General features: G+C 44.4%; 3 protein-coding genes and 1 long non-coding RNA gene across 14 annotated transcripts; 2 read left to right on the top strand and 2 right to left on the bottom strand.

Annotated features, from left to right (window-relative positions):
* The first annotated feature begins 16,247 nt into the window (after nucleotides 1-16,247).
* LOC129534461 (uncharacterized) lies at nucleotides 16,248-20,148 on the top strand. The gene is made up of 4 exons (XR_008681077.2): nucleotides 16,248-16,285; nucleotides 16,960-17,026; nucleotides 19,185-19,335; nucleotides 19,863-20,148. It is a non-coding gene; the product is annotated as an uncharacterized lncRNA (long non-coding RNA).
* Nucleotides 20,149-63,669: 43,521 nt separating this feature from the next.
* On the bottom strand, nucleotides 63,670-69,193 carry C1H1orf216 (chromosome 1 C1orf216 homolog). 2 transcript variants are annotated; one of them, XM_055391595.2, is made up of 3 exons: nucleotides 68,507-69,011; nucleotides 66,304-66,478; nucleotides 63,670-66,129 (listed from the first exon to the last, which is right to left on the bottom strand). In XM_055391595.2, the coding sequence occupies exon 3, from the start codon at nucleotides 66,122-66,124 to the stop codon at nucleotides 65,435-65,437; it is 690 nt and encodes a 229-aa protein (XP_055247570.1). In that variant the 5' UTR covers nucleotides 66,125-66,129; nucleotides 66,304-66,478; nucleotides 68,507-69,011; the 3' UTR covers nucleotides 63,670-65,434. The 2 variants fall into 2 exon arrangements, with proteins under 2 accessions (XP_055247570.1, XP_004025495.1); XM_004025446.5 differs by lacking the exon at nucleotides 66,304-66,478 and having other exon boundaries at nucleotides 68,507-69,193.
* A 1,328-nt stretch (nucleotides 69,194-70,521) lies between these two features.
* Nucleotides 70,522-160,174, bottom strand: CLSPN (claspin). Of its 8 annotated transcripts, none has more exons than XM_055391604.2 (26): nucleotides 159,228-160,172; nucleotides 156,235-156,290; nucleotides 115,015-115,123; nucleotides 114,063-114,511; nucleotides 112,954-113,115; nucleotides 112,195-112,272; nucleotides 111,789-111,861; nucleotides 110,886-110,994; nucleotides 110,132-110,706; nucleotides 103,542-103,733; nucleotides 101,059-101,303; nucleotides 99,442-99,620; nucleotides 99,276-99,340; nucleotides 98,221-98,420; nucleotides 97,723-97,877; nucleotides 96,584-96,810; nucleotides 95,262-95,373; nucleotides 93,266-93,341; nucleotides 92,952-93,052; nucleotides 89,175-89,339; nucleotides 88,946-89,067; nucleotides 88,270-88,397; nucleotides 87,813-87,918; nucleotides 87,160-87,242; nucleotides 86,735-86,896; nucleotides 76,876-77,022 (listed from the first exon to the last, which is right to left on the bottom strand). In XM_055391604.2, exons 2-26 carry the CDS (start codon nucleotides 156,277-156,279, stop codon nucleotides 76,993-76,995), a joined length of 3,948 nt encoding a protein of 1,315 aa, XP_055247579.1. In that variant the 5' UTR covers nucleotides 156,280-156,290; nucleotides 159,228-160,172; the 3' UTR covers nucleotides 76,876-76,992. The 8 variants fall into 8 exon arrangements, with proteins under 8 accessions (XP_063556464.1, XP_055247579.1, XP_055247583.1 ...); XM_055391608.2 differs by lacking the exon at nucleotides 76,876-77,022 and adding an exon at nucleotides 84,085-86,427 and having other exon boundaries at nucleotides 114,246-114,511; nucleotides 159,228-160,174; XM_055391600.2 differs by lacking the exon at nucleotides 76,876-77,022 and adding an exon at nucleotides 84,085-86,427.
* A 56-nt stretch (nucleotides 160,175-160,230) lies between these two features.
* On the top strand, nucleotides 160,231-209,964 carry LOC101129709 (protein argonaute-4). 3 transcript variants are annotated; one of them, XR_008681082.2, is made up of 20 exons: nucleotides 160,289-160,657; nucleotides 169,039-169,204; nucleotides 174,951-175,071; nucleotides 177,393-177,574; nucleotides 177,759-177,895; nucleotides 178,010-178,144; nucleotides 178,836-178,923; nucleotides 183,524-183,671; nucleotides 183,909-184,028; nucleotides 184,154-184,282; nucleotides 184,534-184,667; nucleotides 186,087-186,271; nucleotides 187,885-188,044; nucleotides 193,211-193,526; nucleotides 193,662-193,796; nucleotides 202,240-202,341; nucleotides 202,932-203,131; nucleotides 205,578-205,783; nucleotides 206,759-206,906; nucleotides 207,778-209,964. XR_008681082.2 is itself a non-coding variant. In XM_055391616.2 (18 exons), the coding sequence occupies exons 1-18, from the start codon at nucleotides 160,639-160,641 to the stop codon at nucleotides 205,684-205,686; spliced, it is 2,586 nt and encodes an 861-aa protein (XP_055247591.1). In that variant the 5' UTR covers nucleotides 160,231-160,638; the 3' UTR covers nucleotides 205,687-209,964. The 3 variants fall into 3 exon arrangements, 2 of the variants coding, with proteins under 2 accessions (XP_055247591.1, XP_055247596.1); XM_055391616.2 differs by having other exon boundaries at nucleotides 160,231-160,657; nucleotides 205,578-209,964; XM_055391621.2 differs by lacking the exons at nucleotides 202,240-202,341; nucleotides 202,932-203,131; nucleotides 205,578-205,783; nucleotides 206,759-206,906; nucleotides 207,778-209,964 and adding an exon at nucleotides 195,133-195,840 and having other exon boundaries at nucleotides 160,285-160,657.
* The last annotated feature ends 870 nt before the right edge of the window (nucleotides 209,965-210,834 follow it).

Here is a 210,834-nt window from a genome sequence, read left to right as displayed (position 1 = left end):
ACTAGAGCAGAATAATACAATCTTGGATACATGGTTTGCAGCTATTGATCTGATAATGCATTATTTCTGAGTCATTCGAGAAGGAGAATCAGAAGTAGTTTGCATTCACATGGAATAAACAGTATACATTTATGGTATTTCCTCTAGGCTATATTAATTCTCTTACAGTATAGTAGTCCATGCTCTTGTATAATTCAATTCCTTGACCGAAAGCCAAATCAACTCAAATGACTGAAATGTGTCCCTCTCTAGGCATGTCAGATTGCTAAAAATCAGAGAGTAAATATATGAACTGGGAGCTGATATGTTTAATGTCTTGATGCTACCCAAAGAAATTACTGTTGGTAAAGGTAGAGACCTAGAGTAAAGGAGATACTAGAAGCAAAAGGAAATGCTTTAGCAGATCCTCAGCTAACAGGCTGCTATATCTAAATTCCTTAAGCAAGAATCTCTTATAGAATAGAAAAACAAATTCATAAAGAGGCTCACAGATTACATCATAGAGGCACAAAATCTAGTCTCTGATTTCATATTGTACCTAGATTAACAGCCCAGGTAAAAGGGAACAATTTACATATAAGCTAAAAGAAAACACAGCCTAGCTATCTAAGGTAGACTCAAGGAGTTGTTTAAACATGTTTTCTTAGGCCTGAAAAATCTTGCACCATGTGTCCAGAGTGCCTTTCAGATTCTTCTTATATTTCCAGTCATTTTCTCACAGTTGCTTGATGTCTGTTTTCTAGAGTCATCTGCATCTACACAGTTGCTGCCCTGATAGATGATTCAGTATATGACTCAAAGACAAAAACAGGATAAAAACATGTTGATTGACACTTGAACTAAAAATTAGCCCTTTCCAAATGAACCTTCATCTTCAAAGAAAATCAACAATAATGGTAAATACCTAGATAATTTTTGTTGGTCTCTCCGAAAGCCTTGGCTGAATGAAGACCAAAAGGGAAAATCGTGAAGTTAAACATTCCCACACTCTTATGAAAAGACTGACTGTTTTCTGAGGCCATGGTATCAAGTCAGAGTCTGTTTTAAAACCATCTAATCAATAAATGAGAATTCTGTGCCCTTAGTAACAAGTAATTACCAGAACTGGTTTTAAAACCTTTTAATCAATCAACAACACACATCAGTGACCATACTTTTTTTTGCAAGCAAACCACTCAGTGACAACTCCTTGTTTCTAAAAGCCAGTCAGGATTTAACTCATTCCAGTAAACATACTTCTGAATGTCAACCAATGAACTGTCTCACCTGAGTAACCACACTTCTAAAGATTATATCAACCCACTCATGCCTCTGAAAATCCACTAGTCCTTGAATTCCATGCTTTCCCCAAACTCTAAGATTAGCAATCTGCTATTCTTAGAGGAAACTGTGCCTGACCAGCATATACTTATGTGAGCAATAAATTAGGCTTTGTATTTTTTGTTTTGGATATTGAGTGGTAGTCTCATCTATAGACATGTGGAAGACTGCCAGCTTTGAGTGTGCCCAGAGCAAGAAAGGGCTGTCCAGCAGCAGCAGACTGCAATATAAATAGCCCTGCCGCTTGGGCCATTTGACTCAGCTGATCACATGTTACTAGAAGTATCTTTGGTAGAGGAAAATGCCAAATGAAAGTTCTGTTAGTTTACAATGGAAGAATTGTACCTCAAACTTCAAAGACATATCATCCTGTAGAAACTGAGTGTCTGACCATAGCACATTAAAAGGCCACGTAGCTTCATCTTTCCATATTGAGTTGGATTCTGACAAACCCACCAAGTTATAAATGTCAAGTGGGCCCAGCTGTAATCCATCATAAAATGGAAGTGATATATCTTGGATCAAGCTCAAGCAAATCCAGAGGGCAGAGGTAAAAGTGCATGAGCAATTTGGCAGGGGTAATTAACCCTAATCATCATGAGGAGATAGGACTGCTGCTGCATAATGAGGGCAGAAGGGAATCTGTCTGGCACTCAGGTGATCCGCTGGAACATCTCTTGGTATTCTCATGCCCAGTTGAACTATAAATGGGCAGTTTTAGTAACCATGGCCTGATAAGGATCTGGTGACAAGGACAACATGAGAATGAGAGTGTGGGTCAACTCATCAGGAAAGCCTAAATGGCAGAAGAGGGAGATGATGACTATCAGTTACAGCTCAGGACTAAATGCAACAGCCTGGGCTATATTTCATTCCATAAACCCTCCTCTTTTAAGTTTTCTTAGAAATTGTGACCAACCAGGATGCAGGAGAAGCTATGCCTAGACAAAATGAATTTAATGTGAGAAGCCAGTGAAGCTGCTAGGTGCAAGGTGTGGACTTTAGTGGATCTATCAGTGCACCACCCTTCAGCTATGTTGATTGACAACAACTCACTGCTGCCTTCTCTTCTGGAAAATTGTCATTCACCTCACTGGGGAAGCTGACCCCACCTTGACCAATAACTAATTGACACAGGGATAGAAAAGACAGGCTCTCTTTCCTCAGTGGGGAACTAATTCTATGGCCAACTTGTGCTCCAGATATTTCTTATAGAATCAGCTGACATCACATTCTTGCCAACCTTTTACTCCCTGTCCCATCTGGCATCTCCCACACCCTTCCTCCAGAAATTACTCCCCTAGTAAATCACTTGAACAAGAATCTCTGTCTCAAACTCTGCTTCTAGGGAACCCAATCCAAGCCAGTGTTCTTTGTTCAGAATTGTTGTATAATCAATCCTAGGGAGAGGGACAGCCCTCAAAAATACCTCTGAAATTTAATTTCCTGTTAACCAGCACAAGTGAGGGCTTAAATGATATTTATACAACATAGAAAAATGTACCACTTCTTACACATGAGTGTTGTGTAAAGTTCACACCCATTACTAAGGTATATTTTCTTGTCATATGGTTTATACCCCATCCCTTCCAGTAAATACATTTATTTTCAACAAGGTACATCTTTCCATTGCTAGGTGTAAGCCAGCACTTTTAAAGCAGTCCATGGCTTGATAGGAAGCAGTCTTATGCTAGCAAGACATCATTTGCCAGAATTATGGTTAATTAAATGACCATTCCCTTCCTCCTCAAACTTCCATTTCTCCTGCTTCATTTCTTCAGCCAGTGATAGCCAGGTCACTTGACATCTTCTGACTGGACCCTCGGTGACTTTAGCTTTACTCTTTGGTCCTATCTTTGCTTCAGAAGCTGGTCTTGATGTTGAACCACTGATATTCATTAGTTGTGCTTGGCTTCACTTCTCAATGCTGCCCTTGCCTCCTCTATTGCATCTGACATACACTAGCTGCCCCTCTGGAACAGGCCCCATCTCTCAAGGTTTTGGCCTTATTAGGCCCATTTTGCATAAAACACTGTCTTGCATGCTAAAGTGAGGTGCCCTATTCTACAAAGTCTTCGTGGTACTTCTGAGATTGTTTGTACACCCCGATTGGGTAATATAATAAGTTATTTTTTTATCATTCATATTCTTGGATGATTAGACACCTAAAGTCATATGCGGCATTTAAAAATCCTCTTTATAGGCATTTTTCTGCATGAATTACCAGACTCCTCCTTTCCTACAAAGCGCCTTTATCACATCTTTGTCCTTCATGGTATCTACTTTTACTTTAGTCTGGACGGTCATCTTTCCTCATTACATTGCTTCTTAGAACCTTCTGCATCGACTCAGAAGTCTTTCTTCCAAACACATATATCTTGATGGTCCATAGAATGGTCTGTGCTCACCAGTGATGTTTGTCATGTTCCAGAAAACTCATTTCCTCCAACTTGGATAAATAATGCAACATGGTAGTTAAAAGCTTGTATCTGGAAATAAAAGAAGCCTGAATTTGAGTCCTGACTCTACAACTTACTAGCTGGGAAACCTTCACCAAAATGATCAACTTTTTTTTTTGAGACAGGGTCTTGCTCTGTCGCCCAGGCTGGATTGTAGTGGCACAATTAGGGCTCACTACAGGTCCGAGCTCCTGGGCCCAAGGGATCCTCCCACCTCAGTCTCCCAAGTAGCTGGAACCACAGGTGTGCGCCACTACGCATGGCTAATTTTTGTATTCTTTGTAGAGACAGGGTCTCACTATGTTGCTCCGGCTGGTCTGGAACTCCTGGACTCAAGCCATCCTCCTGCCTCAGCCTCCCAAAGTGCTGGGATTATAGGCGTGAGCCACCAAACCTGGCCAGTCAACATTTTTGAGTCTCAGTTTCATTTGATATAAAATGGGAGATGATCATGTTAGTTCTTACCTTACAGAGTGGTTGTAAGGATGAAATGAGATAAACCGAAGTGCTAAGCCTAGTTCCTGTAGGTATACAGTTGGTATTCAATAAATGTTATTAGTAGTAGTATTCACCACCTTCAAAGATGTTTAAGCCCCAGAGCCATCCAATAGTTATTCAAAGGGCCAAGCAATGCCAGGTAAGAACTGTCTATGAGAGCCATCTATCAGTGTGGGAGGTCCCAGGTCTGTATCAGAAGGAAGTCCATCACTGAAGAAGCTGGGCCAGAGGGAGGTCAAGCCAGATGGAAGAGTAGCAAACCAACATCTGGAAAGGGGAAGGCAGCCCATCAAAGCCTCAACTGGAAAGGCAGGGCAAAGGAGATGGCCAGGGATGGGTAAGGGTGTTTTAGGGGCAGCTGGAGAAAGAGTAAAGTACAAATGAGTAAATTGTGCAGATTTGGAATAAGTACCCTGAAAGGCAATATCCTTTGTAGCCCAGAGTACCTTAAGGTGATAGTAGCAGAGTCTTAGAGAAATAGAGCCAGTACAGATAACAACCTTCTTTAGGCCGGGCGTGGTGGCTCACGCCTGTAATCCCAGCACTTTGGGAGGCCAAGGCAGGTGGATCACGAGGTCAGGAGTTCAAGACCAGCCTGGCCAAGATGGTGAAACCCCGTCTCTACTAAAAATACAAAAAATTAGCCGGGTGTGGTGGCACGCGCCTGTAATCCCAGCTACTCTGGAGGCTGAGGCAGAGAATTGCTTAAACCTGGAGGGGCGGAGGTTGCAGTGAGCCGAGATCGCGCCACTGTACTCCAACCTGCGCGACAGAGCGAGACTCCGTCTCAAAATAAATAAATAAATAAATAAAAAGCCTTCTTTAATTTCAGATTCTCTCTCCTGCTTCCTCAGTACTGACCCAGGAAAAAGAAGTTTGGAATTAAGTTTGAAAGCTTTGGAATGGAGCCAATTTTAAGATAGAAGTTAAACTGAAAATCAGGGGCCTAGAGATTGGATAAACTTTGTGGCTAGGTCTTGCACTGCATGCTAGGCTTTAGCTTCTCCAGGTGAAAGTAAGACCTCTCCCTAGAATATCTCATCTTTGCCTCCCCTCATCCCCGGAGTGTGTGGTTGGTCTAAAACGCAAGCATCAGGGCTGCCTGATGTCTTCAGCAGCAGGCTCCAGTATCCCAGCGGCTTTCAGACAAATGGCACCTTCCTACTCCTTGCATTATCCCCAGGGGTCAGGGCAGTCACATCTGCTGATGACTAAAAACACAACACTTGTAGGCCTCACAGGAGCTGATGCAGACCCAGTAGAACTGAAGTGGTCCATGATCAGAGACTGGTTGTATGGTCTGAAACTGACTGCACCAAGTGCCTCACTGGCAAACAACTGTTATTTGCCATCTATAATTGTTTCAACCATTTGCCCAGAGGCGGGGAAACAGATCTGACTTTTAGAGAATTCCAGTCACATAGGAAACCTATAATCATTCAATATAGTAATTCTGGAATCCTTCAGGAAAAGTCATAGAGAACATAGGAGGATTCTGTACAAACATCAGAAGTATCATTTGTGCCATCTGACTTCTGGTACCCAAAGAGATTATATAGAATGAGAAAGCCTAAGATGCCTCCTCCCAGGGTATGGGACTATGAAGGCATTCAGGACCATGTTAACTCCTGCCTTACCTGTTCCCCTCCATTCTTACCTCAAACCCAACTTCCATGGAGCCCACCCTAAACTACCCCACCATGCACTCAGGCTCTCATCCAATGAAAGTTGATGAGTTCTCTTGCTCAGGGTCCTTTAATTTGGTGACTCCTGCTCCATAGCATCCCAGTTCTCCATATCCCACGCTTAATATATCTAGGGCTTTGAACCTCAGAGACAGGAGTAAGATGCAAATGTGTCCTGGCCCCAGCCACCCAGAGCTGATGTTTGGACTGCTGAGACTCAGAGCAGAAAGCTCAGCCTGAGTCTGGTCCTCCTTGCTTCTCATCTTCTAGGAGCATTTGCCTCCCTGATGCTTCTCTTGCTATGAGGAAGTGTGACAAGCCAGTTTGCTGCTGGCACCTGCTACACTGCAGCACAACACCAACACTAATGGCAGATATAATCACAGTGACAAAGATGGCTTGGTCTACATGCAGAAGGCACTTGTCATCTCCCCAGGAGCCTCCTGGCCTAGGGCTCGACTCTGATGAGGTACCTGGCCCCTGGCTCACAGCCCACACTGTCCCAGTCACACACCAGACTCCATCTGAATGGTTGACATTATCATTACTGTCATCACAATTTTTGATAACTATTCATTTATTCTTGCGAAGCACATTTACTGAGGACAAACCACATGGTAGGTACTGTGCAAGATTCTAAAGGAGCTATAAAGATTAATAGCTTGAAGAAATAGCCCAGAGGGAGATAGAGATCAACACATCATTCCAACATAGGATTACACAGAGTATTGCAGATGGGTAGATTCCCAGTGCCTAGAAAAAAGATATGACATAGTGAGAGCTCGGTATATATGTTTTGATGAATATTGAATGAATGAGCATCTGAATGAATAAATGAATGAATATACAAAGGGATATGGGATCTGAGAGTGGAGAAGACAGTAACTTTGCTGGAAATGAATCAAAGAAGGCTTCCAGGGGAGGTGATACTTAAGCTGAACTCTGAGAGCTGAAAAGGCAGCAAGCACAGTGTCCTCATTAAGACTGTAGAGTCTGGATCTACACTACCTGGGTTTGAATACCACCTTTGTGTGGTTTGGGGCATGTGTGGTTACCGAACTTCTTTGTGAATGCCTTAATTCTCCCATCTGTATAATGAGTTAACAATAGTTTCTCCCTTATGGAGTGGTTGTAAAGATCATATGAGTTATGTGTTAAATGCTTCGTACACAGTTAAAAATTCTATACATGTCTGAAAAATAAATACGACTAGTTAGGAGCTCATCAGGCTACCCGGGTAGAAAGTTAAGGGTATGAAGAGCGCTCCAAACAATGTATGGTTATTGAGGTTTCCAACAGGATGACACCCTCAGGGAATGATGAGAAGGCAGCAGGGGGCGGGGGCTTGACACAGCATCCTGAGTATCAGAGTAAGTGATGTAGTGAGTCATTACTTCTTTAAACAAACTTTTTATTTTGGGATAAGTTTAGGTTTATAAAAAACTGCAAAGGAGTCCTGACAGTTCCAATATCACACCCAGTTTCCCCTAATGGTAATATCTTAAGGGGACCCATTGTTTTTAAAGCAAGAGCATGACATAGGCATGTATTTTAGAAAGTTCATTGTAGCAGTTGTGAAGAAGAAGAATTCAAAGGAGAGAGACTTGGCCCCAGCAGACCCATGAAGAGGCTGTTAGCACCATCCCAGTGAGCAATGATGCAGTCAGGAAATGGGGTGAAAAGGCAGGCGTGGATGTGAGAAAACTTCTGAATCAGAGCAGCTGCCTATGATGCTCTGGAATAGAAAGAACCCAGAGTACAGTCAGGAGATGCAGGCCCTGAGCAGAGCAACTCTCTGTTTGGAGGCATTTGCCAAACAGCTAGCCATGAGACCTGGCATCCCTCACCAGGAATCTCTCTGAAGACCTCAGAAATCTGGCAGATCTGGGGAGTTCAGATGGCTGTGCAGGGCCCAGAGTAGGATGGGCACTGACCAGAGCTCCTTTCCAGTAGCTTGGGCCCAAGTTCCATGCATTGCCCTAGCGCCAGAGGTAGCTGATGGGGCTTCCTTCAGTCACTCTTAGTAACTGGCTAGATATGCTCAGCTTCCTGGCCCTCATCTGGGGAAATGGGCCTACACGAGAACAAAGGAATTGGTTCAGATTCATCCCTGACCTTATAGTGTTATTCATTTGTACTGAGAGGGAGTATGATGTAATGGTTAAGTATGGGTGATGGCATCGAGCAGACTAGGTTCGAATCCCAGCTCTGCCACTTAACAACTGTGTAACCTTGGGCAGGTTACTTAACTTTTCTGTCCTCCAATTTTCTAATATGTAAAAAAAGATACGATAATAGTATCTGCCCCAAAAGGATAATGTAATTATTAAATGAGTTAATTCATATGTGCAGTGCATGTATAACATTTCCTAGGAGATATCAGGTATGGTGTTATGTATGTGTTTCAATCATTTGATTAATGTGTTTAAATTAAATGTGTTTAGGGTTAGCCCAATAGAAAGCAAGCTTCAAATAAGCAGAGACTGTATTGCTCCCACTGTATGTTCAGTACATAGTATGGTACCTGGAACATAGTAATTACTATCAAGTATTATTATTGAATACTTTTTAAAATGAATAAATGAGTGGCAGTCTAACCCCAGGGTAGACGTAGTGTGCAGACACTAATTCAGAAGCACTTTGGAAGACCTCTTCCATGGCCAAACAGCTTCTAATTCAGTGTTTGTAATTGTCCACTTAACATGTCAATATTAATACTAGATGGTTTTTTAAAAAAGTTAAAGGAGCAGTTTCACGCTTTGGGTCTGTTCTAGCTAGAGTCTGGCTATTAGACTCTAACAGAGCAGAAATGCATGCAAGCCAGCTTTATAAAAGGTTGTTTATAGTGGTCCAACACAGGGACCAAGAAATACAGCTGATATGCTCTGGAACTAGAAAGTCATCATGGAGCAACTCCCCTCCTTGCTCTCTCAGGGCCTCCTGAGTTCTTGCCTCTGCATTTATCTGCATGTCTGCTCCAGTCTCCTCTCGGTAAACCGGCTTCCTCTGTTTTCACATGCACTACTATGGCTGCCCCCAAATGGTTATTTCCTCTTTACCACAGTGCACATGAAGTTAGAAAGAATCTGATTGGCCCAGCTTGGGCAAATGTTTCCTACTCCTGTATAATCATTTACGACTGGGAATAGGATTGAGGAAGAAAGAAGGCGCTGCCTTTTGGCAGAGAATACGTATGGGAAGAATGTGAAGAGCATCTCTAGAATGTGATATTCTTTTCTGAAATTAAATAAAACTGATGAGTACTGTCAAAATATATGTGAACATGGGGCTGGGCGTGGTAGTTAATGCCTATAATCCTTGCACTTTGGGAGGCCAAAGCAGGAGAATCACTTGAGGCCAGGAGTTTGAGACAAGCCTGGGCAACATGGCAGGACTCTGCCTGTATGAAAAATTAAAAAAAATTGTTGAGGCTCACATCTGTAATCCCAACACTTTGGGAGGCTAATGCCAGCAGATCACTTGAGCCCAGGAGTTTGTGATCAGCCTGGGCAACATAGCAAAACCCCATGGCTACAAAAAAGTAGCCGGTCGTGGTTGTGCATGTCTGTAGTCCTAGCTACTCGGGGCCTGAGGTGGGAGGATCACGCAAGCCTGGGGAGGTCAAGGCTGCAGTGAGCTGTGATCTGCACTCCAGCTGGATGACAGATACAGACCCTGTCTAAAAAAAAAAAAAATTAGTTGAGTGTGCTGGCATGTACCTGTAGTCCTACCTCCTCAGGAGACTGAGGCTGCGGGGGGGGTCACTTGAGCCAAGTTCAAGGCTGCAATGAGCTATGATCACGCCACTGCGCTCCGGCCTGGGCTACAGAGGGAGACTCTGTCTCAAAAAATTACATATATATATATGTGTGTGTGTGTGTGTGTGTGTGTGTGTGTGTGTGTGTGTAGATATATATGATATATATGATATAATATATGTGTGTGTCAATATGGGTGGGATTTTACTACTGAGTGTAGGAGGTAAATCTAGAAATTTACCCAGAGCCCTAGAAACACCCTTTTACCAGGCACACCACCTGGGTTGGCTGGGTCCAGCTCCTGCCTACCTGGTTTCTGCTGCTTCTAAGCTCAGTTTCCAGAACTCAGAGGTCCCCACTAGAAGGTCTGATCGTGTCAGGAAAACAAGGGATCAAGAGCTGTTTGGGCCACTTAACATAACCTGAGAGAGGAGACAACCTCTTCTAGATTTATGTCAACAGAAATGCACTCCCAGTATTGTCAGACCTCAAAAATAGGGCTTTAGGTGAAAGGCAAGGGGCTGGGTTTAGGGAAGAACCTATTCTAGGAACAGCATCCTGGGCTTTATATTAATTACATTTTGCAGTTTTTCCCCACGTTACATTCACTAACTATAATTGAGTCCTCACAGAAACCCTGCAGAGTTGACATTTTTATCCCTGCTGCACAGCTGAGAAAATTGAGGTTAGAAGAGGTGAAGTGACTGGTCCAAAGTCACACAATTAGCTGCTGATCTAAGAGTGGAACCCAGGCCTGTTGGACTCCCAGCCCGGAGTTCCACTGTACTGCTCTGCCTGGCAATGGTTTGGGGAGTGAGATTGTATCTGGAGGAGAATATAGAGAAGGGCAAAGCTCACAGGTGGCCAGAGGTGCAGAGAGTTAACCAGTTTCTCAGTCCCTCAAGGACAGATGGCCTGATGAGGCTGGTTGTGGACTGCAGAGAATGAGGAATCGATCTGCCATTCCATGTGAAAATGGATTGTAGCCCCAGCCTGTGTGTGTCAATGGAGCTGATTAGCACTTGCGTGAGTCTGCAGCCATCGATTGGCAGGTGAGAATCGTTCTGGGAGCAGCAGGAAGCCAGTCCTCTCCCACTCCCATTGCCACCAGATTCTTCCCTCCACAGAGGTTTTCTCCCCATCCCTACTACCTGGAGTCTCCAGACCTCCTCCAAACCCCAGAGCTAATGGGTGCTCAGAGCCACTTTAGCTGCATCCAACCAAAGGTGGGGGCATAAACGGTACCCACCTCATTCAGCCATGCTGGTTGCAGCTGGTAGAAGGACAGATGGCCTTTCAGGAAGGCACTGCCTGCTTGGAGGGTCCTGTGTGAGTGAGTGGGTGCAGGGTTCAGCTGGGTGCTTACATCATAAGAAGAAAAAAGCAGGGACCCTGCCACATACTTATCATGTGACCTTGGGCAAGTCATTTGCCTTTCTGGGCTCCAATTGCTCTACGTGTATGGGATTAAAAATACCTTCCTCAGTAGATTGTTGAGGCCAGGCACAGTGGCTCACACCTGTAATCCCAACACTTTGGGAGGCTAAGGCTGGTGGATCCTACATAGTAGAAACTAAAAATGTTACTTGGAAATGGACTCTCCACTGTCTTCAAGAGGCACCCACTCTGGGGATCCCTGTCTGGTCCCACTTCTACCTCTCTTTTCATCATTTGAATGTTGAAGACAAGTTACAGCAAGAGCCTCAGTGTTTACCCTGACGTGGGGCAGTTCTGACTTCAAGGAAGCTCAGCCCATAGTTTTGGGTTGCCTTTGGGGGAGTGAACTGTCAAGTAACAGCAAGGGAACCAGACAGGCTCAGTTTCATCAGACCACCAAGGTCCGTCTGGACTTACAGGTTCTTTCTAAGCTTGGCACATGGTATCTGGGGAGTGTTCTGACATTCCTGTGCCTGCCAGAATAGGACCTCTTCCATTACCTCTAATTGTACCAAGTCCACATGGCAGGCTTCCTTCATTAGTTTTCTCTCTTGTCCCTCCAAGGCTAGAACTCTGCCCAACTGGCACTGACCCTGATCTCCTGCCTTGATCTTGCCAGACTTCTCCCCAGGGACCTGGACATGTCTACTGATGGCTGGCCTTCTGCCCCAAGTTTGTCAGGCCATCTGTTACCAGAGCTTGGCTTCAGCCTTGACAGAGTTAGGCATTGCAAGACCACTGAAGGTCTCTGATGCCACACCCAGAGGGAAACATCATCTTGAGTCTCTATACATAAAGAGTGTGACTAAGAATTATAAGCTCTGATACAGACCACTAGGGCTGTAGTGGCAAATGAGGATTGTGGTCAAGACCATGGACAGATGCCGTGGGGTTTAAGGATGCCTGGGATTGAGAATGAACTTAGTGGGCTTGGCTCCATGCTGAAGAAATGGATAGGAGTTCATGTCAGCACCATGGACAGACACCACTGGCTCTGTGTGTGTGTGGTTTTTTTTTTTTTTTTCTTTTTTTGAGACAGGGTCTTGCTCTGTCATCCAGGCTGGAGTGCAGTGGCACAATCACAGCTCACTGCAGCCTCAAACTCTTAGGCTCAAGCAATCCTCCCACCTCAGCCTCTGGAGTAGCTAGGACTATAGGCGCACACCACCACACCCGGCTAATTTTTAAATGTTTTTGAAGAGACAGGGTCTTCCTATGTTCAATATCAGGCTGGTATTGAACTCCTAGCCTCAAGTGATCCTCCTGCTTTGGCCTCCCAAATATCTGGGATTACAGCATGAGCCACTGCACCTGGGCCCAGTGCTTTGAATAATTCACTTCGCTTCACTTCAAAGCCCTCCTCCACCACATGACAAGCATTCACATCTCTAGAGTCATCGCCCACTTCTCCTGTGCACAAACCCTCTTCTTTTCCAATCAAAGAGGGCCATTTGTCATCCACAGCCTATCTAGGTGATTTCTTAGCTCTGTGCTTCTACAGCTCTTCAGCTGCTGGCTGTTGAGGGAAGAACATAAGACTTGGAGTCTGAAGGCCAAGGTTGAAAATGTTGGTTATTCCATTTACGGGCTATATGACATCATTTATTTCATCTGCAAAATGAGGCAATGATGCTTGCCTGGTGGAATCATTCTTAATTCATTCAGCAACTACTTGTTGAAGGAATATGCCCTGAGGCTTACCTGCATATGTGTGTGCATAGGTATACATGTATGCATATGCATGTTAGGAAGCAATGCTGATGCTCCAGCATGAAGGGATGTACCCTGAAGACAAACACAAAAAACAATAGTAGATAGCATTTATTGAGTGCTCAGTGCATTTATTCAAGTGACTACTATACTAGAGCAGTGAGCAGACAAGACTCCCTGACCCATTGGAATTTGTATTTATTTATTTATTATTTATTTATTTATTTATTTATTTTGATACAGAGTCTAGCTCTGTCACCCAGACTGGAGTGCAGTGGTGCAATCTCGGCTCACTGCAAGCTCTGCCTCCCGGGTTCATGCCATTCTCCTGCCTCAGCCTCCCGAGTAGCTGGGACTACAGGCGCCCGCCACCACGCCCGGCTAATTTTTTTGTATTTTTAGTAGAGACAGGGTTTCACTGTGTCAGCCAGGATGGTCTCCATCTCCTGACCTCGTGATCCACCCGCTTCAGCCTCCCAAAGTGCTGGGATTACAGGTGTGAGCCACCACACCCAGCCTGGAGTTTGCTTTTAATCTACATTCTACTCTTTGAGTTTTAACCTCCTGGAGATCTGAATCATAGGCTACATTTTGTTTTTTAAGAAAATCAATATATGTACATTGTTTTTAAAAGCAAACTAGTACTGCAAGTCTTGCTACAAAAACAGCAGTTCATATCCTAATCAAGTCTCACTCCCCAAAGCAACCTCAAAAACATTTGAGGCCAGATGTGGTGGCTCGTGCCTGTAATCCCAGCACTTTGGGATGCAGAGGTGAGCAGATTGTTTGAGGTCAGGAATTTCAGACCAGCCTAACCAACATGGTGAAACCCATCTCTACTAAAAATACACACATACACACACACACACACATACACACACAAAATTTAGCCAGGTGTGGTGGCACATGCCTGTAGTCCCAGCTACTCGTGAGGCTGAAGCAGGAGAATCACTTCAACCTGGGAGGCAGAGATTGCAGTGAGCCGAGATCACACCACTGCACTCCAGCCTAGGTGACAGAGTGAGACTCTGTCTCAAAAACAAAAAGAAAAAACAAAAACCATTTGAGCTCTGCCTACTGGTATTTACCTCTGAATATCAAAATAATATACTTATAATGCTTGTTCTTAGTTTATTATGGAAGATAATAATTTAATAGTTTGTATCACCCCACCCCCACTCATCTCCTTTCTCCACCACTCCAATATAGTTACATCATAATTTTTTGTCAAATCAATATTCAGTGTTGGCCTTACTGATTTCACACACATGATTTACTGCTGAAACTAATCTTCCATTATCTTTCTTGTGCTGATTTTTTGTTTTTCCTTATGTTAATGATCTTGTTTTTTTCTTTCTGCCATTTTCTTAGTTTTCCATATCTTTATCATGAATTCATCCCCAGCTCTTCAACAGAATGTAAAAATCTTCTGAATGCTAATTTCCACATGATGAAACACATCAGGCAATCTATTAATTCCCCCGTTTTGTTCCCTTAAGGAGACCTGGAGCCTTCCATCTCCCTCTGGGCCTTCTGCACAGAAGTTGTTCAGAGGATTCCCTTTCACACTTTTCTTGGGTGGGTCCCCTTTTCCTGGATCCCACACATCTTTTCTTTCTTGGCTTAGTCTTCCATTTTAGTGAAGCACATCCTTATCTCAGTGTGACAGGGCATGTCCTTTACTGGCTTCCTGAGAAAGAATGCACGAGAAGAGCCAGGCACAGTAGCTCACACCTATAATCCCAGCACTTCCGGACGCCGTGGTGGACGGATCACTTGAAGTCAGAAGTTTGAGACCAGACTGGGCAATATGGCAGAACCCCATCTCCACTAAAAATACAAAAATTAGCCAGGTGTGGTGGTAAGCGCCTGTAGTTCCAGGTACTTGGGAGGCTGAGGCACAGCAATTGCTTGAACCTCGGAGGCGGAGGTTGCCATGAGCTGAGACTGGGCCACTGCACTCCAGCCTGGGCAACAGAGCAAGACTGTCTCAAAAATTTAAAAAAGAATTCATGAGAAGTAAAATCTTGATACCTTGTATTTCAGATAATTCTTTATTCTACCCTCACAGTTGGCTTATAACTTGAATGATATAGGAATTCTTTTTTTTTTTTTTTTTTTTTGAGACAGAGTCTCGCTCTGTCACCAGGCTGGAGGGTAGTGGCGCGATCTTGGCTCACTGCAACCTGCACCTCCTGGGTGCAAGCGATTCTCCTGCCTCAGGCTCCCAAGTAGCTGGGACTACAGGTGTGCACCACCACCCCCAACTAATTTTTGTATTTTTAGTAGAGAGGGGGGTTTCATCATGTTGGCCAAGATGGTCTTGATCCCCTGACCTCGGGATTCACCCACCTCAGCCTCCCAAAGTGTTGGGATTACAGATGTGAGCCACTGAGCCTGGCCAGTATAGGAATTCTTTAGACTTTTAAAGGCATTGCTCCAGGATGGCTGTTGAGAAGTCCATTGCCATTCCTGATCCCACGCTATCCTTTGTGTGCACCCTCTCCTTTCTGTAAGGAAACTTTAAGTATTTTATCCATCTCCTAGTCCATCTAAAATTTCATGCAAATGAGACTTGGTTTGGGCATATTTTTATATATTGTATTTGTAGGTCTTTGGGTAAGTCTTTTTGTTCTAGAAACTCATGTCTTTTACCTCTGAGAAATGTTCTATTATTTCTGTGCTCTCTCTTCTCTCCGTTTTCTCTAATCTCTTTCTCAGTATCTAAAGGGTTTATTTTATTTTATTTTATTTTATTTTTGAGAGAGAGTCTTTCTCTGTTGCCCAGGCTGGAGTGCAGTGGTGCCATCTCGTTCACTGCAACCTCCACCTCCTGGGTTCAAGCGATTCTCCTGCCTCAGCCTCCTGAGTAGCTGGGATTACAGGCGTGTACCACCACACCTGGTTAATTTTTGTATTTTTAGTAGAGAGTAGAGTAGTTTTACTATATTGGCCAGGCTGGTCGTGAACTCCTCACCTCAAATGATCCGCCTGCCTTGGCTTCCCAAAGAGCTAGGATTATAGGTGTGAGCCACCCACCATGGCCAGCTAAAGATCTTTTCTCTACTCAGTTTCCCTAGTAAAAAAATCCCCTAATCTCCACCTGAGAGGGTGGGTATTCACCTGGCCATCAGTATTCTACAAACTGTGTCTCACGAGCCTAGGGTCTTAATGTTCAGACTGTCTTCTAACACACCTGTTTTCATTATGACATCTGTCACCTGCTTTCCACTGTGCCCGGTGTTTCTGAAATGAAGTATCCCTGGTTCACTTAAAAAAAAAAAAATTATAGATGAGGTGTTGCTAAGTTGCCCAGGCTGGAATGCGGTGGCTATTCACAGGCACAATCATAACTTACCACATTCTAGAATGCCCTGTCTCAAGCGATCCTCCTGCCTCAGCCTCCTGAGTAACTTTGGTGGGTTTTTAAATATATATTTTTAATTTTTTTTACTTTCTTGAGACAGAGTCTCACTCTGTCACCCAGGCTGAAGTGCAGTGGCACAATCTTGGCTCACTGCAACCTCTGCCTCCTAGGTTCAAGCGATTCTCGTGCCTCAGCCTCTCGAGTAGCTGGGGTTACAGGCATGCACTACCATGCTCGGCTACTTTTTGTATTTCTAGTAGAGGAGGGGTTTTGCCATGTTGGCCAAACTGATCTCAAACTCCTGGCCTCATGTGATCCGCCCACCTTAGCCTCCCAAAGTGCTGGGATTACAGGTGTGAGCCACTGCGCCTGACCTATTTATTTATTTATTTATTTATTTTTGAGATGAAGTCTTGCTCTGTCGCCAGGCTGGAGTGCAGTGGCACGATCTCAGCTCACCACAACCTCCGCCTCCCAGGTTCAAGTGATTCCCCTGCCTCAGCCTCCCAAGTAGCTGGGATTAAAGGCACGTGCCACCACACCCAACTAATTTTTTGTGTTTTAGTAGAGACAGGGTTTCATCCTGTTGGCCAAGATGGTCTCTATCTCCTGACCTGGTGATCCTCCCGCCTTGGACTCCCAAAGTGCTGGGATTACAGGTGTGAGCCACCATGCCCGGCCTTATTTATTTTTAATTAGAAACAAGTTCTCACTATGTTTCCCAGGCTGGTCTCAAGCTCTCGGGCTCAAGCCATTCTCCCACCTCAGGCTCCCACGTAGCTGGCACTACAGGTATGTGCCACTGTGCCTGGCCTGTTTCACTTTTTAACTAAAATAAAACCTCCAGTCCTTGACAAAATATGGAAGACGTAGTTATCTGCCTGTGTATGTTATGGAAGGAACCTGGTTCTTATGCAGAATTTCAACCCATTCCCTTGTTCTTAGCCCATAACTCACTCCCACCTTCTGCAATAACTTGTGCCTCCAATATCTAATCTTTCCCTTGTCCTAGGTCTCCAACTGACTGACTTCTCTTTGGCATCTTTTGCTATAGCACTTGGTATGTAGCTATCTCAGCTCTGCCAACCCGTCCATCCACTTGCCATCTTCCAAAAATGTGTTGACATCTGTGGTCCACCATTGGCTTCTTTACATCGCTTTACTTTTATTTTTGTGAGGTTTGTTGAGGGAGCAGATATAAATGCATTTATTCCATCTGCCACATTTAACCAGAAATTCAAAAACTGCACTCTTAATTACTATGCTGAATTGCCTCTCAAATGAGACAGTACCTCTGGGATCCCATAGTCCAATGAGGATGAAATGAGATTACACATGTGAACATACTTTGTAAGCTTTAAAGAGCTATGTGCAATGAGTAAGAGGGTCTGTGTTAAATTCCCCACCAAAGTGCCCTCCATTTTTCTCTCTGTTCTCTGATTCCTCCCATCTCCAAAATACAGATCAAGCTTACCTCTTCCTGAGGCCTTCCCTGATCAACCCAGCTAACAGGGATGTCCCCGAGCTCTGACCACCAGGAGATTCTCTTTCACCTCCCTTGGCCCTAAGCAGTGCTGCTTTGTTCTTAAGCACAAAGTTACTAAGTTGCATCATCAAATGTAGTTCTGCTGGTGTACTAAAAAGAGCTTTCCTCCTTCCTACGGGCAGGGGACACAGGCTTGACTAAACAAGGGTGCACTTTGGGAGTGGAGGAAGAAGGGTTTTTTCCTTGGGAGGTGAGTTTAGAAGACAAAGTGGCTTCTGTTGCCCTGCAATCTGAGCTGTGGGTGTGGCTCTCAGAGCCCACCTTCTTCCTCTTGCCTCCTCTGCCCTCTCCAGACCTCTCCTCTGGGCAGTGGAGCCCATGGCAGTGGCTGCACCAACAAGTCCATGCCACTGGTCAGGGGCTGTGTCCTTTCACTCCCTCACTCTTTCCAGAACTTTGATGTGGCTTCTGAGGGATTCAACTCATCTGTGGAGAACTTAAGCCAGAATTGCAGTGGAAGATGGACTGGTCTCTGCCTAGAAGTGGTTGATCTTCACCTCAAAAAGATCCTGATCATTTTCCAAGAGACAAATTTCCTCTGACAGTCTTTCCAGAACATTCCATTAGAGTGAAATGTGCCATCTCTTGTCCCTTCCCTGACATGATTATGAAGGAAACTGGGCTTTTCCCAGGGACTGAGGCTGCAAGAGGCTGCCTGAAGGTCAGTGCTGGTGTGCTGGAGCATCTCTGAAACACACAGGTGCACAGACACAATCGTGCTCCCAGACTGCAGGGCATAACTCTTTGTGCAGCAGCAGTAGCACTCCCCTGCCCCATGTGTATGCACCGGCGCAGGAATCCATTTCCTCTGGATTCTTCTCTGTCCTTCCCAGAACCTTCGTCTTTAGAGAGCCTTGAAAGTGAGGCCGATTTGGTTGGAAACAGCCAGCCAGGGCAGCGAGGTGGAAGAATGGCCAAGGAGAGAAACACAGACAATGAGGAGGTCATGCCACTCTGATTTCCCCTACCCCCGCTGCAGATTGTCCCAGGGCTTAGGATCCCTCTCCCCTACTTCTTTTTATGTCTGGAGCTGTGTTGTCAAATACAGGAGCTGCTAGCCATGCATGGCTATTGAACACTTGAAATATAGCTAGTCTGAGTTGAGATGGGCTAAAAGTATAAAATACATACGGGAATTTAAAGACTTAGGAAAAAAGAATGTAAGATAGCTCATGAAAAAAATGTTTTCATATTAACCATAATGACAAAATACTTGCATTTTGGAAATACTGGGTTAAATAAAATGTATAATTAAAATGAATTTCATCTGCTTCTCTTTATTTAATTGCACTTGTGGCTCACATTGTATTTGTGTTGCTCAGCACTGGTCTAGAGCCTGCCGTGAGCCAGACTGCTTGACTGGGCCCTGATTCCCTATTTGGATCTTGTCATTTCTTTCCACAGAAATGAGACCCTTGTCATTCTTAGAGTCCTTTGTTGAATGGAATAAGAAATGGAATAATGCCGTATCCACCTGATGGGGACATCACCTCCTACCTGGATGGTCAGAGGACTCCTATCCATCCCACTGTTCCTTCTGGTTTGGGGCCCAGAGGTACAGAGCCCTCCCTCTCCCCCACAACCCCAGTATCCATTTGGATTGAAGCACCAGCATGGGCTGGGCCTTGAGCCTAGACAGGCCCAAAACTCTCCAGGAAGCCCCCTCTAGGCTGTGCCTGCCCTGTCTGGTAGGGTAAAGCCAGGTGGCCCCAAATGCCTGTCTTATTCTTCTCTTATTTTTCCTCCTTCCCTCTTATCTGTCCTCTCCTCCCCCAACCCTTCTCTTCTTTTTTAAAAGTCTAATTCTGAGCAGCCGGCTCTGTTCAACCTGACTGGTTTGTTATGGCTTATAATCTGCGCCAGGATTAATTAGCTAATTACTGACAAACGTCCGCTGGCAAGATTCTGCTCCAGCTTGTCAGCTTGAAGTGTTTAATTATTTTAATCATTTACTTTCATCTTCAAAATGTATGCTGCCAAGAGAGTTGCAGGGCATCTTTTAATTATGATTTGGGGTTTCTGCTGGGCTGTGTTCTGTTCCTGAGGACAGGGGACGTTATTTATTTATTTATTTATTACCAGTCTTCCACCAAAGCCTGAACATGCTTCTACTCCCAGGGCCTCCACATTCCACGGATGGCTGATGGAGAAGAATCTCAGGTCATCTGTGGACACCTCTCCTTCTGTATCCCCAGAACATGATGTGCACAGGTGCATAAAGGAAATTTAAATTTTGTGAGTACTATTATGTGCTGAACATCATGCTAGTTGTTTTTCTATTTTATTTCACATTTGTGAGCACAGAATATGGAAACAGCCTGAGAACTGGACAGAGTGGCCTGGGGTGATCAGTGGGGTGAAAAAAGTAAGAAAGGGGTTATTTTATTGATTGATTGATTGATTTTTGTGATATGATTTAATTATAGTAAACTGAAGTCGTCTTAAATATCAAGCTCTGTGAATTATCACATATACGTACACCATCACCCAGTCAATGTACCCTAGAGGCCCTGTAATGCCCACTCCCAGCTTATCCTTCCCAACAGTAACCACTTCTGACTTCTATCACCATAGATTTGTTTTTCTAGTCTTCACTCTTCTGTAAATAGGAATCTGCAATATGTTCTCTTTTTTTTTTTTTTTTTTGAGATGGAGTTTCATTCTTGTCGCCCAGGCTGGAGTGCAATGGCGCTCTCGGCTCACCGCAACCTCTGCCTCCCGGGTTCAAGCAATTCTCCTGCCTCTGCCTCCCGAATAGCTGGGATTACAGGCTTGTGCCACCATGCCAGGCTAATTTTTTTTTTTTTTTTGAGATAGATAGAGTCTTGCTCTGTTGCCCAGGCTGGAGTGCAGTGGCATGATCTCAGCTCACTGCAAGCTCCGCCTCCCAGGTTCACACCATTCTCCTGCCTCAGCCTCCTGAGCAGTTGGGACTACAGGCGCCTGCCACCACACCCGGCTAATTTTTTTGTATTTTTAGTAGAGACGGGGTTTCACCATGTTAGCCAGGATGGTCTCGATCTCCTGACCTCGTGATCAGCCCGCGTCAGCCTCCCAAAGTGCTGGGATTACAGGCATGAGCCACCGTGCCTGGCCTAATTTTGAATTTTTAGTAGACACGGGGTTTCTCCATGTTGGTCAGGCTGGTTTCGAACTCCCAACCTCAGGTGATCCACCCTCCTCGGCCTCCTAAATTGCTGGGATTACAGGCGTGAGCCACCGCGCCTGGCCAATACATTCTCTTTTATGTGAAACTTCTTTCCCTCAACATTTTGGCTGTGAGAGGAAGGGGTCTTTGATATAAATCATATTCTCTGGCCAAAGCTTTGGTTTGGGTCCAGCTGAGAGATTCAACCCATTTGCTTAGAAAGACTTTAACATGGTTTCCTCCTATAAGCATATCGAAAGTGAATTTGGAGGCTCATGCCTGTAATCCCAACGCTTTGGGAGGCCAAGGTGGGCAGACTGCTTGAGCTCAGGAGTTCGACACCAGCCTGGGCAACATGGCAAAGCCCCACCTCTACAAAAAATTGGCCAGGCATCATGGCACACACCTGTGGTCCCAGCTACTCTGGAGGCTGAGGTGGGAGGATCACTTGAGCCTGGGAGGTCGAGATTGCAGTGAGCTGTGATTGCACCACTGCACTCCAACCTGAGCGTCAGAGTGAGACCCTGTCCTCCCCAACCACCTCCCCCACTAAAAAAAAAAAAAACAGAGTTTGGATACGATTTTTCTCCTTCATTCCTTCTCCTTCTCTACTTTCTCCTTTTTCCTCTCTTCCCCCTCCTCTCCTTGCTCTTGCCCCTGGCCATAGTCATGACTTTCACTACATCCTATTAGGAAGTTCTTCCTGAGCTTAAATTCATGCCATTCTGGATACAAAGACTTATGAGTTTCCTAAAGACACATGGTGTTCAGAGGAGGGTTTTGAAGAACAAAAGATTCCCACATTATGGGTTGAATTTTGTCCCCTAAAAAAGATATGCTGGATTCCAAGTCCCCACTACCTCAAAATGTAGCCTCAACAGGAAATAGGGTCTTTACAGATGCCATCAAGTTAAAATGAGGTCATTAGGGTGGGCCCTAATCCAATAAGACTGGTGTTCTTATGAAAAGGGGAAATTTGGACACAGACACACACACACACACACACACGCACACTGAGAACATCGTGTGAAGATAAAGGCGGAGATGGGGGGATGCATCCTCAAGCCAAGGAACACCAAAGACACCAGCTATCCTCCACAAGCCGCAAGAGAGGCATGAAACAGATTTTCCCTGGAGCCCTAACAGGGAACTATTGTCCCTGGAGCCCTAGGAGGGAACCAACCCTGCCAATACCTTGATTTCAGACTTCAAGCCTCCAGAACTGTAAGACAAAACCAAACTTCCTTCCTTCCTTCCTTCCTTCCTTCTCTCTCTCTCTTTCTTTTCTTTCTTCTTTTTTTGAGACAGAGTCTCACTCTGTCACCCAGGCAGGACTGCAGTGGCGTGATCTCAGCTCACTGCAACCTCCGCTTCCTGAGTTCAAGTGATTCTCCTGCCTCAGCCTCCAAGTAGCTGGGATTACAGGTGCATGCCACAACAGCCAGTTAATTTTTGTATTTTCAGTAGAGATGGGGTTTCACCATGTTGGTCAGGCTGGTCTCGAACTCCTGACCTCAAGTGATCCACCCATCTAGCCTCCCAAAGTGCTGGGATTACAGGCGTGAGCCACTGCACTCAGCATCTTCCTTCCTTCCCTTCCTTCCTTCCTTCCCTCCTTCCCTACTTGCTTGCTTGCTTTCTTGCTTTCTCTTTCTTTCTTTCTTTCCTTCTTTCTTTCTTTCCTTGTCTCTGTCTTTCTCTCTGTCTTTCCTTTCCCTCCCTCCCTTCTTTCTTTCTTTCCTTTTTTTTTTTTTTTTTTTTTTTTGACAGAGTCTCAGTCTGATTGCCCAGACTGGAGTGCAGTGGTGTGACTTCAGCTCACTACAGCCTCGACCTCCCTGGGCTCAGGTGATCGTCCCCCCTCAGCCTCCCCAGTGGCTGGGACCACAGGCACCCACCACCACACCCAGGTAATTTTTTGTATTTTTAGTAGAGACAGGGTTTTGTCATGTTGCCCAGGCTGGTCTCGAACTGCTGGACTCATGTAATCTACCTGCCTCAGCCTCCCAAAGTTCTGGGATTATAGGTGTGAGCCACTGCACCAGCCCAAGATAATACATTTTGTAATTTCAGCACTCAGTTTGTGGTGCTCTGCTGCAACACCCCTAGGAAAATACTGCACTCCCAAAGGGAGCTCCAGTCGGGTCTTTCTGAATCTGTGTCATGAGACTGATAGCAACCTCTGAGGGATCCTCCGTGCAAACCCAGCCCCAGGCTGGGAGTGACTGAGGTGACAGCTCCAAGTTGGAAGACTAAGGAGAGGAGAAAAATCAAATTAATGAGCTCAGCAATGCCATTAATGAGGCACCAGGCAATATCCAGGGGGCTTCTGTGATGGCCTACACCAGGGCAAGATTAGCCAAAGGATGCCGGGAGCCAGCTCGTGCCAGGTTCTGACGTGATGTGATCTGTCCTCTTGATGCCTCCCTTCCACAAAGTCCAGGGTGGGGCTGGGAGTAAACACAGAGAGTCCTCACCCAGCGGCTGAGATGGCTTGGAAGTCCCCTACCCTTCTCTGGACCTGGTACATGACCCTGCACATGGCATTGCACTTTCTACCACGCAGGTTCATACCTGAGTCCACGCTCAAACACACCTATTCCTATGTGCCAGGCTCAGTAAAGCCACCCTATCTATGTGTGTTTCCCTCCTCCTACTCCCACCCACCTTGAAAGTTCCATCTGGAACAATTTTTTTCATAGGAATGCAAGCGAGCAGCTTGCTAGCCTGTCTAGCAAATGCATAGGGAACCTCCTGGCCAAATCCTACAAAACCCTCTTTCTCTGGGCCCCTGCTGGTCCATGCTAAAAATCCGCCCCCACCTCTCATCATCCCACCTCCTGATGATCCTGTCCTTCAGGTCAGAGCCAGCTCTCACTGCCTTCTGCCAGAGCTCAAAGTTCCTGCCTAACAAGCCCCCTCCTTACCGACAGCCACAGGCTCTCCCTGGTTTGTCCATAGAGGTCCGTATGGGGTCTGAGTCCCTGTCACAGTCTGTGTCTTCTAGAGCTAGGTCTAGCTTACGATGGCTTGTATGATGACGGGCATGGTCAGACCCCCTCACCACCATGCGCTGTCTGAGGATCTCAAACACAGAGGAGTGTGAGGCCTGTGCCTGGGAAGCCTTATAATGAAGTAATGCGTGAGGAGAGAAAATAAGATGGGGCCTGGGTCCTAGCCCTGGGTCTGTCTCTAGGGCAAGCCACTTCCCTTCTAAATCTCTTTCTTTGCCTGAAAAATGGGGACATAATCTCCACTGTATGAAATTATACACCCAAGTAAGATATATAAAAATGTATACTGCATGTGGTATATACATACTTTTTCAGCTTTTAAAAGGAAGGGAATTCTGATACATACTACTGCATAAACCTTGAGGACATTATGCTAAGCAAAATAGGACAGTCACAAAGGACAAACACTGCATGATTCCACTTTTTTTTTTTTTTTTTGAGACGGAGTCTCGCTCTGTCGCCCAGGCTGGAGTGCAGTGGCGCGACCCTGGCTCACTGCAAGCTTTGCCTCCCGGGTTCGAGCAATTCTCCTGCTTCAGCCTCCCGAGTAGCTGGGATTACAGGTGCCCACCACCACGCCTGGCTAATTTTTGTATTTTTTGGTAGAGACGGTGTTTCACCATGTTGGCCAGGCTGGTCTCGAACACCTGACCTCAGGTGATTTGCCCGCCTCGGGCTCCCAAAGTGCTGGGATTATAGGCGTGAGCCACCACGCCCAGCCTGCATGATTCCACTTATAGGAGGTACCTAGAGTAGTCAAATTCACAGAGACAGAAAGCAGAATGATGGTTTCCAGAGTTGTGGGAGGGGCAGTGGGGAGTTATTGTTTAATGGGTATAGAGTTTTATTTTTGCAGGATGAAAAGAGTTCTGGAAATAGATGGTGGTAATGGTAGCACAACAATAAGAACGTCCTTAATACCACAACACTGTACACTTAAAATGGTTAAAATGGTAAACTTACTGTCACGTATATTTTACCACAATTTAAAAATAAGCAATAAAAACAAAATGTAAACTGCAAAGCTCTGAACAAATGTGACACTATTAGTATCACAGACACTTTTGCACTTGGCTCTGGGGACCTCAACGGACCTCCCCCACCACAATAAAAGCCCCTCCATTCTCATTTGTTATCATTTTCAAACAATTTCCCTGAAATATACATTTATAGTTGCTATAGGTTTGGTCTTCAGTCCTCACTTTCTAGACAGAGTAACACAGGCGTTAGAGTAACAGTGAGTCAGCAGATCCGGGTTCCAATGTGGCTCTGTTGTTTATCAGCTGCACAAGATATTTCTTCAAGCCATTTTTCTCATGAGGTGACCAATTATACCAATCTCATAGCACAGGTGTAATAATTAAATAAAAGAATGCACGGGGGCTTGGTGCGGTGGTGCACACCTGTAATCCCAGCACTGTGGGAGGCCGAGGCGGGTGGATCACTTGAGGTCAGGAGTTCGAGACCAGCCTGACCAACACGGTGAAACCCCATCTCTACTAAAAAATACAAAAAAAATTTAGCTGGGTGTGGTGGCACACGCCTGTAATTCCAGCTACTCAGGAGGCTGAGGCACAAGAATAGCTTGAACGTGGGAGGCAGAAGTTGCAGTGAGCCAAGGTCATGCCACAGCACTCCAGCCCAGACCACAGAGTGAGATTTCGTCTCAAAAACAAACAAAAAAGAATGCATGAGGACAGGCGCGGTGGCTCACACCTGTAATCCCAGCACTTTGGGAGGCTGAGCTGGGCAGATCACAAGGTCAGGAGATCGAGACCATCCTGGCTAACACGGTGAAACCCCATCTCTACTAAAAATACAAAAAATTAGCCAGGTGTGGTGGTGGTGGGCACCCGTAGTCCCAGCTACTTGGGAGGCTGAGGCAGGAGAATGGCATGAACCCAGGAGGCGGAGCTTGCAGTGAGCCGAGATTGTGCCACTGCACTCCAGCCTGGGCGACAGAGTGAGACTCCGTCTCACAAAAAAAAAAAAAAAAAAGAATGCATGGGGGCCAGGCATGGTGGCTCACACCTGTAATCCCAGACCTTTGGGAGACTGAGGTGGGAGGCTCGCTCGAGCCTAAGAGTTCGAGACCAGCCTAGGCAACATAGTGAGACGCTGTTTCTACAAAAAGTTTTTTAAAAATCAGCTGGGCGTGGTGGTGTAACTACTTGGGAGGCTGAGGGTGGGGATCCTTTGAGGTGGAGGCTATAGTGAGTGGTGATCATGCCACTGCACTGCAGCCTGGGTGACAAAGCAAGACCTTGTCTCAAAAAAAAAATTGCAATTGGGTCTTGACACAGGGATGCGACTGTGCTTAATATCTCTTAGACAATGCTGTCATTAGATACACGGTGTCTAAATGGGGATCTTGTCAAAATTAGTTTTCCATTGCTGTCACACACACATGTGCATCAAACAATGGAGCTCAAAGTCAGAGGAGAGGGTAGGAATGAATGAGGGTGAATGTGAATGCTTTCCTCTCTACTGCAGTACAGTTCTCTGGGTGGCCTTGAATCAACCCTGTTCTCTTCCCTTTTTTGCCTGTAGTTCTCAAGAATAACTGTAGAATATGCTGGGAATACAACATCCTGAGATAGGGAGGAACTGGCCAGAACAACCCAGAATTTGTTCCATTGCTCCTTAGAAACAGAATAGCCTTCAATGCTTCAGTCCAGTGAATCATCAACCTTGGGGTATAAAACCCAGGGTGGGCTGCTTTCTGGGGTCCCTCAGCTGCAGTGCAAGTGAGGCCTGCACAGATGAGATTTCATCCACCCTGGGCAGCTTTCCTGAGCCTTGGGGGACCAGCTCCCAATGAATCATAGGCTTTGGTTATGCCTTGCTGCCTATCTGTAAGTCATAACTCCACTTCATGTAACCTGCTGTGTGTGGGTGTTCTTTCTCACCAGACTCAGACAAGTTGGTAACCAATGCACAGTGAATCTGCTTCACTTCTCCCTTCTTTCCTCCCTCCCTCCCTTCCTTCTTTCCTTCCTTCCTTCTTTCCTTCCTCCCTCTCTTCTTCCTCCCATACTTCCTTCCTTCCATCCTTCCTTCCCTTCTCTTCCTTCCATTAATGATCCCCTACTAGATTTACATAGGATACTGGGCACCTTGCCAGGGCACTGGGGCATAATTTCATTCCTGACCTCAAGGAACTCCTAGCCTGATGAGGGAAACAGGGAGAGAGATTATAGTGGTCTTGGGAATATAGAGAAAAGAACATTTTTAAGATGCATACATTTCTGAATTTCCTCATCTATCAAATGTGAATAATAATACTTGACTTACAGAGCTGTTCTGAAGATGTTGTCTGGCATTTAGTGGTGGCTCAGTAAGCATTTGTTAAATTTAAAATGTGTTGATGTAGGCTGGGTGTGGTGGCTCATGCCTGTAATCCCAGTACTTTGGGAGGCCGAGGCGGTTGGATCATTTGAGGTCAGGAGTTTGAGACCAACCTGGCCAACATGGTGAAACCCGTCTCGACTCTGTCTCAAAAAAATAAATAAAATAAAATGTGTTGATGTAGAATAAACAAGACTTGGTGCCTAAGAATACAGGGGTTTAAGAAAGGAGAGAAGTAGAGGATGATTCCTAGGTTTCTGGCTTGGGTAACAACTGGGTTGGAATGGTACCAGGTGGGGTCAGAGAAAGAGAAGGGGAAGAAGGTTAGGGAAAAGATGATGAAACCAGTATTGGACACACTCAGTTGTGAGAAAGATGATGGGAGAGGGTGTCCAACAGGAACAGGCTAAAAGTGTCTAGATTGCAGGAGAGACATCTGGGCTGGAGACAGAGATGAGTGAGTTAGGAGAACATGACTCAGGCATAGGTGAGACATAGATGAACAGAAGAGGACTGGAGCCCACGCCAGCATTTAAAGGGTAGGTGGGAGGAGCACAGGACCCCGAACAAGTATCACAAGAGAGGAAGAAGAGGAGCAGAGAGTGCTATCGCAGAAGCTAGGGAAGGAGAGGGTTTCAGGGGAGAGAAGAGGTTCTGCAGGGTCAAGTGTTTCAGACAGGCGGTGAGAAAGCCCATTGGGTTTGGGATCAACATCTGTATGTATGGGCAGCTCTATCAAGAGTGTGGGTGGAAGTCAGACCACAGTGTGTTGCAGAGACAATGAAGGGGAAGTGTATCCACTGACTGCAACTATTCTTCCAAGAATCGTGTTAGTGAAGGAAAGAAAAGGATTTCAATGATAGCTTAAGGAGAGGCAAGCCCATTTTGGAATGGAGAAAACCTAAGCAAATTTTTAAGCAAAAGAAGGAATCAGGGCCAGGCACGGTGACTCACGCCTGTAAAACCAACACTTTGGAAGGCCGAGGCAATAGGATCACTTCAGGTCAGGAGTTCAAAACCAGCCTGGCCAACATGGCGAAACCCTGTCTCTACTAAAAATACAAAAATTAGCCTTGCATGACAGTGTGTGCCTGTAATCCCAGCTACTCAGGAGGCTGAGGCAGGAGAATCACCTGAACCCGGGAGGCAGAAGTTGCAGTGAACCGAGATGACACCACTGCACTTCAGCCTGTGCAACAGAGCCAGATTCCATCTCAAAAAAAAAAAAAAAAAAAAAAAAAAAAAAGAAGGATTCAGTAGATTGGGAGAAGGGTGAGGATGCAGGTTGAAGAAGAGTGAAGGGTTGACCAAGAGCTAGATATTTCCAGCCTCCCTTTGGGCATCTCCTTGTCCGTTCTGTGTGCATAGTGAGACAGCCTAGACCAATTCAGGCTCTGCCTGTGCTAAAAGGGGGCCCCTTTGCCCTTTGATATAGGCAGATGAGGGCATGTGAAAGGGTGTGCCTCAGTGTCCAGGTCTACATCATCCACACTTGAGACTATCCACATACACTCTCATTCCCACCCCTAGACTCATATATACCCTTTCTTTTTTAACTTTTTTACTCTTTCAATAGAGACAGGGTCTCACTGTCTTGCTCGGGCTGGGCTAGAATTCCTGGGCTCAAGCAATCCTCCCACCTTAGCCTCCCAAAGTGCTAGGATTATAGGTCCCACCTAGGCTTCCCAAAATGCTAGAATTACAGGCAAGGGCCATTGAGCCCAACCACATATACCCTTTCTAACACACTATTTATAGTAGACATCATGAAGGTACGTGGAATTTTATTTTTGAGATGGAGTTTCACTCTTGTTGCTCAGGTTGGGGTGCAGTGGTGTGATCTCGGCCCACCGCAACCTCCACCTCCTGGGTTCAAGCGATTCTCCTGCCTCAGCCTCCCAAATAGCTGGGATTACAGGCATGTGCCACCATGCCTGGCTAATTTTGTATTTTTAGTAGAGATGTGGTTTCTCCATGTTGGTCAGGCTGGTCTCGAACTCCCGACCTCAGGTGATCCACCCACCTCGGCCTCCCAAAGTGCTGGGATTACAGGCGTGAGCCACTGCGCCTCACTGGTATGTGGAATTTTTATAGAATGTTCTCTCCTATGTTATTCACAAGGTTGTGAGGATCAAATAAGAAGCATATCTAAATGCTTTGTAAAAATATAAATGATACAAATATTAAAAATTAATATTTATTAATTAATAATTCTTACTATTATTGACAAACAGGCTCCACACCATGTTGGCCAGGCTGGTTTTGAACCCCTAACCTGAGTGATTCTTTTGCCTCGGCCTCCCAAAGTGCTGGCATTACAGGCATGACACACACAGAAGCCCACGCACATATGCAGAGGCTCTCATAGGTCCACCTTGCTCATACTGTTCGGCTAGGGCTTATGTGTCCATATGAGTTCATGAATTCACTAAGACACACTCACCCACTCCCCTACAGGCCCACACACATCTTTACAGGCTAACACACACTTACACATTGTCCACCACATTCTCAGACAGACCCACACATGTCCCAGTTCACAAACACGCTCTTACAAGCATACTCATACACTGCCATTTAGGCTCATGTGAGTATGTGTGCATGCACACACACATACTCTCTCACACTCACAGAGGCACATGTGCCGACACACAATTAAACTGAGAATCTTCCAGCCTAAGGAGGGCTGAGTTGACTGAACATCCATGAGCCAGGGAGAATACCTTGGTTAGCAAATGATTTCACCGCAGACCTGCAGCTTTGCTCCAGGACATTTGTTTCAGCAGAGAATCAATGTGTCAGGGGCCAAGGCGGAGAGAGAAGGGAGCAGGTTTGAAAGAACAGAACTCTCATCTCTCCCTCCTGGTCTGCCTCTCCACAGATGCCCAGGGGCTCCCACTCTCACCCTCCTGAGCAGAAGCTGGGGATCCTCTGAGCTGCTGTCCCTGACGTTAGAGAGCCCTTATCCCTGAGACCAATGCCAGTCATCAAATACATCTCACAGGATGTCTGCACAAAATCAGCTGCCCCAAGCCCCTTGCCTCCCTCCTCCTGGCTTCTCTGATGCATCCCCCACAGGTGAGCAATATGCAGCTGGGTCCCCACTTGGGTGATTTTTAAAATGAGCTCAGGGAAAGGAAGAGCTTTATCCAAGGAGTGGCATGTGTTAATTGTTCTTTCATGAGGGTCTCAGCCTTTCACAAGCCCCCAGTAGGTGTCCTGCCATTCCCCATAACAGCTGCTTCAAACCCCCACATCTCTAGGCCTCCTGGCATCGCTTTCAGCACAAAACCTCACCTTTTTCTGTTTGTTTGTTTGAGTTTTGTTGTTGTTGTTGTTGTTTTTCTGAGACGGAGTCTTGCTCTGTCACCCAGGCTGGAGTGCAGTGGCACAATCTCGGCTCACTGCAACCTCCACCTCCCAGGTTCAAGTGATTCTCCTGCCTCAACCTCCCAAGTAGCTGGGATTTCAGGCCTGCACAACCATGCCCAGCTTTTTGTAATTTTAGTAGAGATGGGGTTTTACCCTGTTGGTCAGGCTGGTCTCGAACTCCTGACCTCTTTTTTTTTTTTTTGAGACGGAATCTTGCTCTGTCACCCAGGCTGGAGTGCAGTGGCACAGTCTCGGCTCACTGCAAGTTCCGCCTCCCGGGTTCACGCCATTCTCCTGCCTCAGCCTCCTTAATAGCTGGGACTACAGGCGCCTGCCACCACACCCGGCTAACTTTTTGTATTGTTTTTTTTAGTAGAGATGGGGTTTCACTGTGTTAGCCAGGATGGTCTTGATCTCCTGACCTCATGATCCGCCCGGCTTGGCCTCCCAAAGTGCTGGGATTACAGGCGTGAGCCACTGTGCCCGGCCAACTTCACCTTTTTCTTTACAGAGAACATAAATAGATTAGGGACAATCAGAAGGAGACCCTTATGACTTCCTGAGCCACCACCACCATCAGGAGAAGCTACTCACATTTGTCTCATTTGTGTCTTCTCCCATCTCAGAAGGGTGTGGGGCTGATTGCTCACTGATGCTCTACATCCCGCCTCTCCCACATCACCTAAAAACTTGCTCCATCATCAATTTCTCCCCTTTCTCCTGCGTCTTCAGTCTCTTGGTCTCTACTAGATCCTTTCCTTCACAGATAGATATGGTGCTGTCTCTTCCATCTTAAAAAAATGAGTTCTCTTGGCCAGGCACAGTGGCTCACATCTGTCATCCCAGCAATTTCAGAGGCCAAGGTGGGAGGATTGCTTGAGTCCAGGAGTTCAAGAGCAGCCTAGGCAACATAGTAAGGCTCCATTTCTACTAAAATAAATTTTAAAAAATTAGCCAGGCATGGTGGCACACACCTGTAGCCCCAGCTACACAGGAGGCTGAGGTGGGAGGCTGAGGTGGGAGGATCACTTGAATCCCACAGGTCAAGGTTGCAGTGAGCTATGATCGCATGACTGTACTCCAGCTCTGTGTGACACAGCAAGACCTTATCTCAAAAAAATAAATAAATAAAAGTCTTCTTCTATACAACATTTGCTTCTATCTGCCACTCAGTCTCTCTCCTTTCATTCATTGCCAATTTTCTTAAAAGAGTTGCCTCTACTCCCTCTCTCCTCCTAACACCCCCTCATTCCCCAAATCACTGCAATCTGTCTCTTGCACCCCACCCCCCCCACACACACAGCTGTTCACCAGGGGTCCCAGCAAGACACAATGTTCACTTCTCAGTCCCTCCAGTAGGGACCCCTTAGCAGCAGTGAATACTGTTGACCATTCCCTTCTTCTTGGAACTCTCCCCTTGGTTGTCTTCTCTCCTGACAAGTCTCGGCTCTCTTGTCTCCTTACCTCTCTGACTACCACTTATTGCCTCCTTCTTTCTCTGCCCTCTTCCCAGATCCAATTAATATTAATTATGTAGCTTCTACCTCCTAAAGAACTCTTTTTTTTTTTTTTTTTTTTTTGAGACGGAGGCTCGCTCTGTCCCCCAGGCTGGAGTGCAGTGGCACAATTTCGGCTCACACATGTAATCCCAGCACTTCCCAGGCTGAGGTGGGCGGATCACCTAAGGTTCCAGACCAGCCTGGCCAACATGGTGAAACCCTGTCTCTACTAAAAATATGAAAATTAGCCTGGCGTAGAGCTGGGCGCCTGTAATCCCAGCTACTTGGGAGGCTGAGGCAGAAGAATTGCTTGAAACCGGGAAGCAGAGGTTACAGTGAGCTGAGATCAAGTCATTGCATTCCAGCCTGGGCAACAAGAGTGAAACTCAGTCTCAAAAAAAGAAAAGAAAATACAAAACCAGGCCCGGCGCAGTGGCTCATGCCTGTAATCCCAGCACTTTGGGAGGCCGAGATGGGCGGATTACAAGGTCAGGAGATCGAGACCATCCTGGCTAACACGGTGAAATCCCGTCTCTACTAAAAATAAAAAATAAAAAAAAATTAGCCTGGCACGGTGGCGGGCGCCTGTAGTCCCAGCTACTCGGGAGGCTGAGGCAGGAGAATCACTTGAACCTGGGCGGTGGAGGTTGCAGTGAGCCAAGATCATGCCACTGCACTCCAGCCTGGGCAACAAGAGACAGACTTCATCTCAAAAAAAACAAACAAACAAACAAACAAAAAAAAACCTGAATGCATCCTTTTGCTATATAAAATTTTTCATTGTCTTCTTTCATTATCTGCCTATAGGATAAGTTTCAAACTCTGAAAGAGGGCTTCCAAGGCCCTCTGTGTCAGACCCCACCTTCCTCTCTAGCTTTGTCTCTCACACCTACCCCCTTGCCTTCTCCAAGCCTTTTCAGTTCAGCTAAACCCTTTCAGTTCCCCAAATCCAGCACACTATCTCTTGCTTCTGAACATTTGAACATGGTATTACCTCTGCCCAGAACACCCTCCTCTCCCTGCTCTCCCTCCCTTTACCTAACTCCTATTCATCCTTCAGAGCTCAACTCAGCCATTTCCTCCGTTTACACATTTGCTCATTTATTCAGAGGGGGCAGCTGCTCGTAAACTTTGAGAGCCTCAGAGAGAATGCTCAGTCCAGTCAGGGACCAGCTGGAAAGGGAAGGAACAGGGGGAAGAGGAATGTAGGGTCTTAATGGTTTAAAGGGTGGGAGCTGAGAGGCCAAGCTACTGAGAAAATAAGGGTTCTCTGAACACTGAGTAATAATATACAGAAAAACAGAAAGTTAATAATGAGAACTTTGGGATTTTTCTCATGTATGTTTAAGTTAAACGTTCTTCTCAGGCCATAATAAACTTACAAAGGGCTTAATAGGGAACACTTAGATGACCAGGAAAATGTACTTAATAACAAGTCACTTATTGAGCACTACAGGCACTGAGTGGAGCATGTTATTGTACATCATCTACCACATTGCTTGTGACAAAATAAGTATTGCTCTCCCCCATTTTGCAGATGAGGAAGATTCAGAGATTTGCCGGAAGTCTCACAGTAAATTAGTGCCAGAGTCAAAGTTCAGACCTAAATCTATCTGAACCCAAAGCCAACTTCTTGATCTTGACATTCTTTTGCCCACTTTTACTATGGGATAGATTTAAGGGGAGATTCTAATGTGCCAAGAAGATGGGGAGCCCATTGGTAGTTCCCACACTTAATGTCCCCATGACACCCATCCTGTGCCCGCTGACAGTTTGACAACTTACACAGCAGCTGGTTTGCTCGGAGGAGATCTCCGTTAATTAAAATAGCACTAAGGGAGAGCAGTGCAAACCATGTCAGCGGGTAATTAATGCAAAGGAGGACTAAGGCATGCAGAAATGCTCAGCCTCTACCTGCCAGAGCCCAGCTTCACTCATTGCCCCCAGACTAAAGCTGACACTTTGTCCCTCTGGCTACGAGCTGCTGCCTGTCCTCCTACTTCCATGGATGGGGAGGAATGACCTGTCCTCTGAGGTCACACCCAGGGCTTCTACTCTTACTGGGCTCTGGGCTCTCACCCTTTTTTGAACTGTCTATCTCTCCCAGGAGATCCAGGAGGACAAGACCAGCCAGAGATCAACCATCCAGGCCCCAAGGCTTTGGGGACATCATCTCAGAGGAAGTGTCAATCCTAGCCTACTCCTGTCCCATCAAGCTGTCTGTCAGGAGTTGTTGCCTTATGTCTTAGGGCAGGATCTTGAACCAGTCTGCCTCAGTGTCTAGTGTGCTGGGCTGAACCAGACCCAACCTCCTCAATGCCTCTGCCCAGAACTAGGACTTGCTTCCCTGTTGGACCTGGTCCTGAAGCTCACTGCTTTGCTGGGACCCTGATCCACCTTCCTGTTCCTCCTCTCATTTCATTATCGTCATACCTGCAGCAGGTACTCTGCAAAAAGATAGTTCTCCATTTTTCAGATGAACGAACTGAAGTTGAGAGCAGGGAAGTAGCTTGTCTAAGGACAGCAGACATTTCCCTTCTGTTCAGAGGCTGTGCTCTTCTGGGATTCCAGCCATCAGTTCAGCTGTAACTTGCTTTTCTGTCTTTAATAAACCTTTTGTTTTGGAATAATTCTAGATTTACAAAGAAAGTTACAAGGACAGCAAAGAAAGTTCCCTTATACCCCTCACTCAATGTCTCCACTGTTGACATTTTCTGTTACCATGGTACCTTGGTCAAAACTGAGAATCTGACATTGTATACTTGATTTTTGAATCAAGAAATTTTTTTTTCCCTCAGGAATGAGCTCCAAATTTCTCTCTTCTGCATCCAAAAGTCCAGTGAGGAGTGTGGATGCGTGTAATGTGGCCCCTTCATCACATCCACCCCATGCATTCCTACCTTATCCAGTGTCCCCAATCCCAAAAAACAGAAGGACCATCCAAGGAGGACCAGCTTCAGGCCCAGAGACTCAGATTCCTAGTCAGCATCCTTCAGGTACCTCACTCATCAAGCTCCTCTTTCCATAAGGCTTCAAAGATACCTCTTGCCCACAAACACACTCCTACCCACTAACCTCTAAACTAACTCCATCTTTAATTCTTGTGGACACCCACCCAATATCAACTCCATCCTCAAAGCTGTCAATAAGATCCAATGAAGCAAATATTTATTGATAACACAGAAATAAATCCAATCCTGTCCTGACCTTAAGCTGCTCCTGGTCCTTTGAAGGAAATAGAGGCCTTTGTATATGATTAAAATAGCATGTGGTAAGTGAAGCAGTGTAAACAGTGGTTAAGAGCTTGAGGTCTTCAATCAGAAATCTATGTGACTTTAGCTAGGTGGCATTAATTTCCACGAACATGTTTTCTGTTCTCTAAAATAAGAGGCTGGGGCCGGGCACGGTGGCTCATGCCTATAATCCCAGTACTTTGGGAGAATGAGGTGGGCAGATCACTTGAGGCCATGAGTTTGAGACCAGCCTGGCCAACATCATGGAACCCCATCTCTACTAACAATACAAAAATTAGCTGGGTGTAGTGGCCCGTGCCTGTAGTCCCAGCTACATGGGAGGCTGAGTCGGGAGAATCACTTGAACCCTGGAGGCAGAGTTTGCAGTGAGCTGAGATGGAGCCCCTGCACTCCAGCCTGGACGATAGAGTGAGGCTCTGTCTCAAAACAAAACAAAACAGAAAAACATAACCAAATGGTATTCATTCCTGCACTCCAAGGATGTGTTAAGAGGGGGCCGGGCGCGGTGGCTCAGGCCTGTAATCCCAGCACTTTGGGAGGCTGAGGCGGGCAGATCATGAGGTCAGGAGTTCGACACCAGCCTGGCCAACATAGTGAAACCCTGTCTCTATTAAAAATACAAAAAAAAAAAAAATTAGCTGAGCATGGTGGCAGGCACCTGTAATCCCAGCTACTTGGGAGGCTGATGCAGGAGAATCACTTGAACCTGGGAGGCAGAGGTTGCAGTGAGCCGAGATTGCGCCACTGGACTCCAGCCCAGGCTGTCAAAAAAAAACACACAAAAAAACACAATTATTTAACCAGGGAAATCATGTTGTGTTCTTACCACAATAAAATTTTTAAAAATGTTATCCTATTAGATTACACTATTATCTATGATTTGCAGATTGTCTCTTATAGTATTAGATTTCCTCACTTGTTTTGTAATTTTTATTTGTGAACACATCTTCCGGGAAGTTTTCCTCTATAGGATTCTATTAATTCCTTGGGTTTTGAATTAACTGTGAATTGCTTTGACCAATGTGATTCACTGGCTCTGGATCAATTTTGATCTTGGGCTGGGGTTATTTTGATATTGGGGTTTCTATATCAAGAGATAGTGCAGAATAGTAGCTGTCTAGTCACACATTGCCCAGGACAGAGGTTGACATCTCAGGACTGACAAGAATACTTCTCATGGACTGGGCTGAGTGTCCTACTTTCACTTCTGTCCATATTTACCAGGCAATGAGCAGGTACAGTTTTGTAAGCCTAAATGAACAGACAGGACAGCCCTTTTCCTACCTGCTCGTTTTTTTGCAAGGAGCCCAGTTCTAGCCTGTAATCTTGACTCCTGCCCTGGCACCTAGTATTAAAAGCTCAGCCCCAGCTATGGCTGTAATCCTAGCAACTTGGGAGGCTGAGTGGAGGATCACTTGTGTCTAGGAGTTCAAGGCTGCAGTGAACTATAATCATGCTACTGCACTTTAGCCTGGGTGACAGAGCAAGACCTGTCTCTAAAATTTAAAAAAAAAAAAAACATTAAAAGCCCAGCTCCGTGGCTTAGATCTCAACATCTTTATATCTTTATGGGCTCCATGGCTTCAGTTCCCACTCATTACTGAAGGAATCCACAGTGTTGCTTTGGCATCTGAAAATCTGAAATTTTACCATTGTTGCTTTTAGTTCGGCTATACATTTTTAAAAATTGAACAAAAAAACCCAAAAACCTTCTATCCTGCATTTCTATGTGTTTGGAGCAAAATGCCAGCTCAGTCTGCCATCTTGAGCAGAAGTACTAGGAAGAAATTATTACAAAGAGATAACAAAAATTAGCTGGGAGTGGTGGTGTGCATCTGTAGCCCCAGCTACTCAAGAGGCTGAGCCTGCAAAGTTGAGGCTGCTTACGCCACTGCACTCCAGCCTGGGCAAAAGAAGTGAGACACTGTCTCAAAAAAATAAATAGGTAAAAAATTAAAAATAAATAAAGATATGATAAGAACATGGAAACAAAGATGTCCCAGAAGACAAGCAAGAAAAAAGTTTCAAGCAAAGGAATCAGGATGGGGCACAGCAGCTCATGCCTATAATCCCAGCACTTTGAGAGGCCAAGGTGGAAGGACTGGTTGAGGCCAGAAGTTTGTTAGCAGCCTGGGCAACATAGTGAGACTCTGTCTCTACAAAAAATATAACAAATTAGCAAGGCTTGGTGACGCACACCTGTAGTCCCGGCTACTCAGGAGCCTGAGGTGGGAGGATTGTATGTGCCCAAGAGTTCAAGGCTGCAGTGAGCTATTATTGTGCCACTGCATTCAGCCTGGGCAATACAGACATGCTGTCTCTAAAAAAAAAATTTTTTTTTAAAAAGAAAAGGAATCAACTGAATTATATCAAAAATTGCATTGTGGACCAGGTGCGGTGGCTCACGCCTATAATCCCAGCACTTTGGAAGGCCAAGAGGCGGGCGGATCACTTGACATCAGGAATTCGAGACCAGCCTGACCAACATGATGAAACTCCATCTCTACTGAAAATACAAAAAATTAGCCAGGCGTGGTGGTGCACACCGGTAGTCCCAGCTACTTGGGAGGCTGAGGCAGGAGAATCGCTTGAACCTGGGAGCCAGAGGTTGCAGTGAGCCAAGATCATGCCGCTGCACTCCAGCCTGAAGGAAAGAGTGAGACTCCAACAAACAAACAAAAAAGAACTGAATGGACATCGTTAAATTTGAAGATGTGGAGGGCATCGATTACCTTGGTGAGAGCTGCTTCGTGGAGTGGTGGGAGACAGAAGCCTAACTGAAGAGTGGAAAGGAGGTGATGGAGAGAGACAGGTGGGAGGTCCTCCTTCTGACAGGTGGCTGTGTAGAAAGGAGGCTGAGCTGGTGGCAGCAGGACAGGGGTCAGGGAGGTGTCTGTGGGTTGCGGGCAGGGAAGATGCAGGAAGAGTCAGAAGATGCAGAAAGGAAGAGATGTCCCGCAAAACCTAGAGATGGCAAGGGTCAACCCCAAAGGAGTTGCTGGCTTTTCCCAGAAGGAGAAATCAGAATCCAGGGGAAAAGAAGAAGGATGAGAAGAGCACGGACATCATTTGACTTAGAGTAGGGGGTGCAAATGAGGAAGTTCACATTCCTGGCTCTGTGGAGTCGGTAGAGCCAGGGAATAGCCCTGGTTGAAGGGATGAGGAGGAGCAGAATAGATAGAGGCTTGAGGAGGGAGAGTGGGGAAGGTCTTTAGCAGCTGAGGTGGAAAAGATGAGAGAGAGTCTCCCTTTGACAGCAGAAAGGCCGTGGGAATCCCTCCCACGACCCTGGGCCAACATGGAGTGGGTACAAGTCAGGCAGCAGAGGGCCAAGGGTGAGGAAATCTGGGCCGAGGGTGAGAAGGCACAGTGGCCCGGGTGAGGCTGGATGGAGTAAATGTTGAGAGAGAGAGACAGAGAAGGGGAATGGGGCAAATCACCCCAAGAGAGAATGGAAGTAAGAGTGTGAATATTGTGCGAAAGTAAAAGTTTCCAAAAGTGGAGCTTGGGAAATTTTGCTTATATGTAAATTGTTTTGCAGGTCTATTTGACTGGGACTTGACCTGTAAATGAAGCACAAACGAATGAATGCTAGATACAATAGATCAAAGGAAAAGAAAAGACAGCGAGAGGACCGGGGGCGGTGGCTCACGCCTGTAATCCCAGCACTTTAGGAGGCCCAGGCGGGCGGATCACGAGGTCAGGAGATCGAGACCATCCTGGCTAACATAGTGAAACCCCGTCTCTACTACAAATACAAAAAATTAGCCGGGCGTGGTGGTGGGTGCCTGTAGTCCCAGATACGCAGGAGACCGAGACAGGAGAATCACTCGAACCCAGGAGGCAGAGGTTGCAGTGAGCTGAGATTACACCATTGTACCCCAGCCTGGGGGACAGAGCAAGACTCCATCTCAAAAAAATAAAAAATAAGAAAAAAAATGAAAGATAGCGAGAGAAGCGGGGCGGAGAGACAAGCACGTGGGCAGTGGCTAGGTGAATAGATGAATATAAGAACAACTGGACTAGCTGGTCACCATGGCTTATGCCTGTAATCCTAGCATTTTGGGAAGCCAAGGTGGGAGGATTTCTCGAGGCCAAGAGTTCAGGATCAATCTGGCCAATGTAGTGAGACCCCATTTCTTAAAAAAAAAAAAAAAAAGAACAGCTGGACAGACAGACTGACTCCTTACTCCCTAAACTTGGTCCCTCTAGACTCAATTCTTTTCCCTTTTTTTTTCTTTTGTCTTTTTTCTTTTTTTTTTTTTTTTGAGACATGGTCTTGCTCTGTCACCCAGGCTGGAGTGCAGTGGGGCTTGATCTCAGCTCACTGCAACCTTGCAACCTCCGCCTCCTGGATTTGAGCAATTCTCATGCCTCAGTCTCCCAAGTAGCTGGGATTACAGGTGTGCACCACTATACCCAGGTATTTTTTGTAGAGACGGGGTTTCACCATGTTGGCCAGGCTGATCTCGAACTCCTGGCCTCAAATGATCTGCCTCAGCCTCCCAAAGCACTGAGATTATAGGCAGGAACCACTGCACCTGGCCTTTCTTTTTCTTTTTCTTTTTGAGACAGGGTCTCACTCTGTCACCCAGGCTGAGTGCTGTGGCATGAACACAGCACACTGTAGCCTCGACCTCCCAGGCTCAAGCAATCCTCCCACCTCAGCCTCCCACGTAGCTGGGAATACAGGCATGTGCTACCACGCCTAGCTAATTTTTGTATTTTTTGTAGAGACAGGTTATTATTATGTTGCCCAGGCTGGTCTTGACCTCCTGGGCTCAAGTGACCCTCCTGCCTTGGCCTCCCAAAGTGCTGAGATTATAGGCATGAGCCACTGCTCCTGGCCTAGACCCAGTTCTGTCTTTTTTTGTTGTTGTTGTTGTTTCTTTTTTTTCCTTTGAGATGGGGTCTTGCTCTGTCATCCAGGCTGGAGTGCAGTGGCTCGATCTCGGCTCACTGCAACCTCCACCTCCCAAGCTCAAGCGATCCTCCCACCTTAGCCTCCTAAGTAGCTGGGACTACAAGCACGCACCACCATGCCCGGCTAATTTTTTGTATTTTTAGTAGAGATGGAGTTTGGCCATGTTGCCCAGGCTGGTCTCAAACTCCTGAGCCCAAGTAATCTGTCTGTCTTGGCCTCCCAAAGTGCTGGGATTTCAGGCATGAGCCACCATGCCCGACCTACACTCAGTTCTGTTCTCTGCATTTCTCCTCTCTTTCTTCCCTCTGTTTCCTGTTATCAAGGAGCTCAGTACCAAGATTGAAGTGCGGCTTGGGGGTTATTTTGTGAAGGGCTAGTTCTGAGGGCTGGCGCTGGGGTGGGGGGGCAGCTTCAAGGGTGCTGGGCTCCTGTATGCAGCTGAGGCCGAGGCGGGGAGGGAGAGACAGAGGCAGGGTGCCCCGGGCATGAAAGCTGCAGAGGTGTCAGAGGTAGAGACTTAATGACAAGCCCTGGGTCCACCTGTACAGATGAGCAGGGCTGGGAGGGAAATTGGAAAAGGGACACGTTCATTTTTCAGCACAGTTCTCTCTCCTTACACACACTCTTTCTCTCAATAAAGAGCTGGAGCCTGCCTCTGTTCTGCCTCTCACTCCATTTCTACAAAGGACCCCTGGAGAGAGGTTGTAAAGTCGGTAAAGAGGGGAAGGCATGGGGTTGCCTCCTCCGCTGGGACTTGCAGCTGTCAACGCAGTTGGCTGGGGGATACCCAGCCAGTCCCGTGGGCTTGGGCTAGCTAGGGTGAGGGTGGGGGAGGGTCGAAGAAGCAAGAACAAGGCTGGGAGGCTGCAGGGTGCCCCACACTTGAGCAGGTACTCGGCCGGAACCCTAAGCCTCTGGAGCCCCAGGTTGGCCCCTCAAAGGAGGCCTAGCTGCAGCCCAGAAGACTTCTCAAGAACCCTCCCCACCCCAACACACACAGGGCTACAGGAACCCTCTTCACCCACAGACACTCACGAAGCCCAGAGCTGTTAACTCCTACACTGGAGCTTGTGCCTGTAATCCCTGCAACTTTGGAGGCTGAGGCGGGAGGATTGCTTGAGCCCAGGAGTTCGAGACCTGCCTGAGCAACATAGGGAGACCGCCCCCCCCGCCATCTTTAAATAAATAAATAAATAAATACTGCCACACCGGGTTCTCCTTCTCCTACTCCAAATTGGGACAGTGGGAATGCTCAGCTGAACCTCTGGGCCAGGGAGAGGCTAAGTTGCCTCTGAGGTCAGCATCTTAGGTGCAATTCCAGCCCTCATAGCCCCAACAAAACTCATATCTGTTCCAGAAGAGTGGCTACATCTAGTCAGAGTTGTCTCAACACTGTTCTAAGAACCAGGGGCATACAGCCAACTCCTGGCACTAGGGAGAAAGCCGCTTCCTCCACTCCTCTGCTTGAGGAGGAGCTGGCGTTGGTATCCAGGAAATACACACCTGTCCACACGTAAACTGGAGGCTCCCTAATGTAACTACAATCAAATAACAATAATCCCGACCCCGACCCAGAGGTGAAATTGCTGGATCATATGGTAATTCCATGTTTAATTTTTTGAGGTATTGCCATGTCATTTTCCACAGCTGCTGTACTATTTATATTCCCACCAACAATGCACAGGGGTTTCAATGCTGCACATTCTTGTCAACACTTGGTATTTTCTGGATTTTTGTTTATTTGTTTTTGACAATAGCCATCCTAGATTGCCTTAGTAAAGTAGGGCAATCACTTCTGAATGTGGTCAACATTCACAGTCTTCATTTCCTTAAGTTCTGCTCACTCCATCCGTCTCTCTAATTGGGCTCCCATCTCTATCAGTCTACTGAGCCTTGCCTTGCTGTAATGGTTAACTTGAGTGTCAACTTGAGTGGACATGTGGTTGCTCAGATTAAACATTGTTTTCTGTATCTGTGAGAGTGTTTCCAGATGAGATTAGCATTTGAATCAGTGGACTCCCTAAAGTAGGTTGCCCTCCCCAGTGTGATTGGACATCATCCACTCACTTGAGGGCCTGAATAAAACAAAAGGCAGAGGAAGGAGGAATTTGTTGCTTTTTTTCCTGCCTCGCTGCTTGAGCTGGGTCATCCTGATGGCAGCAGCAGGTCATCTCTGTCCAACATACTCCATCTTTCCTTTATGGGCTCCTCTTCTCAGCCCACAGATGGTTGCCATCAGCCTCTGACTGCCCCGGGAGCCTAAAGCCAGCTTGAGAGAGGATTAAGGCCAGGCCTGATGGCTTACACCTGTAATCCCAGCATTTTGGGAGCCCAAGGCGGGAGGATCGCTTGAGCCCAGGAGTTTGAGACCAGCCTGGGCAACACGGCAAGACCTCATATCTTAAAAAAAAAATTTTTTTTTGAAAAAATTAGCCAACTGGGTGCAGTGGCTTACGCCAGTAATCCCAGCACTTTGGGAGGCCGAGGCGGGTGGATCACCTGAGGTCGGGAGCTCAAGACCAGCCTGGCCAACATGGTGAAACTCTGTCTCTACTAAAAAATACAAAGATTAGCCGGTTGTGACTGTGGGTGCCTGTAATCCCAGCTACTTGAGAGGCTGAGGCAAGGAGAATTGCTTGAACCCGGGAGGCAGAGGTTGCAGTGAGCCATGATTGTGCCACAGTACTCCAGCCTGGGTGACAGAGCAAGACTCTGTCTCAAAAAAAATAAAAAAAATAAAATAAAATAAAAAAATTAGCCAGGCATGGTGGCACATGCCTGTGGTCCCAGGTACTTGGGAGGCTGAAGTGAGAGGATCACTTGAGCCCAGGAGATCAAGGCTGCAGTGAGCCATGATCATGCCACTGCACTCCAGCCTGGACAACCCTGTCTTTAAAAAAAGAGAGAGAGAGGTTTAAGCTGAATGATGCCGTGATTACAGCTGACATTCTTATCTTCAACAGCATGGCTCTAACATAGGCCCCCTCGGACATGACTGAAATCGAGGTCACCTCCTCAATGCCTAAAGGCATTTCCCAAATTCTGACTAGGTCACACTCTGATAACTGCAGGGCCTAGTGCAGGGAAAGGTGGGACAACCAGTGGCTAGGAGAGACTTTTGGCACAGGCATCATATTCATGAAGAGCCTACATTTTATACTTTTATTTCCAATTAAATTATACATAGATTCATCTGACTTTTTTTTTTTTTTTTTGAGATGGAATTTCGCTCTTGTTGCCCAGGCTGGAGTGCAGTGGTGCAATCTCGGCTCACTGCAACCTCTGCCTCCCAGGTTCAAGCGATACTTCTGCCTCAGCCTCCTGAGTAGCTGAGATTACAGGTGCATGCCACCAAGCCTGGCTAATTTTTGTGTTTTTAGTGGAGACGGGGTTTCACCATGTTGGCCAGGCTGGTCTCAAACTCCTGACCTCAGGTGATCCACCCACCTCAGCCTCCCAATAGTGCTGGGATTACAGGTGTGAGCCACCACGCCTGGCCGATTCGTCTGACTTTTAAAAAACTGTTAAAAGGAGTAATTTATTAAGGTGCTATGAACTAAATATTTGTGTCCCTGCAAAATTCATATGTTGAAGCCTAAATCCCCAATGTGATGGTATTTGGAGGGGAGGACTTTGGCGGGCAATTGGGTCATAAGGATAGACCCTCACAAATGGGATTAGTGCCCTTATAAAAAGAGACATGAGAGAGATGAGAGATGATCATTCTCTGCTCCCTACCACATGAGAACACAGCAAGAAGGCAGCCATACACAAACCAGGAAGTGGTTTCTTCCAGCCATTGAATCTGCTAATTCCTTGATCTTGGACTTCCCTGCCTCCAGAACTGTGAGAAATAAACGTCTGTTGTTTAAGCCACCCAGTCTATGGGTGGTACATATTTGTTACAGCAGCCCAAACTGACTAAGACACAAAGTAAGTATTTAAATTATACCATACTTAAAACACATTGTTGGCTGGGTGTGGTGGCTCACTCCTGTAATCCTGGCACTTTGGGAGGCAGAGGTGGGCGGATCACCTGAGGTCAGGAGTTCGAGACCAGCCTGGTCAACATGGTGAAACCCCATCTCTACTAAAAATACAAAAATTAGCTGGGCATAGTGGCGCACGCCTGTCATCCTAAATACTCGGGAGGCTGAGGCAGGAGAATTGCTTGAACCCAGGAGGTGGAGGTTGCAGTGAGCCAAAATTGTACCACTGCACTCCAGCCTGGATGACAAAAACAAACAAACAAAAAAAACACATTGTTTTGGCATTACACACTTTTTTTTTGAGACTCTGTCACTAAGGCTGGTGTGCAGTGGCATAATCTTGGCTCATGGTAACCTAGACCTCCCAGGCTCAAGTGATCCTCCCACCTCAGCCTCTCAAGTAGCAGGCACTATAGGCAAGTGTCACTGGGCCTGGCAACACTCTTTTTTTTTTTTTTTTTGAGATGGAGTCTAGCTCTGTTGCCCAGGCTGGAGTGCAGTGGCACAATCTCGGCTCTCTGCAACCTCCACCTCCTGGGCTGAAGTGATTCTCCTGCCTTAGCCTCCTGAGTAGCTGGGATTACAGGCGTGTGCCACCACTCCCAGCTAATTTTTAGTAGAAATGGGGTTTCACCATATTGGCCAGGCTGGTCTTGAACTCCTGACCTCAAGCGATCCGCCCACCTCGGCCTCCCAAAGTGCCAGGATTACAGGCATGAGCAACCACACCCAGTCCTGGCAACACTTTTTGAATGTGCTCTGGACCTTCAAATAAACAAAAGTGGCCTGGGCTCTGACAGCCTACGAGAGGCCCTAAATGGCTGCCCCTCCTGAAAATGCCCGCCTTGGTGCTTCACTATAATTGTCATGCTTCTGCTCCCTCCTCTGCCTGTTCTTCTTTTTCCCACCCCGTAAATTAAAGCCTTCCTTTCCTAAGATGCAGCCTCCACTCTCTGGCTCTTCATCTCCCATTATCTTGCCCACCACCCCATGTCCACCAACCTTGCTAGGACAAATAATCTCCAAATTTCTATCTTCCAAAAAGACTTTCCTCCCTAGCCTAGGCATGTATTTCCCAACTGTCTAAAGTTGGTTTTCTGAAAACACTCTCAGGTGGAGACCTGGGGGCAGGAATTGTATTGAGGAATGCTCTTGGGATCAACACAGTGGGGAGGGAAGAAAGGAGGATTGTGCAGATGAAGTAACTGAATGGTCGGAACAAAAGCCCCAAACAACCTGAAATGAGTTCTGGGAACTGAGTGGCCTTCAGACATGCTTCTCCTTAAGCAAAGGGACCCGGCCTTTATACCCCTACTTTGGTCAGTCATTGGATGTTGACTGCCTGGGAAGGCAGTGTGACCTTGAGCCAGGTGGCTCTCTTATGTTGAGGGCAAAGGCAGAGGGGCACTCAGCTGAGAGCCCTCAGCTACCAACACTCCTAGAAACAGGGCAACGAGTGCCTTATCTCTGAAAGGGGGATGTGGGTGAAGTATCACATCATCTCCTACCAGCCACCTGCTGATCATCTCCACTTGGAAGCCCTCGGGCATCTCAAACTCAACATGCCCAAAACTGAACTGAATCTGTTCCTTTTCTGTGTTATTTGATGGTATAACCAATCTGCTAGGCTTGGTAGCTGAGTCAATTATCCTCAACAACTCCTTCTCCTTTACCCTATATCCAACCAAGACTTCATCCCATAGAGGATATTAGGCTTTGTCTAAACTCCCTTGAATTCATCATTCCCATCTCCTCTTTCCCCACCACTGACCTGGCTCAGCCCTCACCACCTTGTTATGGCATCGTACTTCAATGACCATCCAACGGATTCAGTGAAAAGAGCCTCTTAGCACGGCACAGGCAGAGCAGGTGCTACATGAAAAGTCTGTTGGGATACTGTAAGAAAAAAAAACAAAAAAAAGAAAGTGTGTGATACTCAACGGCCTAGGAATTAGTAAAGAAGGAAGGATAACGATTTTAATAACAAATATTGTTAATTGTAATATATATAACACCACACAGTATGTTTTGTTAATTGTTATATTTATACAATCATGTCTACTTATTAATTTTATATTTATTACATTTGCAAGGATATCTTTGGGAAAATGATTTCATAGTATTTCTCAAGAGCCATAAAGACACTTTGATCTGGGAACTCTGAGAACCTACCCCAAATAAATAGTTTGAAATATGAGAAAAAATATGAACAAAGATGTTCATTCTAACATTATTCATTATACGCAGCTTAAATATCTAATAATAGGGAATTAGTTAGATATTTAAGAATGGGTGGTTCAATGGAACATGATGAAACTATTAAAAATAATGGTTTCCATGCTATGTAACAGCATGGAAAATTATTGCAATGTTAAGTCAAAAAGTTAGGATTCATCATGCTTATGCATTATAATTGCAACTACGTAAAAAGTATTATTAGGGAAACCAATGTGAAAGAAGATACACCAGCATGCTAAGAGTTATATTAGAAAAAAAGAAAAGTCATCCCTGGTATCTTCAGCCCCGCTCCCCACATGGTAATTTTTATCATTGGTCTTTCTTTCTCTGATATTGACAACAATGTCTTCTTAGTATGTAAAGCACTCTGGAAGTGCAGCTTCAAGATTCAGTCTTTTCGCCGGGCGCAGTGGCTCACGCCTGTAATCCCAGCACTTTGGGAGGCTGAGGCAGGCGGATCATGAGGTCAGGAAATCGAGACCATCCTGGCTAACACGGTGAAACCCCGTCTCTACTAAAAATAAAAAAAATTAGCCAGGCGCGGTGGCAGACACCTGTAGTCCCAGCTACTCGGGAGGCTGAGGCAGGAGAATGGCATAAACCCGGGAGGTGGAGCTTGCAGTGAGCCGAGATCGCACCACTGCACTCCAGCCTGGGCGACAGAATGAGACTCCATCTCAAAAAAAAAAAAAAAAAAAAAAAGATTCAGTCTTTTCGATCAGGTTGCTATCCCAAGCCCCTCTTATGATCAGAGTAATTCCATAACCCTACTTCTCAAACTTGTAATTGGTAGCCTTATAACATAACATATAATGTATAATACAATATAATTATGATATAATAAGTAACATGCCTTAGTATTTCACTCCTTTTTGTTGCTAAATAATATTCTATTGTACGATTTACCACATTTTTAAATCTGTTCATCATTTGATGGACATTTGGGTCATTTCCATTTAGGCTATTATAAATAATTCTGCTATGACATTGTGTACAAATTTTTGTGTGACTACTGTATATGTTTTTGATTCTTTGGGGTATATATGTACTTAGGAATGGAAATGCTGGGTTGCATGGTAACTCTATGTTTAAACACTTGAGGGATTGCCAGGTTATTTTCCAAAGCAGCTGCACCATTTTACATTCCCACCGGCCAGTTATGAGGGCTCCAATTTCTCCACATCCTTACCAACACTTGTTATTATCTGTTCTTTTGATTATTAACATCCTTGTGGGTGTGAAGGAGTATTTCATTGTGGCTTGATTTGCATTTTCCTGATGGCTAATGATGTTCACCATTGTTCTTTTTTTTTTTTTTTTTTTTTTTGAGACAGAGTCTCGCTCTCTCACCCAGGCTGGAGTGCAGTGGCACAGTAACAGCTCACTGCAGACTCAAACTCCTGAGCTTGAGCAATCCTCTCACCTCAGCCTCCCAAAGTTAGGATTACAGGCATGAGCCACTGTGCCACTATTATTCATTTTTAACCCAAACCAGTTTTTTTTTTTAACAAAATAAGATTGAAATGTTCCCATATAAAAGTAATTATTGCATATTATTCTGTATTTGGGGGAAAAATATCCAAAAGACTTAAAAAAAATTTAAGCCACACCCAAATAGCACCATCTAGAGCTAACTACTATAAACATTTCAGTGCATTTCCTTCTAATGTTTTTTTTTTTCCTATCCTTTCATGTGACGTTTGCAATTTTGCTTCTGGCTTTTTCACTTCATATAATAAAATAGGAATTCCCCAACCTTTTCCTGAACATTACTGGATATAACAATTTCCTTAGCCATTCCCTTATGAATGGATGCTTGGTTATGTCCAGCTGTATTTAATATTGTGAATAATGCAGTAACATGGTGCTTTGATATTGCTCTTTAATGTCTGTGTTCCATTTGTCCAATAAGGCTCAGATCTTTGAAGAATCTGTCTTTTCTTCCCTTTCCATCCACCTACATCTTTCCAGGGTGGTGCTCAGTCCAGAGTAGACTCATTTAAGTCCTTATTATGGCCCTATTCTGAGCACTTGACACATAGCAAAGCATTTAATCCTCACAACTTCCCTGTGAGGTAGGTAATATTATTACCATCCCTTTTGTCCAAGGTCATTGGCTAGTAATGATGCAGAGGCAGAATTTGAATCCAGGTAGCCTGGATCCAGAGTCTGAACGCTGAACCATCAGTCATCTTGCTTTCCTGTCATGCTAGTGGTGGAGGGAATTAAAAATGAGACAGCCAGCCATCCCAGCTCTGTGGGTGGATTGGTCTCATGTTCAAAATCTGTCACCTAAGCTTCATCCTTCATTTGAAAATGGATAAGGGAAGTGATATGGTTTGGCTGTGTCCCCACCCAATTCTCATCTTGAATTCCCACGTGTTGTGAGAGGGACCCAGTGGGAGGTAATTGAATCATGGGGGCAGGTCTCTCCTGTGCTGTTCTCATGATAGTGAATAAGTCTTACAAGATCTGATGGTTTTATAAGGGGGAATCTCCCCACACAAGCTCTCTTTTTGCCTGCTGCCATCCATGTAAGATGTGACTTGCTCCTCCTTGCCTTCTGCCATGATTGTGAGGCATCCCCAGCCGTGTGGAACTCTAAGTCCATTAAACGTCTTTCTTTTGTAAATTACCCAGTCTCCATATGTCTTTATCAGCAGTGCCAAAAGAAACTAATACAGGAAGTGATAAAGTCAGAAAAGCTGGGGAGTACAGGGAAAGTGATTCAGCTTCAACCCACAAGATTGGAGCTTCCAACTGTCCCCAGCCTTGCACAGTCCTCTTTCCCCGCACAGCACCAGAGAGTTCTTTCTCAAATGCAAATCTGATCCTGTCACTTTCCTGCAAGGCTCTCTGTCGCACTCAGGATAAAATCCCCAAACCCATAACTGGCATGCAAGGTCATCTCTTGCCCCGTCTCTCTACTCTTGGCCTGACTTCTCTCTGCCTCAGTTCTTTCAGGTCCTGCAAACCCCACCGCTCTGTTTCATCCCTGTACCTGTTGTATCTTGGCCTGGAGAGCTTTTCCCTACCTCGCCCCTGCTCACTGTCCTTTGGCCCTGCTCACTCTAAGTCTCTGTTTAAACGCTCCAGTCTTCGGCCGGGCGCGGTGGCTCACGCTTGTAATCCCAGCACTTTGGGAGGCCAAGGCGGGCAGATCACGATGTCAGGAGATTGAGACCACGGTGAAACCCCGTCTCTACTAAAAATACAAAAAATTAGCCGGGCGTGGTGGCAGGCGCCTGTAGTCCCAGCTACTCGGAGAGTCTGAGGCAGGAGAATGGCGTGAACCCGGGAGGCGGAGCTTGCAGTGAGCCGAGATCGTGCCACTGCACTCCAGCCTGGGTGACAAAGCGAGACTCCGTCTCAAACAAACAAACAAACAAAAAACAAAAAATACACTCCTGTCTTCTATCTAGAAAGTCTTCTTCAAAGCCCTTAATTGGATCGTGTTCCCTGGTTAAACACATACCTTTCTCTTGACATGAATTACATTTTGTAATTGCTTTTCTTTAAAAAAAAAAAATTTTTATTATGGAAAAATTCAAACATAAGAAAAAAAAGAAGAGTATTCTAATCACCCAACTTCAACAATTATCAACCCACAGCCAATCTGGTTTCACCTAACCCCCCATCTACTTCCCTCCTCCTGTCTTATTTTTAAACAATAAAACAGATCGTTTTATTTAATCTGTAAATGTTTTATTTAGCAAGTTTCTCTAAAAGATAAGGACTTTTAAAATCATAGTTACAATATCATTATCACGCTTTTAAAAGGCCAATTATACTTGTTTTTTTCTTTTTCAACTTTTTATTTTGAAAAATTTAAAACTTACAGAAAAGTTGCAAACTATCTGAGACTAAGTCGCATATGTTATGATCTTTTATCCTTAAACATTTCCACATATATTTCCCCAAAACAAGGAAATTCTTTGATATAACCAAAATATAGTGATCACATTCAGGAAACTTAAGGTTGATACAATAAAAGATCTACAATACAATCCATATTCAAATTTTGCCATGTGTCCCAATGATGTCCTTTACAACAGGGGTCCCCAACACCTGGGCCACGGACTGTATAGGTTAGTGACCTTTTAGGAACCAAGCTGCACAGCAGCTCCACCTCCTGTTAGATCAGCAGCAGCATTAGATTCTCATAGAGGCGCAAACTCTATTGTGAGCTGCGCGTGTGAGGGATCTAGGTTGTGTGCTCCTTATGAGAAAGTAATGCCTGATCTTGAGGTAGAACAGTTCCTTCCAAAACCAAAAATTCCTCCCCCAGTCCGTTGAAAAACTGTCTTCTACAAATACAGTCCCTGATGCCAAAAAGGTTGGGAACCACAGTTTCACAGAAATTTTTTCTTTTTTTGAGACAGGGTCTCATTCTGTCATCCAGGCTGGAGTGCAGTGGTGTGATCATAGCTCACTGTAGCCTCTACCTCCCAGGCTCAAGTGATCCTTCCAGCTCAGCCTTCCGGGTAGCTGGGACTACAGGCACATGCTACCACATCCAGCTAATTTTTTTAAAAAAATATTATTTTTTTGTTTTGTAGATACAGAGTCTTGCTATGTTGCCAGGGCTGGTCTCAAACTCCTGGGCTCAAACGATCATACTGCCTTGGTCTCCCAAAGTGCTGGGATTACAGGTATGAGCCACCGTGCCCAGCTCTTTATAGAATTTTTTTTCCAATCCTCCAGTATCCAATCCAGAATCATGCATTGCATTTAGTTGTCCTGCCCCTCTCTCTCTCTCTCTCTCTCTCTCTCTCTCTCTCTCTCTCTCTCTCTCTCTCTCTTTTTGGAGACAGGATCTCACTCTGTCACCTGGACTAAAGTGCTAGGCTTAAGTGATCCTCCACCTCAGCCTCCGAAGTTGCTGGGACTACAGATGCAGGCAACTGACCTGGATAATTAGTTTTATTTTTGTAGAGACAAGGTCTTGTCATGTTGCCCAGGCTGGTTTCGAACCCCTGGCTTCAAGTGATCCTCCTGCCTCAGCCTCTCGAAGTGCTGGGATTACAGGCGTGAGCTACCACACCCAGCCTCCTGTCTCTTTAGTGCCCTTTAATCTGGAACAGTTCATTCCTCTTTCATGGCATTGATATTTCTGAAGAGCACCTGTCAGCTGTTTTGTAGGCCGACCCTGAATTTAGGCTTGCCTGATGGTTTCCTCCTGGTCTGCATTCCTCAGATTCCACATCATGGGCAGGAGTGGTACCTAGGGGAGTCCTAAAGGCTGCATCGGGAGGCAGATGTCCATTGCTTCACCACGATGAAGCTGATTGCTTAAGGTGTCCTATAATTGCTTTTTAAATTTCAAATGATCTGGGGCTTTTTTTCTGCTAGACTGTGAGCTTGATGAGGGCAGAAGTCATGTCTGTTATCTCCATCTTCGTATCCCTCAAGCATAGCAAATTTAAACTGGAAAATCGAACCTGCAAATGCATGTGCCGGCTAATGCCTCTCCCTTTATTCAGCCTCACAGCAGCCCCGGGAAGGACTAATTGAGATCTCAGATGGGGGAAGGGAGGCTCAGAAAGGGGCAGGCTCCATAACAGCGCTATTTTCCCAAACTTTTCCTGCCTGGGCTGCTTCCTCCCTTCTAAGACTCTCCCTTTGGATGACACCTGGGAAAAACCTCCTCGCCACCACCCCCTCCCCCGACTTCCCCCCACCCCCCGCCCGAAGTAATGGTTTCAAGGGAAACAGAAATTCCAGAAAGAAGGAAAGCAAAGCGCATTAGCTGTCCAGAGCCTAGGGGCTGGGGGAGACGGGGGAGGCCCTATTTGCATTTTTCCCATTAACAAGCTGGAGTTGAGCTAGCTTGCCTGGGGAGATCATTTGAGAGGAAAATCTTTGCATATTTTATTTAAAAGCACGCTGCATTAGGCGGGTAATAATGCAGAGTGTGGCGATTAGGTGAGGCCTGCAGGGGTCGGGGGTGGGGTCCTTTCCCTCCCTTACCGCTACTAACCCACCCTGGAAACCCCTCAGTCCTGGGAACCAGCCTCCCTAAAGGAACAGCCCTTTGGCCTCAGAGGCAGATTGAGACTCCAGCCTCTGTAATTCCACTCTTTCTTGCTAAGAGAGCGGGAGAGATAGGAGGAACTGCCCTGGGCAGGAAGAAGGACAGAAGGGGGTGGGACAATAGAACAAGGACCAGTGTCCAAAGCTGGGACTCTAGCCTTGTGGTTCTAAGTGGTGGGGGTGGCCATGTGGGGAAGTGTAGGGAGATACTACCCCTATAGGGGGCTTTTAAACATGTGAAAGAGATGTTTTGGTGTTCTCAATAATTGGGCAGGCAGTGCTATTATTAGTACTTCCTGTCTAGGGGACAGGGATGCTAATTGGGACCTTCCATTGCCCAGGACAGGCTCACTCAAAGAATTATCCAAATGCCAAAGGCACTCCCATTGGGCTGACCCTTCCTGTACAAGTGCAGGCGTGCATACACACACACACGCACACACACACACGCACAAATCAGACTTTCCTTTAAGCCCTGCCATTCTGTGTTACTACAGACTTAACAGAGTCCTGGATGGTCAAATAGTTGAATAAACAGGGTCCCTGCTTCATCACAAGCTGTTGAGTTTGTGCAATTCATTTATCCTCTCTGAGTCTCTATTTCCCAATTTATAAAATAGACATATCAGCTGAGTATGGTGGTGCATGGCTGTAATTCCAGCATTTTGGGAGGTCCAGGCAGATGGACTGCTTGAGCCCAGGAGTTCAAGACCTGCCTGGGCAACATGGCAAAACCTCGTCTCTACAGAAAAATACAAAAATTAGCTGGGCATGGTGGGGCACTCCTGCGGTCCCAGCTACTCGGGAGGCTGAGGTGGGAGGATCACTTGAGCCCAAGAGATTGGTCCCAGGCTGAGGTGGGAGGATTGCTTGAGCCCAGGAGGTTGAGTCTGCAGTGAGCTGTGATGGTGCCACTGCACTCCAGCCTAGGTGACAGTGAGACTCTGTCTCAAAAAATAAATAAATAAAAATAAAATGAAATAAAATAGACATGTCAATGCCTACCTCTCAGGATAGCCTCTAGAAAACAATGGGATAATAGAGGGAAAGGGGTTTATAAACCGTAAAACTAGAGCACATGACCGGGCGCAGTGGCTCACGCCTGTAATCCCAGTATTTTGGGAACTGACGCGGGCAGATCACTTGAGGCCAGGAGTTTGAGACCAGCCTGGCCAACATGGCAAAATCCCATCCCTACTAAAAATACAAAAATTAGCAGGGTGTGGTAGTACGTGCCTGTAATCCCAGCTACTCAGCAGGCTGAGGCAGGAGAATCGCTTGAACCCGGGAGGTGGAGGTTGCACTCCAGCCTGGGTGACAGAGCGAGACTCCGTCCCAAAAAAAAAACCAAAAAACAAAACAAACAAACAAAAACAAACAAAAAAACTGGTGCACACATAGGGGATGTTATTAGAATGGGGAGCAGAGCCTTAGGCTGCTGGTTTAGTAAGGGGCTCCTGAAGGTAGCTGTCCTCTGTGAGAGGTTTATAAGGCCATGGTGACCCTAACCATTCCTGCCTCACTGGGTGAGGGGTTTATATTCACAAGGTCAGCTTCCACAGTTAATGCTGTTTGACCGTGGCTACACCTTCTCCTCTGAAAAATGGGGTTGCACCTACTTTATACCAAAAAACAGAAGTGAAATTAACTTGGAAAATGTTAAATATGATGAAGAGGCAAGGTACTAGAAAACTCCATAACGTAATTTGTCATTTCCAGTCTCCCTTTCTCCTCCCGCTGCCTTAGTCTTCTGTCTGTTAGATGGTTACATATTCACTCTAACTTCTCCATCCCAAAATGCCTATGTGCATGAGCCCACACACAGACACACAAGCTGGAAAGTCTCATTAGGAATTAGGGGAGTATCTTAGTGTCTCACGTGAAAGAAGTTTTATGGTGGCCGCGGTGGCTCACACCTGTAATCCCAGTATTTTGGGAGGCTGAGGTGGGCAGATCACTTGAGGCCAGGAGTTTAAGACCAGCCTGACCAACATGGCAAAACCCTGTCTCTACCAAGAAGACAAAAATTAGCCAAAAATTAGCTGGGCATGGTGGCACGTGCCTGTAATCCCAACTACTCGAGACGCTGAGGCATGAGAATCGCTTGAACTGGAGAGGCGGAGGTTGCAGTGAGCTGAGATTACGCCACTGCATACCAGCCTGGGCAACGGAGTGAGACTGTGCCTCAAAAAGAAAAGAAAAGAAAAGAAAAGAAAAGAAAAGAAAAAGAAAGAAAGAAAGAAAGAAAGAAAGAAAGAAAGAAAGAAAGAAAGAAAGAAAGAAAGAAAGAAAGAAAGAAAAAATAATAAGTTTCATTATGGAGATCAACACAGTGATTGTACCTAAGGCATGCGGGGAGTGGGAGCATCAAGCAAGTCTATTCAGAAGGATCTGCTTCTATCTGGGTGAGTATGGGGGTAGGAATAAATTCAGGCTAGGGTGGTTTGTGAGTCCTGGAAAGCTGTATGAGGATTTCACACACCCCAGGCACAGGAAGCAGAATAGGTAGCAGCTGCTAGCTATTCTGGGGGAATGTGGAAACAGAGAGTAGTGTGTCTGTCCTTCCAGAAATGGAACTCACCTAAAGCAACTTCAGTTTACTCACCTGTAAAATAGGACAATGGAGAAACTCCCTCATGGGAAGTTTGCGAGGGTGAAACAGGAAGGCTCTGACACATGTTGTCAATTTTTGTCTTACCCTGTATCCCTTAGCTGCCCCTGTCTCCACCTCATTCCCATCCACTTCTCCATTCTCAGTTCCCATTCCCATCACATCTTCCTCCCATCCTGTCCTAGAGCATTCTAGGAATGCTCACAATGGCTTTTGGGAAATAAAAGAGGGAATCTAGAGGTACGACATCCTGTGGAAAATATTGCCAATTTTGTTAATATAAGCAACTTTTACTTTCTTTTAAATTAGTAATAATCACAATAATAAAGATTACCATTTCAGTGGCCTCCATCAAAATTAGTTTCAAAAGAGCACAACAGGGCCAGGTGCAGTGACTCACTCCTGTAATCCCAGCACTTTGGGAGGCCAAGGTAGTAGGATCCCTTGAGGCCAGGAGTTCAAGACCAGCCTAGGCAACAAAGCAAGACTCTTATCTCTACAAAACAAACAAACAAACAAACAAACAAAATTAGCTGGGTGTGTGGCACCAGCCTGTAGTCCCATCTACTCAGGACCCAGGAGGCTGAGGCAGGAGGATCACCTGAGCCCAGGAGTTCAAGGTTGCAGTGAGCCATGATTGCACCACTGCACTCCAGCCTGGGCAACAGTGAGACCCCCCCCTTTTTTTTTTTGAGAAGGAGTCTTACTCTGTCACCCAGGCTGGAGTGCAATGGCACAATCTTGGCTCACTGCAAACTCCACCTCCCAGGTTCAAGCGATTCTCCTGCCTCAGCCTCCTGAGTAGCTGGGATTACAGGCACGTGCCACCATGCCTGGCAATTTTTGTATTTTTAGTACAGATGGGGTGTCACCATGTTGGCCAGGCTGGTCTCGAACTCCTGACCTCAGGTGATCTGCCCACCTTGGCCTCCCAAAGTGCTAGAATTACAGGTGTGAGCCACTACGCCCGGACTGAAACCCTGTCTTAAAACAAACAAACAAACAAAATCCAAAAGAGCACAAACACTGTTTAGAAAACAAATGGTCAATTATTGAAATAAAACTATTTGCTCCTAGAGTGAAAAAAAATCAAGAAAAAGATAACAAAAAACAACACATTTGGTAGTAAAATATTTTGCAATTTACAAAGCAATTTCGAGAGCATTATTTATTTAATACTCACATTGCTTCTGTAAAGTAGATGATACTTATTTTCATTACCCCCTTCTTTCTTGTGTGTGTGTGCGTGCGCGTGCCAGAGTCTCGCTCTGTCGCCCAGGCAGGAGTGCAGTGGGACAATGCTGGCTCTCTGTAACAACCATCTCCCGGGTTCAAGCGATTCTCCTGCCTCAGCCTCCCAAGTAGCTGGGATTACAGGCCTGCGCCACCACGCCCGGCTAATTTTTGTATTTTTAGTAGACACGGCGTTTCGCCATTTTGGCCAGACTGGTCCCGAACTCCTGAGCTCAAGTGATCCGCCTGCCTCAGCCTCCCAAAGTGCTGGGATTACAGGCGTAAACCACCGCGCCCCGCCACGAAGGCTCTTAAGGAAGGTCTTTGTGGATTTGTAAAACATCAGACCCTGGGGAAGACTGGGCCAGCGGGAACGCAGGAAGCAGCCAGCAAAGCCCTTGCAAGCCAAGCTGAGTAACTTAAGCCCCTGGAAAGCCTTGGAAAGATCTTAAAACTGGAGGAGGGATGGGGCCATATTTGCCTTTCAGAAGCCCACTCTAGAATACTGTGTCCCGTGGATGAGAGGGGTCAGACAGGAACCGTTCCACGTGTCCAGATGAGATTTGGCGGTGGCCTGAGCCAAGAGGGCAGGAACAGGAGAGGGGCTGGGAGGCAGATGGGACAGAGCTTAGCACCTGACTGGCACGGAGTGAGGTGGGAGGGCCTGAGGCTCGCCTCACTTCAGGTGATGAGCAGACTGAGCAGGTTGTGGCTGGGGAGAAGACGAGCTCGGCTTCCAACGTGGGAAGCCTGAGGTGCTTGCGGGTGCCGTGGGTGGAGCTGTCCGGTGGCCGGGAGGATGTGCTGCAGGTGGGGCGGAAGGCAAAGCCCCTGCTGGAGACGGAGGTTGGGGAGTCCCGAGAGTGGGTGAGAACTGAGGCCTCGGGGTGGAGGATATCCCAGGAGTGTGGAGGGAAGCGGTCCCACGACAGCCCAGGGAGACATCAAGGTCTAGGGAGCGGCCCTCACCCTGAGAGCTGTCACTGAATGTTGGGGGCTGGTGCTAATTCGCACCACTCAAGAACACACCCACAAACCCAGTCCCACCACCAGGTTCCCACCCCAACACCCTACCCCCAGCAGCCCTCTCCTCCGTGGTCCCACCCCGCCCTGCAGACCCGGGTTAATCCTCCCCTCCCTGCTTTGTGCGCCCTCGCGCCTGAGGCCAAAACCCTGGGCGGCGCGGGCGCTCCCGGCAGCTGAGGTGGCGGGGCGGGGGCCGCGGGGGAGGAGACACAAAAGGGGGAGGGGCCCAGGCTGCAGCTGCCCCGTACCCGCGGGGACAAAGGGCCTGCTGCCGGGCCGGCCCCAGCCGTTTTCATGCTTGTTGGGATTAGGGGCAGTAAAGGGCGCTCGGGACTGTGCGGATCAACAGTCTGTGCGGGGCGGCGCGTGGGGCGGGCTTGGCACCGCCCGCCCCTGCTTTGTGCGCAGCCCCCGGCCCGCGCCACTCGAGGCGCCGCGGGGCTCCGGGGAGGCCGCCCCTTTGTCTGCGCCTTTTGGGGACGAGCCCCGCCCGGGGAGCGCCGAGCACCAGCTGAGCGCCGCGCTCCCGCCGGCTACCTCTTCCCCGGCGCGGAGGCCTGGAGCCCCCTCCTGGGGCGAGGTCGCGGCCCTCCGCCACGCCCGAGCCCCTCGGACGGCTCCCATCCCACAGCCCGAGCCCCCTTTCATTCACGGCGAGGAGGCCCTCGGGGAACCCAGCCCTCTCCCGGCAGCGACATCTAAGACCTTAGTAGGATGTACGCACCCCCCTTTCTCCAACGCCACCCTCTCCCCCTCCCGCCAGTCTCCACCCGAAGAATCTCTTCTCAAATCTATGGTTGATAAATGAGAATGGAGCGATTAGGGGATCGACTGGTTCAGAGCCTACGGGTTGGGGGCAGGAGTAGGGCTGGGAGGAGGGGGGATCTGGGCAAGGATAAGGTTGGGCTGGAGAAGCTTACAGGGCTGGACGGGAGATGCAGCTGCATTTCTGGCAGTCTGGTGCCAGGGCTGGGGTGCGGAAACCTCCCCAGGCTGGGTCCAGTCATTTCTGCCAGGGGTAGGGAGGAGGAGGGAGTATGTATGTGGCTCTGTGTCCCGGAGTGTGCATTTGTGAGTGTGAACGAACCATGGTGCATGTGTATGTGTGTGAACGGGTGTGGGGGCTGGTGCCTGCGCGTCTGCAGGTGCCTGGTGGGCGTGAGCACGTATACCAGTGTGGATTTGAGGTCTGGCTCAGATCCCAGAACATCCCCATCTCAGGCTCCTCTTCTCACCACCTGCATCCTTTAAATCCTGGGCCTGGGATTCCAGATGCTACACGCATCTCCTACCTCTGAGGGCCTTCTTGTCCTCTCCTAGTCAGATAAAAACAATTAACATTTGTAGACTACTTCCTGTGAGCCAGGCAGGCTCAGGTCTAAGCCCTTAACATCTGTTAACTTATTTAACTCTCAAGTAATCCTGTAAGAGAAGTACTCCCATTGTTCCCATTCTACAGTTGAGAAAAGTGAGGCACAAGTAATAAGTGGAGGATCCAAGACACCTGGGTCCACTCTGCACTAGAAATCACTATCCTCTGTTGCCTCCACTTCTACTGGGTCTCCAAGCTCCTCTTCCTCCAGGAAGCCTTCCTTGACCAGGCCCTTACAGATCTCGCCTCTCTCCTGTTCCTGTCACCTGTTCATGCTGAGAGTAGGAGCAAACCTACCTACACAGGGTTTCCGGTGAGGCTTGAAGGCTAAGAGGCAGGTAGACAGGTCACAGGCTGCCATCAGGGGGCAGTCAGTCTCCTTAGAGATAGCCATTATACAGAGCCCTAACAAGCCAGATCCCCCACCGGGGAGCCCACCTATGATATTCTGAAGCCTTCTTCTGCAGTCTTCTAATGCTTTACCCTCTTACTCAGTTCCCAGTTCATTTTCTGCCTCCCTGCACTCAGGCTTTAACCCCATTTACTCTGACCATACTTGATGGGGCTGACCTAGTTGGTGTCCCTGGAGAGCAAGCAAGTTCTCAGTGGACCCAGCCTCACAGGCCTCTCTGCTAATCCCTTCCATGCTTTCCATCCTGTAACTGCAGCCTACTCAGGCCTCTGCTGTGTGCCCTGCCCGTGCTGGTCTCTGGGTCTCTGCTCCAATCTCATCCCTATGTCTCCTACTAAGCAAGACAACTCATGTCGCACCCAAAACCTAGGTTAGACTTCCTTGGGATTTTATTCTGGTGAGAGAGGTGAAGGGGTGGAGGTAGCTGACTGGCCAAACTCCTACCAAGCGCATGAACCTTTCCTACTCCCCTCACTGTCCCAGGGACTAAGGAATTCCTACCCCAATGACTTTTTTTCTTCTTTTTTTTTTTTTTTGAGACAGTCTCACTCTGTCACCCAGGCTGGAGTGCAGTGGCACGATCTCGGCTCACTGCAACCTCCACCTCCCAGATTCAAGCAATTCTCCTGCCTCAGCCTCCCGAGTAGCTGGGACTACAGGCATGTACTATCATGCCCAGCTGATTTTTATATTTTTCATAGAGACAGGGTCTCACCATGTTGGCCAAGCTGGTCTCGAACTCCTGACCTCAAATGATCCACCCGTCACAGCCTCCCAAAATGCTGGGATTATAGGCATGAGCCACCGCGCCTGGCCCAATGACTTTAAGACAACCACCATGTATAGAAGTCCCTGACTGAAAACTAGACAGACAGCCAGTCCTGCATTCCCCTCTCCTAGGTTACGAGTGGCTTGTGCATTAGGCTTTTGGGGTCTTTTTGTTGGGGAGGGGGTTGAGACAGGGTCTTGCTCTCTCACCCAGGCTTCAGTGCAGTGGTGGGATCATAGCTCGCTGCAGCTTCAAATTCCTGGGCTGAAGTGATCCTCCAGCCTCAGGCTCCTGAGTGGCTAGGACTACAGGTATGTACCACCATGACTGACTAATTTTTTTCCCCTTTTTGTAGGGATGGAGTCTCAAACTCTTGGCTCAAGCCATCCTACTGCCTCAACCTCCCAAAGTGTTGGGATTACAAACATGAGCCACTGTGCCCAGCCTGCATTAGGCTTTTGGATGCAAGTCTCATCTACCTGTGCACACCACAGCTCTCAAAGACAAGAGCAGGCTCCTCAGGGCCTCATGCAGGGGAGGCACACAATCTTCTTAATCCATACAGAGCATCTTCACATCCATTTCCTCATTTAGCCCTTATAGTTGCCACAGGTGAGGAAACTGAGTCTAGAGAGTGTAGCTCAGATCTGCCTATGGGAGGTACTGTGGTCACCTCAGCACTTCCCATGATTAGGCCTCGTGGCCAGTGGACCTGATGGAGAACCACAATTCTTGGCTGAGTTGGTTCAGCCACTGGAGTCCTGCCTCCATTTCCCTGCCCCAAACTCTGCCGTCCTGGCTGTGGCTCTATTCTTGCCAATCTCCTTCCCAAACCCATCATCCCCCAGGGAGTCCCTGACCTTCAGTGACTGGCAGGGGTCCTGTAAACATACAGTTCACCACACATTCCCTTGGTCTCACCTCCTTCTTTTTCTCAGCTCAAAGAGTTCTTTTCTGGAAAGGAATATTAGGCAGCTTTATTTTTTAAAAGTCCCCTTCCCCTTTAAAGATGACATTCAAATTTTAGATTCAGCCAGGTGCGATGGCTCACACCTGTAATCCCAGCAGGTGGGGAGGCTGAGGCGGATCACTTGAGGCCAGGAGTTAGAGACCAGCCTGGCCAACATGATGAAACCCCATCTTTACCAAAAATACAAAAAAATTAGCCGGGCGTGGTGGTGCATACCTGTAATCCCAGCTACTCGGGAGGCTGAGGCATGAGAATTGCTCAAACCCAGGAGGCGGAGGTTGCAGTGAGCCAAGATCACACCACTACACTCCAGCCTGGGCGACAGAGCCAGACCCTGTCTCAAAAAAAAAAAAAAATTTTTTTAGATTCCAATTTCATAAGAAAAAATGTTTTTCTATGAAAAAGCTGTATGTACCAAAAAAGTATGATTTATAATAATCATAACTCATTAATGTAATTTACTATGTGTCAGGTACAGTTCTAAGTCTTCTATATATTACATATTTATTTAATCCTTGCAGCAACCCTGCGAAGTAGTTATTACTATTATTCCCATTTTAAGATGAGGAAACTAAAGCACAGAAAAGTTAATTGACTTGCCCAAGGTCACAAAAACATAAAACAATGGGGACAAGGTCCAAATCCAGGGTGTCTGGCTTCAGGGTCTCTGTCCTTCACCAGGGGCTGTGTTCAAAAGAGCCCTCACACATTTAGAAAAGGGGCTCCTGGCCGGGCACGGTGGTTCATGTCTGTAATCCCAGCACTTTGGGAGGCTGAGGTGGGCCGATTGCCTGAGCTCAGGAGTTTGAGACCAGCCTGGGCAACATGGCAAAAACCCATCTCTACTAAAAATACAAAAAATTAGCCAAGCGTGGTGGCATGTGCCTGTAGTCCCAGCTGCTTGGGAGGCTGAGGCAGGAGAATGGCTTGAACCCAGGAGGTGGAGGTTGCAGTAAGCCAAGATCACACCACTGCACTCCAGCCTGGGCAACAGAGTGAGACTGTCTCCAAAAAAAAAAGGCTCCTTATAAAAATTCACCCTCTTATGCTCTGAAGGTTTGACAGACGTCTTATTGTCAGAAATCTCCATTCAAATTTAGCCTTAGCCCTTTGCCAAAACATCTCTTAGTAAGTGGAATTTGTAAAAATTGGTTCAATACTATTTCTGTTTAAGTGTCAAGTGTGGAGATGACAAGAATTATTAACTGTTTCAGTGAGAAGTATACTTTGTGAGGTTTAAAATAAATATGTTGCCGGGCACGGTGGCTCCCAGCACTTTGGGAGGCCGAGGCGGGCGGATCACGAGGTCAGGAGATTGAGACCACAGTGAAACCCCGTCTCTACTAAAAATACAAAAAATTAGCTGGGCGCAGTGGCAGGCGCCTGTAGTCCCACCTATTCGTGAGGCTTAGGCAGGAGAATGGTGTGAACCCGGAAGGTGGAGCTTGCAGTGAGCCGAGATCGCACCACTGCACTCCAGCTTGGGCAACACAGTGAGACTCCGTCTCAAAAAAATAATAAAATAAAATAAAATAAAATAAAATAAAAATGTTGGCCAGGCGCAGTGGCTCACACCTGTAATCCCAGCACTTTGGGAGGCTCAGGTGGGAGGATGGCTTGAAGCCAGGAGTTTGAGACCAGCCTGGGCAATATAGCAAGAAGCCATCACTACAAAAAAACTTAAGAATTAGCTGGGTGTGGTGGTGTGTGCCTGTAGTCCCAGCTACTCAGAGGCTAAGGTGGGAGGATCACTTGAGCCCAGAAGTTCAAGGGTACAGTGAGCTATGATTGCACCACTACGCTCTAGCTTGGGCGTATCTTGGAGACGCTGTCTCCAAAAATAAAGAATCAAATCAAATAAAAATAAAATACAGTATTTCAGATTTGTGAATTTTGGTATCCCTGGGGATCCTGGAACCAATCCCCTCAGATAACAAAGGATGACTGTATATTATAACTACATGTGTGTCAAAACCATCTAAGGACCCGAAATCATAGTCATAGTCAGAGCGCCCTTCAGGGAAGTGATGACACCAGGGTACTTGGTGTTTTATTTTTTGTTTTATTTGGTTTTTTGAGATGGAGTTTCCCTCTTGTTGCCCGGACTGGAATGCAGTGGCACAATCTCTGCCCACTGCAACCTCTGCCTCCCGGGTTCAAGCGACTCTCCTGCCTCAGCCTACTGAGTAGCTGGGATTACAGGCACCCGTCCCCACGTCTGGCTAATTTTTGTATTTTTAGTAGAGACAGGCACCATGTTGGCCAGGCTGGTCTTGAACTCCTGACCTCAGGTGATCCACCCGTCTCAGCCTCCCAAAGTGCTAGGATTACAGGTGTGAGCCACCGTGCCCTGCCCAGGGTGCAGTTGAGTATGTACGAGTGTGTATGGTATGTGTCCCTCGCAATTCATTTAGGCCCAAAGGTGACACAGGACAAGGACAATCCCATATGGGGCTCTCAGGGTAGAAGTCAAGTCTCCCCTGCCACACTGGGAGGCCCCTGAGAGACTTCTCCACCCCACTGGGTCGCCAGGCACAGCAGTCTAAATTCTTCAGTGTCTTTCCCCAAAACCACCTCCCTAGCTCCTAGTCCAGGACCCTACTCAAAAGGGGAGCTCATATGGTATGAAAAAGAGGCCATCAGACAACAGATAGAAGAAAAACACATACTCAAGAAATGTAATTCTCTGCCCCAGTTTATTCATCTTGGGTTGGTCCAGAAGCCGGGTTTATACACTCAATATGCAAGAGCTACAGACAAAAAGTCTTCAGGGCCCACCCCTCACCCCCACTCTCTGGATCTTTCACTCATCCACCTGTCAGGGATGAAACTCTTTAGAGATAGACAGGAAGAGACCCCCCCTTTGCCGACAGGGAGACTGAGGGCGGCCAGAGGCTGCATCAGTGACTTCCATGCCACTGTTCACCCACCAGTGTCCCCTCTTCATACCACTGCTCACCCACCAGGATCTTGCATTCTCTTGGCTCCCAGGAACAAAGCAGAGAGCTAAGCTACCTTAGTCGTTGGTTCTCCCCAAGACTCACCCACTCTGTAACTCGCGGAGCCTGCCAATCCCTGTTTGAAGGGCCATGCAGTGAAAGAAGGGGTTAAAATTCAGCATCCTAAGCATTTCCAGAGGCTTAGGCTGACACTGTCCCCTTCACATCCCAGAAAGCCAACCTCTGGCTCCTCCTGACAGTCCGACTTCAGAGAAATGAACCAAACCAATTCAACATCCAATACTGCTAAAGCCAGAGAGGCACAGCAAGGTAGAGGCAGAGACAGGGAAGCGGTATTTTCCTCATCGGCCTTGGAACATCTTGTCTGTTACTTGCAAGCTTATAAACATACATTGCTTTTCATCAGAAGCTTAAATGAACAGGGTTTGCAACAGCTCCTTTTCCAATGGAGAGATGGTTTGTTTGGGAACTGGTATTTTAGAATTCCCATTCTCCTATTCTTCACAGAGTTCCACTGTTATCATCTTTCCTGTCCCCATCTCCCATGTGCCCAAAGGCAGAGTTCAAGAGAGACAGTCCCCTATGTCCTCTGTCCCCAACCCCACCATCATCTTCATCACTACTCCTGGTTCCCCTTCCTGATACCAGTTCTCCACACACTGCCAAAATTGCAGCCAAAATTCCATGGCAGGCCAGAGCAGCCACTAAACCTCCTACAAGTAAAGCCAACATCAGGGACAATAGCCTCAGCTGAGCAAGTCTGGGTTAAGTGAGGGAAAGGGAAAGGAGAGGTGGCCTGGGAAATCCCAGGAGAATGGGTCAGCCACAACCCTCAGATAAATGACAGCATGCTAGCCCTCTGTCTCCAGGGAACAGTGGGACCCAGTGGAGAAGAAAGGCTGGGGTAGGCCATGAGGAACACAAGGTGTGGGTGGACACCCCACAGTGCAGCTAGATATATATTTGCACATACCTGCTCATGAGTCTGCCTACAAACACACATGCTCCTAACATACACCTCCCATGCCTGTGGCCAAACATGTGCACCCCTGCACACACAAGGGCTTCCTCACATACACCTAATACAAGCCTGCACACTCAAACTCACTCATAGACACACACATCTTCGGCATATACATCCTCACTCATGTGCATATACACACACTGCTGGGTACCTGTCTACACATGCACATACAGAGTTCCTCATTCTTACATACTACACACACACACATATGTTCACTCTTACATGCTCACATATAGGTCTGCGGATAAATTAGCTGTGTGTACACATGTGCACACAGCACACTTAAGCTCATTTATACATGCTTATTCACACATGCCTACACACACCAGCCTACATGTTAGCACATACACACTCATGCCTACCTGCAATCATGCCAGCAAATTATGTACTTACTAGTGCACCTCACACATGCCTGCAAATATATACATATACCCTTGCACACTTGTGGAGGCACACCCTTAGGCCTGGTCCTGGGGCCTGGATGGTGCTGCCCTCTGCTGGAGACAGCGAATAAGCTCCTTCCGGTTGTCTAGGATGGTGTCGAAGCTCTCCTGCAGTCGGGCCTGCTGGTCAATCAACTGATGCTGCAGGCCCCGGATCCACTGGAGCAGTGCCAGGCGACGGTACATCACCAAGTGCACGTGGTGCTTTTCCTTCTCCTGCTCTTTGTAGCGCTCCTGGGCTTGTAAGTGCTGCACAGCCTGGGCCACTGAGGGCAGAAGGGGATCGGGAGGGCCAGGGCCTCGCGGGGTCCCACAGGCAGGCTCAGGACTGCTGCTAGGGCTGTCAATGCTCAGGGAACTGCTGGCATAGCCGTTGTCCTCCAGAGGGGAGCAGACTGTGCCAGCACCACCCATCTTCTCAGGCTCAGCCCCGGGAATCTCTGCCCCCTCTGGGGGGCTGCGCACCCCTTCCTCAGGGGATCCAGGGGCCTGGAAGGCTTGGTTGTCAGAGGGTGACTCAGAGGAGCTCCTCCTCAGGATAGGTTCCACTCTGCCTGGCATCCCATGCCAATTCTCGTTAGCATCCTTGGCACTTGCCATGAAGTTGGAGTTGCTGTCTGGTTGGAGCTCGGGCTGACATAGTCCAGGAGGCGGGTCCCCCAGGAATTGGCCCCCCTCAGCTAGCCCTGGCTGGATGGCGAACATCTAGTCTGTAAAGGGAAAGCAGGAGACCGAGTCACAGTAGGACAGGGTGGGGTGCCTGAAGTCAGGGCAACTTAGCTGCAGGGACAAGGCTGCAAGCAAGAGCCTGGCCACTCCCTGTCAAGCCCTTTCTCTTGACTCTGGTAACACTTCCCTTCGTGGTTTTCGTCCTCCCTGTCTACCTGTTCATTCTCAGTCTCCTGCAGAGGGTTTTGCCTCCGTCCTCAGAGCCAGGCTGTCTTCTGATTTTGTGCATTTCTCTCCAGAGGACCTCATTCTCTGCTGTAGCTTCAAGGACCATCATATGCTGGTGACTCTCAGATCTGTCTTCAGCCCAGATCCAACTGCTATCCAACCCTGCAACCAACCATAGGCTCCTCAAATTCTACATAAGCAGTCCAGGCATGGTGGCTCATACCTGTAATCCCAGCACTTTGGGAGGCCGAGACAGGCAGATCACCTGAGGTCAGGAGTTCGAGACTAGACTGGCCAACATGGTGAAACCCCATCTCTACTAAAAATACAAAAATTAGCCAGGCATGGTGACAGGCACCTGTAATTCCAGCTATTTGGGAGGCTGATGCAGGGGAATCACTTAAACCCAGGAGGCAGAGGTTGCAGTGAGCCGAGATTGCGCCACTGCACTCCAGCCTGGGTGACAGAGTGACATCATCCCCCTCCACCACCGCCCCCCGCCAAAATTCTACACAACCAAACAAGCTCTCCTTCAGTATCCTCAGCAAGATGGCTCTGTACTCCATCCAGAAAGCTGAGAGAATCCTGGGCTCCTCACTATCCTTCCTTCTCCCATCTCATTAATAACCACATTCTGACCATTCTTCCTCTTCCAGGCCATTTCTGACCTGGATTATTGCCTCGGCCTTTTCACTGATCTCTCTGCCTCCAGTTAAAAATGTAAATTTCACTTGTCACCACTCCTAATGCCCTCCCTGAATTCCTGCTAAACCTCTACCTGGCCTGCAACACCCTGTTTGATCTGGCCCCTGCTCACCCCTCCATACCTGCCTCTTGCCACTCTGCCCCTCCCATCATAACAAACTGCCCAGAGATCTCAAAACACATCATTGTTCTTCTTACAGTATTCCTTTGGCCTACAATATCCTTCCTCTCCCCTCCCCTCAAAGCTCCTCCCTTCTCCACCCAGCAAATTCCTTTTTGTACTTCAAAATTAGCTGTAATATCCCCATGTTTCCATGTCCCCATGTCTCTGAAGCCGTCTTGATACTGCCCCAATCAATATTACATAAACAAGCACGGTTAGTTATGCCTTCCTCTGGGTCCCCACTGCGCTGGGTATACACTGTCTTATCCAACTTTGCATCCGTCCCTGGCATACATGGTCGACGATCAGTGAATGTCTATTCAACTGGCATTTTTGGTTTGTGGTAATGATCTTGTAATAGCAGTTTGTAATCTGGCTTGGACCTCCTGTATATATCCTCCATCATATTCCCCAGAGTGAGCCAGCATAGAGCCCTGAACCAGGCTGTCTGTGCATACAGGTACTTGCTAAGTGAGTGAATGGGAGAAGAGACTGCAGTGAATTTCCATGCTCAGGAATCCACTCTCGACTCCCCAGGGCTGGAAGAGCTGGGTTCTGGAAGAGCTGGGTTTGGTTCCCTTTCCTACCCCAGCCAGGGAGCCCCGCCTTCCCCAGTGACAAGCTTTTCTTCTGAGCCTGCCCCCTTCCCTCCCAATGCCTCTGGAACATGGCCACTATCTTGCGTCCCCGTCCCTAGCTTGCTCCATCCTGAGGCCCTGGAGGGAGGGCATACCACACCACTCTTCTCTCCTCCATAACCTGCTTCTAACCAAAATTAGGGTTTGAACTGACAAAGGGATTCTACTGACCAAACAGCACTGGGATTAGAACAATTGAAGAGCATGAAGAGGAAGGACATTGTAAGTGGAGCCGGCACTGGAAGGCGCTCCATAGGTGGCATGGACCCTCCCCACCCCCAGCAATGGGCAGAAGTCCTGGGGAGAAGGGTGTAGGAACAGTTCGTTTCTAATCGCCCTCTAAGCAAGGCTTGTGGGAAGGTGCCTAGAGATCTCCCCTCGCCCCAATTTTTTATTTTTCCTATACTTGGATGGGGCCGTGAAGGAAGCTGGGATGGGGTGGGGGTGGCGCTAGGGATCACAGGGTTCTCAGAGATAGTAAAATGGGAACCCCGACACGCCAGGACTAGGTCTCCGCCCAAACAGGAGGCAGCCTCCTTTTCTGGCCTTGCGGGAGTGGGAGACCACCCCAGGAGACAGAGACCATCCTTCCCTAGTCTCCTCGAAGGAGGCCGCTGTGACTCCCCGCTTCCCGCGGCTGGGCCCCAAGCTCCCCCCCGCCTCGGGCCCCAGACTCGGACTCACGGCGTAGAGGCGCCCGCTCCGGCGCGTCTGGCTCTGGCTCCGCCCAGCCCTGGTGGTGTCTAGTCCCTGGGCTGGGGGGTTCCTCGGCCTGGGCGTCTCCGCGGTCCAGGCGTGGGTGCGGGGCTCCCGGGCAGCGCGCCCAGCCCCAGACCCGGACTGCGGAGTCAGGCGGCGTCTGCGCAGCTGGGCGGAGCGGCCGGTCCCACGTGGGCCGGTTCGGTTTTCCGCGGAGCCGCTCGCCAGGCCCCTGCGCCGGAACCGCTTCGCCCCCGCGCGGGGGCCGCGTTGACCCAGGCCTTCCAGGTCCGGTGCTCTCTCCTATTGGCATTCGCTGGGCCCTTCCCATCAGTTAGCCTCGCTGCAGACACCGTGCCATTTTCAAGTGAAATCTGATTAGTCACCACCTTCCGGCGTTAAACTCCTCAATGGCTTCCCCACCGCCGGGACAACCCGTAAGGCGGCAGCCGCGGGGCTCTGTGCGTCCTGCCCTTCGTCTGCCTCTCCGGCTTCGTCCTCTACCCTCCCTCTCCGCAGTTACCCTCCCGCACGCCCCTTTCCGCCACGCGGCTTTGGCACGCACTGTTCCCTCGGTCTAGCATTCTCTTCCCCCTCTCGACTTACTCCTATTTCAGATCTCTTCTCGGAGAGATCTCTGACTCCCTAGATCACATTCGTTCCCCCCTTTATGTCAGAGCACATTCCTTTTCTTCATAGCATTTATCACAATTTGGAATTATATATTCCTTTTTGTGCTTACTTGACCAAAGTCACTGAGGCCGGGTGCGGTGGCTCACGCCTGTAACCCCAGCACTTTGGGAGGCCGAGGCGGGCGGATAACCTGAGGTCAGGAGTTCGAGACCAGCCTGGCCAACATGGTGAAACCCCACCTCTACTAAAAATACAAAAATTAGCCAGGCATGGTGGTGCGCGTCTGTAATCCCAGCTACTTGGGAGGCTGAGGCAGGAGAATCGCTTGAACCTGGGAGGTGGAGGTTGCAGTGTGCCAAGACTGCACCACTGCACTCCAGTCTGGGCAACAGAGTGGGACTCCGTCTCAAAAAAAAAAAAAAAGAGAGAGAGAGAGAGAAAGAAGATCCAAGCCTGGGACAGGGCTCAGGGCTGATGTCCTGTACCCGGGACGGGGGCTCTCTGCAGGACACAGAGCCCACCCATGATGCCTGTGAAGTGGGTACCAGTGCTTTTGCCCAGGTGAGGAGGAACAGCGTGATAAAAAAAGGGTCTTGGGTTCCAAACTCCAGTGGATTCTTCTCAGAGCTCCACTCTACTGAAGCTTGATCCCCCTCACTCTTTTGCACCCTGGGGAAATGTGAAGTTGGGGGCCCTGTTTGGAATAAAAGAGAACAGAGTTCAGTAATTGCTGACCCTAATATATGAGGTGCCCTCTTCCAGTTTCAATTTGATTCCAAGTCACCATTCTGCGACCTAGAGACTAACTGGCAAATTAAATCACACCAAGAAATCCTATATGCAAAAACAGAGAAAACGGAAAAGAAATTTTTATGATTATGATGACTATTTTAAGAGGGAAAAGGAAATAAGAAGAAGGCAGAAGTAATTCAAACTTTGCACACTCCTCCAGCTAAGAAAATAACAGGTGGAGACGTCAGCCCCATTTCTACATCAGATCCTGTGGCCTAAGTCTTCTCCCTTCCCTTATCCACTTCAGGTTCTCCTGGCCTTCAGCCTGGGGTGACCCAAATCCTCACTTTTTTTTTTTTTTGAGACGGAGTCTCGCTCTGTCGCCTAGGCTGGAGTGCAGTGGCGCGATCTCGGCTCACCGCAACCTCCACCTCCCGGGTTCAAGAGATTCTCCTGCCTCAGCCTCCTGAGTAGCTGGGATTACAGGTGCATGCATCACGTCAGCTAATTTTTGTATTTTTAGTAGAGATGGGGTTTCACCATGTCGGTCAGGTTGGTCTTGATCTCCTGACCTTGTGATCCACCCACCTCGGCCTCCCAAAGTGCTGGGATTACAGGCATGAGCCACCATGCCTGGCCCAAATCCTCACTCCTAAAGGCTCTCAGCTTTGGTGATCTAGGATTATGCAGTTCTGCCCAGACCACAGAGCCATAAAGTCATCAATTGTTTGTTCTGCCCAGAATAGCCCTTCTCCGCCTATCTTTGGACTCTGTCTCTCCCAGCTTAACCATGTGGGTCAAATGAAAGCCTGAAGAATCCAGGGATAGGAGCTCCACTCCAGGTGAGCCAGTCAGAGTACTTCTCTGGGATCTTCTGAAACGAAATTAAAGGAAGACGAGGCAGGGAAGAAACAGAGATGAGAGACAGAAGTTCTGATAATGTTGCAGACCCTGTTTCCTGCATCTAAACTTATAGTTTTGTATGCCTTATTTGCCAAGCCTAACTTGAGTGGAATGTCTTTCACCGACAATCGAAAGAATGCTGATTAATACAATAGCATAAGGTGGTGACCCCAGGGTCTCTGGGTTCCACTCACGCACCTCTCAACACTTATTAGGTAACAGTAACTCCCTTTCTCCTTGATAGCCATGATCAGTCCAGTCTACACTGAGACCACCCCCTTCTCCTATTCCTCTAGTGCTACCAGGAGCCGAAATCCCAGGGAATCATCTTTGTGTTTCTTGGTTAGAAACATTCCTCCCATGATGCTATCACCATGTTTTTTGTTTTTTTTTCCCCAAGACAGAGTTTCACTCTGTCACCCAGGCTGGAGTGCAGTGGCGCGATCTCAGCTCACTGCAACTTCCGCCTCCCAGGTTCAAGTCATTCTCCTGCCTCAGCCTCCCGAGTAGCTGGGGTTACAGGTGCGTGCCACCACACCCGGCTAATTTTTGTATTTTTAGTAGAGACAGGGTTTCACCATGTTGGTCAGGCTGATTTCAAATTCCTGACCTCAAATGATCCGCCCGCCTTGACCTCCCAACGTGCTGGGATTACAGGTGTGAGCCACTGTGCCTGGCCGATGCTATCACCTTCTGACCTGCAATACCCAGAATCTCAGAGACAGGAAGAAAACTCTTAGTCCTTAGGTAAGTCATATAAGGTGCCACAACCACCGCTACCTCTTCTTCTTATGCATTCTGGCCACAAAGGACAAAGCATTATATACATTGATTTAAAGCCTATATTGGGCCTGGTGTGGTGGCTCACACCTGTAATCCCAGCACTTTGGGAGGCCGAGGCAGGCAGATCACTTGAGGCTGGGAATTCGAGACAAGCTTGGCCAACATGATGAAACCCCGTTTCTACTAAAAATACAAAAATTAGCCAGGCATGGTGGTGCGCGTCTGTAATCCCAGCTATTCAGGAGGCTGAAGCAGGAGAATCGCTTGAACCCAAGAGGCAGAGATTGCAGTGAGCCAAGATCACGCCACTGCACTCCAGCCTGGGCGATAGAGTAAGACCCTGTCTCAAAAAAATAAAAATAAAAATAAAATAAATAAAGCCTATATCGTGCTCTACAGGGCAGCACCCCAGCCTGGATAGCTGAGTCATCAATTCCATTGTTCTAAAAAGCTAGTTATTCCTTTTTTTTTTTTTTTTTTTGAGATGGAGTCTCTCTCTGCCACCCAGGCTAGAGTGCAGTGGCATAGTCTTGGCTCACTACAACCTCCGCCTCCTGGGTTCAAACAATTCTCCTGCCTCAGCCTCCTGAGTAGCTGGGACTACAGGCGCCCGCCACCTGGTGAATGTTTGTATTTTTAGTAGAGGCAGGGTTTCACCATGTTGACCAGGCTGGTCTCAAACCCCTGACATCAGGTGATCTGCCCGCCTTGGCCTCCCAAAGTGCTAGGATTACAGGCGTGAGCCACCACACCTGGCCTAAAGCTAGTTATTCCTAAATAATACAATACTTGCGAAGTCAAGTGAATTCATTTGAAGGAAATCAGATTGTAGCCTCTCTCTTTCTTTTTTTTTTTTTTTTTTTCCCTGAGACGGAGTCTTACTCTGTTGCCCAGGCTGGAGTACAGTGGTGCAATCACCATTCATTGCAACGTCCGCCTCCCAGGATCAAGCGATTCTCATGCCTCAGCCTCCCGAGTAGCTGAGACTACAGGCGTGTGCCACTGCACCCGGCTAATTTTTGTATTTCTAATAGAGACAGGGTTTCACTATGTTGCCCAGGCTGGTCTCAAATTCCTGGCCTCAAGTGATCTGCCCACCTCGGCCTCCCAAAGTGTTGGGATTACAGGCGTGAGCCACCATACCCAGCCTGTAGCCAGTTTTGTTAATCAAGGGCAGTGTTGTATGGAATACTCTAGCACTGTATAATTAATACAGTCAGTGCTCACACAGCAGTCCCGGCACTCCATAATTTTCAGAGCTCAAAGCCTGAAGAAAAAAAAGCTCCAAATGCAGGGATGTCCATGTCCACAGGAAGACAAAAAAGCAGCTATAGAGATGCCTGTTATTCATTTGCCAGAGGCTTTTCCAGTGAGGACACCAGAGAATAATTCACCCCCAAGTGAAAGGGTATCTGTGGCTGGGTTCACCTACCCACATATATGCCAGGAACTTAAGTGGCAAGGACACAGAAACCTCCAGAGATGGCCAGTATCAGCCTGAACAGGGCTTTGCAAAAGGCCATGCCATCAAGACCCAATGATGGACAGCGGGTAAGCCTCTTGGCAAACAGATGTCAGAGCCAAGAGAGGCTAGCAGTGAGTAGCCAGATCCAGGTCCCAGGGCCTGGGGTGTCAGGCAAGGAGACCAGAGAAGATGAGAGGAATTTCTCATCCAGGAAATAGGACAGGCCTAAGGGTTATTCATAGGTGGATAATTTCTCAATATCAGTATTCTCAGGAAGAAAGGGGTGGGTAAGATCAAGGTGTTTCAGCTTCAACGACTTTGTCCCTTCCCACCCATTCATTTACATGTATCATACAGTTACAGAGTGCTTACTTTGTGCCAGGTACTGTGTTGGGAATTCAGAGCAGAATCAGAACTGGTCGTGGTCTTGGGGAGCTCCTTCTTTAGAAAGGGAAACAGAAGTCCTGGTGTGTTGGCTCATGCCTGTAATTCCAGCACTTTGGGAGGCCGAAGCGGACAGATCAGTGGAGGCTAGGAGTTTGAGACCAGCCTGATCAACATGGTGAAACCCCGTCTCTACTAAAAATACAAAAATTAGCCGGGCATGGTGGCACATGCCTGTAATCCCAGCTACTTGGGAGGCTGAGGCACGAGAACTGCTTCAACTTGGGAGGCAGAGGTTGCAGTGAGCCAAGAGCACACCACGGCACTCTAGCCTGGGTGACAGAGCCAGACCCTGTCTCAAAGAAAAGGAATAGACAGAAGAATGGGCTATAACAATGTAATGGGCCCTGCAACAGAGCCAGGAGGCAAAAGTAGTAAGCCCAAAAAAGGGTAAGGAAAGGCTTCACAGAGGTGATTTTTTTTTTTTTTTAAGAGATGGGAGTCTTGCTATGTTACCCAGGCTGGTCTCGAACTCCCAACCTTAAGTGATCCTCCCACCTTGGCCTCCCAACATTCTGGGATTACAGGCATGAGCCACTACACCCAGCTAGCACAGAGGTGATATTTGAGCCAGGCCTTGAGGGATGAATAAGAGCTCACCAAGAGAAAGCAAGAGAAGGCATAGGAGACTGCATTTTCAGAGTGAGTTCAGGAAACACCCCGTAGGCCAGTGTGGCTGGAGCTCGGTGGGAAATGGAGGTAAGGTGAGGCTAGAAGATAAAGTTGGCCCAGTTGTGAAAGTTCTTGACACCATCCCAAGGAGCTTGGGCTCCATCCTGGGGGCAGCAGGGAAACAACTGAGGAAGCCCTCAGAGTTTCCATATCAGAACAAAGCACAATCCTGGATTACAAACTACGTTGCTAACCTGCTTTCTTCTCTCTTCCTGAGGTCACATCATCTGTCAACTTCCCCACATGGCTTTGGGAACTTAGGCAAATCAAATCATTTTAACCTTTTTGGGCTAAATAAAATAATATGCCTTAAAAATTGTTCAATAACATAGTGGTGAACATTGTCACTTGGGCTCCCAAGACCAGGCACAACCCCAGAGGACCTTTGACATGCCAAAGAGCCATTAAGGCAGATTGGAACGAACATTATTCCCCAGAATTGGTTCATCTTGGGAAAGGAAGGCCTAGGAAGCTGATGACCTACTTGTTTTGTTCATCCATTTCTCTATTGCTTCTTAAAGGTAAAGCGCCTCTTTAGTCTATCAAGAAATTACTATGTGTTTACCTTAGGTAAAATATGCCCATTCCCCTATCTTCCATTTTGGCTGTTTTCCCAGCTGTAAAATGACAAGGTGGTACATTCAATTAGAAGTTTTAAAGCATTTTTAGAGCCTTGAAGTCATTTCTTTTTCCTCAACAAAATCTTTCCAATATATCCAGTTTGAGATCTGTCTTCCCCTAAACCCTCCACCTAAGGGCTCCGAGGGAACTTCAGAGAAGCTTTTAAAAGTTCAGCAGGGCACAGCTGCAAATCCACTGCACCAGATGAACCTAGAAAATGAATCCTCCCCCTGTCCCCAACCCTGTTCCCCTTCTCACCCACCCCTTCCAAGGGAAAAGGGAGAAACAGGTCTTTTCGGAGCTGCTGGAAGAATGAAAGGTAATATAAATTCTTTCTCTCCAGTGCACTCAAGCGGTCACCAGGACATCAGAAAAGCCAAATCCAAGGTCCCAAGGCTCTTGATCATCCAGTGCCCACAACAGAGGGAGTAAGCTAGACGGAGAAGCTGAAGTGAAGGAGGAAAGAGAGAAGGGGGTGCCTGTTCCACCCCCTTCCTAGCAGCTGCCTCTGTGGGCTCCATAATCCCCATGCCCTCTCCCCCACCCCACCCTCCGGCCGCCCACCTCTCCTCCACCCACCCCATTCATCAGTAGGAGGGCAGTGTATCAGCACAGCCTTTCAAGGCCTGACAGTTCCTTTCTGGGTGCCCCCCACATGTAACCACTTAACCCCCAGCACAAAGGGCCAGCCTGAATGGGCTTGGAGCCGGTGGCTCGTGCAGAGGGGGAGGCCTCAATAGGATTTGGGGAGCTGGGTGTATAAACCGCTCTGCTCCAGCAGCCCTCAATGGAGGAGCTGGAGTTGGGGCATGTGCCGAGGGGAGGAGCTCGGCAGCTGCATCCCGCCCCTGAACAATGATTTATTCATTCTCCTGGCATGCACAGAGAAGACAGGCTGGGGAAACATGGCCCCACAAATCGCCCTCAGCCTCAGCTGATTCCCACGGCAATCATTGCAGTTCAGAGTGCCCCCTCCCACTTGTAATGTTTTGCCTCAAGCTTGCCCTTCCTCTTCCTCGTAAGGAAGTAGACTACATTACGGGAGGCCTTAAGTAGCCTTAAGTTCAGGCAAGCATCGTTCTTCGAGTTGGTTGCACCCAAACTCAATTCCACTCTCTGAAAGCTTTCTGGCCAGGTTTTCCTCACACACCCACAGAAACAGATGCAGACAAAAAAAAAAAAAAAAAAAAAAAAAAAAAGCGCATAGCAAAACCTGTCTCCAGGATGGCCCCCAGCAGGGAGTTGGGGAGCTTAGCCTAGAAGTAACTGACAGGTGATGGGAATGTAGTAAATGTTTGCTGGATGAGTTAATGGCTGCTAACAAAAGGTAGTGTGCTTGCATGCTCTCACTCCTCTTCCCAGACCCTTTCCTCCTTCTTGTAGTCACATCCATCTGGCTCCAATTCCCAGAAGAATCTCTTAGAAATCTTTGGGGATGAGGGGACAGAATGAAGACACGTAAGCAAAGATGCTAAAACCTGTAGATAAACAATGCTGGGTGGTGGTGGGTGGGCGGGTGCGGTTTCAAGAAGTCAAATTGTGACAAAAGGAAATTTGCTCTCGCCCTCTTGCCTCCATATGTCATGTCACCAGGGCCAGATCACACACACACATCATCATAATAAATAAAACTGAAAATCAATACTGTTAGCAGAACAGGGAGAGCCAGAATGAAGTGACCATCCTCAGACTGGCCCCTGGGCCTACTGGCCCCAAGCTTGTAATTACCTTGTCACACAGAAAACAAATCTATTGTGGGTGGTAAGTGTGAGAGGTGGGGGATCCCAGGCACGGAGCTTGCCGGCTGGGGAGCAGGGGAAGGGGCACAGTAGGAAGACTGATTGGCCTTCAGTGATGGTGGTGCAGGAGCTTGAGACTAACAAAACTAAGGCCTGGACAGTTTAAGAAAGTTTTGTTGTTTTAGTCAGGAGGGTGAACACCCTAAGGGAGGTGATCCTGCCCAATACTGGTGTGGGGCGTGAAGTTGCCGGGGAAAAGCCTTCAAGCCCACTCCTGGAGCCTCAGAAGGGCAGGTGGCTAGGATGCTGCTGCCCTCTGGTGGGCATAAAGAGACAGTATCCACACCTCCAACGCTGGAAATCCATTGCAAAGGAGTCTCCGTTCTTTGTTGTTCTAAAGGCTTGGCCACCAGGACTAGTGCATTCATAGCTTGGATTTCCCAGGAAGCCAACTCTGAGACTGTTTAATGTGCCGGATGTTAATTAAGAACCTCCTTTGGGATCAACAGCTGTGGAAGAATGAGAATGAGCAGGAGTGGGCAGAGGAAGAAGCTGATCTACAAGACAAGCCAGTGACAGCCTCAGCCAACCCCACAGGGAGCTCTGAAGCTAGAATGGCCCTTCAGAGTTGACCCAAAATAAGCTAAGAAGGCCAGGCCTTTATACACCTGTTGCCATTGAATGTGGGCTATCCTTGACCTTGGGCAAGGTGCTCTCTGAGGCAATTCCCACCCTGGAAGGCTGTCTGCATAGTGCTCCCAACAGTTAGGCCAACAAGACCTTCATGGAAGGGTCCACACTCCACACCATAACTCATCAAATATTTGTCAAAGGGACAGCAGGTTTAGATCATGCCTCAGGCTGCAGGCTCAGTTGGGACAGTCCACAAGTCTCAGTTACCGGGGCTGTTATGCACTGATCCTTGGAAACGGTGAGGGGGGCCTTAATGCTCAGATTCATGGATTCATTCATTCAACGGGCATTTGTTGAGATTTACTCTGTGCCAGGCCTTGAGGCAGACACTTTACAATTTTTTTTTATTTAATCCTCACAACTGTGAAGCTAGTATTAACTCAGATTATTCAGATGAGATCAAGTTATTAAGTAGCTTTCACAGTCCAATGACACTTTGAAAAAAATGCCACTCACAATGGGACAAGTGCTATTGCTGCTGCCAAAGATTTCTCAGGCCAGAAAGGGTCTTGGCTGTCTTCTGTGTGTGTGCATATGTGTATGAACGGGATGGCTTGCTTTCTGCTTTCAGCCAGAACATTTCCTCTATGGCAGCCAAGAACTATGCCTCAATAGCCTCCTGCTTTAATTCCTTCCTAAAAATGTTGCTGCTCAAGGTAACAAAACCACAAGCTTTTTTTTTTTTTTTCTTTTGAGGCAGTCTCACTCTGTCACCCAGACTGGAATGCAATGCTGCAGTTTTGGCTCATTGCAGCCACAACCTCCAGGCTCAAGTGATTTCCTACCTCAGCCTCCCAAGTAGTTGGAACCACAGGTGCATGCCACCATGCACAGCTAATTTTTGTATTTTTTGTAGAGATGGGGTTTTGCCATTTTGCCCAGGCTGGTCTCAAACCCCTGAGTTCAAGCAATCCCCCCACCTCAACCTCCCAAAGTGCTGGGATTACAGGCATGTGCCACCATGCCTGGCCCAAAACCACAAGTTTTACAAATTCCTGGTTGTAGCTACAGAGCAAGCCACCATTGCCCAAAAGAAAACTGGGCTAGCTCCTTCCCTGGATAGTCAATGGAGAGACAGCCCTGGATCCTCAGTGTTCTTTTAGCCATTTGATCATCAGAAAGTTGATGATAAGTTCTTCCCTAATGTCTAACCTCCATATTTGCTGCAACTCTTTGGGACAATAACATTGAAGGGACAAGAGGCACAGGTTTCTGTTTCAGAAAACTCTCAGTACCCTGCACCTCTCACTAACCTGCCCACTCTGTGTAAGGGACTGAGGGCTGGAAAGATAGAGAAAACTGTCAGCTGCTGTTCTTCTATAGCCCTGATGGGTTCTAATCCTTGGTCAATTAAGACATCCAGCAACCAACATGAAGATTTTAATTTTCTCATTTAGATTCTAATCATAAAGAACTTGAAGGAAAATGAAGGAGAGAGTACACTTGGAAGTCATGGAACAATTTCTGGGTCTAACTACAGAGACGTTCACTCAACCTCAACACACACACACACACACACACACACACCTTTCCTGCTGGGCCCCCAGAACACACACACACACACACACACACACACACACATACACACACACACACACACACACACACACACCTTTCCTGCTGGGCCCCCAGAACCTAATTTTTCACGTTTTGGAAAACCCAGATGATTTTTGCCTAGGTCCATCTGGTTTTCCAAATAACCTGTCTTTTTGATAAATAACGTAAGTTAAATTAGACAAGACAAACAAACAGAAGGGTGGGCAGTCAGCCTTTTTCCTTCCCTCAGCCTCTGAGAAAAAGAGATGAGGGCCGAAAAACCCAAACCACGGCTCACTCCCAACCCTGCCCCAGCACTTTCTACCCCTTGGACTAGGCAATAATTCTCCAGCCTGGAGCTGGGAGCTGCCTCTTCAACCCTACATCTAGCCCACCAGCCATCAAGAATTCCGCGGACTACGGTTCTCTCTAAAATGAAGGGAAGGAGCTCAGGTGTCCACCCCAACCCCTTCCAATCACCCTTAAGCTGTAGCTACTTCAAACTCCCTTTTCCCATTATGAATCCCACCACAGGGAAGAACTAAATCAATAAACTGAAAATGAAAAACCTTTAAGGTGAGAGGAGAGAGGACAAAAAGAGGGGATGGGAAGGACGTGGATGGTACAGACCAAGACAATAAAACTACTGGGGACAGAAACCAGGCACCTTGGTCTCAAAAGGTAAAATCTGAGGTGACACCAGCCATACACAAGCCATGTCTATCTCCCCAGTCCACTAGAGTCCAGGCATACACACAGGCCTCCATTTCTACTGCTATAACAAGTCTCAGCACATAGCTAGCCACCAATGGTGGACTACGGAGCTTTGTTGGGGCTTGGCTTCTCCTTCCCACTCAGCTCTACCCATTCCTCAGCAGTGAGTTAGCCTGCATTAGTGCAGCCTCTTAAATATGTACATTCACTTCACATTAATTTATACCTTTGATCCTAACCATACCCTGTGAGCTAAACGAAGTCATTTCACATGAGCCCCATTTTCCAGTTGAGGAAAAAAGAGACTGACTTACCCAAAGTCATGATGCTTACAAGCTGCAGAAAGAGCAAGGACTAAAGCTCTACACCTCTATTCTGTCCTACACTAGAAAGCTCCTCTGTATATAATTCAGCTCTATGCTTTTCACCATTAGCTCTTCCAGGCCTCCCATCACTCATTGCTCAAAAAATTCATTGAATTATTTTATGTGCCAGGCATGGTGCTACCCAAAGCATACATTTTTCAACAAAACAGATATGGTCTGTTTTCACAGCACTTACAGTCTAGTAGGGAAAGCAAGCCTCAACAAACATTAAGGTAACACATCATGATGATAGACCCAAAAGAACAGGAAACTTAAGGCTGGGTGTGGTGGCTCATGCCTATAATCCCAGCACTTCGGGAGCCTGAGGTAGCTGGATCACTTGAGGTCAGGAGTTCGAGATCAGCCTGGCCAACATGGTGAAACCCCGTCTCTACTAAAAATACAAAAATTAGCTGGGCACTAAAAGCACAAAAATTAGCCAGATGTGGTGGTGCGCACCTGTAACCCCAGCTACTTGGGAGGCTGAGGCAGGAGAATTGATTGCCTGGGAGGCCAAGGTTGCAGTGAGCCAAGATCACGTCACTGCACTCCAGCCTGGGTGACAGAGTGAGAATCCATATTAAAAAAAAAAAAAAAAAAAGAACAGGAAACTCAAACAGAGGTAACCTAATTAAGAAAGGGGTGGTAATGGTCAGAGAAGGCTTCTCTGAAGAAGTTAGGCTTAAGCTAACACCTTCCCCGTCTCTATCAAAAATACAAAAATTAGCCGGGTGTGGTGGTGCGTGCCTGTAACCCCAGCCCCTTGGGAGGCTGAGGCAGAATTGCTTGAACGGGGGAGACAAAGGTTGCAGTGAGCCGAGATCGTGCTACTGCACTCACTCCAGCCGGGGCGACAGAGCGAGAATCCATCTCAAAAAAAAAAGAATAGGAAACTTATACAAAGGTAACCTAATTAAGAAAGGGGTGTTAGGCTGGACTTGGTGGCTCATGCCTGTAATCCCAGCACTTTGGGAGGCCAAGGCGGGCGGATCACGAGGTCAAGAGTTCGAGACCAGCCTGACCAACATAGTGAAACCCCGTCTCTACTAAAAATACAAAAATTAGCTGGGTGTAGTGGCACATGCCTGTAATCCCAGCTACTTGGGAGGCTGGGGCAGGAGAATCGCCTGAACCCGGGAGGCGGAGGTTGCAGTGAGCCGAGATCGTACCACTGCATTCCAGCCTGGGCGACAGGGCGAGACTCCGTCTCAAAAAAAAAAAAAAAAAAAAGAAAGAAAAAAGAAAGGGGTGTTAATGGTCAGAGAAGGCTTCTCTGAGGAAATTAGGCTTAAGCTAACACCTTGAGAATTATGCATTAGTCAGACAAAGAAGGAGGATGGATGTAGGGGAGGGCATTCCAGGAAAAGAGGACACTTTAGATGCTCCTGAGGCTGCATGTCATGAGAAAGAAGAGTAGACAGGAGGTTGGGAGGCAGAGCTATGTCATGCATCGGCCATGAGAAGTTTGAACTTTGAGTGCAGTGGAAGACATTAAAAGATTTTAAGTAGGGAAGTGTCATCCTCCAAATTATATTTACATAAAGGTCGCCTCTGGCTGCTGTGCAGATTGGATGAAAGGGAAGCAAAAACAGAAGTGGGGGGGGGGGGTCAGGAGTTTACGGTTGGACCCTAGAAAGAAATTGTGGAATCTTGGACCAGGGGGCTGGCCATAGAGCTGGAAGAAATGAGCTGATTCAAGATGCAATTTGGAAGTAGAAATAACAGAACTTGGAAATTGTCTGATTACAGGATTAAAGAATGGGTCAAGAATGCTCTTCAGATTTCCAGTCTGAGTGACTGGATATATGGAGGTACCTTTTACTGAAATGGCAAATACAGGAGGAACAGCAGGTTTTTAGAGAAAATCACATTTTCATTTTAAGTTTGAGATATTTGAGAAACAATGGGCCTTTCAGAAGTGGCCTACAATATATGATATAATTGTGATACTGGTAATTTCTTTCATTCTCAAAGGAGGTGAATTTCTTTTTTCTGGGAGCTACTGGCAATTTCTTATGCTTACAGAGTGGCACTTGACATAATGCACTGACATACATTTTCCAACTGAAGCCCCCCAGCAACTCTGAGACAGCCATGACTTAGTATCCTCATTTTATAAACAGAGGCTTTGAAAGGTGTAGTGTTATTTATTCAAACTGTGGTAGGCACCACTACATTCCAAGCTGTGTGCCAGGCGATGAGTAGGATATAAGGGTAGAAGATACAATACCATCTCAAGGATGACATAATCAAATAGTATCATGGGAACACTCCTCCCAGAAATACTCTCCTCTATCCTTAGGAGCACAAATCCCAGGACAGGATGCCACAAGAGTGATTAGACATAACCCTAGGAGATAAAAACCAAAAACACCCCCTAAAAAGTCTTCCAGCCTGAGCATTAGAAACTCTCAAAGTGAGGAGAAGTTTGTAGAGAAGCAGTTGAGAAAATGAGGGATGCCACAGAGATCTGAGTACCTTGTCTCTAGAGCTTTGGTGAATAAAATCTTATGGTTTATGGAAGAGACCCTAGTATGGCTGTGCAACTGTGAATTAATGAGATGAAATTAGAGACCTGTTTAAAGAGGTTAATACCATGTATCCCTACTCAAGTGTATGGAACAAGGAAGAAACAAAAACACTGACAGTGAGCCTACCCTATCTCCCACACTCATGGGCTCTCATCCCTCCAAATATGTAATTTCCAAGCTAGTGAAGCTGAGTCCTCCTCAGAGCCAGTGGCAGGTCCTGGGGCTTCAATTTCATTAAAACATAGCTGATGCTGCTGGCTCAGTGCTTTGGGCAAAGGACATATGGGTCAGATCGAAACTGTCCATGTCAATCCTGTTACCAAGATCAAGGCTTAGTTTACTTTATAGCAGCCATCCTGGCATAAGGAAAAGTAACCCAGAGTTTGACTCAAGTTTTCTTTCTCCAAAGAGTGCTTTCTCCCAGGAGCCTCAATCAGAAACCATTTTCTTTCTTTCTTTCTTTTTTTGAGAGGGAGTCTCACTCTGTCGCCCATGCTGGAAAGCAGTGGCGTGATCTCAGCTCACTGCAACCTCTGCCTCCCAGGTTCAACCAATTCTCTTGTCTCAGCCTCCCAAGTAGCTGGGACTACAGGCACCTGCCACCACCACGCCTGGCTAATTTTTGTATTTTTAGTAGAGACGGGGTTTCACCTTGTTGGTCAGTCTGGTCTCCAACTCCTGACCTTAGGTGATCCAGCTGCCTCAGCCTCCCAAAGTGCTGAGATTACAGACATAAGCCACCACGCCCAGCCCAGAAACGATTTTCTCCCTGGATTTCTCAGGCACTAATTTTCTTTCTTTTCTTTTTTTTTTTTTTTTAGAGTTGGGATTTCACCATGTTTCCCAGGCTGGTCTCAAACTCCTGAGTTCAAGCAATGCACCCACCTCAGTCTCCTGAAGTGCTGGCGTGAGCCACCGGACCTGGCTGAATTTTCTTATCCTCAGTTGTCAATCCCAATTGTCTTTTCTATCTCTCCTCAAAAGACATGTAGGGAAACAAGAGGGAAGAAATATCTAGGCTTCCTGCTCAGTTCTCTTTTGCCCAGCAAGGGCTACTTTGCCTTGGGAACTGTTTAGAGAGTTCAAAGAAAGAGGCAAAAACATGTATCTTGAACCCATGGATAAAATGAAGTACATACAAACTTAGCTAAAGAGAAAGGCCAATCAAAGCTGTAACAGGCTGGGCATGGTGGCTGAGCCTGTGACCCCAGCATTTTGGGAGGCCAAGGTGGGAGGATTACTTGAGGCCAGGAGTTCAAGATCAGCTGGGGCAACACAGCAAGACCCTGTCTCTACTAAAATAAAATAATTAGCGGGGCATGGTGGCATATGCCTGTAATGTGGCCCAGCTATTCCAAAGGTTGAGGAAGGAGGATGCTGAAGCCCAGGAGTTCAAGGGTACAGTGAGCTATGATTGTGCCACTGCACTCTAACCTGGGCAACAGAATGAGACTGTCTCCAAAAAATAAGTTTTTTAAACAAAGAGCTATAATAGAAGGTACCATTTATGTAAACTCAATTATCCTCTTCACCTGAGCTGAACCCAAACCACTTGGTAAGTTAACTTGATCAATTCACTAGGACTGAGAAGCCAGTGAGGGGACAATTGCAGCAGCCTCTCAGTTTAGACCCAGAGGGTTTCCCTGGGATGGAGACAACCTGAAAATGAAATGCTCCTCAAGGTTAGACAGGCACTGACCTAAGAATGAGCATTCAAGCTGGACAGCAAATCTTCCCTTCAAGGCATTAAGATTTATTGAAAAACTACATACATATTAAAACATCTTTATACACATTTTCACCATTATAAGATTACAAGTATACAAACATAAGTATTGTCAAAGTCAACATCTTCAGTATTAGAAAACTGTAGAAAACCGGCCGGGTGCGGTGGCTCATGCCTATAATCCCAGCACTTTGGGAGGCCGAGACGGGTGGATCACCTCAGGTCAGGAGTTCAAGACCAGCCTGGCCAACATGGCGAAACCTCATCTCTAATAAAAATACAAAAAATTAGCTGGGCGTGGTGGCAGGTGCCTGTAATCCCTGCTATTTGGGAGGCCGAGGCAGAATTGCTTGAACCTGGGAGGCGGAGGTTGCAGTAAGCCGAGATCGTGCCATTGTATTCCAGCCTAGGTGACAGAGCCAGCCTATGTCTCAAAAAAAAAAAAAGAAAAAGAAAAAGAAATAGAAAAGAAAAACTGTAAAAAACCTACAACCTAATTGCATCAATTAAATTGGTGTTCCCATCTCCCAATAAAAAACTGGCACACTCTCTTCCAACTGCCCAAGTCCAGGTCCTGACACTGAAACCACAGTATTCACATGGAATGTTTTTCCAAAGCAGCACTGATGCTCAGTTCTGAGGGGAAAAACATTTGTCTAAAATTCTGAGAAGCTTGTGGTAGTTCAGGGAAAATGGAGAATGATGGCAATTCTCTTCAATAATATTTTTATTAAATTCCATGGTGGTCTTCTCTCAAAATTAGTAATGAAATGCTGAAATGTCCATTGATTAGTGAGGGCAATGTATGTAAGCCAGGAGAATGCGATAAATAAGGGTTATGTTTCTTCTTGTCAGACCCAGAAGGGAGATCTTTGAACAACAGTGCTTCAAATTGAGAATTCAGTCCCAGGAAGGGTCTCTCTGCCCCACAGACTGTGGTGGACAAACACTGGGTGTAACACTTTATCTTCATCCTCAAGCCCCAGAAAATTAGAGGCACAGTCTTTCTGACTTGGGTACCAGTTTAAGTCCTTATTAAGCAGCAAAAATTAATTCAAAATTTGATGCTGCCTTGGGAAGAAGCATACAGGAAAATGAAAGGGGTAAGTAAGAGTAATACAGCAGCCCATCTGTTGGTTCCTAGGTCCTCCATCTAAGAAATCGTTCTTTTGGCTGGGCACAGTGGCTCACGCCTGTAATCTCAGCACTTTGGGAGGCTGAGGCAGCTGGATCACTTGAGGTCAGGAGATCGAGACCAGCCTGGCCAACATGGTGACTCCCTGTCTCCACTAAAAATACAAAAATTAGCCAGGTGTGGTGGCATGCTCCTGTAGTCCCAGCTACTTGGGAGGCTGAGACAGGAGAATCACTTGAACCCGGGAGGCAGAGGTTGCCGTGAGCCGAGATTGCGCCACTGCACTCCAGACTGGGCAACAAAGTGAGACTATCTCAAAAAAAAAAAAGAAATCTTTCTTTCACCGAGCCCCGGTCATCATGGTACGTTATCTCATGGGTGTAAAGGAGTCATTATGGTACTGATTTTCACTGTTTAATCTGTAATGTCACACTTTTCCCTGCTCTTCCTCTTCCAACCACTTCTATCAATCACAAAGAGATATTAATCCAGAAAGCTGCTACGATAAAATGTCAAATGTCTAATGGAGGAAGTGAAACCTAACCCAAGGCCAGGTGCGGTGACTCATGCATGTGACCAGCACTTTGTGGGGCCGAGGTGGATGGATCATTTGAGGTCAGGAGTTCAAGACCAGCCTGGCCAACATGGTGAAACCCCGTCTCTACTAAAAATACAAAAATTAGTTGGGCGTATTGGCACATGCCTGTAATCCCAGCTACTCAGGAGGCTGAAGGAGGAGAATCGCTTGAACCTGGGAGGCAGAGATTGCGGTGAGCCGAGATCACACCACTGCACTCCAAGCTGGGCAAGAGTGAGACTCCATCTTAAAAAAAAAAAAAAAAAGGAAACCTCACCCAAGTATTCCATGAGTTGTTGATGTTGTAAATACTGCAGAATTGAAATCAGTGGCCAATTCAGGGAATAATACTAGGAAAAGAGATGTCCAGAGCTGTGCAGTAGAAATCACTGGAATTTCTGTCTGCAATCTTATTGCATTGATTATGAAAGAAGGAAGGAACATTGGCTGGAGTGTCAATTCCACCTTTCAGTGCTAGAAACTTCTCAAAGCAGTCTCAATGTAGATTTTGGCACCTTTGATGGTGTTAGCTCTCCAAATATTTGAAGATGCTTCGCGTCAATCCTGAAGTGCTATCATCTGTTTTGAGGTGCTTAGGTGAAGGAGAAGTCATGAAAGATGGACCCCTTTTCTTTACCTAGAGAGCAGAGAGGGAGTCAGGGCCAGCTAAAGACCTTCATACAAGTATTTACCTTCAATTAGCTCTCAAGCAACTCATAAATTGTGGATGATTAACAACAGAAAAAAAGAAAGAAAGATAAACTTTCTCGGCAAGTTTCAAAGTTGATTACCTACTGGGGTAGCAATTCTCTTGTACCTTATCGGGGAGTGCAAGATTTCAACATTGCAGCATAGAGGTTAAGCCAGAATTTTTGTTTTTAAATTTAAATAAATGAATAAATTCTGGTTTGGGGAGCCACCATATTAGTTCTCAAATTCCATACCTGAGACTTAGACGATTCCTTTGCCGCCTCAGCCTTGACAGGAGAAAGTGTATGAAAGACAAAGTTTCTTGAATTTCGAGGAGCACTGGGGTTACGGTCAGAGAGAGCAGCCAGTTTCTGAAGCACAGCTTTGGGCTGGTTTAGCAGTGAGCCTGTCTTCACCTGAGGAAAGAAGAGTCATCTGGTATCAAATCCCAAGTGCCAACTAAAGAATGAAAAGTCCTTCCCTCCCTGCTTCCCCCTAGATATTGAGGGTACATATGCCTACCCTACTCAAATAGAAAAGAAATAGCAGACTCCTTTGACATTAACTTTTTCCCTGCAGCCACCTCCTTCCTCTAATGACAGAGACTATTCTCTAAGCTGGACCTGGGCCTTTATAACCTGTAGACTATGATGTCAGATTAACAAGGTTCCCAACCAACCTGTTGAGCACTTCCTGGTCTGATGGCTTCAAAAGGATTTCTGAGCAAAGACTTTGATTCCTGAATAACCATAGGGCGACTGGCTGGAAAGAAAAGACAGAGAGGCCTATTCTGGGAAAAGCTGATTAGAATTACTTTTAAATCTAAACAAGCTAAGAAATCTTGTAACTAAATCAGTATGCTAAAGCCATGGGAACTCTGTTCTATATAATGGTGACTCTGAAACTATAATAATTGGCTCCAAGAAGAGAGACAACTAAGTTGAACAGTAATCATTTAAGAAAAACAGAAGTGGTCAGTGTATGGAATAGTGAAGAGCTTCATTTCTGGAGTTAAATATTCCTGGATTCAAATCCTACCTCTAACACTTAGGTATACAATCCTGGGCAACTAGAGAAAGCCAGAATTAACTACTCTGAGCCTTAGAACATAAAGTAAAACCAGCCACATATACTCATGAATACAGTCTCTACTGCCCAATAGTCTAAGATCTAAGTACACTGTCTCCCACCACCTCTGTGAAGCCTCTTTAAGACAGTATTAGACACAAGCTTATGATTAAGCTGCAACAGCTCCTGAAGGTTAGAGTCACCTCCAAAGCTCTACCACTAACAATCCAGGGGGCTAGACCCTAAGGAGAAACAAGAGCTCACCATTCTTCTGCAGTGCTTTGGCTGTAACTTTCTTGGCCAGTATCATAAACTGACTGTCCTCCCCAATTTCTTCTTCTTCTTCAGCTGTAATTTTCCCCTGCTGTGCCTGAAAAAAAAAAAAATATATATATATATATATACAGCATTAAAAGTCTATAGCCTTCCTAAATAGTTAGCATGGCCTGGATTGTGAAACTAGAGTTCCTGGGGTATTTGTTTTCCTTTTTGCAGCCTTTGCTGCTTTAGACAAAAAAAAAAAATTAATCTTAGACAAACATGAAGAGAACTGTCTATGGTATAGCCTTCTCAAAACACAAAAGATAGCTCAAGGATTAAAAGAGATAGCAATATGTTGCCTAAGATTTTGAAACTATCATGACAAGCTAAGATTTTGAAACTATCATGACAAGCTAAGGGACAGTCTCATAAACTAGGGTCAGAGTAGGTGAACTCCTACCATGTCCCGAAGCCACTGCTCTCGTTCAATTCGCTCCTTCCTCCACCTGGCTTCTGACTCATCAAGCTGTTCTTCGGTCTGATCATCATCAGAGTCTCTGTGGAACAAGTCCATCTGGGAAGCATCATCTAAACAAAGAGTGAAGGTAATCAGCATTCGGCAGTCCTCACAGGAGAGGGTGCTTGGACAGACAAAAAATAAACCCTTATCATTTACTATATAATGATGTAAACTTTTCCCATCCACTAACAGAAAACAGTTACAACTAGGTCTTCACATAGGCTGTTATAGTTTTGCTTGCCATTTGCCATCTGAAACTCGACAAATGTGCATTGTAACTGTTTGCTTTTTTTTTTTCTGAGATGGAGTCTCACTCTGTCGCCCAGGCTGGAGTGCAATGGTGTGATCTCTGCTCACTGCAACCTCCGTCTCCCGGGTTCACGCAATTCTCCTGCCTCAGCCTCCTGAGTAGCTGGGATTACAGGCGCGTGCCATCACAGCAGGCTAATTTTTGAACTTTTAGTAGGGACGGGGTTTTGCCATGTTGTTCAGGCTGGTCTTGAACTCCTGACCTTGTGGTCCACCCGCCTCTGCCTCCCAAAGTGTTGGCATTACAGGCGTGAGCCACCGCGCTCAGCCCGTAACTGATTGCTTTTAAAGACAACAACCAAGATACCTATGTTTTTCCATCGAAACTTCCTCATTCGCCCAGGACCATCGCTGTGCAGATCCCCATCAGCAAGGTACCTCTCTTGGTATAAACGTAGCTGTCGCTTATCATCATCCAACATAGTTTTCCTGCAACAGGAGAAATAAGGTGTTCAAAACAAGGACCATTCTGGCTGGTTATAGGGCTTGTCTTAAGATGTACCCTATTACTCAGAAGGGCTTGTTGGGATACTGACATGTGTATTTTCTTGATTTGACTCTGCAGTTCCTCATCAGAAGGAAGTACTTCATCAATTACGTCCTCTTCATATTCATCAATTTCTTCCCCATCATACTCATCTTCGCTTCCCACATCACTTCCTGACACCTCTGCCTCATCCTCCAGGTATTTCCTCAACCTCCTAGAAAGCAATTTTGAGGATTAGAAAATGCAACAATGAATATACTCACAGAATATGGAAGCAAAGAAAAGCAGAACAGAGTCACTTCTAATAATAATAAACATAATACATTTGATAATATTTAAATTTTTTTGTAATAGTCTCCACTTATGATGGTTTGACTTAATGATTTTTCAACTTTACGATGACATGAATGTGATACGCACTTAGTATGCTTCTCGATTTACGATGGAGTTATATCTGGATAATATGAAAGTGCATTTTCAACTTATGATGGATTGATCAGGATATAGTCCCATTGTAAGATGTGGAGCATCTGTATTTAAAAGTTGATCACTTAATATGTCTTGTGTGCTAATAACTGTGCTTTACAGGCATTAACATATTATCATAGGAATGGGTACTATTATTCTCTTCATTTTACAGTTGAGGGAATTGAGCCTCAGAAAGATTACATTTACCCAAGGTCACATAGCTAGAAGGTAGCAGAGCCTGGATTCAACTTAGATTGGGTGATTTGAAAGCCAGAAAACTCTTAATCTCTTCTACATGTATTAGAATACCTGCTGGAAGGTTCAAACTATTTCATTTTGCATTTGAGCACACCAGCTTTAAGAGACAAACTAGAGATGGTGTGGTGTAGAAAGGTAATAAACTGGGATCTTCTTACAGCCTAACAAATCTTGACCCCCACATCAGAAGGAAGACTAAGGCTCAGAGCTCCTGGTAATCAAAACGACTACTAGTTACTTCTTCTGACTTCAGCTCCCCTGGAGAATAAATCTGGTGTCACCCTGGATTCAAAGTCATCTTGGTCCCATGTGGTCCAAAATGGCAGAAGTTTGGTGGCTTTCTGAAAACTGATTTTTATCAAAGACCTATACTGTATTTTCTTTTTTTTTTTTTTATTTTTTGAGATGAAGTGTCGCTCTGTCGCCTAGGCTGGAGTGCAGAGATGCCATCTCGGCTCACTGCAACCTCCACCTCCTGGGTTCAAGTGATTCTCATGCCTCAACCTCCCGAGTAGCTGGGATTACAGGTGCGTGCCACCATGCCTGGCTAATTTTTGTTTTTTTAGTAGAGATAGGGTTTCACCATGTTGGCCAGGGTGGTCTTGAACTCCTGACCTCAGGTGATCTGTCCATCTCAGCCTCCCAAAGTGCTGGGATTACAGGCATGAGCCACCACGCCCAGCCTATACTGTATTTTCTTAAAGCTAAGTTGTTCTAAATCCTAGGGTTCCTGGAAAATTCCTTCAGGGGCCACTAGTCACTAAGTTTCCCAAACTTCCCACTTACCATCTTTGAACAGTTCAACTTTTATCTGTCATTCTTTAAAAGATTTTATTTGAACAAAGAGCTCTGCAGATAAGAACCACTACCTTAGAAAAATCTATGGATAACCTAAAGCTGTATGAGAGTTAATTTGATAGGTGATAAATTAGAACCCAAAGTGAATCTTAATAGAATGAAATGATGGGATAAAAGCAACCACATAAATCTAATAGGGATCAATATGATGTCCTATATGTGAATTCCAAATCATTCACATACAATATAATATTAAATACCTGTTAGAATTGTCTTTATAAAACTTTTTTTTTAACATCATAGGAAAATGTTTCTGGATATGCTAAGTAGAAAAATAAAGATGCAAAATTATACATATAGAAAGATTGTACAAATCTCAACTATATAAAAATATATGCATAAAAAAGATTAAGGGGAACTAACTAACTTTCATTTATATCCTGGATGGTGGACATGGATAAGTTTTTATTTATATCTTTCTGTATTCTTTTTTTGAGGGGGTGGGGGGGAATGGAGTTTCTCTCGTCGCTCAGGCTGGAATGCAATGGCACAATCTCAGCTCACTGCACCCTCCACCTCCCGGTTCAAGCGATTCTCCAGCTCTGCCTCCTGAGTAGCTGGGATTACAGGCACTGGCCATCACGCTTGGCTAATTTTGTATTTTTAGTAGAGACGGGGTCTCGCCATGTTGGCCAGGCTGGTCTCGAACTCCTGACCTCAGGTGATCCACCCGCCTCAGCCTCCCAAAGTGCTGAGATTATAGGCGTGGGCCACTGCACCCGGTTTGTATTCTTTTAAATATCCTAAAATAAATATTTTACTTTCATGAACAGAACAACATATCAAAAAAAATGAGTTGGGCCGGCCGGGTGGGGTGGCTCACGCCTATAATCCCAGCACGTTGGAAGGCCAAGGCAGGTGGATCGTGAGGTCAAGAGATTGAGACCATCCTGACCAACATGGTGAAACCCCGTCTCTACTAAATATACAAAAATTAGCTGGGTGTGGTGGCACGTGCCTATATTCCCAGCTACTCGGGAGGCTGAAGCAGGAGAATCACTTTGAACCCGGGAGGCCTAGGTTGCAGTGAGCTGAGATCATGCCACTGCTCTCCAGCCTGGCGACAGAGTGAGACTCCGTCTCAAAAAAAAAAAAAAAAAAAAGCTGGGCCTGGTGGCTCATGCCTGTAATCCCAGACTTTGGGAAGCAGAGGCAGGAGGATCACTTGAGGCCAAGAGTTTAAGACCAGCCTGGGAACAAAGCAAGGCCCCATCTCTACAAAAAATAGAAAGAATTAGCCAGGTGTGGTGGCACATGCCTGTTGTCCCAGCTACTTGGGAAGCTGAGGCAGGAGGATTTAAGTTAAAAAGTGGCAAACTATTAACTGACTGTTAGGGGAGACTTCACCTAATCTAAGTTGAATCCAGGCTCTGCTGCCTTCTAGCTATGTGATCTTGGGTAAATTTAATCTTTCTGAGGCTCAGTTTCTTCAACTGTAAAATGAGGAGAATAATAGTACCCACTCATAAGATAATTTTTTTTTTTTTGAGATGGAGTCTTGCTCTATCACCCAGGCTGGAGTGCAATGGGGCAATCTTGGCTCACTGCAACCTCTGCCTCCCAGATTCAAGCAATTCTCCTGCCTCAGCCTCCCAAGTAGCTGGCACTACAGGCGCCCGGAACCATGCCTGGCTAATTTTTCTATTTTATTTTGTATTTTGTATTTTTAGTAGAGAGGGTTTTACCATGTTGGTCACGCTGGTCTCAAACTCCTGACCTCAAGTAATATACCTGCCTTGGCCTCCCAAAGTGCTGGGATTACAGGCGTGAGCCACTGTGCCTGGCATAAGATAATATGTTAATGCCTGTAAAGCACAGTTATTAGCACACAGGACATATTAAGTGATCAACTTTTTTTTTTTTTTTTTTGAGACAGAGTCTCGCTCTGTCACCCAGGCTGAAATGCAGTGGTGCGATCTCGGCTCACTGCAACCTCCACCTCCTGGGTGCAAGCGATTCTCCCTGCCTCGCTTCCTGAGTAGCTGGGACTACAGGCACCCGCCATCACATCTGGCTAATTTTTATATTTTTTAGTAGAGAGGGTTTCACCATGTTTGTCAGGATGGTCTCGATCTCTTGACCTGTGTCACCAAGACCAGGCTGGTCTTGAACTCCTGACCTCAGGTGATCCGCCTGCTTCAGCCTCCCAAAATGCTGGGATTACAGGCGCAAGCCACCGTGCCTGGCCTAGTGACCAAATTTTAAATACACCTGAAGGAATGGACATATTAATAACACGTACATTTGCCTTTTCAACTTCTCAGATCGCTTCAGGAGTTCTTCTTCATCATCATCTTCATGGTCTTCTAGTGCCAGATCATTACCAGAGTCACTGTGTTCATCCTACAAAATCAGCATCATATCCAAATTAAGCAGAATAAAATGCGTCCTCAATGAAAACAGGATTTATAAACATCTGCCCAAATACCTCATTCTAGGAAATTGTTTCTGATAAGATGCCAAACTTAGAATTCTCAAGAACTGAGGGGAAAAAAACACTTGAGGGCAGCAATACATGGAGCTCAGTTATGATTACTTTATTCCCTTCATACTCACCTCATCACTGTCAAACTCATTATCATTTGAAACAAGCCGAAAGTCTCCAAATTCCTCCTCCTTGTCTTCCTCTTCCCTAAAATGTAAATCAATGAATCAATAAATAAGTTGTTGAAAGCAAACTGCAAGTAGTCAGCCAAGTTAGGAATTTAAAAAAAATTTTGTGTGTGTTAATTTTTTTTTTTTCTCTGAGACAGTCTTGGTCTCTTACACCACCTGGAATACAGTGGTACCATCTCAGCTCACTGTAACCTCCACCTCCAGGGCTCAAGTGATCCTCCCACATCAGCCTCCTGAGTAGCTGGGACTAGAGATACAAGCCACCATGTTCAGCTAATTTTTGTATTTTTGTAGAGACAGATTTCACCATGTTGCCCAGGTTCATCTTGAATTTCTGGATTCAAGCAATCTGCTCGCCTTGGGCTCCCAAAGTACTGGGATTATAGGTATGAGCCACCTCGCCCAGCCAAATTTAAAACTTTTATTATCACCAATAATCTCTTCAATAAACAGGAAGAAAATTTTTTAAATTTTCAATTGTGGTAAAATACACATAATATAAAATTTGCCTTTTTAACGATCTTTCTATAGTTCTGTAGTGTTAAGTACATTCATATTGTTAAGCAATCTCCAGAACTCTTTTCAGCTTGCAAAACTAAAACTCTATACCCATTACACTCTCCATTTCCTTATAACCTCAGTCTCTGGCAACCACCATTCTACCTTCTGTCTCTATGCATTTGACTACTCTAAGTACCTCATGTAAGTGGACTCATACAGTATTTGTCTTTTGGTGACTGGCTTATTTCTTTTAGCATAACATCCTAAGGTTCATCCATGTTGTAGCAAGTGTCAGAACTTCTTTTTTTTTCAGACAGGGTCTCGCTCTGATGCCCAGAGTGAAGTGGCACAATCATGGCTCAATGCAGCATTGGCCTCCCAGGCTCAAGCAATTCTCCCACCTCAGCCCCCTGAATAGCTGGTACTGCTGGCACACGCCTAGCTAATTTTAGTATTTTTTTATAGGGATGGGGTTTTGCCATATTATCCAGGCTGGTCTCAAACTCCTGAGCTCAAGTGATGCACCCACCTCAGCCACCCAAAGTGTTGGGATTACACGTGTGAGCCACCATGCCCAGCCAGAATTTCCATTTTAAGTTGAATATTCCTTTGCATATATACCGCATTTTGTTTACCCATTCATTTGCCAATAAACATACGTCGCTTTCATGTTTTGACTACTTACTGTGAATAATGCTGCTTTGAACATGGGGGTGCAAATATCTGTTCAAGTCCTGCTTTCACTTTTTTGGGGTACAGACTAAGAAGTGAAATTGCTGGATCATATGGTCATTCTATTTTTATTTATTTATTTATTTTGAGACGGAGTTTTGTTCTTGTTGCCCAGGTTGGAGTGCAATGGCATGATCTTAGCTCACTACAACCTCTGCCTCCCGGGTTCAAGCAATTCTCCTGCCTCAGCCTCCCAAGTAGCTGGGATTACAGGCATGCGCCACCATGCCCAGCTAATTTTTTGTATTTAGTAGAGACGGGGTTTCACCATGTTGGTCAGGCTGGTCTCCTGAGACCTCACATGATCCACCGTGTCTGGCCTCTATTTTTAATTTTTGAGGAGCCATCATACTTTCCCTGGCAGCTGCACTATTTTACATTCTCACCAATAGTACACAAGGTTTCCAATTTCTCCACATTCTTACTAACACTTTTTGGGTTTTTCTGATAAAAGTCATCTTAATGGGTGTCTCACTGTGGTTTTGATTGGCATTTCCCTATTAATGATACTAAATAGCTTTCATATTCTTGCCTTTTTTACCCTGTTCTCCACCAAAGCATTATAATTTGCTTACTAGGCATATATGAGACTCAAATCCACTGCAAGATTCTCAGAAAAGGTGCAAAGCCCTTAAGATGATCAGTTATTTTGATTTTATCAAAAGGCCAGGCCTTCCCAAATTCTCAGCAATCTGAGACTTACTTGTCTGTGGGAAAAGAGCCTGAGCAAAGAGCAAGTGCTTCTTCCATTGGATCACCCATGCTGCTCTCCTTCTCCTGTTTATTTAACTCTGATGAGGCTGGAGTGGAGGCATCTACATCACAACAAGGAAAAGATGTGTCACCAAGGAGTGATAGCTTTATACTCTTTTCCCAGCCATCTAAAGTCATGCCAGCTCGATACACTTCTAAGGTAAGCTTGCCAAGAAGAGCCTACCATCTATTCATTCAACAAATCCTTATTTAGTGCTTACTATGTGCCATATGTGCCAGGCCACCAGGGATACAGTAATGAACAAACCACTATCCCAGGTCTCATAGAGCTTATGATCGATCTAGCAGTTGTGTGCATTGGGGGCAGGGAACAGGAAGTAAGTTAACATTTACATGAAATTTATTATACATCAGACACTGTTCTAAACTTTGTACATACATTAATCATAAATGATGTATCATATGGGCAAAGCTAAAGCAGTCTTTTTTTTTTTTCGAGACTTTTTTTTTGAGACAGTCTCTCTCTGTTGCCTAGGCTGGAGTGCAGTGGCACAATCTCGGCTCACTGCAACCTCCACCTCCGGGGTTCAAGCAGTTCTCCTGTCTCAGCCTCCCAAGTAGCTGCGATTACAGGCACGGGCCACCATGCCCAGATAATTTTTTGTATTTTAGTAGAGACAGGGTTTCACCATGCTGCCCAGGCTGGTGGCGAACTCCTGAGCTCAGGAAATCCCCTGCCTTGGCCTCCCAAAGTGCTGGGATTACAGGCGTGAGCCACTGCGCCCGGCCTAAAGTAGTCTTAAGTTGATACTTTACCACTCTAAGAAAGTAAGAGTTCTAAATGTCAGGGCACTAAGCAGTGAATTCAGTTTATACACAGATTCCATCATAGCCCTGTTTTCTGTGAACTTTTCACCTGAGGGTAAGGGGCTTCTTTTCTTTCTTTCTTTTTTTCTATTTTTATGCAGGGTCTCTGCCACCCAGGCTGGAGTGCACTGGTGTGATCTCAGCTCACTGCAACCTTCACCTCCCAGGCTCAAGAGATCCTCCCACCTCAGCCTCCCAAGTAGCTAGGACCACAGGCACATGCCACCATGCCTGGCTAATTTTTTTTTTTTTTTTTCGTAGAGATGGGGATTTGCCATGTTGCCCAGGCTGGTCTCAAACTTCTGAGCTCAAGCGATCCATCCAACTTAGCCTCCCAAAGTTCTAGGATTACAGGCATGAGCCACCCCACCCGCCCAGGGAATTCTTTTCAAGGGCACTGATGCTTGGGTGTGGTAAGCCTGATGCTCTCGGTTGGATATTTACCCTGAGAAGTGAATTTTCCTGAACAAAGGTTCAGAAGTTCCTCCATGTTCTCTTTCTTGTCACTCTTCCTGGGTAGATGTTTTTCAGCCTGAGATGTAAACTTTCCAGTACACAAATCCAACAGCTCATCCATGTTGGCATCCATGGCATTCTCATCCATACTGGCCAATGGCAATCGAGGCTTCAAAGCTTGGTACTGATTCCTGTGGTTTCTAACATTTAAGAACCTAAGAACCAATGAGCACAACGAATAGTGTAAAAAATTCCTCAGAGAGGGCCGGGCGCGGTAGCTCACGCCTGTAATGCCAGCACTTCGGGAGGCCGAGGCGGGCGGATCACGAGGTCAGGAGATCAAGACCATCCTGCCTAACACGGTGAAACCCCGTCTCTACTAAAAATACAAAAAATTAGCCGGGCGTGGTGGTGGGCGCCTGTAGTCCCAGCTATTCGGGAGGCTGAGGCAGGAGAATGGCGTGAACCCAGGAGGCGGAGCTTGCAGTGAGCCGAGGTCGCGCCACTGCACTCCAGCCTGAGTGACAGAGCAAGACTCTGCCTCAAAAAAAATTAAAAAAAAATTCCTCAGAGAAATGGCAAAGTAGGGGGTGAAAAACCTCTGAATTCATTTCCTACACCAGTTAAAAGCTGAATCTTAAACCAGAAAGCAAAAGATTCAAACTTTAGGCTTGTGTTAATCTAAAGAGGGAGGGAAAAGTTTTGTGAAAGAATAAAATGTTACTCAGAAGGTAAAGTGTAAAGGATAACTTTTAGCTTCAGATGATGCTAGAGCAGGGCTTGGCATTATGTCCTGTAATGTGCCACCAGTCTGTGAATTCTCAACCTTACCCAACAATAATAACATAGCAGGATGGATACAGGGAAATTTGATGACCTTACAATACAAGATCTATGCATTTCAAATAAGACAGAAATTGAAGGACCAGAATGTTAGCAAGAGCTATTTATGTTTATTTTCTGGACAGACTTTGTTCAAACTTATAGAATGTAATACTAATGGTCTGTACACCTTCTCTTTCTCAGAAGAGAAAGCACAGATGGAGTGACAGAAGCTCACTTATTTTTAAACAAAATTAAGCAGTACCCAGCACCATTCCCGCCCACAGAAACACAAAACTACCTACCCATCTGCATCCAACAGTTGGCTCTGAGTGTCATCTTCTAAACAGAACTGGAAGTCTCCTGCTCCTAGGAAAAGTGTCTTAGGCTCTGGGGAGGCGTTATACAGATCCTGGGAATCCTCTATGGGAAGTGAAGGCTCAGACAGTTTCCCTGAACTCTGGCACCCAAACAAAAACAAACAATAACAAAACATTTTACAAATGTCATTCATTGTCATGACAACAACAGAAGTTGCTATTTGCAATATTTAAGCTACTCTCAGGAAATTGTAGTTGAGGGGGACAATACACAGCCATGAGAAGCATAAAGAAAAATACCTCCAAGAAAGTAAGAATACTGGATGAAGCTTGTTTTTAATACACAAAGGGGGTGGATTTTTTAAACTGAACACACATAAGCTCAGTACCAACGTGGTGGGAGTTGGTTGGCTGGGACAAACTTTATTTAGCAATGTGGGAAGCAAAGAGAGGAGGAGATTAGAAAAACCATTACCATCTTACCTTAGAAGCTGAGCTGACCAAACTGGCTCGAAATAGCCCAGGGGAAGGAGATCTGAATCCTCCTGCTGTAGGGAAAAAACTGGTCCCACGGCCTGTTTGTCTGTTGCAAGGCTGATAGGATGGAATCGTGGAGCCAATCAGCTCAAAGCTGCTATTGTGGCTGCTCTCCTTTGTTAGCAATGAACATGAATCATCCTCATCTAAAGAAAGAGAAACACCTTTTAAGCACATGATTACAGAAATAAGGTGGATTTGTTTAGGAAAAAGAGTTGAGGATGAAACTGTCAGATAAAATTCATAGGCAAACCCCTCAAGTTATATGTTCCAAAACATTAAGTTAAAGGTAAATTACAGTACTAAGATAGCATTATATAATCAGGGCTTATTACTCTGAGCTAAGTGACACTTGAAAGTTCTTTTTTTTTTTTTTTTTTGAGACAGTCTCGCTCTGTCACCCCAGCTGGAGTGTAGTGGCGTGAATTCGGCTCACTGCAACCTCCGCCTCCCGGGTTCAAGCGATTCTCCTGCCTCACCCTCCCAAGTAGCTGGGACTACAGGCGCGTGCCACCACACCTGGCTAATTTTTTATATTTTTAGTAGAGACAGGGTTTCACCATGTTAGCCAGGCTGGTCTCGATCTCCTGACCTCATGATCCGCCTGCCTCAGCCTCCCAAAGTGCTGGGATTACAGGCGTGAGTCACTGCGCCTGGCCAAAAGTTCTCTTCTTTCTCTTATCCTTCCTAATGCCTATGATCACACTCTTCATTATCCAATCAATTATACATCTTCCTTTGATCTACATACAGAAATATTTCATTGCTCACTCAATCAACACACATTCACTAAGGACATTATGTACCATGGTCTACTATAAATAAACTGCAAAAAATAGACCAAGGAAAATATTCTAATTCATAAACCCTTTTCATAGCTACATATGAAACTGGGAAGCGACCAGATTTAAAAACATGGAAACTTACCGTACTGCAGTCCTTAAATATCAAAGCTGAGGGACAAAAGAAATGTTAAGTTCTGCACAAGAATCACTACTTACCCAGTTTGCTAGGCTGCTTGCCTGAGTTTTCATCTGTTTCTGATTTTTCTTCAGTAGGAAAGTAACTGCAAAATAAGAAAGTAAATTGGTTCAGTATCTGTTCCTAGTTTTTACAGGAGGGGCAAATCCAAGGCAATTTTAAGTTTTCTTAGAGAGAATCACTTACCCCATCTTGGAAGAGCTGTCCTTAAACAGAAGTAAAGTAGAATCTGATGAGAGAGACTTGGGAACAGAGAGGAAACCAACTGCCTTGCCAATTTCACTACTGCCATCATTATTTTCTTTATCCATTTCTTTTTCATCTTTGGTTTCTATTTCTTCACTACTAAGAAGGAATTCTGCAGTCTTTACCAATCAGGCCACCACAAAACAAAAAATACAAGTCAAAACATTTAAAAGCAAATACACTGGTAGCCTGAAATATGGCTGATTGGTTACAGATCACATCTTAAATTCAAAAAGGTAAACTTGAAGGAAGTTCCATATGACCATTATCAACATAATTTTCCCTGACACTTCTAGAACTTTTTTGTATTTTTTTTTTTACCTTCTACCCTCCCGAAATTGCTAAGATTATAAAGGACGACTGGATTATCATTTTATTGAGGCAGTAAGAGGTTAATTAATCAGTCTAAGATTGCAGGCTGACTACTGATCTCAAACCAAGCACAGACTGAGACAGGCTGTATAGCTCAGCCATTGCTTTCTTTCTCCTTTACCCAAAATTAAATATTAACTCAAGTTGCTGGGCATGGTAGCTCATGCCTGTAATCCCAGCACTTTGGGAGGCCACAACGATGGGAGGATCACTTGAGGCCAGGAGTTCGAGACCAGTCTGGTCAACATACTGAGACCCTCATCTCAAAAAAATTTAAATAAATAAATAAAATAAAATAAAATAAAGTGATCCAAGCATACAAAAAGGAAAGCTTTTTTTTTTTCTTTTTTTGAGATGCAGTCTTGCTCTGTCGCTCAGGCTAGAGTATAGTGGCACAATCTTGGCTCACTGCAACCTCCACTGCCCGAGTTCAAGCAATTCTCCTGCCTGAGTAGCTAGGATTACAGGTGTGTGCCACCACACACAGCTAATTTTTGTATTTTTAGTAGAGATGGATTTTCACGATGTTGGCTAGGCTGTTCTCAAACTCCTGACCTCAGTTGATCCGCCCACCTCAGCCTTCCAAAGTGCTAGGATTACAGGCATGAGCCACCCTGCCCAGCCCAAAAAGGAAAGTTTTTTAATACTTAACAATCGTATCATCACCTGTTTTCCCTAGGCAGAAAACAGTACTACGGAACAAGGGCAAGAGGCCCTTCTACAAATGCCTTCTTCTACAAAGAACGAAAATAACTCAGAAAGGCCTCTACCTCCCTAAGAATTTACTCCAGGCCTCAATCTAGCCAAGGTTAGGACTGCTTTTTAATCTGATAGAGAAACCTAAATAAACAACAAAGATAAAATTTCCTACGAATACAAAGCCATTTTTAATATTAGCATTATTATATTAAAATATATAAATAAACAGGTGGAAGCCCAGGCAATGGCATTCTGTCAGTACCACTGAATATCTGTATTCAGATATATAATGATGATCTACAGATGTTCAGTGGTACTGACAGAACTGAAGTTCCTAAGATTTAGGGATATATGAGGTAGTTACCCTCATCATGCCCCTAAAACCTCTTATACAATTGAACATGCTTATTATACTCTTTTTCAAGTCTGACTTTTTCTCTCATATTCACCATGACAAGGTAACAAAACAACGTAATTGCCAGAAACCTCCTGATTTCCTTCTTCTTCCTCCTCCTCTTCTTTCTCCTCCTCTTCCTCTTCCTCTTCTTTCTCTACCTCCTCTTCTCCATCTTCCTCAGACTCATCTGTCATTTCTTCCTCTTCCTCCTCCTCTTCCTCAAACCCATCTTCATTATCTAATTTAAACAGTGCTTGGCGCTTCTGGCGCTCCTCAAACCTTCGGAGTTTCATTGCTTCTTGCAGTTTAGCTTTTAACACCTGAAGCTTTTCACCTGAACAGAAATATGTAGAAATGCTTTAGACATAATACAATAATTAGGTATGCATTTTAGGCAACTCCAGAAATATTCTAGTCACATCCCAAAAGGAAAATCTGAGACTCTAGTATTCTGGGCTTTTTTGTTATTTGAACGCAAGAGTATTATTATGAATTGAAGTATCAAAGAGAACTTCTGCACCCTGGATAGTATACTACTCAGGGATTATAAAATAATTGTTCAAAAGAGAGAAAAGGGGGGTAGGGAGTAGAGCTTCAAGTCTGTGGCTCAAAAGCCATGAAGAAAAACACTGATAAATTTACCTATATTAAAGCAAAAGAGAAACGACTCGAGTAAAATGAGCTAATGATATGAACTGGCAGTTCACAGAAAAATAAACATATATTGTTAATAAATTAAAAGTAATGCTTAATCTCACTTCTAATTAAAGAGCTACAAATCAAAATAACGAGATACATTTTCGACATGTTAGTCTGGCAAAAATTAGAAGGTTTGATAATACCTATTATTGAGAGGAAACAGGAACTCATACACTGTGATTCAGAGTGGTACAACCATTCTGAAAGACAACTGGATGATATATATCAAAATGTGATATATATCATGACAATTCCACTGTAAGGAATTTTGCATCTAATATACCACCATATATCTGGCACTATAATATAACACTGTATGCAATAGCAACAACTGGAACAAACAAGACATCTGTCAATACGAGTATGGTTTAATGAGTCATGTTGTATTCATTCAATGGAATATTATGCAGCCATTTTAAAAAAAGCCTCAAGGCCGGGCGCAGTGACTCACACCTGTAATGCCAGCACTTTGGGGGGCCAAGGTGGGCAGATCACGAGGTCAGGAGTTCGAGACCAGCCTGGCCAACATAGCGAAACTTCATCTCTACTAAAAATACAAAAATTAGCCAGGCATGGTGGCGGGCACCTGTAATCCCAGCTACTCGGGAGGCTGAGGCAGGAGAATCGCTTGAACCCAGGAGGTAGAGGTTGCAGTGAGCTAAGATCGTGCCATTGCACTCCAGCCAGGGTGACAGTGCAGGACTCTGTCTTAGAGGAAAAAAAAAAAAAAAAAAAAAAAAGAGCCTCAAAAGCAATATAAAGTAGATCTGAGCTCTGGAGTTAGGTGGTCTGGATTAGACCATTTATTAGCTGTGTAAACTTGAGCAAGTGTCTTAAGTACTCTGCATATCAGTTTCTTCATATACAAAACAAGGATACTAATGTTATTTACCTCATAGGGTTGTAAGGATTAAATAAGATAAAACATATAAAGCACCTAGAGCAATGCCTGACAGGGAGTAAATGTTCAATGTCACACACGTTCACAAAAAACGGTATATGGATAAAAATACTCCTATAAAGACATACAAGAAATTGTTAATAGTTATCTTTGGGAAGACTAGTTTTTCATTTGATACCTTTTTTCCGTGTTTAAAACTGTTTTCCATGTGATATATTACTTGTGATTTCAAGGGAGGGGTGAGAGCTGTCCTTAATACATTTCTAAAACACAAAGCAGAATGCATGTTATGATCACATTATAGGTGGGTTGTTTTGTTTTGGGTTTTTTGTTTTGAGACAGGGTCTCACTCTCTCGCCTAGGCTGGAGTGCAGTGCCACAATCATGACTCATTGCAACCTCAACCTCCTGGCTCAAATGATCCTCCTGTCTCAGCCCCCCAAGTATCTGGGGCCACAGGTGCAGGCCACCATGCCTGGATAATTTTTTTTTTTTGGTAGAGATGAGGGCTCACTATGTTGCCCAGGCTGGTCTCCAACTCCTGAGCTCAACAGATCCTCCTGCCTTGTCCTTCCAAAGTGCTAGGATTACAGGCATGTGCCACTGCACCCAGCCTGTTTTTGTTTAAATACATATACATATGTGCAAAGAAGAGAGTTTAAAAGGATATACAATATGGTTATAGAACCTGTCTCTGATAGAAGATTAAGTTTTTCATTTATTCTATATATTTGTCTATAATGGGGTTTGTTTTTTATAATAAGACAAATGATATCTAAAAAAAAAATAAAGCCAGCTTGTCCACCCCACACCTCTAGGTGTGCTACACGTGAATCATGCCAGAGATACTGCTCTGCAAAGCCTCCAAGGAAAAAGATTCTATAACTTTTCATTATAAGGTTTTCAATAGCCTTGAAGATCTGTTAGAATACAAAGCAAAAAGCAAAAAACAAAACCTGTGGGCTCAAATACCTGGTTTTGCGTGGCTTGCTCCATCCAACTTCTTAGGTGCTAAAGTCACAGGTACCACATCTGCTTTTAGCTCTTCCTTTCCATCAGTGCCCACGTCTTTCACTATGACGTTCACATTCACTGTCTGACCAGCCCTGGGTTTGGCTGCTGGATTAGCATGCTTCCAGAAACGCTGCTTCAAGGCTTCCAGTTCTAAACCCAAACGCCAACCAGTGTGTCAGTTTGCCATGCTCAAAACTCTTTCCTTTAAGACTTATAAGCTAAGTTTTTTTTAGCTCAACAATGATGAGGGAAACCACACATACACAGAGAAACCAAAAATCCCTTGCTGCTAACTCCTGAGTCAAATTCATACAACTTAACCCAAACTAATGGACTGCCACAACTATTCTTCCTCAACGTTTCAAAAATCAGACTTTAAAAAATCAGACAGAAATTTATACCTGAAATTTCTAAATATGTGCAATTCTTTTGAACATTCTTTAAAAATTCTTTAAAAGTATTAAACTGGTAGGAAAAAAGATTATAATCTCATCTATTCAAGGGCTTAATTTTTCATGGGTTTCGGTCTCCTTTTAAAATTCCCTATTTGTTATTGCTGTTTTTTGTTTTTGTTTTGAGATGCAGTCTCACTCTATTGCCTAGGCTGGAGTGCAGTGATGTGATCTCAGCTCACTGCAACCTCCATCTCCAGGGTTCAAGCGATTCTCCTGCCTCAGTCTCCTGAGTAGCTGAGGTTACAGGTGAGCACCACCATGCCCAGCTAATTTTTTTGTATTTTTAGTAGAGACAGGGTTTCACCATGTTAGCCAGGCTGGTCTCGAACTCCTGACCTCAAATGATCAGCCCACCTTGGCCTCCCAAAGTGCTGGGATCAAATTCCCTATTTTGAATGTTTCATTATTGGCAATCTTACTAAATATAGGCAAAGTCAATTTTTTTCAAGAAGGGAAAATAAAATGACAATCCAGTCAGTGATATAACTAAGCAGCAGGACTGTAAAAAGTTTTTTGGTGAAAACTGTTACACTAGTACAATTGGTACAATGAGAAAGAAAATACTGCAGCCCCAGTACCACATGCTCAACTTGTATACAAACGGAAATATATATATACTGGGAACAGTAAGTTCAGCAATCCAATAGTGATATAAACTTACCCCTCTTCCCCACTGCAATATCTTAGAATTTCCTTCTCCCTTCTCTCTCAGCTAGCTGTTACCTGGAACCAATCCCTACTCACTCTGCTTAACACTTCATATCATAATGGAATCTGTGATGAGAGCTGGCAGTTTTAAGGAGAAAGTTCCTTTGGAGTTGATGCACACTGGATATTTTCAGGCGGCCTTCTCGTCCATGATAAAATGGTTTATTTTTAAATGGAGTCTCGCTTTGTTGCCCAGGCTGGAGTGCAGTAGTGCAATCTTGGCTCTCACTGTAGCCTCAATCTCCCCAAGCTTAGAGGTGATCCTCTCACCTCAGCCTCCTGAGATAGCCAGGACTATAGGCATGTACCACCACACCCAGCTAATTTTTTTTTTTTTTTGAGACGGAGTCTCACTCTGTTGCCCAGGCCAAAGTGCAGTGGCATGATCTCGGCTCACTGTAACCTCCACCTCCTGGGTTCAAGCAATTCTCCTGCCTCAGCCTCCCTAGAAGCTGGGATTACAGGCATGCATCACCACACCCAGCTAATTTTTTTATTTTTATTTTTAGTAGAGATGGGGTTTCACCATGTTGGCCAGGCTGGTCTTGAACTCCTGATCTCAGATGATCTGCCCACCTCCGCCTCCCAAAGTGCTGGGATTACAGGAGTGAGCCACTGCGACTGGCCGATTTTTGTATTTTTTGTAGAGACCGTTTTTGCCATGTTGTCCAGGCTGGTCTTGAACTCCTGGACTGAAATGATCCACCCTCCTCAGCCTCCCAAAGTGCTAGGGTTACAGGTGTGAGCCATTGTGCCCAGCCACTTTTCATTTGTCTTTTTAGAGACAGGGTCTTGCTCTGTTGCTCAGGCTGGAGTGCAGTGGTGCGATCACAGCTCACTGCAACCTTGACCTCCTGGGTTTAAGCATTCCTCCTACCTCACCCTCCCAAGTAGCTAGGACTACAGGTGCATCCACATCTGGCTTTGTTATTTTTTGTAAAGACAGGAACTCGCTATGTTGCCCAAGCTGGTCTCAAACACCTGGCCTCAAAGCGAACTTCCCACCTTAGTCTCCCAAAGTGCTGGGACTATAGGCATGAAACTTTGGCTAATTTTCTAAAATGCACTCAAATCATACTTTGGTGTTTTTGTGACTAGCATCTAGATGTGTTTTTTTCCTCTAGACGGTCTTACTAGAAAAAGAGAAAAATGAAGGAAATCTTTTTATCCTGAAACCCCAACATTATTAGCAGCAAAAACCCAACTCTAAAGGATGGTATGTTTACATTGCAAACAAAAGAGTAGAGAGACAAGCTGTAAGTCTGCCTCCTATTTTGCAGTGGTTCAGTAAAGCTGAAAGCAACAGGTGGTAGCAGGGAAAAGGGAACAGAAATAGGCAGGTTATTATGGGTGCCACTAGGGTAAGAGAAATGGTTGGGTGGGAAGATTACCTGGGACTTAAAATAGTAGTCAGGCAAGAGGTATCTTCATTCATAACTGGAGAAAGCTAGGATCCTCAAAGCTCTTCTTCCCCCAACCCACTGGAGCAACCACTTTCTTTGGCCTTTATTACATGATGCAACCATCACTGTCTTCATCCTAAAACCCCTGTTCAAGTTCCTCTCCCTCCATTCGTCTCTATTAGTCCATCACCTCTCATCCTCCATCACCTCTCATCTCCTCTCTTAAGTGAAAAGTCTCTTTCCTAGCTTATCTCTATCAGCAGCATAAGAACTGTTCTCATTCACATTGCTCTTGTCCAGAAAGTAGAGGAATTAGAGGCAGGGACTATTCCATATGCTATTGCAAGCAACAGAAGTAATGTATTTCTGACATCACAAAATTTAAATTTACATGCATTTTCTCATGGAAACCTTATTCTATATGAGGTAAAGAAACTGAGCTGTTTCCACTGTTTTTACTCTTAACCCCTTCCAATGCATCCACCACAACAGCTACCAGATTTAACTTCCTAAAGTGAGTATCTGATTGAACATTTCCTTTGCTGAAAACCTTTCAGTGGTCCTCTACTTACAAAGAGCTAAAGTCCAAGCTCCTAGCATGGCATAAAAACCCTGAATGATCTGGGCTCTGATCACCAATGTCCTTGCTATCTTCACTTCAGCCAGGGAGAACACCCTGTGCTTTCCATTGTCTCTGACATCTGCAGGTCCAACCCCTCCACCAAAAAAGCCCTCCCTCACCTCTCTGCCTTGGTATCTCTACTGAGCTCATTTCAGAAACTTCCCTGACTTCTAGGCTCCAAGTAAGGTACCCTTCCTCTAGGTTCCCAATGCACCCTCAATTATATACCTTGATCGCAGCACTTACCATCCAGTATTGTAATGGTCTGTTTGCCTGCCTATCACTCCTATTACACTTCAGTTTCTTTGAGAGCAGGGAGTGTTTTACGTGTATACACAGCACCCAACACAGTGCTAAATAAAAGTTTATTGCATGAATGAATGAATGAATGTTGATTCTAACTTCATGTATATTATGGCTGGTCTGGAAACCCAAATTTCATGTCAATTATTTCTAAAGGAAAACATGTTCCAAGTTAAAAAATAAGTGCTCATTATATGCCAGCCACTGTGTAGGTCCCTTTATAAGCCAAGTATAATGCTGGAAAAACTACCTAACCTCTCTGAGCCTCAGTCTCTTCATTTTGCAAAATAATACCTGGCACTATGAGAATTAAGAAAGACAACTAACAAAGAATGTACCAGTGTCTAATATAGTTGGTACTCAAAAAATGTTTCTCCCTTTCCTATCAGTCTAGGACTGTTTAGGTAACTTTTAGTCCCATATAACAAAAACTTTCCCTCAGTGTTCCGGACAACAGCTTATTCTCATGCTTCTTTGCTAATGGAGCTATGCTAGTTCTGTTATACAACTCTGCCACCTGAACCTCCAGCCCTGGTCAAACTGACTTTCACATCTTCCCAATATGCACCACCATGCAGAGTTCTTTCTGTCCTTCTCTCCATCTCCAAAGTCAACCCATTCAATTATCAGACTCACTGAGCATATTTTACACACCAGATACAGTGGCTGACATAGCACCTGCCAACAATAAGCTGTTTAATGAAACAGAATCTTTTTTGTGTGTGTTGTTTTTCTTTTTGTTTTAATGAGACAAGGTGCTCTTTCTATCCTCTCCATCTCCAAAGTCAACCTATTCAATTAACAGACTCACTGAGCATATTTTTTACACACCAGATATAGTCACTGACATAGCACCTGCCAACAATAAGATGTTTAATGAAAGATAATTTTTTTGTGTGTGTTTTTTTTTTTTTTTTATGAGACAGGGTCTCATTCTGTCTCCCAGACTGGAGTGCAGGAGTGCAATTTCAGCTCACAATTCACTGCAGCTTTGACCTCCCGGGCTCAAGCAATCCTCCCACCTCAGCCTCCTAAAGTGCTAGAATTACAGGCACTGACTGTGCCTGGTTTAATGAAAGAGTCTTGGCTGAGTGTAGTGGCTCACACCTGTAATCCCAGCATTTTGGAAGGCCGAGGCAGGCAGATCACCTAAGGTCAGGAGTTTGAGACCAGCCTGGCCAACATGGTGAAACCCTGTCTCTACTAAAAATACAAAAATTACCTGGGTGTGGTGGCGGGCACCTGTAATCCCAGCTACTTGAGAGCCTGAGGCAGGAGAATTGCTTGAACCCAGGAGGCGGAGGTTGCAGTGAGCCGAGATCGCAGCATTGCACTCCAGCCTAGGTGACAAGAGCAAGTGAAAGCCCGTCTCAAAAAAAAAAAAAGTCTTGATGTGAACCATTTCACTAATAATAGTAGAAGCAGCAACAACTTTTTGAGTGCTTCTTTATACTATCCATTTGCATGCATTATTTCAACAAATCTTCACCATAGCCCACAAGTCATATAGTGCTTTTTTTTCTTTTTTTTTTTTTGAGACAGGATTTCATGCTGCCCAGGATGGCCTTAAACTCCTGGGTTCAAGTGACCCTCTTGTGCCTCAGCCTCCCGAGTAGCTGGAACTACAGGTGACCACCACTGTGCCTGGCTTTCTTCTCTTTTTTAAACAAAAGATGCTTGAAGAGGTCAAATGGCGTATACAATGTTAAACAATTACTATGATAGTTCAGATTCAAATCCTGGTCTTGCTACAAAGTCTAAGCTCTTAACCACCATTCCATACTGCCTCAAGGCAGAGTGGGGAGCATCCAGCTCTATCCAAGAGTCAGGAAATTAATTCAGTGTGGTAATACTTGAGTTCGGTGTTGAGGGATCATTCATTCATTTGATAAATACAAGTGCCTACAATGTGTCATCCACTGAGGAAGCACTAGGGATAGAGTAGGGAACAAGGCAGAAGATACCAACTCACAGTATAAAGGGAAGGCAGTGAACAAGTAATTAATCCACCTATTCTTCAGGCTGTCTTTTAACTATTCATTGGAAGAAATTTATGCTTCTCTGAATTCCCACAGTACTTTATTCTAAATGTTCTTTAAGAAAATACTTTTCCTTTTTCTTCATGTTATTTATTTTCCAATTATCAATGACATATTCATTATCAAAGACATCATTTACCATTTTCTCCTTTGTACTTCTTATTTGCATACTTCTTATCTCGCCCATTAGAGTAAAAGCATCTTAAGTATAACTTAAATGTCAGATTTATCTTGGTATGCCCCACAGCAACTTACTCATAGTAGATACTTTAATATTTGTTGAATGAGTGAAAACAAAAGAAATTCGGTTTCACAGATAATTTAAGTGAACCAAAATGTTTCTCTTTAGCAGTAAAAAACTAAATGATGTTTTCATCAATGTCTTAAGATTTGACTCAGGATTACAGAAAAAACTTAATTTCAGATTGGAAAGGCAGAAATAATAAATTCCTAAATACCATAACACAGTAGCAATGTACCTCTTTTTTATATTAACTATCAACAACCTTTTTTTTTTTTTTTTTTTTGAGACAGAGTCTCACTCTCTCACCCAGGCTGGAGTGCAATGGTGCAGTCTCGGCTCACTGCAACCTCTGCCTTCTGGGTTCAAGTAATTCTTCTGCCCCAGCCTCCCGAGTAGCTAGGACTACAGATGCGTGCCACCATGCCCGGCTAATTTTTGTATTTTTAGTACAGACGGGGTTTCACTATATTGGCCAGGCTAGTCTCAAACTCCTGACCTCGTGATCTGCCCGCCTTGGCCTCCCAAAGTGCTGGGATTATAGGCGTAAACCACCGCACCCAGCCAACAGACTTCCATTTTAAACATGGCTTAGATCATTCTGATACCCTGCCAAATTTCTCTAAAAAAGACTCTGCCCATATCTGGAACAACTGCAGGATAAGATCAAATGTGGTTATTGGTTCCTCCTGTGTTCTCTGTCCTCGACAGTAGTCAATAATCAAAAGCTACCAGGATAATCACTCCAGGGAGGCTCCCCACAATGTAAAGGATTACCTCTGTTGGTTTCAGGTTCAAGTATCACAAAGGAATCTTCATCAGCACCTAGCCGTGGTTTAATGGAAACATCTACTCCCAGTTGCTTAAGTCTATCCAGAGTAAACCGTCTCACTTTTTCAGGTGGCACAACTGCTGATGATTTATTTTGCTGCTCAGGCTCTTCCACTTTCTCATCTGTTTCTTCTGGATTTTGGGGGCCTTCACCCTCCAGGGCATGAGGTTCAAATGCTACAAGCCCTCCAACCTGACATTCCTCACTGTGATTGTTCCCGAGGAAGTTGGATTCCTGTTGTAACACTGAGCTGTCCCCAGGTGAAGGTCTAATGTCACTCTGCTTCTGTTTCTCCTGAATTTCTAGCTCTTCATTTTTTACCAAATCCTTCCTGCAAGACTCATCTGATCCAGTAATGATCTGGGTTTCCTTTGAAACTACAGGGAGTGCATTAGTTTCCACTTCATTTTCTGCACCTGTTGTCTGCTCAGAACCTTTACTATGGTGATCACTGTTCATTTCAGTAGTATTTGCAGTGTCTATGATTTCTTTGTGATGGCTTGACTGATATTTAGATGACCTAGAGAAGGGAAAATGAGCTGGAGTTGAAAATTATCCTAAATGTGAAACATTCTCATCCCTTAGTATATATCAGTTAAATCAGTTTTAAGGGAGTGAGAAATCTGAACTTTTTATGCCAGATGTTTGCTACAAAACTAAATGTTCATGAAAATTATAATAAGGAAAGAGGGTTCTTACTTCAATAGTGCCATGGCATTTCCGTGGCAAGTGGGCCGGGGTTTACGTTTGAAGAAATCATGAATGGTTTTATTCTCAGGCATATGATATGGAAGGTTCAGTGCAGACTCTATAAAATGGAATAAAACAAGCAAATGTATATACTGTATATTCTGAAATGTCACTTCATATTCAGTTAACTAAACATAATAACCAAAGCCATCACTAGAAATAGAAAACTCCCCTTTAACAAAGGCAGAGGAGCTAAGTACAAAAGAGCTCCCTGAAGACCAGTGGCTTTTAAATCTAGATGTGAAATCAAAATGATCCAGGAAGTTTTTTAGAAATACAGATTCTTGGATCCCATTTCGAATCCACTGAATCAGAATCTCTGTGGGACCTAAACATTTATATACAGTAGTCCCCGCTTATCCAGACAGATACATTCCAAGACCTGCTGTGGATGCCTGAAACTGCAGATGGTACTAAACCATGCAGTGTTTTTTTGATCTGATAACTGAGAGGGCTACTAACGGACTAACAGGCAGGTAACGTATACAGCGTGATACTCTGGACAAAGGGATGATATTTTTAAATTCCATGGACCATGGCTGACACAGGTAACCAAAACTGCAAATAGGGAGGGATTACTACCTCTCCAAAGAATCCTGACACAATCAGTCCATAGACAACCATTAAAAAATTTCCTCCTTACCTGCACTACAGTTCTGAAAATTTCTTCAGTTTATACTAATGTTCCAAGGGCTTTAGAACAATGGCCTTTCACCAAGATCAATTCTAAACTTAATATTATAACCTGAGTTCACATTAGAAGTGTTAAAAAAAATAAAAGTCCCCAACATCCAAGTTGAGCTTACAAAGAAATGTTGTGATTTTGCCTCAAAGTTTACTGGGTTGCATTACCTCGAATAAGGCGCTGAGTCTCACTATGCAGTTGTTTTAATGCTTCTTTACTTAATCTGGCTGCCTTTCTTTCCTTAAAGAAAACAAGAAGTGAGACTACATTAATTATATGAATATCCAGAAAGATAGATATTCATCCCTCAAGAGTTTGCTCTCTCCAAGAAAAGAGGAAAGGAAATAGTAAGCATGAGTAAGCCCAAATGCAGTATAAACTCAAGGAATTCATTTATTCCCAAGTCTCAGAGAATTCGTTCAATCCAATTCATATTTTGTTCCTACTAAGTACAAAGCAATATGATGGGTAACAGAAAAATATGATAGACAAAATAAAATATTTATCCCTAAGAAATCTATAATCTCCTGTGTAAAGAGATCAGTGTGACTAATATACAGGGCTCTACCTCACCTTCCTCGTGGTTCCTTTTGATAACTCACTTCCTTCCTCAAATGAATAGACCCCACTCTCCAAAGATGGTTCTTTTTTCTAAAAGAAATGGCAGGTTGATTATTAGGACAAAAACGAAATTCAAATAAGAGGATGCTTTAGCTGAAGACTACTTTTGTAGTCCAACACCACATCATGCTACATTAATAAATCAATAATCATCAAATAGAAATTATTAAACACACAGCATCCTATTATGCTTAGAAAACAGATACCTCAAATGGAGTCTGGACCCTTATTTCTTTTACCTCTGCTTACATCTTTCCCTAAAGAGGGATAATAACTCGCAGGAAGCTAAAAAAAATCTTAGGAAGAAAAATTATGCTTCCAAACACTCGGGACAACAATGTTTTGACTGATGCCTCTCTTTGATACCCTTCCTGAAACCCTATAGGGTTCATTTCTCAAAGGCTATAGGATTGCAAAATTTACATCTCTTCCCTATTATTTACCTGCATCTTACTACACCATCAAATATCTTAGTGTTTTTTTTTTCAGCATTCCTAAAAGGGTAATAACAAAACACTAGTTTCCAAAGAAGTTAGCATGTCTATCACTTGTACTGCAAGTCTCCAAAATTAACAGCTGAAAAACTTAAGTCAACTGACACATGTTTTTCTTCAGTTAAAAAAAAAAAATTAAGGTTCCAACAGTAAATTAAAAATATAGCAAAGGTCAGAAGCAGTTGATTAACTCTTATTGCAATCATGCTTTACTTGCCTTGTGCTTTTTTACTTTGTTTTTTACAGCTGCTCTTATTGATTCTAATGACTCTTCATCTTCCAATGGAGAGTTATTTTCATCCTCCAGCCCAGTTTCAAAAAGGTCTTTATCCACAAGAAGACAGCCACTGTCATTAAATGGCTGTTCTACATCATCTTCCTAAGTAATACATAAACAAAAAGCATAATCCTATCATTTAAAAATCCAGTATTTCACAACATCATATGGCAATTTGGATCAGGCCAGAAAAAGCCCATGTTTCATCAACAGACAAGCATATAAAATCTAGAACATTCTCACTGGTTCCTAACTCACATGTATCCTTTGAAGTCCAAGTTGTGATTTTATGCAACTGTCTAAAACTAACTTAATAAACAGTAAATATTTTTTTGAAGTAAAATACTTGTTAAGCAACTAGTTTATAAATTTGAGGATGGTTTTTCTAGTTAGCAAACAAGACTACTGACTGATAGATGCATAAAAAAGCCTTCTTTCAGTTAATTTTCAACAGCTCAGAGACAGCAAAGAATTACTCCATGTGCTCATAAAGAAAATCAGAAACTCATTTATTTGGAAATGTCCTCTGTATATCCAAAATAGAATAAGACCAATAAGTTTTGTTTTTTTGGTTTTTGTTTTTTTTTTTTTTTTTGAGACAGGGTCTCACTCTGTCATCCAGGCTGGAATGCAGTGGTACAATTACAGCTTCATTGCAGCCTCGACTTCCTGGGCTCAAGTGATTCTCCCACCTCACCCTCCCAAGTAGTTGGGACTACAGCTGGGACTACGGCCACCACACCCAACTAATTTTTAAATTTTTTGTAGAGATGGGATCTCACTCTGTTGCCTAGGCTGTTCTCGAACTCCTGGGCTTAAGTGACCCTCTGGCCTCAGCCTCCCAAAGTGCTGGGATTAGAGGTATGCACCACTGCACCTGGCCAAGACCAGTTAGTTTTAAATCACATACCTATTGAGAATAATTCTCAACACAAAATAGTCAATTCAAAGCAATAGTCAGAGAGCAGAAACAACCTCAACCACTAACAGCAACCTTTTCTAAAATGTTAACCTACCCAAGCAATAGCAAATTATTCTTTAAAATGTACCTGGTTTTTTGTTTCCTTCTTTTTTAGCTGTCTAATTTTTTCCATTTTTCTCTCCTCTTTCTCAAGTCTTCTTTTTGATTTTACTTTTGCTTTTCGTGCAGTTCCTTCTTTATCATGTATGTGCTTTTTGGAACTCTTTCTGTCAGTGGTAAAGTCCGTAGAGTTTCCAGACTGAAGACTCACCTCTAAGCAAGGTTTCACTTGCGCTTCAAGATTTTCCTGATACAAAGACTTTTCCATGTAACTTTCATCACTGTCTGCCACAGTTTTGTAAATCCTTTTGATTTTTGTATTTTTCCCAGCATATAAATTCTCTTTATTTTCCTCCTCGGCACTGTCATAGGTAGTTTTCTCTGGAGAGGCATTTGTGTCCTCTGTTTCGGAATCACTGTCTTGTAGAACCTTCCTGTTTTTCAACTTCTTACTTACAAATATCTCTTCATCTGAATCTGGAGGAAACAATTTTCTTTTAATTATACCATCATTTGATCTTCCTCCTAGTCCCACTACTCCTCAAAAATATATTGTTATACAAGTGATATATAACATTGTGAAATTACGTGACTACTGTTAAGAACTGATTGTAGCAAAGCAAATCTAAAAATACATTTTGAAAAACATTTTCCCTGGGAAAAATGTCTCTTACTGGGAAATGTAATTTTACATATATTTACAATGTGTAAAGTTGTTCTAACCTCCGGCAGGTGTTAAAATTCCTTTTATTATAGGATGAATGCAATTAACCAGGCAATATGGTAGCTATTAGACATTCAACAATATAACATAGTTTCAAAAAGGTACAAGCACTGTTATTTTGCTTTTATAATAAAACAAACAATAAGGATGGGGCATTAATAATGTAATAAATCAAGAGAATAATGAAATCAATCCAATCTACTTACAACTGAAGCTCCCGCAACCTATTCCTAAAAATAAAAATACTGTTACAAACCTCCTTCACTCAAAGGTCCAATTGTTTCATAGCTGCCCTGTCCACTATCTGAAGGACTATCTGCTTCCTCTTGTGAAATGACGTTTGGGTCATTGATTTCTAGGTGAACCTAGAAAATGACAATATACTTTGTATTAACCAGCAGGTGACCGAAAGCTCCAAGTACATAATGACACACAAATCATCATGGGATCATCAACCTGAACTAAGGAAAGAACCAAATACAATGGTTCCTTGAAGGGATGACATTTAGAATTACTGGACAACAAACAAAGTTCATTTTTCACCTTTGAAGGATGCTAACAGAACCAACTCTTTTAGTAATGGTAAAAAAAAAAATGAAAAGAATCAAGCATTTATTATGCCTTTTCTGTGTGAACTGTTCCCCAATATATCCATACAATTGATGAGGGGAAGTTTCTATTTAGAGAAATATCCTAATGAATTAATAAATGATAGAATTAGATTATCACAATTTTATCAACCCTCAATTAAATAACAGACCTAGGCAATTATCATTAATGGCTGCTAACATCACCAAAAGAGAAACAACCAGACATTATGTGCTGCCTAATAGAAGTACCCAATACTAGCCATAAAGTATTCCTGACAGAACAATCAAATTTGAATCCTATCAAGTCTCTAGATCTAACTAGCAAGTTATAGGAAATAGAGGGAATAGGGGAACATGTTGAATAATACCACAGATATGCAATCTAGACGTGGGAAACTCTACAAGTCAAACTGGGTGGTTTCTTTCTCTCTCTCTCTTTTTTTTTTTTTTTTTTTTGAGATAGAATCTCGCTCTGTCACCCAGGCTGGAGTGCAGTGGTGCAATCTCGGCTCACTGCAACCTCTGCCTCCTGGGTTCAAGCGATTCTCCTGCCTCAGCCTCCTGAGTAGCTGGGATTACAGGCGCACATCAACACACCCAGCTAATTTTTTCTATTTTAATAGAGACAAGGTTTCACCATGCTGGCCAGGCCGGTTGCAAACTCCTGACCTCAGGTGATCCGCCCACCTTGGCCTCCCAAAATGCTGGGATTACAGATATGAGCCACTGCACCCGGCCGGTTTCTTTAACAATATATTGCAAAGAAAAAAAAAAGAGAGGGAGAGAAACCTATAAAGAAAGTTAACACATAAGTGAATGTATATATGTGTGTACGTATGTATATTTCTATATATTTATACATGTATGTATATTTCTATATGCTATGTGTATATTTCTTTTTTTTTGAGATGGAGTTTTGCTGTTGTCGCCCAGGATGGAGTGCAATGGCGCGATCTCGGCTCACCGCAACCTGTGCCTCCCAGGTTCAAGCGATTCTCCTGCCTCAGCCTCCCGAGTAGCTGGGATTACAGGCATGTGTCACCACGCCTGGCTAATTTTGTATTTTTAGTAGAGATGGGGTTTCTCCATGTTAGTCAGGCTGGTCTCCAACTCCTGACCTCAGGTGATCCGCCCGCCTCGGCCTCCCAAAGTGGTGGGATTACAGACGTGAGCCACCACGCCCGACTATATGTATATTTCTTTTTTCCTTTTTTTTTCTTTTTTTCTTTTTTTGAGACGGAGTTTCGCTCTTATTGCCCAAGCTGGAGTGCAATGGCACGATCTTGGCTCCCTACAACCTCCGCCTCCTGGGTTCAAGCGATTCTCCAGCCTCAGCCTCCCGAGTAGCTGGGATTACAGGCGCGTGCCACCATGCCCGGCTAATTTTTTGTAGAAACGGGGTTTCACCATGTTAGCCAGGCTGGTCTCGAACTTCTGACCTCAGGTGATCCGCCTGCCTCAGCCTCCCAAAATGCTGGAATTACAAGCGTAAGCCACCACAACCGGCCCTGTATATTTCTATATACATAAATGTATGCTTTTTATATGTATGTATATCTTAAAATACATACATATATGCATATATACACATATATAATATAAACAATTACAAAATGCCAACTTCGGATGATGATTCAAAAAACTAAAAATGTAAATAATTATGCTAAAGTGGCATATAAAAATAAATGAAATATCTCTGAGTCAAAGAAATCTGAACACTGACTAGATACTTCTTAGGTGTGGTAATAATATCGTAGTATCTATTTTTGGAAAGCTCTTGTTTGTTAGATATGCACACTAAAATATTTGTGGTTCAAGTAATATGATATCTGGGATTTTCTTCCAAATAATCCTGTGAGAGGAAAAATGGGTAGCTGTATGAATAAAACAAGATTGGCCATGACTTGAAAATACAGGTTGAACATCTCTAACCTGAAAATCTGAAATGCTCCCAATTCCAAAATATTTGAGCACTGACATGATGCCACTAGATGAAAATTCCACACCTGACCTCATATGATGAGCTGCAGTAAAACCTTTGCTTCATGCACGAAATTATTTTAAAATGCTGTATAAAATTACCTTCAGACTATGTGTGTAAGGTATATATGAAATATAACTGAATTTCATGTTTAGACTTGGGTCCCTCCCCCAAGATATCTCATTACGTGTATGCAAATATTCCAAAATCCAAAATAAATCTGAAATTCAAAAGCCTTCTGGTCCCAAGCATTTCAGACGAGAGATATTCAAACTGTAGTTGAAGTAAGGTGATGGGTTCATTATACCATCCTTTCTACGGTTGTATAGGTTTGAAAATTTCTAAGTAAGACAGTTTAAAAAGTCGCAAATAAAAACCTAAGGAGGAGGGGTGTGTTAGGTGACTTGATCAGTTAGTGACCTTAAAGCTAACCCTAGATGCCAAGTCTACCACCTCCTTAGTGTTCTCAGGGCTCTGAATCAACTTATTAATAAAGGGAGAAACATGAACATCAGTAATGTAACGGCACAAGGCCTCAGCCGAGTGGTTTCTCAAAAAATTATTAAATTGGTCAGGCATGGTGGCTCACGCCTGTAATCCCAGCACTTTGGGAGGCCGAGGTGGGTGGATCACAAGGTCAGGAGTTCGAGACTAGCCTGGCCAATACAGTGAAACCCCCGTATCTACTAAAAATACAAAAATTAGCTGGGCATGGTGGTGTGTGCCTGTAGTCCCAGCTGCTCAGGAGGCTGCGGCAGGAGAATCGCTTGAATCCAGGAGACAGAGGTTGCAGTGAGCCGAGATTGTGCCACTGCACTCCAGTCTGGGCAACAGAGCGAGACTCTGTCTCGAAAAAAAAAAAATTATTAAATTGATTTGAATGCGAGGTACAAATTTTTTTTTTTTTGATACAGTGTCTCACTCTGTCACCTAGGCTGGAGTGCAGTGGCAGGATCATGGCTCACTGCAGCCTTGACCTCCCAGGCCCAAAGGATTCTCTCACCTCAGCCTCCCGAGTAGCTGGGACCACAGGCGAGTAGCTGGGACCACAGGCGAGTAGCTGGGACCACAGGCGAGTAGCTGGGACCACAGGCGACGCCCGGCTAATTTTTTTTTTTTTTTGTAGAGGCGGGGTTTTGCCACGTTTTCTACGCAGGCTGGTTTCAAACTCTTGAGCTCAAGCAATCTGCTGGCCTTGGCCTCCCGAAGTGCTGGGATTGCTGAGAATTAATATGTATGCACTGATGATCCTCTCAACAATCCAAAGCAGTAAAACTATTACTTCTGTTTGTGAATGTGGAAACCGAATTTAGGTAACCAGACAGCTCAAGGAATAGGGCTGCTTTGAATGACGATTATCTTCTAGGCAATTTGCAGCAACGTCAAAGGGCAGGGCCAGGAACAGGGTGGGGTGAGGTCTCAAAAAATTCAGTAATCAAAATGAATAACATTAATGCAATATTTTTTTAAAAATTAAATCAATAATCTACAGCTCATGAGGTAAATAATACGCCCGCTTTTGTAAATAAAGTTTATTGGAAACAGGGATGGAATTAGGGTGAGGTGATTGAGGCAAGGTCGTGCAAATGACTGGTCGGATCTCGTCTTTGTTTAAACGTCTGATATTTTGTTCAATATCAAATCATAAAAAGTTTTTGCATTAATTTTGGTTTTTAAAAAATATTGCATTAAAATATGAGTTTGATTGAGGGTTTTGGCGCCCCTTCAAATTTTGCTCCTAAGGCGGGAGTGCCTTGCCCGAATCCGGCCCCAGAAAGGACACAGCTCTAGAAACATCTGTTTTCTATGCCCAATTTCGCCAGGGAGCTGCCAGCCACCAGCCAGGAGCCCCAACGGTGACTTCCCCACTCGGGGCCCGGTCGGAAAACGCAAAGGGCCTGCGCGCGATGACCTCCAGGGCCCCTCCCAGGCTCAGTGTGGAACTCCCTAACACCCTCGCTCGCCCTCTCTCTGCGGAGAATCCCCCGCACCGCTGCGGCCGGGTTCGGCCAGAGCCTCCCGGCTTTCGGAGCACCCTGAGGGGAGGAGCTTCCGCGACAGGAAACGCGCCAAAGGGGAGGGCTGGCGGTAGGAACCGGCTGAAGAGGGGCTGGGCTGCCGGCAGTGCGCGCCGCAGAGACCTGTAGCTCCCCGGCCACGGAGCCCGAAGCGCGGGAAGCCCGGCGGCGGGACGGGACGCCCGGTCGGAACCCATCCCGGCCGAGTCTCGAGGCCGCGGGAGCCGGCGCGGCGAACGCCGGGAGCCGCAGTCCTCCCGCCCGGGCGCCTCGGGTCAGCGGGGTCTACCCCGGCCCCACCTAACCTCTCGGTGCCCGGCCTTCTAAGCCCCCGTGGGGGGCGTGTGCATAAACTCACCTCAGAACCCACCTCGCCTGTCATGACTTCTGCCTCCCCTGCGCTCCACTAGGGACGGAGCTGTCTCTGATTCCCTCAGCCGGAGAGCAGCGGCTCCCGCCGTCTCCAGCCCAGCAGTGCTGTTCTTGCTTTCCCGCCCAGCCAGAGTGGAGGTCCCACCCAGATGGCTTGCACCAATCCAGAGGGGGCTTTCCAGCGAGTCCCCGCCCCCTTCCGACCCACCAATCACGCAGCGCCTCTGGCCGCCCAATCTCCAATTACCCAGGCTGAGTTGGCGGGTCGCAGCTGCTGGTAGCGGAGCCTGGGGGAGCTGGAGGTGCACGGGGGCGGGGCAGTCGGTACCAGGCGAGCCGTGGTCTTTGACCTTTGACACTTGCCAAAGCATCGAGTGCGATTGGAGGGGTGAGTCTTTCGGGGGGAAGTGAGCTGGGAAACGGTTCCTGGGCACCTGGGAGTGTCCTGTACCTGAACTTTTTAGAGGAATTCCAAGGTACGCGTGGGGATTTTCTCCACTGACTTCATTTCTGGAGCAGCTAGATCCTGTCTGCCTCTTGCACATGACACTTACCACTGAATATATATATATATATATATATATATATATATATATACTCACACACACATATATACACATACACATATATATGTACACACATATATACATACATATATATACACACACACATATACACACACACATGTATATGTATACACACACACTTTTTTTTTTTTTGAGATGGAGTCTCCCTCTGTTAGCCAGGATGAAATGCAGTGGCGCGATCTCGGCTCACTGCAACCTCCGCCTCCCGGGTTCAAGCGATTCTCCTGCCTCAGCCTCCTGAGTAGCTAGGATTACAGGCGTGTGCCACCACGCTCAGATAATTTTTTGTAGCTTTAGTAGAGACAAGGTTTCACCATTTTGGCCAGGCTGATCTTGAACTCCTGACCTCGTGATCCGCCCGTCTCAGCCTCCCAAAGTGCTGGGATTACAGGTATGAGTCACCGCACCTGGCCTATCCCAGACAATTCTAATCCCAGTTTTGCCACTGTGCTGGCCATTATTTTTTGCCTCTCCAGGTCAATTCTCTGTCCTTCCTTTACCCTGGTGTGTGTCAAGGCAAGGCTGACTTCTCTAGACTGTATTATCCCAGCTCCCTTGCCCTTCTGGTTGGGTCAGGCCCCTGTAAAGACACCTTATAAGGTTACTGTAAGGAGATGAGAGGCCACCAGGAAAGAAAGGTCAGAGTATTTATTGCTCACTTCACCCTCCATGGTCATATCCACTGCCAGTGTGGCCAGCTTGGCCCAGCTTGCCCAGGACTTTCCTAGTTTTAGCACTAAAAGTCCTGCATCCTGAGAACCTCCTCAGTCACAGGTATACCAAATGGTTGGTTCTTCACCCAATGCACTGGCCTCCTCTTCCAAGTTTCCAGCTTTAGCTGGGTTCAGAAAAAAGCTCCCTCTCCACATCTTCATTTCTTTACTTCCCCACCATCTGTCAATCCACTTCTGTCCCCACCAACAAGAGCCCATCATCCATCCTCTTCTCTTTTTGTGTCTTGGTTTATCCACCTTTTCATCCACTTTACTATTAATTTCTACATCAACGATTCCCAGGTATACATCTATGGCACTCCCCATCATATATGGAGGGCTAACGTTTATTGAAGCCTTACTCAGTGGCAGAAACATTTGCAAGGATTTTATAAGTGTTATCTTATTTAATCTTCAGAGTAAACTTGTAATATTATTATCTCTTTCTTAGAAGATGAGGAAACCAGACTTTTAAAAGGCTAGAAACTGGTGGAGCCAATTTTCAGACTCGATGTGACTTCAGAGCTCATACCCCTCAGAGAGACCCTGCCTGAGCATCCTCTGTGTTCTCCCTCCTTATCCTATGCTGGTTTCCCTGATAACACTTTCGTTTGCCTGAAATTTTATTTATATCTATTTGTCTGTTGTTGCTCCAAGAGAACAGGCGTTTTGTTTTCTTGGCCTCTGTATCATTGCAACCTAGAATTGTCTTTCTTAAACTTGAGCATGCATCAGAATAATCTGAAAGGCTGGTAAAAACAGCGATTGTTGGGTCCTAGTGCCAAAGTTTCTGATTCAGTATGTCTGAAGTGGGGTCCAGAGATGTATACTTCTTTCTTTCCTTTTTTTCTTTTTCTCCCTGAGTGCAGTGGCATGATCACAGCTCACTGCAGCCTCAACCTCCCAGGCTCAAGCAACCCTTCCACCTCATCCTTCCAAGTGGCTGGGACTACAGGTGTGCACCACCATGCCCAGCTATTTTTTTTATTTTGTAGAGATGGGGTGTCACCATGTTGCCCAAGCTGGTCTCAAACTCCTGGACTCAAGCAACCTGCACATCTCGGCCTCGCAAAGTGCTGGGATTACGGGCATGAACCACCGTGCCCCACAGGAATGTATATTTCTAACAAATTCCCTGGTGATGCTAGTGCTGCTGATCTGGAGACCACACTTTGAGAACAAAGGACTTAGAACATCCCAGGTTCAAGGTAGGAAAACTGATAAATATTTGTTGAACTAATTAATTCATTCACTTGACAACTTCTTGAGCTCCCTCTGAAAGTGAATGAGTGAAATAATATTCCTTATATTAGTATTTTAAAATATCTTTGGGGAGCACCTTTTCACTCATCACAGAAGCTAAGAGAGAAAGCTCCAATTTGAACAATGGGTGGACATGGGTAAGCTAGGAAAGGAAAACCTTTCATTCAATTTTTATTGTGGTAAAACATATATAACATAAAATTTACCATCTTAACCATTTTAAAGTATGCAATTCAGAAGTACATTCAAATTGTTATGCAACCAATCTTCAGAATTCTTTTCTTTTTCTCTTCTTTTTTTTTTTTTTTGAAATGGAGTTTTGCTCTTGTTGCCTAGGCTGGAATGCAATGGTGCTATCTTGGCTCACTGCAACCTCTGCCTCCCGGGTTCAAGCAATTCTCCTGCCTCAGCCTCCCAAGTAGCTGGGATTACAGGCACCTGCCACCACGCCTGGCTACTTTTTTGTATTCTTAGGAGAGACGGGGTTTCACCATGTTGGCCAGGCCGGTCTTGAACTCCTGACCTCAAGTGACCCATGCACCTCGGCCTCCCAAAGTGCTGGGATTACAGGTGTGACCCAACGGGCCTGGCCTAGAACTCCTTTCATCTTGCAAAACTGAAACTCTATGCCCATTAAGCAACAACTTCTCATTCCTCCCATCCCCAGGAAACTTTTATTTTACACATTAACTTGTGCCAAGATAAAGTGAGTCTGTATTTAGAATTAGCAACCTGTATTCTCAATTTTGGTGAATGGAACCATAATCCACTCACCAGTTTAGAAACCTGTGAATCACCTTGACCTCTCTGTCCCTTCATTGTTGTAGTCATCCAACAATCCTTGTTTATCAAGTTGATAAATGGCAACAAAGGAAACATCTGGAGTGCTCACTTTACAGGGATTAGTCTGAACCTGTCCCATAGAGGGCTTCATAAACTTAGGTAACTAATTTAGTTTCTCAGAAACGTGTTCTTTTTTGGAGGTTGGGTGCAGTGGGTCATGCCTGTAATCCCAGAATTTTGGGAGGCTGAGGCAGCCAGATCACTTGAGGCCTGGAGTTTGAGACCAGCCTGGCCAACATGGTGAAACCCTGACTCTACTAAAAATACAAAAATTAGCCGGGCGTGGTGGCGGGCACCTGTAGTCCCAGCTACTTGGGAGGCTGAGGCAGGAGAATTGCTTGAACCTGGGAGGCGGAGATTGTGGTGAGCTGAGATTGTGCGTCACTGCACTCCAGCCTGGGTGACAGAGCAAGACTCCATTTCAAAAAAAGAAAAGAAACTTGTTCTTTTTTGTAACTAGAAAACATTGGATGAGATCATGATTCTCAAATAGGTTTAATGAGTAGGGCACCCGAAAGTATAGCACTTCATAGGAAGCATTTTGCAGTACTGATGCTGTTAATCTGGTCATTTGAATGCGGAAACATTTTAACTAGTAGGATATATTATTATATCACAAAAAAATATTTAAAAAGCAATTCTGACATTACAAGTCTGGGAAAAAATCAGCCATGGAACTTAACATGCTCAGCCAGTTCTAAAAGTGCTCTATTTATATTGTGCTCCTTGGCAGACAAAAGCAGAAACCAAAGGCTTAAGAAAGTTTGGAGGAAGATAATTACTGAATTATGTCTTTTATTTCTTTTTCTGCAAATTGAGGAAGATTACCATGTTACATTTTTAGTACTGCTACTCCTCTGGAGTAAAGTTTAAAACTACCTGCTTTTCCAAAGTCCTGGGCCGCTAAATTACCTTCGTCCCTGGAGAAACACTGCCACTGTGTGGCAGACCTTGGTTATGCCACTCTATCCTAAAACCATTTGAGACGTGGGGCTCATTTTAAGATTATTCAAGTTATTTAATTGTTCCTTTGGTGGGGTAAAATAACTGCATCTCCCAGTATCTTATTTTAAAAATAATTTCGGCCAGGTGAGGTGGCTCACGCCTGTAATCCCAGCACTTTAGGAGGCCAAGGCTGGTGGATTGCCTAAGCTCAGGAGTTCACAACCAGCCTGGGCAACACGGTGAAACCCTGTCTCTACTAAAAATACAAAAAAAAAAAAAAATTAGCCAGGCGTGGTGGTGTGTGCCTGTAGTCCTGCTACTCGGGAGGCTGAGGCAGGAGAATCACTTAAACTCGTGAGGCAGAGGTTGCAGTGAGCCGAGATCACACCACCGCACTCCCGCCTGGGAGACAGAACGAGACTCTGTCTCAACAACAACAAAAAAATCATATTGTCATTCCATACAGTTATGAAGCTTCTCTTAGAGAGTACCCTGCTTGAAGGTCAGAGCTGTTTTTCTTGCTTATCATAGTAGCCTCTGACTTTTAAAATGGTACAGGGCCTCGGTGTAGTGGCTCAGCCTGTAATCCCAGCACTTTGGGGAGGCTGAGGCAGGTGGATCACTTGAGGCCAGGAGTTCGACCAGAATAATAGGAGCTAGACCAGTTGTTTAAGTGGGAGATTATGGGAACCTGAACTAGATCAATGGTAGTAACAATGAAGAGGAGAGGATGGTGAAACTCTGTCTCTACTAAAACTGCAAAAATTAGCCCAGTGCGGTGGCACATGCCTGTAATCCCACTACTCCGGAGGCTGACACACAAGAATCACTTGAACCCAGGAGTCAGAGGTTGCAGTGAGCCAAGATTGCACCACTGCACTCCAGCCTGGGCAACAGAGTGAGACTCTGTCTCAAAAAATAATAAGACACTGGGCACGGTGGTTCACGCCTGTTATCCCAGCACTTTGGAAGGCTGAGGCAGGCAGATCACTTGAGGCCGGGAGTTCAAAACCAGCCTGGCCAACATGGTGAAACCCCCTCTCTGCTAAAAATACAAAAATTAGCCGGGTGTGGTGGCAGGTGCCTGTAATCCCAGTTACTCAGGGAGTCTGAGGCAGGAGAATCGCTTGAACCTGGGAGGCAAAGGCTGCAGTAAGCCAAGATCGCGCCACTGCACTCCAGCCTGGGTAACAGAGTGAGACTCGGTCTCAAAAAAAAAAAAAAAGAAAATAAAAAAAGGAAATAATAATAGAATAAAAGAAAACAGCACAGGGCTGGACACAATGGCTCATGTCTGTAATCCCAGCACTCTGGGAGGCTGAGACAGGAGGAGGCTTGAGCTCAGAAGTTCAAGACCAGCCTGAGCAACATAGTGAGACCTCATCTTTACTAAAAATTTTTTTAAAAATTAGCTGAGAGTGGTGACGAGCACCTGTGGTCCCAGCCACTTAGGAGGCTGAAGTGGGAAGATCACTTGAGCCTGAGGCTGTAATGAGCCATGATCGCACCACTGCACTCCAGCCTGGCCAACAGAGCAAGACCGTGACTCAATTTTTTTTTAAAGGTATAGGGCCTGAAATATAGTGGGTGCTTAATAAATAATTGTTAAGGCCAGGCGCAGTGGCTCACGCCTATAATCCCAGCACTTTGGGAGGCCAAGGCAGGTGGATCATAAGGTCAAGAGTTCAAGACCAGCCTGGCCAAGATGGTGAAACCCAGTCTCTACTAAAAATACAAAAAATTAGCTGGGCATGGTGGTGCATGCCTGTAATCCCAGCTATTTGTGAGGCTGAAGCAGAGAATTGCTTGAATCCGGGAGGCGGAGGTTGCAGTGAGCCAAGATTACACCACTGCACTCCAGCCTGGGTGACAGAGTGAGACTCTGTCTCAAAAAAAGAATAAACAAATAATAAATGATTGTTGAATAAGTGGTTAAGATACTAGGGACTAAACAAAAACCAAAACAAATAATGCCAGGGCCTCTTCCCAAGGTATATATGCACACACCGTCAGCTAGTCTGTGTGCAGAAGCTCCCTTCCCATGACACTGGGGAAATCTAAAGTACCTATAAAATATTCATCCACTTGAGCACCTATTTTAAGCCCCTACTAGATACAAAGAATATAAAGACAAATAAAATACAATCTTGTTCTCAGAGAGCTTCCCACTGCAGTCAGAGACAGGCAAGCAAACAAGCATGTGTGATATGGAAGTGTGTACAGGTAGCTGCAGGAGGGAGCTATTTGTCCTTGAGGGAGGGACAACTGACTGTGCCTGGGGTAAGTCAGTGGGGAGATGACTCCTGAACTGAGTTTCAAAGATGAATTGAAGTTCTCCAGGCTGGTACAGGGAGGAGAAGGCCTTCCAGGTATGTGAAGGGGCTTGAAAAAGCATGTTGTGTTTGACGAACTAAAAGTAGGTCAGTATGACTAGAGCATGGTGTAGAGGTGTGGCCAGAATAAAGGCTAAACAGGTTATGAACAGGTTAGATAATGAAGGTTAAACCAGGAACAAAAGGTCTGTAATGCTATGCCTAAAAGTTTAGCTTTTAGACAGTATGAACAGAGCAGATGGGGTGTGGGGAGGGACTTTGTTAAGGAGAGCGATATGACCAGATATATGCTTGAGAAAGATTATTCTAGCAGCATATGAAGCATGGATTGGAAGGGGATTAGACTGGAGGCAGGAAGACCAGTTGTCTAAGTGGGAGATTATGGAAACCTGAACTAGGTCAATGGTAGTAACTATGGAGAGGAGAGGATGGATTGGGAAAAGAGGCAAAGCTGACAGGGCTTGATGGATGATTAACCTTGAGGGGCGAGGGACAGTGGAGCCAATGTGACTCCAGTGACACCCACATTTCTGTACTGGTGAGTGATGGATTGTGATGCCATTCACCAAAATTAAGAATGCAGGTCACTAATTCCAAATACAGACTCACTTTAGCTTGGTGCAAATTAATGTGTAGAATGAAAGATTTCTCCTTCCTAGCTCTCCCCGGTCTACTCATTGTCCAAATTGGAGTCACTTCTGGTGACTAAAGAGGTGGTCCCCAGGCTCAGCCTTTCTCTCCATTCTATTTCCAAACTGCTTTCCCTACAGCACCCCAAACCTGAACTCTTTTGTATTCCATTCACATATTTTCTTTTTCTTTCTTTTTTTTTTTTGAGACAGTCTCGCTCTGTTGCCCAGGCTGGAGTGCAGTGGCGCAATCTCGGCTCACTGCAAGCTCCGCCTCTGGGGTTCACGCCATTCTCCTGCCTTAGTCTCCCGAGTAGCTGGGACTACAGGCGCCCGCAACCACGCCCAGCTAATTTTTTGTATTTTTAATAGAGACGGGGTTTCACCGTGTTAGCCAGGATGGTCTCGATCTCCTGACCTCGTGATCTGCCCGACTCGGCCTCCCAAAGTGCTGGGATTACAGGCGTGAGCCACCGTGCCCAGCCTAATTTTTGTATTTTTAGTAGAGACAGGGTTTTGCCATATTGGCCAGGCTGGTCTTGAACTCCTGACCTCAGGTGACCTGCCCACCTCGGCCTCCCAAAGTGCTGGGATTACAGACATGAGCCACTGCGCCTGGCCCATTCCTACTTTCTATTACATTTCAGCTCCCGCTTATAGATTGGCTAATATTTGACCCCCTTCAGGAATGCCAGATAATTCAACTATACCTAGAAGGGTAGAGCCTTATGAGAATACAGTAACTCCTTCAAACACAATATAGTTGGCATAGGGGAACACTTAGGAACTTCTAAGACAGGAGGTGTTATTGGACAGACAATATAATTTTGTGCTTACTATAGGCCCGAAGGATGGTTTTACCAGTGTTATTCAACCAGGGGATTTATCATGATTGTCAGAATGGCCCAGAATCTCTTAGCATTTTGTGGATAAGACCAAGGTTGCTAAATGTCAGTGAGAAACATTACAATAGGCAAAGAGGAAAAGGAGAAGTATTTTAGGCAGAGAAAATAGAATGGGTAAAGTCATGGAGACAGGAATAATAGCAAGATATTAAGGGAAATGTCCAACTAATGACTTTAGAGGGGACTAGTAGGTGATGATGGTAAGGAAAGTAGGGAATAAGATCTAAAGATTGTTTAAATTCAACTCAATAAGCATCTACAGAGTGTCTATTTGGAGCCCGAATATCTGCTACACTCATGAGATATAAGAGAAAACAAAACAAGTTATCTTTCTCTGAGGATAAAATATCATTACAAATAAATAAATTGTGAAGTAGATTGTGATGAGTGTTATAGAAAAGATATGAGATTTGTGCTCCAGAAGCAGGATCATAGCAGACCTTGAATATGAAGAATAGAACTATAAGACATACAGTCATTCATTCACCACACAAACCTTTACTGAACATTGTGGTAGACTGAGAGAATAATGGTGACTGTGCCCTCTCCCTTTCTCAATGTGATTTTGCTGTACCTCCCATCTAATTCAACATCTCTTAAATCTGGGCTGTCCTAGTTATTTGTATTAATCAACAGAATAGGCTGAGTATGGTTGCTCATGCCTGTAAACCCAATACTTTAGGAGGCTGAGGTAGGTGGACAGCTTGAGCCCAGGAGTTCAAGACCAGCCTGGGCAACGTGGTGGAACCCCATCTCTACAAAAAATACAAAATTTAGCTGGGGCTGGTGGTGCATGCCTGTGGCCCCAGCTACTCAGAAGGGTGAGGTAGGAGGATCACCTGAGCCCGGTGAGGTCAAGCTACAGTGAGCCATGATTGCACCACTGCACTCCAGCCTGGGCAACACAGCAAGACCCTCTCCCCCACTCCCCTGCCCCCCCAAATCAACAGAATATATTGCAAGTAGCTTTGTACTGGGTACAGTGGCTCATGCCTGTAATCCCAGCTACTCAGGAGGCTGAGGTGGGAGGATCACTTGAGCCCAGGAGGTCAAGGATGCAGTGAGCTATGATCACACCACTGCACTCCAGCCTGGGCTAGAGAATGAGACTCTGTCTCAAAAACAACAACAACAACAAAAAGAACGTAGCATTGTATAGTTTCTGAGGCTAAGCCTTAAGGGATTTTGCAGCTTTCAGTTTCATTATCTCAGAACACTGCGGCCACTATTTTTTTTTTTTTTTTTTTTGAGATGGAGTTTTGCTCTTATTGCCCAGGCTGGAGTGCAATGGCACGATCTTGGCTTACCGCAACCTCTGCCTCCTGGGTCCAAGCAATTCTCCTGCTTCAGCCTCCCAGGTAGCTGGGATTACAGGCATGCACCACAACGCCTGGCTAATTTTGTATTTTTAGTAGAGACGGGGTTTCTCCATGTTGGTCAGGCTGGTCTTGAACTCCCAACCTCAGGCAATCCGCCCACCTCAGCCTCCCAAAGTGATGGGATTACAGGAGTGAGCCACCACGCCTGGCCTGTGGCCACTATTTAAGAAACCAAGTTATCCCATTGAATGGGCCACATGGAAGAGAATCAAGACACCTCAGCCAACAGCTAATTGCCAGACATGACCATCCTGGACCACCCAGCCCCATTTAGCCACCAGATGAATACAACCATGTGAGTGACCAAAGATGAGACCAGGAGAAGAATCAACCAGCTAAGCCCAGCCAAATTACAGAATTATGGGCCGGGCTCAGTGGCCCACGCCTGTAATCCCAGCACTTTGGGAAGCCAGGGCAGGCGGATCACCTGAGGTCAGGAGTTCGAGACCAGCCTGGCCAACATGGTGAAACCCTGTCTCTACTAAAAATACAAAAATGAGCTGGGTATGGTGGCGCATGCCTGTAGTCCCGGCTACTTGGGAAGCTGAGGCAGGAAAATTGCTTGAACCTGGGAGGCAGAGATTGCAGTGAGCCAAGATAGCGCCACTGCATTTCAGCCTGGGCGACAAAGCAAGACTCCGTCTCAAAAAAAAAAAAAATTACAGAATCATGGGCAAATAAATGATTGTTGTTTGTTGTTTAGTATGGTTTGTTATGCAGTAATGGATAATTAAAAGATGCTCCCATCATGGGTTAGACATTGTTTGAATGAGGCCTTCCATATATATTATTTAGCTGACACAACAAACCTATAGAGTGGGTAACTCTTACTATCCCCATTTTTATAAATGGGAACTGAGGTCCAGAGTAGGAGAGAGGGTTTATTATTCAGGATCACAGAGCTAATTAATAGCTTAGCTGGGATTTGAATCTCACCTCTCTAACTCCAATTCCAGTGCTCCTTTCACTCTTCCAGGATGCTTCTTTGCTGTATTTACAGATGCATGACCCTATTATCTTCTTAAAAGATAGATATCAACTCTTGTTAGGAATGCCAAGTTTTAGAAAGGTGTTAGATATAAGAGTTCCCAATATAAGACTATGTATTTGATCAATAAGCCCAGATGCTACCAGTAATACTCAGAAAATCACCAAATGTAATGCCTGACACAATGATGCTATAATTTTTCCTTCTAATGGAACCAAATGAGACTTACATATTGTGACCATTAAATACGGTATTGTTATCACAACCTCTCTGCCATTTCTTATATCTACACGTCTGTATTGAGAGAGAAGGATAAATGAATGCAAATGCCCTTCTTTTTTTCATTTTTTTCTTTTTGAAACAGGGTTGCCCAAGCTGTAGTGCAGTGGCACGATGTCGGCTCACTACAACCTCCACCTCCTGGGCTCAAGCCTGCCTCCTGCCTCAGCCTCCCAAGTAGCTGAGACTACAGGCATGTACCACTACATCTGACTAATTTTTGTGTTTTTTGTAGAGACGGGTGTTTGCCATGTTGCCCAGACTGGTCTCGAACTCCGAAGCTCAAGGGATCCTCCTCCCGCGGCCTCCCAAAGTGCTGGGATTGCAGGCATGAGCTACCGTGCCCAGCCTTTTTCTTTTTTATTTTTATGAGTACATAATAGCTGTACATATTTATGAAGTACATGTGGTATTTTGAGACAAGAGTACAATGTGTAATAATCAAATCAGGATAATTAAGTCTGTCATCTTGGTATTTGTCTTCTCTTTGTTTCATCTGTTTCTCCTTTCCTGCCTTTTTTGGGTGAACTTAATATTCCACATATTTTCTCTATTGATTTTTAGCTATATTTTGTTTTGTTTTGTTTGAAACAGAGTCTCACTCTCTTGCCCAGGCTGGAGAGCAGTGGCATAATCATGGCTCACTGCAGCCTCAACTTTCTGGGCTCAAGTGATCATCTTGGTTTAGCCTCCCAAAGTGCTGAGATTACAGGTGTGAACTACCGCATCCGGCCTTACACTTCTTATAATAGCCATTTTAATTTCTCATAGTTGGCTGGACGCAGTGGCTCACAGCTGTAATCCCAGAACTTTGGGAGGCTGAGGCAGGAGGATCACTTGAGCCCAGGAGTTTGAGACCAGCCTGAGCAACATAGCTAGACCCTGTCTCTATGAAAAAAAAACTTGCCACAGTCTACTTTCAAATAATACTGTGCTCCTTTATAAATAATATAAGAAACCTTACAGTGGTATTTTATTTACCTACCTCCTGTCCTTTGAATCCTTGTTATATATTTATTCTGTAAATCTCACAATATATACATATATAAATATATAAAACATACTTTATTAAAGATCATTTTTGAAAAGGTCTTTTATATTTATTCAGATATTCACCATTTCAAGTTTTCATTTCTTCCTGCAAATCTGGACTTTCATCTGGTATCATTTCGTATCAGTTTCTAGAACTTACTTTAGCATTTCTTATAATACAAGTCTGCCTGGAACAAATTCTCTTAGTTTTGTCTACCTGCAAATATTTTTATTTTATTTTTGAAGCATTTTTTTTTTCTTCTAGCACTTTAAAGATGTCATCCAGGCTGGGCCTGGTGGCTCACACCTGTAATCCCAGCAGTTTGGGAGGCCAAGGCAGGCAGATCACCTGAGGCCAGGAGTTCAAGACAAGCCTGGCCAACATGGCGAAACCCCGTCTCTACTAAAAATACAAAAATTAGCCAGGCGTGGTGGCGGGCACCAGTAATGCCAGCTACTTGGGAGGCCGAGGTGGAAGAATCACTTGAACCCGGGAGGTGGAGGTTGCAGTGAGCCGAGATCGCGCCACTGTACTCCAGCCTGAGTGACAGAGCAAGACTCTGTCTCAAATAAAATAAATAAAAAATAAAAGTGTTATCCATTGTCCTTTGGTCTCCCTTGTTTTTTCCTCTGTCTCCCTTCCTCCCAGACCCCAGTTTTCTGGTCTCCATTTCTGATGTCATTCATTCTTTGTATCGTTGTTTTCCTAGAGGCACTATGTCCATTTTCACTGGCTACTTTAAAAATGTTATTTTTAATATTTGGTTTCAGTAGTTTGACTATATGTCTAGGTGTGGTTTTATATGTAGTTATCCTGCTTAGGATTTGCTAAGCTTCTTAGATCTGTGCATTCTGTCTTTCATCTATTTTAGAAAAATCTCAGCCATTATCTCTTTAAATACTTCTTTTGCTGATTTTTCTCTCTCCTCTCCATCTGGGACTCCAATTACACATATGTTAGAATGCTTAATATTGTCTCCATTCTTGGACACTCTGTTCCATATTTTCACTCTTTTTTTCTCTTTGTACCTTAGTTTGGATAATTTATACTGACCTGTCTTCAAGCGTATTGATTCTTCCCTCTGCTGTGTTCAGTCTGCTAAGCCCATTGAAAAACATTTCCTTTCTAATTTTTCATTTCTAGCTCTTCCATTTGGTTCTTTTTTATAGTTTCTACCTCTTTGCTGAAATTCCCCCATCTGTTCATGCATTTTATCCACCTTTTCCACTAGAACCTCTACATATTTATCAGAGCTATTTCAAAGTCCTTGTCTGATAATTTAAAATCTCAGCTATCACTTCATCTGCTTCTAGTACTGTTTTCTCTCTTGACATGGCCATACTTTTTTTTGTCCTTTGTGTGTCTTTGTGTGTTCTTTGTGTTTCTTATTATATGCTGGGATATTTTATGTAAAAGAACTGTAGAAACTAACAAAAATTTAAAAAAAAAGGGAAGCCCCTTTTTGTCAGATCACTATTGTGGGGGAAATTAGTCAATGTGATCTGTAGTAGAGCTGGATCTGAGCTTTGTTGCAGCTTTAGTTAGATTCAGTTCACCACTGGCTTCACATGTTTTGAGGGCATATCAGGATTCCTTTCAGCAGGGCTTAGACTCTGAGCACCAGCAATATTCTAGTAAACTCTTTATGCTTTAAAGTGGGTTGCCTGTGTGGGAGGATGGCTTGAAGCCAGGAGTTTAAGACCAGCTGGGCAATATAGTGAGACCCTATCTCTACAAAAAATTTTATAAAATTAGCCAGGCATGGTGGCATGAGTCTGTAGTCCTAGCTAGTTGGGAGGCTGAGGAAGGAGGATCTCTGGAGCCCAGGAGTTTAAAGTTACAGTGCGCTATAAACACACCACTGCATTCCAGCCTGGGTGACAGAGGAGATCCTGTGTCTAAAAAAAAATAGGGCCGGGCACAGTGGCTCATACCTGTAATCCCAGCACCTTGGGAGGACGAGGCAGGCGGATCACCCAAGATTAGGAGTTCAAGACCAGCCTGGCCAACGTACAGAAACCCCGTCTCTACTAAAAATATGAAAAATAGCCAGGTGTGGTGGTGTGTGCCCGTAATTCCAGCTATTCAGGAGGCTGAGGCATGAGAATCACTTGAACCTGGGAGGCGGAGGTTGCAGTGAGCCGAGATTGCGACACTGCACTCCAGCCTGGGTGACAGAGTGAGACTATTTCAAAACAAAACAGCAACAACAAAAAACGAACCAAACAAACAAAAAAACCAACAGGCCGCCAACTTTCTGAACTGTGGAAGATCTCTTTCTACTTTATAGCTCAGCTGCTAAATTTGGGGATCACCTGAGATTTATTCTCACCCCCAATTTTCTGTGCCTCAGGAAATCCCTCTCCACCTTGCTGCCCTGCGTCTAGCTTTTGCAAGGTAGCTTCTGTACCCCTGGCTAATGCCTGCAGTGCCCCTACTAATTTATTTTGTATTTTATTTTATTTTGCTTTTTTGAGACAGAGTCTTGCTCTGTTGCCCAGGCTAGAGTGCAGTGGCACGATCTCTGCTCACTGTAGCTTCTGCCTTCCAGGTTCAAGTGATTCTCCTGCCTCAGCCTCCCGAGTAGCTGGGACTAGAGGCGCACGCCACCATGCCCGGCCAGTTTTTGTATTTTTAGTAGAGACGGGGTTTCACCATGTTGGCCAAGCTGGTCTCGAACTTCTGACCTCAAGTGATCCGCCTACCTTGGCTTCCCAAAGTGCTGGATTTGCAGGCATGAGCCACTGTGCCCAGCCCCACCTTTTATTTTATTTTATTATTTATTTATTTATTTTGGATGGAGTCTTGCTCTGTCACCCAGGCTGGAGTACAGTGGTACGATCTCTGCTCACTGCAACCTCCACCTCCCAGGTTCAAGCAATTCTCCTGCTTTGGCCTCCTGAGTAGCTGGGATTACAGGCGCCCGCCACTAGGACTGGCTAATTTTTGTATTTTTAGTAGAGACAGGGTTTCACCATGTTGGTCAGACTGGTCTCGAACTCCTGACCTCAGGTGATCCACCCACCTCAGCCTCCCGAAGTGCTGGGATTATAGGCGTGAGCCACTGTGCCCGGCCACCTTTCATTTTTTAACAGATGCATCCATAAGTAGATTAAGACTTTTTCCTTCATATCCCCAATAAGAAAAAAAGGAAATTGTAATAGAATTCACTATGGACCCACAGACTTTGTCCACTGGGAAAATCATGAAAATGAGAATGACCCTTCCTTCTAGTTGGTACCACAACTCAGACCAAGTGCTGAAGTACTCAGAGACTCTTTTGCAAGGGTGCAGGCATCTCTATCACTAACCCCAACTACAGAGAAGCAATACGGCCTCTGGGATTCAGAACTATTCAGATAGTGGAAGAATCTCATTTTTAAACAGAGGGCTAAAATCAGTGAGGGTACTATCGAGATATGGTATAGGTGTTAAATATGTAGAAAATAAATAGTATATAAAAGCCTTTGATTGGTTTCTGAGACTTGGTATCCTAAAATTTCATCTTATGAATTAGACAAAACAAAATACAACCTAAGAAGAGAGGCAGCATAGATTAGGGGTTATGCACATGGACTCTGGAGTGACAGCCCCTTGCCCTAGGCTTGTATTTAACTCCTTTGTGCTTTGGTTTCTTTAGCTATAAATTGAAGATAATGGCAGTACCTCCTTCATAAGGTTATTGAAGATTATATAGTTAACCTATAATTATTTATTTTATAAATTAATAGACAAGCACATAGAATATTACTGGCTTATAACAAGCATTATGAAAATGTTTTAAATTATTATCAGAACTAACTTTGGCAGATTTAGAAACACCAGTATGTGTATACAATAATGTAAGTTAAGATTTGGGGCCCAGGGCCGGGCACAGTGGCTCATGCCTGCAATCCCAGCACTTTGGGAGGTCGAGGCGGGCATATCACTTGAGGTCAGGAGTTCGAGATCAGCCTGGGCAACATGACAAAACTCCATCTCTACAAAAAATACAAAAATTAGCCAGATGCTGTTGTGCACGCCTGTAGTCCCAGCTACCTGGGAGGCTGAGGTGGAAGATCACTTGACCCTGGGGGGGCAGAGGTTGCAGTGAGCTGAGATGGCAACACTGCACTCCAGCGTGGGTGACAGAGAGGGACCTTGTCTCAAAAAAAAAAAGCTTTGTGGCCCAAATTGCCTTCACCCACTCCATACACACGTTCTCAGCCCAAAGTTTCCAAATATTTTCTCCATATAACTTAAAGATGACTTTTCCTAACTACCCTCACTTTAAGGACTTAATACAGTTGTACATATATTTCTGCTATGTGGATCTCAGACACATAAGGCTTGGCAACGGGGAGGAGACAACCTCAGTTGGCTCCTCGGGAAGTAGGACATGCCTCCACAGTCAGATAGCTGGAAAACAGATGGATGGACCAGGCAGAAATGCTTCTGGACCATTTCTAGCCTCTGGGAAAAAGAAAACAAGGAATACTGTGGAGCTCCAGAGGTACCAAGAACTCCAAGGAATGTGGCTTCTACAGGGAAGAACTTATATCTTTCCTGAAATTGTGGTCCCAGAACTTTAAAAATTGCTGGATATTTGATAATCTGGATATTTGATTCCTCCTGTGAAGGAGGAACAATGGTGGTTTGAACACATATATTTATCTCCTTTCCTGGAGCCCCAGAAAAAATGAGAGCAAATGAATAAAACCAGAATAAACCCACAAGAACAAAGAGAGTGGGAGAAAAACATCAGAGGATGAGAAGATGGAAAGCTAAGTGGAAAAATCAGCTGTGGTGACAAAGCTGTATACCAAGTGTCTGCAGAGGTGGTGCTCATGAGAAGCTAGCCATTTCCTGCCACAGAATTCCAGCTAGGCTCAAATACTAGGGGATCCAGGAACCCAGGAAGAAGAATGGGTGAAAGACAAGAGGATTGGCTGAAAGTCTCTAGGCCGGGAGCGGTGGCTCACGCCTATAATCCCAACACTTTGGGAGGCCAAGGCGGGTGGATCACGAGGTCAGGAGATCGAGACCACCCTGGCTAACACGCTGAAACCCCGTCTCTACTAAAAAAAAATACAAAAAAAAAAAAAAAATTAGCTGGGCATGGTGGCAGGCACCTGTAGTCCCAGCTATTCGGGAGGCTGAGGCGGGAGAATGGCGTGAACTCGGGAGGCGGGGCTTGCAGTGAGCCGAGATCGCCCCACTGCACTCCAGCCTGGGTGACAGAGCGAGACTCCGTCTCAAAAAAAAAAAAAAAAAAAAAAGGAAGTCTCTATAAGGATTAGGTAGCCTCTAGAGCCCTCTATGATCTAGAACCTTACAGGAGTCTGGCAGGAGTCTAGAGGTTTAGTCTGTGGAGCAACTGAACCAAAGGGGAGCCTTAAGAGAAAGAGAGAGCGAGCCACTGGAAGTCTACATATTGAACCATGAGACACACCCTTCTCTGTCCATTCCTACCCCAGCCCCCACAGTCTCCTTATCCTGGTGGCTAGGCTGCTCCCTCCCTAGGCATGCAAATGGGGAATTTTCAGGAGAAACTAAACAGCCCCAGAGAAATGACCTAAAGTTGGGGCTTCCATTATGAAAAGCTACCAACGGACAAACCTCATACATAGATACAGAATTCAAATCAGTCTTTTAATACCTACCTCTTTGATGTGAATGGACAAAAAAGGATCACCAGACTTTTAAGGAAAGCCCGAAAATAAATGAGGGAGACGAAAAAGAAAAAGACTAATAGAACATGTAACTCCCTTTGTTTCTGGGGTTTCCCACACTCTTCTCTTCCTTCTACCTCCCTGGCTGATCCTCTCCAATCACCTTTGCTGGATCTCCCTCACCTCCTTGACCTTTACATGTTGCAATGCCCAGGACACAAGGACCTCTTCTTTTCTCCATCTACACTCACTCTTTCAGTAAGCTTATCAGCCTCGTGGCCCTAAATATTCTTTATATGCAGTTGACTCCCAAATGTATATTTTTAGAGCAATTTATCTTCTGACTCCAGACTGTATATCTCTATGCCTACTCAGCCTCTCCACTTGGTGACCTTACAGGCACCTCAAAACTAATGTGTTCAAAATATATTACCGGCTGGGAGTGGTGGCTCATGCCTGTAATCAATCCCAGCACTTTGGGAGGCCAAGGTGGGCAGATCACCTGAGGTCAGGAGTTTGACACCCATCTGGCCAACATGGTGAAACCCCGTCTCTACTAAAAATACAAAAATTAGCCCAGTGTGGCGGTGCATGCCTGTAATCCCAGATACTTGGGGGAGCTGAGGCGGGTGAATGCTTGAACTTGGGAGGCAGAGGTTGTAGTGAGCCGAGATCATGCCACTACACTTCAGCCTGGGCGACAGAGTAACACACTGTGTCAAAACAAAACAAAACAAAAACCCAAAATATATTACCAATCTTCTTTCCAAGAATCTGTATCTACTAAAGTCTCCCTCATCTTAATAAATGTCAACTTATTAATAATTTTTTTTTGAGACAGAGTCTCTCTCTGTCCCCTAGGCTGGAGTGTAGTGGCACAATCTTGGCTCACTGCAACTTCCGCCTCCTGGGTTCAAGCAATTCTCCTGCCTCAGCCTCCTGAGTAGCTGGGATTACAGGCACACAGCACCATACCTGGCTAATTTTTTTGTATTTTTAGTAGAGATGGGGTTTCACCATGTTGGCCAGGCTGGTCTCGAACTCCTGACCTTGTGATCCATCCACCTCGGTCTCCCAAAGTGCTGGGATTACAGGCGTGAGCCACCGCGTCCGGCCAATAAATAAATATTAATAAATATCTTTCCAGTCGCTCAAGCCAAAAATGTTATGTATTAGTTTGTTCCCCTAAAAGTGTTCAAGTAATTTATTTTAGAAGTACAGGGACCACTTGAAGGAGAGTGGGAAATGACATGTGGAAGGGACAGCAGCCAATAAAGGGTGTGTTATTAAGCCAGCTACCACTGATTGACTGGATCTCAATCCTGCAGGGAAACTCTAGGAAATAGTGTAGAACACATGCCTCAGAATTATCCCACCTGAGGGAGAAAGAGCCAGGAGTATTTATACCCCAGCTCCTGAGAATCACTGGTTGAGGGCTTCCCCCAGGCAGGATAATTTTTCAGCACTTTCAGTCTAAGGTAGGAACTGTTAGAGTGGCTTTCCTTTTGTACTTCTGGCAAAGGCCTCAGGCTCAGAAATGCAGATGTCTGGGGCACTGACAGCACTGAAATTTTTGAATTATTTTTAATGCCTCCCCTTTTCTCATACCCCATATTTGGTCTGTTATCAAATTCTACCTTCAAAATGTAGTTAGATCTATAGTGACGACCTTCACTCAGGCCACCATCAACACTGACCTGAAGCCAAGCACTAGTCGGCCTTGTGGTCTCCCTGCTTTCACTCTCGCTCCCTGGATAGTTTCCTAGGACTGTGTAACAAAGTACCAAAAACTAGGTGGCTTAAAACAACAGAAATATATTGTCAGACAGGGTGCTGTGGCTCACACCTGTAATTCCAGCACTTTGGGAGGCCGAGGTGGGCGGATCACCTGAGGTTGGGAGTTCAAGACCAGCCTGACCAACATAGAGAAACCCTGTCTCTACTAAAAATACAAAATTAGGCCGGGCGTGGTTGCCCACGCCTGTAATCCCAGCACTTTGGGAGGCCAAGGCGGGTGGATCACAACGTTAGGAGATCGGGACCATCCTGGCAAACATGGTGAAACTCCGTCTCTGCTAAAAATACAAAAAATTAGTTGGGCATGGTGGCGCACGCCTGTAGTCCCAGCTACTCGGGAGGCTGAGACAGGAGATTCCCTTGAATCTGGGAGCTAGAGGTTGTGGTGAGCCAAGATCATGCCATTGCACTCCAGCCTGGGCAACAAGAGTGACACTCCGTCTCTTAAAAAAAAAAGAAAAAAAGTTAAGCCGGGCACAGTGAACTTTGGGAGGCCGAGGCAGGCAGATTGCCTGAGCTCAGGAGTTCAAAACCAGCCTGGGCAACATGATGAAACCCCATCTCTACTAAAAATACAAAAAATTAGCCGAGCATGGTGGTAGGCACCTGTAATCCCAGCTACTCAGGAGGCTGAGGAAGAAGAATCGGTTGAACCTGGCAGGCAGGAGTTGCAGTGAGCCGAGATCACTCCACTGCACTCCAGCCTGGGCGACAGATCACGACTCTGTCTCAAAAAAAAAAAAATTAGCCAGTTAGGGTGGCGTGTACCTGTAGTCCCAGCTACTGGGAAGGCTGAGGTGGGAAAATCACTTGAACCAGGGAGGCAGAGGTTGCAGTGAGCCAAGATTGCGCCACTGACCTTTGCCCTGGGCGACAGAGGGAGATTCCAAAAAAAAAAAAAAAGTTTTGTTTCACAGTTCTGGAGGCTGGAAGTCTGAAATGAAGGGGTTGGCAAAGCCATGCTCCTTCTGAAACATCTAGAGAAATCCTTGCCTCTTCCTAGCTTCTGGTGGTTTGCTGGCAATCTTTGGTGCTCCTTCGTTGGTAGATGCATTACTCAAATCATCTGTCTTTACATGGTGATCTCCTTCTGTGTCCTTACATAGTCTTCCCTGTATGCATGCCTGTGTCTGTGTCCATATTTCCCATTTTCATAAGGAGATCATTCTTACTGGATTAAGGCTTATTCTAATGGCCTCATCTTGACTACATCTGCAAAGACCCTATTTCCAAATAAAATCACATTCTGAAGTACAGAAGACTAGGACTTCAACATATCTTTGTTTAGGTACACAATTTAACCCATGACACTCCCATCCCCCATAATCTATTGTGGTCCTTTTAAAGCTCAAGTAAGATTATGTTACCCCTGCTCAAAACCCTCTAGTGGTTTCCTAACTAATTCAGAAAAACATTCCTAATTCCTAAAATGGTCTACAAGGCCCTAATTGTCAGCATACCCATCATCTTCTCTCTGACTTCCTCTCTTATCATTCTCCTTGTTCAGTTTCAGTCCACTGTCCCTACTGTTCCTGTTAATCCCATAGTGAACCACCATCAAACAGAGAGTTAAGTGAAAGTCTATATATTGAGTGGTGATACCTTCAGCCCTCTTCCCTCACTTTAGTTCTGACAATGTTACCAGCCAGATTTGTATCTTCAATCTAGAGATTGGAGAATCTTTCCCTATGGAAACTTACTAAGCCAAGAGAAATGCGTACAAACTCAGATAGCTGAGAGTTCTCCAACGATAGTATCCAAACAGATGATCTTATGAATGAAGCCCACCAGAAAATAAGCCATTCCTGTATACACAAAAATTCCAGTCGACTTTTTTTTTTTTTTTTTTGAGACAGGATGAGGCTGGAGTCCAGTGGTATGATCACAGCTCACCACAGCCTTGACCTCCTGGGTTCAAGTAATCCTCCCACCACAGCCTCCCAAGTAGCTGGGACTAGAGATGCACACCACCATGCCCAGCTAGTTGGTTTTTTTTTTCTTTGAGATGGAGTTTCGCTCTTGTTGCCCAGGCTGGAGTGCAATGGCGCTATCCGGCTCACCTCAACCTCCGCCTCCCGGGTTCAAGTGATTCTCCTGCCTCAGCCTCCCAAGTAGCTGGGATTACAGGCATGCACTACCATGCCTGGCTGATTTTACATTTTTAGTAGAGACAAGGTTTCACCATGTTGCCCAGGCTGGTCTTGAACTCCTGACAGGGTCTTACTCTGTCGCCCAGGCCGGATGCCTCACTGCAGCCTCTACCTCCCTGGCTTAAGTGATTCTCCCACCTCATCCTCCTGAGTAGTTGGGACTAGAGGCTTGTGCCACCAAACCCAGCTAATTCACAATGTATTTATTTTATTTACTTATTTTTTGAGTCAAGGTCTGGCTCTATCTCCCAGGCTAGAGTGCAGTGGTGTGATCTCAGCTCACTGCAACCTCTGCCTCCTGGGCTCAAGCTATCCTCCCACCTCAGCCTCCCGAGTAACTGGGACTACAGGAGCGTGCCACCATGCCCAGCTAATCTTTGTATTTTTTGTAAAGACAGGGTTTCGCAATGTTGCCCATGCTGGTCTCAAATTTGTGAGCTCAAGTGATCCACCCGCCTCGGCCTCCCAAAATGCTGGGATTACAGGCGTGAGCCACCACACCCAGCCTGATTATCTTAATATGAAAATACGAATGTTTCAGATAATAACCTAAATATTTGTACCAATGGACTTTAGTTTTACTTTCATTTCTATTGCACAAATTTGTACTTATTGCCTTTAATCTATATTAGGCAGTCTAGTAATAACACCTCCATACATACCAAATAAATCTAGATATAATCAGTTATAAAAATATTTTTAGGCTGGGCATATGCCTGAAATCCCAGCACTTTGGGAGGCCAAGGTGAGCCAATGGATTGAGCCTAGGAGTTCAAGACCAGCCTGGGCAACGTGGTGAAACCTCATCTCTACAAAAATGCAAAAAATTAGCCAGGCATGGTGGTGCATGCCTGTGGTCCCAGCTACTTGGGAGGCTGAGGTGAGAGGATCACTTGAGCAGGGAGATAGAGGCTGCAGTGAGCCATTGTCATGCTACTGCATTCTAGCCTAGGCAACAGAGTGAGACCCTGTCTTAAAAAATAAAACGGTAGGCTGGATGCGGTGGGTCATGCGTATAATCCCAGCACTTTGGTAAGCCAAGGCGGGTGGATCACTTGAGGTCAGGAGTTTGAGACCAGCCTGGCCAACATGGTGAAACCCTATCTCTGCCAAAAATACAAAAATTAGCCAGGTATGGTGGTGGGCACCTGTAATCCCAGCTACTCGGGAGGCTCAGGCACAGGAATAGCTTGAACCTGGGAGGCGGAGGTTGCAGTGAGCCAAGATTGGACTATGAACTTTTTAAAAGTATCATTTTTGTTCTTTGTAGTTTTGATTGCTGATTGCACACCTTTTCATGCCTTCTTATGTGAATTCCCATTTTTTCTACTGCATTGTTAATCTTTTACTATGGACTTGTAGTAACTCTTTATAGTTAATTTTATGACGGTTTTTGGGAGAAGTTTTAATTTTTCATGTAATTAATATATTAGTTTTTTTTATGGTTTCTAAATTGTAGGTCTTGTTCAAAAATGCCTCTCCTTCTGCTACCCTAAACTTGAAAATATTCTATATTTTCTACTATTATTTTATTATTTTGTTATTTTATTATTTTGTTTTTGTTTAATAAAACTGGAATTTATTCTGTATATGATATAAAGAATGACTGGAACATATCATTTTTTCCAAACGGATAACCAGTTGTCCCAACAATATTTACTATAGTCATTCTTTTCCTTTCTAATGTGAAATGCCATGTTTATCATGTACTAAAGTCCACCAGGAAGGTAGGTAGGTAGGTAGATAGGTAGCTAGCTAGATAGATAGATGGGTAGATAGATAATCTGGATTTGGAGATTTTACTGTTTTTTTATGTTTATTTAACTTAAGCCAAAAAATTCTATTTGAGTAATTATAGCTTTATTACACATTTTGATATCTGATAGGGTTTCTCCTCCTGCTTGGTTCATATTTTTGGCTATTTTAACATTTTTTGTCAGCTTGCTTAATTTCACTTTAAAAAACACATTAATAGATTAATTTGAGGAGAAATGACTTTTTTTTTTTTTTGAGACGGAGTTTCACTCTTGTTGCCCAGGCTGGAGTGCAATGGCACAATCTCTGCTCACTGCAACCTCTGCCTCCCGGGTTCAAGCGATTCTCCTGCCTCAGCCTCCGGAGTTGCTGGGAGCACAGGCATGAGCCATCACGCCCGTCTAATTTTGTATTTTTAGTATAGACGGGATTTAGCCATGTTGGTCAGGCTGGTCTTGAACTCCTGACCTCAGGTGATCCGCCCATCTCAGCCTCCAAAAGAGGTGAGATTACAGGCGTGAGCCACCACACCCAGCAACATCTTTAAAAGAAGTGGCTTTGGCCGGGCGCGGTGGCTCACGCCTGTAATCCCAGCACTTTGGGAGGCCGAGGTGGGCGGATCACGAGGTCAGGAGATCGAGACCACGGTGAAACCCCATCTCTACTAAAAATACAAAAAATTAGCCGGGCGCAGTGGCGGGCGCCTGTAGTCCCAGCTACTCGGGAGGCTGAGGCAGGAGAATGGCGTGAACCCGGGAGGCGGAGCTTGCAGTGAGCCGAGATTGCACCACTGCACTCCAGCCTGGGCGACAGAGCGAGACTCCGTCTCAAAAAAAAAAAAAAAAAAAAAAAAAAGAAGTGGCTTTCTATGTGTTATTTGGGTCTTATTTATATCTTAGAGTAAAACTGCACAATTTTATTCATGGAGGATTTTCACACTCTTAAATTTATTTCTTGGTTCTTTATAAATTTTGCAGCAATTGTGAATTCATATTCTTTAATGACATAGTCTAATAAATTATCATTGGTCATAGGAAAGCCATTGGTGTTTTGTTGTTGTTGTTGTTTTGAGATGGAGTCTCGCTCTGTCCCCCAGGCTGGAGTGCAGTGGTGCGATCTCAGCTCACTGCAACCTCCGCCTCCCAAGGTCAAGCAATTCTCCTGCCTCAGCCTCCTGAGTAGCTGGGATTACAGGTGCCCACCACCATGCCCAACTAATTTTTGTATTTTTAGTAGAGACGGGGTTTCACCATGTTGGCCAGGCTGGTCTCGAACTTCTGACCTCAGGTGATCCACTCACCTCAACCTCTCAAAGTGCTGAGATTACAGGCGTGAGCCACCGTGCCCAGCCAAGCTATTGATTTTTATACGGTAATTTTATATGGTAATTTTATACATAATCATTGTATTAACTCTCATTCATTCTAGTAATTTTCAGTTGATTCACTTGGAGTTTTTTCTTTTCTTTTTTTTTTTTTTTTTTTTTTTAGACAGGGTCACTGCAGCCTCTACCTTCCAAGCTCAAACAATCCTCCTGCCTCAGCCTCCTGAGTAGCTGGGACTACAGCTGTGTGCCATCATGCCCAAGTAATTTTCTGATGTTTTGTAGAGATGGGGGTCTCACTGTTGCCCAGCCTGATATCACACTCCTGGGCTCAAGTGATCCGCCCCTCTTGGCCCCTCAAAGTGCTGGGATTACAGGCATGAGCCACTGTACCTGGCCTCTTTTTCTTTTCCTTTCTTTTCTTTTTCTATTTGTTTTGTTGTTGTTGTTGTTGTTGTTGTTTTTGAGACAGGGTCTTAGTCACCCAGGATGGAGTGCAGCAGCATGATCATAGCTCACTGAAGCCTTCAACTCTTAGGCTCAAGTGGTCCTCCAGCCTCAGCCTTCTGAGTAGATCAGACTACAGGAGTGCACCACCAAGCCTGGCTAAATTTTTTAAAAAAAATTTTATAGAGATAGTCTTGCTGTGTTGCTCAGGCTAGTGATTTGCTTGGATTTTCTAGGTAGCATCTTTAATCTTCAAGTCCAGCTACTGGGGACTTGTATTATCTCTTTTTAAAAATATCAATACCTCTTCTTTTACTTGTCCTTAGTCAATATAATGTTGACTAGTAAAGATGAAAAATTGGCATGTGTTTCTTGTTCTTTATTTTAGTGAGGTTTGCGGTTTGCCTTTTTTTGTGTGTGCGTGAGACGGAGTCTTGGTCTGTCGCCCAGGCTGGAGTGCAGTGGCGCGATCTCGGCTCACTGCAAGCTCCGCCTCCCGGGTTCACGCCATTCTGCTGCCTCAGCCTCCTGAGTAGCTGGGACTACAGGCGCCCGCCAACACGCCCGGCTACTTTTTTGTATTCTTAGTAGAGACAGGGTCTCACTGTGTTAGCCAGGATGGTCTTGATCTCCTGACCTCGTGATCTGCCCACCTCGGCCTCCCAAAGTGCTGGGATTACAGGCGTGAGCCACCGCACCCGGCCGCGGTTTGCCATTTTTATTATAACATAATTTGGAGGATTGACCCTCATTTATGAGAAACATGCATGCATTATCCAATCAAGCTGTTTACTTAGAGATGCCTCATTCAGCAGATGGCAAGACATCATGGAAGAGATATTCTATGTCTCATACAAATGTCCTGGTCAGGTGACCAAGATGTTAACAGTTTATATGAGGTGAGTTTCATGGAGACTAAGGGGCTGCCCAAATACTTTCTCAGTTACCCCTTATACCTTGTCCTTGCATGGGTAGGACAGCTTGTGCATATTACAGTAACGTGCAACTTAGGATGTATCTGTATTTAATGTAAAATATTTAATAGAATACATCTGTATTTAACATTTAGATACTAATTTAACCCTGAATTATTGCCTTTGTGGGATTCACAGTGTGGGCATTCCCTTATGGGAGACCTCCACTACAAACATAATGTTTGCTTTTGGTTTCTGGTAGATACTTTTTATTTTGTTTTGTTTATTTACTTATTTTTTTTATTTACGTATTTTCTTTTTTTTTTTCTTGAGACAGAGTCTTAGTTTGTTGCTCAGGCTGAAGTGCAGTGGCATGATCTCAGCTCACTGCAACCTCCGCCTCCTGGGTTCAAGTGATTCTCCTGCCTCAGCCTCCAGAGTAGCTGGGATTACCGGCATGCACCACCATACCTGGCTAACTTTTGTAATTTTAGTACAGACAGGGTTTTACCATGTTGCCCAGCCTGGTCTGAAACTCCTGGCTTCAAGTGATCCACCCACCTCGGCCTCCCAAAGTGCTGGGATTACAGGTGTGAGCTACCGCGCCCAGCCTATTTATTTACTTATTTATTTTGAGACAGCATCCTGCTCCATCACCCAGGCTGGAGTGCAGTGGCACAATTATAGCTTATTGCAGCCTCAATCTCCTGGGCTCAAGTGATCCTTCTGCCTCAGCTTAGTGGCTGACACTACAGGCATGCACTACTAGGCCCAACTAATTTTTTTTTTTTTTTTTTTTTTTTGAGATGGAGTCTTGCTCTGTCACCCAGGCTGGAGTACAGTGGAACACTTTCAGCTCACTGCTACCTCCACCTCCTGGGTTGAAGCGATTCTCCTGCCTCAGTCTCCCCAGTAGCTGGGACTACAGGCATGCGCCACCACACCCGGCTAATTTTTGTATTTTTACTAGAGACAGGGTTCCACTATGTTGGCCAAGCTGGTCTCCAACTCCTGACCTCAGGAGACCTTCCCACCTTGGCCTCCCAAAGTGTTGGGATTACAGGCGTTAGCCACCGCACCCAGCCATTTTTGTTTGTTTGTTTGTTTTCTTTTTTTTGAGACCGAGTTTTGCTCTGTCGCCCAGGCTGGAGTGCAGTGGCGCCATCTCGGCTCACTGCAACCTCTGTCTCCCAGGTTCAAGTGATTCTCCTGCCTCAGCCTCCCAAGTAGCTGGGATTACAGGCGCCCACCACCATGCCCGGCTAATTTTTGTATTTTTAGTAGAGATGGGGTTTCACCATGTTGTCCAGACTGATCTTGAACTCCTGACCTCAGGCAATCCACCCGCCTCAGCCTCCCAAAGTGCTGGGATTACAGGTGTGAGCCACAGTGCCCGCCCCCCCCCGCCTCTCCTTTTTTTTTTTTTTAAGACAAGGTCTCACTCTTTTGCCCAGGCCAGAGTGCAGTGGTGTGATCATGACTTACTGCAACTTCTGACTCCCGGGTTTAAGTGATTCTTCCCGCTCAGTCTTCCAAATAGCTGGGACTACAGGCACATGCCACGATGCCGGGATAATTTTTGTGTTTTTAGTAGAGATGGGGTTTCACCATGTTGGCCAGGCTGGTCTCAAACTCCTGACCTCAAGTGATCCACCCACCTCGGCCTCCCAGAGTGCTGGGATTACAGGTGTGAGCCACTGCACCCGGTCTCTACTTCATCTTCCTCTACCTTTAACAACATTTCTGATCTGCTTCAAGATCCATATTCTCTGGTTTTTCCCCGAATCCTCTCTGTCTGATTGCGTTGGTATCATGCGGAGTCCTGTTCCTTCTCCTCCTCATCAATCTTTTTTGTTACCCTTTCCATCTCCTCCTGCTCTGCTTTCTCATTACCTTCCTTTGCCTCCTCCTCTTTATATCTTTAAGTCATGTTTTCACTCATTTATACTTGCAGGAGGGCGATCCAGGACTGGGAAAGGAAAGAAAAATAAAGTGTTTTGTTTGCTGTTATAGTTATCTATTGCTGGGTATCAAATTACCCCCAAAGCTTAGTGGCACAAAGGAACGACCGTTTTATTATGCTTATGGATTCTGGGAGTCAGAAATTCAGAAAAAGAACAGTTGAGGCCGGGCGCAGTGGCTCATGCCCATAATCCCAGCACTTTGGGAGGCCGAGGCAGATGGATCATGAGGTCAGAAGTTCGAGACCAGCCTGGCCAACATGGTGAAACTCTGTCTCTCCTAAAAATACAAAAAAAATTAGCTGGGAGTGGTGGCGCACTCCTGTAATCCCAGCTACTCAGGAGGCTGAGGCAGGAGAATTGTTTGAACCCAGGAGGTGGAGGTTGCAGTGAGCCAAGATCACGCCATTGCACTCCAGCCTGGGCGACAGGGAAAGACTCTGTCTCAAGAAAAAAAAAAAGAAGAACAAAAAAAAAGAACAGTTGATATGGTTTGTCTCTGCTCTGAAACATTTGGGGCTTCAGCTAGCAAGACTCAAGTAGATGAGGGTAACTCAACTGGATGGTGGCTGGAATCATCTGGAGGCTTTTTTATTCACATATCTGGCTCCTTAATCAGGGAGAGCTGGAAAGCTGGGCTCAGCTGGGACAGTCGACTAGATCACTTACACACGGCCTCTCCAACATGGTGGCCTCCGGGGGGGTAGTCAGACTTTTTTTTTATTTTTCTGACGGAGTTTCGCTCTTGTTGCCCAGGCTGCATTGCAATGGCGCGATCTTGGCTCACTGCAACCTCCGCCTCACGTGTTGAAGCAATTCTCCTGCCTCAGCCCCCCGAATAGCTGGGATTATAGGCATGCGGCACCATGCCCGGCTAATTTTGTATTTTTAATAGAGACGGGGTTTCTCCATGTTGGTCAGGCTGGTCTCGAACTCCTGACCTCAGGTGATCCCCCCACTTCGACCTCCCAGAGTGCTGGGATTACAGGCATGAGCCACCATGCCCAGCAGTCAGACTTCTTACATGACAGCTCAGGGTTCCCCTGAGAGAGTGCTCAACTGAGCAAGGTAAAGCACTAGATGGCCTTTTATCACCTAGCCTTGGACATCACATAGTATCAATTCTGCCATTCTCCATTGGTCAAAGTGGTCATAAGCCCATCCATATAAAAGGAGAGAGGACATAGACCCTACCTCCTGATGGGTGAAATGTCAAATAATTTGTGGCCCTGTTTTAAAACCACCAGAAGTGCTCAGTTCAAATCAGTGATTCAGCCTCCCTATATCAGACAGGCAATCCCTTTCTACTTTTTCTAAAATTGCCTCCCCTAGGTAAACTCTCTCATTTAGTTTATTTCTGCTACAATGCTCGTCACGCTTTGTAGTGATCTTATTCGTTTTTGTTTTTGTTTTTGTTTTTGTTTTTGTTTTTTTGCCTTTTATCGTTAGTCTCATTCAAGACTGTGAACTCCCAGAGGACAGGAACCCTGCTTCTCTTGCTCACTCTTGGATTCCCATTATTTACCACGGGGTCTGGCACATGATAGATACTCAATAAATAGTTGCTGAAAAAACAGAATAACACATTAGTCAATACATATCTTCACACAACTTAATAGATTCTATGGAACCACAAAAGTCATCTGACTTTACCTTTTCATCATCTCAAACACTCCAAACATAATCTCAAGCCCCTCAAACATCATGCTTGAACACCCCCTAAACTTGGAGCTCACTACTTCCCAAGATCCCTTCCTTCTTTGAATCACTCTGGGTATTATAAAGGTCTTTTTAAAATTATAGCTGGGTGCAGTGGCTCACACCTGTAATCCCAACACTTTGGGAGACCTAGGCAGGAGGATCATTTGTGCCCAAACAAAAATTAGCTGGGCATGGTGGTGCACGCCTATAGTCCCAGCTACTTGGGAGGCTGAGGTAGGAGGATGACCTGAGTCCAGGGTGGTCGAGGCTACACGAGCTGTGATCACACCACTGCACTTGAGCCTGGGTGACAGAGTGAGACCCTGTCTCAAAAAATAAAAATAAAAAATAAATAAAAATCAGTCATTTTTCCCAACCTACAGATAAAAGAGGCTTGTTCAGCACTAAGGAGGAAGTGAAAGGGATTGGGCACTTTTTGAGCCCTTTCAAAGTCCCAGGCACTCTGTTAGATGCTTTCCATTCATCATCTCCTTTAATCCTTTCAATAACCCTATGAAACGATTGGTGTCATCTCCATTTTACAGTTGAGGAAGTTGAGTTTCAGAGAGGTGAGGAGACAACTTAAAGTAACATGGCCTATAAAATTGAAATTGGAGAATTAGAATATAAATCGGAATTTGAATGCAGGCTTATCTCATTTCATAATTCATTCCCTTTACTTCATCTTAAGGAAGAGAAAGAAAAATCAATTGATGTGGTTAAAAAGTGAGTAGAAATAAAGGCTGAAAGTAAAAGCAAACATATTCATTGATTGTTTATCAATGCCTGAGGCATTGCTCTCTTTGCTAGCTATGCCATCTCATTGACAAAGATGGTAAAATCAAATACAGTTGCCAAGTCTCTTTATTCCTGGCGTTTATGAACATGTAGAAAGCTGCCTATGAAATACAAAAGAGACATTTCTGTTCAACCTTGTACTGGAGGGTAATTAAGCAAGAAAAATTTTTTTGAAGTATCTATTTTGAAAAGGAAGAAGTGAAACTATCTCTATCTCTATTTGCAGTTGACATGTTTTTTTATATATATACTTTAAGTTCTGGGATACATGTGCAGAATGTGCAGGTTTGTTATATAGGTATACATGTGCCATGGTGGTTTGCTGCACCCATCAACCCATCATCTAGGTTTTAAGCCCCGCATGCATTAAGTATTTGTCCTAATGCTATCCTTCCCCTTTCCCCCCACTCCCTGACAGTCCCCAGTGTGTGATGTTCCCCTCCTCGTGTCCATGTGTTCTCATTGTTCAACTCCCACTTAGGCATGAAAACATGCTCTGTTTGGTTTTCTGTTCCTGTGTCAGTTTGCGGAGAATGATGGTTACCAGCTTCATCCATGTCCCTGCAAAGGACATGAACTGATTATTTTTTATGGCTGAATAGCATTCCATGGTGTATATGTGCCACATTTTCTTTATTCAGTCTATCACTGATGGGCGTTTGGGTTGGTTCCAAGTCTTTGCTATTGTGATTTTTTTTTTTTTAAGTCAGAGTTTCACTCCTGTTGCCTAGGCTGGAGTGCAGTGGCACCATCTTGGCTCACTGCAGCCTAAACTTCCTGAGCTCAAGTGATTCTCCTGCCTCAGCCTCCCAAGTAGCTGGGACTACAGGCATGCACCCCCACATCTGGCTAATTTTTTGTGATTTTAGGAGAGATAGGGTTTCACCATGTTGCCTAGGCTGGTCTTGAGCTCCTGGGCCCAAGCAATTCACTCACCTTGGCCTCCCAAAGTGCTGGGATTACAGGCGTGAGCCATTGCGCCTGGCTGACATGATCTTATATATAGAAAACCCTAAAGAATCCACACAAGGCCGGGCGCATTGGCTCACACTTGTAATCCCAGCACTTTGGGAGGCCGAGGCGGGTGGATCACAAGGTCAGGAGTTCGAGACCAGCCTGGCCAACACAGTGAAACCCCATCTCTACTAAAAATACAAAAAGTAGTTTGGCATGGTGGCAGGTGCCCATAATCCCAGCTACTTCTCGGGAGGCTGAGGCAGAAGAATCGCTTGAACCCAGGAGGCGGAGGTTGCAGTGAGCCAAGATCGCGCCACTGCACTCCAACCTGGGCAACAGAGCTAGACTCCATCCCCACCTACCCCCCAAAAAACAAAAAAAAAGAATCCACACAAAAAACCTGTTAGAGGTAATAAGTGAGTGCACCGAATCCTAACCAGTAGACTACCAGGGAGTGTCATGTTAGATGTAATAAATGAGTACAGTAAGGTTGCAGATGCAAGTTTAATATAAAAAAATCAGTTGCATAATATTTCTAAACACTAGCAATGAATAATCCTAAATGAAATTGAGAAAACAATTCCATTTACAATAGCATCAAAAATAAGAAAATACGTAGGAATAAATTTAACTATAGAATTTTTTTTTTTTTTTGAGAGACGGAGTCTCACTCTGTCGCCCAGGCTGGAGTGCAGTGGCACGATCTCAGCTCACTGCAAGCTCCGCCTCCCAGGTTCATGCCATTCTCCTGCCTCAGCCTCCCCAGTAGCTGGGACTACAGGCAAGTGCCACCACAACCTGCTAATTTTTTGTATTTTTAGTACAGACGGGGTTTCACCATGTTAGCCAGGATGGTCCCGATCTCCTGACCTCGTGATCTGCCTGCCTCGGCCTCCGAAAGTGCTGAGATTACAGGCGTGAGCCACCGTGCCCGGCGGGTTTTTTTTTAAACACTGAAAATTTTAAAACACTGTTGAAATAAGTTAAAGAATACATAAATAAATGGAAAGATATCCTGTGTTCATGAATTGCAATACTTAATATTGTTAAGATGGCAATACTCCCCAAATTGACTTACAGATTCAATGTAATTCATATCAAAATTCCAACAAAAAGGCTGGGTGCAGTGGCTTATGCCTGTAATCCTAGCACTTTGGGAGGTCGAGGCGGGTGGATCATCTGAGGTCAGGAGTTCAAGACCAGCCTGGCCAACATGGTGAAACACCATCTCTACTAAAGATACAAAAAATTAGCTAGGCATGGTGGCATGTGCCTGTAATCCCAGCTACTCAGGAGGCTGAGGCATGAGAATACCTTGAACCCGGGAGATGGAGGTTGCAGTGAGCTGAGATCGTGAGATGGCGCCACTGCACTCCAGGCTGGGCCACAGAGTGAGACTGTCGCAAAAAAAAAAAAGAAAAGAAAAACCACACACACACACACACACACACACACACACACACACACACACACAAGTTCCAACTGCCTTTCTTGCAGAAATGGACAAGCATATCCTAAAATTCATATGGAAATGCAAGGGACCCAGAATAGCCACGACAATCTTGAAAAAGAAGAACAAAGTTGGATGACTTGCACTTCCTGATTTCAAAATTTACTACAAAGTTACAGTAATTAAGGCAATGTGATACTGGCATAAGGATAGACATAAGATTGACGGGATAGAATTAACAGTCTAGAAATAAACCCTTACATGTATAGTCAACTGACTTTCTTTTTTATTTATTTATTTATTTATTTATTTTTCGAGATGGAGTCTCACTCTGTCACCGAGACTGGAGTGTAGTGGCACAATCCCAGCTCACTGCAATCTCTGCCTGCCAGGTTCAAGCAATTCTCCTGCCTCAGCCTCCTAAGTAGCTGGGATTACAGGTGCCCGCCACCATGCCAGCTAATTTTGTATTTTTAGTAGAGACAAGGTTTCACCATGTTGGCCAGGCTGGTCTCGAGCTCCCAATCTCAGGTGATGCACCTGCCTCGGCCTCCCAAAGTGCTGGGATTACAGGTGTGAGCCACCGCCCCCAGCAGTCAACTGATTTTCTTTTCTTTTTCTTTCTCTTTTTTTTTTTTGAGATGAAGTCTTGCTCTTGTGCCCCAGGCTGGAGTGCGATGGTGCGATGTCGGCTCACTGCAACCGAGTTCAAGAGATTCTCCTGCCTCAGCCCCCCGAGTAGCTGAGATTACAGGCATCTGCCACCATGCCTGGCTAATTTTTGTATTTTTAGTAGGGACGAGGTTTTACCATGTTGGCCAGGCTGGTCTAGAACTCTTGACCTCAGGTGATCCACCTGCCTCGGCCTCCCAAAGTGCTGGGATTACAGGCGTGAGCCACCGCGCCCAGCAGTCAACTAATTTTCAACAAGGGTGCCAGACCATTCATTAGGGGAAAGAATAGTCTTTTCAACAAATGGTGCTTGGACAACTCAGTATTCATATACAAAAGAATGATTTTGAACCCCTACATCATGCTGTATACAAAAGTTAACTCAAAATGGGCCAAAGACCCAAATGTAAGAGCTAAAACTAAAACTGTTAGAAGACAACATAGGAATAAATCTTCATGATCATGGATTAGATTTCTTAGATAATAACAAAAAAGCACAAGAAACCAAAGAAAAAAATAAACTGGACTTCATCTAAATTAGAAACTTTTGTACTTCAAAGAACACCATTAAAAAAGTGAAATAGTTCAGTGTGCAGGAAGGAACGTTAAAAACAAAAGAGGAAAGTGAAATATCCAGCAGAACGTAGGAAAGTTTTGCAAATCACCTGATAAGGGACTGGTATCAAGGATGTATAAAGGACTCCTGCAGCTCAATAACAAAAGAGATAAATTATCCAATTTTTAAAAGGACAGAAGATTTGAATAGACATTTCTCCAAAGAAGACATACAAATAGCCAGTAAGTACATGGTGTTCAACATCATTAGTACTTAGGAAAATGCAAACCACAAGGCGATACCACCTCACATGCAGAAAGATGGCTATAATATTTTTAATCTAAAAATAAGTGTAGGCAAGGTGCAGTGGTTCATGCCCATAATCCCAGCACTTTGGGAGGCCAAGTCAGGAGGATCAGTTGAGCCCAGGAGTTCAAGACCAACCTGGGCAACAGAGTGAGATTTTGTCTCTACTCTCTACAAAAAGTACAAAAATTAGCTGAATGTGGTGGTGCACGCCTGTAGTCCCAACTACTCAGGAGGATGAGGTGGGAGGATGAGGTGGGAGGATTGCTTGAGCTGGGGAGGTTGAGGCTACAGTAAGCCATGATTGTGCCACTGCACTCCAGCCTGGGAAACAGAGGGAGACCCTGTCTCAAAGTAAATAAATAAATAAAATTAAGTGTTGGCAAGAATATGGAAAAATTAGAACTCTCATACATTGCTGGTAGAAATGTAAAATGATACAGCTACTGAGGAAAAACAGTTTGGCAGTTTGTCAAAAGTTAAACATAGTTACATATGACCCAGGAATTTTACCTCTAGGATTATATCCAAAAGAACTGAAAATGTATGTCCACACAAAAACTTGTACATGAATGTTCATAGCAGTATTATTATAGCCAAACAGTGAAACAACCCAAATGTCAACCGACTGATGAATGGATAAATAAAATGTGGCATATCCACACAGTGAAATGTTATTCAGCCACAAAAAGCAATGAAGGCCAGGTGAGGTGGCTCATGCCTGTAATCCCAGCACTTTGGGAGGCCAAGGCAGGAGGATCACTTGAGCCCAGGAGTCTGAGACCAGCCTGGGAAACATGGTGAGACCCCCATCTCTTAAAAGAAAGATGCAAAAGAGCAAAGCTGCCAATTGAGTAGGAGCAGGTGGGCCGAAATTCTATTCAGATGCCAGGTGGTGGCTCGTGGCGAGCTGGTCTAGTTCAGTAGTGTTCAATGAAGATCTCTGTCCATCTCTAACAGAGTGGCTCCACTTCAGTTTACATTGAAGATTTTTATTTGAATAACGGGTTCCCCAGCTAAAGAAGAATTAAAACCCCTGGCCCAACTGATAAACCAAAGAAGCTCCACCTCAACTCCTAAGCTCCACACTTTCAGGAAAGCTGGGGTAAGGAAAGGCTGGGGAGTCAAAGCACTGACAGAGACCAGTGGCTCAGAGTGCCCCATGCAGCACTGGTGGCTGGAGCCCTGCTTTCTAAAACAGCTTTCTAAAACAGCATCCACTAGTAAGGCTCCCCCTGGCACGGCCTAGCTTCAGGCGAGCATTGATATATTCAAGAAGTTCAGTTCCACTTATACACCTTGATCAAGGATGTTCTTTGTGCCTGGCTCTCACCCCAAGAGGGGTGAGCCAAGGCCCTGTCTTCAGGTGGCTCAGGCATAAGACATGTAAACATGCTCAGTTCTTGAGGGCTCTGCTCTCCTCTTTTTTTTTTTTTTTTTTTTTTTTTTTTGAGACGGAGTCTCACTCTGTCACCTAGGCTGGAGTGCAGTGGCACGATCTCGGCTTACTGCAACCTCCACCTCCCGGGTTGAAGTGATCTCCTGCCTCAGCCTCCTTGAGTAGCTGGGATTACAGGTGCCCGCCACTACGCCCAGCTAATTTTTGTATTTTTAGTAGAGAAGAGGTTTTTTCATGTTGGCCAGGCGGGTCTTAAATTCCTGACCTCAGGTGATCTGCCCACCTTGGCCCCCCAAAGTGCTGGGATTACAGGCTGCTTTCCTTTCTTGACTCAGCAGAGATCTTGAGCTCAGTGTCTCTCAAAGGACAGCATGACAGCAGCATGGGAGAAGAGAGACATCACATTGTGACTTTTTGCAGGGGGAACAGTAGGAAGGAAGGAGAACTAGTAACTATCTCTGTGCCAGATACACAGGAGCAGGCACATATATAATTTAACTTCCTCCTCAAGACATCCTTAAGCAGTAGGTGATGAGACATACCTGAGACACTCAGAGCTTGTGCATTAAGGAACTGGGATTTGCACCCAGGACCATCTGATTTGAAAATCTGTGCTCTAGAGAAGCTGGCACCTCACCCAGAGTTTTTCACCTTGGCCCCTCTACTGGACCATTTTTAGCTTCCACAATTTATACATTCACTTATTCATTCATTCACTCCATAAATATCCACAAATAGTCATTTGGTGCCTGGTAGGTTGGTAGACAACAGAGAACAAACCTGAATACTTGAATGAGCCCTGCCCTCAAGGATTTTCACTATCATGGGAGCCAGGCCTGGAATGAAACATAAGACCAGGAGTTGAGTTAACTAGACCCCCAAAGGAGGCTCTGTGATGGTGTGGCTAGATGGCAAATGGTTTTATTTACTTATTTATTTATTTTATTATTTTTTTTTTTTTGAGATGGAGTCTCTCTCTGTCACCCAGGCTGGAGTGCAGTGGCGTGATCTCGGCTCACACCGCAACCTCCGCCTCCAGGATTCAAGCGATTATCCTGCTTCAGCCTCCCAAGTAGCTGGGACTACAGGCGCGTGTTACCACGCCTGGCTAATTTTTTTGTATTTTTAGTAGAGGGGGTTTCACCGTGTTAGCCAGGATGGTCTTGATCTCCTGACCTCGTGATCTGCCTGCCTCGGCCTCCCAAAGTGCTGGGATTACAGGTGTGAGCCACTGCGCCCGACCGGCAAATGGTTTTAATATGAAAATAAGGATTCAAAGTTTCGTACGATGGGGCAAATATGTTGTCAATTCTTTACTCATGCCCTACCCTGTCCTGGAGGCATGTGCGATGTGGAAGAATGAGCAACCACCATCAGAGAGAGCTGCAGGGGAAGTGACATTCTGGGTCATGGCTTCTCAGCCACAGCAGGAAGTGGAGGGAGGGCTTGCTGAGCAGGCCAAGGTTTAGAGGAGTTTATTGACTACAGAAATTTGGTTTGGGAGGGTTCTGTAGGAATAGTTTTTGGAAAAGGAACAGTGGGTGTTTGAGTGAGAGTGAGTTTTGAAATGAGAAGGTAGATGATCAGAGTAATCAAGAATCACTCTGTTGAGTGAGACATTTCGGTCCCAACTGGAACTATGGGGTGAATAAATTTCATACTTCAGTCTCTAAAGCTAGTGGAAAAACTATTTTCAGTCCAGGGAACAAGCTGTGGTCTCTGCTCAGGGTAGCAAATAGAATATGGAGAAATTTTGTTAGGAAGTGGGGTTGGGAGAGTCAGCCACAAACCAGGCTATTGGAGACACCGGCATTGTTTAAACTGTAGGTGGAACTTAGCGTGAAGTGAAAAACTTGAACTTTAGTTGGTTTTTCTTTTTTTTTTTCTTTTTTTTTCTTTCTTTCTTTTTTTTGAGACGGAGTCTCGCTCTGTCGCCCAGGCTGGAGTGCAGTGGCCTGATCTCAGCTTACTGCAAGCTCCGCCTCCCAGGTTCACGCCATTCTCCCGCCTCAGTCTCCAGAGTAGCTGGGACTACAGGCGCCCGCCACCACACCCGGCTAATTTTTTGTATTTGTAGTAGAGGCGGAGTTTCACTGTGTTAGACAGGATGGTCTCGATCTCCTGACCTCATGATCCGCCTGCCTCGGCCTCCCAAAGTGCTGGGATTACAGGCGTGAGCCACCGCGCCCGGCCAACTCTAGTTGGTTTTTCTTTTCTTAGCTGTGCAACAGTCTGATCGTTTAGTAAATACTTTCTCCCCTTTGAACATTCTGTCCCCTATTACTATTTCCAGTTACTATCTGGTTTAACAGAGAGGTAGCACGAGCTGTGAAAAGAATATAGAGTATGGTGGCCGGGCCTGGTGGCTCACGCCTGTAATCCCAGCACTTTGGAAGGCCGAGGCGGGCGGATCACGAGGTCAGGAGATCGAGACCATCCTGGCTAACATGGTGAAACCCCGTCTCTACTACAAATACAAAAAATTAGCCGGGCGTGGTGGCGGGCACCTGTAGTCCCAGCTACTCGGAAGGCTGAGGCAGGAAAATGATGTGAACCCGGGAGGCGGAGCTTGCAGTGAGCCGAGATCGCGCTGCTGCACTCAAGCCTGGGGGACAGAGCGAGACTCCGGGTCAAAAAAAAATAAAAGAATATAGGGTATGGTATCAGTAGACAAGAATGTAAGCACTAGATTAAAAGTCCCAGTTCCGGCCGGGCGCGGTGGCTCAAGCTCGTAATCCCAGCACTTTGGGAGGCTGAGGCGGGCGGATCACAAGGTCAGGAGATCGAGACCATCTTGGCTAACACGGTGAAACCCCGTCTCTACTAAAAATACAAAAAAAAAAAAAAAATTAGCCGGGCGTGGCACCGGGCGCCTGTAGTCCGAGCTACTCGGGAGGCTGAGGCAGGAGAATGGCGTGAACCCGGGAGGCGGAGCTTGCAGTGAGCCGAGATTGCGCCACTGCACTCCAGCTTGGGCGACAGAGCGAGACTCCGTCTCAAAAAATAAAAAATAAAAAAATAAAAGTCCTAGTTCCATAGCCAATCAGGGAGAGAATTAGCCAGGACTTAAATGCAAGATTTGAACTCCAATTTTTCCCATGCTTCACTTCAGCATCATGTAATGCAAAGCCCAACTTACTTAACTTCCCTGAGCTTCAGTGTCATCATCTGTACAAATACCTTTCTTAACAATATCTACCTTACTGGTGGTTGTAAAGATTGAGTGACAATGAGAAGCCCATAGCAGAGTGCATGGCCAGGGTGTGATGCTAATCTTTTTTATCATTACATAAAAAAACCACCTGGCTCTATGACAGCACATGGCAGGTGCTCAAATGAATATCCCACCACACATGCTAGGGGCCTAAATTATCCCCCACCCCAATAATTTGTATATTGAAGTCCTAACTCTAGCACCCCAGGATGTGACTGTAATTGGAAACAGGGTCTCTGAAGAGGTAATTAAATTAAAACGAGGTCACTAGAGTGAGCCCTACTCTAATAGGACTGCTGTCCTTACAAGAAGAGGAAATTTGGACACAGACACGCACACAGGGAAGACCATGTGAAGTCACTGGGAGAAGGCCACCATCTACCAAGTGAAGGAGATAGGCCTCAGAAGGAACCAACCCTGCCTGCATCGTATCTCTGACTGCCAGCCTCCAGAATTGTGAGAAAATAAATTTCTGTTGTTTAAGCCACCCAGTCTGTGGTACTTTGTTACGTTATGCCGTAGCAAAGGAATACAACACACACACACAAACTCATCGTACCTTTTCAATTGGTGGACAAGGGGCTCCTTCATTCTGCTGACTAGAAACTGCTTCTTGGCCTGTTGTCCAGTGTTCTCCCACTCAAAGTCCTTACTGAAAGCCCTAAAGATGCTGTGCCTGCTGGGCTGACCATGCTGCCTTGGAGGTGGTGCTGCTCCCTTGGCTTTTGTCTGCTAAGGGGAAGGCATCCAAGAAAGCAAGACCTTTCTCTCTCTCTCTCTCTCTTTTTTTTTTTTTTTTTTTTTGAGACAGTCTTGCTCTGTCGCCCAGGCTGGAGTGCAGTGGCCTGATTTCGGCTCACTTGGAACCTCTGCCTCCCGGGTTCAAGTGATTCTCCTGCCTCAGCCTCCCAAGTAGCTGGGATTACAGGCGCCTGCCTCCACGCCCGGCTAATTTTTTGTGTTTTTAGTAGAGATGGGCTTCCGCCATGTTGGCCAGGATGGTCTCAAACTCCTGACCCCAGGTGATCCACCCGCCTCCGCCTCCCAAAGTGCTGGGATTACAGGCGTGAGCCACCACGCCCGGCCAAGACCTTTCTCTTCTAAAGTGACTGGTGATTTGCTGACCAGAGGCGCTTGTCATGGGACCAGGGAGGGAATGCATCATTCATCAGGGTCCATTCCCGTGGTGCCTTCCGGCTATACGGAGAGGGACGCGCAGTTGGGTGTGTGGTGCTGAATGAAGGGATGAAGGAGGACTGCTAGCGTCTAAGGTGACCCTATAAGACGAGATGACAGAAGCGATCTGGGGTGGGAGGAGGGAGGAGGGAGGCGAGGTGGCTCCTGTGAATCTCAGTACACTTTCCACTCACAGAAGTGGAAAACTGAATCTGTGGGTCAGCGGAACTGGAATCCAGATCTTTTGCAGGACGCCCTGGGGGGACGGCACGTAGCCCCCAGAGCCGTTGGCCACCGGACGGCCTCCTCGGGTGGACGGGGCAGAGCGGGCCAGCGGGCGCGTGCCCGACACGTCCACCGGGCTCTGCACCCTTCGGGCGCGCGCCCGTCCCCCGACCCGCCTCGCCCCCTGCCGGGCTCTGTGGACCCCGCGCCCGGGGCCGCGCACGCCCCCTCCGCCCGCCGGGACCCTGGGCCCGCGCACCCCGCGCCCCCTTCCCTCCCGGCGGGCGCGCGCGCTGGCTCCCGCTCCCGCTCCCGCTCCCGTTGGCGGCGGCGGCGGCGGCGGCGGCGGCGGGGATTGTTTTTGTTGTCGCTGAGGCCGGAAGAGCCGGAGCCGGGTCCCTATACCCGGGCCGGGCGCCGCCGCCGCCCCCTGCCCAGCGCCCGCGTCTCCGCGGCGCCACCCCAGCGCCAATATTCCGGAGATCAAGCGTTACGCGGCGGCGGCGGCGGCGGCGGGGCCCGGAGCGGGAGGCGCCGGGGACCGGGGCGAGGCGGCCCCCGCCGCCGCCATGGAGGCGCTGGGACCCGGTGAGGAGCGAGCTCGGGTCGGGGCGGGACCCGGGGCGGGCGGCCGGGACTTTCGCTGCCCCGTCGCCTCGCCGGGTTCGGGCCGCCAGGCCTCGGGGAAGGGGACCCGAGCCCCGCAGCACGAAGCGGAGGGAGCTGACCCGGGCCTGGGGGGCGGTGACCGCGCCCCAGCCGGCCGTTGGGTGGATCCCGAGGTCCAGGGGGGAGGTTCGGGAAGGTGACCGGCGCTGCCGGGCGGAGGCCACTCTTGGCCCCACCTCGGGGAGACGATATGTGCCCGGGGTCGCGACGAGGGTAGTTTGGGCCTCAGAAGGGGCGATCCGCTACCCAGTGCGCGCGGAGGCCTGGCCCAGACCGGGAAAAGGACCCCGCTGCCTACTACCAGCCGGTAGTCCTGGTTTGGGGCCGCGCCCCTATTTTTCTTTGCACTGGTAGACGGTCCAGAGCCTTCAGATGAGGAAGAAGAACTTCATCCAAACACCTCTCATGATCTCTGAAGGTCAAGGGACAAAATGCCCACCCTTTCTGAAAGGCCCTGATGTCCCAAAGAACATGGTCCTGTGCCTCTGTCACTCAGTCTGTGTGTTAGTCCCAGAGTGGTCTGAGCCAGCCTTTGAGTGACACAGGAGTTGCCAGTCAGTCTGCTCCACCACAGGCTTCAATGCCCTGAGTTCTCTTCTAATTGGGTTATGAGTGGTTGTGAGGATCAAATGAAGGAGAAAGTGCTTTGGAAACTGTAATTTGTTGTGGATGTGGATGGCCTCTGGTTATTTCTCTCTATCCAAACCAGAGGAACCATTCCAGGCTGTAACAAGTGCCCTGAGTATTGGGGCCTGGTGCTTCCACCTCAAAGCCCAACAGGTTTCTAATGCCTTGGCTAAGTAGCTCAGTGTTTAGGGGCTGTGGTGGAATTCACTTTAATATTCAAACTTTACCTACATAATGAACTTAGTCGTAGAGTGTTTCATCTTTTTAGTGCGTAGAAAATTCGAGTTGCCATTTGAGTTTGGAAACTTGGCACGTTTGTTTACTTAGCACTTGTTTGCATAGCTGAGTGATTAAACCCCACCCTAATTTGCTTCTTAAAGTATTGTTTAAAGGCCCTCATAATCAAATTTCATATGCCTTTTAAAAATAAATTGGCTTGCCGCATTAATATTGTTTGATAAACTTCAGTGTATTATGCCAGGTTAACTTCAGATATGTCCCCTGGCTAAAGACATGCTCAGGTCTTTAGGAATGTAACAGATTCAATCTAGTAATGTAATAGTTGTATGACCCTGGGCAAATTACTCAATTCCTTTGAACTTTCATTTTCTCGTCTATAAATTGAGGGTAAAAATAATTATGTTCTGTAAGATTGTTGAGAGAATGAAATGAGAGTATATGATAAGTCTTATTGTAGAGACTAGTGCCTATAGATGCTCAACAGATGTTTCTTCCCTCCCCCTAGTAATTCATAATTGAAACGACTGTTGCATTTATGATCTGATATCGAAAGAAACTGTGTAACTGTGGGCATAAACTGAATTTCATGGAAAGGATCAACCTGGTGATATTAGGCACTGCCCAGGGACTCTTTTTTTTGGTTTGTTTGATTTTAGCTTTTGCAGGTTTGAGGACTTAGTGGTTCACTCAGGATTGTTCAGATTGTGGAAAATTAATTATCACTAACCACATTTATAAGACACTAGTGAATAAGCCAAAATGTCACATGGATCTTTTCTGTTGAGTGGAATATTTTCCTGTCTGCTCTCTAGCAAACTCCTTTTTTGGTGTTGCAGTACCTTGGAAACCCAACTAATAAGTAGCTGCCTGCTAAGCATAGAATCAGAGCAAAGGGAGTTGATCGTCTTGTGGGATGATTCATCCAGGCTGTTTTAGAACCTAGAGAATCATCCCTGCTTCTTTGGCAGAGCACACCTGGATCTAGTGCTTTGTGCCCTCCTCACTTGAACAGTCCCTGAAGCCTTCTAGTCTTGTTCTATCCCTCCCTGCCCACCGCCTCCCTGCAACCTAGTTCAGTTTCTGCCAATACTCAGAAATATAATTAATTAGATTTCCACTTATCTTGGTAATATGTTGTTTGCAGTACTTTATAGTTTGTAAAGTGCTTTTATAACTATTAGCTCATTTGATCCTCTGGGAGGTAGGCAGGGCAGGTAGCTATCCCATTTTACAGATGAGAAAAGTGAGGTTCAGAGAGGATGAAGTGACTTCATTAGGGTTTCAAAGGGTCAAGTGGTGAAATAAAGACCTGAGTTTGGGTCATTTGACTTCTAATCTAATCATCTCCTCTTCATTAAGGCTGACTTCATCTGTTCTATGTTGTCATATCAGTTGCCCTTTCAGAGAATGCAGTTATCTGACTTTGTCACCACATTTTTGGGATACCCTGAAAATAAAACTGTGGTGGTTCATGCCTGTAATCCCAGCACTTTGGGAGGTTGAGGTGGGCGGATCATTTGCGGCCAGGAGTTCGAGACCAGCCTGGCCAGCATGGTGAAACTCCGTCTCTACTAAAAATATAAAAATTAGCTGGGCGTGGTGGCATACCTGTAACCCTAGCTACTCTGGTGGCTGAAGTGGGAGGATGGCTTGAGCCTGGAAGGCAGAGGATGCTGTGAGCTGAGATCGCACCTCAAAAAGAAACCCTGCCTCAAAACAAAACAACAAAACAACCAAACCACAACAAAAAAACACCTCAGGGGCTGGGCACAGTGGCTCACGCCTGAAATCCCAGCACTCTGGGAGGCCAAGGTGGGCGGATCACCTGAGGTTAGGAGTTCAAGACCAGCCTGGCCAACGTAGTGAAACCCGTCTCTACTAAAAATGTAAAAATTAGATGGGTGTGGTGGTGTGCTCCTGTAGTCTGAGGCTGCCGCAGGAGAATCGCTTGAACACAGGAGGCGGAAGTTGCAGTGAGCCGAGATTGCGCCACTGCACTCCAGCCTGGGTGACAGAGCAAGACTCCATCAAAAAAAACAAAAAACAAAAACAAAAACAAAAACCAACCACCTCAGGGACCTTTGAGCAGTAACTATGATTATAACATTTACAAATGCAATTATAATAGCTAACATTTACTGAGCGTTTACTATTGCAAGGCACTATGTTAAACGTTTTTTGTTGTTTTTGTTTTTTGAGACGGAGTCTCGCTGTGTCGCCCAGGCTGGAGTGCAGTGGCGCCATCTCGGCTCACTGCAGCCTCCACCTGCCGGGTTCAAGCAGTTCTCTGCCTCAGCCTCCCGAGTAGCTGGGATTACAGGCACCCACCACGCCTGGCTAATTTTTGTATTTTTAGTAGAGACGGGGTTTCACCATCTTGGCCAGGCTGGTCTTGAACTCCTGACCTTGTGATCCACCCACCCCGGCCTCCCAAAGTACTGGAATTACAGGCATGAGCCACTGCACCCAGCCTTTACGTTAAACCTTGAATACACATCATCTCATGGGATAGATGCCATTATTATTACACACATGCCCATTTTATAAATGAGGAAACCGAGATGCAGAGAGGCCAAGAAACTGGCCCAACGTCATGCAATTAGGGAGTGGTGAGACCAGGATTGAAACCTAGGTAATTTGGTTCCAGAGCTTTAGCCACTGTGCTTTATTGCTTCATTAAGTAGATAGCTGGCTAAATTCAAAGAAACCAGATTTTTCCCAGCCTTCAGAGCTGTACAAATAAATGTCTGTTGTTTAGCCCAAATTAAAAAAAAAGAAAAAAGAAAAAAAAAGAAATTAACTTCCAGAATGAAAAAAGTTATAATTTTCAAACTAAATCTTCTAAGCTTATTAAAAGAAATTATCACTCACCATCTAACTTTTCTCTTTGCCAAGGAAAGGAGATACAAATAATATTTACTTTTTGCCACTTCTTAATCGTTTTTCTTTCAATTCTTCTGCCTCTGCCTCTTTGACATTCAAGTACTTCAGATAATAATACATATCACAAGATTATGAAGTGTATTGGGAAGAAAAAGTGCTAGGCTAGGAGTTAGGAGATTTGGATTCTAGTTAGTATTTAAACTCAAAGTCTTATGTCCTTAAGCAAGTCATTTGATCCAAGTTTCTGTTTTCAAATTTCTATTATAAAGCTACATTTCTTACAACATTTTTTTTCTTTTTTTTAAGACAAGTCTCATTCTGTCACCCTTGCTGGATTGCAGTGGCGTGATCTCGGCTCACTGCAACCTGCACCTCCCAGGTTCAAGCTATTCCCCTGCCTCAGTCTCCCGAGTAGCTTGGATTACAGGTGCCCACCACCACATCTAGCTAATTTTTGTATTTTTAGTAGAGACGGTGTTTCGCCATGTTTGCCAGGCTGGTCTCAAACTTCTGACCTCAGGTGATCTGCCCGCTTCAGCCTTCCAAAGTGCTGGGATTACAGGCATGAGCCACTGTGCCTGGCCTCTTACAACTTTATGAATGATACAGTGATTGCTTAAGTGTATCTTGAAATATGCAGTTTACTTATTTATATGATTTAATTGGGTTAATTCAGTATGTTTATCACCTCTCACATTATTTACTATTTACTTCTTACCTTGTTACCTTGTTTGTAATTGTCTTATCAATTGTATTGATAGGTCCCCTTGTACACTAGAAGTAGAACTCAACTCCAAGCAATAAGAATACTTTTAGTGGGCCGGGCGCAGTGGCTCATGCCTGTAATCCCAGCACTTTGGGAGGCCAAGGCAGGCAGATCACAAGGTCAGGAGATCAAGACCATCCTGGCTAAGATGGTGAAATCCTGTCTCTACTAAAAATACAAAAAATTAGCTGGGCATGGCAGCATGCGCCTGTAGTCCCAGCTGCTGGGGAGGCTGAGGCAGGAGAATGGCATGAACCCGGGAGGCAGAGCTTGCAGTGAGCCAAGATTGCGCCACTGCACTCCAGCCTGGGCGACAGAGCGAGACTCCATCTCAAAAAAAAAAAAAAAGAATACTTTTAGTATAAATTATGTGCTTTTGCTTCATTGAAAAATAATTTTCAGCTGGGCATGGTGGCTCATGACTGTAATCCCAGCACTTTGGGAGGCCTAGGTGGGCAGATTGCTTGACCCCAGGAGTTCAAGACCAGCCTAGGCAACATGGCAAAACCCCAAACCTCGTCTCTACCAAAAATACAAAAATTAGCTGGGGTGGTATCTCAGTTACTCTGGAGGCTGAGGTGGGAGGATCAGTTGAGTCCAGGAGGTCGAGGCTGCAGTGAGCCATGATTGACCCACTGCACTCCAGCCTGGGCAACAGAGCAAGACCCTGGCTCAAAAAAAGAAAAAAAGAAGAAGAAGAAGAGGAAGAGGAAGAAGGAAGAAGGAAGAAAGAAGGAAGAAGAAGAGAGACACTTTGGGAGGGCAAGGTGGGCGGATCACAAGGTCAGGAGTTTGAGACCAGCCTGGCCATGTAGTGAAACCCCGTCTCTACTAAAAATACAAAAAATTAGCTGGGCATGGTGGCGGGTGCCTGTAATTCCAGCTACTTGGGAGGCTGAGGCAGGAGAATCTCTTGAACCCGGGAGGCGGAGGTTGCAGTGAGCCGAGATCGCACCACTGCCCTCCAGCCTGGGCAACAGTGTGAGACTCCATCTCAAAAAAAAAAAAAGAGAGAGAGAGAAAAGGAAGGAAGGAAAGAAGGAAAGAAGGAAGGACAGAAGGGAAGGAAGGAGAGAGAAAGAAAGATAATTATCATTTTTGTGTTTAGATTCTATCTGGGATTATTTATACTGTTCAGTTCAACATTTATTGAATTCTTATAACATGATGGCTGTTGCATTAGATATTGAGAAGATTAACAGGAGGTTCATTTCTTTTTTTTTAATTTTTTTATTATACTTTAAGTTTAGGGTACATATGCAGAATGTGCAGGTTTGTTACATATGTATACATGTGCCGTGTTGGTGTGCTGCACCCATTAACTCATCATTTACATTAGGTATATCTCCTAATGCTATCCCTCCCCCCTCCCCCCACCCCACAACAGGCCCCAGTGTGTGATGTTCCGCTTCCTGTGTCCAAGTGTTCTCATTGTTCAACTCCCATCTATGAGTGAGAACATGCGGTGTTTATAAGAGTTTGCAACCTAGTGAAGGAGACAGAGTAACTTAACAAGTGGTTTCTTATACTTGCTCTATGGGTTCCCCTATAGAGAGAGTCTTTTGAACACAGAGGACGGATCCTCTAGTCTGGGAGAATCAGGAAAGGCTTTCCAAGGAGGTTACATCTAAACCTGATTCTGAAGGATAAGTAGAATATAGTGGGAAAATGAATAATGAATATGTAAAATGAGTTTTAATATTTTAAGTGTTAGAATATGGTGATCTATAACCATAAATATCATAAAGTATTTGCTCTAATTTTCCTAAGTGATGTTGGAACAGAACAACTTCTTTTTGTTGTTGTTTTAGACTGAGTCTCCCTCTGTCGCCCAGGCTGGAGTGCAGTGACACGATCTCAGCTCACTGCAACCTCTGCCTCCCGGGTTCAAGCGATTCTCCTGCCTCAGCCTCCTGAGTAGCTGGGATTACAGGCATCCACCACCGTGCCCGGCTAATTTTTGTATTTTTAGTAGAGACGGGGTTTTACTATGCTGGCCAGGCTGGTCTCAAACTGCTGACCTCAGGTCATCTGCCTGCCTTGGCCTCCCGAAGTGCTGGGATTACAGGTGTGAGCCACCACGCCTGGCCCAGAACAACTTCTTGCTTCCAGTTTTCTCTCCTTAGTGAAGTCTTTGTTCTCAGTGAAATGCCATTGCAGTAACAGAACCTGTTGTAACTTTCCATTGTAACCACAGCCCACTTTGCTCAGTGCCTATTCATAGCAGAAAAGATGTTCATTTTTTAGCCAGTATCCACTTGATATTGTCATCAAAAAGAGTAAGATTTTCTCTAAATGAGTGTCTCCCAGACTGTGCTCCACAAGATCTTTTTCTGCTGAGTATTAATAGATGTTCAAATTTTAGAGAGAGAGAGAGAGTTCTGTGGGGAAAAAAAACAGTTAGCTAAATGATGAGGTAAAGTTAACCAGGTTTATTTATTACATGACTTTTTAGAGAATTTAATATGATAATATGCATTGAAATTTTAAGAGGAGAGAGAATATGCAAGGTTTCTTTAACTTATAGAATCTTTTCTTTTTTGAAATAGTTTGGAAATATTACTCTTATCTACACCAGGGTTTCTCAACCTCTTTCTCAGCACTATTGATATTTTGGACTGGGTAATTCTTTGTCGTGGGGGGCTGTCTTATGCATTGTAGAATGCGTAGCTGTATCCTGGGTCCTTTCCGCTAGATGCCAGCAGCACTTCTCAGGTTGTGACAACCAAAAATGTGTCCAGATATTTGCCAAATGTTTCCTGGGGAACAAAATTGCCCCGGGTTGAGAACCACTGGTCTAGACTGTACATTCTTTGAAAGAAGGGGCTCTGTCTTCGTTCTGAGTCCATAGTACAGGTTAGGCATGTTATAACTGAATAAATGAATAAATGTCTGTGGAATAAACTAGATCTTATGAGCAAGAAATCTCAGATTGTCCAGGTTCTAAAAATATCAAGTTATAAACGAGAAGGTCTAGCTTTATTGGTATTGTTTCACTATCGAAATTAGCAAATAAATTGATAAATAGAGCTGCAGTTTAATCTTCTCCTATATGTACAATTTATAATGATGCAGGCTAATTTGTGAGAGATTAATAGGTCATTTCCAACTCTGGGGATGGTGGCTCCAGAGTTTAGAGATAGTTTTTAAAATGCATATAATTTTGTAAGTCTAGCTATAGAGCTTTACTAATGCTCATGCAAGATTTTATACTGTAGCCTATACTTGAGAGGAATTCATCATTCTAATTTTGATGTCCTTATGTTAAAAATAATAGCAACTTGGCAAAATATTTAGAAATCTAGAGAACCTTAGGTCGAAAGACACCCCAGATTCTTTATATTAGAGTACATACAGGGAATAATAAGATCTCAATAATTGTAGCCATCATCATCATCATCAACAAGAAGAAGAATAAATAGCACAGCAGGCCAGTTGCGATGGCTCACGCCTGTAATCCCAGCACTTTGGGAGTCCGAGGCAGGTGGATCACGAGGTCAGGAGTTCTAGACCAGCCTGGCCAATGTGGTGAAACCTTGTCTCTACTAAAAATACAAAAATTAGCCAGGCCTGGTGGCAGCCTCCTATAATCCCAGCTACTGGAGAGGCTGAGGCAGGAGAATCGCTTGGAACTGGAAGGCAGAGGTTGCAGTGAGCCAAGATCAAGCCACTGCACTCCACCCTGGGTGAAAGAGTGAAACTCTGTCTCAAAAAAAAAAAAAAAGAAAGAAAGAAAGAAAAAAGAAAAAAACATAGCACAGCAAATGTCTTTCAATCTCTTTAGGACCTCCGGCTAGCCTGTTTCAGCCACCTCGTCGTCCTGGCCTTGGAACTGTTGGAAAACCAATTCGACTGTTAGCCAATCATTTTCAGGTTCAGATTCCTAAAATAGATGTGTATCACTATGATGTGGATATTAAGCCTGAAAAACGGCCTCGTAGAGTCAACAGGTAAGGATTAGAAACAGTGGATTTCTGTATATTTAAGTGCATATAATTTATTTATGTATCATATTGTTCTCTAAATTCATCCAACATGTAGGCTTTGTTATTCTCTAAGATGATAGGTGTCTTAATAGCAGGTTTGCTGTCTCATGCTTGGTTATCCTCTGTAGGCTCTAGCAAAGTGCTGGATATATTATTAGTCAATCAGTAAACACTTATTTAATTATGAAAAAGAAAGGTCGCTCTTTCATTGACCAAGGGTAGCAAAAATTTACTAAAATAGGTGAAGACATTAGTGTCTGTGGGAAATAGAACTATCTGGAAATTCAAATTTTATTATTATATGTTGGTTTTGGACATGAAAAAGATGTATATATATATATAAATACAGAAGATTACTTGCAGATGTTTTCTTGGGGGAAAAGAAAGACAGAAAAGTCATCTTGGAGTACTGAGAAAACTAAGCACAGAGAGAAGCTCTAGTTATTTCTAGCATTATCTAAGAGTGGTCCTGATGAGATGATGTAAGTATTGTGGTCTGTATAGCAGGAATTTACCTGGTGTGAAGACAGCCCTGTAGCAAATATTCTTACAGTGTGCTGAGTATACATCCACTTTTGTTTTCTCTGTTTCTATGCAGTGACATTCAGGCAATATTTGATATTAAGATTCTTGCTTTTTTAAGATTGCTCTTTGCTGTCAAGTTAAATATTTTGTGCCGCTTGATATTTTTCTCATTATGGATCAAAATTTGGCTTTCTGGTATAGTTCATTCTCATGTAAACCCATTATTGGCTATTGTGTAACTGAGATCAATAGTAGTAGAAGTGGTGGTAATGGATAACATTGATCCATTCAACGAATATTTTATTGAATGTTTATTTTGTGCCAGGTATTGCCCTGTGCTCTGGGAATTCACCATGAACAAAACAGGCAAAAGTTTCTACCTTTGAGGAGCTTATATTCTAATGGGGAAGACCAACAATAAATGAAGAAGCAAACAAAACATGTATTTTATTAGTTGGTAATAAATGCAATAAAGAAAAAGAAAATAGAGATGGAAGATAGGAAATGGGGATAGGATGAGCACTGAGATTTATATATGAATGAATATATATGTTTATATATACATATACATGCATATGTAGATATACACACACATATGTATATGTATATATGTATGCAAATACCTAGGGAAAGTCTCACTGAAAAGTGATATTTGACCTAGAGGAGGTGAGGGATATCTGCATGAAGAGTGTCCCAGGCAAAGTCAGAAGCTTGGTGAGTTCAAGAAACAGCGGGCCGGGCGTGGTGGCTCATGCCTGTAATCCCAGCACTTTGGGAGGCTGAGGCAGGCAGATCACTTGAGGTCAGGAGTTCGAGACCAGCCTGGCCAACATGGTGAAATCCTGTCTCTATTAAAAATACAAAAATTAGCTGGGCGTAATGGCACGTGCCTGTAATCCCAGCTACTTGGGAGGCTGAGGCAGGAGAATCACTTGAATCTGGGAGACGGAGGTTGCAGTGAGTGGAGATCATGCCGCTGCATTCCAGCCTGGGCAACAGAGGGAGACTCTGTCTCAAAAAGAAAGAAAGAAAGAAACAGCAGATAATTCTGGATTGCTGGAGCAAGTGAGTGAGTGGGGGAGAGTGATAGGAGATGAGATTGGAGAAATTTCAGAAGGCCTCTATCATGCAGAACTTGTAGGCATTCATAACACTTTGTCATTTATTCTGGTTAGGTGAGTTTTAAATACTAAACCCACAACGTGACTAAATAAATCTAAGACATGACAAACTTATATTTTTAATGGATTGCCCTGGATGCTGTGCTGAAATTAGACCCTAGCAGGTAAGGGTGAAAAGCATGGAAATTAATTAAGAGGCACTTGGAATGATTCAGGTGAAAAGTAATGGTGGTTTAGACTTGAGTAGTATAATTGATAGTGATGAGAAGTGGTCAGATCCTGCAAATATTTTCACACTAGTGTCAATAAGATTTACTGATGGATTGAACATGTGGTGTGAAAGAAAGAAATGAGTCATGATTAATTCCAGGGTTTATGTCCTGAGCTACTGGAAAAAAAGGAGTTGTCATTTATCAGATGGGGAAAACTGCAAGAGAAGCAGAAGCAGGGAGTAGCAGATCAGGAGACCTGTGCGTTTTGGATATCAGGGTTGAGATGACTATTAGACATGCTAGTGGAGATCGGCTGTGGTAGCTCGTACCTGTAATCCCAGCACTTTAGGAGGCTGAGGTGGGAGGATTGCTTGAAGCCAGGAGTTTGCAGAAAGCTTAGGCAACATGGCTAGACTCTGTCTATATTAAAAAAAACAAAAGGCCGGGCGCGGTGGCTCACATCTTTGGATGTGAGCACTTTGGGAGGCCGAGGTGGGTGGATTACGAGCTCAGAAGATTGAGACCAGCCTGGCTAATATGGTGAAACCCTGTCTCTACTAATGATACAAAAATTAGCTGGTCATGGTGGTGTGTGCCTGTAGTCCCAGCTACTCGGGAGGCTGAGGCAGAAGAATCACTTGAACCCGGGAGACGGAGGTTGCAGTGAGCTGAGATCGTGCTACTGCACGTCAGCCTGTTCGACAGAGTGAGACTCTGTCTCAAAAAAAAAAAAAAAATAGCACCACTGCACTCCAGCCCAGGTGACAGAGTGAGACTCTGAGTCTTAAAAAAAAAAAAGAGGAGGTTGAATACAGTATTAAGGTTGGATTCAGGGAACAGATCGAGGCTGGAGACAAACATTTGAGAATCATGAGCTTATTGATGATAAAGCCATGAGACTGGATGAGATTATGTTGAAAGTGAGTGTGTGTGGAGAAAATAAGGCTCCTACACTGGGTCTTGAAGCACTCCAATATTTAAAGATTTAACTGAAAGATTAAAGGCGATGAGGAAGTATCAGCAGGAAGATTGGCATGGAGAGACCACTGGGATAGGAGAAAACCAGGGGAGTGGTGCTCTGGAGGCAAAGGAAGAAGATGTTTTAAGTTGGAAGAATGGATTATCTAATGTTCAAGGAGCATTGAATTTAGCTATATGGAGCCCGCTGGAGGACGTCGATAGCAGTAGTTTGGTAGAGAAAAAGCCTTACTTGAGAAAGTTCAAGGGAGAAAGGGGAAGAGGAATTACAGACAACTCGTTCAAGGGATTTTGATACAAAAGGGAGCACAGAAATAGAATGTTCAGATGGGGAGAAACTGAGATTAAGAAAGTTTAATTTTTTATTTATGTATTTTTTTTTAGATGGAGTCTCACTCTGTCACCCAGGTTGGAGTGCAGTGGTGCGATCTTGGCTCACTGAAACCTCCACCTCTGGGGTTCAACTGATTCCCTTGCCTCAGCCTCCCGAGTAGCTGGGATTACAGGCATGCACCACCACACCTGGCTAATTTTTTATTTTTAGTAGAGACGAGGTTTCACCCTGTTGGTCAGGCTTGTCTCAAACTCCTGACCTCAAGTGATCTGCCTGCCTCTGACCCTCAAAGTGCTGGGATTATAAGCATGAGCCACCCCGCCTGGCCCAAGAAAGTTTGATTTTTTTTTTTAAGATGAGAGAAATTAGAGCATATTTGTATGCTGAAGGGAATAATCCAGTAAAAAGGAAAAATTTGATGATTTAGGAGAGAAGACAATTCTTGGAATGATATCCATGAGCAGATCAGAGTACAAAGGCTTATTGTGGGACAAGCACCATTCTAAATACTCTATGTGTTTTACCTAACACTGTATAAATAAATAAATACTCTGTGTATTTGCTCAATTAAGACAACCACTTTTCAAGGGAAGTATTATTATTATTATTATTATCATAACTTTACATATGAAGAAACAGACAAGTGAAAGATTAAGTAACTTGTCCAAGGTCATGCAATTCTGCCACTTAATCATTGTGTGATCAGGGACAGGCCACTTGCCCATTCTGAATTTTTCTTTTTTCTTTTCTTTAATATGAGGACCATAATCATTTTCCTATTTGTTTTACGAGGTTGCTGTGAAGATTAAATGAGAATAGAGGTGAAAGTAGCTCTTTACTCTAAAACTTTTTGGTCAGAATTTAAGAATGTAAGATGAGAAATTACTCTTTTCTAGTATGAAAATGTATAGTTCTTAAGTTAGCTGTTTAAAATGGAGATTGTACGATACCACATCTCTCCATCAATTTTTTTCAGTCGCATGATTTGGTTTGTAAACATGACTTTCCCACAGATTTCATTTGTAGTAATATAAATGTGTTAGCTAGTTGTGATGTATTTTGGCTTTTAAGATATTGTTCCCACACATGAAACTCACAAACGTTGCTAAGTTAAAGCACCTAACTTTTCATTGACTCTAGCATTCAAAAATCTCACAAACCCTGGTCTGTCCATATCTTAAACTCTATACACCAGTTTTTTTGCCACTGCATTTATTCCACGGCCTGCATACAGTGTGATCTGGCATATATGCAAGAACACTTAAGTAAAGTTCTGCATGCTTGATTGAGAAAAAGACTTTTATTCTAAAAACAAAGAAGCTATATTAATAATCTTTTTGGAAAGAGAATATTTTACAACATTCCCTTGTCTACACTGCTTGGAATAAGCACTTTGAAATAAGACAAGCCGTTTGGAATAAGACAAGACGGTATACAGAATAATAAATCACTGGCATTAGGCAAAGGGGTTGACTTATTTGTTTGTGTATCATGGATCTTAGATTTACTGATCCTCAGATTTTTAAATTCCTGCTGATTCTCTTTCTCAAAACCAATATACTTGAATAAGGATTTTTTTTTTTTTGACACAGTTTTACTCTGTTGCCCAGGCTGGAGTACAGTGGCACGATCTCAGCTCACTGCAACCCCTGCCTCCTGGGTTCAAGCGATTCTCGTGCCTCAGCCTCCCAAGTACCCGGGATTACACCATGCCTGACTAAGTTTTCTATTTTTTTTAGTTGAGACTGGGTTTCACCGTGTTGGCCAGGCTAGTCTCGAACTCCTGACCTCAAGTGATCCACCTGCCTCAGCCTCCCAAAGTGCTGGAATTGCAGGCATGAGCCACCACGCCCAGCCAGGATATTGATTTGATGACAAACTTATCATCGTTCAGTGATGTACCTCCATGTCAAACTTAGATATCCAAGATAGGTTATTCTTTTTTTTTCTTGAGACGGAATTTCACTCTTGTTGCCCAGGATGGAGTGCAATGGCACGATCTTGGTTCACCACAACCTCCACTTCCCGGGTTCAAGCGATTCTCCTGCCTCAGCCTCCTGAGTAGCTGGGATTACAGGCACGTGCCACCATGCCGGCTAATTTTGTATTTTTAGTAGAGACAGGGTTTCACTGTGTTGGTCAGGCTGGTCTCGAACTCCTGACCTCAAGTGATCCACCCACCTCAGCCTCCCAAAGTGCTGGGATTATAGGCGTGAGCCACCACGCCCAGCCAGGTTATTCTTATAAGGCTGTGTTTATCACAGTAGAGGATTTTGGAAAGAGGAGGTTGAGAGGATACCATGAATGTTATTCTCTCTTTTATTCCCCATTTCTGATATCATCTTACAGTTGTTTTTGTACACTTGTTGCTACCTTTCTTTAGTTAGCTATTTTTTAAAGTACTCAAATCAATTGTAACCTTAACTCTTACTTTTTCCAAGTAATACTGAACCAAATTTAAATGATTAAGGTATGATGATGCTTTTCTTACTGTTCACCATTTCTGAAAGATAACTGCCATTATCTCCATTACTGTGAAGGGAGGTAGTAGATACAATGGTGCGGCACTTCAAGATGCAAATATTTGGTGATCGGCAGCCTGGGTATGATGGCAAAAGAAACATGTACACAGCACATCCACTACCAATTGGACGGGATAGGGTAAGTGTTAAGAGCAAGAAATACTTAGTTCATTTAGTAGTAATTATACATGACAAAAATGTTTCCTTTTCTTCCCAACACACGCAAAAAACATAAATGTTTGAGGTGATGATATCCTAATTAACCTGATTTCATTATTACACATTGCATACAGATATCAAAATATCACATGTACCCCAAAAGTATGTACAACTGTCATATATCAATTTTAAAACATCTGTATGTTAGCAGAAAGAAAAGTTTCTGTAACAACACATCAATTCTTTGAAATTTTTTTTTTTTTTTTTTGAGATGGGATCTCGCTCTGTCACCCAGGCTGGAATGCAGTGGTTTGGTCTCCACTCACTGAAACCTCTGCCTCCCAGATTCAAGCGATTCTCCTGCCCCAGCCTTCCGAGTAGCTGGGATTACAGGCATGTGCCACCACACCTGGCTAATTTTTATTTTATTTTTTTCCTTGAGAGATGGAGCCTTGCTCTGTTGCCCAGGCTGGAGTGCAGTGGCGCAATCTCGGCGCATTGCAACTTCCACTTCCTAGGTTCAAGCGATTCTCCTGCCTCAGCTTCCCAAGTATCTGGGACTATAGGCGTGTGCCACCATGCCCAGATCATTTTTGTATTTTATTAGTAGAAATGGGGGTTTCACTATATGTTGGCCAGGCTGGTCTCGAACTCCTGACCTCAGGTGATCCACCCGCCTCAGCCTCCCAAAGAGCTGGGATTACAGGCATGAGCCACTGCACCTGGCCTTAATTATTATTATTATTATTATTATTATTTAGTACAGATGGGGTTTCACCATGTTGGACAGGCTGGTGTCAAACTCCTGACCCCAGGTGATCCACCATCTCAGCCTCCCAAAGTGCTGGGATTACAGGCATGAGCCACCACGTCCAGCGAGAGTTGTTTTTTATAGTGATGATAGATTTGTTAGTCTGTCCATATTCTCTTGTCTTAGTTAACTGATAATTGAAAATGAGATGAGCATTAGGATTGAGGTTGATTATGTCATCTTTATGTAATTTCTCACATTAACCATGTACTTTAACAAAGTACTACCTGAATCTGAACAACAGGGTTTTACAAATTATAGAAAACTATATAATACTCACTTATGAAAATAGATTATAATAGCACAATACTTTTTTAAACATTTATTTTTTTATATTAGAAAAGTACTGTGTGAACATATGCTCATAATAAACTTATCCAGACAATCTAGAAATGCTGTGATTTACTGCCTCCACCACTTATCTGCACCCTCACTACCATTTTCCTTTCCAAAGGAAACTACTATAGTAGTTTGGTATGTATCTTTTTAGATATGTTATGTATATTAGCTATTTATACATATGTTGATGTGTATTCTTATTGTTTTGCATGTCACTCTATGATTTGCTTTTCATTTAACAATATGCCTGAAAGATCTTTCCATTTCTATACATTTATATCTACCTTATTTTTTTTTCAAATTTAAGTTTGTATTGTTGTAAAATAATATATAACATAAAATTTACTATTTTTGGCTGGGTGTAGTGCTTCACCCAGCCAAAAATCCCAGTGCTGTGGGAGATCGAGGTGGGAGAATTGCTTGAGGCCAGTAGTTTGAGACCAGCCTGAGCAACACAGGGAGACCCATCTCTACAAAAAAAAAATTTCTAATTAGCCAGGCATGGTGGTGTGCACTGGTAGTTCCAGCTACTTGGGAGGCTAAAGTGGGAGGATCCCTGGAGCCCAGGACTTTGAGGCTACGATAAGTTATTATTGCACCACTGTACTCCAGCTTGGATGACAGAGCAGGACCCTCTCTCAAAAAAAATTATGATTTTATGTTACAGTTTAATGGCATTATGTACATTCACATTGTTGTGCATCCATCATCACTATCCATTTTCAGAACTTTTTCATCATTCCAAACGAAAACTCTGTACCTATTAAACAATAATTCCCCATACCCTACTGTCCCTGGTCCCTGAGAACCACTATTCTACTTTCTGTCTCTTTAAATTTGACTATTCAATGTACTTCATAGAAATAGAATCATGAAATATTTGCCTTTTTGTATCTGGCTTGTTTCATTTAGCATAATGTTTTCAAGCGTCATCCATGTTATAACATCTACCTTATTTTTTCACTATTGTATAATGTTACATATTAAATTATACCCCTACTCATGGACACTAAGTTGTTTCCAATGTTATGCAATTGTAAAAAAATGTTAAAAGAAATATCCTTATTCATGTATCATACTGCATATTCTTGGGATCTTTCCCACAGCCATTGTAAACATTTGTGTTTGTATTCATGTATTTTTTTCCTTAGGTTGATATGGAGGTGACTCTTCCAGGCGAGGGTAAAGACCAAACATTTAAAGTGTCTGTTCAGTGGGTGTCAGTTGTGAGCCTTCAGTTGCTTTTAGAAGCTTTGGCTGGGCACTTGAATGAAGTCCCAGATGACTCAGTACAAGCACTTGATGTTATCACAAGACACCTTCCCTCCATGAGGTTAGTACCTTGGTTTGGATTATTTCCTACAAATGTCAGACTTTTTTGGTAGGTTGTACTGGAGCCATTGAAAAATTTCTGCATAAGTCATAGTTCAAATTTGATTTCAGCTCCCAGAGTTGAGAGTGAAATGAAGGACCTTTCACATGTTTAATGTGACACATGCAAACTCTTATTTCTTCAGGTACACCCCAGTGGGCCGTTCCTTTTTCTCACCCCCGGAAGGTTACTACCACCCTCTGGGAGGGGGCAGGGAGGTCTGGTTTGGTTTTCATCAGTCTGTGAGACCTGCCATGTGGAATATGATGCTCAACATTGATGGTAGGATGGAACTCTCTTTATCCAATAACTCTTTGGGCTGGTTTTTGTTTGTTTGTTTGTTTGTTTTGGCCCTTCCCTTTTCCCTGAAGTGAAGTATCCTTCTCTGTTTGTTAGTATCTGCAACTGCTTTCTACCGGGCTCAGCCTATCATTGAGTTCATGTGTGAGGTTTTAGACATTCAGAACATCAATGAACAGACCAAACCTCTAACAGACTCCCAGCGTGTCAAATTTACCAAAGAAATCAGAGGTAAGTGTTTGCATTAATGTAGTCTTGGAGAAGCAGCTCAGCATGCTGCACGTTGCCTGTGCTCTGGAGTCACACAGACCTGGGCTTCGGTCTCAGGCTAACCAGTTCTATCAATGGGACCCTGGTCAAGTTCCTTAACCACTGTGAACCTTAGTGTATTCATCTCTAAGGTAAAGATAATAATATATACCTTGTAGAGTTGTTGTGAGAATTAAATGCAATTAGGCTTATAAAGCTTTCTAGCATAGTACCTGTCACATATCAGGCACTCAGTAAATGCTACCCTTACCCACTTAAAAACTTCCATTTTAATAAAATAACATAAATTCATTTATTATCCTTCTGGAATTTCTTTTCTTCTTTACTTGTTATTAGTTAGCTTCTCTCACTAGAATATAAACTTCACGAAAGCTGTCTCCAGACCTGAAAATAAGCGTCAGAACATAGTTGATGCTTAATAAATATTTATCGGATGAAATAATAAACTAAAGGAGATTGAGCATCTTAGGTCATCTGAGTTCTAATTTATTCTGCTTAACTCAGGTTTTTTGCCTATAACGATGAAATTGTCCCAATATTCTTGCAATTTTTATCCTGTACAATGTCATGACATTTTGAAGACAACATTTGAATCTGTTTTTGCCACTGTGATTTTAATTAACTGATGTTTTGCCTTTTAAAAAAATTTCAGGTCTCAAAGTTGAGGTGACCCACTGTGGACAGATGAAACGAAAATACCGAGTTTGTAATGTGACTAGACGGCCAGCCAGTCATCAAACGTATGTTAAACACATCTAAAGTAATACAATTACATTTTTAGTAACAGAGGGAGCTACTATAATTGTTTAAGAAATTGGTTATTGGCCGGGCACAGTGGCTCACACCTGTAATCCCAGCACTTTGAGAGGCCGAGGTGGGTGGATCATGAGGTCAGGAGTTCAAGACCAGCCTGGCCAAGATGGTGAAACCCCATCTCTACTAAAAATACAAAAAAATTAGCTGGGCGTGGTGGCGGGCACCTGTAACACCAGGTACTTGGGAGGCTGAGGCAGAGAATTGTTTGAACCTGGGAGGCGGAGGTTACAGTGAGCCGAGGTCGCACCACTGCACTCCAGCCTGGGCAACAGAGCAAGACCCTGTCTCAAAAAAAAAATAAATAAAAAGAAATTGGTTATCTTGGCCGGGCGTGGTGGCTCACACCTGTTATCCCAGCACTTTGGGAGGCCGAGCCAGGCAGATCACTTGAAGTCAGGCGTTCGAGACCAGACTGGCCAACATAGTGAAACCCCGTCTCTACTAAAAACTACAAAAATTAGCCAGGCTTGGTGGCAGGCGCTTGTAATCCCAGCTACTTGGGAGGCTGAGGCAGGAGAATCGCTTGAACCCAGGAGGCAGAGTTTGCAGTGAGCCAAGATCACACCCTGTACTCCAGCCTGGGTGACAGAGTGAAACTCCATCTCAAAAGAAAAAAAGAAAGAAATTGATTATCTTATACTGAAATTTTCAAGATCACCAGAATCTTTGCTTTTAACACCAAAGTTTTAAAACATTTTCTGAATATTTTTGGTAGAGGTATTTATAAAACACATTCCTTGCCTTTAATTCAATTTACCTCTTAAGTAGAGTGTGTTAAACATAGATTAACTTTTATTTAACCTATGTTTTATTTAATCTTTTTATTTAATGATGCAGAGTCATTATAAGCTTTTTTTTTATTATACTGTTGTCATTCTTTTTTTTTTTTTTCTTTTGGAGACAGGGTCTCACTCTCTCACCTTCTGGGCTCAAGTGAACCTCCCACCTCAGACTTCCAAGTAGTGGGATTACAGGCATGCACCACCACACTCGCCTAATTTTTTTTGTAGAGGTGGGGTTTTGCTATGTTGCCCAGTCTGGTCTTGAATTCCTGGGCTCAAACAGTTTGCCCGCCTCGGCCTCCCAAAGTGCTGGGACTACAGGTGTGAACCAGCACACCCAGCCTACTGTTGTAATTCTTAATACACGGCTCAAAAGGTCTATTAAGGCCTAGATATCATATAAGGCTATCAGGAGAAGACATACATATAAATAAAATATATGAGAAGACATTTTATATGTATGTATGTATCTTCTAAAAAAAATACAGACACACGTATATATATAGTGCTTGGCACCGTCATGGCCCACTGCAGCCTCAGCTTCCTGGGCTCAAGCAATCCTCCCACCTCAGCCTCCTGAGTACCTGGGACTACAGGCACGTGCCACCATGCCTGGCTAATTTTTGTATTTTTAATAGAGATGGGGTCCCACTTTGTTGCCCAGGCTGGGAGAAGACATCTATTGCTTTGTGTTTTGTGTGGATTTCTCTCCCTCCCTTTGTAGGTAGCTGTCACTTCTTACAGCTGTTGGTGTCTATGGCATCCTCCAGCAGCATACTCCTTTCCATTTCCCCAATCTCATTTTCCTAATCACCCAACACTTCTTTTTTTTTTTGAGACAGAGTTTTGCTCTTGTTGCCGAGGTTGGAGTGCAATGTCGTGATCTCTGCTCACTGCAACCTCCGCCTCCCAGGTTCAAGCGATTCTCCTGCCTCAGCCTCCCAAGTAGCTGGGATTACAGGCACCTGCCACCATGCCCAGCTAATTTTTTGTATTTTTGGTAGAGACGGGGTTCCTCTATGTTGGCCAGGCTGATCTTGAACTCCTGACCTCAGGCAATCCACCCGCCTCGGCCTCCCAAAGTGCTGGGATTACAGGCATGAGCCACTGTGCCCAGCCCATCACCCAACACTTCTAATCTACTGAAAACTGTGCCTCAGTGAGACACTATATGTGAAAGTGCTTTAAAAATTATATCTGTATCTTATTCTTGTAATCAAGATCATGTCTGACATAAACATAAATATTGGCTCTTCTAAATAAAGAGTTAAATATACAGTATACACTTTACTACATTTACATTATTTTGGTTACTCAGAGCCCCCCCCCACACACCTTTTTTTGCTTATATTCTAATCTGACTTTGTTTTAGATTCCTGATTCTTAATTTTCAAACTTTAGTGCATATCAAAATCACCCAGAGGGCTTTGTCTAGATAGTTGAAATTTTCAGATGGCTTCTGGATAAATAAAGTGCATTATTTCAGTCTGATTGGAATAAATTCTTCAGTATGACCTCATGTACACACTACATGAATTTCTTAAGAGTGGTAAATTGGTATTTCATGTATTATTTGTATTATACCATTGACTTCTTTCTCAGAAAAAAAAAAAGTTATCAAAACCTTATGAAGTCACTGTTGAGAATTGTAGCATTTGTTCAAGAACTGTGCTCTTTTCATTATTTAATTATTCCACATAACCCTGTTAGAATAATTAGACTTATAGACGTATATAATCTTTGCTGAAAGATTATAACTCATATATTTAAATATCACATAGATGACCCTTACTGCACCACTACTTTGTAAGGCTGTGGCAGTTAAGAAAGCAAGATTAACGGGCTGGGCGCAGTGGCTCACGCCTCTAAATCCCAGCATTCTGGGAGGCCGAGGCAGGCAGATCACTAGAGGTCTGGAGTTCAAGACCAGCCTGGCCAACATGGTGAAACCCTGTCTCTACTAAAAATACAAAAATTAGCTGGGCATGGTGGCAGGCATGGTGGCAGGCGTGGCGGCAGGCGCCTGTAATCCCAGGTACTCGGGAGGCTGAGGCAGGAGAATCACTTGAACCCGGGAGGCAGAGGTTGCAGTGAGCCGAGATTGCACTCTAGCCTGGGCAACAGAGTGAGACTACGTCTTAAAAAAAAAAAAAAAAAAAAAAAAAAAAGCAAGATTAAAACCCGGCATGGTGGCTGACAACTGTAATCCCAACACTTTGGGAGGCTGAGGAAAGAGGATTCCTTGAGCCCAGGAGTTCGAGACCAGCCTGGGCAATGTGGCAAGACCCCTCTATAAAAAAATACAAAAAACTTAGCCAGGCATTTGTCCCGGCTAGTTGGGAGGCTGAGGTGGGAGAATTGCTTGAGCCCAAGTGGTGGAGGTTTCAGTAAGCCAAAATCATGCCACTGCACTCCAGCCTAGGTGACAGAACGAGACTCTGTCTCAAAAAAAAAAAAAAAAAGCAAGATTAAAGTTATTATTGTACTAAGTATTTGAGATAATTTGCCCACTGGAAAAGCCAAATAGAGTATCTTAATTATGCCAAATATTCTGGCACAGTCTCAGATTCATGTATTTGGTCTTCTTGTCTCCAGATCCACATGTATTTGTTCTAGTTTTAGGATCTAAAAATTTGGGAATCTAAAAATGTGGCCCCAATAACTATGCTACACTCATTTTACATAAAGTTATCTTAAGGGAACAAAACACCTACGTGGATTACTCCAAATCCTTATGTTAATTTGAAACCAGCAAGAGGTTGTATTTGTACCTGTAGGTGTTACCTGACCTCAAGTGAGTCTATGTATGTTCTAGTTCTGCAGTATCTTCTTGTTTTAAGTTATTTTTTTTAATTCTTTTTAAATTTTAATTTAAAAAAATTTCTCAACCAAGCTTTAACAAACATGGAAAATTTCAATGGAATCATTGTTCTGGTTAAATACTAAACTTACTTAAGTGAAAATGCTCAAATAAAGATTAACTTTTGTTTTTTGGCTGGGCACGTGGCTCACACCTGTGATCCCAGCAATTTGGGAGGCTGAGGCAGGTGGATCACCTGAAGTCGGGAGTTCTAGATCAGCCTGGCCAATGCGGTGAAACCCCGTCTCTACTAAAAATACAAAAATTATAGGTGGTGGCACACACTTGTAATCCCAGCTACTCGGGAGCCTGAGGCAGGAGAACCGCTTGAACCCGGGAGATGGAGATTGCAGTGAACCAAGATGGTGCCACTGCACTCCCTCCTGGGCAACAGAGTGAGTCTCTGTCTCACAAAAAAAAAAAAAAAAAAAAGAAAGAAATAAAAAAGATTGACCTTTGGTTTTTTAAGTGACTGATGAAGGTAGGAATTATTAGTGGGCTTTGTTTGTTTATTGTTTAGAAAAGAAAGAATTTGGCCAGGCACAGTGGCTCACGCCTGTAATCCCAGCACTTTGGGAGGCCGAGGTGGGCGGATCACTTGAGGTCAGGAGTTCGAGACCAGCCTGACCAACGTGGTGAAACCCTGTCTCTACTAAAAATACAAAAATTAGCTGGGCATGGTGGCACACGCCTATAATCCCAACTGCTTGGGAAGATGAGGCATGAGAATCCATTGAACCCGGGAGGCGGAGGTTGAGATCACGCCATGCACTCCAGCCTGGGTGACAGAGTGAGACACTGTCTCAAAAAAAAAAGAAAAAAGAAAAAGAAGAAAAGAAAGAACTTGAAGAAATATTCTAAAAAAGACATTCTCTCCTATAGTTTTCCTTTGCAGCTAGAAAACGGTCAAGCTATGGAATGTACAGTAGCTCAATATTTTAAGCAAAAGTATAGTCTGCAACTGAAATACCCCCATCTTCCCTGTCTCCAAGTGGGACAAGAACAAAAGCATACATACTTGCCACTCGAGGTAAGTTAAATTTTCTTTTGCCAATTTGCTGATCTCTTGAATGAGTATATATTTTTAAGTAGAGTTCTAAACTAGTGGTGAAATTTAGTGTTAATTTCTAAAATATTTTTGGCAGATGATTTCACTATATAACCAAATTTTAATTTTTCTGGAAATAGAGGATATAAGATATGGTTTGGCAAAGGTTTAAGATGTGGAACCCTTTACACAAACCAATTTCTCTTTGTCTCTTGGCAGGTCTGTAATATAGTGGCAGGACAGCGATGTATCAAGAAGCTCACAGACAATCAGACTTCCACAATGATCAAAGCTACAGCAAGATCTGCTCCTGACAGACAGGAAGAGATCAGTAGACTGGTCAGTAAGGCATGGTCTTCAAGATGAGCTAGCTTTGAGATGACAAAAAACAAAAGAATAGAAAACTCCTCCTGGGACACAGTTACTCTCTGGTTTTTATATATGCAGGCTTTCCTGTTCTTTAGGTGAAGAGCAACAGTATGGTGGGTGGACCTGATCCATACCTTAAAGAATTTGGTATTGTTGTCCACAATGAAATGACAGAGCTCACAGGCAGGGTACTTCCAGCACCAATGCTGCAATATGGAGGCCGGGTAAGCTTTTTATTTTATTCAGCAAGCTTCTTCCACAACCAGTCAAAAAGAGAATAATCCATGGTTTCTCTACTCTGCCACTGCTGAATTTACCCATAGTTTTGTTCATTATTGCCTTTTGTGTTCTGGCTCATACCTAATAGAATTTTGTTTATTCACTCGTCAATAGTAAAATGGCCTTAGATTGTAATGTCTTTTCTCTTTTCTTTTGTTTCTTCTTCTTCTTCTTCTTCTTTTTTTTTTTTTCAAAGAATAAAACAGTAGCCACACCCAACCAGGGTGTCTGGGACATGCGAGGAAAGCAGTTTTATGCTGGCATTGAAATTAAAGTTTGGGCAGTTGCTTGTTTTGCACCTCAGAAACAATGTAGGGAAGATTTACTAAAGTGAGTATCTTCATATTTTCAGCTTAGTAATATCCCTTCCAGATATGAAAATACTGTCTTTATGTGAATGTGCTGTGTACACTGGCACTAAATCCCTGACTCCCATAGTGACACCATCTGGCTATATGAAAAAGACCTTGTATTATAGTAATTTGCAAACTTGGGAATTACATTAAGAATCTGACTCAGCTTCCTTACATGTAGAGCAGAAATTTGTGAGTAACAAGGTGGAGACAATGTTGGTTGGCAAATTCTTGAGTTCTTATTGAAGCTTCCTTTGGTATTAATTGTATCTTTTCAGCTAAGATCAAAAACTAGCTTATTTTTAATCATTAGAATTTACTAATGAGCTTGTTTTATTGCAAGGTCTCTGGGTAAGAGTAGGTTCACATCTTACAGATGCAGCTATCTACATAAAAGAAGTTAGTGGCCAGGCTCAGTGGCTCACACCTGTAATCCCAGCACTTTGGGAGGCCGAGGTGGGTGGATCATGGGGTCAGGAGATCGAGATCATCCTGGCCAACATGGTGAAACCCCGTCTCTACTAAAATACAAAAAATCAGCCAGGCATGGTGGCGCGCGCCTGTAGTCCCAGCTACTGGGGAGGCTGAGGCAGGAGAATCACTTGAATCCAGGAGGCAGAGGTTGCAGTGAGCCAAGATCTCACCACTGCACTCCAGCCTCGCGACAGAGCAAGACTCCGTCTCAAAAAAATAAAAATAAAAAAATAAAGTTAGGGAGAAGAGTGAAAAAAAATTAAGAAAAGGGAACTAGAGTGAAAGAAAGGAATTCTACAAAATATTGGCAAATGCACCAAAGGAATTCTGAAAGTTTTATACATAGATTGAAGTAACTTCTTAAATCTAAAATTTAAAACTTCAAAGTGAATTTTGCTTTTTTTAAGTGATGGTTTCTTTTGACATTTTTATTGAACCAAATCTGTTCCAAGTTTGAATGTAGTCCTAAATACACTGATTTTGTAACAGCATGTTTCTGCGTTCTCAGTTGAGCACAAGCTTACCCAGCTATTTCTGTACCAGGCTTACCAAAATGCACGTTACCTGAAATTTTGACCCTGCTTTTCTTCAGTCCAGAATTATTGATTCGAATGTTTAAAAGATCTTTGAACAGCAATGCTATTCTAGTTCAGCTGCGCATAATTATTTAAAAATTTCAGTTGATTATCTGATAGCTTAGTAATACAGATTCTTTTCTGTTTAACTGCAAGTTAAATTGCAAGTTTAATTGCAATTGCCAGTCCATTTTTGGCAACCAGTTAAAGATTTTTATTTATTTGTTTACTTGTTTCTAAATTTGGCTAAGAATTTACAAAACTGAAGGAAGTATTTCAGAGGGAAATGAATGCTAGAAATGTACTCTGAAATGAAAAAAAACGTGTTACTGGTTCTATTTTAACAGGAGTTTCACTGACCAGCTGCGTAAAATCTCTAAGGATGCAGGAATGCCCATCCAGGGTCAGCCATGTTTCTGCAAGTATGCACAAGGTGCAGACAGTGTGGAGCCTATGTTTAAACATCTGAAAATGACTTATGTGGGCCTACAGCTAATAGTGGTTATCCTGCCTGGAAAGACACCAGTATATGGTATGGACCCTTTTAATGCTGAATGAGGGATGATTTCAAGCAGTAGATATAACAGTCAGGATAAGCTAGGTTATGCTGCAGTCACAAACCTTAAACTCTCAGTGGTTCACAACAACAAAGATTTGTTTCTTGCTCCTGTTATGCGTCCACTGAAGGTAGACTGCGGCCTCTGCTCTGTGTCATCATGTCATCTCCATTTGGGGACCCAGCTTGGCAGAGCAGCTGCTATTTGGAATGTTGCTGGCCCCACATTCTTTTTTCTCTCTGTAATTCCTTGGCCACAACCAGCCATATGGCCTTACCCAACTTGCGTGGGAGCAGTGGGGATGGGCATTGAGAATGTAGTGTGATACTACCATAGGCCTGGAAGCTGAGAGAACTGGAAATATTTGGTGAAAAGCACTTAGGAATATGAGAGTGAGGAAGAGTGCCACTTCCAGAAGAGGATTTGCTTACTTTGTATCTATTATAAGAAGAATGATACAAAGTTATTTTGGCTATCATTTAAGTAAAGGATGTAGGAACTATTATTGTTGATGAGACAGAATCTCAGCTCTGTCACCCAGGCTGGAGTGCGGTGTCATGATCACTGCTCATCTCAGCCTCACAATCCTGGGCTCAAGTGATTCTCCCGTCTCAGGCTCTCGAGTAGCTGGGAATACAGGTGCCCACAACCACGCCCAGCTAATTTTTGTATTTTTTATAGAGATAGGGTTTTGCCGTGTTGCCCAGGATGGTCTTGAACTCCTGGGCTCAAGCCATCCACCTGCCTTGGGCTTCCCAAAGCATTGGGATTACAGGCATGGGCCAGCACGCCCAGCCAGTTTTAAACTTTTTTTTTTTTTTTTTTTTTTGAGGCAGGGTCCTGCTCTGTCATCCAGGCTGTAGTGCAGTGGCGCAATCTTGACTCACTGCAGCCTCCGCCTCTTGGGTTCAAGTGATTTTCCTGCCTCAGCCCCCCAAGTACTGGGACTACAGGCACGTGCCATCACACCCAGCTAATTTTTGTATTTTTAGTAGAGATGGGGTTTCACCATGTTGGCCAGGCTGGTTTTGAACTCCTGACCTCAAGTGATCCACCCGCCTTGGCCTCCCAAAGTGCTGAGATTACAGATGTGAGCCACTGTGGCTGGCCCCAGTTTTAAACTTTATAAAATGTCTTTAACCTTCTCTCTACAGTTATCTCTAGTACTTAAAGAAAGAAAAAGAAAGCAAAAAAAAAATAATAATAAATAAAATAAAATTCAAAGGGCCGGTGTGTGTACTGAGAGGGAGGAGCTGGGAAGATTGATTCTTTTGCTAAATCAGTCATGTGGGAAGAGGAGCATCAAGGAGCTGAGCAAGTCGTGGCAGGCAACACAGAGAATAAGGGAAGCAGACTGGCTGCAGGGCCTACAGGAGGGAAAAAAGGAGAGAAGGGAGGGCCTATCCAAACACAGGGGGAAAAATTGCCCTGGGGGTTTAGCAGATAAAAGGAAGACACATGAGAAGCATCTAGCACAGTGTACAGTATATAGTAGGTTATAAAGTTAATGTGTGGGGTTTTTTTCCTTTTGCTTTTAGTAATTAGGAGACCATTTAAACATGTTAAAATTAATAAATTATTTTTGTAGCGGAGGTGAAACGTGTTGGAGATACCCTTCTAGGTATGGCCACACAGTGTGTCCAGGTAAAAAATGTAGTGAAGACCTCACCTCAAACCCTTTCCAATCTTTGCCTGAAGATAAATGCAAAACTTGGAGGAATTAACAATGTGCTTGTGCCTCATCAAAGGTAAGATTCTGAATGCTTTCCCCACTTTTGTTTAAGATCTAACTTACATAATTTATGGGAAAGCACACAAATATTATATATGCATCTAGATTACCTTTTCTCTTGTATATATATGCACCCATATACCCAATACCCAGATAAAGATATAGAACATTTCCAGCACCCCATCAGCCTTCCTTATGGCCCCTCCAAATAGATAATCCCCAAAGGTGACCACCATTCTGATGTCTATCACCTATCCAGATTACTTTTGCCCATTTTTGAGCTTCATATAAATGGAATCATGCAGTATGTACTATTTTGTGTTGGTCTTCTTTTGTTCAACATCATGTCTGTGAGGTTAATTTGTGTTGTTGCACTTGGGAGTAGTTTATTCTTTTTCATTGTTGTGTATGATTTCATTACATGAATAAACCACACAATTTTAATTTATTCTACTATTGATCGCTCTGTCCTCCAAGGCTGGAGTGCAGTGATGCAATCTCGGCTTACTGCAAGCTCCGCCTCCCGGGTTCACGCCATTCTCCTGCCTCAGCCTCCCCAGTACCTGGGACTACAGGCACCCACCACCACGCCCGGCTAATTTTTTGTATTTTTAGTAGAGACGGGGTTTCACCACGTTAGCCAGGATGGTCTCAATCTCCTGACCTCATGATCCGCCCGTCTCGGCCTCCCAAAGTGCTGGGATTACAGGCGTGAGCCACCGCACCCGGCCTTGGATATTTTCATACATTCATTATACAATTCTACATTTTTGGTGAACTGAAACACTCTTTCTCTTGTGTGGAATTCCAGGAGTGTAATTACTGAGTTACAGAGAATAGAGTTACAGAGAATACATATATTTACTATTAATAGATACAGTCAAATAGTTTTCCAAAGTGGTTGTACCAATTTACACTTACACTGAGAGTTCTACTTGCTCTATATTCTTACCAACACTTGGTAGTATCAGTCCTTTTAATTTTAGCCATTTTGCTTGGGGATAATAGTATCTCATTATAGTTTTAATTTGCATTCCCTTAATGAGTAATGATGTTAAGCACATTTTCATATGCTCATTAGCCATTTGGACATCTTTATTTTTTTGTTTATTTGTTTTGTTTTGAGATGGAGTCTTGCTCTGTCACTCAGGCTGGAGTGCAATGGCATGATCTTGGTTCACTGCAACCACCACCTCCCAGGTTCAACCAATGCTACCACCTCAGCTTCTTGAGTAGCTAGGATTACAGGTGCACACCACCATGCCCCACTAATTTTTTTGTATTTTTAGTAGAGACAGGGTTTCACCATGTTGGCCAGGCTGGACTTGAACTCCTGACCTCAAGTGATCCGCCTACCTCGGCCTCCCAAAGTGCTGAGATTACAGGCGTGAGCCACCATGCCTGGCCTGTTTTGTTTTTTGGGACAGGGTCTCACTCTGTCTTCCAGGCTGGAGTGCAGTGATGTGATCATGGCTCACTGAAGACCCAAACTCCTGGCCTTCAACTGATCCTCCCACCTCAGCCTCCCAAGTAGCTGGGACTACAGGCTCATACCACCATGCACGGCTAATGTTTTTATTTTTTATAGAGACAGAGTTTTGTCCTGTTGACCAGGCTGGTCTAGAACTCTTGAGCTCAAACAGTCCTCCTGCCTCAGCCTCCCGAAGTGCTGGGATTACAGGCATGAGCCACCATGCCTAGCCTAAACATCTTCTTTTATAATGGACCTGTTCAGTCCTTTGCTCATTTTTTTATATTGGGTCGTGAGTCTTTTTCATTAATTTGTGGTAGTTCTTTGTGGTTTCTGGTCCTTCACAAGATACAGATATCCTGTAGGCAAACAGGATAGGCAGATTATCTTCTCCTAGTCTGTGCTTTGCCTTTTCACTCTCCTAAACTGTGGGTTTTCTGTTTTTTTTCCTTTTAAGACAAGGTCTCACTCTGTCACCCAGTCTGGAGTGCAGTGGGGCAATCATGACTCACTGCAGCCTCCATCTCCCCAGCTCAAGCGATTCTCCCGCTTTAGTCTCCTGAGTAGCTGGGACTACAGGAATGTGCCACCATGCCTGCCTATTTATTTATTTATGTATTTATTGAGACAGAGTCTCACTCTGTCACCCAGGCTGCAGTACAGTGATGCAATCTCAGCTCACTGCAACCTCCGTCTCCTGAGTTCAAGCGATTCTCCTGCCTCAGCCTCCCGAGTAGCTGGAATTACAGGCTCATGCCACCATACTTGGCTAATTTTTGTATTTTTAGTAGAGACAGGGCTTTACCATGTTGGCCAGGCTGGTGGTCTTGAACTCCTGACCTCAAGCAATCGGCCCACCTTGGCCTCCCAAAGTGCTGGGATTATAGGCATGAGCCACTATGCCCAGTCTTAAATTTTTTTTTAAAGATGAGGTCTTGCTATATTGTCCAGGCTGGTCTTGAACTCCTAGGCTTAAGTGATCCTTCCACCTTGGCCTCTGAAAGTGTTGGAATTATAGACATGAGCCACCATGCCTGGTCAACAGTGGCTTTTGATGAACAGAAAATGTTAATAGGACTGAGTTGAATCAATCTTTTTATGTCCTTTTAAGAAACCCTGTCTGTCCCTCCCTTCATAGGTTTTTTTTTGTTGTTGTTTAAATTTGAGTTTGTCAGATTGACTCTAGAGTAAACAAACACCAAGGCAAGACAGGGATATGATAGACAAAGTGCTGGCTGGGCATTGGGAGATTTGAGTATTGTTACGCATGTGAATTTCTAATATCTCTGGGCCTCAGTTCCTTATCTATCAAGATAATAATATCTGCCTTGTTAACTTGAAAGTGTTGTTTTTCTGTGAAATACTATGTGTGAAAGTGATTTGAAGAGTTAAATTTGGGGCTGTGGTATTAGTCATTGCCATACTTGAAGATGAAATTGAGTGCCTTGCTCTTATGCAATCATATCGCAGTTCTCTTTTTTTTAATTTAATCTTAGCATATTTTGTCAACTTGATTAGTTGATTTCTTATTTCTTATTTATTTATTTTTTTGAGACAGTGTCTCACTTTGTCACCCAGGCTGGAGTGCAGTGGCACAATCTCGGCTCACTGCAAACTCCGCCTCCCAGGCTCAAGCAATCTTCCCACCTCAGCCTCCCAACTAGCTGGGACCACAGGCATGCACCACCATGCCTGGCTTATTTTTTGTATTTTTCATACAGACGAGGTTTCTCCATGTTGCCCACACTGGTCTCAGACTCCTGAGCTCAAGCAATCCACCCGCTCAGCCTCCCAACGCAGTTCTCATTTTTGTCCTTGAATGAAACTTCTAGGTAAATAAATCCCTCCTTAAACATTAGTGATGAGATATATGGGCCATAGGGGAGGTTAACCTAAAGTCTGTCTTCATTTAATTTTACCCCAAACATTTGAGACAATACAGCGTAGTGGCTTAGAGTGCATACTTTGGCGTTAAACTTCTTTGGTTTGGATTCCAGCTTTTCCACTCCTAGCTGTGTGATCTTGGGAACATTCTTTATCCTCTTATGTCTTATTTTTTATCTGGAAAAATTGAGATAATAATTGTACCACCCTCATAAAATTTTAAGGACTAAATATGTTAACACGTGTGAAGTGCTTAGCATAGTGGCTGGTACGTTGTATATGTAAGCTGTTATGTTATGTATATGTATGTTGCCTATATATGTCCACTGTTATTAACTTCTCTGTGCGAGGCTTATGTTCTGTGATGATACAGAGAGATAAATGGGACACAGCCTCTTCTCCCATGGGACCTCACCTTTAGTACCTATTATATGAGATTGTCAAGTATGGGATGCCTCTTAAATTACACTTGAAGAATGAACACTCGCAGTCCGAAATCCTACCTTTAAGAATTTATCCCAGCTATCTGGAAGGCTGAAGTGGGAGAATCACCTGAGTCCAGGAGGTTGAGGCTGCAGTGAGCTGAGATCATGCCATTGCACTCTAGCCTGGGCAACAGAGTGAGACCCTGTCTCAAAAAAAAAAAAGGGTATTGTTTTGTTTTGTTTTGTTTTGAGATGGAGTCTTCCTCTGTCACCCAGGCTGGAGTGCAGTGGCGTGATCCTGGCTCACTGCAACCTCTACCTCCTGGGTTCAAGTGATTCTCCCGCCTTAGCCTCCCAAGTAGCTGGGATTACAGGTGAGCGCCTCCATGCCTGTCTAATTTTTTTTTTTTTATTTGAGACGGTCTTGCTCTGTCACCCAGGCTGGAATGCAGTGGCGCGATCTCGGCTCACTGCAACCTCCACCTTCCTGGTTCAAGTGATTTTCCTGCCTCTTCCACCTTCCGAGTAGCTGGGATTACAGGCACACACCACCACACCTGGATAATTTTTGTATTTTTTAGTAGAGACGGGGTTTCGCCATGTTGGCCAGTCTGGTCTCAAACTCCTGACCTCAAGTGATCTGCCTGCCTCAGCCTTCCAAAGTGCTGGGATTACAGGTGTGAGTCACCATGCCCAGCCTTAATTTTTGTATTTTTAGTAGAAACAGGGTTTCGCTGTGTTGGCCAGGCTGGTCTCCAACTCCTGACCTCAGGTGATCCTCTTGCCTTGGCCTCCCAAAGTGCTGGGATTACAGGCGTGAGCCACCACGCCCGGCCTCTTTTCTTTTTTTAAAGACAAGGTCTTACTCTGTCGCCCAGGCTGGAGTACAGTGATGTGACACAGTACAGTGTAGTATAGTACATAACTCACTGCAGCCTCAAACTCCTGGGCTTAAATGTTTTTTTCTGCCTCAGCCTCCCAAGTAACTGGGACTACAGGCAGGCGCTGCCACGCTGGGCTTTCTTATTTTTTGTAGAGACCTGGGTCTTGATATATTGCCCAGGCTGGCCTTGAACTTGTGGGCTCAAGCAGTCCTTCCTCCTTGGCCTTCTAAAGTGCTGAGATTATAGGTATGAGCCACGGTGCCCAGCCTAGGTCCTGTTTTTTAAATCTTCTCTTCCTACTGTTATAGAAGAGCCATGTTCACTTCTTCAGTCAGTCCAGAGTCACTGTACTGGGTGACATCAATATTCAGTGGTCCGTAGTGTTCTTTCCCAATGGGCTTAAGTCTTTGTTCTCTCTTATAAGGTTATATCTGATTATATCTGGTGATATAATCTTGCTAAACTCAAACATTTTCACTTATATGTCTGAGTGGCAACATCTCCTTAAATCTGAGCAGGCCCTCGGTGTTCCAGCAGCCTGTCATCTTCCTGGGAGCGGATGTCACACACCCCCCAGCAGGGGATGGGAAGAAACCTTCCATTGCTGCTGTGGTTGGCAGTATGGATGGCCACCCCAGCCGGTACTGTGCCACCGTTCGGGTGCAGACTTCCCGGCAGGAGATCTCCCAAGAGCTCCTCTACAGTCAAGAGGTCATCCAGGACCTGACTAACATGGTTCGAGAGCTGCTGATTCAGTTCTACAAATCCACACGCTTCAAACCCACTCGGATCATCTATTACCGTGGAGGGGTATCTGAGGGACAAATGAAACAGGTATTCTCATTATCCCTGTTGCCCTTCGGGGCCCCTAGGAGTCTGAGGGAGATTCCTCTCATCTACCATTCTGGGTAGATCTGAGAGATACTAGGCAAATTCTTAATTAAACATAATTCCATTTCTGTCTTCTAGGTAGCTTGGCCAGAACTAATAGCAATTCGAAAGGCGTGTATTAGCTTGGAAGAAGATTACCGGCCAGGAATAACATATATTGTGGTGCAAAAAAGACATCACACACGACTCTTCTGTGCAGATAAAACAGAAAGGGTAAGAAGATATAATATAAGCTTTGTTATCTGAGGCTCTGGCAAGAGATGTATATATGCACATATATATATATATATACACCATTTTTATACAATTTTTTTCTTAAAAGCAGAAATGCCTGATAATAATTTAATAAATACAATAACTGCAGTTAGGTTTAGATGACCAATTCTGAATGATACGAGTTTTGAGACTGAATATTTTATTTCTCTTGTATAACAGAAATGCTGATTTCTCGAGTTGTTTTTGTGTCGGGGGGAGTAGGTCAGAAACATGCCAGCTACATTGTGATGATATAGGCAACCTTCTAAGGGGTGCTTTTGTTATTTGTTACTTTTTGCTGCACAGTTCTAGGGTATAAAGAAGAATTTATCTTCCAAATAATTTTATATCAGCATAGGACACGGGTCCCCAACCCCCAGACTGTGGGCTGGTAACAGGCTGTGGCCTGTTGGGAACCAGGCTGCGCAGCAGGTGAGTGGTCAGTGAATGATCATTACCACCTGAGCTCTGCCTCCTGTCAGATCAGCAGTGGTGGAACAGTTTCATCCCAAAACCATCTCCCCGCCCCCCGCTCCCCTACCCTCATCCATGTAAAAATTGTCTTCCATGAAACCTGTCCTTGCTGCCAAAAAAGTTGAGGACTGCTGGCATAGAAGATTCATAGGGCACAGACTTTGAATATTTATAGTGTCGCACTTAAACCACAGTCAAATTACTCAACTTCTCTAAGCCATAATATTCTCATCTGTAAAATGTGGTTAAGAACAATATCTGACCGGGTGCTGTGGCTCACGCCTGTAATCCCAGCACTTTGGGAGGCTGAGGCGGGCGATCACTTGAGGTCAGGAGTTCGAGGCCAGCCTGGCCAACATGGTAAGACTCCATCTCTACTAAAAATACAAAAATTAGCTGGGCGTAATGGTGCACGCCTGTAGTCCCAGGTATCCAGGAGGCTGAGGCAGGAGAATTGCTTGAACCCAGGAGCCAGAGGTTGCAGTGAGCCGAGATCATACCACTGCACTCCAGCCTGCACAGAGCAAGACTCTGCCTAAAAGAAAAAAAGAATTAAAATCCAAAACACCTCTAATCCCCAGGCATTTCAGATAGAGAATGCCCAACCTATATTATTAATAGATAATCTTGCTTCTTTGATATTTTTTAATGACTTTACTTCATCTTGTCCAGGCCCTCTCTGATCCACCCCTAGGAAGACCAGATCTTTCTGTTGCCTAATCGTGTAATCTTGTTTGCCACTCCCAGTATTTTCAAGTACACTCTAGTTTTTTTGTCTCTAATCCGAGGATGAACTGTTTCTTTTTTCTCTTTTTTTGAGATGGAGTTTTGCTCTTGTCACCCAGGCTGCAATGCAACGGCACAATCTTGGCTCACTGCAACCTCTGCCTCCCGAGTTTCAAGCGATTCTCCTGCCTCACCCTCCTGAGTAGCTGGGATTATAGGCGCCCACCACCATGCCCAGCTAATTTTTGTATATTTAGTTGAGACGGGGTTTCACCATGTTAGCCAATCCAGTCTTGAACTCCTGACCTCAGGTGATCCACCTGCTTCGGCCTCCCAAAGTGCTGGGATTACAGGTGTGAGCTGCTGTGCTTGGCCTGAACTGTTTCTTTTTGTTTTCTGAATCAAGGTTGTTTTCTCATTGGGCCCCAGATCCAATCAGCTTAGATTAAAAGGACTGTCTTAAATTAAAAGGGCTGTTTTAAATTAAAAGGGCTGTCTTTAAATTGCTGAAACCATGAGTTAATAGTACTTCTTACCAACTGGGCTTTACCTCTCTGTAACATACACATATAAGAAATCTGTACCTGTGCCCCCAAAATATATAAAAATTTAAATAAAAAATAGACCAGCACATGTCAAATAAAATAAATAAATAAAAGATATGCTGTGAAAAAAAAATAGTACTTCTTAGACTTTGCTAATACAAATTCGTTGAACTCTTGCCTGACCTCTGGGCACAAAACCTCCTGCCACCTTCTCCTTAACTGTTGTCATCTCTCCACCTGTCTGTCAACTTGTTGTCCATGTAGATTTAAGATCTTCTTCAGGCTTGTCTTCCTAAACTATCTATTAAGCTATTATTAAGCTATCTCATAGTTTTATTCTTTAAACCTTTCAAAATTGACAGTTCCAGTTCTTGGTCTACTTTGTACCCTGACATTTACTAATATCTTCAATTCTCTAAGCATGCCTCTTGCCAATCCACTTGCCCATTTATTTTGCCTCTACTCTTAGGCTGATAGAAATTGCTGGGGGAAAAGTGGTGGATTTTATTTTTTTGGGACAGGGTCTCACTCTGTCACCCAGGGTGGAGTGCAGTGGCATGATTATGGCTCATGGCAGCCTAGACGCCCCCAGGCTCAGGTGATCCTCCTACCTGAGCCTCCCAAGTAGCTGGGACTACAGGCACTCACCATCACTCTTGGCTAATTTTTTTGTATTTTTTGTAGAGATGGGGTTTCACCATGTTGTGCAGGCTGATCTTGAACTCTTGGGCTCAAGTGATCAGCTCACCTCAGCCTCTCAAAGTGCTAGGATTACAGGCATGAGCCACCACACCTGGCCAAAAGTGTCTGTTTAATAAAGAACCATATTACAAATTCATGAGAGCAAATCTCAGCCAGGCTTTGGATGCTGCCGTTTTTTCATTTACCCTATTCCCCATAGCATCTGTTCCACACCTTTATACTCTCCTCAAGTCCCCTACCCTATTCATAATAATTCTATTGCCAACAAAGTCCTATCGTCTATTTCCCTCCAAAAACAAGATCTAGAAGGCAAGAATTTTCTCAGCTGCCTCTCCTCTACTTTCAAACTCAGTTACATCTTGTATTTTCCTATCTCCTTCCTCGTATCTCTCCACCTATGCTTTCCTGCCCCCATCCTGTGCTTTCAATCCTAATCCCTCCTGACTTCTCTACAGCCTTACTTGGTTAATTACGCATTATTTTTCAAAATGTCACTCTTTCGTGTTCTGTTGCCTCCTTCTCGCCCTATAAAGGTGGTTTAAATCTTCCTGAGTTCACCTCACCCTGCTTCTCTCTCAGTCTCACTGCTACCTTATCTTTTCCTTTCACGACTAAACTTTGAGAAAAACAATCACTTGACTTTCTATCTGTACTTTCTCACATCAAACTTTAATTTTCTGTAGCCTAACTTCAATTTCAGTGACTCCATTGAAGTTGTTGTCTCAATGACTTGCTCATTTCAAATCTAGAGATATTTTGTCAGATTCCCACACTGACTTCTTTGTAGCACTTAAGACAATGATTGCCTTATTTGGCCTTAGCAAAGTGACTTTCCAGCTTTACTACCCACCTTTGTAATCAGACTTTTTTTTTTTTTTGAAATGGAGTTTCTGTAATCAGACTTTTTTTTTTTTTGAAATGGAGTTTCTGTAATCAGACTTTTTTTTTTTTTGAAATGGAGTTTCTGTAATCAGACTTTTTTTTTTTAAGATAGAGTTTCACTCTGTCCTGATCTCGGCTTGCTGCAATCTCTGCCTCCCGGGTTCAAATAATTCTCCTGCCTCAGCCTACCAAGTAGTTGGGATTACAGGCACATATCACCATACCCAGCTAATTTTGTATTTGTGGTAGAGACAGGGTTTCACTATGTTGGCCAGACTGGTCTCGAACTCCTGACCTCAAGTGATTCACCCACCTCGGCCTCCCAAAGTGCTGGGATTACAGATGTGAGCCACCATGCCCGGCCTGTAATCAGACTTTTTTGATTCCTCTTTCTCCCTCTCCATTAAACACTGATATTTCCCGACATTTCATACTTCTGTCTCTTCTCTTCTCAATTTCAGCCCTCTCTATAGTGTCATCCACTTTTCTGGGCAAATTCCCTTGCTTGTAGATTCCTAAATCTGTATTTCCAGCCCCAATCTACTCTTCAGCTCCTGATCTTTACTCCCAGTTATCTACCAGACGTATTTGCTTAGATTCTCTATAGGCACTGCATCAGTCAAGATAGGCCAAAAACAACCACAAAAACCCAAATCTTAGTGACTTACAAAGACTTGTTTTTTGATCATATTACACATTCATTGTGGCTGTGCTGCAGCTGTGACCCTGCTGTCCTCCCTTTGGAACCTAGGCTGACAAAGAAGCATCTATCTGGAACATTGCCAGTCATCCTGGCAGAGAGGAAAAAAGATACATGACAAGCCATGTGCTGGCCCAGAAGTAACACATTTCAGGCCACATTTTATCAGCTAAAGCAAGTCACCCCTGAGATAACTGGGTGTGGATGTATAATCCTCCCCCAGGCAGGGGCATGAGAATGTTTGGCACCAGTAATACAATCTACCACAGGCATTTCAAGCAAAGCATGTCTAAACCTTCTATTTATTGTTTTATTCCCATCCAAAACCTATTCCTCCCCAATTTTCCTTTTATTCTATTACTTGGCATCACTGTATATTAAGTCAGCCAATCTAGAAACTTCAGAGTTGTCTTTAAATTCTTTGCCCCATTTCCAGTCCCTCCATACGCATTTAGAAAATAGTCCTCTGTGGGCCAGGTGCGGTGGCTGACATCTGTAATCCCAGCACTTTGGGAGGCTGAGGTGGGCAGATCGCAAGGTCAGGAGATCGAGACCATCCTGGCTACCACGGTGAAACCCTGTCTCTACTAAAAATACAAAAAATTAGCCGGATGTGGTGGCGGGCGCCTGTAGTCCCAGCTACTCGGGAGGCTGAGACAGGAGAATGGCGTGAATCCGGGAGGCGGAGCTTGCAGTGAGCTGAGATGGCGCCACTGCACTCCAGCCTGGGAGACAGAGTGAGACTCCATCTCAAAAAAAGATATATATATATATATATATATATATATATATATATATATATATATATATATATATTTAGGGACAGGGTCTAAGTTTGTTCCCCAGTTTGGTCTTGAGCTCCTGGACTCAAGTGGTCCTCCCACCTCAGCCTCCCAAAGTGTTGGCATTACAGGCATAAGCCACCATACCTGGCCCTAGTTTTGACAAATACATACAGTTCTGTAGGCATCACCACAATAAAAATACACAGTCATCCCTCAGAATCCATGGGGGATTGGTTCCAGGACCTGCTGCAGATACCAAAATCCACATATGCTCAAGTCCCTGATATAAAATGGTACAGTAAGAAAGGCATGGTGGTGCATACCTGTAGTCCCAGCTACTTAGGAAGCTGAGACAGTAGGATCACTTGAGTCCAGGAGTTTGAGACAAGCCTGGGTAACATAGCAAGACTCCATCTCAAAAAACAAAAATGGTATAGTAATTGTATATAACCTATGCACATCCTCCCATATGTTTTAAAACAGGGGTGTCCAATCTTTTGGCTTCCTTGGACCTCACTGGAAGAAGAATTTTCTTGGGCCACACATAAAATACACTAACCATAGCTGATGGGCTAAAAAAAAAAAATCACAAACAAATCTCATAATGTTTTAAGAAAGTCTACAAATTTGTTTTTGGTCTTTTTTTTTTTTTTTGAGACTGAGTCTCGCTCTGTTACCCAGGCTGGAGTGCAATGGCTCAGTCTTGGCTCACCGCAACCTCTGCCTCCTGGGTTCAAGTGATTCTCCTGCCTCAGCCTCCCGAGTAGCTGGGATTACAGGCACATGCCACCATGCCCAGCTAATTTTTGGATTTTTAGTAGAGATGGAGTTTCACCATGTTGGCCAGGCTGGTCTTGAACTCCTGACCTCAAGTAATCTGCCTGTCTTGGCCTCCCAAAGTGCTGGGATTACAGGCATGAAAGCCACTGCTCCCGGCCCAAGTTTACAAATGTGTACTGGGCCACATTCAAAGCCATCCTGGGCTGCATGCAGCCCACGGGCTGCGGATTGGACAAGCTTGCTTTAAAAGATCTCTAGATTACTTATAATACCTAATACAATGTAAAGGCTTAAATAGTTGTTATACTATATTTTAAAATGTGTATAAGTTTTTACTGTTGAACTATTTTAAATATTTTTCTAGGTTGCTTTAGTACCAAATACAGTGTAAATGCTATGTTTTATTGTTTTTAATTTTTTTCATATTAAAATTAAATTTTTAAACATGTTAACAATTTTCTGTATTTGTGTCAGGTCTTTAAAATTTATATTTTTATTTTTTTTTAATTGACACATAATAATTATACACATTTATGGGTTACATAGGAATTCTTATACAAATAATGTGCAGTGATCAAATCAGGGTATAATTAGAATATCCAAACCTTTTTAAAGAATATCCACAGTTGGTTGAATTCCTGAATGCAGAACCTGTGGATACCAAGGGCTGAGTATATAATAATTCTGTCATACCAAAAAATCTTCAGGTGTCCTTTTGTAGTTAACCTTTCTCCTTCACTCCCAGCCATTGGCAACCACTGATATGTATTCTGTTCCTACAGTTTTGCTTTTTCCAGCACATCATATAAATAGAATCATAGCCTTTGAGTCTGGCATTTGAGATTCATCCAAGTTGTGTATATATCAGTAATTTGCCCCTTTTTATTGCTGAGTGGTATTTCATAATGTGGATGAGCCACAGTTTGCTTATCCATTTCTGAGTTTAGGGGTATTTGGAGTGTTTCCTGTTTTTTACCCAACTTCCCTTTTCAGCTCCTACTTATAAGGCATGGCTCACCTATTTCCTCCTCATCAGCTTTTCCCAATGCTTCCCATATGCCCTTATGACATTGTGTTACAGTTTATTGTATACACTTTTCATGAAGTCAGGAAGGCAAGTTTATTAGTTCTCTTGATGCCCCTGGCTGTCATCCCCAACATCTGCTGCGGAGCCTAGCAGTCATATGGGTGCTCAAGCAATAACTGGTGAATTGAAAAGGCCTGGATTCCCTTTTCTCCAAGGCATCACCTCTTCAGGCTGTCATATGTAGAACCAGAGAGTTTTTTTTTTTTTAAGGGTAAAATAAATTTAGAAAATGCTATATACTCTATATCCCTTTTAAAGATTATACATGACTAAATAAAGGTTTTGAGAAGTCATACAGTAGAAAAATACTTTTAACTTTAATTTGATCCCATATTTCTCAGGTTTGTTTCACCATAAAATACCTAAACACATCCTGCAAAGCTAATATTCCTAAAGAACACACTTTGGGGAAAAAAAAAATGCTAGAACCAACTAGACTTCTTCTGATCCAGCTAGGAACCCAAGATCACATATGCATTTGATGGAAGGAGATTTTTTTATACTCATAGAGTTATGTATGCATAGGTGTATGATCTTCAGCTTAACGTAACTATAGTTAAAATGGAGCCAAATAAACTCCCGTCAAATTTGTGCCTGTATGCTAAATAAATGTGTTCATACTGAACTCTGCTGTACAGCAGAAGAGGGTGACCAAATAGCAAGATGTAATTCCTTCCGTTGTAATCCATTTCTGAAGTTCCCCTCTTGCCTTCCTAGAAATTTGATTTTCAAATTTTGTCTGTAGAGTTTTTGCTTGGAATTTTAAAAGGGTAAGAGAACATCACCTAATTTTATAGATGATTAGATTGAGGTGTAAAGATAATAAGCTTTGTTCAAGGTATATAGTTGCAAGGCTAGGCCTAGATCTGAAACTGATTTTTTAGTTCCCATTTCAGTGCTTTCTTCCTGATAACCATTTGCCAGTGACTTTTTTTAAATTATTAATGAAGTATTTGTTATTGCCAGGTGTGGTAGCTCACACCTGTAGTCCTAGCACTTTGGGAGGCCAAGGTGGGAGAATTGCTTGAGCCCAGGAGTTTAAGTCCAGCCTGGGCAACAAAATTAGACCCCGTGTCTCAAAAAAAAAAAAAAAATAGCCAGACATGATGGCATGTGTGCCTATAGCCCCCGCTACACAGGAGGCTGAGGTGAAAGGATTCCTTGAGTCCAGGAGTCCAAGGTTGCAGTGAGCTGTGATCCTCCCAGTGCACTCCAGCCTGGGTGACAGAGTGAGACCCTGTCTCAAAAAAAAAAAAAAAAAAAAAAAAAGTACTAGTTATGTTGAACCTGGTAAACCAGTTTAAAGATTCCTTAATCTTTTACTGAAAATTGTGATTTTTTTTTACTCCAAGTAAGCAATAAAACTTTTTTTCTCAGAAAGTTTATCTATCTTAAATGTTAAATGTTTTTTCCCTTTGTGAACATACCACTGTGTCATCTGTAAATACATAATGATGTTGTAACCCAAAGCCACGGGTAAAATATTTTTGTCCGTATCCTCCTGAAGAGATCCTGGAACATATTTGTTTGTGAAAATACTATAGGTTAAAATGGTTGGGCTAAGGGAAAGTTACAGAGGATTCAACATCTTGAATGAAAGTGATTTTCAAGACTTAAGAGACATTTACCAACTTGCTCCCAATTAACACACAAAAGAAAAAAATGGTCTGACCACAGTTTGGCACTTTGATGACTAATTACTTTTTTTTGTTTTTTGTAGGTAGGGAAAAGTGGCAATGTACCAGCAGGCACTACAGTGGATAGTACCATCACACATCCATCTGAGTTTGACTTTTACCTCTGTAGTCATGCAGGAATTCAGGTAATTTGGAAGCTGGTTCAGATCTTTGACTTGATAGGGAGATGTTTGCAAATTCAGCAACTAGCTTGAGTAGACTTGTTATTTAACACTGTGCCTAACTTTGTTAATGCTTGTATCCTAGAATTATCTTTTGGTCTAGGTATCTGCTTGTAGGTGTGCAAGGCAGAAGTATTTCTGAGTTTAAGGAGTAGGTTTCAATTATTTTCTCTTCTCGTGTCATGTCAGAAATATATTAATCAGGCCAGGCATGGTGGCTCACGCTTGTAATCCAAGCACTTTGGGAGGCCGAAATGGGCAGATCACCTGAGGTCAGGAGTTTGAGACCAGCCTGACCAATGTGGTGAAACCTCATCTCTACTAAAAAAAACAAAAATTATCTGGGCATGGTGGCGTGCGCCTATAGTCCCAGCTACTTGGGAGGCTGAGGCAGGAGAATTGTTTGAACTCCAGAAGCGGGGGTTTCTGTGAACCAAGATCGTACCACTGCACTCCAGCCTAGGTGACAGAGTGAGACTCCATCTCAAAAAAACAAAAACAAAAACAAACAAACAAACAAACAAAAAACATTAATCATAAAACTCTCTCCCCAGGGAACCAGCCGTCCCTCACATTACCAGGTCTTGTGGGATGACAACTGCTTCACTGCAGATGAACTCCAGCTACTGACTTACCAGCTGTGTCACACCTATGTGAGGTGCACTCGCTCAGTCTCTATTCCAGCCCCTGCATATTATGCCCGGCTTGTAGCATTTAGGGCAAGGTATCATCTGGTGGATAAAGATCATGACAGGCAAGTTTCTTAGGCACAATAAAGTCTCTTTATATTTTAGTAGCATGTTAAAAAAAAAAGAGCTACAATAGAAAACTTTTTTAAGGATTTAAACTTTCAGAGTTTAAATTGTAAGAAGCAAATAAAATTGCATATGCCTCTGAGAGCTTGTAATGTGACTTTTGGTCCAAGAAGTGCTCAGGCTTGTTTATACTTGTATTGTGTCTCTAAAGGAGTTTAATTTGGAGCTGCTTGTGGTTCTCCCATGGAGCCAAATGCATTTCAGTTCTGCTCAGGTCCTAAGTAGCCTCAAAAAGTGGTCAACACAGTACCCTGGCTCCGGTCAAAGCAGTCACAGGGCTGTGGATTCCACTTCATGCAAGTGAGGAGGCCTGACCAGTTCACTTTGCTTTTGGTACATTCTGGAAAAATACCCCAGGGTGAACCCGGATGTGTGTGTGGGAGTGGGGGCGCAGATGATTCTCACTCTCAAATAGGCATCTCAGGAGAATCAGAGAATCTGTTATTTTGACCTATTCCTGAGCTACTATTAAATAGTTACACAAGCTCTCTGCATTAATTTTCTTTTCCAAATGACCATCTGTGAAGAGTAGCAGTTTCTGGGCTCTTCCCCAAGTCTGAATTCAGCTGCTAAATAGTAGACATTCCACTGCAAGTCTATTTCTGTAAGGGTTGAAAATACACTATTATGGAAAATGTCCAACTGTGGCTTTGTACCTTCCATTCTGTAATGTGCTTTCATTTATTCGGCATATTTATTAGGTATTGACTGTGTGCCTAGTACTGTGCCAGGTGCTAGAAATACTAAGATGAGTAAGACATGTTTCTTGTCCACGGGGATTTTATGTTTCAGTATGGGAGACAATACAGGCAAATATACAACTGACAAGTAGCCCAAGTCAGTACAGATAAAAGTGCAATGGGACACCAGAGGAGAGGCTTTTAGAGAAGATTTCATAGCTGGACGGATAGAATGGCTCTACAAAAAAGAGAAAAGAATTTTCAGGGCAGAGAGAACAAGGGACACAAAGGGGAGAAAGCAAGTGACATGTTTGTACAGTAGCAAATTTTCTTTGGCTGGAGGATATTAAAGGGGAACAAGCAGGTATGAGGCTGGAAAAGTATGTTAAAGCAAGATTGTGTTTGTTAAATGTAAAATGCTGTTCCTGGGATAGAATAGATAGGACTTAACAGTTAATTGGATATGCATGTCAGAGGAGAGGGTGAAGTAAAAGATGGCTAAGATTTTGAGCCTGGATGATAAGGATAATAATCACTTAAAGAGAAAGTCAGAAGAGGGATGGGGATTTACGGCTTGTCAAGCCCTTTATATCACGTGGTATCCTTAAGTGGTATGTTTAGAAGTTGTTGTTACTCCGAAAGACCAAAGTTCAGAGGAGTTATTATGTGTCCAAGGTTATATAGTTAGTGAAGGGAAGACAAGAAGAGACTGGTGGCACAATAGCATTTGCTGGGAATTTCCTATGTTCCATCACTATGCTAGGTACATAGATGCATTCATTCAACTAATGGTTTATTGAGACTTTGTTGTATTATGTGCTAGACACCAAGGATACAGTTGTGAGCAAGGTGGACAAAATTGCTGCTTTCTTGGAGTTTATATCCCAGTGGGAAAATAAATAATTACCCAAGTAATAATTTAATTTCAATTGTGTTTAGTACCATGAAAGAAAAATATAGGATTCTGTTAAAGCATGTTCCAGGTGGCTCTGACCTGGACCTTAAAGTCAAAGAAGATTTCTGTGCAGAAAAATGACATTTGACTGAAGCCTAAAGAAATTAGCCAGACATAGTGGGCAGTGGAAATCTTTATATGAATACTGTTAAGGATTGTGTCTTTGCAGACATTATATTATTTAATTCTTGCAGCAGCCCATTAAAGAAGTTCAGTTGGCCTCGCGCGGTGGCTCACGCCTGTAATCCCAGCACTTTGGGAAGCCAAGGCAGGCGGATCACGAGGTCAGGAGATCGAGACCATCCTGGCTAACATGGTGAAACCCCGTCTCTAGTAAAAATACAAAAAAATCAGCCGGGTGTGGTGGTGGGCGCCTGTAGTCCCAGCTACTCGGGAGGCTGAGGCAGGAGAATGGTGTAAACCCAAGAGGCAGAGCTTGCAGTGAGCCGAGATTGCGCCACTGAACTCCAGCCTGGGAGACAGCGAGACTCTGTCTCAAAAAAAAAAAAAAAAAAAAGAAATTCAGTTGAGTCAACTGATATGTAGAAGGACATAACAAATTATTCAAGAAGCTAAAGCTTAAGCCTAAGATATTCTAGAATCTAGTACTGTTTGTGCTATTTGAAATGTGTGAAGTTTTAAGTGGTCTTCTGTTACACCTGTTTTTTGTTTTTTTTGTTGTTGTTGTTTTTGGTTTTTTGTTTGTTTGTTTGTTTTGCTTTGTTTTGTTTTGTTTTATTCTCTTTACAGTGCGGAAGGCAGTCATGTGTCAGGACAGAGCAACGGCCGGGATCCTCAGGCCTTGGCTAAGGCTGTGCAAATCCACCATGATACCCAGCACACGATGTATTTTGCCTGAGAGTCTCAGAAAAAGAACTCAACCAATTTGGCACCCCATGCAGCCTCAAAATGTTTCAAATGCCTACCGCCTCTAGATCGAGCCAAGTTGACTTCAGGTGGTCTTCTACCAGCAGCTCGGAATAGTTGCACTGAATTTATACTTTGCAGCACTGTCTGATGCGTCAACAAAATTGAGCCATTTTTTTAAAGTAGTAGATACTCATAGATTATCTTTTCTGATGCACTGGACTGAATTTTTACCTCAATGTGCAAAGGCTGATCAGCCTGAACTTTCTAAAGGACTTTACAAGAAGGGTTTCTATGGAATATTTTGCTAGCTGTGGTGTTCACCGCATCCCTCTAGTCTTAGAAGAGAAGATTATTCCTTTTTTCTGTAGTCATTGAGTGGGGTATATGCATAAGTGGGAGAGAAAAACCAAACAATCTACTTCAGTTCAGTGTAACTATTTAATTGTGTGCGTCCATAGACTTTTTAATGAAGATTTCTGACTTTGCCACTGTAAATGCCTTTAATGAGCATTAATTTTTGAAAGTTTTACAGAGTTTTATTAGTTTTACTACTTTATCTTATTGAGCTCTGCAGACTTGTGCTGGTGCAAGTACATGCTGACAGGCAATTTGCACTATATTTGGCTGCAGATTCAAATAGGCAGTTCTCTTATTTGGTCGACTTTTGTGAATGTGTGACATAAACAGATGTAATGCATGTCACAGTGACAGAGATAACACTGCCATGATAAAAGTACTCATGTTTCCCCTATTTGGAAAAAAAAAATTGCTTTTAGTATTTTTCCAAGTTTTCAAAAGTGCCCATTTTATGCTGCTGTGTGGTTTGTTAAATCTAAATGATTTTTAAACTTTTCTCATAGAAACTTAACTTTGGCAATAAACATTTTTTAAGGTCTCTCCTCTTCCCTCCCCAACAATGTAGTTTTCTAGATGAGATTTCAGTATGATTTTATCAGCTATTTCTTATATATCATAATCTGGCAATTTCTGAAACCAGTCAGAAAAGACATATATTTCCATGCCTTTTTAAAGAATTATTTTTACCTGTTTTATATTCACAGTTGGTGTCCTGTCACTTTGTTTTAAAATAAGCTAGAACCAGGATGCTTCCTTATTGGAAAGGCTTTGCCAGTCCTTAAGGTACAATGAGTGATGCTGCAACTTGCAAAAATGTACCAGCATTTAAAATTTCTTTTCCTGGGAATCAAGGTAACTCACACGACTACTTGCAGTACAAATTTTTTGCTTCTTTTTCGACATGAAATGTACTTGGTGGGTTTTCCTTCCTTTAATTAAACTAAAACTGTGTGGAAAAGGTTGATTTTTCTTAATAGATTCTGGATTCCACCCACAGGGAGATGGGATTCCTTTCTTGTCCAAACAAAGGGAGTTGCTCTAAAGTGAGCATCAGTTAAAATGTAGGGGAAAATGTATTCTGTATGTAGTGTAGATAATACTTTGTGAATGGACAACAGTTACATAGTGTCTTGGTAGCACCAGCCAGTGTTTCCCAGCCCAGAGTTTACTGACTTGTAATTCTCTATCCAGGACATCAGGAGTGAGGGATGGAAAAGGGGATAAAAGGCCTGGAGCCACACTCTATATGGCTGAGGAAGGAGCTAGGGAAAGATAGACACAATGGGGTGAAAACAATTTTGCCGCCCCTGCCTGGAAACTGCTGGTGGGGAAATGATGGTGAAGGGTGTTTGCTTGAACTCATGAGACGGTCCAAATCTCATAAACTAGCCTTCTCAAAATCCCAGCAATATAAAGCACTGTTTTTCTTCAGTCGTTTAAATAAACTTGTAAATACATTGAAGTTTACATTTCCATGTGCTGTTGATCAACGGCGCCACCTGTGTTTGCTGAGACTGGTCTCTGAGAGAGTTTTATGTCGATCGAGGCCTGTTGCTCATTAAGCTGAGTGCAGACGTCCTTAATCCCTGCAGATAGTGGGATGAAAGCAAGTTCTGTAAAATGAAGCACAACATAGCCAGGAGTGAAGAGATGGCAGATGTTAATTTCTTAAAATGTTCCTTTTTTTTTTTTGCAAATACCTCACTTGGATAATACAAATCAGGACATGTTGGTGAGGGGCTGGCTGCTTGGCTGCTGCTTTTATTCACACTTGTTCAGGGAGAGCACAGAGAATACCCTTCAGCATGGCCACTCTGGACCCAAGAGGAGGAAAAAACGGAAGCTTTTTTAGGAGAAGGAGGACTTGCTGGAATCCAAGATGTGAAGAACTCTTGGTGGCTGGCTGGCTGGCCAGCGGGCACCACACCTGCACTTGAGTGCCTCGGGCTTGCTTATTAATAACGCACAGAAGAAGCATCACTTCTCACCATCTCCTGGCATGTATGGAGCAGGGAGCAAGGCTATGTTCCCGAAAGCCCTGATTAGCTTGTCTTGCTCTACGCTCGACCTCGAACAATACAGCTTGTAAGACCTCAGTCAGTCCTGGTACACTGGGGTAAATCAGTGTGGTGGTGGAAGAAAAGCCGGGAGGCCTATTTTTATAGGAAAATAGTACCATTAAGGATGCAATGCTGTCATTTTGGACAAAAGGAAAGAAATTTGGAAGAACTGGGATTATTGGCAAAAACTTGCTGAGGGGTGAATCTTTAGAGCTAATCACTGCAGAATCAGAGTTGCAGCAATATGATTGCAAGCAAGTCTGAATGCATAGTTTTACTTTAATTCGGCTTGACAATTTGAATAGGTAACCCCCTCGGGACTGACTGAATCGTTATGCATGTGTCAATCAATGGGAGGTGTGCATTCTCTAGAAGTAGTTTTAGGCTGTTTGGTTTGGTTTTGTTTTTGTTTTTTAAATGCAGCCTGTTGAGGCACTGTCATGTGGTGTGAAAGATTTAAATGTAGCAACGCTAAAGAGTAATAATTTGGGGATAAGAAGTGGGGACATTGGCCGGGCGCGGTGGCTCACGCCTGTAATTCCAGCACTTTGGGAGGCCGAGGTGGGCGGATCACCTGAGGTCGAGAGTTCGAGGCCAGTCTGACCAACATGGTGAAACCCCATCTCTACTAAAAATACAAAAAATTAGCTGGGTCTGGTGGTGGATGCCTGTAATCCCAGCTACTCGGGAGGCTGAGGCAGGAGAATTGCTTGAACCCAGGAGGTGGACGGTGCAGTGAGCTATTACTCCAGCCTGGGCAACAAGAGCGAAACTCTGTCTCAAAAAAAAAAAAAAAAGTGGGGACATTAAGAGAGTGGTGATGACCCAAATGTTGAACCAATTATGTTTTGGTGGTGTTGTTCTTAGCTGTTGAATCCTGAATGGTTTATAAAGTGAACTAGCTGGCTTAATGCAGCCAGCGTTCTGGGCAGCAGAACATATTCATTCTTACTGTAAATTCTATTTGCTGCTTCCAAAGGTGATGATTTTCAAGCAGACATGTTCTATATGGTCTGTGTTTTAGGATCTGGTGCCCAGCCTCTATCAGAGCTTGCCTACCTGGCAAAACTGCCTACCCTTCAAGTGGGAAAATATAATCCACTGTTTAACAAGGCTCACCCTCTCCACCCTGTCCTAACGACCTTTTGTGAATGTGCTGTAATATTTTCTTGCTCAATAGCAAGGTGGTAGCTCTGCTTTCATTTTAAGAAAGTGGAGGCTGAGGGCATTGTATCAATACTGTTGCAACTCCAAGAAGTTTTCCTTGTAAAATTAAAGGAAAGATCTTGTTATTGATTAACCATTTTCTTATGCCTTGCTATTGACATATTCATGCTCTTTCTATGTCTAGTGGCTGAAAATGTTTGCATTTGTTCATTTGACTAATGGTGTGATTTTTGTTTCTATATTATTAGACCTGTAATGTTTTAAAATGTATTTTATTAAATTTGGACTGGATGTATGTCTCTAGCAATACGAGGTACTTTCTAAACTATTAAGGGAGGGGTTGTATCCTCATGTTGAGATAAGATGACGGTCGTTTAAATTTTGCAATTTTTTTGGCCTGCAGGGATATTTTGTGTTTATGTGTCCAAAAAAGGAATAAATTGGCATTCTTGTGCCAAAAGTTGTTTTTCCTGTCAATTGTCTAATAAGTATGCAGTACACTGTAATGGCAACATACATGGTTGCTTTTTAAAAACAATTTCCTCAGTATGAGAAATTTTACAAAGAACAGTGGAAAAACTTTGTGTTTTTAACTCTTGGGTCTCCCTATTTTTAAAAATTGCTATTTGGTATACAATTATTATGTGTCAATTAAAACTAAAATAAAACTTTTAAAAAAGAAATTTCTATTTGAGAATTTTAGAAGAGCTTTTCAGCAACACTTCACTTATGAAAACTTTTACAAAATTGATCAGAGTTCTGGATATGGCTCTTAATGGGAAGATCTATTTAAGCAATGCTTGAGAAGAATCTGCAGTCTCCAGAGGGCAGTGTGGCCACATACTTTATAAGACTTAACTTCTCCAGAGGAGAAGCTGCTCAAATTCATCCAACCTGGGGCTATCCAGTCTCATCTTTAGAAAAATTCTCACCAGCAAGTCCTTTTGCTAAGTCGTGGCAGGGACAATTCCTTAGGGAATTTATAGTTTGCCAGAGGAGAAAGTTCTGCATATAACTCTACTAGAAGACGGTTGTACTATCCATCTGTGTACTATCTCCACCATATTTATCAGTTATCAAACATTTATCATGAACTGGGTACATGTCATGTACTGCCTAGGTGCTGGGAACACAGAAGAGTAAAAAATTATTCAAATAATTCATTCTAATTTGGCATGAGATGGAGGAAGAGGCAGCGAGATTAACACTGAGTGCCTACTATATGTCAGTCACTTTATTTATTTATTTATTTATTTTTGAGACGGAGTCTCGCTCTGTCGCCCAGGTGCAGTGGCGCGATCTCGGCTCACTGCAAGCTCCTCCTCCTGGGTTCACACCGTTCTCCTGCTTCAGCCTCCCTAGTAGCTGGGACTACAGGGGCCCACCACCACGCCCGGCTAATTTTTTGTATTTTTAGTAGATTTGGGGTTTCACCGTGTTAGCCAGGGTGGTCTCAATTTCCTGACCTCATGATCCGCCCATCTTGGCGTCCCAAAGTGCTGGGATTATAGGCGTGAGCCACCATGCCCGGCCTATTTTTTTTATTTTATTAT

The sequence above is a fragment of the Gorilla gorilla genome, chromosome 1 (assembly GCF_029281585.2).
Source record: "Gorilla gorilla gorilla isolate KB3781 chromosome 1, NHGRI_mGorGor1-v2.1_pri, whole genome shotgun sequence".
NCBI classification, from domain to species: Eukaryota; Metazoa; Chordata; class Mammalia; order Primates; family Hominidae; genus Gorilla; species Gorilla gorilla.
This window is presented reverse-complemented; position numbering and strand designations above follow the sequence as displayed.

Bases quoted from the DNA above. Each gene is read 5' to 3' on its own strand.
- CLSPN (XM_055391600.2), bottom strand. From the start codon at position 156,279: ATGATAGTGAAAATCCTTGAGGGCAGGGCTCATTCAAGTATTCAG. The intron at 110,707-110,885 runs GTAAGAACCCTC...TCCCTTCTCTAG, and splicing joins AATGCCATGGCACTATTGAA to GTCATCTAAATATCAGTCAA. The intron at 96,811-97,722 runs GTAGGTAGTTTT...ATTGGTTCTTAG, and splicing joins CAACTGTTGGATGCAGATGG to GTTCTTAAATGTTAGAAACC.
- C1H1orf216 (XM_004025446.5), bottom strand. From the start codon at position 66,124: ATGTTCGCCATCCAGCCAGGGCTAGCTGAGGGGGGCCAATTCCTGGGG.
- LOC101129709 (XM_055391616.2), top strand. The intron at 184,029-184,153 runs GTCAGTAAGGCA...CCTGTTCTTTAG, and splicing joins AGGAAGAGATCAGTAGACTG to GTGAAGAGCAACAGTATGGT. The intron at 188,045-193,210 runs GTAAGATTCTGA...AAATCTGAGCAG, and splicing joins GTGCTTGTGCCTCATCAAAG to GCCCTCGGTGTTCCAGCAGC.